This window comes from Orcinus orca, chromosome 7, assembly GCF_937001465.1.
Source record: "Orcinus orca chromosome 7, mOrcOrc1.1, whole genome shotgun sequence".
Classification (NCBI taxonomy): Eukaryota; Metazoa; Chordata; class Mammalia; order Artiodactyla; family Delphinidae; genus Orcinus; species Orcinus orca.
The window spans coordinates 40,421,724-40,710,081 of record NC_064565.1 but is presented as its reverse complement, the minus strand read 5'-3'; the positions used below and the strand labels follow the sequence as shown (position 1 = coordinate 40,710,081).

Here is a 288,358-nt window from a genome sequence, read left to right as displayed (position 1 = left end):
TTTTTTTTTAAACCATATCTTACTGGTTATTCATTAGAAGATGAAGAGCTTAAATAGAACCCAGGAATGGCTTAGAATCATAAGAATACATATAATTTAGGATTTATTTAAGTCCAAGCCATAATGTTGAGCTCGTACATCTCCTTTAGGTAGAAAACTCTATTTGACAAAGGCTCAGTTAAATTGTGGATGTGAAATACATACAACACAAGGAAAATGGTGCGATTGAATATTATGGCCCAGCTGGGAGGAAAGAGGATATCTTAAATTCAGGCTTCTCCCAAACATTGTAGAAGTTGTTCTTTAAAAAAGTTTAATTCTTAATTAAATTTTGAGGCATTTTCACTGAATGTAACTTACATAGTGGATCTTAAAATGTTTATTTTTTTTAATAAGACATGGCCATCTTTTTCTGTCAAAATTCAAATCTGCTGCACAGAGAGTTTAGAAAAATCTCAAGATATTCCTTAAGCATTACCTTTAAGTCTTTTATCAAGCATTTATTCATAAAAACACATTTTATATTATTTTGTGCTTTTTATATTAAAACATTTCTATCTATTAGGTTTTATTAAGTTCAGTACAGAGTCAAGCATTGAGAAAGAAAGAAATAAAAGAAGCAACATCTTTTCCTGTCAGTATTTATGTATGGGGAAATAAAACACACCTCTTCCTGGATAATTCTAGACCATATATAATCCAGGTAGACGGTGTGCAATAATCCTGTTTGCTCTGTAGAAATTGAAAGCATCCTTCTTTATTTACCAGAAGTACATGAGGTCCCACATTCAGCACTGCCCTAGCACAATACTGAGCACACTATAGTCCTCACATGCCAAAGAGTGGCTACTCCTTGCAGGCTGATCAGTTGACAGAAGGATTAAATATCATATTGCACATGGCCGGCCTACGGTAAGTTGTTAAATGTTTGTGTTCACGTATTCATTTCACAAATCTTAATGGCCCAGCAAGGTTTTCCTGAGAAAGTGGAATTTGAGGAGAGATTTGAAGGGTGAGTAGGACTCTCAAGCACGGGCGTTTATGAAGCAGCTTTTCCCACACAGGGAGGGTAAGTGTGGAGGTCCCACAGTGGGAGAGAGCATGGGTCCGGCAGACCCTGAAGGAAGGTCAGTGGGGCCAGAGGCAGGCTGTTCCGGGTAGAGGGTCCCAGGTGAGGCTCTGTGAGGAAGGCAGTCACATGGGCCCTTAGTGTCATCAAGGAACACAGTCTTTATGCAGTGAGAAAACAGAACGTCCAGAAGGGTGTTAGGCTAGGGAAAGGCATTTCAAAAAGCTCTTTGCTTTGAGCCATGGCCTCTCCTAGATCACCAAGAGAAAAGCTCAAATTCATAAAGAAAAACGAGGAGCGCTCCTATTTGTTGTGGATTTTCCCTTTTTTATTTTTAAATTTGTTAACTGAAATAACATGAATATAGTCCCCAGAACAGAACCTGGCCCACAGCAGGTACCTTTTCTCTGACAACTCATATTCATCTGGGTGCCTTAGAATTACCTCCTTAAGTGGTTCAACTGCCAACTCAAATTATTTTGGAAAACGTAACAACTGTTGAGTGACAAGGATCGGCAAACTTTCTGCTTAAGTTAAACAAACGTCTATTATAAAAATTGGGCAGTGAAGAGATGGTATAAATTGCTTTATTCGATGTCAAAAAATAGTGCTGTATTCAGCCTGTGGAGAGTTGATACATTATGATCTTTTTATTCCCCAAGCAATTTACCTTCCCAGTATGTTCAGTAACACAGTTCCTCTTGTCAGTGTACAGAGTCCAATTTACACAATAATAGATACTTTCAGAATTGCAGAAATATGAATTGTAACTTTCTTAAAGCTTGGCTGTAAAACAAGTTTACATTTTACATGTGCACTAATGGCTTTAAAAATAATTCTGGAGACTAGTTTTATTAGAGTAACGGCAGCAATGGCTTTCAAAAGATATTTGAGGCTCTTTATGTAATAGACAAGGCCATGGCCAATGGAGGGAAGGACGTCTTCAAAGCTAACCAGGTGTTTGAACAACAGTAAATCAAAAACTGTCTGCCCCATGGAGAGAAAGTGTTTTCAAAATGTGAAGTCCAGCTCTCACGGTAATCTTAGCACATCAAAGGCTGCCAAGTTGCTAATAGAAGCCTCATCTTGACAAAGTTGTCAGCAGTATCAGCCTCCCAGTGCAACTTGATAGAAATGCAAATACTCAGACCACACCTCTGAGTAATTCTGGGCTGGGGCCCAGCAAATTGTGTGTCAATAAGCCCTCCAGGTTCTCAAGTTTGAGAACAACTGATCTAGCAGAAACTGTCCTTCAGAAATCATATCATCTGCCAGTCGAGTCCCACGTTACTGAAATAGCTCTTCGTGTTACAAAAGATAACGGCGAAAACGATATAATCCAGAATGCTTCTGTTCCTGTTGCCTAACAGAAACCCTTTCCCAAGCAGCCAATATGTCTCAAGGAAATCTGATGGGTCCCTGCGGCAGAGGTGGACACTAATTAGGCTAAGCCAGTTATGGCAATCCCAACCTGCTTACCGGGGCTATCGTTTAGGGATATTGCAGATCTGAATCTATTTGTGCCAGTGAAATATAAAAAAGATTGGGCTTTGGGGCAAGGAATTTTATTATTCTTAAGAGCCAAAGGAGACTATTTCTCTCTTCCACTGCATGTAAACATCATGCTGCCAGCAGGCACTCATGAGCATTAGGGCAAGAAGATGAAGTGGACTTTCCATGGGTTGTACAGAATGGAAAGTCAGAAAGGTTCTGAGCTCTTGAAGACACAGAATCAGCCCACCATGAAGCCCACCCTATATCTGGCTTTTCTATTATATATCCCAACGCCCTTTAAGTAAGTTAAAAATGTTACCTGTAACCAAAAGCATCCTAACTTACATAGGATGCCCAGTAACCCATGAGCCACCCTGAAGCAGGGGTCATGGCCTTAATCAGCTTAATATCCTGAGGGCCCAGCTTGATGCCTGGTAGATAGTCATGGCTTAATAGATTTTTGTTGAATGAATGAAAAACTGAATGCATTTACATTTTGTAAGTATATTCCACTAACCAGAGCATCCAAAGAGATAGAACTGCAATGCAAGTACCTTAAAAATTGTTTCCTTCAGAATGATGTCATCCTGTGCTATTTTTCAAACTGACTGACATAGCGAGAAAGCCTTTTATCAGGGATACAAAGAAAGTATCTCTACTTATGCTTTTAAAAATTTTTTATTTTAATATTTTAAAACTGCACTTGAACATAAAATATAACTGCTGCTTTTAATGATCAAGCGTGTGTTCCTAAATCTATAGATTAAAAACATGAACAAGTCCCTGCTCTATCATCAGTTTCATTACTCACTTTTATTTTGTCTTTCTTTTGTTGGCAGATACTCTTAATCGCTCACAAGCATGAGTGGGAAGTGATTATAAACTTCAGATTTAATAAGAACATCAGAAAAGGGAGAAATATTGATCAAACCACTCTATCACTTACAGGAGTTTTCTGGTTTCAATTTTTATTTCCTTTTCCCACATAATATTTCCAAACAAAAGTGATCTCTGCCTTTGTGCCCTTGTGTGATACAGGCTTCTCTCAAGACAGATGGAAAAGAAAAGACTTGAGCTCTCCCTAGTGAGACCTCTATGAGGTCACACAGGGGTAGGACTAAGACTGAGACCCTCCTCCCTCCCCGTCTCCTGAGAGCCATCCCCAGACCCTTTGCACACTGAGGTGGTACTGATTATTCCTGCAAGTATATATGGAGCACCTGAAATATCCCAGCCATGATTTTCAGGCACTTTTGTCCACCTGTCAAATGTGCCCAAGATGGTAAGTTTTCCCCATTTGATCAGATATACCTCTGATTCTTCCTAAGTTTAAATTTCAACTCTATTTCCAGCTACAAATGGCAAATGTTTTCATCCTAGTACTTTCACTCCTCCTGAATCACATGCAATTTTAACACCTCTAAGCAGTAAAATTATTTGTCATGTGCATTTGGCAGAGTAAGCCATTGTTTTTGTTTGTTTTTAATTAGACTAATCAGTTAATAAAGCAAACCATGGTACTTGAGAACAATGGAGCAGGACGGTTTGGGGTGAGGGTGATACCTGCATCTTGATCCCTTTTCCCTATTTAGACCTGCCAGTTGTCCCCTTCTGTTGGGAGCATCCTAAGAGCATTTTCTTCATGTTCCTTCCTAGCATTTTACTTTTTTTTTTAAATTCCTTTTAAAAAATTAACTAATTCATTCATTTATTTTTGGCTGCATTTGGTCTTCGTTGCTGCACACGGGCTTTCTCTAGTTGCGGAGAGTGTAGGCTACACTTCATTGTGGTGCACGGGCTTCTCATTGCAGTGGTTTCTCTTGTAGCGGAGCTTGGGCTCTAGGCGTGCGGGCTTCAGTAGTTATGGCACGTGGGCTCAGTAGTTGTGGCTCGCCAGCTCTAGAGCGCAGGCTCGGTATTTGCAGCGCACAGGCTTAGTTGTTCCGTGGCATGTGGGATCTTCCCAGACCAGGGATCGAACTGTGTCCCCTGCATTGGCAGACAGATTCTTAACCACTGTGCCACCAGGCGAGTCCCCCCCTTCCTAGAATTTTAAGCCCAAGCATATTAAGATATAAATGTCTGAAAGTTCACTTGGGTTCTTCATGGTGGAGGTGGGGGAGGCTTGGGAATTTGCATTTTAAGAGGGATTGAACCCCTTTCTTGGAACTTCTAGCATCTGCAAGCAAGGAGAAGAGCTCATGAAGAAAGGTGGTGGCACCATTCTCTTTGGCTCTGTTTTCACCCAGCCACCAGGCTGTCTTTTGGGATGACACCCCTGAATAAAAGCAAAATTAAAAGATTCAATAGCAATGAAGAGAGGGTCAAGGTTCATGTGTTTGAGTCATGATAAAGTAGGATGACAGTTTTATTTTTGCAGGTGTTATTAAATTTGTTGTTAGGCATCAGAAAGCAAAACTGGGGGACTTCCCTGGTAGTCCACTGGTAAAGAATCCGCCTTCCAATGCAGGGGGCGTGGGTTCGATCTCTGGTCAGGGAACTAAGATCCCACATGCTGCGGGGCAACTAAACCCGCTCGCCACAACTATTGAGCTCGTGCGCCTCAACTAGAGAGGCCGTGTGCCTCAACGAGAGAGCCCACGTGCCGGAAACTACAGAGCCCCTGCACTTTAGACCCTGAGCACCACAACTAGAAAGAGAAAACCCACAAGCCACAACTAGAGAGAAGCCTGCGCACCGCAACCAAGAGCCCTCACGCCACAACAAAAGATCCTGCATGCCTCGATGAAGACCCCATGTACCACAACTAAGACTCGATGCAGCCAAAAAAATTAAATTAATTAATTAATTAATTAATTTTTAAAAAAAGAAAAGCAAAAGTGGGTTCTGCCCATCGCAAGTACAGCTGTAAGCAAGTGAGCAGTTTCATGCTCACAGATGGATCTGGAAGTTAATCTAGACGGGTTGATGTTCCTTCATGGGCCCTCTGAAGGGAATTATTTACCTTGGATGATTAGGTGAAGAGGTGTCACCTTGGGCTGATCAGGGTGGGCTTCTAACCCCCTCCATACCCCCCTCTTCCATAACACACAAGGGGTCACTCATGGACTCCAACTGCCTTGCTCTGTGTGTTACACCTGGACCATGGAATATGTAAGACTCCATGTTCCCCCAATAAAGTCAGTGCTCTGACAACATACCAACAGTACAGTGGGCTTGTCAGCCTTAAGCCAATTAAGGTAATTAGTGCTATTTAATATGAAATATTCTCCAATACACACACTGGCAGGAATATCGAAAAATACAAGCCTCAAGAATTCTGATTTATCTTCGCATTGCCAGAGCCAGCTGCTGAGTGCCAAGCAGCACTGCATGTGCTCCTGGCATAACTTTATTAATAATCTTGGCAAACAAAGAATCCTTCAACAAATAGCAGTAGCTTCTTGATTATATTGTGCCACAGATAATAATTGCCTCAAATTGAGTGTATTTGCTCATGCATAATGAAAAAAAAAAAGATCACATAACAGCTTGATTATGAAAACTAATGGCATGTTGGATACCTACCAAGAATTCCCCCAAATTGGACATTTTAATTGTTTTACTCCAGTTGCTGATCCAGGCCAAATTCATTGAAAATAAATTTTACATACCAAAATCTCTACAAAACAAGATTTCCAACCTACTGTCAATGATTCATTTAGAGTTAATGAATGTGAAACTGTTTTTTAAAGCTTCATAAAAATATATTATTATCAGAATAATATTGAATTCAGCAAAATTCCAGTACACGGAAAAATTTAAATTGGCTCTTCCAGGTCTGGGAAAGGAGATTTGAGATGAACTGTACGTTTGAAATCCAAATTGTGCAGGCTAGATCTTTGCATGCAGGTATTCTACAATTATTTCAATTTAAAAATGGATTGTGCTTTTTCACAGTGATGTGGAAGTGTTGCTTTGATTATTTCTGTTAACATAATGGCTACCATTTATAGAGCAATTACTATGTTTCAAACACTGGGCTGAATAGTTTACGAACATTATCCAATTTAATGTTCACAACAGCCCTATTGGGTAGATATTCTTTTCACACCTTGCACTTAGTAGGTACAGGATAAAGATTCGTTGCGTGAATAGAGAAGTTAAGTAATGGGCTCCACATTCACAGGTAGGAGACCAGGATTTAAGCTCCAGGGGTGACTTTCAGTAGCTGTTCTCACGGATCCCTTATTGATGCTTCTTTCCTGTTTTAGGAGGGATGCTTTAAAGCTCCCAAATTCTAAGGGTCCCCAGACAAGGTTACGTGTAACCACACTAGGAATTCCTCTAGGTAATATTCTTTAGGAGTCCAGGAAACGCAACACTGATAGGTAAGGACACCGGTTAATTGTCCTCAGAGCTCTGCAGAGGGAACCGCTCCAGTGATGTTTCTAACTCGCTCAGGGTGAGGCTGCCAACACCACCAAGGACTTGATGGCTGAGGAAGTCAAGTCGGCAGGACACAGTTTGCTTCAGCCAAGGACTGAACACTCTTACCCAAGATATTTTCTTATTGAACATTCCACTTAGCTGGTAATTTCGACTTTTCAATATTACTGACAGGTTGATCCACATTCTTAATCCTGATCATGGCCAGTCCTAGGCAACAATTTGAAGTGAATTAATTTTCCCCATGGCACCCTCTCTATACCCTTTCAGCACCTGTTCCCTCTCTACCTGCTCCGAGTGTCACCTCCCTCCAGTCCATTACTTTACTGGCCCACCTTTATTAAAAGTAAAATTAAGATGGTTATTTTTATTATTTTAGCCATGGGACCCTTGTCCAAATACAATCTTAGCTGGAAGCACAAAAAGGAACAAGTCTAATCTTCTCTCAAGAGTGTGGGGCTAAAGGTCTAGAATCATATTAACTCAATGACACTTACACCTGAGTGAGGAACCTTTCTAGATCTTATCCCAAGGTCCACCTCATTTCAAAGATTTCTCAGATAACTATGATAACTCAATTGATTTCCTTCCTGAATTCCTCTGTGTTAACAGCCAGTAACACTGTCTAAGCCTAAGACATCTTTGTTTTTTACATGCGGGTTAATTTCTCAGCTCAGTTAAACTGTAAATTCCATCATGGCAGGGACCTCACTTTACATGTCTTTTGTGATTTTCATTTAAGCAGAAGATCCCATCTACTGTAAATAATTTACCAGAAGTGGACCTTAGAAACAATTCTTATCAACTTAAAGCGAAACAGAAAGGGAAAAATAAGGCAGAAGGTACTCAGTTTTATGAGACCTGCTGCCTGCTTTCTTTTACATCTCCAGCTTTGGGTGATAGATCACTGGTTAGCAGTCAGAGAACTAGAGTTCAGCCAGCCTCAATTTACTGTGTGACTGTGGGCAATTTTATTTACCTCTCTGTGCTTCAATTTCCTAATCTGTTAAAGGAGATAAGGGCCTCATCAACTCTTTGTGAAGATTTAGTGATATTTTGTATAGAAAGCACATGGTAGAGCCACAGTAACCTTCAGTCTCATTCCACTTTCCTTTCCATTTTGAATCCTTTGGAACATTTGACCTTAGTTAACCATCCCACAAATTCCTTGCTACGTGATAATTAGTTTGAGAAACTTTCATGTTACCAATACCGCCTTGTAGGCTCCTCTTCTGAAATTTAATCTCCCCTATTATACTGTCCTGGATATAAACCTTATGGACTTCACTATTCTGTGCAGCTGTGAGTTGACTGTGTGCATGGGTGGTGACTGGGGTTCAAATAAGGGTAGTGGAAGAGTAGGTAAGAAACAGAGTCTTTGTTTATTTCTCTTCACCCGGCCATCCTCCCTGCTTCCCACCTCTCACTTCCTCCACAGAGATGACTGGCTTTGACCTTTCCTCCATTTGATTAGTTCTAAAAATGTAAAAAGAAGACTATTTGTCATCAGTGAAGGATTGCAACATGGTTTTGTAGACCACTGCTTCTCAAACCTTCACGTGCTTAGCAACCTCCCAGGATCTTGTTAGAGTGCAGATTCCAAATCAGTAGGAGGGGCTGGGGCCCGAGAATCTTCATTTCTCCTAAGTGCCCAGGAGATATGGGTGCTCCCAACTCACAGCCCACACTTGGAGGAGCTAACATGTAGATGATTGCATCATGGTTTCGATCTAAAACTAGAATCAGGATGAATACTAGAGCGACTCTACCATTATGACCATAGTCCTGAAATAAGATAAAAGTTAGCACAAAAGCATGTACTATGCACTGGGCACTGTTCTGAGTAAGAGCTTTACATATATTACCTCATTTAATCTTGATATCAATCCCATGAGGTAGGTGGTTAGCCCCTTTTTACCACAGGAAGGAAATGAGGCTCAGAGAAGATAAGTAACTTGCCCAAAGTTACATGGCTAGTGTGTGTTGGAGCCTGAATGTGAACTGAGGCTGTCTGGCCCCAGAGTCTGTGTTTCGTGCAACCATGCTGGCTGCAATGTACGCTAATCATTATGCAGGGAGGAGAAAAAGAAGGTAAAAATGAAAATCAATGCTGGAAAATGGATCTGCTGCTGAAGTATACCCCTTCCCATATTTTTAGTCCTTTCCCTGCCCTGTGACATTGATTCCAGGTCCCATCCATATTTTTCTACCATAGATTCTCTCCAACAGGATCTTGCTTCTCCTTATGATTAATTCTGCACCTCCCAACAATCTTCACCTCAGAGAAGCCAGACGATCTCAAATAACTGTCTTGAGGACAGAGGCAGAGACGATACATTGAGGCTTATCACAAGGAAAATACATTTTTGGAATTTCAATTCTATTTTCAGGGAAATTGGAGGCTTGTAATACTTGGAAAAAATCATCTTTTTTTTTCGTCATCTGAAAACACTGCATCTTAATGAGGCAGAGGATCACCTGAGAGAGTTCTTTAGGTGGGTGACCATGAAATTTGTTGTCCTAACTGGTACACTTTTGGGAAGTCAAAGGCTGTGCTGTTAGCAATGATGCAGGGACAGCAGGCACGAAATAGGACTGTATTGGGCAAGATGGGTTAAGCGATTACCCTACCTTTAGAGACTGAAAAGAGGCACAAAGGTGACTGAAGTAGGGAAACATATATGACGTTTTCTCTTGATGCTGGACATTTTTCAGTTTATATTACATATGCTTATATTGGCTTTAGATCTGTTCATTCCCTAGTCTCATGATCCCCAAGTGTAGTTATCATCATTGCTATCGTCATTTCATTGACTGGGAAATTACTGTCGGACTGGAATTGTGCTGAGGACTTAATTTATATTGTCTCACTTAGAGCCCACCACAATCCTATAAGGTAGGTATTATGAGTGGAATTTTCATTTTGGAAATGAAAAGAAATTAAGGTGACTTGGTCAAGGTCACACAACTTAGAAATGACAGAACCAAGTCTTGTACTTAGAAATGAGTGCAAAGCCCATGCTCTTAACTACTATAGTTTATGCCTCTCAAGTTATTTGACCTTAGAATACTTTTTTTTCTTTTTTGACCTTAGAATACTTTTTAACGTGTAATATTGATTTTCTCCACCAAGAGCTTATGAGACACAATTTGTCTTAGATTATACGAAATTTCTATCTCATAGATAAATTTATTACCAAAAGAAAAAAAATAAAAATTTGGTCAATACTATTAAAATATCAAAACGTTGAGGAGAATCACAAACACACATTCAAACAAAAGAGCAGTTTCCTTGGCATATGATTATTCAGAGATAATATACACTGGAGTAGTTGAGTGACCCCCAAAATGCTGATCTGCGTCACACACAGATCACATGACATATGCTAGCAATAGTATTGTTATTCTATAGCAATAGTATTGTTATTACTATCATTTGTATATTACTATCGTTTTCTTCGGAATCAGTTTACTGAACATTTTTTATGTTAATGGCTTTATGTTAATGTGAATTTTCATCTTTCAAGTTTTACTTTCACTCATATGGCTAACAATAGCTCAAAAAAACATACAGCCAGAAAAAGTAAAAGATGAGCCTTGGATTTGATCGTAAGAAAAATTAAAGTAGCCAGAGGTAAAATAAAGGCCCTTTAATGGGTTCTATTGTTTAAAGGCACTGGTATTTCTATCACTATCATATGCTGTCTTCAATCACTATTATAGACTGCTTTAGACTGATGTGATATGTACATATTTTGGTGGGCAGAAGAAGAAATGAGATAGACTGTTTAAAAGAAATGAGATGGTTTAGAAATAATCCCATGTCATGGATGGAATAATGTCCCTGTTTCCCAAGGAGAACATGAGGAAACTATGAGGAAATAATTGTTTCAAAATGTAAGATTCAAACAAGATGTCTGATTTAAATTGCACAAAGCATAATTAGCACCACTGACATAAATTAGAGGTAAAAGACCTACTGGGTCATGCATGTGTCCTTTTAACCAGGTACCATGGAGACAGGCACCACAGAAACGGGTAAATCTTATGTTATACTTTTTCAAGCCCTTAAACTTATGCAATTGCTTTAGCTTTGTTTGTATATATAGATCTGTAGAGAAACTATGAGATAATCATCTAGATAATTCAAAAATTTAAAGGCACACTTGTTTTTCTCTAGAGAGAATATGAGTTTTGATTCAATTTAATGGCAATTGCCTCAGTTCCTAAAGTAAGCTGTAAAAAAGATGTTGGCAGGGGCTTCCCTGGTGGCGCAGTGGTTGAGAGTCTGCCTGCTGATGCAGGGGACACGGGTTCGTGCCCCGGTCTGGGATCTCCGGAAAAAAAAAAAAAAAAATGTTGGCAGATGTTAAAATCAGGTAGTTTCTGGTGATTATTCTTTAGAGGCTGGTATGATGGAGGAGATTCAAAATAAATAAATCACAGTAGTTAATGTGCGCCATTCCCTCTTTAAAGCCTTATCTAATGTAGAAAGTGCCTCTAAAACATTCAAAAAGCCATAGTTTTCTCCTGTAGAAATATAAAATGGCAATTATTGAATACAGAAAAAATTCCAAGATAAAAAGTGACTCCTAAATAATCAAAAAGGATGAAAGAAATTTAACGTTTCCATAATGTTAAGTACTAAATTCAGTTGCTTGAAAACTGACAATCCACAGACTGTATTTGTCGAACCACCAGATAGTTTAATTAGCTAATATATCTGATTCCCGAAGTGTTTGCCACAAAGAGGAGTTGTTTATATTTCCTTAGATTTCCCATTTGGCTAGCTTTTATATCTTACTCTGGGACCACAATTGTAATATCAAAAGAGTTCTGGGGCTTCCCTGGTGGCGCAGTGGTTGAGAGTCCACCTGCCGATGCAGGGGACGCGGGTTCGTGCCCCGGTCCGGGAAGATCCCACATGCCGCAGAGCGGCTGCGCCCGTGAGCCATGGCCGCTGAGCCTGTGCGTCCGGAGCCTGTGCTCCGCAACGGGAGAGGCCACAACAGTGAGAGGCCTGCATATGGCAAAAAAAAAAAAAAAAAAAAGAGTTCTGAGATTCCTTCTGATTCTACTTTCTGATCAAATTCATCAATGGATTCATCTACACTGTAGTGATCATGTACCTGATCCTTCTGGGCCTCTCCTGACTGTGCCGTCAGGGAGTGGTCTAGTCTGAGGAGTCTAAAGGTTACCACCCAAAGAATCCCCAGAATCGTTCTTTCATGCTACAGCTGCTTCCCCATCTCAAGAATGGGTTCTTATACACAATCGGTTTAAGTTCTTCCTGGCAGAGGTCTGTTGAGAAGTAGCGGAGATCAATTTACTTTAAGGGCTATGGCCCCTGTTTTTCCAAGTTTTTTATATATATATATTACCTGACTATCCCTCAGCCTCGTAAAACTGAGAGTCCTAATGAAGTTACTAATATTAACATTAATGTCCAAATTATGATGGGTTCTCTAGCCCATTCCTGGCCCCTAATCTTCACTGCTATTGTATCTCAGGGTCCTCTCAATGCGTTTCTGTATGAGAAGATATCAGGAAATACTTTTTTTTTTTTTAATTGGGGTATAGCTGTTTTACAATGTTGTGTTAGTTTCTACTGTACAGCAAAGTGGAGTTCCCTGTGCTATACAGCAGGTTCTCATTAGTTATCTATTTTATGCCTATTAGTGTACATAACCAGTCTCCCAATTCATCCCACCACCCTCCTTTCCCCCCCTGGTGTCCATACGTTTGTTCTCTACATCTGTGTGATGGACATAGAGACTGTCATACAGAATGAAGTAAGTCAGAAAGAGAAAAACAAATATGGTATATTAACACATATATGTGGAATCTAGAAAAATGGTACAGATGAACAGGTGTGCAAGGAAATACTTCTTTATACATGGCTTTAGTCATGTAGTGATTTATCCTTATTACAGAAAAGCAGTGCACTGAGACTACAGCCATTGCTCTGAAGCGAGCTGGCCAAGGATCACTGCATACTTCCCTTTAAAATACCTGCCTTGTTTGCACTGTAGGAAAATAAATAACTCTGCTTGGAGCTCCTTTGTTCGGAAAGCCTACTTGCTTGACATATATGTTCTCTAATCTATTTAGGGGAGGGACTTGTTCTTTGTTTAAGGTCTAATGGGATTTCCCTTGGGTGAAGTTTAATGGGATTAGGCAACAGAAGGTTGTGAGAAGATTTCATCATAGTCTTTCAATCTCTGCCCCAGAAAAGGTTATAAAAAGGATAAAGATATATCCTCCTTTTGCTATAAACACTCAGTTGAGTGTCCCTACAGAAAACCAGCTATAGTACACCAAATCCATCTCTGTCAACTCCCATAATTAAACAAGCTATTCCAGATCTGAATCCCAGGACCACTTGAACCAAAATTCCTACTTTTCTGGAAAAAAACAAAAACCTGAAAGGAAGCAGTGTAGTGAATATTTAAATTTTCTGAGTGTTGCATCTGATAGGAAAAAACAGTACATGAAATCATTTGATCCACTTCTATAGTGAATGTTTGTCTCTATGAGATTTATTATTTTTTTATAAATTTACTTGTTTTTGGGCTTCCCTGGTGGCGCAGCGGTTGAGAGTCCGCCTGCCGATGCAGGGGACACGGGTTTGTGCCCCGGTCCGGGAGGATCTCACATGCCGCGGAGCGGCTGGGCCCGTGAGCCATGGCCGCTGAGCCTGTGCGTCCGGAGCCTGTGCTCCATAACGGGAGAGGCCGCAACAGTGAGAGGCCTGCATACCGCAAACAAAACAAAACAAAACAAAACAAATTTATTTATTTTTGACTGCATTGGTTTTTTGTTGCTGCGTGCGGGCTTTCTCTAGTTGCAGCAAGCAGGGGCTACTCTTCTGTTGCGGTGCGTGGGCTTCTCATTGCGGTGGCTTCTCTTTGTTGAGGAGCATGGGCTCTAGGCACGTGGGCTTCAGTAGTTGTGAAGCCTACTTCACAAGTGTGTTGTCCACTTGATAGACATTCCTTATACCCACTCCCTCTCTCTGCATGCCTCTGCCCCTGGCTTTATTCTTTGTCAACAGATCCTGGGTTTGTGTAAGTATGGGGTCATCATGAATTTCAGAGGTTAATTATGATTAGTCTTGGCCCATCATCATAATCTGTCTTTGTCAGTGGCTGATTTGAGATTGAGAAGTGACACAAGTCTAGAATATGGACATGACAGGGTTTTTCTAGAAGACTTTTGTTCACCTTAAAAAGGAACACAGGTAGGTGAATCCCTTTATTGCCTCTGAATATTATCATCTGCATGCGACTCCTGGAAATATAGCAGCTGTTTCAAGACCATGAAAGGAGCCAGCCTGAGGGGAAAGCGAGCAGGCTGAATTTGGCAGTCGAAAAAGATGCAATGGATCTGAGCCATTAGTAATGTCTCTGTCCCACTGAAAACCACCCTGCAAATGTCCACCTGCTGATTCTTCATTACATAGATAATGCATGTCCTGGTAGTTCAAGCTCTCTTATTTGCAGCTAAAGTCATCCTGACTGATATAGCATTGTCCTTAAAAAGTAGGGCATACCTCTGATGGATGCACTACTCCTTTATTATCATGACAAGGTCTAGGTGGTGAGGCCCATCTGTGGAACCATTCCTCAGCTCTGGTCCATCAGAGGGGGATATTGTGCAAAAAGCCTGAGTATAAATAATCTATTCAGACCCATCAATAACAATAAGCAAATGTAGACATGCGTTTTTTTTTTTTTTAAATTTCTGGCTGCATTGGGTCTTCGTTGCTGCATGGGCTTTCGCTAGTTGCAGAGAGCGGGGGCTACTCTTCGTTGCGGTATGCAGGCTTCTCATTGCAGTGGCTTCTCTTGTTGTGGAGCACAGGCTCTAGGTGCACGGGCTTCAGTAGTTGTGGCACGTGGGCTCAGTAGTTGTGGCTCGCGGGCTCAGTAGTCGTGGCCCGTGGGCTCTAGAGCACAGGCTCAGTAGTTGTGGTGCACGGGCTCAGTTGCTCCATGGCATGTGGGATCTTCCTGGACCAGGGCTCGAACCCGTGTCCCCTGCATTGGCAGGTGGATTCTTAATCACTGCGCGACCAGGGAAGTCTGGGATTGTGGTTTTAGATCAGAATTTAAATGTTTAAAGCTTTGAAATGTAGAAATAATAAATAATATATTAACAAACTGTTGAGGGTGGAGAATGGTGGGAAAAAATGTAATTGGACTAAGTTTTTAATCTTTCATATTGGGGAGTTGATTGATACTGCTTAGCAGACAAATCAAGAAATAGATCTTTAAATACATTATTTCAAGATATAAAGAGATCCATAAGGAAAATTTAAATTAATTACAGAACAACTAAAATCAAGAGATAGAGTGGAGGAGGAAAGGGGGAGAAAATATGAGTGTTCCAGTTTAGGGGAAAGTCAATATGCACTCTGTAAAACTGAGAGAGGGAGAGAGAGAAGCATTAAGATTATTGTTAAAATGTATAAACATCAACTCTTCAAGATCTAAAAGCAGAGTATATACCCTTCAAGCCATTGGTTGGGAAACATACCCAAAACAAAACATAGATAGATCATAGATAAAAACATAGATAATTTAGAGAGCAATAACAACAAATAGTATAAAAACTAAGAATAAATATATCTATTGTGTCAATAAATGCAAATAAGATGAACTCAACTATTAAAAGAATGATACTCTCGGGTTGGAGGGAAACCTCAAGACCTCGGGGCACTAGCGAAGTGCTGTCCAGATATAAGTGGGGAGAGTACCCTTTCTATTCCCAGTTTTAAGCTGTATTTTTTCATTTATTTTCCAAAGCTCCACTGCTTTTGCTTAGAATCTCACAAAGTCTTTCATGAAAACATTTTCTTCAGCTTAAGGTTCTAACCCTTTCTGTTGAGAATCAACACTCTGTTTCAAGCTGGTTTAGAGAGATGCCATGTCACCCTTTTCTATTGCTTTGATTTTCCTAATCTTTTTTCTGGTTCCAATACAAAAATTTCTTTCCCCTTCTTCACACCCTCAAAGAAAAATCCAGGCACACATCAAGTTGTAAGCTATCAACTGCCCATCTTATTCAAGAACATAAAGACTTTGTTTTTAAAATGGAGCAGTTGGAATACTCTGTCACACCAGTTTCATAAGAACTCGTCCAAGTTAATTTAACACCAGTGTGGTAGGCAATGAACAAGTAAGTCATGAAGATGCTGCAGGCTGCATGTTATAGGCTATGAGATTTACAGTTAGGTTAAAAAACAACAAACATATATTCCATGAGTATAGAAATGAATGTTACTGCATTCAAATGGACACATCAGCTTCAATGTTGCAACAGAACAAGTGGGTGAATTCATCAAAGTAACACACACCTCTAAAGAGCAAAGCAGTCTGAATGATTATGAGAAATATTTAAAAGCTTGGTGTGTATACTTTTTCAAATTGGAAAATCACAGATGGGCAGGTCAAACTCCATTTCCGCTTTAAAAGAGTGGTTCTCCACCTCAGTGAGGACATCTGGATGACGCAATCAGATGCTGCGTATGTTGCAATTCCTTAGCAATAACAGTTAAAGTGTGGACATTTGAGAATGATTTACTGAACAAAAACCAGGACAGGTTCAAGGCTATCTATACAACATCAGTCACCCTTGCATTCTGATATGCTTTACTGAGCTTAAATAAAAGGGATTTAGGTATAATTACTCCTTAGAGAATCCCAAATAAATCTGTGTATACCCACGGGCATGTGTATAAACCATTGGTTTAAATGCCGATGCTTGAAAAACAACCTAAAAGAATGATTTGCAAAGGCACTGACACCAAATGAGAGGGGGTATTAGAGGGATAAACTGAGACACTGCCCAGAGAATGCTTGGATTTCCCTAGAAAATCTAAAGTAAGTATGATTTTTTTTTTAAAGAAAATAAACACCCGGGAAAACTACCAAGAACAATGTGTAAATCCTCTTCCTTCATTTGTCCAAGTAACTGAGCTGGCCCACCCCAAGAGGCATAAAGTCTGTGGAATTTGCGTTCCCTAGGAGGAGGAATACAAACCCTGAGTAAGCTAGGACTGCAGTCTTTTGTAACCAACTATAATTTTATTGATTTTCATCTGTTGCTCAAGTCTTGTTAAGAGAGATGAGAGGTCGCCAAAGCAAATAGAAAGACACATAGACTGCCATCTGGGTTTTATGTTATGTAGGTTACGCCTATCGATGGAATTTGAAATTGGAGGTTGCCAGGAAGCCAGGAGGAAAGTTCAGAATGATATACACTCTCAGAGAACAAACAGTACTCCTTTTTCTAATTTCTACTTTTTTCCCCCATGGAACTTTATCCATCTTTTGGTAATAAAATACAACACATGATTCATTTATCAGTGCAAATGATTTTAGTATTGTGGGTTATAGCTAAATATGATCAGTCCTTGACACATGCTTTTTTTCCCTAGAAATTCCAGTGAAACAGTTGAGGTTTTATTATACTAAAGTTTTCTTTTTAAGACATATAGAAAACAGTCAAGACTTTTTTTAAGTTAAAATCATTTAACATTTCATTGAAGAAAATCTAAATTTCTACAGATGACAAAGCTGAATCATTTGTTTTTTCTTAGTCTTTAGAATTTCATAGAAGATTAGGGTCTGTAGTTACAGGAAGTCTCTATAAACCAATCTTAACTGGTGATCACCAGCTTCTCTCCTATTTCCCTCTACTCCTTTTATTCATGCACTTACTATGCAATATAAATAATCTTTTTATACAAAATATCTCAGATATTTTATGACATTGATTCCCTTGACCTTTTCTTCCCTCATCTAAATCTCCTGAGCACCTAAACTTTCCTCTATTTTTTACAAATCTGGACACTGTTATAGAGAGGAATAATCTGCCTCAAAGAGTATCTGCTTAAAAGGATGTATGTGAAAATGCTGTAAGAAATTCAGTCTCTATATAAGTGATATGTTTATTGAACTTCAATCACTCTCTAAATCTAATAGAACCATGCTTACCATATAGATGGGAATAGAGAAAATAAGGTTATTTTAGCAATAAAAATAGATGCTCCATAAATTTGTTGAGAAAGTATTTTGTTCCAGATGCTTGCTGGGAATGCAAAGATGAAAAGACACAGTCTCTTATCATCAAAGTGATAAATGAGAGAGGACCCCATCAACAGATAATTGCAACTGCCTAAGATCTATGTCAAGGTCTTCAGTCTTATAAGGTCACAGAGAGGCCCCTATACCAAACAGGGAGTCAGAGGTACATCTTTGAAGCCACGATGCCTTATCCTGAGCTTTGAACGCTGGTTATAAAGAGTCAGATAGAAGAGCTGGGGGTGGACAGGGTGCTCTAGGAAAAATGAGCACCCTGACAAGGCCTCGAGGCCAGAACCTTTGGGGAACCCTCAGCAGTTCTGAGTTGCTTAACAAAATCTTGGAAGGGAAGTGGGGTGGGAGATGACACTGAAAATAACGGAAGAGTCTTGTCAAAGATTTTATGCTTTATTCTGTAGAGGATAATGAGCTATGAAAATGTTTAATCCTGAAAGCGTCATTGTTGGGTTTTTATTTTCAGGTTTTATTAGGCAAGTCACTTAACTATTTGGAGCCTCAGTTTCCTTATTTGTAAAGTTTGTCAGAAGGGTGGAGTAGATAATTTCTGAGACCCTTCTGGTTCAAAGATTTGGAAAATGACTTAAAGCAAGAAAAAATTTACACTTCTATAGTTGGCCATAAAGGATAAAACCAGACAGAGCTTTATGCTATTAGGTTCTTATTGGGACCATAATTCCATGGCCCCCACGCTCCTCAGTAGGAAACCCTGTGTAAACCAATGGGGCGTCCAGGGCTCTGTGTATGTGTGTGTGTTGGCGAGGGGAAGGGGGTGCAGGGAGGAGAGCTGGAGTTTACTGTCGAGAGTGAAGCCATATGTATCAGGAATGCTAGAGGAAATTCAAGGAAAATTACTTCTAATTATAAAAGATTTGATAATCCATGAGTATTGCTATCATAGTCAGCTTAGGAAAAATGGCTAGAGATGTTCTTGAAATATGTTTTTTGTGCAATCTCTTTGCTTCCAGAGTATTTTTTCCTGTTTGAATGGCATCAGAAAATAATCGATCATCTGCCTCCCTCTGTTGAACTTATGTGCAGATGAACATTCTTGGATTGTTTCTCCTTTCTTCTGCTGCTGCTGAACAAGCTGAAGAACAGTCAGAAGTATTCATCATCAAATATACCTTCGTCCTTCAGGGCAAGTTTTCAACAAAGTCCTGAAAGTTACTAACGCTTCAACCAAGGCTCCTCTACCTCAGCAACGTATGTTCAAAAACACGAAAGAATCAATCTCTCTCTCTCTCTCTCTATCTCGCTCACACACACACCCCCACACACTTCCCCAAGCACACTGTGGACCTGCCCTCCCCACTCCTAGCATCTGACCTGTTTTAAAGTATAATGTAGTGGTTTATAATGTTGATAACAAATGCCTTGAGATATGAATTGAAGTTCTTCATAAACCAATCAAAATCATTTAAAATCAGGTGTGAATTGTCTGGCCTCAAACCTGCTCATTTTGTCCCTTTTGTATCTATTTTTGTGAGGTTTTTTTTTGGTGGGTTTACTGGAAATCAGTAGCAATTGTCTACTCTTATCCTGTGTTGACCTATGTAATGCTAGTTGAAATGACTTATGTACTTTGAAGTACTTTGTACTTTTGCTGAAATTGGCAATAAAAACACTCATTCTCTATTCTCTCCCTCTCTATTTGAACATATTCCCGTGCATAAATGTATATGATGGATTTAATAGAGACATAAGCCATATATGTGCCCATATCATTGAAACATTATGCATCTGCCTATTATCTATAGCTCATAATTTTACCTACAGAACCACATGTGAAAACCAGAGGGCCCATGATTGAAGTACCTGCTTAGATGTACTTTTGTGATGGAGGCACTGTGATGTCCAGAAATCACAACGGAAGAAAGAATACAGTGTTGTTTAATCCTTGCTCAGACTGTGTTCTCCTGTATTTTAGTTTCAGTACATACACAGCCTATCTGTTTGCATCAGAACAATGGCCGTCTGGTTATGAGCTCGGTATACAAATTATCAGCCTTCCTGGGTCTGCCTTTGATCCACAGCCTTCCACTACAGGCATTCAGCACAGTAGGTGCCAAGTAATATCAATCATTCTATTTCTGCCGTGTCCCTGGTAAGAGATGGCATTAGTTTTCCTGATTCAGAAGATAAGCCAGACATGACTGGAAAAAAAAGAAAATGTGAATGTGAAAAAACTGAGCCTTGTTGAAAATTTTTTGAACTGAAAATGTAACATGTTAAACATCTTTTAGGAAGTGGAATTACAGTACAATTGTAATTATCTGAAATAAATGGGAAGAAGCGTGACCAAAAATAATCGAGAATCAAAAAGAAATGTGAATGTTACCCTAAAGCCAAGTGTGTCATTTTGTATAAGTAGCTGAGTTAATTGCCAGATTGGTTCCTCAGGTAGACCGACTCCACTGCTCTTCCCTTTTATAAAGACTGTCTTTGTTCCAGTGGTATCAGGTCTATTCCACAGATCTCTTCAGGTTGGAAACAGGTTTCCATTAAGAAATTAAATACTGCTTTTCCCATTTTCACGCATAAACTGAAATCTGCAAATAGCTTCAGTGGCTTATTTTTTTTCTTTTCAAGAAACCAATTTTTTTTTTCCAACAGATATTGAGCCCAACAACTGCTCCCATAGCCTGTTCTAATCTGGAAATTATTCATAAGCAATCTGGGTTAAACCGAATCATTTTCCCAAACAGAAAGCTCAAACAGTATGTATGTGTATATATGTGATGAGGGCCTTTGAACTTGTGACACTAGAATTCAACCCCTGACATTCAGAAATAGTATCTGAAAACATTATTTAGAGAAAAATATCTCTAAGGTTCGCGTGGCTTTCGACTGGCCCCTGAACACAAACCATTACCACTTCCCAAGCAGAGTGCACCAGAAACAACCTACCTATAAAATATAAACTTAAAGTAGGGCCACAGGAGAGCTGTAAAATACATTTCCTCAATCCCAACAAAGCCACAAATTTCAAGGAGCTAAAATTTCCAACTGAATGAAATGTGAGTAAAAAGCTGTTTTTTCAAATTTGGACCAAAATTGGACATGAGTGGAGACAGAATTCCTGGCAAAGCTAGTCACAAAACCAGCCCAGATGCAAAGCAAGGGGAAACAGACACCATCGTTTAACGGGTGGTGTGGTGTTCTTCTCCTGGGAAAGGGACTGATGGAGGCCGTCTTTGGAGACTGTTTACCTCCAAGGGGTAAACAAAGCACAGTTTTATTCATCAACGCTTTATATTCTGATCACTCCTTATATACTGGTGGGGCCTCATTACGGTGTCTTTCATCCTTCTCTCACTTTCTCCAATGAACTGAACTATTATTAAATATTACTAAATGTCTGCTAGACACATCCACCAGGAAAAAACCATGGCATGCACTAAAATATATGCAGTCTTTTCCTCCTCCATTAATTCTTCATCTTATTTAATAGCACTGCTTTCTACCCGGCCACAAAGCCAATATCTTGAATTTATCTCTCTCTCCTTCAAATCCCATTGTAAGTCTAAGCGCTGTCAATTCTAACTTTTCATCTTCATTAAAATTGCTTTAGGATTTAGGTACCTGTATTACCTCATCTGAACTAGAGAAGAAGCTACTGATTGTCTTACAATTGTAACTGTAATTCCAGTCACATCATAGCCCTCTTTAAACATTTTCAAGCAGCTTGCCCTTGCCAAACTCTCAAAAATCCAGTGACTTTCTATGGCCAACGAGCTTGCCCATGACTTGCTGGATAAACCAGTCTTGACAAGGCTTCACAGTTTGTCTCTCCCAAAGTCATCCTTTCCTCACTCATGACCTAAGTTTCAGTCACACAAAATGACTTATTGGCTAAACCTACTGTGTGGTCCTAGTTATACCACTCCCCATCGGTGCATTTGTTCCTATTGGTTCTTGGGTTCCAGATTGCAGTTCAAATGTCACATGGGCACCTAGATTTCAATCCAAGCTTACTGCATACTAACTGAGTACTCTTGGAGGAGATACTTAACTTTTCTAATTCTTACTATCCTCACCCATAAAACAGTCATAACATAAAACCTCCTTCAGGGAATTGTTGTGAACATTAAATGAGGTGATATCCCTAAAATGGGTTTACAATGCCTGACAGATAATAAGCACTAATAAGTATAAAATAATATTGTTACAATGTTATGTACAAACATATGCAAAAGGATTTTATTCAACTGCCAACAGAAGAAAATGTTTCTGGTGAGAATCACATATACAAGGTTGAAAGCCAAGACGAATAGACGTGTGGCATTTGTTTATGTCATGGGGCAGTGAGAGGAAACAACTCATCAGTTATTCTTCTGAGCTATAGAGAAATCAGGCTGATGTCTATTGCTCTTTGGCTCTCATTCGTTATTCCCTCTAGTGAATGAAATGGAGCATGATGGTAGCTTTAGGGGCAAAAGAGCCCAGCCAAGTATTTATTTTCTACCTGGACACTGAAATCAATCAGAAAAACTGGAAGATTGACTTTAGGCATTAGAGGAATTCCAGGGTGGGGAGTAGTATCCAGTCTGCTATATAAGACAGGCCCCACTGTCAGTTGGATGACGCATTCTTCTCCAAGTTTTCTTCTCTCACTCCCAACTTGTGTCTAGCATTTCTGACTAAAATTTAACAGCTGCTCTAGTTCATACCCATTTACTTATTGCTGAAACTGATACTGGTACTTACAATGGGTGGTATGTGCTATTGAAGCCAGTTTGCTCCAGATACACTTTATTGCTGCCAATTGCTTTATGACCATTTTTAGTATTCTTTACAACAACTGTCTGTAGCTAAAACGAATCTGAAGCTTTCCATTCCAAATACACCCTTGTGACTACCAAGGAAGGAACACAGGATTTTGTTCTATGCTGACTATTCAGGCAATCATACCTAAAGTAAAACTGTAAAATATAAAGTTTACAACTTTAACATTTAAATAGAAACATCCTATTAATCTAATTTTTTTCTTATAGAAACATATGTTGGCAGTACTCAAAGCTTTCCAGAAAATGACTTCCAGTTCCTGGCTTTATCTTTACATGATATTTTTATATAGCTTAATGGATTCAAAATGTATACAAGCAATAGATAAGGTGTTTAAAAAATCGATACCTATGGTAAGTTTATAGAAACTTGGATATTGCCAAGGTAAGTGGTGTTCTAGCCAATATTTATTTTCCAAACAGAAGAGTATTAAGAAAAGAGTAAGATAAATAGTATTATGTGAATTCATGTTCAGAAAATTTGAAAGCATGAGAATTTAAGATCACGGGGCAAAGTAAAATTGGATAGTTAAAAAGTTATAAACATGCAATTACAGACCTATAAAATATTGGCATGTGAGATTGTAACTATTTCAAATTGAGGTCATGCCATCTTCTCCCCTCCTCCTTTTCTATAATAAAACAAACCTGTTTTCAAAATTATTCAAGGCATGAACTCAGAAGAAACAGAAAGTATTGTGAGATCATTCTTGACCAATAGACTCAGAGGCATTACTAAACTCATAACCAAATGCTATCTGTAGTGGCAGTTTCAAATAGTGAATCATTGTGTAGGATTTCTAATCAGCCTAGGTTTTAATCCCACCTACCAGTTATCAGGTAAGAAACATTGGACACATTATTTAACTTTTTAAGTCACAGTTTTCTCATTTCTAACATGAAGGATAATAAGTGCTTCATAGTATACTGGGATGATGTAAAATGCATAAGTATATGTAAAATGCATATGTATATGGCACAGAATAAGTGCCTATGAAGTTAATGATTTATTTTATTAATAGTTTGAGTTTTTATATTTCAATATATATTTTTCATATTTTATATGATTAAACTTTAAATATTTAGACATAAATTTATGTCTTTATATTTAAAATGATTTTTTTGTCAGCAGCACATATTGGGTCTTGTTTTTTATTCAATCTGACAATCTCTGTCTTTAAACTGCTATATTTAAACCATTCACAGTTAAAGTGACTATTAATATTGCATTAAAATCTAACCTCGGGCTTCCCTGGTGGTGCAGTGGTTGAGAGTCCACCTGCCGATGCAGGGGACGCGGGTTCATGCCCCAGTCTGGGAGGATCCTACATACCGCAGAGCAGCTGGGGTCGTGAGCCATGGCCGCTGAGCCTGCGCATCCGGAGCCTGTGCTCTGCAACAAGAGAGGCCACAACAGTGAGAGGCCCGCGTACCACATAAAAAAAAAAAACAAAAAAAACAAACTAACCTCTTTCTAGCTATTTCTCTTTGTTCCATTTGTACTGTACATCATTTTTCTTTCTTTCTGCCTTTGTTGAGCTAAGTATTTTTATGATTACATTTTATCTCTCGACTTATTAACCTTTAAAAAAATTTTTTTAGTGATTACCCTGGAATTTACAATATACATTTCAAATTAATCTGATCTACCTGCAAATAATGTTATACTACTTTACAAGTAATGTAAGGCCTTTACAACTGTGTATTCTCAATTTTTCCTACCTATCCTTTGTGCTATTATTTTCATATGCTTTACTTTTACATGTGCCATATATGTAATCAGCCAGTTATCTTTTAGCACATTTACGAATAAGAAATACATTTAATCTCATTTTCATTCATTCCAGTTCTTATTCTCTTTTGTTTTTTTTGGTGTAGATCCAAGTTTCCGACTGATCTCATATTTCTTCTGCCTTTAGTATTTCTTCTTTTCCTTTAGTATTTTCTTATAGAGTATATCTGGCAATGCTGTCAGTTTTTGTCTTAGAATGTTTTTTTCTCTTTCACTTCTTTTTTTTACTAGATGTAGAGTTCTGGGTTGACATTTTTCCTCAATACTTTAAATAGGTCACTACTTTTTTTTCCTGCTTGAATAGCTTCTGATGAGAAGTCTGTTTTAATTCTCATGCTTGTTCCTCTGTAGAGAAGATTATTTTCCCCTTCTGGCTAACTTCAAGATTTTTTTCTCTCTCATTTTCAGAAATCTGAATACCATTATGCCTAGGTGTGTGTATGTGTGTGTTTGATATTTATCCTGATTGGTGTTCTGTGAGCTTCTTGGATCTGTGATTTCATGTCTGTTACTAATTTTGTAAAATTTTCTGCCATTATTTTAAAAAAATATTTCTTCTGCTCTATTTTTGCCCTCTTCTCCATGTGTATATGTTAACACTGTTTGCAATTGTTCCACACTATTAGGTGTTCCATTCCTTTTTATTCATTCTTTGTTTTCTGTTTTTCAGTTTGGTCAATTTCCACTCACCTATCATCAAATTCACAGATTCCTTCCTTGGCTGTGCTGAGTCTACTGATGAGCCTGTTGGAGGTCTTTGTATCTGTTACTGATTCTTTTACTTCCAGTATTTTCATTTGATTTTTTCTTATAGTTTTCATCTCTCTGATGAATTACTCATCTGATATTGCATGTCATCTTCTTTGTTCTATTAGAGCAAATAACATATTCATCAAAATCACTTAAAATTCTCTGTTGATAGTTCCATTGTCTGTGTCATAGCCAGTCTGATCCCGATACTTGCTTTGACTCTTCTTTGAGTGTGTGTGTGTGTTTGCATTTTCACCTGCCTTAGAATTTTTTTTTGTTGAGAGCCAGACATCTTGTGTAGGGCTATACATCCTGGGGTAAATATTTTTTATAGCCGGAAATGAGCATCCACTTTCTTCAGCTAGACCTTAAGTATGGGGTTTGTATTAATCTGTCCAGGAATTCGGCAGAGTTTGGAGTTTGTTGTTCCTATGGTTACTCTAAGATTAAAATTCCTGTAGTGACACCTTGTGTTTACAGTGTTGGCTAGCTTGATAGAGGTTCTTCTTTCCACGTCTGTTCCCTCCTTGGGTTTTCATCTTCCCTTTGCACTGTTGCCTCACAAGGATCAGTCTCCTGCAGCTCTCCCAGCTGTATTCCACTGCTATTTTACTCTAAGCTTGCTAGCCTGGTTGGGAGATGGGAGATGGGGAGGGGAGAGCATTACCTGATGTTCTGATTAAGCCTCAGTCTCAGGCAGAGCTCTGTCCCTGGGTCTGGGAGATGGCCTTCCCAAGCACTCTGCCCATCAGCTGCAGAGCAGGACCTTGCAGGTATTTCTCTCCATAGGAGAAATAGAAATACTCATATGGTATGACTCCCAGAGGAAGGATGCTGCTTCTTTTCTGTGCTCTTCCCCAGGTGCAGGGGGTTTCCATCAGTACCCTAAGGTGACAGTTTTCATTGCTCTTTCCCCAGCAGATGAAGCCTTTCACTCCTGAAATCGAGATATAGGAGATGGGTTTGGCCAGAGTTTGGGCAGTGGCTGCTGTTCCCTTTCTCGTCAGCGCCACGAAAAAAGCTTTCTCAGGATTCTTCCAAGTCTTTCCTATGAGCACTGCCAGCAAGAATGCGCAAACACCTCTATATCTGCCACACCCAGAGGTTTTACATTCTCACACTAGCCCACACTCAGCCTCTAGCAATTTCTGGAAACATTTTAGCTGTATCTTCTTACTGTCTTATGTGGAGACTGGCAGAATCTGCCACAGGTAAGTAAATGCTCAGGTGCTATTTATCCCTAAAGGCATTGTCTCTCTCCATATTTGAGGTTATTTGTTTGCCCTGAAACCTCAGTTCTCTGATGGGTCCAGCTTTTTTCTTGTTGTAAGGGTGGGAATAAAATTCTTTACAGCTTTCTACATCTCCGAGCTGAAACCAGAAGTTTTTAATCATTAATTTAGGAACAACATAAAGGCAAATAGGTGAAAGTTTTTTCTATAAAGTAGGTATTATATCTTAATTGAAATGTAAGTCATCTGAATATATTAAAGAAGTCATTTATTATGGGAACAATGAAGGCATATCAAGACATCTGGGAATTTTTTTCAGTTGCATCATAAAACAGTAAATTTAACTTTTGAATATCTCTAAAACTATATTGGAATTTATTGCCTTTGAGAAGTTTGTATATAATTGTTAAAAATTAAGACAAAGATGAGCCTTCTATTGTAATATTCCAAGTATCAAAAAAGTACAAGGTGATTCAATGTATTCTTACTCTGATCAAGGAGTGCCTTGTTTCCGTCGCATATTGGACAGAATAATTTGGACTGCAGGTAGCAGAGAACCCCAAATTGAATGATGTAAACAGTAGAAAATGGAATATCTTGAAGTCTGGAGATGGTGACCCTAAGGTTGGTGAATTCAGAGTCTCAAACAAGACATCTCTGGCCTGAAAAATTCTGCACAAAATCATTGCCAATGACTCAGGAAAGCCAAGCAAGAACAGACAGGGAGCTCAGGCACTGAAATATGTGAATGTGTCACTCAGAAACATCAGCCCAGGAACGGCACATGTTCCCACTATAGAGAAAGAGAATGTGGTCATTTCCATTTTCAACATACATCATTTAGATTGACTGTGGCCATTTGGCAACTCCCCTTCTGCCTCAATTCTGATAATAACGCTGGCTTATTATGAGCCAGCATTATTCTAAGTACTTTATAAACAATAGCTCATGTAATTCTCACAATAATGCTATCATACAGGTACTATTATTTTTCCCATCTTACAAATGGGGAAAGTAAAGTTGAGGGATGCTGAGTTACTTGCTTAGGGTCACAAAGCCAGAAAGAGATGAATGTGGGATTTGAATATGACTCCCTAATCCATACTCTTATGTTATGTGTTGTCCTGCCTTAAACATTTTCTCTGCTTGAGATCTCTGATTTTCTCTTTGATGGATCTGTCTCTGTTTCATTCACTGGTTGTTCTTCTTCTTGCTCCAAAGATAAGAACTCTTCCCAAGATGCTGTTTTTCTCTTCCTCTGTGGATGCTTTGTGTTCCCAAGACTTACTTAAACTATCACACCACCACCATGGTGATCAGCGACGAACAGGTACGCTGTCCGATCCCTCCACAGCTATTTCATACCTTCTTCTCTATCCTCAAACCTCTAGCACACCCTCCTCTGTCTCCCATCCTGCTGTTGCTTTGCTTCTTATCCCCCAACCCTCCAAAAAGAAAAATACCACAGAGGAACTTCCACATGCTCCCACCACCAATCCACCACACTCACTTTTTTTCTATTTCACTGGTTGCTTCTCCTCAGTGTCTTTTGTCTGTTTCTCCATTCTTCTAAACATTAGCTTAGATCTCTAAACATTAGCTTCTCATGGTCAGACCTGGAAACTCTCCATCTATTCCTTGATGATTTTCACATCAATTTTCCATCTCAGACTTTCCTTCAGAACTCTTGCATATCACCTGTCTCCCTGGTGTGTATATAATAATGGGCATCTCAAACCACAAGCCCCCAAGTGAACCCTGGTTTAGCCCACCACAAAAACTGCTGTCTTTTCCAACTCTATAAAAGACAACTCTGACATTTCAATGCTCAAACCCAGAAACCATGGAGTCATCCTTGATTCTTCTAACACTCTACATTCAATCAATCAACAGATTTGTTTGCCTCTACCTTCAAAATATATCCAGCATCCAAGACACTAACACTTCTTATCTTGAAGTTTGTAATGACTTTCTGTGGCAAACAGTACAATGTGACTCTTTTGTGGCAAAGAGTATCCTTCTTTATCTTTAATAGAGCCTGTCTTTTAGCTGGCACATGGCCTGAATGAATAAAAACTATACTAGCCAGGCTGCCTTGCATCTAAGTGAAGCCATATAACTAAGTTCTGACTGATGGGATGTAAGCACAAGTGTTATTGGAGCTTTGAAGAAATGCACCTAAAGGGAGAAAGCATGGCTTGGTTCTGCTCTTTCCTCTAGCTGGGATGTCCTCAGTTCTGCCCCTGTTATGTGGAATATGGATGAAATGGCTGGAATAAAACAATCTCTAGGGCCAACCTTGGAGGATTGGAATTTTATTAAGGGAGCTTATAGGTTTCCTTACTAAAAAGTGTTATTTTTGTTTTCCATTCCATCCACTCACTAGGGAGGTGAATATTTCTTAATCTATGAAGAAGGAGGAAGGAAAAGGAGAAAGTGGCATTTATTAAATACCAGGAAATGTGCTATTTTTTTAAACACATTTTAAAAATTTTATTTATTTGGCTGTGATGGGTCTTAGTTGTGGTACATGGGATCTTTCGTTGCGGCATACGGGCTTCTCTCTAGTTGTGGTGCATGGGCTCCAGAGCGTGTGGGCTCAGTAGTTGCAGTGTGTGCGGGCTTAGTTGCCCCACGGAATGTGGGATCTTAGTTCTCCAACCAGGGATCGAACCAGCGTCCCCTGCATTGGAAGATAGATTCTTAACCACTGGACCACCAGGGAAATCCCATGCTATGGTTTTTTTTTCCCCATGTTATCAAGCTTAATCCTCCCAACAACCCTCATCGGCAGGATTATTGTCTGCCTTTTATGAAGAAATATGAAGAAATACTCAAGGCTCAGAGAGGTCCCTTCAACATGTTACTGAAATGGCAAGGCTAGGTTTGACTTCAGTGACTGAGTGTGAATTTGCTGATTTAAATAATAGATTTGTATAATGTAGAATATGTTGTATTAGTTCTAATGCCTCATGTAGTTTTGTCCAGTAAAACAAGAAGAAGCAACCTTCCCCCATCAATATGCCATGACTTTTCAGTGATGGAATCATGATATGTGGGGAGCTAGTGCAGGGCCTAGGACATAAAGGATACTCAAGAAACACTAATTCCCTGTTCCATCCCCTTTTTCCCTCTCTAAGGAAGATTCTGTAAGAGGGGCTTTGGGAATATCTGAAATAAATATTTGAACACCTGAAACATTTGAGTGTTTGAAATATTTGAAATAAATAATTGTATATAAGCCATGCCCTAGAAATAGTTCTTTCAGTACTTACTGTTTACAATTAGTGTTTGATCTAAGTGTGTTTTGGTTTACTGGTTTGCACTGCAAGCCTGAGGGACAAATTATCAAGGGCTTAGATGGCAGGGGCTCCTGTCTGGCAAGATGCTCTGAGAGGTGGAGGGACTAGGAGTGTGCCTTGAGGTTGGCTAACGTCAGCATCCCAGCTGAGGGATGAGTCCACGGCCATCAGCTCCCAGGGCCCCTAAGACTTGCGGGGGCTAACGGCAAGAAGGCCTCCGCGTCTTTTTCCATGAGAGGCCACAGGAGGAAGGGACTTTATTTAGGGACATTTTAAAGCAATCTTTCTGTGCTCCAGGCACCTCTTTCCATCAGAGCAAGGGGAGTATGTTGCAATGATTTACATTCACGTATGGCCAACATGGATGCAAAGGAGGTTTCAACCTAGGCACAAGGTTAGTTTCAAAGACTAGGTAATCAATCAATCTATTTTTCTTTATTTTTTTCACAGAAGCTGGTAAGCTAGGACCTACTTGGAACAACTTTATGTACGAATTATTTTGTACTTGGTTTAGTTGGGTTGGTATGATACCTTATATTTAAATTCCTTGAACACTGTGGATCCGCCCCATGTGTATGACTGACTGAGGCTTTGTAAATTAAGGGATGTTTGTGTGAATAAAGTTATTTGATGGGGTCAAAGGAAAAAAAAGGGTCATAGTTTCCAGATAAAGATGCTCCATATGGCTCATCTACTGGTGGAAAACCCAGAGCGGTACCATTGTACATTTCTGTGTGGAAAGCACACCTCCAAGACGGCCCAGAACTTTTGTCTGCCTTAGCCTCAAATCATTAGCAAAGAGAGTGTGGCATTGATGAGTTATCTATTTGTAGGCAGCTGCGGTGAGGCAGGAGTTATTTCCTGTCTATGGCTTTAATGTGTGCACTGCTGTATGTGGCCTTTCAAGTTCCAAGGAGTGAGTTCAACTATGTTTCACTTATAATAAAACTTGTTTTCAATTCAAATTTCATCAACCTGCCCAGAGTCATAAAGAAAAGCAACTAAACCAAATTTCTGTTTCTAGTTTCAATTATCTATGTGGAACTGTTTTTAAAGAACTCTAGGTTTTAATGATGATCAGGAAGACTCCATTTGGCAGTACTTAGAGGATACAGGGGCCATACTTGGGAAATATTCATTAACATTCAGCAAGTTAAGAATCCTTAGTGCCTAATTATCAAAGTGAGTTTAATTACCACAGACACCCATTCATTTAATTGGCTGGAAACACAGAAGAAATTAAATGATACCAATGCCAGTTTGCCCCAAAGTCTTCCTTCCTTATTTATTTACCATATTTATAAGGAAGGTGTTCATGGTGATTGCCGAAAGTTCTGTGCTAAAAACAAGCCCACAAAACCACAACAGCCACTCAACATTCTCTGTCCTAATTGGGAACCCAGTTAAAATGAAAAGGGCCTTGCAGCTTCATATATCACATAAGTTGTAAATACTCTCTTGCTGTTTGAGGACAGCAGGATAACTGGTTTCATAACCAATCACCATCAGTCTAATCGATATTTACCACAGGAGAATGTGACGGGCGGTGGAGAACAAAAGGAGAATCAATGAGCCTCTGTAGTATTACTATCATTCACTGCCTAGAAACACTGCTGCATCATTGCTCTGGTCCTTCCTCAGGCCAGGGAGTTCTCTGAGCCTCAGTTGTTGCTGACGCTGATTGTGCTGGCCAGAGATGCTGATTACTTTGGCTCTTCCCCTTGGGAGGTCAGCCAGGGGTCACAAGGAGAAGCACGTCCTGTTTACCCAGAGGGGACCTCCTGTTCTGTCCCTTGGCGTGATCACTGTCATAGTTACCTACTTGGAAAGCCCTGTGTCCCGCTGGCAAGGAGTACTCTGGTCCGTTTCATCACCTTCTCCCATTTTCAGCTCTCGGAGCATCAGTAGGACCTGCCTTTCAGCAACTCTGGTTGCTGAGTGAAGAATGGGGAGTCCACCCTCTGAAAGAGAGGAGAGGAGAGCATCTTAGAAACTGTCATAAAAATGATCTCAGGATCTGAAAAGAATCTTGACAAGGCTTGTTGACAAGGCAATGTGATGTAGCCATGCCATATAGCCACAGTGAACCCTAGGGTGGAAGCAACAGCTTCTTTCTTACTACTACCCTTTTTTCTTCCTAAATCTACGTTTTTTTCTTTTTCTTTTTTCATGTAAGTTGGTCTCCTTTTTGTATTTCTGATTTGTATTTCAGATTTTTGTATTCCATACTTGGGTAAATCTGTTACCCAATTTTATTAATGTCTATCACGGCTCCTAGTAGATGTTCAAGGAATATCAATTGGTTATGATTAACTGCCTAGAAAGTTGATGAATGAAACATGGATTTTTTTTAAACAAAGTGCTTTTCTGAGCTTTAACCAAAAGCCACAGGTTGTTGAAAAGGTATCAGCCAATTGACTCAATAGAAAATCTGAGGATGCTCTCCTTTCTGCTGTTTAATATGAGAACAGTCTCACAATTTCAATTTCCGAGACTTGACATCTACCAGAGTAATTGCCAGCATCACTGTGGACTCCTGTTCATTCTGTCTGCTAGCTGGCAATCCTTTTGATTTACACAGCACTGAAAAGTCAGCGGTGAGGCTTACATTCTTTCTATCCCACTTTCAAACTCTTGGCAGATCTTATTTTCAAAGTGGTCTGGTGGAATGAAGATAGGGCTGCTGAAACCATCTGATTTTCCAGCATGAGTCTTGTTTAAATCTTAACGACACATTAGTTAACACGCTATATGTTGCCAAAGGATGCAGCCAAGTCTTTCTCACTACTGTTCGGGAAAGTAAGATTCTTAACATCTCTAGTCACCTCTGTTTTTAAATAGTGGCCCCACTACAGTAATTTATTTTGGGTTACAGATCCCATGAGTTCACATATACATCTATCTAATTTTGATGTAAGAACAACTTGTGCTAGTGCTTTAGCAGAATTGTTTTTAAAACGAGTAAAGATTTATATAATAATTTTAGATGAAGTGTTATATAATCTAGAGCAAAATCACTTGAACAATACATAATTTTAAAAAAGAAAAGAAAAAAAAAAGGTTGATCAAGAAAGCCATGGGCAAATTAGACCCATTAAGGCTATAACTGAAAGGGTTAATTGTGTAATAGAGCCAATTTCTGTCCTAATGCAAGCCTGCTATATCCAGACATCAAATTTATTCTTACTGATCTTCATCTTCAATTTTAAAAGCAGCTCTTAAAAGGCTGCTTCACAGCCAAAAAAATAACATCTAAAAAATGTACCTTTGAACATCAGCATTGGGCCAAGTTGACTGGTGTCTCAGACTCATCACTTTACTAAGTACCATAGGCAACCATATTTTCTGGAACCCAGAGTAGCAGAGTAGGCAGGTATATTGTGAATGGAGATAAAGGTAGATGGAGAGCGAGAGCGAGAGCGAGAGCGAGAGAGCGAGAGCGCGCGCGCGCGCGCGCGCGCGCGCGCGCGCGAGAGAGAGAGAGAGAGAGAGAGAGAGAGAGAGAGAGAGAGAGAGAGACACTGAGAATGAAAGAACAAAGACCCAAATGGCTGTGTGTCTGCAGCAGGGTAGAACAGTAAGCAAATTCATTAATTACACCTTCCTACTTCAAATGAGCAGGCTACTTATTTGTTTACCTGAGTCAATATTGCCCCCAGGCTATAGACAATAGTAAACACCAACAAAGGCAACTGTGTTTGCCATGGCATGAATATATTTAAATTTCAAAGTTTATATTTATCCCACCATAGAGTAAATTTCAGGCAATATATTTATGTGAAACACCAATACATAAAGCACAGTCATGGGAATATAACTTCATAAAAGAAGTAAATACTTAAACATTTTTTTTTGTTCTTCCCACCTATCAAGTAGTTCAGTGAAATGTATGCATCTATTTCAGGTTGTCAGGGTACCTTTATATGTCATCATCAAGAAAGTATATATATATAAAGTATATATATATATATAAAGTATATATATATAAAGGAGCATAGATTTTATGTCCTATTTACAGTAGATTATCATATATGTATATATATGTAATAATAATAGTGAATATTTATTGAACATGTACTAGGTACCAGGCACTTGTAACTGGTATATTATGCATGAATAATTATGGAGTAATTGAAACACTTTTTTTGTTTTGTTCTTTGTGGCATCTCACTGTCCTTTTAAAATTTTGATGAGATTAATATTTAAATCAGCACACTTCAAGTAAAGCTGATTATCCTCTGTAATGTGAATGGGCCTCATCCTATCAGTGGAAGGCCTTAAAAAAACAAAGACTGACCTCTGAGCAAGAAGGAATTCTGCCTGCAGACTCCTCGAGCCGCAGCTCTTTCCTGGACGTCCAGCCTGCCAACCAACCCGGCAGATTTTGGACTTTCCAGGTCCCACAATTCCTTAAAATAAACATCTCGCTAGACAGCTATCTTACCTCTATCTCTATCATCTCTGTCTCCACACACAACAGAGCCCTACTGGTTCTGTTTCTCTAAATAACCCTAATCCAACCAGCCGGTTTGCTAGCCAGTTTCGGACCCTTTGAGGCCAGAGCTACGGCGAAGGGAGGGGTGAGAGATGGCTAGGAAATGTCTTCCTTGAACAGCTCTCTGTACCTGACAAATGTCGAAAAAGCTGGCATTTCTCCCTGGAACACTTTTTTGATTCTTCCCAAATCTCACTGTAGAGGCTTGGATGGACCCGCCCTCTTGCAGTAAACTTGAACCAATATATGCCTCTTTATAATAGGTGGTCACATGTGATCCTTTTCACAGCCTCTAACGCAATGACACTCCTTGTCAGCTTTAGCTGTGGGGAGCTCCAGCCCTCTCAGGCAACTGTGTCTGACAGTAGTAGTACTAGGAAACTTTCTCTCTTCTGGGTAGTCTGCCTCTGGTTAATGGAGAATGCTGCTGCATCCTTTGCCCTGACAAATAACGGCTCTGCAGCTGCCCCTAACCCAGCAGCACGGTCCTTCCTCTGCTACCCAAGCACTTAGCTGATCTCTGTCTCAACAGCCCTAGTAATGAATAGAGCAGGAGTCAGGTCTTCTCCACAATGTCCTCCAGCCCCAGACAAGGTACATCAAGATCTCAAAGTGGTCCTGTTGAAGCCCTTTCTCACTAAAAAACAGTGGATTCAAGGAAAATAAGACCACACGCCCCAACTTCCCACCCCAAAAGGAATTGTAGGGGCTCAGAACCTACAATGGCTGCCTCCAAAGAAATCCCTTCATAAATGGTTACTCTCTTTCTCCTCTCCTTCCATTTGATAGTTTCAAAGAGGCTGGGAGTTCAAGAGTTGTGTAGCCAATTCATTGCACTTCTCTTTGTAATTTCTGAATTCAGCCCCACAGTCACCTTGATCTCTACATCCATAACTCAGATGTCTCTGAATGCAGACATGAGGAGGCACATTTGAATTTATTGCTATATTCTGTTTTAAGCACTAACCCGGAATTGCCTCATTTCATTCCTGCACCAAACCCACAGGGAAGCTACCTTATTATTCCCATTTCACCTATGATGAAACTAAACCAGACATATTAAATAACTTGCCCTGGGTCACCTGGTTAGTGTCAGAGCTGAGTTGCAGACCCAGGGGATCTGATCCCGATTCAAAATCCTAACCACTGCAACATAATGCCAGTCACTGAATATTTACTTGGCACTATTCCAAAATGCAAGTCTACGTCCTGATTAGTGAGTTCTCCATTTGATTAACTTCCTTTCGGGAGAAGAAAAATGCCTCTTTCTGACTTTTGGAAATAGATCAATGCTCTATTAAGATCTGGGCACTGGGATTTATTATAAGAATATATTTAGCACCTACTAGGAATTCAGGGCTGTGATCAATTTGGAGGACAATGAAAGAAGCATAATGAGATTGTCAACCAGTAGTCTGGATTGGAGGAGGAAAACATGATTTTACCTGGATCTCATCCATTTTAATTTCTCTATTAAGTAAGCTAGTCTACGAAAGGAGGAACGAGTGAGAAGATGGCATAGGAAGTCATGTTATGCTGCATGATTCCCAAGGGATGGGGAGGCTCCTTTCCCCCAAAGACATATTCTCCACTGGCTTTTGGGTGATTAATATCCCACAGCCAGAGATAGTCTCGTTTTAAGCTATCTTGGCTTAAGACTGTGTTGTGCATTAAAATGTAATGCCTCTGGGAGAATGAACACTTTACTAGCTTTCTTTTACCCCTTTCTCTGCAAGTATCCTTTAGCTTCATTATAGAAAGCACGTGAGGAGAAGGGAAAGGAGGAAAATTCATGATAAAGTGGAGAGAAAAGAAAGTTTTCACCAAACTGCCTCAAAGGTCATATTTGCTCACTAGATAGTTTTAGGAATGTATAGATCACCTGTTTCCAGGGAGGAGTGTTTGTGGACCACTGACGGGGCCCACTGCACAGGATTCGATTCAAAGGCGTGCAGCAAGCATTGCTGCAGCTAAATAAATAATTCTCAGCCTTATTTGTGGCAGGGAGGAAAAAGTGAGATGTTACAAGTTGACTGACATTTGGGTAGATTGTTCTGGGAAAGCAGGAAGAAAGACACTACTTAATGGGGCTTTTTAAATTAATCATAGTGCCCAGGATAGTAACAAAGAAGGGATTAAAATTTCTTCCTGCAATGAAATTACAGAGATTTTCATTTTACACCTGACGCCCAAAGACAGGGCAGGTGGAAATCTGATTACTTGGTGGAGGAACCTGAGGTGGGGAGGGAGGAGTGGTGTGGAAGGAGGGGTGTTAGACATGGGAGAAATTCTTGGTTAGAAGAGAGCAGATCCCAGTGAAATGGAGCCAGGCTAGATCCTGCAAAGAGACAGAGAGAGAGAGAGGGAGGAGAAATAACGTTTGGTAAGGAATGCTGGACAGATGACTGAACAGAGATATATGCTACTCAATTTTAAATTTGCCTCCTTTGCTGAGGTGTGATTACACCCTTCTATTTCTCCCAAATCTTTTAATTTTTATAAAAAAATTTTTTTATATGATAAGCTTACTATGTACCAAGCATTGTATTATGTGCTTTATATGTATTCTTTTTTTGTCAACATCTTTATTGGAGTATAATTGCTTTACAATGGTGTGTTAGTTTCTGCTTTATAACAAAGTGAATCAGTTATACATATACATATATCCCCATATCTTTTCCCTCTTGCGTCTCCCTCCCTCCCACCCTCCCTATCCCACCCCTCTAGGTTCTCCCAAATCGTGAATGAAAGTTGTATATATTACAGTAGTGTATTAGGGATATATTAGCAAATGAAAAGGAAGAACATGTGTTCATGCATGGGGTGATGGATTTAGATAGAAGGACCGCAGCTGTGAAGGCAAGGTGGGGAGTGGGAAAAGGAGAATAGAGTTAGAAGGAAAAGTATCCTTTCCAGGAATCGTCAGGAACATAGTGGGAGGGGCTGGACATATTGCAGACACCTAAGATGGGGTCCTGGGAATTTTTCTGAGCTATCAAAGTTAAGGATAACCAGAGGCTGCAAAACGTGGAGATATTCATGTGACCTGTATGAATCATATTTTTCAAATGTATGCAAATGCAACTGCACTTAATTACATAAATACGCACACACATAAACATGTAAAACATTATAAATATATAAATATAAATACATAGGTATAACATAACATATATATATATAACACTACTGAATTCATAGGAGTTTTGATCATTACATGTTTTTCTGAATCATGGACGCTACAATCATGTAGGCAATGGCAACAATATTAATATTTAAAAGGAATACACTTGGAAAGGATGGAAGGCAAAGCCTGCAAAATCTCCTTCAAAATTTCCAATACACCTCCAAGAAGTCTATCCAGAAGAAGCAGATTTAAAATCTGTAGGAAGAAGGTATGGCTTTCGCACGAACGGGATGGCTTCTCCCACACTGACTTGCTATAACTATGTTTCTTCCCCAGCACATGCGTTTTGAGAACCACTGCATTTCACTTCCTTACCCCCACGGTGCTTCAGACCTCGACATTAAGAAGTCCGAGACAAGAAAAATGTATTAAACCACTTCTCTTGTGTTTGTTCTTCCTTTAGTTTTAATGCATGCATTTTCTTACACAACTAGGATATTTTAACTATGATTGTCATTCATTAACTTTTCTCGCCAATTACAACTATCCCCTCAAGGTCAGGGTCTCTAAGGAAGTAGCTGAGAGAACATACACAGCACACATGTGCCGAATTATTCTGCAGGCTAAGAAATTAACTAAAAATGAGTAATATGCTCTCAGTAAACCTGGCAGGGGGGGATGGTACTTTCAGCCCCAGATTGGAATCAGATTTCCTCCACTGGGGCTGCCCCGGCACTTGGCATAGCCTGTTAACAAGGCCAACTTGGTTCCTCACGGTACAGTAACAGCACGGGTGTCGGGTCAGAGCTGTGTGGTTGAGTGGGGAAGGCAGAGATGAAATCCAGCTAATGGGAGAGCCCTGGGTTTTGATTTTATCACCAAATAAGTGAGCATCGACAGCCTTAAATAAAGTCAGCACTATCGGTTCTTAATGCCCAGTTTTCACATTTACCACACTCCCCAAGCATTTGTAATAATTCCTGGACACTTGGTGGTTACATTTTGTTTCTCAAGAAGAAATTCCTTTTCCATGTGATTAAAGGAATCTGTAACAAAGCATATTATTAAGTGACCCTCGTTGTTTCTACTTTTTATTTCAAGGTGTTGATTTCTCTTTTTCTCTGGTTTTCAACCATTTTATTACTAGAGAGTAAGAGATAAGACAGGATAGACAGGAAGATAAAAAGGAATGTGGAATTTATCAGTGATTGTGTCATTTAATGCCTTTTTAAAGCATGTCAATGAATTTTAAAAGTATATTTTCCTTAGTAGAATCTGAAGCTCCTTGAGGGGAGGTTAAATGTTGTTTGTTTTGTATTCATCGATCACAGTGATGTTCCAGTAATTTTCAGTCTCGGCTGTAGACTCATTTTCCTGTACATGTACCATCAAAACACTAAGAAAAGAATGTGAATGTTACTCTGTTTACCAGAGTCATATATTTCAGGACTGCTGGAGTCTAGCTTAAGAAGACAATCATTCTCTCCATGGCCTTTCCTTAAAATCCACCAGATTCTTAAAATGAACCAATTGCCTTCTTTTCATATATTGATTATGTGATACATGTGCCATTCCAATTTAAAAGATAAGCTCTAAATGTAGGGCTTCCTAATTCTTCAAAAGGTTTATGCTAAGATTCCAACTCATTCTCTTCTTGTATTTCATTTTAGATGAAGTATGGTGACGTTGGAAAGATTATGTTACATGATGAGGGTATGTAAAATTGTACTATGGAGGTAACTCTCAGGGAGAGCTGGAGAGAGAAGGAGGTGCTCTGAAGGCTGTTTTGACCTATCCACCAGGCAGTCAGACCCATGGTAGAGTAGGGAGTGAATTATACCTAGACAGAACATCGCATGCAGCTCAACAGACAACAAGCAAACACCTTTGCCACCATGTGCTCTTTTCTATACATTGCCATCTTTGCTTTGTCTCTGTCCCACAGATTCTAACGGTCTTCACAAAGCTTTGCCATTCTACAAAACTGGTAACTCATTGGCCTGTGTCTAAGGCCATGTGCAGTGTGTAGGAGAGAAACAACTGTGAAATTTAAGAGAAATATGTCCACTGGGACCTTAGTTTGTGTTTCACTTAAGGTTCTATTTTATTTCCATTATTTTATCAAAGCATTTAAGAGATGCAAATGTTTGCCCCTCAACTCCCAAACTGAAAGTATCAGTACCAGGAATGGTTTCAGTAGACTTCCATGCTGGGTTGAGGATATCATGAAAAAGAGCTTGCTTAAGTTTGCAAAAGCTTTGAGGACAGGAATGAGGATAAAACACTGCTGTTTGTTCAGTCTTTTCATATATCCTCTGTTGAATCCACGCAAGGGCCTGGGGGATTTCTTGGCAGCAGCAGTATTGCAAATGGTCGATTTATTGGCATCAAAGACAACAATATGAAACAGTCAGGCTCTGCACACTTTCTCCAGCCTGAAGTCCAAACAGAGATCTGATTACATCTGTTTATCTGAAATGTTTCACCGAGTAATTCACTGCTTTGGGTTTGTAAAGAACCAGGGCTTGGCTGGGAGGGTGTAAGTATTTAGGGGGGAGATGGAATATCAACCACGTGGAAGGTAAACAGAGGACTTTGCTAAGAGCACAAACCACCACAAGCAATATTAATTTTGTCTTTTGATTGTGCCGTGAGTACAAGCCTTTACAAAAGACAAAAGTCTTCAGATGTACTGTGATTAGCTTAACCTTGTCTGTCTTCTGCACAGCCCCTCCAAGCCTGCTGGCTTTCAGCTGTGTCTCTACAGCCTGAGTTTCAGATGACTGCATCAAATCAGTTCAGTACCACCGAGTCTCCCACACAAGTATGTTGATGTTTGTACGTTTGAGGCAGAACTCCATTAAAAATCACTGCATTACAGTGCTATATTTAAAATAGAAAACCAACAAGGACCTACTGTATAGCACAGAGAACTCTGCTCAATACTCTGTAATAACCTAAATGGAAAAAGAATTTGAGAAAGAATAGATACAAATATACGTATAACTGAATCACTTTGCTGTACACCTGAAACTAACACAACATTGTTAATCAACTATACTCCAATATAAAATAAAATTTTTTTTTTAAAAGTCACTGCAGTAGGATGGAGAAAACCTTGTTTCCGATCCTGGCCCTGTCATTTCCTGAACTTGAGACTCTGGACAAAGTCCTTTAAGTTCTCTGCAGCTTAGCAATCTCATGAGTAAAAGAGAAGAAGTAAGAACTTTTCACAGGACTTGGGTGAGGCTCAAAGGAGACCATGTGGAAAGCCCTTGGAAGTGGCAAAGTGTGACATGTGAGCTGGCCTCCCTCTTACATACCTACCCTCATCTCCAACCAATCTCAGCCACCACTTAGCAGCCTCCAGGGAGCTTGCCTGTGGTAACGCTAAATACCACATCCCCCGTATAGCCTGACCTTGAGGCAACAATTAAGATTTGTTGAGCTTTTTCATCATATTCCTTCTTTTTCAGAATCTTAGATTTCAGTAGAAAATGCCTTGACTAAGACTTTAGCTGACAGACTGGAAATTAGAGCAGGAAAGATAATGTGAAAGAACCATATGAAAACAGACAAATATCTTCGAGGAACATTTTATGCTTTTAAAGCATCTATGGATTCTTTTCTTTTTTTATCTTTTACCCCTTTCCAAAAAAATCATTAAAAATACTTTAAATATTTTATATATAAGAGAGTATAATGAATAAAAGTATAGAAAATAAAAATATAAACATCTGTGAAACCACCACATAGCTTACTAAAAAGAAATGTCACCAATGTGTTTATAGCTCACCCCCAAGCCCCCATCCCCGGTATATTGCTTCCCCATCATAACCACTTACTTCCCCTTAGAGTTAACTTCTATCCTAAATTCGATAGTAATCACTTTCTTGCTCTGCTTTATAGTTTTATCACCCAGAGATGTATCTCCAAATAATATAATTTAGTTTTGAGGGCTATTTTCAGGATTCTCTATAGATGGAATCATACTGAGTATACATTCTTCTTGTCTTGCTTTTTTTGGTTCAACATTATGTTTGAAAAAGTCATTCGGTTTGTTGCATGTAGCTATAGTTCATGAATATTCACTGTAGAATAACATGCCATTTGTAAGTATGTAGTGCATTTCATTTGTCGTCATCCTGTTGATGGAAATTTGGATTTTTTCCAGTTTGTGGCTATTAGGAGCAATGATGTTTTCAAGAAGTTCCTGCATTTGTCTTCATGTGCAACAGTTTCTCTCCATTGCAGCAGTCATGTTCAGTCAAAGGCTGTGCACATCTTCAGCTTTGCAAGATAATACACAATTATTTTCCAAAAGAGTTGTAGCCATTGGTAATCTTACCAGCCTTTGTCTTTTCTCTACATGCTATCACTTAGACTTTTGCTTCTACCTTCAAGTGGACTTATGAAAAACTCTTGACTCTAGTTTCAGTGTCTTGTTTCTCTGACATAGCTTTGGGGCATGGTTTAAATAAACTACTGTTGGTGATCTGGGTGGGTTGACAGGATTGGCCCGTGTATTACTTTCCCGGGGCTGCCATAACAAATGACCACAGACTTGGTGGCTGAAAACACCAGGAATCTAGTCTTTCAGAGTTCTGTTGGCCAGTAGTCCAGACCAGAGCAGTGCTCCCTCTGAAGACTCTCAGGGAGAATCTTTACTTGCTTCTTCCTAGCGGCTGCTGTCTCCTAGCAATCCTTGGCCTTCCTTGGCTCGTAGCTGCATCACTCCAATCTCTGCCTCTCTCTTTGCATGGCTCTTTTTCTGTGTCTCCTCTTATAAAGATACCAATCATTCAATTTAGGGTTCACTCCAAACCCAGGATGACTTCATCTCAAGATCCTTAACTAATTACACCTGCAAGGACTCTATTTTCAAATAATCACATTCCCAGATATTGGGGGTAAGAACTTCAGCATATCTTTTGGAGAACACAACTCAAACCACTATGGCTTGCAGTGAGGGAAGGAAAGAGGAGAGGAGGGGGAAAATTATCAGTTTGTGAAACAATTACTATACATATAATTTTTGATTGCTTCAGATGTTAACATTTCCCATAGGAGAGCAATTTAAGAGCTGCCCACTCAAAATAACACACCCGTTTTGATATATATATATGCTTTGAGCCTATTAGGTTCATTTTACAGACAGGCAAGTAGTTGAAAGAACTAGGTCATGGACTTCCTTGGTAGTGTAGTGGTTAAGAATCTGCCTGCCAGTGCAGGGGACACAGGTTCAATCCCTGATCCGGGAAGATCCCACATGCCGCGGAGCAACTAAGCCGGTGCACCACAACTGCAGAGCCTGCGCTCTGGACCCCACGAGCCACAACTACTAAGTCCACACGCCACAACTACTGAGCCCACGTTCTGCAACTACTGAAGCCCGCGTGCTGTGACTACTGAAGCCCGGGCACCTAGAGCCCGTGCTCTGCAATAAGAGAAGCCACCACAATGAGAAGCCCATGCACCACAATGAAGAGTGGCCCCCATACCACAACTAGAGAAAGCCCGCATGCAGCAACGAAGACCCAATGAAGCCAAAAAAAAGAAAGAAAGAACGAAGTCAGGGTTCTGGGGAGGTCACATAGGGTATGTGCACCCCATCTGTGCACCTGAGTCCTCTACTGGATCCAGACAATAGAGGGAGAACTCAGAAACTGTCCATAAAAGAGACATTTTTCCAAGACACACTGATTCTGTGTGAGTTGGAGTCCTAGTTTTAGTGCCATAAAAAGTTTGTAAAGGTGAAAACTCATCTTGTCTACGTAAGATTTTCCTTTCATTAAAAACCTTGGTCTGCATTCTTTTACGACTCGGCAGGGCTGAGCTTAGTGTTAGAGGGAAAAGCATTTCATGGATGCAGGATCCGAGCCCAAAGCTTCCCTGACCAAATCCAGCCCTGCCCTTCCCCAGCCACAGTGCCTGCATTATACCTTCAGAGAGAGTTCTCACTGTGGGTTCCACTACTGAGTACAGGCACACCCTGTTGAAATTCAAAGGTTTCAGATGGGGGGGTGGTGGAGATGGAAGAAGCCATTAAACAATTTTCAGGCATTGCTACTTGAGACATTAGGTTAACAGACAATATCTTATAATTTACCTGGCACGGTTCTAAGGTGTTAAGCTCAGAACCCATAGCTTTACTGGGGAGCATGGTGGGGGGGAGTTAAGGAAGGCTTGGATCAGAGGCTGCAACTTGCTTAGATAACACCTTCTATCAGAGACACTAGAATCTTTGAAGATGGCAGAGTCAGAGCTGGTAAGTTGCCTGACTGTTACAATTAGGATCCAGTGTACCTTTCTCTTAGCGTCTTTCTTCCTGATATGAATCAGCTAGTTCTAAAGCTTGGCTCCCACCCTACACTCCAACTCTAGTGCATTTTCCTCTCAATTCTTGCCGATTTCTCTCCAAAACAACAGGTACGTGACCCTTAAAAGCAACAATTTTGTTGCAATATAATTTATGTACAATAAAGTGCATACATGTAATAAATACAGTAACTTGAGCTTTGATATCTGTATACACCCAAGAAACATCACTGCAATTGAGAAACAGACTATTTTTATCTCCCCTCCCTGCCAAAATATCCTCTCACCCCTTTAAAAATCCATTCTACCCCCTGCCTTTGTCACCAGTCTACTTTCTGTCATTATAAGCTGGTTTGCATTTCCTAAATTTCAAACAAATGGAAAAATAAAGAATATACTCTTATTTCTTTCAATCAATGTAATAATTTTGAGATTCCTCTATTTTGTTGCATAAATTGGTAGTTTGATCTTTTTTATTGGTGGGTAGTATTTCTTTGTATGGGCATATCCCACTTTATCTATTCAGCTGTTTAATAGATGTTTGGGGACCCCCCCCCCCTAGTATTTTTGTATCATGAAAAATGCTGCTATGAACATTTGTATTCAAGCTTTTGTGTGGCTATATTTTCTTTTATTTCTCTTGGGCAAATACCTAGAAGTAAAATGGCTGGGTTTTATAGTAGTTATATGTCTAACTTTATAGGAAGCTCCTAAACATTTTTCCAATTTGATTTTATCATTTTATATTCCCAACAAAACAGTATGAAAATTCCAGTTACTTCATATTCTCACCAATGTTTGATTTTGTTAATCCTATTAATGTCAGCTATTTCAATGGATATGTAATAGGATCTCATTATGATTTTAGTTTTTGTTTCCCTTATGACAACATGTTGAATACATTTTCATATACTTATTGGCTGTCATGTGTTCTTTTCTGACCTGTATTTTCAAATCTTTTCCTCATTTATTAAGTAGCTTTTTGTCTTACTATTGAGTTGTGATATGTCTTTATGTATTCTTAATAAAGTCCTGTGTCAGAACTACATATTAGAAATATTTTCTTCTGTTTTGTGGTTTGCCTTTCATTTTCATAGTGATGTCTTTCAAAGAGCAAATGTTTTAAATTTGATAAAATAAAATTTATGAATTTTTAAAATTTATGGTTTGTACTTTCTGCTGTGTTCTGTCTAAAAATCTTTGCCTATCCCAGGGATACAATTATTTTTATTCTTATATGTTTTTTTAGAAGTTTTATAGGTAAGTTTTTTTTGTTTTTTTTTTTTGCAGTACGCGGGCCTCTCACTGTTGTGGCCTCTCCCATTGCGGAGCACAGGCTCCGGATGCACAGGCTCAGCGGCCATGGCTCACGGGCCCAGCCACTCCGTGGCATGTGGGATCTTCCCGGACCGGGGCACGAACCCGAGTCCCCTGCATTGGCAGGCAGACTCTCAACCACTGCGCCACCAGGGAAGCCCCTATAGGTAAGTTTTAACTTTAGGTCTGTGATCTATTTTAAGTTAATTTTTTCTGTTATGATGTAAGAGATGATCTTTATTTTCATACAGATATCTGTATCCCTTTGCTACCACAATATATTATCTATAAATATTTCTATATGTAACTATGTATATCTATATTAAGCTAAGCAGGAGTTCATACTAATGTCTCTAACTCTAATCCATTTCCATATGTATTATTAGCCTAGCTATTGTCTGTTTTGGGATTTTAGCACTTGTAGTGCCTGTATGGTGGTTGTTGGCAAGTTTTAACTAGCAATTCAATCTGTGTAGTAGATATAAGGTATTCAAAACTTCTTTTTCTTTTTGTACTATTTTGGAAATTTTTGTTTTTGAAGTGATGCTACTTTTGGGGGAAAGTCTTAATCTATTTGGAGATGTACCTTAACTTTATTCTGATGCTGAATGTTCTTTAAAACAGTTATAAATATTATTACAGCTAAATATTAATATCTAATTAGGTATTCTCTAGTATAGTTCAAATTTGTTTGTATAAAATAAAGTACTTGGTGAACATAACCACCAGGTTTCTTTTATGTACTTTTGTGTACTCTTAGACATATATATACTTTATATATACTTGTATACATATATATACTTTTATTTTTTAAACTGTTTAACTAAAGACATATGAATCATCCCCAGATGTGCACTGATATAAGCAGAAAAATCACCTGAAAAAGTTGACCAGAGAATCCATTGTTATTTTACAATAGGGGTATTTATTGAGATGTGCATCAGTGGTCTCATCTTTATATACTTTCTCTGTTAAAAAATGTTTCTTTTGGGCTTCCCTGATGGTGCAGTGGTTGAGAGTCCACCTGCCGAAGCAGGGGACACGGGTTCGTGCCCCGGTCTGGGAAGATCCCACATGCCGCGGAGCAGCTGCGCCCGTGAGCCATGGCCGCTGGGCCTGCGCGTCTGGAGCCTGTGCTCCGCAACGGGAAAGGCCACAACAATGAGAGGCCCGCGTACCACCAAAAAAAAAAAAAAAAAAAAGTTTCTTTTAATTTCTCTTTAAATCTGGCAGGCCTTATTTATATAACTGATAGAGAAATTCAACTTTGATTCTCAGCTTGCAAGAAAAAGAGTGAGGAAGATATATATATTTAAATGAACTATTTAATAGCATGCTTTTTTTTTAATGCAGAGAAGTATAAAGAAGAAAATAAGAGTTGGACTACAGTATCCCTGCTCAGATAACCTTGTTGGGATTTTTATCAAATGAAACTAATAATGTATTTGGCTAGAAAATCTAAAAAGGTACAAAATGAAAAATAAAATATTTTCTCTCTGCTCCAGTCTCAATTCTCAAGCTTTCTCCAAAATGTAACTGATTTATGGTCGCTTCTATATCTTACAGTGGGGGGGTGGGGTGGGGGGGGCGCATTGTATATACTTGCATCTCTCTCTCCCCTATATATTTTTATTCTTATTTTATGGCAAAAGGGTCATACTAGATATACTATGCCACCCTTTGCTTTCTTCACTTACATTATATTACCATTTAATTTCATACAAATCTAACTCATCCTTTTTAATAATTTTACATTGTTTTATTAAGTCATCTTCCTATAATTTGCCTAATCCCCATTGATAGACTCTGATTGTATCCAGTTTTAGTTTTTTACAAACAATGCTCCAACGAACACCCATAGGTGTAAAGATAGAGTCACTCCACACACTCACACACACATTTACACATACACAAACCTATGTATATTTTTTCATGTATATCCAGGGAAATTCTTATTTATTTATTTATTGGCCATGCAGCATGGATTGAACCCGGGTCACAGCAGTGAAAGTGCCGAATCTTAACCACTAGACCACCAGGGAAACTCCCCAGAGAAATTCTTAGTAGTGATTTCTTTTATTTGGCTGTGTGTATATGCAGTAAAATCGTCAGGTTAAAAAGCATGTGTGTCCTGCAGAAATACAAAGGATCATGAGAGATTACTACAAGCAACTCTATGCCAATAAAATGGACAACCTGGAAGAAATGGACAAATTCTTAGAAATGCACAACCTGCTGAGACTGAACCAGGAAGAAACAGAAAATATGAACAGACCAATCACAAGCACTGAAATTGAAACTGTGATTAAAAATCTTCCAACAAACAAAAGCCCAGGACCAGATGGCTTCACAGGCGAATTCTATCAAATATTTAGAGAAGAGCTAACACCTATCCCTCTCAAACTCTTCCAAAATATAGCAGAGGGAGGAACACTCCCAAACTCATTCTATGAGGCCACCATCACCTTGATACCAAAACCAGGCAAGGATGTCACAAAGAAAGAAAACTACAGGCCAATATCACTGATGAACATAGATGCAAAAATCCTCAACAAAATACTAGCAAACAGAATCCAACAGCACATTAAAAGGATCATACACCATGATCAAGTGGAGTTTATTCCAGGAATGCAAGGATTCTTCAATATACGCAAATCAATCAACGTGATACACCATATTAACAAATTGAAGGAGAAAAACCATATGATCATCTCAATAGATGCAGAGAAAGCTTTAGACAAAATTCAACACCCATTTATGATAAAAACCCTGCAGAACGTAGGCATAGAGGGAACTTTCCTCAACATAATAAAGGCCATATATGACAAACCCACAGCCAACATCAATCTTAATGGTGAAAAACTGAAACCATTTCTACTAAGATCAGGAACAAAACAAGGTTGCCCACTCTCAACACTATTATTCAACATAGTTTTGGAAGTTTTAGCCACAACAATCAGAGAAGAAAAAGAAATAAAAGGAATCCATTTGGAAAAGAAGAAGTAAAGCTGTCACTGTTTGCAGATGACATGATACTATACATAGAGAATCCTAAAGATGCTACTAGAAAACTACTAGAGCTAATCAATGAATTTGGTAAAGTAGCAGGACACAAAATTAATGCACAGAAATCTCTGGCATTCCTATACACTAAGGATGAAAAATCTGAAAGTGAAATTAAGAAAACACTCTCATTTACCATTGCAACAAAAAGAATAAAATATCTAGAAATAAACCTACCTAAGGAGACAAAAGACCTGTATGCAGAACATTATAAGACACTGATGAAAGTAATTAAAGATGATAAAAAGAGATGGAGAGATATAACATGTTCTTGGATTGGAAGAATCAACATTGTGAAAATGACTCTACTACCCAAAGCAATCTACAGATTCAATGCAATCCCTATCAAACTACCAATGGCATTTTTCACGGAACTAGAACAAAAAATTTCACAATTTGTATGGAAACACAAAAGACCCTGAATAGCCAAAGCAATCTTGAGAACGAAAAATGGAGCTGGAGGAATCAGGCTCCCTGACTTCAGACTATACTACAAAGCTACAGTAATCAAGACAGTATGGTACTGGCACAAAAACAGAAATATAGATCAACGGAACAGGATAGAAAGCCCAGAGATAAACCCATGCACATATGGACACCTTATCTTTGATAAAGGAGGAAAGAATATACAATGGCGAAAAGACAGCCTCTTCAATAAGTGGTGCTGGGAAAACTGGACAGCTACATGTAAAAGAATAAAATTAGAACACTCCCTAACACCATACACAAAAATAAACTCAAAATGGATTAGAGACCTAAATATAAGACCAGGCACTATGAAACTCTTAGAGGAAAACATAGGCAGAACACACTATGACATAAATCACAGCAAGATCCTTTTTGACCCACCTCCTAGAGAAATGGAAATAAAAATAAAAATAAACAAATGGGACCTAATGAAACTTCAAAGCTTTTGCACAGCAAAGGAAACCATAAACAAGACCAAAAGACAACCCTCAGAATGGGAGAAAATATTTGCAAATGAAGCAACTGACAAAGGATTAAGTTCCAAAATTTATAAGCAGTTCATGCAGCTCAATAACAAAAAACAAACAACCCAATCCAAAAATGGGCAGGAGACCTAAATAGCCATTTCTCCAAAGAAGATATACAGATTGCCAACAAACACATGAAAGGATGCTCAACATCACTAATCATTAGAGAAATGCAAATCAAAACTACAATGAGATATCATCTCACACTGGTCAGAATGGCCATCATCAAAAAATCTAGAAACAATAAATGCTGGAGAGGGTGTGGAGAAAAGGGAACATTCCTGCACTGTTGGTAGGAATGCAAATTGATACAGCCACTATGGAGAACTGTATGGGGGTTCCTTAAAAAACTAAAAATAGGGCTTCCCTGGTGGCGCAGTGGTTGAGAGTCTGCCTGCCGATGCAGGGGACACGGGTTCGTGTCCCAGTCCGGGAAGATCCCACATGCCACGGAGCGGCTGGGCCCGTGAGCCATGGCCGCTGAGCCTGCGCGTCCGGAGCTTGTGCTCCGCAACGGGAGAAGCCACAACAGTGAGAGGCCCACGTACCGCAAAAAAGAAAAAACAAAAAAAAACTAAAAATAGAATTACCATACGACCCAGCAATCCCACTCCTGGGCATATACCCTGAGAAAACCATAATTCAAAAAGAGTCAGGTACCAAAATGTTCATTGCAGCTCTATTTACAATAGCCAGAACATGGAAGCAACCTAAGTGTCCATCAACAGATGAATGGATAAAGAAGATGTGGCACATATATACAATGGAATATTACTCAGCCATAAAAAGAAACGAAATTGAGTTATTTGTAGTGAAGTGGATAGACCTAGAGTCTGTCATACAGAGTGAAGTAAGTCAGAAAGAGAAAAACAAATACCAGATGCTAACACATATATATGGAATCTAAGAAAAAAAAAAAAGGTCATGAAGAACCTAGGGGTAAGACAGGAATAAAGACACAGACTTACTAGAGAATGGACTTGAGGATATGGGGAGGGGGAAGGGTAAGCTGTGACAAAGCGAGAGAGTGGCATGGACATATATACACTACCAAACGTAAAATAGATAGCTAGTGGGAAGCAGCCGCATAGCACAGGGAGATCAGCTCGGTGGTTTGTGACTACCTAGAGGGGTGGGAGGGAGGGAGACGCAAGAGGGAAGAGATATGGGAACATATGTATATGTATAACTGATTTACTTTGTTATAAAGCAGAAACTAACACACCATTGTAAAGCAATTATACTCCAATAAAGATGTTGAAAAAAAAAAAAGCATGTGTGTCATATGTTGGTAGATATTGGCAAATTTTCCTATAGTAAAATTATACCCAAGTATTATCTCACCAACAACTTATAGGAGCCCATATTTCCCAGATCTTTGACAGCACAAGATAACCTCAAATGTTCAATTTTTTGTTTTCCTGAGTAAACAAATCACAGTATCTCATTACTGTTTAACTTACATTTTCATTAAGGAATGAGACAAGCATCTTTTTTATGCTAACTGGCTATTTGTACTGCTTTGTGTAAATTGCCTCTTCACATCCTTTTTCTACTAGGTTATAAGTCATGTTTCTATTAGTTGATTTGAATGTTATTTATAAATAGAGAAATATAGGCTTTAATTGCTCATAGATATGGCAAATATATTTTTTTCTTGCTCTGTTGAGGTTGTTTTGCTTTTGCACAGAGGTTTTTAATTTTCCTGTTATATCTCATCTCAGAAAAAAAATTACCTATTCATATAACCTTATACCTTCCAAGGAGTATCTTCATTTACTTTCTTTAAAGTTACATCTCACTATGTAGGTAAGGATTCTGCTTCCATTCAAAGACAGCTGAGTATTCTTTTATCAGAGAAAAGAAGAGCAAGCAGCTTGTCCTTCCCAGGTGCAGACTGCTCAAGTAGAGAGCTGAGTCCAGAAGGTTTGGTTTCCTCCCGGGGGTCAGATGAAGCACTGTTTATTTCCTTACCTTCCTCTGCTTTGCAAGTAATTTGGGGTAAAAGAAGCCTGAAATAGATACTAAGAGAAAGAAAGGGTATTTTTGTTTTGTTTTCAAATTTTAAACTTATTCCATATATGACACTAAATACACTTTAAGATTCTTGATTTTAAACTCTTAGCACTTTTTATTTGGGGTACATGTGTTCAAAATACAGGTCACTCTCTTTGTAATTTTTTCCTCCACTTAAACAAGCTTTAGTTTGGGTAATTTTTATATAAATGACACTTTTACCTTTGTCATTTGAAGAGGTCTGAAGAAATTGCAGAGAGCAAGTTTGTCTTAGGAACTCTTCAGTGAAGAAATAACAGGAGTATATATCAAGATTCCCAGACTTTATTTGCTTCCTCTTAGCCATAGATGTGATGAAAGACTGCCAAAAATTTCAGAGATTTTAATAGAGTTCCAGAGCTAATGAAGTGAGATTTTTAACCGAGTGATTGCATGAAGGGAAGATCACTGTCTCTCACAAGACACCAGAGAAATCCACTGAGTCCCAAGCTGGCGTTCGAGCTAGCCAACTCCTGGCCGTGCACTTTCATTGCAGGTTTGTTGGGAAGTCCTTAGGTCCCAGGCAGAGCTTCTAGTCTTTTCCTCACAAGCTGCCTTGCTGGCCTGGGCTTCTGTATAATGAAGCACCTACAATTGTTTGGCCAGGCTCTCTCCCCAGGAGCCCAGGGAAGGGCTCTCCACAAGCGTCCTATTTAGCTAGAGGAGTCCATCTGCAGTTACAATTTTCTAGTGCTCTGCAAAATCTGCGGTTTGCCTCGGGCGAGCAGTCCATCGAATCCTCCCAGAGAGAAGTCAGGCAGCTTCGTAGCTTCATTCTTCCTCTTACAAATCCTCAGAACTCAGTGGAACAGAAATTGCGGGCAATTTTTCATATGAACCAGCTCTTCTATATAAGCTTTGGTGTGACTTGGAAATGGTGGTGATTTCTGTAGCCCTTAGTGTCTCCACCAGGGTTGACTCTGAGCATAATTTACAAGCAAAATATTCCTTTGGACTCCTTCCCATCTCCTCTTCTAACTTAGCCCCTGGGGCTTCCGGTGTCCCCAGGCTTGACTGGACTAAGTCCCCACTCAGGTGTGCTGCTTCCATGCTCAGAGTTTCCTGTGCTCCATGATTGTCTCCCTCCTTCCCATCAGAAATGATTACCAAAGTCTCCTTTTTCTTTTTAAAAAAAATTGAGTTCGTATTGATTTGATATTGAAATGTCCTCTTTCTCCCTGGCTTTGCTTCCATGAGTCGTGCTCTTTTACTTAGAGTTAGGGAAGAGTAGAGAATGTGCTTGTGACCCTGAACACATCCATAACTGGCTCCTTTTCAATGTCTGTGATGACTCAACAGAACAGGAGGGGCCAGCGTGGAGGGCGCAGTGGGATCTGCTGCGGTCACTCTGTGAAACTAGAAGAGACAGGGCCTTGGACACTGGATGGTCAGCTCCACGAGGGCGTGTTTTCCCACTTTGTTCACTGCTCTCTCCCCAGCTCCTGGAACAAGGCTTAGCACGTGCAGGTGGCTCAGCAAATACTTGCTGAATGAATGAAGGAAGGAAGGATTTGTTTTTTTCTTCTTTGCCTACCTAACAGCCAGGCCTCCCTACGTCCCAGCTTCGCTCAAGCCTGGGGCCTATATTTCCCATCCCAGAGCGTGAAGGGCTGTTGAGTAACCTGGATGTTCTGTAAGTTCTCATGGTAGTGTAGCCTAGTAGTTAATTGTGCTCACCTCATAGGTTTGTTTCAAGGATTCAGATGTTGATATGTATTAAGTGCTTAGAGCAATGCCCGGTATATAGCGTGTCCTCATTAATTGTTAACTTTTGCAATTATTATTATTAATTTAATGTTTATGTGGGTTTTTTTTTTTTATGAAGACTATCTTTTTAGAGAATTTAAGGTTCAGAGTAAAATTGAGGGAAAGATACAGAGATTTCCCATATACTTCCTGCCCTCACTCATGCACAGCCTCCTCCATATCAATATCCCCATCTGACAGGTACGTCTGTCACAACTGTTGACCCTGCACTGACACATCATAACCACCCGAAGTTGATACTTTACGTTATGGTTTACTCTTGGTGTTGTTAATTATTATTTTTAACAAGTCCATTGATAACAAAAATTCTATTCGGAATTATTGCTTGAGTATTTGTAATTCCAAAATAGGAAAAAGGTATTTTCGAACTGATTGATCTCCAAATCAAGGAAAATGAGAAATGGGTAAGTTTTAGTTGCCTATTACATCATAACACATTTTCCCCAAAATGTGATGGCTTAAAATAACAATAACCATACATTATCTCTCACAGTGTTTGTGGGTTAGGGGGTGACGTGTTGATTGATTCTGCCTCAGGGTCTCATAGAAGTTGCAGTTAGGTACTGGCTTGTGTCTAACTGGGGTTTTGGCCGGAACATCCATCCACTGTGGCCTTTCTATGCTGCCTGGGCTTCTTGATAACATGGTGGCTGAGCTCCAAGGGCAGCAGAGAGAGAGAGAGAGAGAGGGAGGGAGAAAGAGAGGCAAAATATGTGTTGCCTTTTTTGACTTAACGTCCGACGTCATGCAGCACCATTTCTACTACATTTTATCGGTCAAAGAATTTACAAAGATCCCTTCAAGTTCAAAAGGAGAAAACAAAAAGTCCACATCTTGATGGAGGTATGCTAACATTTCATCATAAGGAAAGCACGTGGAACGGGATGTAAATACATACTGATGTGACCATTTAGAGGCAATGCAATCTGCCATAAGAGATGACCCCAGCTGTAGGATGCAGGCACACAGCCATGAACACACACACCAATGGACCCACATGTCCCGCCTATGGTGGGGTTGGGTCTAACTGGGGCTCATCAGTTGATTTCAATTAGCAAAGGATTCTGGGGATCCTTCTGAAGTGTTTGCCTATGGAATGAGAACTGCTCTGTGCAACCGCTTACAAAGTATTCATTGAATTGCAGTCTGACACCCACTTGAAGGATATTTAAAGAAAAAGAAGTCTAGGAGTCAAAATTGAATGTGCAAATTGCAAATGCTTCCCTTCTAGAGTGATAAGGCTATAAATACTGTGGCTGTTTCTGTTAAACAACAAATGGAAATGCTCCCGAATCAATGAGAGGCATTAGCACCGGGGAGAAACAGCATCTTAAATCCTCACGCTAACAATTAAATCAGACACTTTTGACACTTCATCTGAGACACCCCTGGCAGTTACTTTATTCTTCATGGCATGATATGAAAACTCACAGTAGGTGACAAGCAGGTTTCGCAGGATCATCAGTTCACCTTTTGTAGCACTTTCCCCGAACATAACTCAATATTTTTTGTTCAAGCCAGTTTCATGTGTTTTGAGAAAAGGCAATTGGTGAAAATGAGTGAGTTTCCAGAAATGTATGCCACGACCTCACGAAGCCAAAGAATTGACCTGCTCAGTAACAGCTGAATATCAACACAATCAGAAAAGAAGTGATTTATCTATAAGCCCCCAAGGACATTCAGCAACAGTCCTGTGAATCATGAGAAATCTCTGTCTGGGAGAGCGTACAGCCCTAGAGATGACTGACCTCACCATATGTCTTGCTTATTCAATTAGAGGAAAAAAATATTTTTCCCTGTGATCATTGTAACTGGGCTGTTTTTATAAGATATTCAAACTGCTAAACAAATAACAAAATGGAAACAATATAACTTCAGAATTTTAATCCCATTTCTGGGACTTCCCTGGCCATCCAGTGGTTGGGATTTCGCCTTCCAATGCAGGGGGTGAGGGTTCGATCCCTGGTAGGGGAGCTAAGATCCCACATGCCTCACGTCCAAAAAACCAAAACGTAAAACAGAAGCAATATTGTAAGAAATTCAATAAAGACTTTAAAAATGGTTCACATCAAAAAAATCTAAAAAAAAAAAAATCCCATTTTTCTAAAGCATTCGAAATGTTTCAGCCTGCTGGACTAAAAGTCCTGGCTTGAGACAGAGGGTTGCTAAGTATTGCTCTGCCGTCGCTGGACAGAGGTGGGTTATTGGAGATGCTGACAGCAGGAGCAGCCACCACTCACAGCTTCCAGGAGGCACTGATGCCAGTTCCTGAGCAGAGCAGCTGACAGTGGGGGGAAGCCGGTCTGGCAGAGGCTGTGTGTGGTAGCACTAGAGTGTAGCTGTAGCATTCTGACTTACTCACGTATTAGCTGTGCAACTTGGGTGGGTTCCTAGACCCCTCCAGGCCTCAGTTGAGACATCAATAAAATGGGGGTGATAGTGCCTATCACATGTGGTGAGGACCTAGCAGTGTCAGCCCAGAGTTGGTAAGTGGTAGCACTTAGTGTTATTGGTGGCCTCTGGTTCTACCACCCCATCTGTAGTTACCTAGAGAGAGTCCAAAGACTTAGAGTGAGGGCTAGAGCCAATTACAGAAGTCCCACAAGGTAACCCTGCCAGGAATCTGAGGGTGTGGCCTGGGGAAACATAGACTGTGGTGTGAACACTGCCGGGTGTACAGATAAACTTAGTCACCAGCACACCTTCCAGGTGGCCACCCTTGTTCCTGTCTATAAAAGACTGGCACCCAGGCTTGTCTCTGGGATCTTAGGAGGACAAGAGCGGATCGTGGTCCAGGACTGCGTTCTCGACTTCCATAGGCCATCGTTCTTGCTGTTAGGGTCAAGCATGTGCTCTGTGACTTAGTGGTACGCTTAGCAGAAAGTAGGATTCACTCCTGTGGGACCCTAAGATTGGGCGAGAAGAGGGCAGGTGTAGGTGGCTTCTTAGACCATCTAGATGAGAGGAAGGGAAGGGCAAGTGCTAGATCCATAGCTGCTGTTCTCCGCACTCTCCTCTTTGCCATTTAATTGTAGCTCTGACTTGTTTGGGGAAGGGAGCAATAAGAGAAGCACACCAGGAACCCTCTAAATATCCATAGCACTAGTCTGGGAGGCAAGAGGAAAATCTCAGCCCTAAGTCTTATCTCTCAATCTTTGTTCTCTATGCAGCCATCAGAACCAAAGCTCCACATTCCCCAGTTCCAGCCCTAGAGCCAACTTTGGTGCTTGTTTAACTTCCAGGATTCCCAGTTTCCTCTTTGGTTTGGAAGCCCATAGCTTTCTAGTTTCATGATGACTCAGAAGGTTTTTTTGTTTGTTTGTTTTCAAATTATCCAGAATTTTAGTTGACTTTATCAGGAAACTTATTAAAGATAGACAAAATAGAAATCTCCTGTATTTACAGTCTATCAGGATGTGAGTATTCAGACGTCTTGAAGAATGCAGTCCTTGAGATGGAATCCAGCTATCACGGGCTCATGAAGCACCTGCTGTTTGTGCCAAGGTTGTCCCATGCCCTTTGGGTTACTGACCTCTTTGTTTGGCATTCTTCTCCAAGACTTGGAAAGAATGACACTATTTTCATACTACTTTCCTTAGACAGGGAACAGGAGATCAGCTACACATACATGATGGGAAGTGCCTGGAAAAAGACGGAGGAACAACTCTCTAATCAGATGATCTTTGAATTTCTCAAAACAGGCCATGAACTAATGCAATGGAATAGCAAAAATCAAGGTGAAACAGAGCTTGGGAAAGCTGCATCCTCTTCTTGTCCTCTTGAACAATGCTTTGTCTTTGGGCCACCCAACTTTCCCATGTGTTAAGCATTACCATCACGTGTATTTGTAAGATTGCATTGCACCACCCTTAGTTCCTTGTGCAAATGCTAATTTGACAGCTTGTAGCTAGATTTTCTAATAGAGAACTTCTGAACTGTTATTGTTTTTTCAATATCTCACCAGCCCTTAATCTAGATGGCCTCCTTTATTTCCTAGCAATTTATGGTGCTGTAACAATCTTTTGTATCAGCGAGAATTTATTGAGCATAGTGTTTAAGAACACGTATTGGGACTCAGATTTGTGTTGAAATCTGTGCTCATTTAAGAGCTGTGTGGCTTTGGGCGCAAAGCAAAACGTATTTTCTTTATGTGTTAAATGGGAATAATTACGGTGTAACGCATGAGATTTTGAAGCTGTTAAGTAAAATAATGTATATAAAATGTTTAGCTCATGACTTAATATAAAACAGGTCAATGAAGAGTGTTTCTATTAAAAATCACTTTTCTTTTTATTATATTGCTATAAAATGTTTGCCAATGCTTTTACCTTGACTATTCTTTACCAGCCTTCAGTGCAAAGGAATCTTTGTGTTTCCCATGGAATTTAGGACAGTGTTTTGGGAACTAGGTGATACCAGCTCCAGAGGGACAAATATTTCATCTATCTCATTCTCCTCTGCAACTCTGATACCACTGCAGTGTTCAAGGTAGGCACTCAATAAATATACCTGTTGAATTAATGAATAAATGAATGAATTATAGAGGGTCCAAAAATATGAATGGACATAAGAAAATAGAAAGTCAGGGATGATGGTTTTACTATGGGTGACCAAACTCCATTCCAAAAATACATTCACTTTTTTTGAGGATTTTTCACAACAATATTAATTTGGCATAAAAGTTATAACTTTTTATAATTTAAAATACCTAACATATACAATGTTAGAATAGAGAAAATATTTCCTTCAGTAATCAATATTCACTCACTTCTCATTTGAATTATTCTTTGCAATGTTCTTTGTTGAAAAAGTGTGTAGTTTTAATTTTAAGCTATAGAGTAGCAAACATCTGTAATATCCTGAAATGGACAAATGAATGTGAACAGAAATTCTTTACTATTCTAATAATATGAAATATTAGTTCCAATTGAGACAGCAAAGACATTTTACAATATGATTTCTACTTACATTTCTAAATTTTGTTTTCTGCCTTGTACAAGTGAGTTTTACAGGACTATAAATTATCATTTTCTATTATGAACTAGATTCATTATCCATATTAGCAAAAGTCTTTAATCCCAAAATCTATCTGACATTGTGCAAATGTTAAAAGCTAGTGGAGGAAACCTCATGACATGAGTTGGTTGTAGTTAGATAGGCAATTGTTCAATGGGGAACAATCTCATATAAGCAAAAATAGCCATGAAATGACATAATAGGTCACAGACTCATCTCATTTCCTCTCTATGTGGGGAACCACCAAAGGAAGTCATTAATGCAATGGAAAAATAGCATTTTTTTTTTCAATTCATGAAACCAGTAAGTAATGGGGCTTGAAAATTAGAATGAATACTGGAAAATCCTGGTTTGCTTTTCCTGTGTTCCAACTGTGAAGTGCTGGAGAATCCAAGGTACGTCCAAGAGAGCTTTCACAGTTTGTGGGGATGAGACTGGAAAGCAATCTTGTTTATTGAGCATGAACTATGTGTCAAGCAGCCTAAGTCTCACAAGGTGGCTGCACAACTTACTGTAAGAGCCTGAGGTCAGCGACCCAGTTTATTGCACTTTGTACCCCCAACACGTAGCCTGGCACATGATTTATAAAAATACTCGTAGACTAAATATTTGTGTATACCTAGTATCTTAGTTCCAAACTGAGACAGCAAAGACATGGCCACAGATTTCCCTCAAGTTCAATTCACAGAGGGAAGGAACAAGGCTGTCTCAGGTGATCCACTCACCCTTACTTCTCAGTAGAAATCAAAGTAAGTGATGACATGGACAAACTTATAAATTGCTTCTCTTGCCTTCTTGCAAAACATGAAATAAGTCCCTGGAATAATGTCCACAGAAAAACTTGCTATTGAGCTAATTGTTTTAATTGGCCCCAAATAACAATATCGATCATTTACTAAGTGCCTACTTCTTTAACAAGCATTGTTTTAAGTGCTTTATAAGATTTCACTCATTTAATCTCAAGAGAACCTTATTATTATTAGAAAGGTCCCATTATTATTATTATTTTACAGACCAGAAAACCAAGGCATAGAGAGGTGCCTGAGTTTGCCCACAGCTACACAGTTAGAAAGGGGCTGAGTCTGGAGTCAACCCTCAGGAGTCTGGTTTCTAGCTCACTGCTCAGCCCTTCCTACACCGCACTGATTTCTGTGCAGCTGCTAAACGTTAGCATGTTCTTCTGTCTCCCACCAATAAGCTGATTCTTTATCCTTTGGCTGCTTTTAGTTTCATACTCTCTCTTAGAACTCCAGTAGCTTTTATATTTAGAATATAAATGCTTATTACCTCTTTATCATCACTTTAACATTGTGATCCCTCATTCATGCTAGGCATTATCTACATTTTTTTGCCCTTGTTCTCTAAAAGAGTCTGGACTGTCTTTTTTTAAAGGGTGCACACGACACGGCTGTGCATATGAAATGGCAGCCACGTTAGCGCTATAGGTCCATATGGCACTTGTGTCTTTTCCTGTTGAATTTCTGCCCTCCATTCTTTCTGTCTTTACTGTCAGTGGCTCTTGGTTTGCGCCCCTGGGTGCTTTGCCCAGCACTGGTGCCTAGTAACTCAAACTTGCTTTTTTTTTTTTGAATTTTATTTATTTTTTATACAGCAGGTTCTTATTAATCCATTTTATACATATTAGTGTATATATGTCAATCCCAATCTCCCAGTTCATCCCACCACCACCAGACCCTGCCCCGGCACTTTCCTCCCTCCGTGTCCATACGTTTGTTCTCTACATCTGTGTTTCTATTTCTGCCCTGCAAACCGGTTCATCTATACCAGTTTTCTAGGTTCCACACATATGCGATAATATATGATATTTGTTTTTCTCTTTCTGACTTCACTATGACAGTCTCTAGATTCAACCACGTCTCTACAAATGAACAAATTTCATTCCCTTTTATGGCTGAGTAATATTCCATTGTATATATGTACCACATCTTCTTTATCCATTCATCTGTCGATGGGCATTTAGGTCGCTTCCGTGACCTGGCTATTGTAAACAGTGCTGCAATGAATATTGGGGTGCATGTGTCTTTCTGAATCATGGTTTTCTCTGGGTATATGCCCAGGAGTGGGATTTCTGGGTCGTATGGTAGTTCTATTTTTAGTTTTTTAAGGAACCTCCATACTGTTCTCCATAGTGGCTGTATCAATTTACATTCCCACCAACAGTGCAGGAGTGTTCCCTTTTCTCCACACCCTCTCCAGCATTTATTGTTTCTAGATTTTTTGATGATGGCCATTCTGACCAGTGTGAGATGATATCTCATTGTAGTTTTGATTTGCATTTCTCTAATAATTAATGATGTTGAGCATTCTTTCATGTGTTTGTTGGCAATCTGTATATCTTCTTTGGAGAAATGGTTATTTAGGTCTTCTGCCCATTTTTGGATTGGGTTGTTTGTTTTTTGTTATTGAGCTGCATGAGCTGCTTGTAAATTTTGGAGATTAATCCTTTGTCAGTTGCTTCATTTGCAAATATTTTCTCCCACTCTGAGGGTTGTCTTTTGGTCTTGTTTATGGTTTCCTTTGCTGTGCAAAAGCTTTGAAGTTTTTAGGTCCCATTTATTAATTTTTGTTTTTATTTCCATTTCTCTAGGAGGTGGGTCAAAAAGGATCTTGCTGTAATTTATGTCACAGAGTGTTCTGCCTATGTTTTCCTCTGAGAGTTTGATAGTGTCTGGCCTTATATTTAGGTCTTTAATCCATTTTGAGTTTATTTTTGTGTATGGTGTTAGGAAGTGTTCTAATTTCATTCTTTTCCATGTAGCTGTCCAGTTTTCCCAGCACCACTTATTGAAGAAGCTGTCTTTTCTCCACTGTATATTCTTGCCTCCTTATCAAAGATAAGGTGTCCATATGTGCGTGGGTTTATCTCTAGGATTTCTATCCTGTTCCATTGATCTATATTTCTGTTTTTGTGCCAGTACCATACTGTCTTGATTACTGTAGCTTTGTAGTATAGTCTGAAGTCAGGGAGCCTGATTCCTCCAGCTCCATTTTTCGTTCTCAAGATTGCTTTGGCTATTCGGGGTCTTATGTGTCTCCATACAAATTTTAAGATTTTTTGTTCTAGTTCTGTAAAAAATGCCACTGGTAATTTGATAGGGATTGCATTGAATCTGTAGATTGCTTTGGGTAGTAGAGTCATTTTCACAATATTGATTCTTCCATTCCAAGAACATGGTATATCTCTCCATCTGTGTGTGTCATCTTTGATTTCTTTCATCCGTGTCTTATAGTTTTCTGAGTACAGGTCTTTTACCTCCTTAGGTAGGTTTATTCCTAGGTATTTTATTCTTTTTGTTGCAGTGGGGAATGGGATTGTTTCCTTAATTTCTCTTTCTGACCTTTCGTTGTTAGTGTATAGGAATGCAAGTGATTTCTGTGCATTAATTTTGTATCCTGAAACTTTACCAAATTCATTAATTAGCTCTAGTAGTTTTCTGGTGGCATCTTTAGGATCCTCTATGTATAGTACCATGTCATCTGCAAACAGTGACAGTTTTACTTCTTCTTTTCCAATTTGTATTCCTTTTATTTCTTTTTCTTCTCTGATTGCTGTGGCTAGGACTTCCATAACTATGTTGAAAAATAGTGGCGAGAGTGGATATCCTTGTCTTGTTCCTGATCTTAGAGGAAATGCCTTCAGTTTTTCACCATTGAGAATGATGTTTGCTGTGGGTTTGCCGTATAGAGCCTTTATTATGTTGAGGTACGTTCCCTCTATGCCCACTTTCTGGAGAGTTTTTATCATAACTGGGTGTTGAATTTTGTCAAAAGTTTTTTCTGCATCTATTGAGATGATCGTATGGTTCTTATTCTTCAATTTGTTAATATGGTGTATCACATTGATTGATTTTCATACATTGAAGAATCCTTGCATCCCTAGGATAAATCCCACTTGATCATGGTATATGATCCTTTTAATGTGTTGTTGGATTCTGTTTGCTAGTATTTTGTTGAGGATTTTTGCATCTATATTCATCAGTGATATTGATCTGTAATTTTCTTTTTTTGTAGTATCTTTGTCTGGTTTTGGTATCAGGGTGATGTTGGCCTCGTAGAATGAGTTTGGGAGTGTTCCTTCCTCTGCAATTTTTTGGAAAAGTTTGAGAAGGATGGGTGTTAGCTCTTCTCTAAATATTTGATAGAATTTGCCTGTGAAGCCATCTGGTCCTGGGCTTTTGTTTGTTGGAAGATTTTTAATCACAGTTTCAATTTCATTGCTTGGATTGGCCTATTCATATTTTCTATTTCTTCCTGATTCAGTCTTGGAAGGTTCTACCTTTCCGAGAATTTGTCCATTTTATTGGCATAGAGTTGCTTGTAGGAGTCTCTTACGATGCTTTGTATTTCTGCGGTGTCCATTGTAACTTCTCCCTTTCCATTTCTAATTGTATTGATTTGAGTCCTCTCCCTCTTTTTCTTGATGAGTCAGGCTAATGGTTTATCAATTTTATCTTCTCAAAGAACTAGCTTTTAGTTTTACTGATCTTTGCTATTGTTTTGTTTCTATTTCATTTATTTCTGTTCTGATCTTTATGATTTCTTTCCTTCACTAACTTTGGGTTTTGTTTGTTCTTCTTTCTCTAGTTCCTTTAGGTGTAAGGTTAGATTGTTTACTTGAGATTTTTCTTGTTTCTTGAGGTAGGCTTGTATTGCTATAAACTTCCCTCTTAAAACTGCTTTTGCTGCAACCCATAGGTTTTGGATCTTCCTGTTTTCCTTGTCATTTGTCTCTAGGTATTTTTTGATTTCCTCTTTGATTTCTTCAGTGATCTCTTGGTTATTTAGTAACATATTGTTTAGTCTTCATGTGTTTGTGTTTTTTACATTTTTTTCCCCCGTAATTGATTTCTAATCTCATAGCGTTGTGGCTGGAAAAGATGCCTGATATGATCTCTGTTTTCTTAAATTTACCAAGGCTTGATTTATGACCTACGATGTGATCTGTCATGGAGAATGTTCCGTGTGCACTTGAGAAGAAAGTGTAATCTGCTGGTTTTGGATGGAATGTCCTATAAATATCAATTAAATCTATCTGGTCTATTTTGTCATTTAAAGCTTGTGTTTCCTTATTTATTTTCTGTCTGGATGATCTGTCCATTGGTGTAAGTGAGGTGTTATAGTCCCTCATTATAATTGTGTTACTGTCAATTTCCTCTTTTAGAGCTGTTAGCAGTTGCCTTATGTATTGAAGTGCTCCTATGTTGGGTGCATATATATTTATAATTGTTATAACTTCTTCTTGGATTGATGCCTTGATCATTATGTAGTGTCCTTCCTTGTCTCTTGTAACATTCTTTATTTTAAAGTCTATTTTATCTGATATGAGTATTGCTACTCCAGCTTTCTTTTGATTTCCATTTGCATGGAATATCTTTTTCCATCCCCTCACTTTCAGTCTGTATGTGTCCCTAGGTCTGAAGTGGGTCTCTTGTAGACAGCATATATATGGGTCTTGTGTTTGTATCCATTCAGCGAGCCTGTGTCTTTTGGTTGGAGCATTTAATCCATTCACGTTTAAGGTAATTATCGATATGTATGTTCCTATTACTATTTTCTTAATTGTTATGGGTTTGTTTTGTAGGTCTTTTCTTCTCTTGTGTTTCCCACTTAGAGAAGTTCCTTTAGCGTTTGTTGTAGAGCTGGTTTGGTGGTGCTGAATTCTCTTAGCTTTTCCTTGTCTGTAAAGCTTTTGATTTCCCCATCTAATTTGAATGAGATCCTTGCCAGGTAGAGTAATCTTGGCTGTAGGTTCTTCCCTTTAATCACTTGAAATATATCCTGCCACTCCCTTCTGGCTTGTAGAGTTTCTGCTGAGAAATCAGCTGTTAACATTATGGGAGTTCCCTTGTATGTTATTTGTCATTTTTCCCTTGCTGCTTTCAATAATTTTTATTTGTCTTTAATTTTTGTCAATTTGATTACTATATGTCTTGGCGTGTTTCTCCTTGGGTTTATCCTGCCTTGGATTCTCTGTGCTTCCTGGACTTGGGTGGCTATTTCCTTTCCTATGATAGGGAAATTTTCGACTCTAATCTCTTCAAATATTTTCTCAGGTCCTTTCTCCTTCTGAGACCCCTATAATGCGAATGTTGGTCCCAGAGGTCTCTTAGGCTGTCTTCATTTCTTTTCATTTTTTTTTCTTTATTCTGTACCGCGGCAGCGAATTCCACCATTCTGTCTTCCAGGTCACTTATCCGTTCTTCTGCCTCAGTTATTCTGCTATTGATTCCTTCTAGTGTAGTTTTCACTTCAGTTATTGTACTGTTCATCTATGTTTGTTTGTTCTTTAATTCTTCTAGGGTTTGTTCTTTAATGCTTCTAGGTCTTTGTTAAACATTTCTTGCATCTTCTTGATCTTTGCCTCCATTCTTTTTCCGAGGTCCTGGATCATCTTCACTATCATTATTCTGAATTCTTTTTCTGGAAGGTTGCCTATCCCCACTTCATTTAGTTGTCTTTCTGGGTTTTATCTTGTGCCTTCATTTGGTACAAAGTCCTCTGCCTTTTCATTTTGTCTTTCTGTGAATGTGGTTTTTATTCCACAGGATGCAGGATTGTAGTTCTTCTTGCTTTCCCTATCTGCCCTCTGGTGGATGAGGCTATCTAAGAGGCTTATGCAAGCTTCCTTATGGAAGGGATTGGTGGTGGGTAGAGCTGGGTGTTGCTCTGGTGGGCAGGGCTCAGTAAAACTTTAATCCACTTGTCTGCTGATGGGTGGGGCTGGGTTCCCTCCCTGTTGGTTGTTTGGCCTGAGACGACCCAGCACTGGAGACTACAGGCTCTTTGGTGGGGCTAATGGCAGACTCTGGTAGGGCTCACATCAAGTAGTACTTCCCAGAATTTCTGCTGCCAGTGTCCTTGTCCTCATGGTGAGACACAGCCATTCCCTGCCTCTGCAGGAGACCCTCCAACACTAGCTGGTAAGTCTGGTTCAGTCTCCTATGGGGTCACTGCTCCTTCCCCTGGGTCCTGATGTGCATACTACTTTGTGTGTGCCCTCCAAGAGTGAAGTCTCTGTTTCCCCCAGTCCTGTTGAAGTCCTGCAGTCATATCCCACTACCCTTCAACGTCTGATTTGCTAGTAATTCCTCCTCCCATTGCCGGACCCCCAGGTTGGGAAGCCTGATGTGAGGCTCAGAACCTTCACTCGTCGGTGGACTTCTGTGGTATAACTGCTCTCCAGCTTGTGAGTCACCCACCCATCAGTTATGGGATTTGATTTTATTGTGATTGTGCCCCTACTACCGTCTCACTGTGGCTTCTCCTTTGTCTTTGGATGTGGGGTATCTTTTTTGGTGAGTTCCAGTGTCTTCCTGTCGATGACTGTTCAGCAGTTAGTTGTGATTCCGGTGCTCTCGCAAGAGGGAGTGAGCACACGTCCTCTACTCTGCCATCTTGAACCAATCTCTCAAACTTGCTTTTGACAGATAATTTGTATAATTTATTGGAATGTAAGAGTTTCAAAATGTTTTTTTATCTCCAGTGACTTGGTGTAAACTGGATGATGATGGGCCAGAAAATGATTCTCCCAGCCCCACAGAACTCACCACATGGCTCGCACCATGATTGAGGTGAAGGCAGCTTAAATGTGTTTGACTCTCATGCAGTTTGTCATTCTGAAATAATTGTAATAACCTGCGGATTTGAAGTGTACTCTGTTCAGTGGGTGACAGATCTCTTACTAAACATATTTCTTCATGGAGCAAATTCCTAGCAGGGTTTATATTTCTTAACTACTCTTTATAGTAAACATCAGCCCATAATGGTTGCATTTGCATGTCAGTAGTAAAAGTTGTTTGTGTGTGTGTAAACACAAAAGTACATCTCTACTTTTATATCTGTTTTCCTTGTATCATCTAAAATTCACTCATCTTGAAAAGATCAGTGATGCAGAGTAATATATAATCAAAATAATAATAATTTTGTTAATTTCAGGGGTAATGCCTGGCTGATTCATTCATACGGTGATTTAAACATTTTTTATTATCTGGATAACTTCAATTGCCTACGTTACAACTCCAAGCTCAGAAGAAGGAGGTGTGAATTTAGGAGATATGGCAGATATGCTGCCAGTGATTGATAACTAGCATGTATTCAGCTAACAAAATAGACATGGTGAATTACCATTTCCTTTAGGTCTTTAAAAATGCTTACTTTGAATGTTTCTTCCTGATTATTTTTTCCCAAAATTTTGGAAAGCCTCAGTGTCATGATGTCTGGCCTGTATATTAACAATCACTTCAAAATCATATATACACAAACAGTTGCACTGTGGTTTTGTGAAAGGTTTTGAAGAATAATAAAACCTAGGCCAATCATAATTTTAAAAAATCATCCATATGTGTATTTTCTCTGCTGCCAGAATTTCAGAGATGTTACATAAAGTGAAAACCCTATAGGGCTTCTGGTTACCATCAGACCTTTGGAATTTCAATAGAAACTAGAAACGGTCTGTGTAAAAAACTTCGTAATATTTTATGAACATGTTTAACTTTCTACAATTTTTTTTCAGAAGGTGTGTTTATTATTTCCTATCTGACTTTCCTCAGAATGTAGCAGTAAAATTCTGAAAATGAGAAGAGTCCATAATTTTTAGTCCAGGTCTCCCTTTTAAGTTCTAGACGCACAAATACAGCTGCCCATGTGCTGTGTCCACATGGGCGACTCTCAGGGGTCTCAGGTCCACAACCCCCAAGGGGTCTCTTGATTCCTCCCCCAACTCCCACTGAAACCTGTCCTACTCTGGGCATCCCCAGCTGAGAAAAGGATGCTGCTATCCCCACAGCTGCCAAGCCAGAAACCTTATGTAAACATTTGTATTCAAGTATAGTCTACTGAGCATAAAGAGCATAAAATGTATGCATGTGTTTGAAGCATACAGTTCAAGAAATCTCTACTTACGAATACACTGGTGGTCATTTTCAAGATACCAGAAGGCTCCTTTGTGACCCTCTGGGAGTCATTGATTCCTTCTGCTCTATATCTAAACGCTCGTCAAGTCATGACTATTCTTCCTCCATAATTTTTCTTGACTCTTTTCCCTTTTCTCCATCTCCACTGTTCTCACCATGATCACCAATAACCTGGACGACTCCAATAACTTGTCTCCACACTTCCGCTTTTGCCAATCCCTTATCTCTACAGAGTGATCTTTAAGAAACCATAACCATGATCATTGCACTCCCCTTCTTCACGATCTTCCCTTTATATTTAGAATAAAACGGAAACTCATTACTGAGGCTTACAATGAATGCCCTTAAAAGTGGTCCCTTGTAACTCTTCCAACCTCTGCTTCACTGTAACCCAGGCGTCCTAGGTTCCCTTCCCCACCCCCAAATCTACCCCTCAACCTCCACTGTTTCTTTAAAAGCCCTTAAGGCCTTTTACACAGGCTGTTCCATTGGTATAAATGTTTTTCCTCTTCTTTCTTCCTCACTCCCACTCAATACTCACACCCACCCCTATACACTGTCTTCACATGTCTGGTTCTTTCTTTCTTTCTTTTTTTTTTTTTTTTTTTGCGGTACGCGGGCCTCTCACTGCTGTGGCCTCTCCCGTTGCGGAGCAAAGGCTCCGGACGCGCAGGCTCAGCGTCCATGGCTCACGGGCCCAGCCGCTCCGCGGCAAGTGGGATCTTCCCGGACCGGAGCACGAACCCGTGTCCCCTGCATCGGCAGGCGGACTCTCAACCACTGCGCCACCAGGGAAGCCCAGCTGGTTCTTTCTTATCCTTTTTTCTCGGATTAAATACCTCCTGGTCATAAGGTTTTTTCCTGTTCCCTATCTAAAGGGCAGCCCTCCAACTACTCTCAGAGAGCCTTTTCCTTTACAGCAGTTTGCAATTTATATATTGAAGAGTTGCTTCTAGTTATATATTGCCTAACTTCTCTGCTAACTGAGGCTCCATCAGGGAAGGACCAAGGATGCTACTTCATTCCTTCCTCCCTAACAACTAACAATGCACCTGACATGCAATAACTACTTGGTAAATAATTGTTGAATGAACGAATAAATCAATGAACGTGTACTTGTCTCTGAGAATAATGAAAAAGGGGAGAACTGAGAGGAAACAGAGGCTGGTATAGACAGCCCCTCTGAGGAGAAGTTAAACCTGAGAAAGAGGTTGTTGTTTTTTTCTCAATTGGATGCATTTCAGAAATGGATCCTAGGAGATCTCCTATCTTCCTGAGCCAAGTATCATTCTAAGGAATGTCTTCCTAGAACATCTCTGGAGAAGAATTCAGCTGGCAAAAGTCAGTTTCTCTCCTGGTTGACTCCTATGTCCTTTGACCCCTCAGCCCATCTTATTCCATAGGGTCTGGCACCAACTGGGGAAAGATTTTTGCAGACATCTCACTGGTTCATCTCTATAATTCCTATAGAATCAGTAGATGATCCAAATCCTGGAACACAGGGAAGCTCAACACAAAGGATAGGATGGGGTGGGGAGGCTTAAAAGAGAGCTGGTAGGAAATAATTTTGGAAAGAGTATGAGGTTGGATTCTTTAAGTAGTGATTTTTAATCTTATTTTCTTTTGCACTGCAATTCACATCTGATAGTGTCAAGCCTTAGTAAAATTTTGTAAATACCTAACCTGGTCCTTATTGTGCTTTGGAAAACTCAGGGAGGATATTGAGTCAATATATACTGTAGTGCCTAGCCATATAAGACAGAACGGCAGCAGCCTGCAGCAGGGTTGTAATGTGGAAAGAGGAATCCGGCAAAGATGTTCAGAGCAGCAGATCAGAGCAAAAACTGACAAATCACTACAGGACGGGATTTGTCCAACATGTCACCGTTCCTTAGGAGGTGCAGAAATGCAATGCAAAGAAAGCTGACATCCCAGGGCTGTAGAGAACAGGGCACATTCCATGTCAGTTGGTATTAAATAGCTGAGTGATCCCTGAAGCCTGGAGAATGTGGGGACATTTGGGTGTCTCTCCTTGGGTCACATGACTTAAAATTCTCTCACTCAGCTATTCCTACCTCAGAGTAGATCTCAACTCAGATAAATCCACTGCATTTTGTGCTGAAAGCTGCTTCATTAAAAGTGTGAAAAATCTGGCTGAGTTAACTGGACTAATAATTGGGAACACTTTGGACTGAAATAGCTCAATTTTCTTTCTTCAAAATGCTTTACGTGGGGCTTCCCTGGTGGCGCAGTGGTTGAGAGTCCGCCTGCCAGTGCAGGGGACACGGGTTCGTGCCCCAGTCTGGGAGGATCCCACATGCCGCGGAGCGGCTGGGCCCGTGAGCCATGGCCGCTGAGCCTGCGCGTCCGGAGCCTGTGCTCCACAACTGGAGAGGCCACAGCAGTGAGAGGCCCGCGTACCACAAAAAAAAAAAAAAAAAAAAAATTGCTTTACGTGATCCATCAACTTAGGAAATGGGAAATTTAATGGGCATGCAGGGGGATAGTGTAGAGAAAGGTCATTTTGGCCCCAGTGCTCTGTCAGAGTGTATGAGGGTGACAGGGCTGGGGCTCTCAGGATTCAGAGTTACCAAAAGAGACTGGATGTTTAGGGTCTGAAGAAGTGAAAGACAATTGGAGAAAGACAGGTGAGATACTGCCACAAAGAAATTCTGCTGACTTTGTAATTTTGCTTTTCCTATATTCAATCATCTTTAAATGAGCCAGTGATGTAATGGGACACAGTTGTTAAAATAGTCCAAATAAAGTCAGCCCCACCACATGTGAATATTTCAGAGGAGTGAGAGGTAAAGAGAAGATGTGAAATATGTGGCCGGACTCCTGGAACCACTGGTAGAGCCTGCTCTGCAGGTTTGACTTGAGTTCTGAACAATAAGGATGGGGTTGTTTCCCTGGCTTTGTTGGATAATTAGCCTAAATCATCTGTTTATTTCGTGAAATATTGTGCCTCGATCTAAGAGGAAATACTTTGTAACATTTCTTTCCAAGTAGAGATGCCTATGTGTGTCGTATTTAGTTGGAATATGAGCTTGAAAACAGGACCTACCTCTATATTCATGATTTAGAACAGTGGGCAATGTTCATCAGGGATCAGGAGCTCACCATGTGCCTGGCCCTGTGCTAAGAACTCCATTTGCATATGTTATGTCATCCTCACTACAGTCCCTTGAGGTGGGTACCACAGATGAATAAAGAGATGCTCTGAGAGGTTGGGAGCTTTCCTAACCTACCTGAGTCCTCACTACTAGTAAGGGATCAGCCAGAAGTTGAGTAGGTCTGCATGAGTCCAAAGGCCATGCACTACCCACTAGGCTTTACTACATCAGTAGTAGCAGCCATCACTGCCATTATGTACCATTGGTATATAGTAAAATGATCAAGAGGACGAGAGGGCCTTTAGTGCTAGAAATATTAATCAAGTGGATTGTCATTCATTCACAGTCACACATGGTTAATCCCAATTACAATACCTGATTATGGTGAGATGTAAAACGGTGACCTAAGCCTGAAGTCATCACTCGGGGTACTGGTCCCGGTTCCTGCTGTGAGGCCTCAGACAAGTGATTTAGGCTTCCTGGGCCCAAGTCTCCACCTCATCTGTGATACAAAGAAATTAGATGATTTTATAAACAGTAGAGCTTTTTCAGCTCTAACATTCCAGGACTCTACAAGTCTTATGAGAATACGAATCCCTCCCTTCTGTAACACATGGAATTAATTTGCAACATGTACTGTGGCAAACTCCGAGGGTGCCTGCCTGATGACGTAGATCTTGTAAATGGACCTGGGCCAAAGAAAAAGAAAAAGGTACCAGCTGGCCACTTGGCAGCAGAGAAGAACTTGCAAAAAGGTGGACAAGAAAATATTTTTTCTACCGTTGCTCTAACACATTTCCCTTTGATGTTTTTCCTCTCACAGATTATCTCAAGGTGCAAGCCTCTGGGATTTCTAGATGGAATCCACATCCTGGCTGGTCACAGTTCTCCCAGTGACCAGTCCTCTGTTAGCAAGTCCCACACCTGGGAACGTTCAGAAGTGTGAAGTGCAGTTTGTATGTGCCTGTGTTTATTTTTTATGAATATCTTTATACATTCTGAACTAGGGAGCCTGATTCTCTCATAGATAGGGTTGCCGGGTAAAATATAGAATGTCAAGTTAAATTTGAATTTCCAATAAACTAAGAATAATTTAAATGTCCCCCAAATTACATGGAACATACTTATACTAAAAGATGATTCTTTGTTTATCTGAAATTCAAATTTAACTGCGTGTCCTGTATTTTTATTTTCTAAATATGGTAACCATATTCACAGAAGAAAGGATATTTTATTTAGCTTTTTGGGTGGGATTTCGGTCCAAGGTATTACAAACTGGAACACCAACAGTTTGGACTTGTATTTATTATTTTGCCCATCTTAAGACTCTGGTGTGAAACATCTGCTATGCTATCAGTGCGTTTTCAGTGGGTGTATTTGTGTTCAAATTTCTCCAGTTATAAGTCTCTCCTTTTTAAAGGAAAAAAATACCCCCCACACAATGTGAAACTCATTCATAAAATTAAAGAGATCCTAACCATTGATATGAGAACTTCTGAAGGAGGTAGCGTATTTTGGCCCACATCTGTGACTGTGCTCTTTGAACTAATTGGGAAATATTGTATGCTGGCAGGCTTTAATGGAGAAATGTGTTTCCCCTTTAGGGTGATTTGTCTAATTGGCTGTAGAAATGCTTTTTCTCTGATTCAGAAAGCTTTTTCCCATTTGCTAATGGTACAGCCTCCCTACATTCCCCGGTCTCCTAAAGCCAAAGCTACCCTGAGCTCACTGAACTCTGTTCAGGATTCTGTGATAAAGCCAAATGAGGTCTCAGACCTGAATGCAGCTTGAAACAAGGCATTTCACCTTTCTGGGCTGCAGTGACCCAGAAAGTGGAAATGTGTTAGAAGAGAGCATCTCTGAGCTCCCACAGTCTACCATTTACTGGTCCAAAGAAGAGATGAGCCTGGGGAGCAGGAAGAGGGTAAACCAAGAAAGTAAAAATAAGGTTTCAGTTTCATTTTTTTTTTTTTTTTTTTTGCTGCGGTACGTGGGCCTGTCACTGCTGTGGCCTCTCCCGTTGCGGAGCACAGGCTCCAGACGCGCAGGCTCAGCGGCCATGGCTCACGGGCCCAGCCGCTCCGCGGCATGTGGGATCTTCCCGGACCAGGGCACGTACCCGTGTCCCCTGCATCGGCAGGCAGACTCTCAACCACTGCGCCACCAGGGAAGCCCCTACGGTTTCATTTTGAAACCCCCTTTCTCAGACTCTTTGGCTATGGTGAGACTGAGTTACCCAAAGAATTCTTCTATATGTTTTCCTCGTTCAATGATAAATATCTTCTGGATTCCAAAGAATTTAACATTTTTCAATTAAAACATAAAATTTAGCTATAACATTAGAGAGTCGAAAGAGATTTATCATCTATGTGGTCCTAAATATCTAGGGTTTGAATCCATCTTAATGTTTCGGTAAAATGTTCTGGCTGATGCTTGGCAAAGGAAAGGTGAAATCCATGAAGTCACACACATGAACAGAGAATCGAGTTCAGGTAACTCTATTAAATATGGGGAGCCAGACAATTGTTTAGGTCAGGAAGCAAATGAGTCATAGTGACTCATATTTTCACATCATTGCAAATCTGTTCTCAGGTCAGGTTCATTTCTAGTCTATGACCTTCTTTATCCTTCACACCATAGATAGGACAGTGATGTCATAACAGGATGCTGCAGAAAAACAGGTGAAAATAAACACTGATGTCCTTCATCCGCTTAACAGTCAAACCTCAAAGCAAAAAGAAGGTGTGAGTCTCGTTACTTCCTTTCAGAGGGTGAAATCAAGGTTATTTCATTGTATTTGCCATACATCTATGTTGGTGAGAAAATGGTTTTGGTTTCAAATCCAAAGGCATATGGTTAATGTCACTGCAGAATAGTTAAAAGCATATAATAATACTTCCTAGAAATAAAGATTCTATATTCTGCATCTATAGCAATGATTTGTAGCTCATGTTTCATCTAAAAAAGAGACTTCATTCATTTGTTTAAAAGTGTATTATTAGATACATCACTGTTTTGCAGAAATTCAATATTTAAAATGTGAACTGTTTTGGAAATTAATCCCTTGTCAATAGCATCGTTTACAAATATTTCCTCCCAGTCCATAGGTTGTCTTTTCATTTTGTTTATGGTTTCCTTTGCTGTGCTTTCCAAAGGCTTTTCAGTTTAATTAGGTCCCATTTGTTTATTTTTGTTTTTATTTCCATTACTCTAGGAGATGAATCCAAAAAGTATTGCTGTGATTTATGTCAAAGAGTGTTCTGCCTATGTTTTCCTCTGGGAGTTTTATAGTATCCAGTCTTACATTTAGGTCTCCAAACCTTTTTGAGTTTATTTTTATATATGGTGTTAGAGAATGTTCTAACTTCATTCTTTTACATGTAGCTGTCCAGTTTTCCCAGCACCACTTATTGAAGAGACTGTCTTTTCTCCATTGTATATTCTAGCCTCCTTAAAATACACAAATATCTCATATAGCTTATATATAAGCTATATATATATATCAAAAAAACAAACAACCCTACCAAAAAATGGGCAGAAGACCTAAATAGACATTTCTCCAAAGAAGACATACAGATGGCCAACAGGCACATGAAAAGGTGCTCAATATCACTAGTTAGAGAAATGAAAATCAAAATGAAGTATCACCTCAAACCAGTCAGAATGGCCATCTTTAAAAAGTCTACAAACATTAAATGCTGGAGAGGGTGCGGTGAAAAAGGAACCCTCCTACACTGTTGGTGGGAATGTAAGTTGGTGCAGCCACTATGGAGAACAGTATGGAGGTTCCTTAAAAAACTAAGAATAGAGTTACCATATGATCCTGCAATCCCACTCCTGGGTGTATAGCTGGAGAAAACTCTAATTCCAAAAAGTACATGCACCTCAATGTTCATAGCAGCACTATTTACAATAGCCAAGACATGGAAGAAACCTAGATGTCCATCGGCAAACGAATGGATAAAAAAGATGTAATATATATATATACACATATATATGTGTATATATATATATATTACAATATTACTCAGCCATAAAATAAAATGAAATAATGCCATTTGCAGCAACATGGATGGAACTAGAGATTGTCATATTAAGTGAAGTAAGTCATACACAGAAACACAAACATTATATGTTGTCACTTATATGTGGAATCTAAAAAAAATGATACAAAGGAACTTATTTACAAAACAGAAATTGACTCAAAGACATACAAAACAAGCTTATGGTGACCAAAGGGGATAGTGGGGGGAAGGGAGATAAATTAGGAGTTTGGGATTAACATATACACACTACTATATATAAAATAGATAATAAGGACCTACTGTATAGCACAGGGAACTATATTCAGTATCTTGCAATAATCTATAATGGAAAAGAATCTGAAAAAAGAATGTATATATAATATATATATGTATAACTGAATCACTTTGCTGTACGCCTGAAACTAACACAAAGTAAATTAACTATACTTCAATTAAAAAATGGTTAAAAAGATGACTGAACAGAGATTACCATAAAATATAATAATGAAAAAGTTTGAAATATTGTGAGAAATACCAAAATGTAACACAAAGACACAAAGTGAGTAAATGCTCTTGGAAAAATGGTGCCCATTGACTTGTTCAATGCAGGGTTACCACAAACTTTCAACTTGTACAAATCGCAGTATCTGCAAAGCACAATAAAGAGAGGCGCAATAAAATGAAAAAATAAAATAAAACGGAACCATTAGCACAATACTTCTTCCACCTGGAGAAGTCTCAAATATTCCTTTAAAAAGAAGTACATAGAGTATATTTGACTCAACCATCTCCTGAGGAAGAGGAGGAACCAGTCCACGGGAGGAGCAGTCCTTGGAGGGGGGCATGCAGCAGCAGGGTTACTGTTAGAAGTAGCTCTGAGAGGTTTTTTTTGCGGTACGCGGGCCTCTCACTGTTGTGGCCTCTCCCGTTGCGGAGCACAGGCTCTGGACACACAGGCTCAGCGGCCATGGCTCACGGGCCCAGCCGCTCCGCGGCATGTGGGATCTTCCTGGACCAGGGCACGAACCCACGTCCCCTGCATCGGCAGGCGGACTCTCAACCACTGCGCCACCAGGCAAGCCCTGAGAGGCTTTTTTAAAAAGTCATGCCTGCTGGGCCCACTGCGTCTCTGAAGTCCCTTCAGGATTGAGTTTTGCCTAATTTTTCACTTCCTCTCTTTTCCTTTCCCTTCCCTGAAAATGACAGACAAGTGATATAAAAGGGATAAAACTTGTCACATCAAGAGGGAAAAAGCCCCCCCCGGGCCATTCCAATTATCATTTATCAATCACCAGGTGAGTGATTATGGTTGAAAATGTTTTTGTTTTAGCTTTTAGTGTCCCTTGGGTTTTTTTTGTCCCTTGTTTCCTTGAGAGAGACAAGTTTTTTAAAAACAGTGGTGTTGGGAAAGATGGCTGATTTGCTCTGATATCCTGTGATAGCGTGTTCCTATGAACTTTTCTTATTTCATTAGAGTTCGAAAAGGTATCTAATGAGGTTTTCAGTTAAAAATTCAGTAAAAAATAATATTTTGGTATCTAATTTTGGATTTATGCTGAATTTTTGTCTTTCTTTTAAAGATGATCCCTCTTCTCATCTTCCACATCTTAACCTTATCAACTTAAGGAAAAACAACCCAGTAGCACTGCATTTTGCCTTCTGGATTTTTTGGGTTACCGATGACAGGATTCAGTACTTCATGAGGAACCAATGTTTCCCTACCATTGTCACCAACTAGCTTTGTTTGAGGGATGAAGTTACACTTAATATGAACAGAGTTCTAAGGAAGAGAGGGTTCATAATCCTTACAGAATCAATGACCATCTCAAAAGATTGTTATTTTAATGTTTGGCATGGTATTGAACTTCTAAAGTATAGACCTGTATATTTTTTATTAGCTATGCCAGCCATACATATATACTTGTAAATCCCAAAGACATTCAGTATGAACCTAATATAAGAAAAAAACATGGCATTCCACTTAGTCTTTATTGTGTTCCTGGGTACCAGTATTTGATGATAAAATTCTGACGTTATACCTAAAGAGAACAATATAATGTTTTCATAAATAGGAGACTATTGAAAATGAAATAAGTGGAAAGTATTTTTAAATGGTAATGCTAATATTTCCAAATTAAAGATAGCTCAAACCAGCAAGAGATTATAAGTATAGATTTATTTCTGTTTTAAGAATAAGAATAGGCTTATTCTTCTGACAGATAGGAATAATCACTAAAGAAAAGCTTCTAGAGAAATAATTATATTAGTCCTATGCCAGTAAGGTGAAGTGAAAAACTAAAATAGTTATCAATTTGAGTCAACCCACCCTATCTTCCACATCCAAAAATAAAAACAAAAGCAAAAATAAGCCCACAAACACACACAAATACCCAAATTAAGACCTCAAACATTCCAGACGACAGACAGGAAAATAAATGGCCTTTGAAATAAAATTAAATGCTTTATTTTCTGTAAAAGCATTCTTGTGAAGACCAGAAAAAAAAAGCTAGTGCCTAATTCAACAAACATTCAAATATTTTGTGTTGCTTCTAGATCATATTCATACATATTTTCATTTGCCTTCCTGCAATAAATTCAGGTGAAAAAATGTGGAGTTGGCATGAAAGCATGATGGGACACATTTTTATACATTTTTTTTCTCTTGGTAATTGTCTGAAAATTCACTTCTACAATTTATGTTGAAAACCTATTAGCATAATATGGACTGCTATTGCCCTCCTGTATTGATACATTTTCTCTTTGCTATCCAACCCTGCTTCCTGAACTCTCTCACATTCTTCTGAACAAAAAGAGGTAGGACTAAACATGAGAGGATCATTTTGTCTCTTATAACATTGACCTGAATGAATATTCTGAATAAACGATCAGTAAATTGGAAATCCAGTGGGGATGGTCGTGATTGCCACCTTAGGGACATCTTCTGAAACACTCATTACCTGCACTTTATGGACTTTATGGCCCTGTTGGTCTCTGCCCTTCATTCAGTAATTTCAGTAACTCACATAATGAAGACGCAGACCTCTCTCTTCTCAACTTGCTAATTCCCAGGCCTTAAAAGTCTGCCATACTGACATTAATAAGTCCTAGCTTTGTATGCAGTTTGATCTTGCTCTGGCTTCAAGCTGGGAGGAGCATGTTAAACAGCGTGGAGGAACCAGCTCTTGTTTCTCTGGAAGCCCAGGGCACAACACAGGGCAAGCCTCCTGGCAGGTACCCTGCTTTCTCCCTCTTCCCATCCCCCACAAAAAAATCAGAGAAATTCGAAACAAGATGATGCCCTCTATGGGAACAACATTAGCCTGTTCCTACAAATTCCCTTCTTTTCCTTTCTCCAGACATTGGCATCCTCTGTGTTTATTAGGCTCCAGTGCTAGGTCCCTCCCGATTTATTTGCAATCCATTAAGAAGGCAAACATTTGGAAGCAAATCCACTGTAAGTATCGGAGGGATTCATGGTTCTAATCAAGATATATTGCCTTAGACTTCACGAACTCAAGGCATGCCTTTTGGCATTTCTTTTTTTTTCCCCTGAGGACTCTGTCTAGACTACACACACACAGTCAAGAAAATGGGTCTGTGTTCAAGCAGGAAACATCAAAATAAAAGAAGAATGGGGTCTCTGAAGAAAGGCCATAAGAGCATCCTCTTCCCCAACTTCACTGATTTTAGAATAGCTTTAGGGCCCTGGGACTGAAAAAAAGTTTCTTTTTTCTGATGACAAAGGCAATACATGCTCATGAAGAGAATTTTGAAAGTACAGGGAGAATAATCAAGGGAAAAAAAGGGAATACAATCGCACCACTAGAGAAAACAACTCTTGAAATATGGCTATATTTCCCACATATGATATGGTGATTTTAAAAGTATAATCACTCGATAGATTCAATTTTCTGTCCAGTTTATTTTTTTTTCCTCTTAGCATTTTATAATGAGCATTACCATTGCAGACTCAGCAAGCACATGTAAGCCATGCCATAGTTGTACTAGCATTCATTTAGCCATGCCAGGAACTTTAAAACATTGGCTTTTCTCCCAGGAAAAGAATTTCTTACATATGAACAGTCCTCTAAAGGTCTTGCAGATGCATTACCCAATTTAGATCCTCAGCAGATCAGGAAAGATACCATATTGTCTTCTCCATCTCTCAGACAAGAAACTGACTCCTGGAAGATTTGTGTGACCAGCCTAAGACCAAAGGGCTCGGAACCAGTGCTCGAGAGTATCTATTCCTCCACTGCAAGTGTTGCTAAAAGCAATCAGAGGAAGCAGAGGCTAAGCACACCTAAAGGCAGAAAGTGAACCAAGGACCATCCCCAATCTCTCTCGTGCTTCCTGCTTCTGTTAATGGTGCCTCCTAGGATCCAAACTTGGGTATCATCTTTAAGGCATCCTTCTCCCTTATCCCAATATCAAATATTAAACTGCCAGGAAAAGTAGCTCTTTGTTGACCACAGAAAAATTATAAATTCCGTGGCCTGAAGCCAAGGCTGTCTGGAACCTGGACCCTGCCTCTCTCCCGCATCTGCCCCCTAAACACACAATGCAAGTTTTTCTCTAAGTAGGGACTGTGATCCCTTTGCAAAAAAACCCATTTGTAATGATGATTAAAAGACAGGTTTCTGGAGGTGGACCCTGGAATCTTCAGCTTTAAATAGTTGAGGATTCATGAGGATGAGAACCTCAGCTACACTCCAGGCAAACTGAACTGTTCTAAGTACACTGCCCACATTTCCCCGCTTCTGTGCATTTTTCAGATTGTTACTTCAATACAGAAAACTCCTCCCTTCACTTTCTATATGTTCAGAACCTGCTCGCCGGTCCGGCTGAAATGGCAGCTCTATCCATTGTACTTCCCTGGCGGCCTTTTCCATCTCTGGGCATTCACGCACTTACCCCTTATTAAAGGAATCAGCCCTGCTCGCCACGTCTTACTCTCCTACTGTACTTCAGAAACTACATTTGTCAGAGTAACTCTGTCATATATGCTTTAAATTAATTATGAAACTTAGGGCAACCCTTTTTATCTGGAGGAATTACGGAGCCTCTATTTATGCTCAAGAGTCTTAGTTTTCTCACAGTTGGTCATTGTCTTTGGCTACATAGACATTAATTTGAAGCTGCTGCCAAATTTACTAGCTACCCAAAGGTAGATTTTTCATGAGGAAGTAATGGCTTCTATACCTCTCAGGACTTCCTCATGGGTATTTTAAGAAACTAAAAGATACAGGACTACCAAGGTAATCCCAAGATTGTGCCCCTTCTGGCTGACAAACTGGGAGGTGTTGTAGTACAGTCTAGTACAGGCCTGGAGCACGTGCACCAAGACTGTACTAGAATTTCCAGGTCAGCTCTCGTGGGCAGCAGGGGAAGTGGTAAGTGATACCCAAAGGAGACAGCATGGCTTAGAGCAGGGATCACAGCCCAAATTTCTGTAGAAGCCAGGCAGATAATGCAGATGAAGGAAGATGGTTCAGGTGAAGGCGCTCCACAGCTCCAATCACTCAGCCTTAGCGTCATACTCAGACTGGGGCAGAGCAGAGACAAGACGTGGTAACCTGGAGAACGCATGCCCCGTGCAGAGACTCAAAGCTATTCCAGCCGACTGGCACCACGTGGGAAGGCAGGCCCGGTGTTGCCAAATAGTCAACATGTTCAAGAAAAACCATACATAGACTTTTATGGGACATCCTCTCACTCTTTAAAACACAGATAACTAATTCACATTTAAAATACTGGGTAAGCCTGTAGGCCAAATACATCTAGCGGTAATTATCTGCTCCTGTACAATTTTAATTGTGACATAAACCAGGACTCTACTACTCTCTCTTCCCCTGAATCCTAAATCCATGTTTGAGAGTCAGCGCGCTCTGTCTAGAAAGTATGAGTGGAAGGTAGAAATGATTTCAATAGAGTTCCCAGTCCGGTCAGAAAAGAGAAAGACAATTCTGGAAGGCCCTAGAATTGGACATTCTAGACACTCTGAATTGTACATGCTGTCAGTGGTCTCTGAGTCCTTGCGCAGAGTCCCCGAGGGGGAGAGACAGGATGTGGCAGAGGCGACGGGCTGTCTCTCAGTGGACCAGGGTGGGGACCTTGCTTTGGCAGAGCGCACCCCTCAGCAGGTGTGAGTGACTGAGGAACCACGTGCTGCCAATACCAGAAGTCCAAGCCCAGGAAACCAGTTTCACGCCAGGCCAGGGATGACCTTCTGAGGCCTCCCTGACACCTTCCAGCTTCAAGCTGCCACCTGAGGACCGTGACTGTATTTTGTAGCTTTGATGATAAAATGACAGTTAACAAATGGAGCGCTGTTAGTATTTCATTTTATAATTTGATTGACGTACTTATAAACATTGTTTATCACTGTAAGTGATGTGCATTTACTAGTATATTGGTTATAGTTGTGGGAGGAAGTGTTTTGTGGACCTCTGTAAGCCCCAGGAATCCCAATAAATGAGAGAGAAGGAATTGGCTTCAGTTTGTTTGATGTCTGCAATTAGAGGTCATTGTAGGAGTTCCCGTTCTCCTACGGTTATCACCTCCGTGCTCCTGTGGGCACATAGGTAGAGAGCTGTAATTTGCTCAAGGTCAGTCAAATCTGAGTGTGATGTATACAGTGAGTGCAGTTAAATTTGTGCGTGGTGTCCTTTCCTAAGGGCGACCCTTCGTCCATGACACTTGACTCTTCATGATGCAGTTCACTGAAGTTCAGGGGTCCCTTCAATGGCAATTTTTTTGGAAGGTTCCCAAGTATTTTAATAGCACTTTCTGTTGTTTAGACATATCGTTATTCATTAGTAACATGAATTCAAAGCACGAGTGCAGTTTCTTTTGTACTTGAGCAAATCAAGAAACCAAGACACAACTGCCATCATCAAATCTTAATCTTCAGAGAAAAACAGCTCCGTTAAGGTTGGCCTGAAGATGCTCAGATTCTACCAGTCATTGAGGCATCCCATATTTAACTAGTGTGGGCCCTGCAGTTACTTTCACTTTTTTTCTGAAGTTATTTTTTGGATCTTTCCGGTAAGGTTTTTCTTCTCCTTCTCAGTAGATGAACACACTTCCTTCCCTAAAGCAGTGGGGGCACCAGCTTTTCCCTCCGGCATTGGGTAAACCAGGCGAACGTGGTCTTGACATTGTGCTGCTCCACAGCCCGGCTTTCCTCCTGGAATCAGGACACGCTTACCTCCCGTCTTTCAGATCAGGAGTCCAGGGCAGGGCAGGGCTCTCCTGGCAGCCTGGAGGGAATTACAGGAGCCAACAAAGCCTGAGCTTCCTCATTCCTACATCACATGCTGGAGACACGGCATTTAGCTAATTGAGCTGAGTAGCCAACCAAATCTCTAATCCTTCCTAGAATGTAGAAAGAGGTCATTTCTTGCCTCACCTCATAAACTAGGAGCCAAGAAACAGGGGGAGGAGAGACAGGACAATGCCTGGTAGTTGCCGTGACCTGCCTTGCATTTTAAGCACTTGAATCATCCCCATACTGGCCCGACAATTAAGGATCTACTCTCTTCGCTGCTGTCTAGATGACTAAAGATCTTATTTTTAATAAAATAAAAATTTTAATAAAAATCTTTAATGAAATAAAATGTTTAATTTTTAATAAAATGAAACAAAGGAAAAATTTGTTTAAGAAAATTTATTTGAAATTTTATTTGTAATCACATCAGGACATTTTAAGAATAAATTTCGCATTTCTTGGTTCTGTTCTCTGCGGAGCATCCAGTGAGACAACAGCATGGACTGGCTAAGCAGAGATCACAGGACTCGGAACGTCAGTGTAGCAGAGATAACCATGGTCTGCTGGTTTTCTTTTCTTCTGTGAGTCACTTCTCTCCTTTTGACTTCAATCCCTTGCCGTGATTTGGTACTTCAACCATTTTAACCAGGATTACAACACCTCTCTCTAGATTTGTCTTCAGAGCAGGAAACTGTGGAATGGCCACAGTATCATTCAAGTTTAGGAGGCTTAGGGGCGTGTGCAACCCTCCTACAAGAGTGACATCCATCAACCCAGAGTCAAGAGGAAAGAGCCTAGGGCCCCCAGGCAGAGAGGAGGAGAGTCAAGATCCTTTATGGGACGTGTGAGGCCAGGAGACCCCACCTCGCTCCTGTTCCACGATGGTAACCCCTCCACCAGCCAAGGAGAAACTTGATGAGAATCTGGTGTTTCAGCCGTGTTCCTGGTTGGAAAGGATCCAGAGAGACAACTGTTCTGACACTTTGAGTCAAATCCTCGATGGTACCTCTCTAGTACCATGCTTCAAAGCTCTGCTCAAGAAGCTACATTTCCTCAGTGAACGCCTGTCCTCTAATGTCGCCATTTTCTGACCTTTCCCACTCCATTTCTGCTCTGCCAAATAGCCCCCGGTTCACACTGCTTCAGCTTTTCCTTTACTCAGCACTTTTATTATCAGGGTTCGATGTAGACTTTGTACGCATTGCTTCATTGTCTCTCATGGATATCAGACAATGAACAGAGGTTCTCTCTCTCTCTCTTTTTTTCCTCCTTCTATGTTGAATAAATAGTGGACATCCAAGAAGCGTGAGCTGTTAGATTCATTCATGCTCAACCCATTAATTTAGGGGGAATTGTACAGAAAGAATCTGGTCTTTGCCACGTATTAGCTCATCTCATGCGCCTATCCAAAAATACTGGAAAGTTTTTCCATAAGTGAGGATATAGTCATCAGAGACAGCATTTACTTAAAGATTCTTTGTGATTGTGCTTTGTTGATTATAGTTTGCTTAGAAATATTTACTAGTCTTCAGTGGCGTGTGTGTGATTGCTTCTTACACTACTATCAAAGAGTTTCTTATCAGTGTAAAGTCTTAGAATTGCTTACATTCTCTTTGAGGGGTAGACCGATACATACATCCTTTTTCTTTCATTTAAGTTTAAATCTTGTTTGCAGCAAAGTGAATAGAAAAATGCTGTCACTCTTGAAATAACAGAAACAGCTTTCCATGGCTTTGACTTCCTTCCACAGGATGGCTAGGACATCCCAACAGAGGAACACTGTCATGACCTTTAATGTTTCTCTTTAATAGGGTGGGAGGAATTTCAGAGAATGATATGCCAAGCAATTCCCGCTGAGAACTCTAAACTCATGAGTTTTGAGGTCTTTCAAGCTAGGTGACTATTTTGTTGAACACAAAATAATCTTATACTTATTTATAGCAAAAAAAAGTCCTTTGTAAGAAATGTGACTGGGGACTTAATCCAGAGTCTATAGCTGAGAGAAGCAAACTTTAATGTGGGTTTCGTGGTCCAACTGTCTCCCCCACTACTTTGAAACGTTTGCAGTCACATAGGGTTAAGATAATGGTCATCAGGCCATTCCATTCTTCACAGTTCTGGTCAGAGATAAATGAGAATACGCTTCCCTGCTGTGCAAACATCCTTTTTATTAATACTGGGTGAACAAGAATGTAAGCACATTTGGCTGCAGAGAAAACTAACAGAATTGGAAATGCAGAATATTGAAGCTCGGAGTCTAACATCAGGCTTTCAAAGGCCAAGTGAATAAAAAGAAAACAATTACAGAATAAGCAGCAGAGCTGAAATGAAAATGGATCAGCATAGTAAAAGTGAAGTGTGACACCAATGTGTTCCACGGGCGTGCCCAAGTGGCCAGGGCATGGTTTGCTCCCATAGGAAACAGTTACATTGTCTCCGAAGTGAGGACTGCTCTCATTGTCCCCCAGGTACAATATTTAATTTGAGCCCATGCTCTTCAGCTGAGTGCGTAACACTTATTGTTTATGCAAGCATTTGGCAATGAACCTCCACCACAGTGTCTATTGATACACATTATATTCTCACATATTGTAATTTAGCTCTTAGATTATTGTTTTATTTTATATGTACATATGGCATGTCTTCCTAGTTAGAGCCTAAATGATTTGAGGTCAAGGACTGTGCCACATTCATTTCCATAGGACCTATCCCAATTCCTTGCACGTAGTGGGCATCAGGACCACCGCATTGCAAACTCCAAGGGCATTATTCACATTATGCTGGTGACGCTTCCTGGCATTATGCAATCCAGGGGGTAGACACACAGTGGGTATTTTTGGATTTGATGCAATCCGGGGAAGTCTGGGGCAATGAAAAGAAATCCTTTTGTATTGCTTCAGTGATCTGGGGAAAAGGAAAGTCCCTGAACCTTGGTTAAACACAGTGCTGCTGCTTTGAATAAGTGCTCTTTGGATTCTAAAATATAGAGAAAAATCATACTAGTGTCTATTTCTGGGTGCAAAGTAGTTTCCACATTTGCATTCTTATACTAACTAAAGTCACGAATGAGGATCTCTACCAACCACTCAGACAAAAAAACAGAAGCCTTAAGAGGGTTGCTCAAAGTTAGGAAAGTTGTCCTTTTCATGAAGGAAAGTATATATAGCCAGCTTCTACATTCCTGGGTCAGCTTCCCTGCCCTAATGATCTGCTTGGGTCTAGTGAGAATAAGATTTAATACAGACTCAATGGAGTAAATACTGCATCTGGGCAGAGAAGAAAACACAGAGGTTTCTGAATAAGAGGATTCACACATTCTTCCATCCAGCTGTTCTCTGGGGTTTCCGAAGTTTTATTTCTTCTGTAGAAAATGAGATGCATTCCTCTAAGGTTCCAAAAAAATGTACAGCCCCTATTAAATAATACTAAGAATGTTCTCTGAACAGACAGCACATGTCAAAACTGCAAATGCCCACCTGTAACGATGGATTTCAGTGATGAAATCAATAATGGCCGATGGCTTTCTAGGAATATGTTCGAAGCCAACTTTATAATTAGGGGAATGTGCTGTAATGAAGGGTCCACATCCAGAAAGGTGAGAGAGAAAAGGGACTATTTGGTGGAGAACGATCCTGACTCTTGATTTTGCAAAGTGCTAATAATGTTGGCTCAGTTTGACTTCTCAAGGCTGGACAGAGACCAATACTTTAGTACTGCTGATTGGCTCTGAGGAGAGGTTTCTGAAAAGAAATGAATACGTAGAAGTAAATGAAAACCTCAAACAAAACTTGATATTCATAGGTCAGCTGTCTGGACTTGAAACAAAATCCTACCTGATCATTCTCTTTGTGCATTTGTCTTTGTTTCCTTTGTTCCTTTTCCCCTTTCTCTCTCATCTCTTTTTCCCCTTTATGTAATGTGCTTCTGTCAGAATAATATTTTCATCTTCAAATGCAGCATTTTCAAGAAAATGTGGAATTTTTAAAATACAATAAGCTGATATGCAATCAGTGAATGCACACCAGTGCAGGACGGCTTTGAACGGTGCTCACATTCCAGTGATGTGAATGGATACGTGCAGGAGCCCGGGTCTTTGTAGACTCTGGCAGGACAAGGATAAGTAACAAAATAAAGAAAGACTCTCCATGAACAGTGTGATCTGCAAAGATGAGACAGAGACCCTGGGATCTGAGTGACTATGAAATATCCGTAATGAACTCTCTTGCTCCGTTTCCTCTGAGCTCCCTTCCAGAGCACAGAAGACTACAAAGCAAGCCATCATGCTTGAAAGTGAGGCTACTAGGAAGAAGAAAGACAAAAGTCTGAGGCTGAAGGGAGGTTCTGAATTAGTGATAAGCTGCCGCATCCCACATGCAGCAGCTCCCTTCCATCCCAGGGAAAGCGTTTTATTAAACACACCATACTCCTTTGCAGTGTCCTTCATTAACTTTCTTTTTCCCTAATAGGGTTACTGGAAACAAGCAGCTGAGTTTTCTGTTTTCCTACATGTTATGTAAATAGCTACTACCGGCAAGTGAGACAAACAGCAGGGTCACATTTGAAGAGTCGTCTTATATTTATATTGAATCTGGCAAAAAAACCACTCACTGGCCACATTCAGAAGCTGTGGAAGCTACTTACTAAAGATGTGAGCTGGAGGGAACCTGGGGCCGGAACATATTAGGTGTGAATATGGTTTTATCTGTTTATCTTCCCATTACTCACCCTTGCACCTCTCTCTCCCTCTCTCTTCCAAATTTATTTGGTTTCCTCTCTAGAGGTTCTTCCACAAAGATACCATAATTAATTGACTGGATCAGTTCAGGATGAAAATGATTAAATCGACTATTTAGATTCATGTAACAAAAAATAAAAATAAACCACCACTGCCATCAACAGTACCACCACAGCAACAATCAAACTAGGAATTTCACTGTTTTTCCATCGTTTGGTAGTTGTGTCCCAGGTACTAGGGAAGAGGCTTTTTCAAATGTAAATTTTCAGCTTCAGGAGTGATTGATTTGGACCAGCTTTTGTGGAGCAGCACATTCATTCAGCCAGGCACTAGCACACAAAGAGCCCCCCTCTGGGCTGAGATCAGCCCCAGGACTGGGACCGGGGGTGAATTACTCACTGCAGAGAACACACAGCCGCCTGTGTTCCTGCCTTTTAGAAATCAAGTGTCTGTTAGTGGAGAACTACAAAAATCACAGGCACAATGCACTTTACTTTTACAGCACACGTGTGCACATGCACACACACACACACACACACAGTAATTTAGAAAATGAATTGTTCTTGATAACTGAATATCCTGTCTAAGGAAAAGTTTGCCAATTCTCAATGAATTAAACACTTTAGAGCCTCAATATCTAATGCTACAAAGCTACTGAAAACAGTTTTGTCTCTCTTTGGTGACTCTAAGGCCTGTGATAGCTCTGTAGCATTTACTAGCTGTGGGATCTGGGGTATCTCCTCATCTGTGAAATGGGAATAATCACAGTATTTGCCTCATCTGTACACCGTAAGCATTAAGCAGGATTACATACATAGCACAGCACCTGGCACAACACAGCAGCCAAAATATGTTAGTTGTTATTAATATACTCTTGTAATGTCTTTCATGAATAAAGAATCTGATGGTCAGGAGTAAAATAACTAACTTTTTTCTTTGCTTTCAAAACCCTTTTGATTTTGGAATAATTTAAGATTTATCAAGAATTTGCCAAGATATTACAGCATCTCCGGACATACTTTACACAGTGTCCCCCATGTTACCATCTTACGTAATTGCAGGATATTTGTCAAAACCAGGAAGTCAACACTGATACATTACTATTAACTAAACCCCAGCCTTTACAGAGATGATTCCGGTTTTACCACGAACGTCATTTTTCTCTTCCAAGATCGCACCCCGGACACCCCCTCACATTTCATTGTCATGTCTGTCTCCTCTGGTCTGGGAGTTTCTCAGTCCTTCCTTATTTTTCATGACTTTGACAGTTTGGATAATACTGGTCTTTTGAAAACCATTCATTTTGTAGAATGCTCCTTAAATTGGCTTTCTCTCGTGGTTTTTCCCATGACTAGGCCAGGGTCATGGGTTTGGGGAAGAATTCCACAGTGGAAGGGTGCCTGTAGAGAATGGACTTGAGGACACGGGGAGGGGGAAGAGTAAGCTGGGACGAAGTGAGAGCATGGCATGGACATATATACACTACCAAATGTAAAATAGGTAGCTAGTGGGAAGCAGCTGCATAGCACAGGGAGATCAGCTCGGTGCTTTGTGTCCACCTAGAGGGGTGGGATAGGGAGGGTGGGAGGGAGGCTCAAGAAGGAGGGGATATGGGGATATATGTATACATATAGCTGATTCACTTTGTTGTACAACAGAAACTAACACAGCATTGTGAAGCAATTATACTCCAATAAAGTTGTTTAAAAAAAAATTACTATTGTTCCCTTTTATTTATTTTATTGTTCCCTTTTAATTACTGTCTTCTTAGGAAGCAGGTAAGTCCACCCTAAATTTAAGGGGAGGAGAGTTAAGCTCCACTGTCCTGGAGCTTTTGTTTCATTTTGTTTTGTTGAAATAATCTTTGAGATTCTTTTCTAATGAAGATTTGTCCCTTTTTCACCATTTATGTATTTATTTATTCAATAATTTATTTATATCAGCATGGATATATATATACATTATATTTTATATGTACATTTTATACTTTGGGTTATAATCTAATACTACATTATTCTGGCACTCAAATTCCTCCAGTTTGGAAAATAGAATTAACCCATACAACAATTGCAATGAGCCCTAAGGATATCTTTTATAGCATGACTTCAATAATTGTAATTGAAGCTGAGTGGAAAGAAATTTTGAGCAAAATTCCATAAAAGAAACTGCTTGTAGGTATGCATTCAGGAGGCTGTACTAATAGGAAGAGATCGGTGGTGGAGCAGCATTTCATGGTGATGGTCAGAAACATTAACGAAGGTAATAAGAAGTATGATACTTTATGCACGGGAGAGCTGATTCTGCTTCGCTGCATCTAATCACTTTGGAAAAAGGCTTTGTGTCAACTGATAACAAGTTTGTGTTTTAGTCTATATTGCTTTGGAGATGACATCTGTCTAAGTAGATCAGAAATAATTCTGAATCACAAACAGTACATAATGTAAATTTTGATTTTACTATCATTCATTGTAATGTAGTGAGAATCAATAACATTTTATTCATTGGGACAATGGAGACACTAAATTGTAAGTTACAGTCCAACATGTGAATTATTAAGCATAGTGAGCTAATCAACTGTGGAAAACAGTCTTGTAAACAATATCAATGCCTTGTTTTTTATGAGAGAGAAAAAGGAATATAGACAGTGGTATGTTTATTGGCAGTAAAAATTACATTAAATCTTACCAGAGGGAGATAAAAGTTACTAAAATCAGCTTAATTTCCATGCAAACTATAATGTAACATTAAGTTTCATATGTACTGCGTATACAAAATTTTAGAATTAATCCATATAGAATATGTACCTCCCTTCTCCTTTATTTTGCATGTCCCTTGTTATTTTTGAAAACTTCAGTGCAGCCATGTTCTGAATACCACCAGGAAGTTTCTTAAAATGTTGATGTTCATAAAAATGACTCAATAAAAGAGGCATTTAAGAACAATGTGTGCACCAAAAAACCCCCAAAAAGCAACAACAACAAAACCAATGTGTGCACTATTTCTCTGTTATTTTAGGGCACCAAGAACGTTCTTGCCTCAGTGATGTTTACCCATGTTATGCCTTTACCAGGAAAGCTCCCCCGCCCACCCTCGATCTATCTTTCTCTCTCTCATTGCCTGGCCCCTATTCATCATTCAGGACTCATCCCTTACTTTCTCATAAAGCGTTTCCTAGGTTCACTCTTGTACAGTTCACTCCTCTTACTTTCTCTTAAAACACTCTTTTCTTGATCTTGGTGACATTTCTCACAATTTTGCAAACTTGTGTAACACTGGCCTCTCCTACTAGACCTTAATCTCTTTTGGGCAAGCATCTTGTCTAATATTCACCACTGTACACAAAATGCTGTTGGCAAAGAAAAGTATTCTCCTCTACCCTTCTAGGTTCTTCTGGATGGTCTAATAATTAAACTGACATGAGATAGATTAACAGGATGAAAAAAAATAAAACAAATTTAATTACATACATATGGGCAATCTGTATCAACATGGGAGGTTCCAAAGACAGTCAGGCAAAGTGAGGTATACATGTCATTTTGGGCTAAGGAGAAGGGGCAGTGGTCTGGGACTTCAAAGAGAAGGAAGGCAATTCACAGCAAGATGAAAAAAGAGCAAATTTTTGGTAAACAAATATTTGTTGGGCCATGTAGAAAGAATGGGACATAGAGAGGAATTTTAGCAAACAGACTTTGCTAGGTTCCTCCCTGTCTACCACCTCAAGTTCATATTATACTATAGATATTTCTGGATTAGCCCCCTATCTAAATTCTTTTAGGTAGTTAAGAGGGAGGTAAAAAGAAAAATTTCCTGAGTCTTTCGTTTCTTCCTCACATGCGAAAGGGTCACGTTTTGGTGCAGCAAATTTTGCTTCCCTACAACATCTAACATAGGGCCTGGCCTCATATATTTATTGATAAATATATGTGTAAATAAGATAGCACTAAACAAAGAATGCTTTTTTTTTTTTCTTTGCGGTACGTGGGCCTCTCACTGCTGTGGCCTCTCCCGTTGCGGAGCACAGGCTCTGGACGTGCAGGCTCAGCGGCCATGGCTTACGGGCCCAGCCGCTCCGCGGCATGTGGGATCCTCCCGGACCAGGGCATGAACCCGCATCCCCTGCATCGGCAGGCGGACTTGCAACCACTGCGCCACCAGGGAAGCCCAAAGAATGCTTTTTGATGCTTAAAATAAATAGCCTTTTCCCTGTTTGAGATTTTAGAACAGAACAGAAATACTTTGTTGGAGCAAACACTGACAAACTTTAAATTGTTTATACTCATAGAACTACTTATAATGTGTAACTTTTACAAGGTGTTTTATAGATTATAAGTCATTTTCTACAGGCAAGTCCAACATGCCCCAAGTTTCTCTAAAAAGTTTCTTCATTTCTCAAAAGAGGAAACTGAATGAGATTGCAAGAGGTTAAATGAATTAGCAGAACAGTAAAATTACTTGGGAGAGCAGTGGGGAACTGAGCACTGCCTTCTGATTTAAGTTTCAAGGGGCAGCTGGCACCTGGCTGATGTGACTCAATGACGATGAGGCATCAAAAGCTGTCACCCCATAGCACGTAGGCCTAGAGTTTACTTTTTTCTAGTCTGTGGCTTTAGTTTTATGCCTAAAGTCAGAGACACACTCTGTAAGTTCACACTGACAGTCACTTGAAGCAAAAATTTTCCTAAGTTAGATGTGATCACACCTCCTTCATTGGTCTCAGAGTATGTCATAATTGTTGCCGTTAGAAATTAGTTTACTATATCATAGCCATATGTTTGCATGTATAATGGGTTTCAAAACTTATCCGTATAAGAAATAAATAGCATTTTTTCCTTTGCTTTAAATTTACCAAAGCCCCTTCTCACCCAGCCAGTGTAAAGTTGTATCTCACTCCTCAGTGGAAAACGCTCCTTGCTCATTACTGTGTGGAGGTTCCAGCATCTGGCATCTCTCAGAAGATATCAGACAGGTTCTCTGAACACTGATTACTCTGGCCCTGCTTAAGGCCCCAGTCCAAAGAACTGCAGCAGGTAGAAGGACTCTGTTACTCTTATGCTGTGGGGAAGCTGCGAGCCTTACATGGCCGCAGCACTGAACTGTTTGCTCTGAGATTCCCCCATCTCCCTGGCGTGCTGCCAAGGAGGGGGCAAGATCAGATCGCCACTTCTCCTTGGAGCCTCCGACCCCAAGCACACACTTCCTCCCAGCTGTAGGAGACCTTCTTCTTCCTTTCTAGTGTTTTCTCAGAGGAACACCCTCTCGCAATTTTCCCCCGGGACACATACAACATCTCTTTGATGGGTTTAGGCATTTATAAAAGGCAAGAAGAAACACTGACATCTGCTTCTTCTGTGCCCTGCCCTAGAAAAATCCCCAAAGCAATGAAGTAATAAGGAATTAGTAAGCCATATGAGATAGAGGAAGAACAAAATATCAGGAGAACAAACATGCTATTTTTAACATGACATCCTACTACAGATTTCTCTTCCCCACTACAGTGTGAGCATCTTGACAGTAGTAAATGTATCTTTTGAATTTTGATATTACTATGCATAGTCTCTGATATAGTAGGTCCTTACATGTAGTGGAAGGAAAGAAAAATGGAAAGAACAGAGGAAGGGAAGAGAGGAAAGAAGGGAAAGAGAGAGGAAGGGAAGAAAGGAAAAAAGGCAGAAAAGAAAGGGAGAGGAATATAAATATTGTATCAATGCAACAAACATGCATCGGACAAAGAAAGTATTCCAAGTATGTTGCTAAATACTATTGGTCACATAGAAGTGCATCAGCAACCCAGGAGCTCAAAAATGAGAAGACAAAAAACAAACAACCCAATCCAAAAATGGGCAGAAGACCTAAATAGACATTTTTTCAGAGAAGTTATACAGATTGCCAACAAACACATGAAAGGATGCTCAACATCACTAATCATTAGAGAAATGCAAATCAGAACTACAATGAGGTATCACCTCACACCAGTCAGAATGGCCATCATCAAAAAATCTACAAACAATAAATGCTGGAGAGGGTGTGGAGAAAAGGGAACCCTCTTGCACTCTTCGTGGGAATGTAAATTGATGCAGCCACTATGGAGAACAGAATGGAGGTTCCTTAAAAAATTAAAAATAGAACTACCATACGACCCAGCAATCCCACTACTGGGCATATACCCTGAGAAAACCATAATTCAAAAAGAGTCATGTACCACAATGTTCACTGTAGCACTATTTACAATAGCCAGGACATGGAAGCAACCTAAGTGTCCATTGACAGATGAATGGATAAAGAAGATGTGGCACATGTATACAAAGGAATATTACTCAGCCATAAAAAGAAACAAAATTGAGTTATTTGTAGTGAGTTGGATGGATCCAGAGTCTGTCATACAGAGTGAAATAAGTCAGAAAGAGAAAAACAAATACCGTATGCTAACACATATATATGGAATCTAAAAAAAAAAAAAAGTGGTTATGAAGAACCTAGGGGCAGGACAGGAATAAAGACGCAGATGTAGAGAATGGATTTGAGGACACGGGGACGGGGAAGGGTAAGCTGGGATGAAGTGAGAGAGTGGCATGGACATATATACACTACCAAATGTAAAATAGATAGCTAGTGGGAAGCAGCTGCATAGCACAGGGAGATCAGCTGGATGCTTTGTGATCACTTACAGGGGTAGGATAGGGAGGGTGGGAGGGAGGGAGACGCAAGAGGGAGGAGATATGGGGATATATGTATATGTATAGCTGATTCACTTTGTTATAAAGCAGAAACTAACACACCATTGTAAAGTAATTATACTACAATAAAGATGTTAGAAAAAATGAGGAGATATATATATATATATAAATATATATAACTAACTTTAAAACAGGATGGATGTTGAGACATGCTCTAGAAGATACCAGGAATCTGCCGCATGCACAGCCTCTCTAAAAAAGACCATTCTAAGGCACAGGTACTTTGGCCAACATGACTACCAACTTCCAGTCCCAGACTGCACTGGAGGGGACACCTGACCCAAAGGCATTTAGCCAACAAACTGAGATGGTGCCTTTTGTGAAAACATGAGCTGAGCTGATGTTGTGTATTGATTGGATCTGACTTCAAATCCACTTGTTTATGACTTAAATGATGTTGTTTTAATCCACTTGTTTATGACAAAGAAAAAAGCTGTCTTTAGAAGTTGTTTTGACGTAAGAATGGAGTTGTGTACGGTTGACATCTCTCATTTGTTGTCCTTGCTAAGCACTTAGTAACTCAGCTGCTGGGGGGCCCTCCTGGGGGCTTATGGATAAGAACACGTGGAGAAGCAACTATGGCAAGGGGACATTTGGACTGTAAATACTGAGTTTGCAAGGAATATCCCAGAGTTTCAGTCAGGACAAAGCTACCCTCTGCTGATCGAGTTCTCCAAAGATCTTGAAACACTTGCTCCTGTCATGGCTAAGGTGACTCTTTGGTGGGCAGTGGTGTTAAATTATGCAGCAGTCTCAGGAAGAGAAGGGACGTCTGTTCCTTACAGGCAGTGTCACAAGCCATGCAATGGTCCCCTGGGGTGATAACCCTTGGAGCAGTCTAGCCTGCCCACAACACCAGTGCCACTATCCCCCAGCAATGTGCTCTGGCAACAAGGGACTTTTATTTTTGCCCTGCCTCTGGACGTCAGCTTTTGGTTGGCCAAGCCCTCTCGCCCGAGAAACTGAAACTCATAGAAAAGGTACATCTCAACTGGATTTGGACTTTATTTCTATCATCTCCCCTGGAACAATAGGATAATTAATCTATCATGGGTTCAGAGGATGTTATTTATTTCTTGGCTTATTAAGAGTCATTATCCTGTATGATATTAGCTTGTGAAATCATTTTAATGAACTTGTGTTAAATAAACTATTGGCAAAGGCAGTCTCGGTCTCTGAACATAATGTGCCACCCATCAAAAAAAACATCCAATCAGATTCTCTCTCAGGAGGCAAGCGGCTACATCTTTGCACATGAAGACAGCCCTGAGCATCATTAGCCTTTACAAAAGGCTCCACTTTTTGCTTTATTTTGTGTGCTTGGAAAACTTACAGTTCCTGACTCTTTACAAGATGTATCATGATGTGAATTGTTCTGGTGTTAATCATGTTATCAGGTACCTATACAGCCCAACCTATGAGCCTCCCTTATTTCTAATCATCGGCTTTATTCAGTATCCCCTTCCTTTTTCAGCTTTTATTTTTTAATGTATTGAATATCTACTATATTCCAGGAATTGAATTTGCAGCCTAGCTTAGGGGAGGATGACCCATATACGTAGGTGATTACAAGTCAAACAATGGGTGGTATATGTCAGAGGAATGATGACATAAAGTTAAGTGTACTGAAGTTGCAAGGTAATGTCTGGTGAAATAGCTGATTTTAAGATTTCTTGATTTGTTCTCGATTTTTAATCCTCTTTTTAAATCCTCTCTTCTTCCCTGAGCTGACTTCAGCACTGGTGTGGCGATAATACGGGAAGTGTTCCCCACTCTGAGATACTTTCCAAATGCTTCTGTGAACAAAATATTTACCTATAGTCACTGTAATTAAATAACAAAGGAAAAGTGCATGCATTTTCACGGGTACCCAGTCCAAAAGGGGGACATGGATAAAAATATCATATTTAGGTTATAGGATATCCCTGGAAACAAGTAACAGTCATATCGAATTGTGATTCAATTTGGTAAATATTATCTGACTACTGGGAAATCGTGAGACATATTGTAGCAACAGAGCAGCATGTCTCCTGCAATAAACTTTTTATTTATTTAATCCAGCTCATTAATAAAGATCTTCTTTTTGTTCTCCTGATGTACGAATGCTCCAAAACCACAGGCTCACATCTTGACAGCTAATTTTGCAGGATATAATTTTCCTGCTTAACCCAAGAGGAAAAAGAGATGGATGATTGAGATTAATCATTTGTAAAATTATAATTCTGTCACAGATAATAATTTGCAAGATCTTTCCCTTTCCTGAAACCCCAGAATGTACCATAAATTGTCACACTTTGTAACCGACCGTGTAACACATTCGGGGGCTCCTAATGAAGCAAGTCTGCTAGAAAAACAAACCAGTTGCCTTATAATTGGCATGTTCCCCACGTGACTATTCTCCAGTGAAGGAATGTTGTGCCGTGGGTGAAGAAGGGTTTAAAAATTATTATTAAAGACGTGGTTATCTCCATCTATTATTACCATTTGAGCTGTAATATATGGTATTTCTTTACCTCAAGTAAGCCTGTTAGAAGACTCCATTGTGTACCCAGGTGAATTGGTCCCATGTGGAAAAATTAGCAAATTCAGAAATTTTTCATTATTTTCAATTAAAAAAGACTAACAAAATGGCCATATAAAAGTACTGACTTCTTGACAATGGATATGTGAGTTCAGGGTGGACAGGGTTTACTCTTGTACTGGCAGATCTCTCTGTAAACTTTCCTTTATTTTCTAAATCCACTTGCTAGGCATTTAATACTGTTCCAACAACAAAGGCAAAGGAACTTCAAGGATTTTTTATGAGGTTGGCAGACAGTACATAGACTGTATAAGACGCTATGGAAGGGGCAGGGGGATGGGGCATGGCTCTCTGTAGTTTCATGGCCCACATTTAGCTAAATTGATTAGGGCTGAAGTTAATGAGATCAGGGTCATGGGTTCAATGTCTGGGTGGGCCAGCTAGCTTTGCTCTGTTCACATCTGCAGACTACACTCAAATCCCACCAGTCCCAGGAATACATGCTGAAAGGGTACAGGCTGAGAGGGTTTGAATGTGTCAAAACACTCCCATCCCTAATTCTTCCTAAAAAATAGCACCTAAAGGCCTGTTTTGCCAAGATTTGACCACTTCTCCCCAAGCCCACAGCCTCCATTTTGCTTGGACCCAACACTATCTTTTGCCAAGATTATTGATGTAGCTTCTAACTCCTCTCCCTGCTACACCCCCGCCTCCTTCAGATTATTCTCAACAAAGATGCAGAGCAATCCTGTTAAAATGAAAGTCATGGTACACCACTCATGCTCAAAACCCTCTGATAGCTTCCCTTCTAACTCCAAGTAAGAGCCGAAGTTCTCGCAATGCCCAATGAGACCCTAGACAATTTGTGATTCCCACCCCTCGGTCTTTCCTCAACCCGTCGGAAACCCTCTCCTCCCAACCCCTCTGCCATTTCTGGTGTATGCTCCATAAAAAGCTTAGGCTGTCACAACTTGTAGGGGGAAAACTGTTTACCAGAAGATATTGCTCTTTTAGCTAACACCTGAAAGAAAGGAGGGGCAAAGGTCTAGCTTCCTTCTTAAGAACTAGAAAAAGGAGAAAGATAGAGAAAAAAGCCACAAATTCATTCCATATGTTTTCTTTGACAACAATAAAAGCAAAACATAAATTAACATCTCAAATATCTCAGTAAATACAAATTATCCCACTACACGTAAAAGATAATCTCTTGATTGCCTCAAAGAAAGAAAATACTTTCCTAAATTTTTTGTAAGTCCCCAGTCCTAGAGAGACACTGGTGTAGAGTGTAAAACAATTTAAAGCAGGAAGTTTGCTTTGATCTTCAGAGCTCAATGTCAGTTCAGGGAAGACAGAAATATACAGGACCAGAAGGAGGATCCCTAGAATTTTTGGAAGAGAATTATACAAATCTTTCCCGAGTATGTTCTGGCAAACTTAATGAAGGAAGTCACATTATAGAATTCATCTCAGAAGTTAGCTGTCTAATAAAAAATAATGATTTACATTTACAGACTCATACAATATCTCATTTGAGTATGTGGTACACATAAGGCATTCATTCATACATTTAAGAAACATGTACTGAGCACCTATTATAATGTAGGCACCGTTCTGGGTGCTGGTGGTAGATCAGTGAACAAACTTAACAATAGCACTGTCTTCATGGGTCTTATATTCTGGTAGGAGGAAACTATAAAAAATATAATAAATACTTTATATACTATATTACAAGCTGGAAAATGCTATGGATTAAAGGAAAAATGGACTTTAACAGGGGAAATCAAGAATGCTGGGGGTAGGGATGGCATAGGGGGCAAGGTATGTAGTTGCATGTTACCTATGTTATAGGACAGCAAGAAGGACATCATTGTCTCCACTCCACACGTCTTGGAGGTAAATGACTTCCCCAGGGGTAGCTGACAACTAGCTAGCAGATATAGTTCTGAAGCCCAGCTTTAACAAAGAAATCCTTTAACTTTGTTTTTGTCTACACCTTGCTGACTCTTTAGATAATGGAATAGCATTGTTTTGATCTGAAAGTCCCTTCAGTCATACTTAATATCTTGCTTTAAAAGCATGGTTCCATCCCAAGCACCCAAGGCCAGACCTACATCCATATGTTAGGGTTTTATCTCTGTCCACCCATGATTTCTCTATATGCCTCTATCCTACCATGCCTGCAGGAGAAGCAGGTAATGGTGGAGAGGCAAGTGACCATGTTTTGTTGAGACCTGGAGATGATCAGCTCAGTCTCTGTGGCCATGTATTTTATATACGCTTTTTTTTAGACAACAAAAAGTGACAAGCAAATATGATGAACAAATATATGGCAATATTTTATTAAGATGTGGTATTTCAAAAAGGGTCTCTAGCATTTCTCACTTACATTGAATGTCTACAACATTTCTTGGTAGAAAGTGTTGTGACTGCCCTTAGAAAATGTGTATTCAAAGGTTCTTTCAATTAAAATAAGGTAGTGAAATGAAAAAAGAAAACAGGGCAGACAATGAAAAAGAAAGAGATCGGCACCTACTAGGACACCTATATGTTCACTGACTTTCTCAAAAGGAAAAAGGATAGTACAGAAACAATCCACCCAATACAAGTAAATTAAACATGATTTAGTGATGGTAATTGAGTCTGTGGCAAAAGGACAAGTACCATTTATTTTCTGTTTTGGGCTGATGTCTCAGAAAATTTTGATTTTTAGTTGGGGTTAAGTAAGGGGAAATTGAAAAAGTGCCTGGTATGTGGCTCAGTCTTGATTGTCTATGATATGCAAAAATGATTTGGCCTTACCCTTCAGATGACTATCTTCCTGTAGCCACTTGCTTTTCACTGTTGTTTTGTTGTGGCTCCTCTGTCATAAGGATACGAAATACCCCAGTATCTTTACTATCAGTGATCGTCCTTAACATCTGGATTTCTTGGACATCTGCCTGTGACCACTCACCACCCACAAGACCACCAGGCCACCTCTACCACAAACACTCATGCAGCCCTACTCACAGTTAACTGATACACAGAGATAGAAACTCATCCTGGGCTGGAGAGTCACGAGACAAGGGAATCAGATGTTGGCTCTAATGGAAAAGTTAACAACCTCTGCTCTGGTTGTCTATATCTTCTTTGTTTGGACTTTCTGGAAGTCTGTGCTTCTAAACTAACAAATGAAGCTATGATCACATAATCCAAACAACTGGTGGAAAACTGGAAAATTCAATCAGCCAGGTGTTTTGCCTACACAATCTCATGGCCAGTTTGACTAGCTGTTTTCATTATGTTGATTATTTTCTTTTTGAATAATTGTTTTTTCCTATTATGTAAGGTAATGTATATTCATTGTGGGAAATATACACACTATATTAAAGCACAGCTGTGAACATTTTTTTAAATCCAGAATTTCTATACTTTTAATATTTTTGTATATCTCTTACAAGTCTTTAAAAAATTTTCTTATCTGTGTGTGTGTGTGTGTGTGTGTAGTTTTTTAGATATATGCTCTACCTAGAATTTGGAATCTGTTTCTCTTACCTAAAAATAAATCATGATTATTTTCCTAGATTATGAAATATTATCTTCTAGCATGATTTAATTATTGAATAGCACCATAATTTTCTTTAACCAGTCCCCTGTTGTTAGGCAACTAAATTGCTTCTAGTTTTCTAAGTTATAAATACATAAAATACTGATGAATAATTCAGGACATTTTGTACAGATATTAGATTATTAGTAATGATTATAATCTGAATGAATTTTTGCTGAATAATATTGATGAACTGACAACTAATTGCATGAGAGAGTCCAAGTAAATCTGCTAAATGACTACTTATATTTTTTTAGTTCAGTGGGACAAAAAACCAGCAGAATAACATTATCTTAAAATTTTATACTGACATATTCAATGGCATGCGTTTATATACTTAACTCATTTTGATAACAATACTCACATCAGCTCTCTGAGTTTACTAGAAGCAAAGTAAGAGGACCAACACTTATTGGTTCTGTGCTAGTCTTTGCATACGTTATCATGGTGTGCTGGTGTCTTACACTTGATTAACATATTACTAACTTAGGCTATTGAATGTATACTGATTAGAGGCACTTCAGAGACAGGAGTGTTTGAAGCTCTGTCTTCTATTGAATGTAAGTCTGAAAGGAGATGTGTCACTAATTCAGGAAATCTCCCTGAGAGTTCTTGTTTCGGAAATTACCTCTAAAGAAGCATAGATATTTATTGGTTGGGTGGACCTTTCTTCAGATTTCTACAAGGAAATCAGAATTTGTGTTGGCCCAATCAACTAAATACCTTTGGATTCTATATGAGTCACTGTGTACAGCCTTACAGCCATATTACCCAAACCAAGAGCAACTTCTCCAGGTCACTGTGCTGAACAAGATGTGGTGGCATGGGGCTTTTGAAATGTTTCTAGGGGTCCAGCTGAGCTGGGTTTCTAGAATAGCATAGCTACTAGATGTCTGAGTCTCAGTACAAATACAACTCAGAGGGACACCAAGTCATAAGGCCTTCAGTATATCTTTTTTAAATTCAGTTCCCATAATCCCATTACTTCTGATAAAAGCTATTACTTCCCAAGGCTTAAGTTACAACATTACTTCCCTAGAATCACCCTGGCCTACTGCTGTTCTGCACTGTTTAGAACCTGGAATGCAAGAAATTTCTCTTTGGTGGGAAATAAGTCAATTTGTAGCATATCTCAACCTCTTCTGCAGAAGTCTGGAGGAGACTGAGTCTGTTTTGCAGTCCTTCGTGAAGAGGGCTGCACGTGGAGACCAACCATGGACTTCTGATATCTGTTTCTATACAAGAAATCCTATGCTTGATCATTATCTGTTAGTAGAGACTTGATTGTACAGGAATACAATTCATCTTGGAAAAGACTGAGTGTTTTATTGATTGTGGAAGGTAATCACTGGATTGGAACAAATGCTAGTTATAATATGTCCATATACATCCTAAACCAGTACCAGAAAAATAGTATAAAAACAGGGTAAAAGAATATGTTCAGGGCTTCCCTGGTAGCGCAGTGGTTGAGTCCGCCTGCCAATGCAGGGGACACGGGTTCGTGCCCCGGTCCAGGAAGATTCCACATGCCGTGGAGCGGCTGCGCCCGTGAGCCATGGCCGCTGAGCCTGCACGTCCGGAGCCTGTGCTCTGCAACGGGAGAGGCCACAACAGTGAGAGGCCCGCGTACCACAAAAAAAAAAAAAAAAAAGTATGTTCAGTAGTACCTAATTTTACACCAAGTATTTCTATTAACATGGCAGGATATTCAGTAGAATTCACTGGTATTTTGAGGGGTGAAGACTTCAGAGTAACTGCTTTTTTTATACTTCTGATCTGGGTTATTTAGACTATTACCAGAGAAAGAAATGCTCAGAAGAACGAGGGGAAGATGGCGGAAGAGTAAGACGTGGAGGTCACCTTCCTCCCCACAGATACACCAGAAATACAACTACATGCGGAACAACTCCTACAAAACACCTACTGAACGCTGGCAGAAGACCTCAGACCTCCCAAAAGGCAAGAAACTCCCCACGTACCTGGGTAGGGCAAAAGAATAAACAGAGACAAAAGAATAGGGACGGGACCTGCACCAGTGGGAGGGAGCTGTGAAGGAGGAAAGATTTCCACACACTAGGAAGCCCCTTTGCGGGCGGAGACTGCGGGTGGCGGAGGGGGGAAGCTTCGGAGCTGCGGAGGAGAGCACAGCAACATGGGTGTGGAGGGCAAAGCGGAAAGATTCCAGCACAGAGGACCAGGGCCGACCGACACTCACCTGCCCGAGAGGCTTGTCTGCTCACCCGCCGGGGCGGGCGGGGCTGGGAGCTGAGGCTCGGGCTTCGGTCGGAGCGCAGGGAGAGGACTGCGGTTGGTGGCGTGAACACAGCCTACAGGGGGTTAGTCACCACGGCTAGCCAGGAGGTGGTCCGGGAAAGTCTGGACCTGCTGAAGAGGCAAGAAACTTTTTCTTCCCTCTTTGTTTCCTGGTGCGCGAGGAGAGCGGATTAAGAGCGCTGCTTAAAGGAGGTCCAGAGACGCGTGCGAGCCGCGGCTAAAAGCGCGGACCCCAGAGACAGGCATGAGACGCTAAGGCTGCTGCTGCCGCCACCGAGAAGCCTGTGTGTGAACACAGGTCACTCTCCACACCCCACTTCCGGGGAGCCTGTGCAGCCCGCCACTGCCAGGGTCCCGGGATCCAGGGACAACTCCCCCGGAAGAACGCACGGCGCGCCTCAGGCGGGTGCAACGTCACGCTGGCCTCTGCCGCCGCAGGCCCGCCCCGCACTCCGTGCCCCTCCCTCCCCCCCCCCCCACCCACCCCCGGCCTGAGTGAGCCAGAGCCCTCCAATCAGCAGCTCCTTTAACCCGATCCTGTCTGAGCGAAGAACAAACGCCCTCCAGCAACCTACGCGCACAGGCGGGGCCAAATCCAAAGCTGAGCCCCCGGGAGCTGTGCGAACAAAGAAGAGAAAGGGAAATCTCTCCCAGCAGCCTCAGAAGCAGCAGATTAAAGCTCCACAATCAACTTGATGTACCCTACATCTGTGGAATATACGAATAGACAACGAATCATCCCAAATTGAGGAGGTGGACTTTGAGACCAAGATTTATGATTTTTTTCCCCTTTTCCTCTTTTTGAGAGTGTGTATGTGTATGCTTCTGTGTGAGATTTTTGTCTATATAGCTTTGCTTCCACCATTTGTCCTAGGGTTCTATCTGTCTGGTTTTTTAAAAAAATTTTTTTCTTAATAATTATTTTTTATTTTAATAACTTTATTATATTTTATATTACTTTATTTTATTTTACTTTATCTTCTTTCTTTTTTCCTTCCTTCCCTCCTTCCTTCCTTCCTCCCTCCCTCCCTTCTTTCTTTCTTTCTTTCTACTTCTACTAATTCTTTCTTTCTACTTTTTCTCCCTTTTATTAAAAGCCATGTGGATGAAAGGCTCTTGGTGCTACAGCCAGGAGTCAGTGCTGTGCCTCTGAGGTGGGAGAGCCAACTTCAGGACACTGGTCCACAAGAGACCTCCCAGATCCACATAATATCAAACAGTGAAAATCTCCCAGAGATCTCCATCTCAACACCAGCACCCAGCTTCACTCAACGACCAGCAAGCTACAGTGCTGGACACCCTATGCCAAACAACTAGCAAGACAGGAACACAACCCCACCCATTAGCAGAGAGGCTGCCTAAAATCATAATAAGTCCACAGACACCCCAAAACACACCACTAGATGTGGACCTGCCCACCAGAAAGACAAGATCAAGCCTGATCCACCAGAACACAGGCACTAGTCCCCTCCACCAGGAAGCCTACACAACCCACTGAACCAACTTTAGGCACTGGGGACAGACACCAAAAACAAAAGGAACTACGAACCTGCAGCCTGCAAAAAGGACACCCCAAACACAGTAAGATAAGCAAAATGAGAAGACAGAAAAACACAAAGCAGATGAAGGAGCAAGATAAAAACCCACCAGACCTAACAAATGAAGAGGAAATAGGCAGTCTACCTGAACAAGAATTCAGAATAATGATAGTAAAGATGATCCAAAATCTTGGAAATAGAATAGACAAAATGCAAGAAACATTTAACAAGACCTAGAAGAACTAAAGATGAAACAAATAATGATGAACAACACAATAAATGAAATTAAAAATACACTAGGTGGGATCAATAGCAGAATAACTGAGGCAGAAGAACGGATAAGCGACCTGGAAGATAAAAGAGTGGAAATAACTACTGCAGAGCAGAATAAAGAAAAAAGAACGAAAAGAACTGAGGACAGTCTCAGAGACCTCTGGGACAACATTAAACATACCAACATTCGAATTATAGGGGTTCCAGAAGAAGAAGAGAAAAAGAAAAGGACTGAGAAAATATTTGAAGAGATTATAGTTGAAAACTTCCCTAATATGGGAAAGGAAATAGTTAATCAAGTCCAGGAAGCACAGAGAGTCCCATACAGGATAAATCCAAGGTGAAATACGCAAAGACACATATTAATCAAACTGTCAAAAATTAAATACAAAGAAAACATATTAAAAGCAGCAAGGGAAAAACAACAAATAACACACAAGGGAATCCCCATAAGGTTAACAGCTGATCTTTCAGCAGAAACTCTGCATGCCAGAAGGGAGTGGCAGGACATATTGAAAGTGTTGAAGGAGAAAAACCTGCAACCAAGATTACTCTACCCAGCAAGGATCTCATTCAGATTTGATGGAGAAATTAAAACCTTTACAGACAAGCAAAAGCTGAGAGAGTTCAGCACCACCAAACCAGCTTTACAACAAATGCTAAAGGTACTTCTCTAGGCAAGAAACACAAGAGAAGCAAAAGACCTACAATAACGAACCCAAAACAATTGAGAAAATGGGAATAGGAACATACATATCGATAATTACCTTAAATGTAAATGGACTAAATGCTCCCACCAAAAGACACAGATTGGCTGAATGGATACAAAAACAAGACCCATATATGTGCTGTCTACAAGAGACCCACTTCAGACCTAGAGACACATACAGACTGAAAGTAAGGGGAGGGAAAAAGATATTCCATGCAAACGGAAACCAAAAGAGAGCTGGAGTAGCAATTCTCATATCAGACAAAACAGACTTTAAAATAAAGACTATTACAAGAGACAAAGAAGGACACAACATAATGATCAAGGGATCGATCCAAGAAGAAAATAAAACAATTGTGAATATTTACGCACCCAACATAGGAGCACTTCAATACATAAGGCAAATACTAACAGCCATAAAAGGGGAAATCGACAGTAACACATTCATAGCAGGGGACTTTAACACCGCACTTTCACCAATCAACAGATCATCCAAAATGAAAATAAATAAGGAAACACAAGCTTTAAATGATACATTAAACAAGATGGACTTAATTGATATTTATAGGACATTCCATCCAAAAACAACAGAATACACATTCTTCTCAAGTGCTCATGGAACATTCTCCAGGATAGATCATATCTTGGGTCACAAATCAAGCCTTGGTAAATTTAAGAAAATTGCAATCGTATCATGTATCTTTTCCGACCACAATGCTATGAGACTAGATATCAGTTACAGGAAAAGATCTGTAAAAAATACAAACACATGGAGGCTAAACAATACACTACTTAATAACGAAGTGATCACTGAAGAAATCAAAGAGGATATCAAAAAATACCTAGAAACAAATGACAATGGAGACACAACGACCCAAAACCTATGGGATGAAGCAAAAGCAGTTCTAAGAGGGAAGTTTATAGCAATACAATCCTACCTTAAGAAACAGGAAACATCTCGAATAAACAACCTACTCTTGCACCTAAAGCAATTAGAGAAAGAAGAACAAAAAACCCCCAAAGTTAGCAGAAGGAAAGAAATCATAAAGATCAGATCAGAAATACATGAAAAAGAAATGAAGGAAACAATAGCAAAGATCAATAAAACTAAAAGCTGGTTCTTTGAGAAGATAAACAAAATTGATAAACCATTATTAGCCAGACTCATCAAGAAAAAAAGGGAGAAGACTCAAATCAATAGAATTAGAAATGAAAAAGGAGAAGTAACAACTGACACTGCAGAAATACAAAGGATCATGAGAGATTACTACAAGAAACTCTATGCCAATAAAACGGACAACCTGGAAGAAATGGACAAATTCTTAGAAATGCACAACCTGCCAAGACTGAATCAGGAAGGAAGAGAAAATATGAACAGACCAATCACAAGCACTGAAATTGAAACTGTGATTAAAAATCTTCCAACAAACAAAAGCCCAGGACCAGATGGCTTCACAGGCGAATTCTATCAAACATTTAGAGAAGAGCTAACACCTATCCTTCTCAAACTCTTCCAAAATATAGCAGAGGGAGGAACACTCCCAAACTCATTCTACGAGGCCACCATCACCTTGATACCCAAACCAGACAATGATGTCACAAAGAAAGAAAACTACAGTCCAATATCACTGATGAACATAGATGCAAAAATCCTCAACAAAACACTAGCAAACAGAATCCAACAGCACATTAAAAGGATCATACACCATGATCAAGTGGGGTTTATTCCGGGAAAGCAAGGATTCTTCAATATACGCAAATCAATCAACGTGATACACCATATTAACAAATTGAAGGAGAAAAACCATATGATCATCTCAATAGATGCAGAGAAAGCTTTTGACAAAATTCAACACCCATTTATGATAACTCTGCAGAAAGTAAGCATAGAGGGATCTTTCTTCAACATAATAAGGGCCATATATGACAAACCCACAGCCAACATCATCCTCAATGGTGAAAAATTGAAACCATTTCCACTAAGATCAGGAACAAGACAAGGTTGCCCACTCTCACCACCGTTATTCAACATAGTTATGGAAGTCCTAGCCACAGCAATCAGAGAAGAAAAAGAAATAAAAGGAATACAAATTGGAAAAGAAGAAGTAAAGCTGTCACTGTTTGCAGATGACATGATACTATACATAGAGAATCCTAAAGATGCTACCAGAAAACTACTAGAGCTAATCAATGAATTTGGTAAAGTAGCAGAATACAAAATTAATGCATAGAAATCTCTGGCATTCCTATATACTAATGATGAAAAATCTGAAAGTGAAATCAAGAAAACACTCCCATTTACCATTGCAAGAAGAAGAATAAAATATCTAGGAATAAACCTACCTAAGGAGACAAAAGACCTGTATGCAGAAAATTATAAGACACTGATGAAAGAAATTAAGGATGATACAAAGAGATGGAGAGATATACCATGTTCTTGATTTGGAAGAATCAACATTGTGAAAATGACTCTACTACCCAAAGCCATCAACAGAGTCAATGCAATCCCTATCAAACTACCACTGGCATTTTTCACAGAAGTAGAACAAAAAATTTCACAATTTGTATAGAAACACAAAAGACCCCGAATAGCCAAAGCAATGTTGAGAATGAAAAATGGAGCTGGAGGAGTCAGGCTCCCTGACTTCAGACTATATTACAAAGCTACAGTAATCAAGACAGTATGGTACTGGCACAAAAACAGAAAGATAGATCAATGGAACAGGATAGAAAGCCCAGAGATAAACCCACACACATATGGTCACCTTATCTTTGATAAAGGAGGCAGGAACGTACAGTGGAGAAAGGACAGCCTCTTCAATAAGTGGTGCTGGGAAAACTGGACAGCTACATAGAAAAGTATGAGATTAGATCACTCCCTAACACCATACACAAAAATAAGCTCAAAATGGATTAAAGACCTAAATGTAAGGCCAGAAACTATCAAACTCTTAGAGGAAAACATAGGCAGAACACTCTATGACATAAATCACAGCAAGATCCTTTTTGACCCACCTCCTAGAGAAATGGAAATAAAAACAAAAATAAACAAATGGGCCCTAATGAAACTTCAAAGCTTTTGCACAGCAAAGGAAACCATAAACAAGATCAAAAGACAAGCCACAGAATGGGAGAAAATTTTGCAAATGAAGCAACTGACAAAGGATTAATGTCCAAAATTTACAAGCACTCATGCAGCTCAAAACCAAAAAGCAAACAACCCAATCCAAAAATGGGCAGAAGACCTAAATAGACATTTCTCCAAAGAAGATATACAGACTGCCAACAAACACATGAAAGAATGCTCAACATCATTAATCATTAGAGAAATGCAAATCAAAACTACAATGAGATATCATCTCACACTGGTCAGAATGGCCATCATCAAAAAATCTGGAAACAATAAATGCTGGAGAGGGTGTGGAGAAAAGGGAACCCTCTTGCACTGCTGGTGGGAATGTGAATTGGTACAGCCACTATGGAGAACAATATGGAGGTTCCTTAAAAAACTACAAATAGAGCTACCATATGACCCAGCAATCCCACTACTGGGCATATACCCTGAGAAAACCATAATTCAAAAAGAGTCATGTACCACAATGTTCATTGCAGCTCTATTTACAATAGCCCGGAGATGGAAACAACCTAAGTGCCCATCATCGGATGAATGGATAAAGAAGATGTGGCACATATATACAGTGGAATATTACTCAGCCATAAAAAGAAACGAAATTGAGCTATTTGTAATGAGATGGATAGACCTAGAGTCTGTCATACAGTAGAGTGAAGTAAGTCAGAAAGAGAAAGACAAATACCGTATGCTAACACATACGTATGGAATTTAAGAAAAAAAAATGTCATGAAGAACCTGTGGTAAGACAGGAATAAAGACACACACCTACTAGAGAATGGACTTGAGGATATGGGGAGGGGAAAGAGCAAGCTGTGACAAAGCGAGAGAGAGGCATGGACATATATACACTACCAAATGTAAGGTAGATAGCTAGTGGGAAGCAGCCGCATAGCACAGGGAGATCAGCTCGGTGCTTTGTGACCGCCTGGAGGGGTGGGATAGGGAGGGTGGGAGGGAGGGAGACGCAAGAGGGAAGAGATATGGGAACATATGTATATGTATAACTGATTCACTTTGTTATAAAGCAGAAACTAACACACCATTGTAAAGCAATTATACTCCAATAAAGATGTAAAAATAAATAAAATAAAATAAAATTATAAAAAGAAATGCTCAATATTTTGAGCCCATTAGGGGCCTAGAAATGTGAAGCATGTAAAGTAGATAGTTTAAGTTTCTTTTCAAGTTTCTGTATAAATCTACATGGCTCTTTAGTAATTAAAGCATATCCTAATTGCTTGAGGCCATCCAACTGGAATAAACATTGGGAATCTTGACCACTTCCTGTGGAAAGAATCAGCTCCAGCCCATTGTGAGAGAATTGAGGGAACCCACGAGGAGGCGCTCACTCTTTGACATCCACTGATGTAGGCAATTGGGCCATCCCACAAGCCCCCCTTGCTCAGGGAAATGAAGATAAGAACTAGGTATGGTAACCATAGCCATGAAGAATCTTACAATAAACAAGCAGAAATGTTCTTCAACTTGAGTCATGGCTTTCAATGTGCAGGTTCATTCAGGAAGAAACATAGTAATGGTTACAGAATGAATATGTGCGACCAAAAATGTACTTTCAGATTTTAGGGTATTCTTATATATGACATCCCATCTCCAAGAAGGAGTGAGTTCTGCTAGAAAAATCACATTGCCCAGTCGCTACCTTTAGAAGTTACCAGTTCACTTACTTCATTTTTACCAATTATGCTACGTTTGTACCCCTTGGCTTGTCAGCAGGTCTCTGTGTGTACACCCATGACTCCAGTTGGCTTGTTTTACTGGTTTAACCTGGGAGTCCTAGAATTCTATTGACTGCATTTCTTGTTAAAACAAAAACCAAAACCAAACCCAAAATCAAACAAACAAAAAGCTGGCATCACTTTAAGGGACACTTGCTGTCCTATCAGACCACTGATTTGAACGTAATACAAGACTGTATAGTTTTAGCATTAGGTTTAGTAATTACATGTGTGCATTTTAATTAAACCAACTGATGTTCTCTCAGGGCCTACTAGAGCCTATAAAGCTAGGAAGCCCAAATTTATTGCACTCTCATGGGAAGGAAAATAGCATACCTCGTAAGGGTATATTGTATTTTGGTTTGATGTTTATACGGCTAGGATTGTCACCCTTGGTTCTGAAACCTGAGGTGAATTGGGACATATTTCAGTTCATGGATAGTTTTAACTTGTAAAATGAAACAATCTGATCTGACTCTATTTAAGAAACTAATGCAAGAAGGAGAGATCATAGATTGGGAAATTAAGTAAATTCAACAACAAAGAAAATATCTGTTAGTGATTGGAATAATCCTCCTAAATGGCGGTCTGAGTTGATGACCTAAATGAATTTATGCCTAGGAAGTTAAAGCTTTGCTCTGATGTAGATGAACCAGACAGCCTCAAATCAAAATGTATTAAAACTTTAAAAGCATTGCATCCATCCATTCTCCATCAATAGAAATGCTTTATATAAGTTACATAAAGGAGAGAGAATGAAAACATGAGATGTTCATCAAAATATTTATACCTTGCTCTGTCGTGAGAACTATTACATGCTGATATTTTGCCATATTTCTGTTAGAAAAGACAGGAAGTCCTCATCTCAGGGCCCCATATAAGAAATGAGATGGGACTGGATGTCGTCACTGTCAATCATTCAGGTATAAGAGAGGGAGGTGGATCATCTGCTTCCCAGTGAAGTGAGACCAGAAGGTACCTGTGTCATCTTTGTCAGCCTCTTTACTGCTTTAACTTTTCAATATAATTCAAAGAAAGAAACCTCCCGACAGAGGGATGGCTGTGAATCCAAAGTGAGAAATACGTGAATAATAGCTAATATTATCAAGAGCAGAAACTAAAAGAGCTTGTAGAAAATCCTTTTTGTTTCATCTCGGAGTTTTGAAATTTTCCCTCAATGCTTATAAAATGAGCAAATTAATTAAGGGAGGACCTAGAAAAGAGAAGGGACTCTCCCCTGATCTTTAGCCAAGAATGCTCTGTAAACACTCCCCAGTAATCTGGCAAGGTAGCATTATATCATCATTATTTCACAAACAAAGAAATTGAGACCAAGAAAGATCAGACATCTCTTTCAATATCACCCTGCAGGGAAGTAGTAAAATGGGAAACCTTATCTGCGGGCTCTGTCAAGGCTTTTTCAAATAGCAGGGTGAGAATGACAAGATAATCTTGAAAGATGTGAAAATAAAGAATGTATATTTAGATGGTTAAACAAAATCGATGATTTGAAAACCGTAGGTAAAGTGACTTATATGTCACTGCTATAAACCCCAGCCCTCCTGAAGGCAAGAGCAGGCCATCTGTCTCTTCAAAACAGAAATGAGATGTATTTAGAGAGGAAGCTCTTAGGCTTATTTCACTACCCTACAGTAAACTAAGGTGGCGACACCTCCTGAGAACAAAGGTATACAATGGTAAACTCCTGTCGGAATTGCTGAAATAAATATGAAGTTACTTCGTTTTCTGGATTTGGACTTGTTTGGGTTCTGAGAGCCAAGTTCCTTCTGACCGTGCGAACATGTGAGGCTTCAATAAGCCATGAAACTTTTAACACTGATGCTAACAAAAGTCTGCACATTTTTGGAATCATTTTTGGAGTCAACCTTAGGAATATTTCTGGAGCCAGATGACATAATTACCCTCATTTTTTAGTCAACCACACCCGATTGATTATTGAACAACAAAAATGTTATTAGTCATACTGTAAATCCTCTGTACAGCCCAAAGTGGTTCCAAATTATTTATATGTAGTAAAAACTTTGGACACTTTCAGAGGACAAATATCTGACCCCTTATGCATATTCAAAATAATATCCCAAAGTCTAGGAAGACAGTTTCTAAAAAATGAGCTCCAACAATTACAAAGCAATGTCAGTGTAGTTTGAATAGCGGCCTCCAAGGTGACTACTTAAATGACTTCACTGGATGTTTGGGTCCAGAAATGTTTATATAATTAATTCAAGAATTCTTCTCATAGGGAACTTTCTTCAAATAAGATAATGGCTTAATGTGTCATTGATTTCAATAGTAATTTCACATTTTGATTATGTATTATTCACTCCTATGATTTTTCTTTCTAATTGAGATATACCTTCCAGTAAAGGACACAGATCTCATGTGTACAGCCTGGAGAATTTTAACACATGTATATATACTTCTGGGTAATGAACACCAAGATCAAGATATAGAACATTTCAGGCACCCCACAAGGCTCCCTATATCCCCTACCAGTCTGCATCCCCACCTCAGGCTGACTACTGATCTTACCTCTAACCACAGTAGATGAGTTTAGCTTACTTTTGAATTTCATATAAATAAAATCATAGAATTGTACTGTTTTGTATCTGACTTCTTTCACTTAATATCATATTTATGAGATGCACCCATGCTCCTGTGTGTAACAGTATTTGTTTTGTTTTGTTTTTTTAATTTTTATTCATATATTTATTTTTATTTTTTGGCTGCATTGGGTCTTCGTTGCTGCGTGTGGGCTTTCTCTAGTTTCTCTAGTTGTTTTCTAGTTGCAGTGAGCAGGGGTTACTCTTTGTTGCGGCTCTAGGCATGTGGGCTTCAGTAGTTGTGGCACATGGGCTCAGTAGTTGCGGCTCGTGGGCTTTAGAGTGCAGGCTCAGTAGTTGTGGTGCACAGGCTTAGCTGCTCCGCGGCATGTGGGATCTTCCCGGACCAGGGATTGAACCCGTGTCCCCTGCATTGGAAAGTGGATTCTTAACCACCACGCCACCAGGGAAGTCCGTGTAACAGTATTTTGTTCTTTTTGTTGCTTTGAACATTCCATTCTGAGGTTACACCACAATGCATAAACCCATTCTACTGCTGGTAGATGTTTAGATTATTTACGTTTGGGGCTGTTATGGATAAAGCTAGTATGAGCACTCTTAGATGTGCTTCTGGGTCCTCATTTCTGTTTGGTATGTTGCCAGGAGAAAAACTGCTGTGTCATACCTATTTTAACTTTCATAAGCACTGCCAGAAATTTTTTTCAAAGTGTTTATACCAATTTACACTCTGGTGTTTGTTAAATGACATAAAAGGAAAGACCATTTAAGCAATTGACCTTCCTATATTCATCAGTATTTCTTTACATGAGCTGTTCTTTTTTTTAAGAGAAGCTTGGAGATATTAAAACAAAATCACTGCCATATTATTTTCCTCTTTGCCCTCCTGGACTATTTCTAATCCATTGAATTTGTAAAGTCTCCATCTTCTTTCTTGCTATTTTCGCTGGAGACATAAGGTGATTCCTTTATGGCACTTCACTGTTGATTTGTGTGTCTTGTATTTGCACTTGGGGTGAATGGCTGGCAAGAGAGTGCACCATGCTCTCCTCTCTCACCTGCTGCCTGTGTGGATAAGACTGTGATCAGCCTCAGAGGTGGAAGGCCATGACTTGCTCTGTGTGTGAGCAGACATGAGACCCAGGAGGTTTGACAAAGGCAGTGTGATATCTTCCACAGCATCTCATAAAATTCAGAGAAGTATAGTGATAAATTCAATTCCAAATCCCATGGTCGCCACTATTTGAGCCTCCACCTTGTCATCACTCAAGAGCTCATCATTAACTTGCCCAGATAATTACCCTTTGGTAAGGCCAAGGTTCTAATTCTAGTCAAGAAAACAAAATATCACTGGCAGTTCTTCCCAGCTGTATGTTTTAGTGATTCCAGATGTGCAAATCAAAGAAATGCTGGCAACAGTGTGCTGTCCAAAAAAAAATAAAAAGGAAATGAAATGTGCAGACTGTTTTCTAAACATTTCAAAGACCCTGGAAATCCAGCTGACACCAAAATCAATATTTGCATTTTAATCTTTGCTTAATTTGAACTAATAGAGTCTGTACCAAAGATAAAAGCCATTTGAAGTTCAATTTATTTCTTTTCCCCCATTATTATTTTTGTCCCTACTACTTTTTTGTAAAACATTTTGGAGGAAGCAGATATTTGATTTAAATCCTTCATTTTCAAAATAAATATCTTTCTTTGCTGGGAACACAGATCAGGAATCCTGTATTGGGAGTTCTGTTTATAATATATTATCGTATTATGCATGGCTTAACAGTTCTTTATTTTTTTTTTTTTACTGAACCTGAACTAAAGTGAATTGGTACTAATTTGTACTAATTTGGTACAAATTTCATATGTGTGTACTGGATATAACTCGAATAACAAAATAAAGCTATAATAATTAGCAAAATGCTATAATATGACATAGTTTAAAAATTTTTACCTCATTACAAAATAAAAAGAATAATAGTAATAATAAATTATACTATGTGATCATGATAACAGTCCATGTTAAATCAAAACAATAGCCCATGTTAGTTTATAATTTGGGTCTCTGACGATTTCACCCAACTAGAACATGAGAATGAGAAATTTAAGAGGAAATAAAGGGCCATTATGTAGGCTAAATAGACATATCGAAAGTCATAACATCATGTGCATCTATACATTTCTTAGATTTTTTTTTCCAGTTTTACTGGGATGTAACTGACATACCTCACTGTATAATTTAAGATGTACAGCATAATGGTCTGACTTACATATATAGTGAAATAATTACCATGGTAAGTTTAGTTTAGCATCCTCATGTGCTTTTTAAAAATTATTTCGGGGAACTTCCCTGGTGGCGCAGTAGTTAAGAATCTGCCTGCCAACGCAAGGGACATGGGATAGATCCCTGGTCCGGGAAGATCCCACATGCCGCAGAGCAACTAAACCTGTGAGCCACAACTACTGAGCCTGTGTTCTAGAGCTCGCGAGCTGCTACTACTGAACCTGCACGCCTAGAGCCCATGTTCCACAGCAAGAGAAGCCACCACAATGAGAAGTCTGTGCACCGCAACAAAGAGTAGCCCCGGCTTGCCACAACTAGAGAAAGCCTGCACGCAGCAACGAAGCCCCAACGCAGCCACAAGTAAAAATTAAAAATTAAAAAAAAAAATTATTTCAGGCTTCCACTCAGGGCCTATTTACTTTTAATTTACTCAAAATCCTAACCAACCATGAAAAGCAATTGGTTTTCAAACTCATGGTAGAAGTGAAACAGGTTAGTGAGAGTTTGAAACAGTGCCACAGAAAACCACATGAATGGCAGGAAGAAATGATAGCTAATAACAATAAAGTAATAGTTACACAAAGTACAAAAGCGATAGTAATTACTTTATAATTCTTACTGAAAAAGCATGGCTGCTGCAGCCATTTTGTTTAAAGAAAACAGCTTACCTGCCTCAGGTACATCTTTCTGCTTTTTTACTCTAGTGGGTGCAGCGCCGGCTTCAGGCGGAGGTAACCTGAAAGCCCCTTGCTTGGGTTGCATCACAAGGATCCCTCTCTGCCCTCACGCTTCTCTGGTGTTGCACATGATCACCAAAAGCAGCTCACGTGGCCATTCTTATGCAAAGCAAACCTGGATTTATCACTTCTGGAGGTCACACTTGACCCACCAGGCAAAGTCAGTGGACAAATAGCCCCCTCTGACGCTTGGGTGAACAAAACTGCAGTTCACCCTCAGAAGTTCCCAAGCCGAGATGGAGCCCAGTTGCCCACTATGTGAGCAGCATGAGAATGGCCCACAGACTGGCTTCCCCTACTTCCCAGTTCCATTCTTCCCAGACTCTGATCTCGGTTCCTTGGGATTGCTTCCCAAAGTTAGTGACTTGCATGCAAGTCCTTTGTCTTGGGCTGTGTTTTTCCAGAAAAACTTACACTGAGACAGTTGATACCTAAAAATAACCCTGAAAAGCAGACTCTTAGCATGGGATTGAAGGACTGGGGCACTTGATTTCTAGTTGCAGTACAATTGGCCCTGTCACTTGGCCTACAAGATTCAGCAGATATATTGGTTCTAGAGGTATCCATGGTGATTGGATGCCATTCCTCCATAGAAGAGTCACAGCAGAGATTAGCAGTCTAGCACAAGGCTGGGCCTCATGTGGCATAAAACTACTCCCTGTTGTCAAATCAGCTCCTAGCCTAGCAGAGTGACTGTGTAATCTGAGACTACATGATTCCATCAGATTCCCCAAGTCACAAGCTCAGACAGGTGGCCCAGTAGTTTATTGTTAGATAGAAATGGTACATGTGCTAGTTGGGCCTGAGCAGATCTGGATAGCAAAAGTTTTTCTGTATCACCTCCCTCTGTTGTATTACTGCCTCTCCCTCACCTTACACTGCTGGCCTCAGAGGTTTGCAATACCCAGCCAACAGAGGAGGAAAAACCCTTGCAACAGAAATGGGTCAGCTTTTTGTATTGGTACAAGCTAGAAATGCACCACAGTTCCACTCAAAGAAGGCCCTGGAATGATGGTGATGGTAAATCCTCTCCTTTGGTAGATCTATGGGCCAGGAAATTCAGTCTCTAAATGGGGAGTACGGATTTGGGTGGACAGCTAGCAGTCTTATCAACTCCTCCCTTACTCTCCTTACAAATGATTTGGTACTTACTATGTGGCAGGCATTATTCTATTCAACTTTTACATTCAACTCTGAAAATTAGGTATCATTCTGATATATGTTTTGTTTTTAAGTAACTAAGATAGGTTCAATTATTTGCTTAAGGACACAGCTGTTCAGTGGGTTGTTCAGTGTATGCCATGGACTACACAGTCCGTGCTCTTTCTACTATATTGTATTAACTATCAAGTATAATAGTATATATTGTAGTTCCCAAAATGATGATTCCAAGCCAAAAAAGATTAAAATTCATTTAGCACACTGTTTAAGGACACTAGGAAATGTGCCATATACTTTAGAAAGATTTTAACTCAAAAGGTCAAGAGTAAAAGCTTGGCGTTCAGAAGTGTGAGTCTCCCAATCTCAAAAATAAACCCAACTGTTATGACTGTAGTACAACTTGTGAATTCAAGAAGATATGGATCTAGCAGGAGAACTTAAGAAAATAGGGAAACTGGGAACACCAAATTAAAACTGGTTTTCATCTGGACCGTTTGCAAGTTATATTCCAGGGAGCCCCCGGATGATATAATTGTCCTTCAGAGTATATCATGGGGTTAGAGGCACTTACTACAGCTAGGTAGCAGTTTGGGCCCACTTATCTCCTTAATAGCATGCTTACTTTCTATTCTAAATGTTGAGGTTCTATCTAAAATTACATTTGAAAAAGGAATTTACTACTATAAAAATAAACTTTGTGAACCACAACTGGAAAGCTTCACATATACCATAGGGATATATCAAAATACTGGGCTTCCCCATGCTTTGGAGGTAATGCACAGATTAGTTCTTCGAAGTATCAACAATTTCTAGTCCAAAAATAAGCTATTATCCTGTACCTGGCTAACAGGATCTCTGCCATTACATGATAACATCAGAGTCAGCTGGGCTACAATATTATAATAATGTTCTTATCTAGTAATATAAATGTACACTTCTTTGGAGTAACTCTATATCCAAATCCAGGCTTGGGCCTGTTTTTTTGTGGTTGTGGGAATAAAAAGGTTCAGATAAGTAATATTTAAAATTAGCATAACATTCCCACCTGCCCTTCCCCGCCTGCAGTAAGAAGTGCCTTGCAGAGTTATGTCTGTGTCCCTGAACTATGCTAGGCAGATGGGGTTTGATTGGCCTCTAGGCCTAAAGTGCTCAGAAAACACTTCAACAAGTGGAGACAGGAAGGTCTTTGACACTGAGGGTGGTTATTTGAAGGTGATGCACTGCAGAATGTGTCTGAGAATCGAAGTTAGAGCTTAGTAACAGGGAAGGCCGTCTGCAAAATGGAAACTCATTTCTCTAAGCCATAGGGCAGCCTAACGAATCCATTTGGGGGCCGAGTTCTTCAAATGGCCTTAGAGTTGTTCGAAGACAGACTCTAAGGTCATATTGAGTGTATCAGGCTTCAGGCTCATTCATTCTTTGGAAACATTATAAGAGCCATAGCTTAACAATAAGAACAAGCAAAGTTTTCAGGTTTTATTCCTGCTGGATTTTTTTCCCAAGGTCATCTTTTTTATATTTCTTTCCTCTCTTCCTGTTTAAGTTATAGCTTTTCTCTAAATCAGGTGAGCCCCTACTGGATAATCTGCCCTCTAATAAAATCAATTCATCTTTCACTGACCTCTGCATTCAATTACACCACTTTTAAAAGCTCTCCAAGTTAAAATTTTTTCAAGATCTGTTGATAAATCATGTTATTAAATGAAACCTTCAGATATTTAAAAAATTTCTTCTGCTTAAAACACAATATGAGCATAAACAACAGTAACAAAAATTCCATCCCCCCTCTTTGATAGCCCAGCATCCTCCCCACAGTTTTTGAGGAAAATGCAGCACAGCCGAAAACACAGTGTCTGTTCTCCACATCCCATCCCTGCCCCCAAGCTCCAGGGTTTCATGTAGATTGGAGTCATCAAGCACCGGGGGTAGGAAATCCCAAGAAGTTAGGAGAAATTAATTTGTACTAAAATTTACTCCCAAAAAGGAAAAAAAAAATAGCTGAAAGAGAAAAGGCCATCAATAGGAGGCATGTCAGAAGTAGTCTGAGTAAGGAGAGAGGCAGGGAGTTGTTGTCACCTTGCGTGGGAGAGTTGGAGAGGCAGAGGATGGAGGACGAGTGGGAACAGAGGAAAGTTCAACCAGTGCACAGGAATCCAGGCTGAAGAAGTGGCCACCCTTCATCTGAAGCTATGGCCCCCAGCCCCTAATCCCCTTGCCAGTGCCTCTCAAATTCCGCATTTTGTTAAAATGCAGATCTGATTCCATGGACCTGAAGTGGGGCCTCAGATTCTGCATTTCTAACTCTCTCCCAACTTGATACTGCAGGGCTAGGAACCAAACGTTGAGTTACAAGTTTAACCAACCACTGTTCCTCAGAATAGAGAGCCCAGAAATAAACACACACACCTACGGTCAATTAATCTTCAATAAAGGAGGCAATAATACACAATGGGAAAAAGATAGTCTCTTCAGCAAGTGGTATTGGGAAAGTTGGACAGCCACATGTAAATCAATGAAGTTAGAATACACCCTCACACCATACACAAAAATAAACTCAAAATGGCTTTAAGACTTAAATATAAGACAGGACACCATAAAACTCCTAGAAGAGAACATAGGCAAAACATTCTCTGACATAAATTGTACCAGTGTTTTCTTAGGTCAGTCTCCTAAAGCAATAGAAATAAGAGCAAAAATAAACAAACGGGACCTAATCAAACTTACAAGCTTTTGTATAGCAAAGGAGACCACACGCAAAGTGAAAAGACAGCTGATGGACTGGCAGAAAATATTTGCAAATGATGCAACCGACAAGGGCATAATTTCCAAAATATACAAACAGCTCATACAACTCAACAACAAAAAAACAAACAACCCAATCAAAAAATGGGCAGAAGACCTAAACAGACATTTCTCCAAAGAAGACATACAAATGGCCAAAAGGCACATGAAAAGATGCTCAACATCACTAATTATTAGAGAAATGCAAATCAAAACTACAATGAGGTACCACCTCACACCGGTCAGAATGGCCATCATTTTAAAATCTACAAATAACATACGTTGGAGAGGGTGTGGAGAAAAGGGAACCCTCCTACATTGTTGGTGGGAATGTAAACTGGTGCAGCCACAATGGAAAACAGTATAGAGGTTCCTCAAAAAACTAAAAATAGAGTTGCCATATGATCCAGCAATCCCACTCCTAGATATATATCTGGACAAAACTATAATTCAAAAAGATACCTGCACCTGTATGTTCATTGCAGTACTATTCACAATAGCCAAGACATGGAAACAACTTAAATGTCTATCGATATGAATGGATAAAGAAGATGTGGTACATATATACAATGGAATACTACTCTGCCATAAAAAGGAATGAAACAATGCTATCTGCAGCAACATGGATGGACCTAGAGATTATCATACTAAATGAAGTAAGTCAGAAAGAGAAAGACAAACACCATATGATATCATTTATATGTGGAATCTAAAATATAACACAAATCAACTTATCTATGAAGCAGAAACAGACCCACAGACATAGAGAACAGACTTGTGGTTGCCAATGGGATGGGGAGTGGGGAAGGGATGGATTGAGAATTTGGAATTAGTAGATGCAAACTATTATATATAGAATGGATAAATAATAAGGTCCTACTGTATAGCACAGAGAACTATATTCAATATCCTGTGATAAGCCATAATGGAAAAGAATTATGAGAAAGAATGTATATATATGTATGTGTATATATATATATATATATATATGTATGTATAACTGAATCACTTTGCTATACAGCAGAAAATTAACACAACATTGTAAATCAACTATACTTCAATAAAATAAATTAAACCCCCCACCTCCCCTAAAAAACAACCACTGGGCTTAATCTCTTAAATGTCCCTCCAGAGGCAATTGCTGAATATACAATCATAACATGTACAAGTTTTTTAAAAGATATAATAACTTACTGTATCAGCCAGCATTCTCCAGAGAAACAGAACCAATCTCTTTATATACAGGGGTGTAGGGGAGGGAAAGATTTTTAAGAAATTGGCTCACCCAATTGTGGGGATTCGTAAAACTGAAATTTATAGGGCAGGCTGGAAATTAAGGTGAGAGTACATGTAACTGTCATAAGGCAGAACTTCTTTTCCAGAAACCTCAGTTTTACTCTTAAGGCTTTCAACTGATTGGATGAGGCCCACCCATGTTATCAAGGGTGATGTGTTTTATTTAAAGTTAACTAATTATAAATATTAATCACATCTACAAATACCTTCAGAGTAACAACTAGATTAGTGTTTGAACAAACAACTGCAGGCCATGGTCTGGACAACCTGACATATAACATTAACTATCACAAATATCAATACTGTATAATTTTCAGTAAATTTGCTTTTTTCCCCCACAAAATGCCTTGGAAATCATTCTTCATTAATAGCTACATTGTATTCTATTACATGAATGTATCAAAATCGTATAAGAAGTCTTTTATCGTTGGATATTTTACTCTTCACTATTACAAAAATGCTGTTGTGAACATTTTAGAAAAAATGTCTTTAACTACAAGGATGAATACATCTGTAGCGTAAATATTTAGATCTGAAAATATTAGTCAAGGGGTGTGTAAAGTTCTACTTTTCATAGCAATTAACCAACTGATTTTGCAAAAGAGACTTTGCTGATTTATACCCTTACTAAAAATGGGTAAGAATTTGTTTTTACATATTCTCAATGACACGTTATATTACAAAATATTTTCAACTTTGCCATTCTGATACATGAAAAATGTTCATTCAAGTTTTATTCTGTGGATGATCACTTTTTTTTTTACATTTTGAAGTTATTTGCATTTCCATTTCTTCTGTTGCCCACTTTTCTGGAGTCATTAGTATTTTTATTATTGATTTATTAGAGTTCAATATATCTTATGAATATTAGCCATTTTGTATATATACACACAATGCAAATATATTTTATTCTGGTGTGTTGTTTGCCTTTTAACTTCATTTCTGGTATTTTTCACCATGCAAATATTAATTTTTTCATTTTAATGCACAGTTTTTTGTCATTAATTTTATGGCTTCTGGATTTTGTGTCCAGACTTTCCCTCCAAGAAAGTATGAATTTTTTTTCTATATTTTCTTCTATACTTGTGTGGTATCTCATTTTGTGTTAAAATCTTTGACCATCTTTATTTTGGTGTAAAGAGTGTAATAGAGATAAACTCCCCATTCTCATTCTTTGGACTAGTCAGTTGTTCAAAATCCATTTGTTTGATAATCCACTTTTTATCACATATTAAATTCCACCATGTACTGGCTCTACTTATAAAATATATATCCTGGAAAATCTATCACATAATATCAATATTTATGACTTTTTCTACAATATGTCTAATACTCCTAATAGAAGAGCTAGTCCCCCTCAGAATTCTTGTACTTTGAAACTTTTCAAGCCAGTCTTGTAAGTTTGAATCAGTGTATCCAGCATCAAAAATTATTGTTGGTATTTTGATTGGTATTGAATTAAAGTTAGGAATAAATTAAGGGAGAAGGTCTATTTCATGCATTCTCAGCAAGGATATATTACACCTAAAGGGACAAAGACTGGTTCTTGGAGGTCAAAAAATTTACTTTTTTAAAAACTTACTCTTTTTCTGTGTAAAGCACAGGTATATGTATAGTATATAAACAGATATTTAGTGTATCTGTGGTATTAAAATTTAACAGGAGAGAGAGATTAAGAAAAAATATGTCTAAAAAGGGTCCTGTGGAGGCTATAATATACAGTTGAGAAACGCTGTTCTAGTTATACAAAGTTGACTGTTCTTAGCTAATAACATGTCAGTTCTTGATATGTATTTAAGCCTTTTGGTTTCAACAGTAGACTTTAAAACTTTTCTTCAAACAGATCTGGGCATTTATTTCTAGGTAGTTTATCTTTTCTTAAAATTTACTTTGAGGACAATTAATCTTGTACAGTCAACCTAACTGAATTTCTAATTGCAATGGTGTTATGGTTGTTTTTACTCATTCTCTAGCATTAATATAATCATCAAATAATGAAAATTTAGCACCACCCTTTCTAATCTTTATGCTTCTTATTATTCTATTTACGTTACTTTAATATGTTCAATCTGTAAATGCTTCATTGATGCAGAAAACCAGCTCAGGAATAAAAAATGTATAAAATACTTCAAAAAATAATATGTGGTATATTATAATATATGCATTATATATTTAGTGAACATATATATAAATATTCACTAAATATATGCCACAGGTGCCCTGAGGTGTTTGTGCTTTATTTTATTTGAAGCACTGAACTGAGTTCAGAGGCCATTCTCCTTTTCAGAGAGAAAGATAAAGAAAAGCTCCCAGCATTCACAAGGGTTATATCCCAAGATAGCTGGAAAAGTCCCAAATTTGCAAACACTTCTATTGAAGTTAATATTCTCTAAGAAAAGCACATGATCAAAACTGTGGCACCAAGGTGGGGATAGATGGGATTCAACTACATATCTCAATAAAAATGACAAGTGATTGCGTGCCTTGACCAAGTGGTCATTAGCAAATAGTAGAAACTGTGGTTGTTAAATCCAAGGAAGACAAGGATCTCCTGCATATTAGAATCTCACTGTCATGTGACAAAACAAGGCATGGGATTATTTCTAAAGTGAGCCAATTGGTTTAGGTTCAAGAGGGAATTTATTCTTGTGAATGAGCATCAGAAGGTAACTTACGACATCCACATTCCCTTGTAACATAGTTCCCAGCAAGCAGCCAAGGGGTGGCATTTGAGTGAGACTCTAGTGTTTTATTATAAAGTGGAGAGGAAGTAACACACTAAATAGACTCACTTTCTTAAACCTCTCAGAGTAAAGCTTTTGACACAATGCCAAACATCCAGCTGAAAACTGAAGAAAACCAAATACAACTCTCCAGATGTCTTCCCGCAGTAAATGTATTGGGATCACTGTTCTTATTCTTTTTTGGGAATGACTCCAGCAGCATAAGAGAACAAGGGCCAGATGACATATTAGGGTCAACAGAGGTCATATTAACCTCTTAACAGGAAAATAGCACATGTGGCATTGGATGACCAGGACAGCATAAGGTGATCACCAAAACCTCACCTTGGTGGATCTAGTAGGTTAACATTTTAGCCCAGATTTCCCACTCTTCTCTGCATCTGTGCTTTCAGCCATTTAACTCTTAAAACCTGTATTTCCTCCTACTGTGAACAGAGTGCACTTCCCAGCCTCTTGACTTTGGGCCAGAGGGACATGAGCAGACATGATTCATGCAGAGGCTCGAAATGCCTTGTGCAGTTAGGCTTGCCCATTGCAGTCATGCCTGGCCATGAGAGAAGCTACCCCAGGTAGCCCACTGGTTCAGGGAAGATGAGAGGCTTGTGGAGTAAATCTGGCCCCAACCTGCAGCTTAGAGCCAATCCCAGCCTAGATCAGCCGATTCCCAGCCAGCTCGCAGATGTGAGAGAGAATAAATAATTGTGTTTTAAGCCACTAAGTATTGGGCTGGTTCGTTACACAGAATTATTGTGGAAATAGTTAATCCTTAGCCAAAACAGATTGAGGATGGGTGGATGTCTCTAACGCAGTGTTTCACGTAGTGATGTCAATAGTGATGCTATTGGCTAGGACTACCTGAGGCACGTAGCTAGGCCTGTACTACTTGTGTTGGGGTCCCCACAGATCTTTCCCCAACCAGAGCCAGTGCTGGGGCTGGACGGGTTCCTGTAGTTTTTATTACAGTTGCAACATGCACCTCTGCAACAAAGGAACTTTGAAGAAACAAGGTTTATAAACCATTGAGGGTTTAGAGCATGCCTGAGGGCCATACAGCAAGGTCACGGATAGAGACAGAGTGGGGATCTTGGGCTCTGCCTTTATTGGGGCTGATGGCAGCATGCCTAGGGCTTTGTGGGTTCACTCTTTATTGGAGAATTTAAAACAGAAGAGCAGAAATTAAGGTGCAGGAAGGGAAAATGCGGTCACTCAAGCATTCAGTTATCTAGGATACCCAGGGCTTTTAAAAGTGAAACTTCCTGGGTAGATCAGCCTGGGTCCTTATCTAGCTGCTTAGGTAGGAGCTGTGTCATACAGGTGGCAATACGTTTATTTGAGGTGGATGTCTTTGAAATGGATGTCTTGGTAATCAAAGGCTCAATGTCAGGCACTTGCATTATAATCAAAAAAGCTCCTTGTCAGGTACTTACACTGCTCAGACTCAACATAAGGAATCAAGTCTTAACAAAAATGCAGACCTGAGCCTCGTATCTCTCCAGTCTCCCTGCGAATATGCTCCATTTCACTTTTTGAGTCTGTCAGAACACTCTTCCTCCACTTTCTCAGATATGCCAAGTATGTCATACCTCAAGGTCTTGTACATGCTGCTTTCTCTCCCTGTACAGCTTATCCTGTCCACCCTCCTGCCCACCTCCTGAATATCTCAACATAGCCATGACCTTTTCGGGTAATGGGACACCTTTGTTCTCAAAGTGTGCTGCCCATGTCCTTGAAGAGGAAATTTAAAATATATTGACCTGCAAATCAATCAAGATGACTCCATTGATCAAAACATAATTTGTACAATTTCTCTTAAGTTTGAACATGATTTAAATGAACACATACGCAACAGCATAGTCTCATGGTGAAAATACTCAGAACTACAATAAAGCATTACTTTAATCTAACTGGCCAGGACTTTGACCAAATTTATTTTGGCTTTCTACTGTGAGAGATATATTGCTAAAAAATAAATTAATAACTAGGATTTAATAAAACACTCACCTTTGAATAAGGCCTGAATTTTCATATTTGAACCTCCTAGTACTATGGACATGTGGAAGACAGAAACTATGACTCACTGACAGTCCTAAAACAACACTTAAACATCCAAGGAAGAAACTGTCAGTTAAACTTTACATCCTTAAGCAGAGAAGTGGGCAAGTGTAGTTTAGAATAATTTAATACAGTTTTTTTAAAGTAAATTTGAGATTGATCCTCAGTTAACTAGAAAATTCCTGTAACTTTACTAACTTATGGTTTGATTGTAGGGTTGTAATACAGGGTGTGTGTGCGTGTGTGTGTGTGTGTGCGTGTGTGTGTGTGTGTGTGCGCGCACGCACATACACACAGTTGGGGCAAATAAGAATTAGTATTTATTGAGAGCTTATTCTTGCCAAGAACTGTGCTGAGCAATTTACAGACATTATCTCCTTTGATCCTTATAACCTTGGAACATATATAAAATCTGCTCATCAATGGGTATAGTAAAAATGCTAACTTGGGCCTGAGCAGTTTTTAAATGATATTCTAGGGCAGTGGGTCTCCACCATGACTGCACAATAGAATCATCTGGGTGCTTTTAAAAATCCTCATACCCAGGCCCCATCCCAGGAATGTGTGAAGGGGGGATGCAGACATAAGTATTTTTAAACTCCCCAGGTGATTGCAATAGGCAGCTAAGTAAATTTGTCAATCACTGGCTTTACAAGCCCAATGATGAGTTGATTTTATTTTTTTATTCTCTTATTTGTTTGGCATGGCATGCAGGATCTTAGTTCCCCGACCAGGGATTGAACCCTCAGCCCCTGTAGTGGAAGCACGGAGTCTTAGCCACTGGACAGTCTTAACCACTGGACTGCCAGGAAGTCCCCCACTGATGAGTTGAGAGCCTGGACGCTCAGTAATATATGTTTGGTCTTAAACACGACTGCATTCCTGCTGCTGTGAAAGAGATGTTAGCAACACAGCAGTCCTTGGCACCCGTGTCATAGTGGCAGGAGCACCAGCTGTGCCTGCTTCAAGTAATTCAGACTCAAATTCAGACCGTTTCCCTCAGGTGATCACTAGGCTAAAGATGCTTGAACACATGTTTCCATTAACTCCTAAGAGCAGGACTAATCCTGTACCACTTTAAATCCTTTTCCTGGTTGGTTAGCATTTGTCCTAGCCAAGCAGAGGTGGTGGTCTGCGTTTCATATTAGCTATGTCAGACAAGGACACAATGTCAAGGCCAGATTAAAGATGAGGTGCAGTTTCAGAGTCAGAGCACATGCATTTAAACATGCGGCCACTCCTGCTAGGGTGCTTCCATCTGCTGAGTCATCTGTAGCCACCCCTTCTTTGACCATTCTGGGTATCTAATCTTTCTGTGAACAACTCCGGCTTCTGTGCTGCTGCGCCCAGAAGCTTGGCATCACAGGCATGAGTGAAGTCTGCAGGGTCCCTGACCTTCCTTCAATCTGCGCCAGTCACCAGCGGAGGAAAGAAGGGAAACCAAGGAACCCGGTTCTTTAGCATTCTCAGTACCATCACCAATCAAACATATATTTGTGAACAACTACAGAGACAAGAGGACCTGAAAGCTGGATTGGGAGAGACTACTTTCTAAATCCTCTTGATTTTATGGCAATAGGAATTTGTTACCCGGCAAAGGGCTTGCTGCCCAATGCACACAGAAGCCAATACTGTGGCATTGGCTTCTGAGGAAAATAAAAGCTTTATTGCGAGGTCAGCCGGCAAGGAGACAGGAAGCAGAGCTCAGATCTGTCTCCCAGATTGAGGGTTCAGTCAAACTTTTCTGAGTTGGGGGAAGAAGGCTGGTATGTGGAAGCACTGGCGAGCGGGTTTCCATTGGAGGGCTTTGGAACTTGGCCCTTTAGGGTAAAGTATGGTGAAGGGGCTTCAGCACTGGATCTAGAAAACAGCTCAGTACCTTAGAAACAGGATAGGGCCGATTTGGGGCTGGTTCTGCAGTTACATAAATAGGCTTTTGATTCATTTTGTGGGAGAGGCTGTTTAGTGCAATGTATAAAAGCACTGACCATAGATCCAGGCCTTTGTATCCATTTCCTCATCTGTCCAATGAAGGTACTTAATTACACTTATTTTTTGATGTATGATTTATATGAGTAAATAGATGAGAAGTATTTAGAACAGTATCTGCACATAGTAAGAATTAGTAACTATTAGCTCTTATTATTTATGTATTCTTTTATTCATGCAATCAGTTATTAATTTTTTTGGGTAGAGTGTGTGACACAAGCACTAATATATGTCAGACACTATGTTGGGCTCTGGTATTGCAATGGGAACAAGATAATATGGTCCCTATATTCTCAGGGAAAGAGATAAAGACAGACATGTAAAGATTATCTAGTATCATGTCAGGAGTTTAGTAGTCACTCTGATTATATCCCTTGGGGGCCAGAACAGGAGCACCTGGGAACTGTTAAACCTCTTTGCTGTGTGTACCAATGACACACAATGAATGCCTTAGCATTCACTTACATATCTGATAATGGACAATAGTTTATCCTCCAAAATGACTGTCCTCCTAAAACTTGGTCTAGAACAATGAAATAGAACAGATTTGTCCTCTTTAAATGGTAGATGGTTCCAGCCATACCCTTTATCTGTTTGACCTTGGGCAAATCGCTAGCCTCTTTGTCAATATTTTCCACTGTAAGATGGAAATAATGCCACCTGCTTTGCAAAGTTGTTGTAGGCTGATAGATATATGTAAAGCACCTAGAGCTCCTTTTATATTTGTAGCTTCCATGGGTTCAAAGTAACCAGCCTGAATCATTCAAGCTAAAGTCCTAAGGAGTGTCCCTCCTCAGGCAGTTGCAGAGCAAATGTTCTCTCCTGAAAAGTTCTCAGATCCAGTCCTGTATTGTAGAAGGGCCTCCCTCCCTCCTCTTTTCTAACTTTTTTGTTGTCCCTGGTATTTTCTCACCCTATTCACACCGGGATCTCTAGGCTGAGAAAGGCACAGGTTTATCTGTGCATATCATGGGGCTTGATTCAACTCATCTCCTAGGGTTTATAGGATGACTAGAGCAATCTATTCTCCCTTCATTTGTACCAGTTCATTGTCATGGACTAATAAAAAGTAAATTTCTTAAAGATGGTCTGAAATTCTTTCTTAAAGTGGGCTAATGCATATACAGATCATCATGACTGTTGGGATCTTTTAGCCATACTGAAATACAAACATTTCTATCCTTCCTTGTGTTTCTAAAGCTTGTTTTCCTTTGCCAGGCTGTTATCTATAAAATCCAAGGAAAAGGAAAGCCTGACAGTGGCCTAGCTCAGCATCTATCATGGTGTTTTAAAAGATATTCCCATTGGTGTGAAATTGTATTGGAAAATTTGGGATTAAATACAAATGAATAGTTTTTAAAAATCACTGTAGGACCACATTATCAAGAAACTGAAAGGACAACCCACAGAAAGAGAAAAAGTCTTATATCTGATAAAGGCCCAGTATCTATAAAATATAAAAAACTCTTACAACTCAAAAATAAAAAGACAAATAACCCAATTTAAAAATGAGGAAATAATTTGAATAAGCATTTATCAGAAGAAGATATATAATTAGCCAATAAGCACATGGAAAAATGCTCAATATCATTAGCCTTCAGGGAAATGCAAATCAAAGCCACAGTGAGATTCAACTTTACATCAAGTAGGATGACTTGACAATAACAAGTGCTGGTGAGAATGTAGAGAAATTGGAACCCTCATACACTGCTGACAGGAATGTAAAATGGTACAGCTGCTACAGAAAACTGGCAGTTCTTCAAAAAGATAAACATAGTTACTATATCACCCCAAAATTTCATTCTTACACATATACCCAAGAGAATTAGAACGTATATACACACATAAAAAATGTACACACAAATGTAAATATCAACATTATTCATAATAGACAAAAAATGGAAGCAACTCAAATTATGAATGGGTAAATAAAATGTGATATATCCATAAGTGAAATACTATTCACCCATTAAGAAGGAATGAAGTACTGATATATGTCACAACATAGATGCATTTTGAAAACATAATGCTAAGTGAAAGAAGTCACACACACAAAAAATCATATATGATTATTTAACATGAAATTTCCAGAATAGACAAATCTGTAGAGATGGAAAGCAGCTTTGTGATTGCCAGAGGCTAGGAGGAAAGGGTGAAGGGACTGATAAAGCATACAGTTTCTTTCTGGGATGATGAAAATATTCTGGAATTAGATAGTGGTGATGATTATAAAACCTTGTTATATTCTAAAAACCACTGAATTGTACACTTTAAAATGGTCATTTTATGGTATGTGAATTATATCTCAAATTTTAAAAAACTATAGGATGTTTCTAAGGGTTTCATTGGCTAATTTTAATTCTAAAATTTGTGTAGAACTGCAAAAGACCCCAAATAGCTAAAGTAATCTTAAAAAGAAGCTGGAGGCATCACATTCCTTGATTGAAAACTATATTGCAAAACTAAAGTAATCAAAACAGTATGATATTGGCAGTAAAAACAGATGTACAACCCTATGCCAACCAACTAGCAAGACAGGGACACAATCCCACCCATTAGGAGAGAGGCTGCATAAAATCATAATAAGGTGGCAGACACCCCAAAACACACCTCCAGATGCGGTCGTGCCCATCAGAAAGACGAGATCCAGCCTCATCCACCAGAAAAAAGGCACCGGTCCCCTCCACTAGGAAGCCTACACAACCCATTGAACCAACTTTAGGCACTGGGGGCAGACACCAAAAACAACAGTAACTACGAACCTGCAGCCTGCAAAAAGGAGAACTCAAACACAGGAAGTTAAGCAAAATGAAAAGCAGAGAAACACAAAGCAGATGAAGGAGCAAGGTAAAAACCCACAAGACCAAATGAAGAGGAAATAGGCAGTCTACCTGAAAAGAATTCAGAGTAATGATAGTAAAGATGATCCAAAATCGTGGAAATAGAATGGAGAAAATACAAGAAACGTTTAAAAAGGACCTAGACGAACTAAAGAGCAAACAAACAATGATGAACACCACAATAAATGAAATTTAAAATTATCTAGAAGGAATCAAGCAGAATAACTGAGGCAGAAGAATGGATCAGTGACCTGGAAGATAAAAGAGTGGAAATAACTACTGCAGAGCAGAATAAAGAAAAAAGAATGAAAAGAACTGAGGACAGTCTCAGAAACCTTTGGGACAACATTAAATTGCACAAACATTAGAATTATACGGGTCCCAGAAGAAAAAGACAAAAAGAAAGGGATTGAGAAAATATTTGAAGAGATTATAGTTGAAAACTTACCTAATATTGGAAAGGAAATAGTCAATCAAGTCCAGGAAGTGCAGAGAGTCCTATACAGGATAAATCCAAGAAGAAACACGCCAAGACACATAGTAATCAAACTATCAAAAATTAAATACAAAGAAAAAGTACTGAAAGCAGAAAGAGAAAAGCAACAAATAACATACAAGGGAATCCCCATAAAGGTAACAGCTGATCTCTCAGCAGAAACTCTGCAAGCCAGAAGGGAGTGTCAGGACATATTTAAAGTGATGAAAGGGAAAAACCTACAACCAATATTACTCTACCCAGCAAGGATCTCATTCAGATTCGATGGAGAAATTTACAGAGAAGCAAAAGCAAAGACGATTCAGCACCAGCAAACCAGCTTTACAACAAACGCTAAAGGAACTTCTCTAGGCAGGAAACACAGAGAAGGAAAAGATCTACAACAACAAACCCAAAACCATTAAGAAAATGGGAATAAGAACATACATATACATAACTACCTTAAATGTAAATGGATGAAATGCTCCAACCAAAAGACATAGACTGGCTGAATGGATACAAAAACAAGACCCATATATATGCTGTCTACAAGAGACCTACTTCAGACCTAGGGACACATATAGACTGAAAGTGAGGGGATGGAAAAAGATATTCCAGGCCAATGGAAATCAAAAGAAAGCTGGTGTAGCAATACTCATATCAGACAAAATAGACTTTAAAATAAAGACTATTACAAGAGACAAAGAAGGACACTACATAATGATAATGGGATCAATCCAAGAAGAACATATAACAATTGTAAATATTTATGCACCCAACATAGGAGCACCTCAATACATAAGGCAAATGCTAACGGCCATAAAAGCGGGAATCGACAGCAATACAATCATCGTAGGGGACTTTAACATCCCACTTTCACCAATGGACAGATCATCCAAATGAAAATAAAAAAGGAAACACAAGCTTTAAATGACACATTAAACAAGATGGACTTAGTTGATATTTATAGGACATTCCATCCAAAAACAACAGAATACACATTCTTCTCAAGTGATCATGGAACATTCTCCAGGATAGATCATATCTTGGGTCACAAATCAAGCCTTGGTAAATTTAAGAAAATTGCAATCGTATCAAGTATCTTTTCCGACCACAATGCTATGAGACTAGATATCAGTTACAGGAAAAGATCTGTAAAAAATACAAACACATGGAGGCTAAACAATACACTACTTAATAACGAAGTGATCACTGAAGAAATCAAAGAGGATATCAAAAAATACCTAGAAACAAATCACAATGAAAACACAACAACCCAAAACCTATGGGATGAAGCAAAAGCAGTTCTAAGAGGGAAGTTTATAGCAATACAATCCTACCTTAAGAAACAGGAAACATCTCGAATAAACAACCTAACCTTGCACCTAAAGCAATTAGAGAAAGAAGAACAAAAAAACCCCAAAGTTAGCAGAAGGAAAGAAATCATAAAGATCAGATCAGAAATACATGAAAAAGAAATGAAGGAAACAATAGCAAAGATCAATAAAACTAAAAGCTGGTTCTTTGAGAAGATAAACAAAATTGATAAACCATTATTAGCCAGACTCATCAAGAAAAAAAGGGAGAAGACTCAAATCAATAGAATTAGAAATGAAAAAGGAGAAGTAACAACTGACACTGCAGAAATATAAAAGATCATGAGAGATTACTACAAGCAACTCTGTGCCAATAAAATGGACAACCTGGAAGAAATGGACAAATTCTTAGAAATGCACAACCTGCCAAGACTGAATCAGGAAGAAAGAGAAAATATGAACAGACCAATCACAAGCACTGAAATTGAGACTGTGATTAAAAATCTTCCAACAAAAACAAAAGCCCAAGACCAGATGGTTTCACAGGAAAATTCTATCAAACATTTAGAGAAGAGCTAACACCTATCCTTCTCAAACTTGTCCAAAATATAGCAGAGGGAGGAACACTCCCAGCTCATTCTACAAGGCCACCATCACCCTGATACCAGGAAAACTAAAAAAAATAAAACTACAGACCAATATCACTGATGAACATAGAAGCAAAAATCCTCAACAAAATACTAGCAAACAGAATCCAACTGCACACTAAAAGAATCATACACCATGATCAAGTGGGGTTTATCCCAGGAATGCAAGGACTCTTCAATATATGCAAATCAATCAATGTGATACACCATATTAACAAACTGAAGGAGAAAAACCATGTGATCATCTCAGTAGATGCAGAAAAATCTTTCGACAAAACTCAACACCTATTTATGATAAAAACCCTCCAGAAAGTAGACATAGAGGGTACTGACCTCAACATAATAAAGGCCATATATGACAAACCCACAGCCAACATCGTTCTCAATGGTGAAAAACTGAAACCATTTCCTCTAAGATCAGGAACAAGACAAGGTTGCCCACTCTCAACACTATTATTCAACATAGTTTTAGAAGTTTTAGCCACAGCAATCAGAGAAGAAAAAAAAATAAAAAGAATCCAAATCGGAAAAGAAGAAGTAAAGCTGTCACTGTTTGCAGATGACATGATACTATACATAGGAAATCCTAAACATGCTACCAGAAAACTACTAGAGCTAATCAATGAATTTGGTAAAGTAGCAGGATACAAAATTAATGCACAGAAATCTCTGGCATTCCTATAAACTAATGATGAAAAATCTGAAAGAGAAATTAAGGAAACATTCCCATTTACCATTGCAACAAAAAGAGTAAATTACCTAGGAATAAACCTACCTAAGGAGACAAAAGACCTGTATGCAGAAAACTATAAGACACTGATGAAAGAAATTAAAGATGATACAAACAGATGGAGAGATGTCCCATGTTCTTGGATTGGAAGAATCAGCATTGTGATAATGACTATACTACCCAAAGCAATCTACAGATTCAATGCAATCCCTATCAAACTATTAATGGCACTTTTCACAGAACTAGAACAAAAAGTTTCACAATTTGTATGGAAACACAAAAGATCCCGAATAGGCAAAGCAATCTTGAGAAAGAGAAACGGAGCCGGAGGAATCAGGTTCTTGGACTTCAGACTATACTACAAAGCTACAGGAATCAAGACAGTATGGTACTGGCACAAAAACAGAAAGATAGATCAATGGAACAGGATAGAAAGCCCAGAGATAAACACACGCACATATGGTCAACTTATTTTTGATAAAGGAGGCAAAAATATACAATGGAGAAAGGACAGCCTCTTCAATAAGTGGTGCTGGGAAAACTGGACAGCTACATGTAAAAGAATGAAATTAGAACCCTCCCTAACACCATACACAAAAATAAACTCAAAATGACCCAAATATAAGGCCAGACACTATCTAACTCTTAGAGGAAAACATAGGCAGAACACTCTATGACATAAATCAGAGCAAGATCCTTTTTGACCCATCTCCTAGAGAAATGGAAATAAAAACAAAAATAAACAAATCGGACCTAATGAAACTTAAAAGCTTTTGCACAGCAAAGGAAACCATAAAAAGGATGAAAAGACAACCCTCAGAATGGGAGAAAATATTTGCAAATGAAGCAACTGACAAAGGATTAATCACCAAAATTTACAAGCAGCTCATGCAGCTCAATATCAAAAAAACAAACAACCCAATCCAAAAATGGGCAGAAGACCTAAATAGACATTTCTCCAAAGAAGATATACAGAGTGGCAACAAACACATGAAAGAATGCTCAACATCAGTAATCGTTAGAGAAATGCAAATCAAAACTACAATGAGGTATCACCTCACACTGGTCAGAATGGCCATCATCAAAATATCTACAAACAACAAATGCTGGAGAGGGTGTGGAGAAAAGGGAACCCTCTTGCACGGTTGGTGGGAATGTAAATTGATACAGCCACTATGGAGAACAATATGGATGTCCCTTAAAAAACTCAAAATAGAACTACCATATGACCCAGCAATCCCACTACTGGCCATATACCCTGAGAAAGCCATAATTTAAAAGGAATCATGTACCACAATGTTCATTTCAGCTCTATTTACAGTAGCCAGGACATGGAAGCAACCTAAGTGTCCATCGACAGATGAATGCATAAAGAAGATGTGGCACATATATACAATGAAATATTACTCAGCCATAAAAAGAAAAGAAATTGAGTTATTTGTAGTGAGGTGGATGAACCTACAGTCTGTCATACTGAGTGAAGTAAGTCAGAAAGAGAAAAGGAAATACTGTATGCTAACACCTATATATGGAATCTAAAAATTTAAAAAGTGGTTATGAAGAACCTAGTGGCAGGACAGGAATAAATATGCAGACGTAGAGAATGGACTTGAGGACACGGGGACAGGGAAGGGTAAGCTGGGACGATTTGAGAGAGTGGCATGGACTTATTTATACTACCAAATGTGAAATAGATAGCTAGTGGGAAGAAGCTGCACAGCACAGGGAATCAGCTCAATGCTTTGTGACCACCTAGAGGGGTGGGATAGGGAGTGTGGGAGGGAGATGCAAGAGGGAGGAGATATAGGGATATATGTATATGTATAGCTGATTCACTTTGTTATAAAGCAGAAACTAACACACCACTGGAAGGCAATTATACTCCAATAAAGATATTAAAAAAAAAAAAACAAAAACAGATGTACAGACTAATGGAACAGAATAGAGAGCCCAGAAAGAAACCCATGCACATATGGTCAATTAATTTTTGACAAAGGAGTCAAGAATATACAACATGGAAAGGATAGTCTCTTCAGTAAATGGTGTTGGAAAATTGAACAACCACAAACAAAAGAATAAACCTGGACATCATACACAAAAATTAACTCAAAATGATTAAAGACTTAAATGTAAGACCTGAAACCACAAAACTCCTAGAAGAAAACTTCCAGAGTAAAATCCTTGATGTTGGTCTTGGCTATGATATTTTGGATTTGATACGAAAAGCAAAGGCATCAAAAGCAAAAGTCTACAAGTGGAACTACAACAAATTGAAAAGCTTTTGCACGGCAAAAGGAAACCATCAACAAAATGAAAAGGTAACCTATGGAATGGGAGAAAGTATTTGTAAATCACATATCTGATAAGGGGTTAATATCCAAAATATACAAGGAACTCATACAACTCAATAGCTAAAGAAAGTACAAAAATCAAAACAAAACAGAAATCCAATTTTAAAATGGGCAAATGACCTAAATAGATATGTATCCAAAGAAGATAAGAAAATACTAACAGGTACATGAAAAGGTGCTCGACATCACTTATCATAAGAAAAATGCAAATTAAAACCACAGTGAGATATTATCTCACACCTGTTAGAATGGTATCATCAAAAAGATGAGATAAGTGTTGGCAAGGATGTGGAGAAAAAAGAATGCCTTTGCACTGTTGGTGGGAAAGCATATTGGTGAAACAACATGGAAAACATTATGGAGCTTCCTTAAAAAAATTTAAAAATAGAACTACCATATGATCTAACAAGCCCCACTTCTGGATATATATTCAAAGAAAATGAAAAGAGGATATCAAAGAGATATCTGCACCTCTGTGTTTACTGCAGCATTATTCACAATAGCCAAGACATGGAAACAACTTGTGTCCATCAACAGAAGAATGGATAAAGAAGATAATGGCATATCTATACAGTGGAATATTATTCAGCCATGAGAAAGGACATCCTGCCATTTGCGAGAACATGGATGGACCTTGGGGACAATATGCTGACTGAAATAAGTCAGACACAGAAAGACAAGTGTGAATGATCTCACTTATGTGTGGAATCTAAAAAAGCCAAACATAGACACAGTGACCCGAATGGTGTAACCAGGTGCTGGGGATGGGAGAAAAGGGGAAATGTTGGTCAAAGAGTACAAACTTCCAGCAATAAGATGAATAATTTCTGGGGTTCTAATGTACAGCATAGTGATTATAGTTAATAATACTGTATTGTATACTTGAAAGTTGTAAGAGAGTAGATCTTAAATGTTCTCAGCACAAAAAAGAGATGGTAATTATGTGATGTGATATGCAAGTGTTAGCTAATGGTATGGTGGTAATTATTTTGCAATACATAAGTGCATCAAATCAACGCATTTTACACCTTAAACTTATACAATGTTATATGTCAATTATATCTCAATAGAGCTGTAGGGAGAAAAGGAAAATAACAAGTGTTGGTGAGAACATAGAGAAATTGAAACCCTCATACACTGCTAATGGGAATGCAAAATGGTTCCGCTGATGTGGAAAAGTTTGGCAGTTCCTCAGAAGGTTAAACATAGAACTACCACGTGACCCAGCAATTCCACTCCTAGGTATATTCCTGAGAGAAGTGAAAACATGTTCATACAAAAACTTCTGCACAAATGTTCACAGCAGCATGATTCATAATAGCCCCAAAGTAGATACAACCCAATGTCTGTGAAGTGATACTAGATAAACGAAATGTGGTATATCCATACAATGGAATATTATTCGGCCATTAAGAGGAATGCAGTACTGTAAGATGCTACAACATGGGTTAACCTGGAAAACATGCTAAGTGAAGGATTGTGATTCCATTCACATAAAATGACCCAAACAGGCAAATCCATGGAGACACAAAGTAGGTTAGCAGTTGCCAGGGGATAGAGGGAAGGAGGGAATCTGGACTAACTGTTAATAGCTATGGGACTTCTTTTCAGGGGATGAATGAAATGTTCTGAAATTAGATAGTGGTGATGTTTACACAACATAGTGAATATATGGAAAACCACTGGAGTATGCATTTTTAAATGGTAAAATTTATGTTATATGAATTATACCTCAATAAAATATTAAAACAAAACAAAAAATAAATAAATTACAAACTTTAAGAAAAATTATTTAGCATTGAGGTAACATTTATATGTAGTCTTCTTAAACTCACTGTTTATTTTTTCTCTCTAAAATAGCTGAATGCACTTATCTCTATATTTTAAACTTGAATTTTTTATGTGTGTATGAGGGTTTGAGAATATGTCTCCTGGGAGATAAGAAAAAGTTCAAATGAAAGAAAAGAAACAGTATATTGTTATGACTATTTGCTCCAACTTTTGGTTGGTAAGATTATTTGTTCCTTTGGGCCCTAGAATATGTTTATAAAAATAAAATTAAACAATAAAATAAACAATAAAACAATATAGTATGTGAATTATATCTCAATTTTTTTAAAACTGCAAGAGCTATCCCAGCAGTTTTTTGGCTAATATGTACTATAAGTTTCTAAGACAGAGATACAGAATTTCATGTTTTCCATCTTATTTAACAGTGGAAATCTTTTTTCATGGAATTGCTCTATGGGAAAAATTGCTCTAATGAATTCACTTAAAGTAAATATGAAGGTAAGAGCATCCAGTACTTGGAGTAGATGGTTTGTCTTAAATGTTTAATCACTGCTGATTCTAGTCTTTGCATTTTTCCTTTGTTTTTTGGCTCTGTTGACAGTATCCCGTCTCATTATGTACATTAAGCTTGTTGCCCTGCATTTAATTGCTCCTGGTATGAGAAATGGGACTTCAAAAGACTCTTTTAAAAAGTAAGGTAATATCCTGGAAATTGAGCACAAGGTAACTAAGATGACTGTAATTTAATAAGACATGTGAAGCTTAAAATATGCACAGGGTTTTTAATCCAGCTAAGGCTATAATGCACAAAGCATGAAATTTTAAGTCTATTAAGTCATTCCAACAAGATTAGTCTTCAGGTTAGGTATATTACTCTGGAGACTATTGTCACAATGTCATGGGGACACTCATGCCAATATATTTTATTGGTAATGATACACACGGGTGCCTAAGCCACACTAGCCAGAACGGCCTTAAGAAAAACTTCATGTGTTTTAAATAATACATATAAAAAAGTAAGGGAGGGAGGGAGGGGAGGGAGGGGAGGGAGGGGAGGGAGGGAGGGGAGGGAGGGGAGGGAGAGGAGGGAGGGAGGGAGGAAGGGGAGGGAGGGGAGGGAGGGAGGGAGGGAGGGGAGGGAGGGGAGGGAGGGAGGGAGGGAAAGGGGAAGCAGCAGCCACAGCAGAAACAACAAAGTATTTTCTTCAGTGACTCTATCAGGAGCAATAGTGTGACTTAATTAGTCAGAAGAACTACGAAGAGCTCAGATATTTGTCGATAAATGCCATTTCTAATTGTGCATGACTATTTTGTTTTCTACTTGTGAATCACTGTAACTGATTTTGTTTGTTGCATGTTTAGATTCTAAATGTATTTTATACCAGAAAAAAAGATTTTTTTTTTTTTTTGATGGTGTAGAAAGCAAAGCCTGATATCATGTGAACCAGATGTACTATTTTGGATGGAGTACAAGAAAACCTGTGAAGATTAACAGTAAATCTTTTTCTGTGCTCATAAACTGCTGAAAAAATTGGCATAAAATGTGCTACGACTAAATAAGTTATGATGTATATCTTACTGGCTACAAATGAGTGAATGATCAAGGTAGTGTATGCTCTTTAGAAGGCAAAGCTTAAGCAGAGCCAAGGGTACATTTCACATCCCAAAGCATGCCTTCCATTTCCCTTATTATGTAAATTATTCTCTGATAGAAACCTAGCTGTTTCAGGTGGAACTTTCACCTTTACGGGACATTCTCTAGCCAAGCCTTACATGACCTCTGTCACAATTACTCTCTAACTGCACATTCATAAAATAATCTTATATAGTACATGTTTAAATATTTTGAACTATGTTATCTTTGTTATTAATGTTCAACCTTTTATATCTCTATTTCCTGCTTCTACAACTAGTTTCCTTGAGATGAGCGTTCGTATTTTATATGCCTGTCTACATGTCCACAGAATCAAAGAATAATATAAGTGTTCACTAATCTACAAAATGTCCTTCAATTTAGAAGAGACATTTTCTGCCAGAGAATGTATAGTAAATTATTGTGAAGTGTTGGATGACTTCATTATTTATTTATCAGGTATTCATATAATGCCTACCAGGTGCCAGCCACCAGTATGTTAATGTATTTGAAAAATATATTAACTCACAGAATCTTTGTAGCAACCTAATTTCAGTAAGTCCTCTTACTATCTTTCCCATTTTACAGATGAGGAAACCGAGGCACACAGCAGCATTACTGCTAACAGATAATAAATTGCAGATGCAGAAATCAGACCCAGGCAGTCTCGCTCTAGAATCTGTGCTTGTTTCAGCCACTATGCTCTACTGCCTTGGATGGCCATGCTGTGTTGACTCTACTTTCTCTTCACCTCATAGTAGTTTGGTTACTATCAATTACATATCATACATACTCTTACCTCAGTAATGATCGTGAGGTGTCTTGGACTAGGTTGTTTCTTTCACATTCAATATAGAACACATTTGCAAAAGCATTCCAAATACTCCCTTGCCACCTCTCTTACCAACTTCCTTTTTTTTAAGATTTAAGCTTTTCAAGTTGAAGTATAGTTGATGTACATTATTATAAGTTACAGGTGGACAATACAGTGCTTCACAATTTTTAAAGGTTATACCCCATTTAGTTATTATAGAATTTTGGCTATATTTCCTGTGTTGTATAATTTATAGTTTATTTTATACATAATAGTTTGTACCTCTTAGTCTCCTACCCCTTCCCTCTCCCCACTGGTGACCCCTAGTTTAATCTCTGTATCTGTGAGTCTGCTTCTTTTTTGTTGTATTCACTAGTTTCTTGTATTTTTTAGATTCTGCATATAAGTGAGATCATACAGTATTTGTCCTCCTCTGTCTGACTTATTTCACTTAGCATAATGCCCTCCAAATTCATCCACGTTGTTGCAAACGGCTAATAATTGCCATTGTGGCTTTGATGTGCTCCACTATAACTTACAACAATGCTACCCTGTTCTTTTTAAATTATTGTTTAGCCATTGAGAATAAACATTCCTATTTTGGTTTCTTTTCCTCTAATCTATTCTGGCTACGTGTACAGTGTTGGTGCCTTTTGATGGAAAATAGAACACCAAGAACTTCTATCTTGGCATCAGTTTCAGGTCCCATAAAAACAAATCTGCATTAGACTCTTCTAGTGCTTCCTTATAGCTGAGACGGGAAATCATCATCATATCCTCAATCTGCTCCCAGAAGCTACTCAGCAGATCCAGCCAAGCTGTCCTGAAACAGGAGTTCACCCTGAGAACCTGCATGTATTAAAAGCAGTCTTTTAAAGTTTCCTTTATGCTAATAAAGAAAGGTCCATTGTAAAGATGTCTGCACTTGAAGTAAAGGGTCGGTATTCTATGTGAATGTTGCCATCACATTCTCATCGGCCCATCCACCAGCTACAGGATGCCTTTCTCTGCCTCTAAGTGCCAGAGCATCTGTATAATGCGAGTAGATTTGATGGGAGCTGGGGAAGAAAGGGGCCAGGGGATGAGAGAGCTTTTGTGGAGGAAACCTTTTAGCGTGTGCCCCCTGTGGAGGGGGGAAGAGAGAAATGATCAAAGGGCTCACAAGAAGCGAAGTTTCCTCTAAGAGGACAGATAAAGGACAAAGGTTGTTATATTAAAATATCTAAGGAACTCTCAATGCAGCGTGGAGAAACAGAACACTAGCACAATGCTCTTCGTATATGCCGCCAGCCTACTTTGTTCAGCAGTGTGACATATGCATTTAGGGCCAGCCAGTCATTCAGGCCATCATCCCCAAAGTCTATGTAGAAGAATCTCGAAATGCACGGGACCCTCGTGCCCATGCAAGGGGCAAAAAAGCCCTGTTTTGGGTAGCCTTTTAACCAGACTTACCTTAAATAAAGGCTGGCGTGAAAACTTTTCAGAAAGCTCACGTTGCTTAAAATTGCTAATGGCAACTTACCTCCTTAACTTCAAACCTCTGTCCTCTATGTTATGTGCTCATGGCATAAAGTTGAGAAGAGACATGGCAATACATACAATTCACTCTACAAAAACTGAGCAAATACTATGGCTGGTAAAGGGATACATCATAGACTGTGCTCTCAAGAAACTTCTTTCACCATCTAGTAAAGATAAGAAGCATAAGCAGGTAATCCTAATACAATGTCAAAGACATTGTGTGTTATAGAAGGATCTGTTCCCAGGGTGTTATGGACAAATCGAGAAGGATCGTGCAGCTCCATCAGGGTGGGCTTCATGGAGGAGTCAAAGTCTATGAATTTATGGTTAGTGGGTACATCCTTGTCATAGATTCCCTGCCTGGTGAAATTATGTTATGAATAAATTTGACATATTTAACATCTAGCCCTTAATATCTCACCTGCTTTTCTGATCCTGCCATTAGCAAGCATATCTTCCCTTTTCCCAAACCTGGTTGAAACTATTACTATCAAAACCTCAGTTACAGAGTGGATATATGTGTATGTATGACTGATTCACTTTGCGGTACAGCAGAGACTAACACAACATTGTAAAGCAACTCTACTCCAATACAAATTAATTAATCAAAAAAACCCTTCAGTTACAAAAGAGCTAAACATGGGACAGCCCCACTGGAGACCAATTATCCTACTTGGAATACCCAGGCCAGCTCTAGCTATGTTCCCCCTGTAGTCAGTATTTTCTCTGTCTGATTATCCTGCCATACTTTTGTCTTTATGTTTATTTCTCTTTATAACAACTTCTCTTCCTCCTACCTCACCTTCTCCTCCATCCCACCCAACTCTGCCACAAACACAGACACACCACACACCCACATCACACCTGAGCGATTATACCTAGAACAAGTTCTACTCATCTCTTAAATGGTTTTTAAACACAAAAGGGTAACCTAGTAAAAGGGGAGAATCGATAGTGTTATTTTAATTTCTGGGAAAAATAGTTCTGGAGACAAAATGATAGTTGCATTTAATTCCAATTCCCAAATATATTTGGCTGTTGTACTTCTAAAAGCTCCAAATTATGGTTTCCATTGTTGTCCCTGGTGAAATGAAGAGTCCAGGTCAAGACAGAAACCAGGGAAAATTGGGTCTGTACAGGAAGTACATGACAGGTGTAGTTCATGATCCAAAAAGCCAATGTCCAGGCACTGTGCTAAAGTCCCTTATGTATATTAAGATATTTAATCCTCACAATTGCCTGATGAGATAAATACTATAATTATCGCCCTCACTTTACAGATGATAAAATGGAAGCATGGAAGGATAAGAAAACATGCTCGAGGTCAGAGAGGTAGGAACTGGCAGAGCAAGACAGTTTGGCTCTGGAGTCTGAGCACAGGAGTGCCCACCACACACTCAGCACAGCAAGTTGGGCAGGGTCATTAATAGGGCTTCACACGCAGCTTATCTTAATGGGACTGGAGCCCTGGTTCAGTAAGGGAGTCTGGATCAAAAGGCAGGGCTAGGCCTTGTGTTCCATTATAAGGCATCTCCGAGACTCCTACCAAAGGCTTTCTCCTTGCCTGGGGCTGTCTTGTACTTTACTTTACTTTATTTTGCTTATACCATTTAAAAGGCTACTGCTAGGCTTCGACACACATGACACTGTAAAATCAACTGCATAGTCAGGAAAAAAAGAAAGGACACACACCAAGAAATACTTAAGCTCTAAGGGGGAAGGGATTTGCTGTAATTGAGGACTTAACACTAGGAACCTTTAGTTACTTACATTTTACTTAAACAACCTGACCTGCTTTCTTAAAAATCTGCTTTGAAACTCAGCAGGCCAAAGTAAAACTTCTGTATACCACCCTACCTTATAGTTTTCATAACATTTAAAGAGATTTTAAAAAAATTTTTATTTCTGGGAAATTTTAATTTTAAATTAAAAATGATGTGGGTGTGTGGTGTGTCTGTGTTTGTGGCAGAGTTGGGTGGGATGGAGGAGAAGGTGAGGTAGGAGGAAGAGAAATTGTTACAAAGAGAAATAAACATAAAGACAAAAGTATGGCAGGATAATCAGACAGTTAGATGGACTTATTTCTCAAGAGAATTTATTCTACTTTTAGACATATCAAATAATTTAAAAGTTTGTCTCAATATTGAAGAAACCTTAATATAGCATGTAGAACAGCAACTGGTTCATCATAAAAGCTCAACGAATATTAGTTTTATTATTATTTTTTACGGGCAGTTTTGATTCAATGCATCATATAGGCATACCTATACATGTATTTAGAAAAGTTTTTTAAAATAGTGTGATTCTTAATCTCTTGATTGTTGACACACCCTTATACTAGGCAGCTTTTCTACCATAAGGAAAATGATCTGAACAACACATAGAAGAAATTGATTGCTGCTGGGTGGCAGATGCTGCAATAAAGCACTTTCTAATTAATTTGATATTAATTAAATTAATATCAAAATCCAGTAATTCATAAACTGTTGCTATCAGCAGCGGGACAAATACGTTTCTTGAGTATAATGTTGACGATATGCCAGTTAGTAATGTTCACATAACATGGCCTTAGTTAGACCAAAGCAACCCCTCCTCAATCCAGAGCTGACGGAGTAGAAATCACACCCATTGAGGCCACTGGGAAGCTGAACCAGGAACCAGAGCTGCACAGAGCATAAGATCTCCCAGGTTTGCTGAGAAGTAAAGAGAAGACATTTTGCAAAGGAATTTGGCATCCTTCACAAAGAGAAGCTACATGGAGACAGAGAAGGACGATTGTCGACTGAAATACAAATGCACTATTATTGTTTGATGATCCAATGGAAATAACCCAGGAGTCTGAATTATTTATCATCAGCCCCTTTCTGTCCCTATATGCAGTGATAATTATTATTAAGTTGTTTGCTAGAGAATCAGGCAAACAAGCAGCTATTCTCAAAACTAGTCTGGAAAATATTAATTTTGGTTTGGGGAAAGACTTTTTAAATGGCTGTCAGGAATGTATTTGAAGTGGAATGAAAGGATCAATTGAATAGAGCTTCAATTTTCACAGTTTCCTATCAGGATAAGGAAAACAAAAGAAAACACTGTTTTCTAGAAAGCGTTATTTCATTGTGATTATAATGAGTGATTCTGGCCATTTATTTTTTCCTGCCTGGGGCCACCTTTTGCTACAGTATATTTTGCATATTAAGCAGGAAAAAAGCTAATCTTAAATTAATAACTGCACAAAAGCATACATTTTTGATAGGAAAAGGGCATTCATGTTTAGAGTTTATCAGGTGTTAAAAACAGATATTTAACCTCTACATCTAGCCCTTTTATTTCTCATGAAAAGTTTTCAAGTGCCTTACAAAGCTATCTGCAAAATTATCTATGTCATATAGACACGAAGAAGCATAGATCCATTAAAACTAGTGGCCTTTGGGAAGGCTTACACCTCTATAATAAAACTGAAATGTTGCTGTACCAGAAATGCCACAATTCAGTTTTCACCACTTGGAGTCTCTCATGATTTGTTTTAGCACTTGATGTTACTGATGATAATAATAAATGCCATTTATTGGGCACTTACTCTGGGTCAGACACCAAGCTAGGCTCTTGTCATTCCTTTAATATTTATGATAGTCTGCCAAGTCTGCAAGACCATTATTCACCCCCACTTAACGGATGAGGAAAATAAAGCTCAGAGAGGTTAAGGAACCAGCATAAAGCGTACAGCAAATGAACTCTGGGGCTGGGATTCCCATGTTCATCATGGTGTCTCCACATCCTGCACCCACTGTGCTTCATCCCACCCCCTCTTCTGTCCTCTACCAGCCTGTCCCGTGATGTTCCATCTGTGATGAAGGAAATGTTCTAAACCTGCACCTTCCAATGGTACTCAGTTGACTGTGGCTATTGGGCACTTGAAATGCAGATATTGTGTGACTGAGGAAATAAAGTTTGAGTTTTATTTAATTTAAATACCCACATATGACTAGTCGCTACAGTATAAGACAGTGTAACAAACAAGGCAGAACTGTAACGCAGAAGACACCTACCCTAGTATACTTAGTAAGGATGATAGTTGGACTGAGCAATTTTTGATGGGCATCCTCCTACTTTCATTCTTTTCCAGTGAAATTCATTCATCACTGGCTGTGGGCATCATGAGGAGTACCATTATGCCTTGAGCGAGTGATATTGCATGAGGCTGCCCCCCGCTCCCCACTTCCCCCAGGTCTGCGAGGAGATCTGGTCCCCCTCCATTAATATTCATGCCCACTGTCTACATCTGCTTCTCCTTCTTTTCTCCTGTCCACTAATGTACCATACACACATAAAATTAAATATCCTGCTTACCCACACCATTAGTCTTCGGAATGGTAAGGGAAAGACACTTTAGAACTTCCTCTCTAAAAAAATTGCACTTTCTTCTTTGAAGTATTATTAAATTTTATCTGCTATAACCAGCTTAACATCCTTAGAACTTCATAATGAGAGTGACAACTATTTCTCAATGCTGACTCTGAGTCAAGCAACCATCTCATTTAATCATTACCACAGCCCCATGAGGTGATGCTAACATATCCCCCATTTTACAAATGAGGAGCTCGTCTGGTTCACCTCAAAGTCCTCAACTCTTTCCACTGCTCTATCCTGTCATTAGCTTTCAAATTTGTCATCGTCTCCTACCTCTGCTACATATTAATCTTGGTTATGGGACAAATACATCTCACATAAAGAGAAGCATTTAAACAAATGTTGGTACAAGAGAGTCTTGGAAAAGTCCCTTGTAGAATCCTAATCTTCTCAAGATCAATGTTGGCAGAACAAGAAAATGTGTAGAAGTTAAAGCCCAACTGAACTTATTTGGTTTAAAAATGAAATCTAATTACTGCTATAGATAAACTGCTGAGACCACATCTATGACAATAAAATTAGATTAATGGAGAGATGAGATTTGATTAACTACTTAGGATCATTCATCAAGATTTCAGTGTGTTAAATTCGATTCTATTAGGTGAGGGAAAAAAATACCTACCCGTGTAAAGTTATGCTCTTAATATGCATCCTTGTAGTACGACATTTGATGAGCACCCTGGGCTGAACCTGAAGGTCAAAAAAATGCCTTCTCAAAAGACCTGAAATAGCAATAAAAAAAACAAAAACAGCATTTCACCAACCCACAGCATAGTTCTTAAATTTACCTATCTGAAGCTGCTAAAGGAAGAGCAAACCTGCATTTGCATATGAATCGGCTTCTAGGATTTCCAAGCTCTTTTACAGAGAAAGATGTTATCAAGAAAAAGTATCTCAATCTTCAGTACTTCTATTTCTTCATGAAAAGCAAAGGATGGAAGCAATTAGTCTCTGGATTTTGTTAAGTGCTTGTAGATCTAAGGATGCTTTTCTCCATCTAATGGTTTATCTACAGAATATTATTTAATGTGAAGTGTGTGTGTGTGTGTGTGTGAATATAAACTTTTTATTCTGACTTAGTTTAACTCTAATTCTCACCATCAAGCCCCCTAAAAATGGATATATTTTCAATCATAGACAGGATCTACATTTTAAAAAATTAAAAACAGATAATAGATATTCTACTTTGATTATACTCGCTCCATTTTTCCAAACAACATTCTTAGCATGGGTATGAAATTATATTAACTGTTTCTAAATCTATTATATTAAAATTCCAAAGTATAATTCTACTTCCTTGATCCTGATTTCCTGAACAGGGCTAGAAAGGCGTTTCTAAGCATCACTGCCATATTTTTTTCTTGGCGCCTGTGACTTTGATTTCCCTATGTACCAACTAATCTTATTTTCCCCACAAATCTCTATTAAACTACATAGCTGCAGCTAGTCATTGCTCTGTACCCTTCTTCAAATGTAAAATCTCCGTCTCTGGGAGCACTCAGAGTCTGTCCAGGGACCCATTGCAAATGAAGATAAAATGACACTGTGCCTGGGGAGCTCTGGTCAGAAATGCAATTTTCAAGAAGATGGTGACTAGCCTCCAAAAGTATTCATGTCAATGAAACATGACCGGTGTCACCAGGAACAGAGATCCCAGGCAAAGGGAAATTAGAGCCTCTCATGTCCCTACTCATCTGTGGTTTCCTAATTGCAGTTGTTGGCATTAATTGATGCTGGTGCCATTTTTGATCATGTGGGGCTGTCTTGAGTACCTTGCATTTCCAAAGGGCTTGACATCCTGAGAGCCACAGCATGTTTGGATCAAATTTGCTTTCAACATGCCATGTTCAAGAATCTTCTTCCCGAAGGCCATTAGTGAAAATGACCTGGCAAATTCTTCGCCCCCTGAAACTGCACTTGCTGCTGAGGAAGCAATTCATGGCTTATCTTTCCTACAGCTGTAAGAGTTGCAGGGAGTGTAATAATTCATCAGTGTGGCTGTGGAGTTGTATAATCAGACATGTATTTCAGATAACTGTCTTCTCTCCCAGATGGTGCCGTATGTTCTCCTTAGGTGTGCTCCAGAGGGCAATTGCATTTAATAAATGTTTTTATTGGTTTGAATGAGACAAAAGTAATTCTGAGTTGCAAACAAGATTTCTTCTTTAAGGGCAGAGTAACTTCTTGATTTTAGATACAGCATAAAAGTTTGTCATAAAGAAAAGAAAGGAAGCCCATATAGCTTTTCTTACTGATCTTAGATGGACTAGAGCAAGGGAATTTAATCCTCAAGTGCCATCTTGTTTTTCAGGAAACATGTAAACGCAGATCTGATGAAATATACTGCTCCATTAGCCATGGGTGACCTCCTGTTGGGTCTATTGAAGACTTACACAATTCACAGGACTAGGGGCAGTGAATTGCTTCCTTTGTTCCAAGAGCTTGAGGATTAACATTGTTTCAGCATTGAAAGCTTCATGACCTAAATGAAAAGCTGAGTCCAGGTTTATAATGATATGCTTATTGGCTCTGCATTTCCAACCTGTTATGTTTTCCATTTAAGATAATAAAGAATAATAGATACATCCATCAGCAGCAATGAAATCAATTATCAATGTCTTTTCTTACCATCATCATCATTATTATATTATTACCAGCATCATTGTATAAAATATTACATATCCATTGTACATTTCATTTAGTTTAATAAGAAGTACCTATTTGCTTTTGTCATACATTTAATACAAATGCAACATATCTCTGGCACTTTGATTCAAACTTTTTTGTGATTTAGTTGTGTAAACAGCCATGTTAAGACAACTTTTTAAAATACTTCATGTCAGAATGACTAGGCATCTTAAGAAATCCGCTCTTTTAGGACAAAGGTTATTTCATGAATCCCTTTTATAAATAATGTCTATAAATGTCTTTTGAATGTCTATGAAATGATTTAAGGAAAACTGTCCCATCTTCAGCCACCCAGATGCATTTGTGTCTAGGGCCAGTGATTGTTTCTGCGAGATTGCAGCTTTTTTTTTCTGACCTCTCCTTCTCCCCACAGGTGGTTATCTTTGGGGCTTGACTCTACCTTCCCTTCCTCAGGAAACTGAGCTGGAACTCACAAACTCCCTCCATGAAGAGGTTTCCAGAAGACAAGGGAAGAGCTGGATGGCACATGTAAAACAAATAGTTACAAAGTATTTTATAGTTACTCCTTTTGAAAAAAATTTTTATTGGAGTATAGTTGATTTACAATGCTGTGTTAGTTCTGCTATACACTACTATATACAAAATAATTAATAAGGACCTACTGTAGAGCACAGGGAACTCTACTCAATATTCTGTAACAACCTATATGGGAAAAGCATCTAAAAAAGAGTGGGTATATGTAGATGTATAGTTACTCTTGGTTGTGGAAAATAAGGCCTCAAAAGCCTTCTTAAAGTTTAAAATAGAGGTAATGAAAAATCTTAGGATTTTATGTCTCTACAAATTGTTTCCATTGTCCCCTCTGCCTTCAGCTAAGTGTTATTGCTACCAGGTAAAAATAGAGAATAACAAAATATTGAAGGAATATATTTGCTTCAAAATTGAACAGGAAGAGAAAAATCCTTTAGGGAGCAAATGGCATCCAAGGAACAAGCTCATTACTCAACCCTGTGGAGACAGATGAGCTTTCTGATAAGGCAGCAAATGCACATCTGGGTCCACCAGCTGTATACTCCAAACCCTTTCTGAATATAGGGCGCCCACACTCCCCCAATATTCTTATTTATTGCTTATCCTCATTTATATAACATGTACCTTTGTAACATTTGACTTTTTAAAACACACACATACAAAAATGAATTATAAAAAAGTGAGGTAAAATATAAGTATACATAGAAACCCTAATATTTTACTCTACAACGAAATCCATCACCTTGTGTATACTTTGGGCTACCTGTACCCATATTTTGGAACATTGCTTCCTAAATCTTTTCATGCATGGAGCCAAGTTTAACCTTGAATATTTCATCTTGCACTTTTACTTTTTTAGTCTGCAGGCAATGCTTGATGTACAATGATTGCTGGCAATGGATATAATGATTTTTTATTTCTTCCAGTGGTTTGGTTACACAAACCTAGCCACAAATCTTTCATTTTCTCTTTGTGATATTAAGATTGCATAGTGGGACTTCCCTGGTGGCGCAGTGGTTAGAAATCTGCCTGCCAATGCAGGGGACACGGGTTTGTGCCCCGATCCGGGAGGATCCCACATGCCGCGGAGCGGCTGGGCCCGTGAGCCATGGCCGCGGAGCCTGAGCGTCCGGAGCCTGTGCTCTGCAACGGGAGAGGCCACAACAGTGAAAGGCCCGTGTACAGAAAAAAAAAAAAAAAAAAAAAAAAATGCATAAAGAAAATTGGCTTTCCTCCTGTCAACCTTACCTATAGCTCCAATCCTATGTTTCACAGAAAGCTTTCTCAGAAGTTCTATGAACGGATTCAATCGCTCACTCTCTACTGCTCTCATTTCTGCCTCCCCCATAATCGTAATCTGCAGTATCCTCTCTTGTGCAATACAAACATGTGCCAGAGAACCCTGACCTCATTTTCCCCAAAACACTTTTAATTTTATTTATTTCTAATTAAAAAAATTTTTTTTTGGCCGCGCTGCGCGGCACGCGGGATTCTAGTTCCCCGACCAGAGATCAAACCCGCGCCCCTGCATTGGAACCAGAGTCTTAACCGCTGGATGGCCAGGGAAGTCCCCCCAAAATACTTTTGAAAACCTGTTGTTTATAATAAACACTCAACTCCTGGTCTTGCAGGCATGCCTAAGTCAGAGTATTTCTCCCTGGCAGGTTTTTCTCCTAAGTCTTTGATTCTCCAGCGTGAGATTCCTCCTCCATCTCCCCAAACTGACCTCAGACTGTTGACCCCAAATTAAACAGTTCAGAAGTGTTCATCTCCCTTATAGAAAAGTGCCACTTTCTCTTTCTTCACCTCTTTTCCCCAACTCATCCCAGCTCTCCCCAGAGAGCCTTCTTTAAGTAAATGAATTCACCTTTTAATGTGTCCTTAAGCTGATCATTTATTTACTGGAGGGAAATTCTGTGGACAGCTCTAAATGTTACACTTTTGATCAAATGAAAAATATAAGAGCACCATTACTTCTGTCATTGTTCGACAGGCCTGCTTTAGTTCGGGTACTCATGGTGCATCCACGCCAGCTCCCAGCTGTTCTCAGGACTCCTTTCTTCCCTCTGGCTCTTCCAGCAAGGTCTGCTCTCTCGGCTAACCCCTCCTCCCCCCTCCTCCTCCTTCCCTTTCCCACTCTCCACCCTCTCCCTGTCAAGGGAGGGCCTGACATTTTGTTCATTAGCCTAGCTGTTTCATCGCTGGGTAAGGAACTGGCCCTGAAAATAGGATTTGCATATCTCCCAGACAAAGGTTAAAAGTGCTCTCCTACCTGGAGGTCTCTGTCTGTCTCCAGGCTTTACCATGACTGCTAGTGTCTGCATGGGGAAAGCGGGAGAGAGAAACGTACCCCTTTCAAATTCCAAACGCTGATAGAATGGGTACTGCTGTTTGATGGTAGAGATGCATCAAAATAATGGATAATCTAAATTCTAGAAACCTAGATATGAAAATGGACTTTGCCGAATAGTAAAGTATATTTAATTCAGGCATTCAGATCCAGATTATTCGAAAGAGCATTTCAGTTAATAACAGTCTTGAGCATCACCAGTGCATCTGGAGACAGCGTGGTTTGGGGAAAGCACGTTAATGGAATGGCTATGGAAATCCTGTAGGGCCAGCTGGTCCCAGGAGACTTCCAAGCCTTTCAATTATTTCCTCTGGAGTTAAGGCTATATCACCACCATGAATTTGCCTTTGAGCAGTGAGTCTTTGCATCACACTGGTAACTCATTGCCTTTTTGGTCCTTACTGGGGATTCAGAAGCTGTCTTCCATCAGCCTTGTCATCAGTCTCAGTTACAGTTTTGCTGTTTCGTAATTATATGCTATTATCTGTACATCATCTCATCCCATCTTCTGAACTGACTTCCAAGGCCATACTGAAAGGCACGTGCTATTTTCTGTGCTACTGTGCTATTTTCTGGTTTACACCCTCCTAGGTCCTTTAAAATCAAGGTCTAAAGCAGGGAGGGATGGCGTCCTCCGTTGCTCAGAAAACTACCAACTACGTCATTGATAACCAATTACAGCGTTAAAAGCTAAATCTTGTAAGCTTCCTCTCCTGCCCCACAGGGATACAGAAAAAGAGTCTGGTGTGTGGAAACAAAGCAATCACTTAAAATGTAACAAGGCACATTTCTCAAACTAAAACCATGACTCACCCTACACATGCAATATTGATATTTCAGATTATATTTAATTGAACTGAGGTTGCAGTTTATTTTCCAAATACAAACATGTGTTTAATTAGAGCAAAATGTGCATCTCTATAACACTGAATTTTAAGTACCAGGTTCTAAAGTTTATTGATTGATGATTATTGTGGGGAAACATGAGCTCTTATGCATAAATCTTTTGACAGGAGCTGTCTGTCAAAAATAATGATCCTTTTAAAACTCATGAATAAATAATGATGCAGGTCCACTTTACATAAAAATACATACTCATTTACACTCTGTCCACTGAAATGAAATATGGTTATTTAAAATAATGACTCTGTGATGGGTGAGTAATGAAACATTATTAATTTAATACACATGGTATTTTATACTCACTCTCAAATTACATGCATCTATTTTCAATATTAACACATTAGGCTATTTTTTTTAAAGACCTCTAACAAAACGTCTGGTACTGAAAATCCTTTCACGGATGAGATTGTGAATTTTAATTCTGCCACGCTGGGGTCTCATTTTGGTCACAAGACGGAAAGTAATAACTGGGCTGTCACTGTGGTGATGTTTTATTGTCTGCCCTGACTTGGAACATCCAGAAGGAGCCACCTCCTCTTCCTCCCATAGGAAAAAGCGTGATGAGTTGAGAAGGAAAGCCAGAATGCCATTTGCCTTTCTTCATCCTTTCCCATCTGGAATTCGATTCTGTGAATATGTTTTTTCTCTGGCCTTTTATTCCTTTATCCCACCCTGATTTTCTATGTCTTTGCTGAGTAAAAGTTGGAGGATGATCCTAAAATTGGGCACTTCTCTGAGGATTTTCATTTGGAATTCAGGGACAGAGGCAGGAAATTAGAGAAAATTATGTTCACTTTTCCTTTTAGATGATATAGAGTCACTCTTCTGTATCACCCTTGGATTTTTCAGTTACTTATTCCTGCCACTTTCTTTCTTCTCCAGTCATGACCCAACATCAGAAATGGTGATATTGGGAAAGGGGGTCTGGTCAGGTTTGGGAATGGGTGTGATGTGGAAAGATGGGAAAAAAGGAACCGTTGCTCAGTTTCCTTTTCCTACATTTTTTTTCAAGCCATGCTGTCTGCCTTGGAATTCCCAGCTGGTTTTCAAAAGCTTAGGTTTTTAAATATGAGAAATGCCAATGACAGTTTTTGTCACCATTTTATAGATGGGGAAAATGAATCACAACAAAATGACGTGTGTTGTGCACAAATACACAGAGGCATTCCTACTCCCAAGCTAACTCTTTGGTAGGAAACAAGTGTACAATGTACTGCAAATAGTATCATCTTCAGGACTGATACTGATACTAAGCATTGTTTCTTGGTATTGGTACCATTGTCCTGTTTTGCCAACACACGTTCTGCTCTCTTGACCACATGCCATTTTCCGAACAGGAAAATGTCTATGAGTCAAGAAGAAAAAAACTCTGTTCCATGTTTTAAATCTGCTATTTAAGTCACTCAGCCAGTGCTGTTCAGCATATAAAATGTTCCCACACTTGAAAGATAATGTTTTGACATTTTTTTCAAATTAAAATCAATCTGGATTTAAGAATTTTGTGAAACCCTAGAGATAATTCTAGAATCCCCTGTCATGTTGCGGTAGAAAGTTTGTGAGGCCTGAGGTTAGAATGGGATCTTGAAAGACAAATAGCCAAGTGAAATTAATTTTAAATCTTTGGCTTAAGTTTAACTGTTTCTTAAAATAGATTTGAAAAGTGTCACCTTAATTGCTTTTCAAATGAGTGTTTCATACAAAAGAGTGATTCAAACTGATTCATAAAAGTATACACCTACAAGGGCTTCCCTGGTGGCGCAGTGGTTGAGAATCTGCCTGCCAATGCAGGGAACACGGGTTCGAGCCCTGGTCTGGGAAGATCCCATATGCCGTGGAGCAACTAGGCCCGTGAGCCACAAAGACTGAGCCTGCACGTCTGGAGCTTGTGCTCCGCAACAAGAGAGGCCACGACAGTGAGAGGCCCGCGCACCGTGATGAAGAGTGGCCCCCGCTCGCCGCAACTAGAGAAAGCCCACACACAGAAACGAAGACCCAACACAGCCAAAAATAAATAAATAAATAAATAAAATTAAAAAAAAAAAAAAAAAAGGAAAGCAAGGATGTTTTAAAAATATATATATATATATACACCTACAAGTTTCATGTTTAGACATGCCTCTTATATAAAGTATAAATTTAGATACAGTATCAGGAAAGCATTAACTCCAACTAGCAAATACATATTTTTTAATTGTCCTCATATGAGACCTCTGAGTTAAAAATTGAGATGGTATGGTTTCACTGTGTGTACTTTTCACTCGCTTGTTTATACAACTAGATTGGCTCTTTCCTTGATATTATCCAACTGCCAATTGTGTACTAGTTACTCTTTTCTACACTATAGATTTCTTACAGGCCTTACCCAAAGGTATTATTCTAAACTTGTGTTATTAGATTTAAAGAGAACACACTTTTTAATTGCATTTTATTTTGCAGTATAATGCTTGTCAAATTAACAGGTCAACATGTAACAAGTGTTATAGTTTGTGCTAAGTGCAACACTGAATTGGGCCAGAAAAAAAGAAATAGCATTAAAAAGATAATCACAAACCTAAAAAAGATCATTGCAGGATATCACGTCCACCAATACTCCCCAAACAGGTCCTAAAAACACCAGGCAAAATAGAACATTATTAATCCAGACATTTATCTTTAAGAATTTCTAAATAAGCATGCCATTTAGGGGTCTTTTCTTTCTGTAAATAAATCTGTTCTAATTTATACCTTAGAGTGATAAATTCTGACCCTGATTTTAGTTTGTCTCCAAAATAATGCATTATTAATATCTGGATTTTTGAAGCAATGGGAGCTTTAAAGTAAAACTGAAAACTTTCAGGCCAAGACCAAGAGGGGCCATTCAACTGGCAAGTAATGACAAGGGTGTGGCTGACATCACTCTTGCTTTCAGAGAAGGCATATTTAATCTTTGAGGCAAAGACTGTGGCCTTAGCCTTTTGGAGTCAATTTACTAATTTTTTGTTTGTTTTCTTGGCCATTTGTGCCGCTAATACTAGTCCATGCAAAGATGAGAATTAATTACTAAGCCATACGTTCATAAAGGTAATTTAGCCTTCTGAAAATAGACAAATTAGGAAAAATTAATTCTGTAGAGGCATAGGAGAAAACAAAATAAAATTATCATTTTCCAAAACAGTAATTTATATCTGGACTGCACATGAGAGTAAACAGACAAAATTTGACATTCAGGCCACTTGTTTCATATGTTGTAATACATTATTTATTTAGGTGTTTAATTTTGTTGTTTTTGTATCTTTGTGTCTTTGGTTATTCATATATACATGAATACATGTTTTAAAGACTTCCTAATGGAGGAGAAGCTTTCTAAAAGAGAAACCTTTGAAAATAGCTTTGGTCCAGAAATCAAGAGCTGTGGCTTTTTATATTCCTTGTTTTGTCATTATTTGTGTGACAAGTCACTGTCACATCCTGGGAGTCATTTAAAAAACAAAGTTTAATGAAAGAATTCAGACACAAAATATAAGAGCACACAGTGTATGAGTTTATACATATGAGATACAAAGACAATGCCGTTAGAAGGATAGTAGCTATCTTTGGGAGAGTATAGTGATGGGAAGGGAATAGATGGGGCAAGTTTGGTTGCTAGAAATGATCTTTTATTTTGTTTGGGGTTTTCTTTGTTTGTTTGTTTAATCTGGATACTGGTTATGTGGTGTGTTTAGTTTTCTTTAAATGTAGTGAGCTATATACTCTTTTTAAAAATTTTTCTTGTTTTATTGAAGTATAGTTGATTTTCAATGTTGTATTAGTTTCAGGTGTACAGAAAAGTGATTCAGTTATACATACATATATATCTTCTTTTTTCAGATTCTTTTCCCTTATTAGGTTATTATAAAATATTGAGTATAGTTCCCTGTGCTATACAGTAGGTCCTTGTTGGTTATCTATTTTATATATAGTAGTGTGCATATGTTAATCCCAAACTACTAAATGCATTATTTTGGTTGCACCAGGTCTTAGTTGCGGCATGCAGGCTCCTTAGTTGTGGCTTGTGGGCTCCTTAGTTGCAGCACATGGGCTCCTTAGTTGTGCCATGCGAACTCTTAGTTGCAGCATGCGGGATCTAGTTCCCTGACCAGGGATCGAACCCAGACCCCTTGCATTGAGAGCACAAGCCTTATCCACTGCACCACCAGGGAAGTCCCTTTCCCTATATACTTTCGATATGACACTTTTCTGTATGAATATCATATTTCATTAAAAAGGAAAAATATAAAGGAGGTTGAAATAAATTTTTCTAATTTTTTTTCTAAAATTCTACTATTCTGTGAAAACTGCCTTCTTATAATAGGATACCCACCATAAGTCAGGCACTTTTAGGTGACTCGGAGACATCATTCTGAACACTGAGAAATGTGCAGTAACAGATTGCTATTGCTTTTTACATTTTTCTGCTTCCTCCCTCTGTGCTCACTCTCGTGACTGTCACTATGCGTGACTTCTAGTAGCCTTCTCATCCTGACTTCTTACTTACTCCTAATCTCGTACAGGCTGGAAAAGAAACAGATAATCACACTGCCAAATTTTTTTTTTTTTTTTTTGAGGTACGCGGGCCTCTCACTGTCGCGGCTTCTCCCGTTGCGGAGCACAGGCTCCGGACACGCAGGCTCAGCGGCCATGGCTCACGGGCCCAGCCGCTCCGCGGCATGTGGGATCCTCCCGGACCGGGGCACGAACCCGTGTCCCCTGCATTGGCATGAGGACTCCCAACCACTGCGCCACCAGGGAAGCCCCACACTGCCAAATTTTGCAGTAAAGATCTGAATGCCTGCATTCTGAAAGCTTAGGGTTGCTGGGAATCTGACCTTTAGATAAGTGTGGCAGTTCTCTACTCTGTCTCAAAAAACCTTAACCTCAGAAAGGACCTCAGATTTTTACAGTGGCCTTACACATAAGCAGGGATTATTTTAGCTGGATCCTCAGAAGATTTGTTTTTGTTTTTTAATCTCTATACTTCCAAGAGTTTTCAAAAACAACTTTGTTGCCAACCCAGATATTCTCTTGCAGAACATTTGTTAACAAGACTATTTATTCTTTCCTTTTTTTTTAAAGCTCATATGTATCTCCCTACAATTTCTGTGCAAATGAAACTCCTGAGACTTTCAATTGGACAAGCAAAATAGGTCTACACTGGTGGTTCTTAACTTCAGCTTTGTGGTGAACACCAGAGTGACCTAAGGAGCTTTGTGCAAAACAGATGTCCACGCAGCATCATGGGAGGTTCTGATTCAGTCAGTCTGAACAGGCTGAGGGTTAGGTATTTTTGTACTCTAACAGGTGATGTGGACGCACAGTTAGGTTTGAGAAATATGCCTACATCTTCTATATGATAGCCCTTCCCTTCTAATACTGGGACATGGTCATCTGTGTCCTGTTCTTTCTAAGTCACATAGCTCTGGTTTCTTCAACTGTTCTTGGGCCTTGGTTTGCACGTCTTATCACTTAGATCACTACCCCTGAACTTAACTTTCATAATGTGCTTTTTAAATATGGCAACCGAGTGTTGAACTCCAAGCTCAGATGTGGTCTCACTAGAGTGGAATTGAACTGGTCCCTCCCTTTGTTTAGATTCTGGGCTTCTCTTGTTGCAGTCTAACAATATGTTTGCTTGAGTCAAGTAGTATTGTCTGACACTGACAGTATAGCCAGTCATAAAACCCAGGACTTTTTACCTGACTTTCCTTTCCTTCCTTGTCTGCCTGCCAGCATTTCTTCTCTCCTTCACCAGTAATATTTGAGTATTACTTGGGGTTTGGCCCTGGGCATTAAGAAGGGATCAAGACAGACACAGTCCCTGCCTTGCCAGAGTCAGGATTCAGACAAACAAAGCAGCAATTATGTCTTAGGCTAGTTCTCAGCTATGCTGTGCTGGTGTTAACTGATTTATGAGCACCTCGAACTTGAGCCAGAAAGGATTGAGGGCTATTGACAGAGCTCTTGAGGGAGTCTGTCATCTTGCTCACGTGGAGGGCCAGAATCTCTCCTGAGTGAGTCAGGTAGGTTCTGGTATCTGTGTTTAACAACACCTAGAAGGGCTCTTTAAGTCAAAACTTTATGGGACTAGCCAGAGCATTTGACAAGAATGATGGGACTGTGATTGTGTGGTAAGAACTATAAACATTTTATTACATAGTCTTATATTCTCTCATCAAGGTTGCCAGGCTGGTAGAGGTAACCATCTCTGTTCTGGTTCCTCTGAATCCCCTTTTCTTTGTCCCCTGATGACTATAATGAGGGGTCTGGACCATGATTGATTCAGGATACTGTTCTCAGGGAGCCGTTATTTTGCTTAAAGAACCCTTTTGCTGTACCCAGACTTGTACTCCTCCCAGACGCTGGTAGCCTGTTTTGCCAGGTGATAGGAGGAGCTATGGGCTGCCCCTGCTGCTGCTGCTCTTTGGTTTTCAGTCCTGAAGGCTCTGTGTGCGTGCTTTGTGTGTTTTTGCTGACCCTCTCTGAGGGTTAACTGTTCTATGTGTTCCTGCGATTGAGGGAGCGTTTTAAATTCCCTCTGAATGCAAGAGCCGCTCGTTCATCAGAGTCCCAAAGCCAGATCAACCCATGGAGCCGTGTCTGACATTTTCTTGGGCACCTCCTGAAACACCTCTTGGCAGCAGGAGCCCTGAAGCCTTCTCTGCCTAACCCTGGCAGCCAATGTTTGGTGTGCTACGCCTCCATTATCCCTGAAACATTTCCTCTTGTTGGTTTAGGGCTAGAATTACAAGTCTGTCAAGACTATTTTGAATCTTGATTCTGTCATCCATCTCCGTTTTATGTTTCTGAAAATGTCATAATCATGGCTCCTTCAATGTTAGATAAATTTTGAACCAAAACACTGGCAGTTTCGGATAAAGAACTGAGAACAGAGTGAGACACCTCTAAGTGGATATCGATCCACTAACACGTTCTATTTTGTTATGGCCGTTCAGCCAGTCCCCAGGTTTTTGTTGTTGCTTTATATTGTGAACATTTTATATTGTGAAATATAAAATACACACTGAAAATTACCCCAAACAAAACATACTTAATAAGTTATCACAAAGTAAACTGTATAATCTCTTCCCACATTAAGAATAGAAACTTTTTCCAAGACACTACCCAATTCTTATCCTCTCCTCCCTACCCCAGAGTAGTTACAATTGTCCTGATTTTTCTGGCGGGCTACCACTCCTAGGGCACTGTGCAGACAGAACACTGAAACACACCCCCAGCCTTTCTGTAAAACATGCCTACTTCTTATCCTGGAGCTTCAGCCTGAGGGGCAGGCTTCAGGCTTACCATGTATCTAGTGGCTACAGAAATGCTCTCAGGGAATGTAGGCTGGGGATCACCATCTTTGTGTTCTCCTTCAGCCTCACTACTAATGGCCAAAAGAAGAGCTCTTTGGTACCTCCCAGAAAGGAGCTTATACATTCATTTGGAGCCCTGATTTTTACAACAGTTGCCCAGAGGATACTTTGAGATCCTCTCGTCTGGAGGCCAGCAGGGATTATGATCATGGTCTGATAAGACTGTATATATTTGCATACATTAAAAGCTGCTGCCTGAGGCCTGATTTTCAATCTGTTTGAAACTCGGTGCAGACTGAGATCCCTCCCTTTGGAACATTGATAGGGCTTGGCACACCCTCAACAAGTGAGACCTATCAAGAAAAATATCAGCTTTTCAAACTACTCTAAAAAGTTACAGTAATCAAAACAGTATGGTGCTGGTACAAAAACAGACACAAAAATCAACAGAACAGAATAGAGAGTCAAGAAATACACCCACACTTAATAGTCAATTAATCTACTACAAAGGAGGGAAGTAATTACAATGAAGAAAAGACAGTCTCTTTGATAAATGGTGCTAGAAAAATTGGACAGCTCCATGCAAAAGAATCAAACTGGACTACTTTCTTATGTCATATACAAAAATAAACTCAAAGTAGATTAAAGATTTAAATGTAAAACCTGAAACCATAAAACTCCTAAGAGAAAACACAGGCAGTATGCTCTTTGACATAAATCATAGTGGATCAGTCTACTATGGCAAAGGAAACAAAAGCAAAAATAAACAAACAGGACCTAATTAAACATAAAAGTTTTTGCAGAACAAAGGAAACCATCAACAAAAGGAAAAGACAACCTACTGAATAGGAGAAAATACTTGCAAGTGATATGTCTGAAAAGGGGTTAATATTCAAAATTTATAAATAGTTCACACAACTCAATATTAAAAAAAAAACAAACCTGATTAAAAAATGGGAAGATTACCTGAATAGACATTTTTCCAAAGAAGACATACAGATGGACAACATGCATATGAAAAGATGCTCAACATCACTAATCATCAGAGAAATGTAAATCAAAATGATCATGAGATATCATCTCACACCTGTCAGAACTGCTATCATCAAGAAGTCTACAAATAACAAATGCTGGAGAGGGTTTGGAGAAAAGGTAACCCTTGTGCACTGTTGGAGGGAATGTAAATTGGTACAGCCACTATGGAAAACAGTATGGAGGTTCTTAAAAAAAACTAACAATAGAACTACCATATGATCCAGCAATTCCATTTCTGGGTATTTAACCAGAGAAAATGAAAACACTAATTTGAAAAGATAGGTGCACATAGTTCATTGCAGCATTATTTACAATGGCCAGTATATGGAAACAACATAAGTATCCACTGATGGATAAATGGATAAAGAAGGGGCAGTAAATGTACAGTCAAATACTACTCAGCCATAAAAATGAATGAAACCTTGCCATTTAAGACAATATGAATGGACCTTGGGGGTATTATGCTAAGTGAAATAAGTCAGACAGAGAAAGACAAATATTGTACAATTTCACTTATATGTGGAATCTAAAAAACAAAACAAATGAGCAGATGAAACAATCAAACAAGACAAAACTTATAGAGAACAGAATGGTGGTTGCTGGAGGGGAGGGGAGTTGAAGGTTGATCAAAATGGGTGAAGGGGGTTATGTGGTGCAAACTTCCAATTATAAAATGAACTTTTATAATTTTACAGTCTCTGTAAAAGTTCATTCATGTAGCTTGTAAGACACACATACATTTTCTGTATGGCAGACAAGTTTTATCCCATAGTAGAATGGCAGCCTCTCCTACTCATGTGTAGAACACAGAGCTTCACGCAGCTTCGGGGGTGTAATGTACAATGTGGTGACTATATTTAATAATATTGTAGTGTATATTTGAAAGTAGCCAAGAGAGTATATCTTAAAAATTCTTATTGAAAGAAAAAAAAATTGTAACTTTCTATGGTGACGGATGGTAACTAGACTTACTGTGGTGATCATTTCCCGGTGTACACAAATATCAAATCATTATGTTGGACACCTGAGATTTATATAATGCTATATGCTAATTATACCTCAATCAAAAACAAATAAATAAGTAAATAAATAAATAAGTTCTTAAATGGTTAAAAAAATAGATTTTATTCCATGTTCTTCATGTTTATAGAATTTCTATTAAGTGATCAGCTGTCAATGGGATTTTCCCTCTTTAAAAGTTTTTGTTTGGTTTTGCTACTTTTAAGGCTTTATCACTGCTTTTGGTTTTTGGCAGCTTTGTTTTGATCTGTTGATGTAGATTTCTTAAAAGTTTATCTTGCTTTGAAGTTTAACAGATTTCTTAATGTATCCCATCAATTTTGGGAAGTTAATATTCATTATTTCTTGAATTGTTGCTTCTATCCTATTTTCTCTCTTCTCTCTTGTGGGACTTTAATACACATACATTACATCCTCTCACTATATCTCTATGTCTCATATTCACTACAGGTATTACTGCTTTTCAAAAGTTTGCTATTCACCACTTTGCTTTTGGGAAAGTTCACATTAGTACCTGTTTTCATTAACCAAAAGGAATCTGAAGAGGATTTTCGATTTTACAAAAAAAGTTAATTGCTTCTTCACTTTACACCATTTTTGGCACATGAAAGTTTTAGTAGGAATGTTCTACTTTCAGATACCAGGGGGATCTTGTATTCTGTTTTCCATCCTTTTACCACCATATGCTTCATTCTAGATTTTTTTCTCTTTAATTTCCAGTTCACTAAATCTACAGCTGAGTGTAATCTATTATTAACCCCGTTTATTTAGACCTTTTTCGTTATTATATTTTTCAGTGTTACAATTATAATCAGGTTTTCTTTTATAGTTTCCTATCTCTTCTGCTTCTGTTTATTGTTTCTATTGGTGTCTACTCATGTTGACTTGTCTCCTTTTATACCTGGTTACTTTGATTTGTTGCTATTCATTTTACTAGTAAAAATTGTTTGTAGAAATAATTTGAGGCCTGAATGATATATTACATCTTGCTAGGTCTCTCTGATTCCATCAATCAAATTTCAGGCTTTGAGGTGATTCAGAACTGTACTGTGGTCCTCAGTGCAATCTGTCTACTTGCAGTTTATCATTATTCCTAGAGTCTCACTATTCATGGTTCCATCTATATGCAAAAGGCTTTCATCAAGGCTCCCACATGTGAGAATTCTAATTCCTATCTCACTAGCTTAGTGAGACATTCAAAAGCACCATTAAGTCTTTTTTTCCCCAGCTTTGACAGATAGTTGACATACTGTGTATGTTTAAGACATACAATGATTACCAACATAGCATTAGCTACCACCTCCATCCAGTCACATAGTCACCATTTCTTTTTTGTTGTGAGAACATTCAAGATCTACTTTCTTAGCAATTTTCAAGTATGTAACACAGTATTTATTAATTATAATCACCATCCTGTACACTAGATCCTTAGAACTTATTCATCTTATAACTGGAAGTTTATACCCCTGGTGAACATCTCCTCTATTCCCCCATTTCCCAGTCCCTGGTAACCACCACTCTAGTCTCTGTTTCTACTGAGTTTGGGTTTTTTAGATTCAAATGTAAGTGATATCATACGGTATTTGTCATTCTCTGTCTGACTTATTTCATTTAGCTTAACATCCTCAAGGTCCATCCACGTTGTCACAAATGGACCAGTAAGTCTTTTAGGTTCTCAGCTACTCCCACTAAATCAGCAAGTGTGCTTAGGAGAAAAACAACCCCCAAATTCTGGTTTCACTTCCATGGGCATCAGTTTTCTGCCAGATCTTATCCCAGTAATTCTCTTCTATTTTGTTAATGCCTAGTGTTATTAAAGAGATTTTAAAAATATTTTGTTCAGCTTTGCAAGTAGTCTTTAGCAGGAGTGCTGGTTGAATTACCTACTCTATCATTACCAGAAATAGAAGTCTTCCAATTTACATGGCTTCCCTTATCCATCATTATAGTCATCCACAGGTATCCTTGGAGACTGGTTCCAGGACCCCTTATAGATACCAAAATCTGAATATACTCAAGTTCCTTATATATACTGAGTACTGCACAAGAAGCTTATGAAAATAAAAGAGATGCAGCAACTGAAGGCACTTTGAAGATTGTAAACCTGTGTACAACATAAGCCAATATTTTATAAGAGTGAACAAAGATATAATAGAACTCTTTTAATAGGACATTTTCACTCATATTTAAATGTTATCAGCAGCTTCTGTGGAATGGTTTAGTATTATTTCTTCGATTCTCAGAGCATATATGTTTCTAAGGCTACTCCATTCTTATTCTAAAACAAAGGAAAACAAAGAGAAATTCTTGTTGTCCACATTCATCTCTTTAGGAAATACATCAATAGATACATATCACCTTCAGTTTAGTATCCTATTTTATACCAAACCAAGAAAACAATACAAAGCAAACAAGCACACTCTCAGCTCCTCTCCATTTCCAGCTTTGTCTAATACACTTCAAGTTAAACAATACAGATTCAATCATGATTAGCCATCCAAAATGAGTCTTACATCTTTGGCATTTTTATGTGACTGAATTATAAACTTTTGTCATTTTAATTTAATATTTTGATTAGAAAATTACTTCATCTTCCCTACAGTATTTTAATGTTATATTTGTGAGTTTATTCATATGAATATCATTTTTTCTGTTAGTCTGTTCACACAAATATTATTTTTCTCTGTATACTTTTTGTTGATGAGAAAATAATATTTAATAGAAAGATTTGATAAGAAAATAGTTATATGCAGTTGAAATTATATAACCAAAGTAAAAATGGAGAGAAATCAAGTAAAACACATCAAAGTTTATATTGCTTTTATCAGCAATAGAAAGGCATTGCTGATTTTATAGAAAGTATCACTTGTGGGGTCAATCAAAGGTGTGTGGGAAATTTGAAACCAGTTCTTTTGAAGGAGACATACAGAAAACAGTCTTTTGTTTTTTGAGTTTTTTTAAAGGGGATCCTCATAGTAGTTTCAGAATATCACTGTTTATTGCAAATAAAAGTTCTATGTGTGTGTATTTATATTTATATTCATATATTTCCCCCAAATCTCCTCATTGCAACAGCCAAGGCTGTCATTTTGGTTCAAGTATTTTTTTTCAACTATTTCTTTGCCAGTTTTCCTCCTGAAAAATTTATTTGGGAAAAAAAAAACCCACAATAACAGATGGATTTTGAGTAATCAAATTTCCTACTTAATGTCTATAGTGGCTTCTTATCATGGAATAGAATTATTCCAACATCTACAGTATTTGGCAAAGCTTTTGTCCAACATGTTTAGGGAAACTTGCCCAAGACTTGCAATCATAGTACTATTTTAGCTCTCTATTGAAATTCTTGGTTAACTTATCAAAAAGAAGTGTGAACATGGCTTTGGTTTAGTAGAAAAACAAACTCTTGTCAAGATTAATTCTAAAGAGCACTCCTGCTGAAGTAGTTTGTACTTGATCCCATATAGAGGTCCTTAACGTGAGCAGTCGTTACAGAAGAGTCTGGCATTTCATGTAAAATTCAAGTGATCATTAATAATTATTGATATCAGAAAGGAGAGGGAATCTATCTTACTTTTTAAAACTTATCTTTCTGATTAGAAAGGGACTCCATCAACATTAAGAGGTGCGTATTTACTGGGAAAAGATGAAATATGCAGCCAAATCTTTGAGATCCAGATTCTGGTTTCCATTCTGTCATGTTCATATTCCATAGTTTGGGACATACAATAAGTCTTTAAGCATTTATTTCCTTATCAGTAAACCAAGAAGGTTAAATTAGTTAGACTTTAAGGTAGCTGAATTACTTCTCAGTAGAAAAAGAGACAAGATATTAGGAAAGGTACAAAGGCATATCAAAGCCTTTCCTCTCATTAGTGTTGAATAGTTGAAGTACCCTCTCTTTGTTGGCTGTGTAAACCAGCAATCTAAAAGGCTTTTGATGAGAAAAATGGCTGAAAGCCACAAGTTTGTGGAGCCAAATATGCCCTTAGAAGAAACATATGACTTTTTCAGTTAAGAGAAATGGATTAAGTTGAAAAGGAATATACTACACAAGAATTTTAAATATTAAGCATTGGCACAAGTTCAAAATCTTTAAGAATTAGAGAGAAAGGTATTTCCTTTGAAATTTTCCCTACAGCCATTTGTGTTTCAAATATAATACTGTGCAATACTGAATAATATTTAACTGATATTATAAGAAATTTTATTTTTGTAAGGATCTTGTTTGACTTCTCGCCTTCCTTTTACCAACCAAATTTCTTGAAAGTGCTGCCTATACCTATCGTTGCTGTTTCCTCATGTCCTACACCTTGTCCCCTGTCACTGAGCTTTTACTACCACTACTTCAACTGAGCCTGCAGTCATAGTGTGATTTGACTTCTCTGCATCACTGAACGCTCTCTCCTTGAAATGCTCCCATCTCTTAGCTTCCATGGTCCCACCCTCTTCACCTCCTCAGATTTTTCTTCCACTTTTCTGATCTGTCCTTTTCAGCCTCTTTTTTTTTAAAAAAAAAAAAAAGAAAAGGAAAACAGTTTATTAATGTGTGCAGTGCACATCACACTGGGGAAAACTAAACCAGAAATAACTCAGAATGGCACTCAGAATTCCAGCTTTTATAGCATCTTCAACAAAGGACTATAAAGTTGTAGAGAAATGACAGGACAAAGGAGATCAGTTCTAGGCTTCCAAAGTAGGTAAATGATGGGACAGTAAATATATAGGAAGAATCTAATGGAATAAGGTTTGTTTGCAGATTCCTCTGGTGCTACTTCTGGGTTGATAAGAATGTCTTCTTTCCTCCTGTCCAGGGAAGGTACCTTTTCACATGGGAGTTTATCTTCATTTGGGGACAACCGTTTGCTGCAGACATACGGTTTGGCTTTCCAAAGTCTCTTCAGAAAGTCTTCCCTCTTTATCACACAGTATCGGGATAACTCCATTTACTTCCAAGGGTATGTGCTGATGATTCCCAATTCTACAACTTTTCACAGATCCACCTCCTGAATTTGAGATCCTTCTATCCAACAGTCCTCTGGATATTTCCACTTGGATTTCCAACAGTACTTGAACTGCAACATTCCCACAACAGAATTCATCAACTTTCTCCCCTATCTGGGTCATCTTCCCGTGGGCCAGCCAGGAACTCGGGTTGGATACTTAGGTTTCAAACCCACCACAGTTATTCTTCACCAAAGGAATAGACAATTCTACATATTTGATATATACTTCTAAAAATCATTTACTCCTTTCTGTTATCATTGCCATCATTGCCTCCATCATCTCTCACTTCAACTGCTGTAACTGTTTCCTGACTAACTGACCTACCACTGTTCTGTTCTCTTTATTCCAGTCATTGTGAAATGCTTAAAATACAAAAAAAAAAAAAAAGTTATTTTCTTTCCTGAAACTCTTCAGTGCCTTGCCATTGCTCTTAGAATAATGTCCGAATTCACTAAAAAGTTGAATAAGTTCCTGAATGATCCACTTTGGATCCTCCTTTCTAGCCTCATCACTCACCACTTTCCCCTCCCCTGTGCTTAAGCTCACCACCCTGAATGTCTCTCACTTCCTGGATACTCCTACTCCCCTTAGGCTCAGCACATTTAACAGAATGGTTTCTCTTCCTAGAACTGCCATTTCATCCCCCAGCCTCTCCTGTTTGGCAGTTACAGAGTCTTCATGTCTCAAATCGGCAGCTCTTCCTTGGGGAAGCCTTCCTGGATGCCCCACCTGCTACACCTGGGTAAAGTGTTCTGGTATGTATCTGCACAGATGCTTATACTTTCCTTGTCTACCAATGGTGCATACTCTCCACAGGAACAGGGACATTAATCTCATTTAGCCTCGCTTTTCACACCCAGCAGGATGCCTGACACATAGTAGGTACTCAACAACTATACATGTTTTGCTTTTATCTCATTTTGTTTCATTTTAAATAAACCATGCTTTTGCATAAAAACCTGATGGAAGCTACACTGCTCACCAGGGGTCACTGACCCTAAATTGTAAGACCTGGTTTGTTGGAGACATGGAAACAATCCTTTGAAGGTTGGAACATACAAATACAGACATAACTGTTAACAGACAAGGGCCATTCAGCCTGGGCAAGGCCTAAATTGGGGTCACATAGAACACGGCAAACTGTGATTTTATGTAATGATGTCGATGATGATGATAATGGTGGCCATAGTAAAATAAATGTCATCATAGCACCAAACCCCAGACACAAGCTATTATTTCAAACCTGGCAATCAGCAACAATCAGAATCCACGATTTTCAGAATGTAATACTCATACCATGAGACTCATTACCCTAATCAAATCACAAATATTCAGAACATTTAAAAAATCAAGTTTGTGCATTCCTTTAAGCACATTCAACTGCTGATTCCCCTCTGTGCTGCTTGTTCTGGTGGCCAGCAGCTAAGAGCAGAAATTAAAGGAAATGAAATTCATAACTTCTAACCTTGCTTAAGTTTGCTGTAAAATCTTTTACTATTTTTAAAACGATTAGGTTGGGGGTGGGCAAGGATAACATAATCGATACATGAGTTTGGGTGACATTCTGTGGAATTCAATTATTCTCTTCTTGTCCCCCATAAGGATGACTAATCATAATTAAGTTATAAGTTAAATTTGCCTTTGTGTACAGGCAGCCCTGACTCACAAAACCAAATATAAATACACCATATAAGGGTTTTTCCTATGAAATCCAGCATCTTCTCTGAAAAATAAAACATACATTTTTGCTATCTGTCACATTCATTTTTACAATGGAGATTTGTAAACATCTTACAGCATGCTTACATGAGGATTTTGCCATTATGAATACCAGATGGAACACTGTCTTGCTATGTGAAAGAAAATATATAGGCAAGTCCTCTGTATTTGAAAACAAGGCAAGTCCATCCCAGAAAAGCATAAGCCGGTTCCTTAAGGATGCCTGCACAGGGAGTAGTCCAAATATTATATAATATTAGCAGATTAGCTCATTACAAATGAAACTCTTTTGATTCAACGTGTGCATCAAAATCTTGATGCGATTGATCTGAGCTGCATCAGCTTGAAATCAGGATCAAGTCCTTACTTTACATTTTTTGCCTAAATTCTAGTACACAGATGCTTCAACAAAACTCATGGAATAGGTAAACCATTGCAATATGAGCTGAAGTGCCTCCAGGTATGTTTTTTTTCCTGGGAAATTAGTGTTAAAATATTCACACACAACTTCTTAGAGAAGCCACTTGGTGTGTATGTCTCCCCTCCTCCACAGCATCCTTAACCTGACTCCGTAACAAGATGAGTCAAAAATTAAAAATAAATGCAGCCCTAAAAATGCCTTAGAGCTTGGCTCCCAATTTTTCATTTCTGCAACTTAGACTTGAATATGGATGAGGCTTTGGGTTTTGAACTTCCAAGAGAGAATTAGCTAACTACCTGTTATTTTAAAGCATCAATAAAAAGTATATATAAGAATGTATATCCTTATTAAAAAACAACTTTCAATCTTGATTCTCTTTGGGGCATGTCTAAGGTCCTTTCCATCCCTGCTCACATGCTGAGCACCGTAAGCCACAGAGGTTACAGGGGTTGTGGGCTTTTGTTTTTTATGTGATCGTTTCTAAGTACAATAGATGACCGGTCAATGCATTGTACATCTCCGGGTGTTATGGCTAGGGAAAGGGAGGTCCTACCTATGGCTGTAGTCTTTCCTGCTCCATCTTGAAACAACTTTTGTCTCTTTCTTATCCTAAAGCAACTCCATGCAGAGTTCTAAGGATCTTTGTCACCTTTCAAAAGATCCCTGATTACATTCATTATTGAGTTAACATATAAGATGGAAAATTGATTTCTTAGAGATAGCATTAAATAAGATTTCCTAGAGATTGTAGTTTAATTATCTCCCCCTGTAACACTACTATCATCTAACTTCATTACAATAACCAAAAAAAGTGCATCATACGTGTCCCAGGTAGAAAAGTCACCTCTTGTAGTCCAAATGCTGGACCATGCCTTTATATTTTTATGTTAGAATTCTTGTTCTGTCAGCTACTCTCAGAATTAATGGGATGCTAAGAAGATTCCAGGAAATCTGATATTTTGAAGCAAGGTTTTAGTTAAAATGTGGCATTAAATATTCATTTTCTTAGCAATTTGTAACCATTTATCTTACTGATTAAGACATTTCAGATCATCTGAATATTTATTTTTATAATGTTCCTCGTAACAGGGAATGGTGTGTGCTTTTCAGAGATGGGGTAGGTACCTTGGGACAGAGTTAGGAGGAAGACCTTTCTTTTTTCTTCTTAAGAATAGCCACGTTAATTGACACAGTGTAGAACTTCCAGGGAGATACAATGGATTTTATAGTAGTTGAAGAGCTCAATTACTCATTCAGCTCAATACTTTCCCTTTACACAGATAAAATGCACTTATTAGCACATTACAGATAACTCAATTGAGACCCAGTTTAGTGACTTCCCCCAGGTCATGCAGCTAATTGTGAGAGGAAAGGAATTACAACTCATGCCACCTGCCTGCATTCCCATGAAAGAGCTTCTCCTGCCATAACACACTGCCTCGTTGCGTAATGGGGAAAGACACATGCCAGTGTCATGAATTTGGAGATGCTCTTCTTGTTGACTCGTCTCAGAGAGTATTAACAACACGATCCATGCATAGTTCATCCCTCACCTGGATTTCCAACACAGTTTCTCTCTGAGACTCCAGAGTCCCCAGTTCTAGTTGCAGCCTCTCCAGATGTTTTGTCCCCAAAGCAGAATTCACACTCGGGGTCACTCCTCCTTTCTGTTCAAGATCAGTGGCAGTTGTCAAGAGGAAGACTTTCTACAGAACTTTTGTACATCTGATATTTCAACAATGTGCATATTACCGACTTAGAAATTTTAATAGTTTTTAAAAATGCAACACAGTTTCTTTGATACAAGTTACAAATGTGTTCTGATGGCTCAGTCACTTTCTGAGGGGAGGCGGTCATTGCCAGTCAAAAGTTGCTAGGGGACTTCCCTGGTGGCGCAGTGGTTGAGGGTCTGCCTGCCGATGCAGGGCACACGGGTTCATGCCCCGGTCCGGGAAGATCCCACGTGCCGCGGAGTGGCTGGACCCGTGAGCCATGGCCGCTGGGCCTGCGCGTCCGGAGCCTGTGCTCCGCAACGGGAGAGGCCACAACAGTGAGAGGCCCGCGTACCGCAAAAAAAAAAAAAAAAAAAAAAGTTGCTAGGAATTCAGATTCATTTCCCCTCTCTTATAGGCCTATAAATAAAGACCATAAAAGTGGTTCATGTGGCATCACAATTAAAGATGTTTGCTTCAGATTAAAATTTGTAATTTGATTGGGAGATGAAAATTACTCTAGGACCTTGAATTTAGAATCCCAGGAAGTTGTGGGGATTACTGTGCATAATCCATGAGAGAGAGAGAAAAGGATTGTGGTCCTTCTCCAGGACACAATCCTGTGTGCTTCCCCAGCTGCTGGCCTCTCACACGTGGTCTGCATTATCACTCCAGGGGCTGGAAGCCATAAAGAATAGTAACATATACAGGAAATGGTTGTAAAGAGATAAGAAAAAGTGGCTTAACAAAAGAAAATTGAAGACACCTGTTCATCATTATCATTTAGAGAAGGAAAGAGGAAAGAAACATGGAACATGGATTCTACAAGAGAGGCTTACCAAATGCTGACTGAAAATCCCTTTGTGTCTTTAGTGAACACTACTAAAGAAGATGTTTGTGAACTCCTGGACCCCTCATAAGGTAATTATCATATGCAAGTTTGGATGGGTAATATACATGACCTTTCCGTGTGGATTGTAGGCTTTTGGAGAGGAAGTACAATGACTTTTGTCTGACAGGTGTGGTTTAAGGGGTTAAGAGCATGTACTTGGATCAAATCCTGGCTCCATCGCTTACTAGGTGTATGACCTTGGACAAGGTAGGTAACCTCTTGGAGCATCAGCATCTTCCTCTGTAAAGTGGCATGATAATAGTATGTACCCAGAGAGTAGTTTTGAGCATTAAATAAGATAATATATGTAGAGTACTAGGAACAGTGACTGGCACATAGTAAGTGTTATGTCAGTGTTTGTTAAAGAAAAATACATGTGAGTAAAAGAGTAGTACTGCGCTTAAGTAAACTCTACTCAATTAATTAATGTCCACTTGCTTCTGAAAGCATTAGTTGAAGCCTTAGGGCTCAGAATGTTCATTATTATCATCTACTCTCTTGTCCAACTCTGCTCCTACCAGACCAATTCTTTGCTTATCAAGATTTGGTTGTGCTTATTCCCAGATCGATTTATGACAGTAATTTTTGCATTTTTAATTAAACAATTGAATTTATGAATAAACATCAAAAATGCATTTAAAAGAGAGAGTTTTTGTGTGAGAATTAGGTTGAAGGCTTTGGAGAAACTTGATAAAGAGAGGTTGTTGTAAAAAAAATGCTCTTGGATTTGGTGTTTATGAAGCAACTGAACAGATTGAGAAAAAAATCAAAGAAATCTGGAATGAGTTTATGCTGAAAATTGTTTTTCAAATGTCCTTAAGTTCTGGCTCCACTTAATAGAAACTGAAAGTGGAAACTGTAGACAATGTACTGTGGGTGTGGTTTGTGCAAGAAAGACAACATAGGATTCCCAAGAAAAGAACCCAGACTCCATAGCAAAGCTTGATTCCAGCAAAAAAAAAAATGTGTTGAATTCATGTGAGTTTATATATTTTAAGCTAAGAGAAAACATATTTAGTTATTATGGATCACTGTTTGACAATTCTCTGAATAAATAACATTTTCAATGCCAGGTGAGGATTTCTACCACAATTAAGACTATTGGGTTTTAGAATACTTGGCCTGGATTTGAATCCAGTTTCTGCCACTTACTAGTTATGGGAACTTGGGAAAATAATTTGCTTAACCTCTTTCGGAGTCAGTTTCCCCACCTCCAACATTGAAGGATCAACAGTGCCTGTGAGGTTTGGAGGAGGACTCAGTGTAATACTACATGGAAAGGAAGTCCTCAGCGTAGTGCACAGCACATGGTAAACAATGACCACTACTATTATGCTTTCCTGCACTCCATTCATCACCTAATTTAGTGCCTTACACACAGTTTTTACAGAAGAAATGTTTATTATTTTTTTTAAGTAAGGATGATGATTAAATCATTCAACAAATAATTATTGAGCATACTATTTGTGAGATACTAAGATATGATGCTGAGAACACAGGCCTGAATTAAGATTTAGTTCTCTGCCTCCTTTGAGAAGCTGTTTCATTATCCAGAAGTTGCCTTAGAAATTGCAATGAACCTAACCATTATTGATTTTGTCTTGTAGCTAAACACTAAAAAGAAAAAGAAAATTTTGATATTGATGATGATGGGTCAGGATCTAACTATTAGTGTTTTGGGAAATATTCATTCATCCTTTTATTCAATAAACATTCATTTATCAGGGAATATCCTGGAGGAGGCAAACAAGTCATTCTGGGTGATAAAAACATACAAAATAATATAAAAATGAAATACATTTTAGGAGAGCACAGAGGAGAGAAATGACAGCAAATCCCTGTAACGATGCATCATGTTTCTAAATGCTTCTACCTACTTTACCCATACATAAATCTAGAGAACCTGCCCATAAAATCAGACATGTCAAGTAGGATAAGCTCCTAAAATTGATGAAAATATGTGTTGTAGGTATGAGCATGGATTTCGAGTAAGACCAAGATTGGAATCCTAACTTTGCCACTTATTACCTGTTTGACACTGGGAACATAACTAAACCTATTTAAGTGTTAATTTTCTCACCTGTATGATAGGGTGAAGACTAACTACCCCCTAAGGGTGAATGAGAGGATTCCAGGAGAAAATATACTTAAGCTGTCTGGAGCAGTGCCTGGCACAGTATCACTTCAGAAGGCGGCTGTGATTATGACATGTAGGAATCAACACCATCCTCAGGTGCAGGGCAGAGTGCCCAAAAGTGTCTCCCATACCACAGACAGCACACATGCTTCTTGAAACCCTTGACATAGACTTCCATGGTATTTGTGGCTTGGCTCGGTGTACGCTCCTGTGTTGACCCACTGAGCCAGCCTCCTAAAGGGCATCTGTTCTACGTTTTAGTTAAGAGCATGTCTGTACAGCGCTCAAGAGCTGAACTCACTCAAAGACATCCACCCTAAAGAAAGTCTCTTGATGTTTTTATTTGTTTATTTGTTCATTGGATTTGTTCTATTTGAGGGATGCAATGGGACTCCTGATGCTTCACTGCAATTTTCTTTAGACTTTGTGTCTATTGCTCTCCAAAACATGCCCAATTTTACACAGACCTTTCCATAATATAGTCAGCTCCACTGGCTACCTCCTAAATAATTAACCACAATATTTGATAATCTTAAAAGTGTTTGGCAGTAAGATAAGCAAAATGAAAAGACAGAAAAACACACAGCAGATGAAGGAGCAAGGTAAAAACCCAGCAGACCTAACAAATGAAGAGGAAATAGGCAGTCTACCTGAAAAAGAATCAGAATAATGATAGTAAAGATGATCCAAAATCTTGGAAATAGAATAGACAAAATGCAAGAAACATTTAACAAGGACCTAGAAGAACTAAAGAGGAAAAAAGCAATGATGACCAACACAATAAATGAAATTAAAAATACTTTAGAAGGGATCAATAGCAGAATAACTGAGCCAGAAGAACGGATAAGTGACCTGGAAGATAAAATAGTGGAAATAACTACTGCAGAGCAGAATAAAGAAAAAAGAATGAAAAGAACTGAGGACAGTCTCAGAGACCTCTGGGACAACAATAAATGCACCAACATTCAAATTATAGGGGTCCCAGAAGAAGAAGAGAAAAAGAAATGGACTGAGAAAATATTTGAAGAGATTATAGTTGAAAACTTCCCTAATATGGGAAAGGAAATAGTTAATCAAGTCCAGGAAGCACAGAGAGTCCCATACAGGATAAATCCAAGGAGAAACACGCCAAGACACATATTAATCAAACTATGAAAAATTAAATACAAAGAAAACATATTAAAAGCAGCAAGGGAAAAACAACAAATAACACACAAGGGAATCCCCATAAGGTTAACAGCTGATCTTTCAGCAGAAACTCTGCAAGCCAGAAGGGACTGGCAGGACATATTTAAAGTGATGAAGGAGAAAAACCTACAACCAAGATTACTCTACCCAGCAAGGATCTCATTCAGATTTGATGGAGAAATTAAAACCTTTACAGACAAGCAAAAGCTGAGAGAGTTCAGCACCACCAAACCAGCTTTATAAAAATGCTAAAGGAACTTCTCTAGGCAAGAAACATAAGAGAAGGAAAAGACCTACAATAACAAACCCAAAACAATTAAGAAAATGGGAATAGGAACATACATATCGATAATTACCTTAAATGTAAATGGATTAAATGCTCCCGCCAAAAGACACAGACTGGCTGAATGGATACAAAAACAAGACCTGTATATATGCTGTCTACAAGAGACCCACTTCAGACCTAGGGACACATACAGACTGAAAGTGAGGGGATGGAAAAAGATATTCCATGCAAATGGAAATCAGAAGAAAGCTGGAGTAGCAATTCTCATATCAGATAAAATAGACTTTAAAATAAAGACTATTACAAGAGACAAAGAAGGATACTACATAATGATCAAGGGATTGATCCAAGAAGAAGATATAACAATTGTAAATATTTATGCACCCAACATAGGAGCACTTCAATACATAAGGCAAATTCTAACAGCCATAAAAGGGGAAATTGACAGCAACACAATCATAGTAGGGGACTTTAACACCCCACTTTCACCGATGGACAGATCATCCAAAATGAAAATAAATAAGGAAACACAAGCTTTAAATGATACATTAAACAAGATGGACTTAATTGATATTTATAGGACATTCCATCCAAAAACAACAGAATACACATTTTTCTCAAGTGCTCATGGAACATTCTCCAGGATAGATCATATATTGGGTCACAAATCTAGCCTTGGTAAATTTAACAAAATTGCAATCGTATCAGGTATCTTTTCCGACCACAACGCTATGAGACTAGATATCAATTACAGGAAAAGATCTGTAAAAAATACAAACACATGGAGGCTAAACAATATGCTACTAAATAATCAAGAGATCACTGAAGAAATCAAAGAGGAAATCAAAAAATACCTAGAAACAAATAACAATGGAGACATGATGACCCAAAACCTATGGGATGCAGCAAAAGCAGTTCTAAGAGGGAAGTTTATAGCAATACAATCCTACCTTAAGAAACAGGAAACATCTCGAATAAACAACCTAACCTTGCACCTAAAGCAATTAGAGAAAGAAGAACAAAAAACCCCCAAAGTTAGCAGAAGGAAAGAAATCATAACGATCAGATCAGAAATAAATGAAAAAGAAATGAAGGAAACGATTGCAAAGATCAATAAAACCAAAAGCTGGTTCTTTGAGAAGATAAACAAAATTGATAAACCATTAGCCAGACTCATCAAGAAAAAAAGGGAGAAGACTCAAATCAATAAAATTAGAAATGAAAAAGGAGAAGTAACAACTGACACTGCAGAAATACAAAGGATCATGAGAGATTACTACCAGCAACTCTACGCCAATAAAATGGACAACCTGGAAGAAATGGACAAATTCTTAGAAATGCACAACCTGCTGAGACTGAACCAGGAAGAAATAGAAAATATGAACAGACCAATCACAAGCACTGAAATTGAAACTGTGATTAAAAATCTTCCAACAAACAAAAGCCCAGGACCAAATGGCTTCACAGGCGAATTCTATCAAACATTTAGAGAAGAGCTAACACCTATGCTTCTGAGACTTTTCCAAAATATAGCAGAGGGAGGAACACTCCCAAACTCATTCTACGAGGCCACCATCACCCTGATACTAAAACCAGACACTGATGTCACAAAGAAAGAAAACTACAGGCCAATATCACTGATGAACATAGATGCAAAAATCCTCAACAAAATACTAGCAGACAGAATCCAATAGCACATTAAAAGGATCATACACCATGATCAAGTGGGGTTTATTCCAGGAATGCAAGGATTCTTCAATATACGCAAATCAATCAACGTGTACACCATATTAACAAATTGAAGGAGAAAAACCATATGATCATCTCAATAGATGCAGAGAAAGCTTTCAACAAAATTCAACACCCATTTATGATAAAAACCCTGCAGAAAGTAGGCATAGAGGGAACTTTCCTCAACATAATAAAGGCCATATATGACAAACCCACAGCCAACATTGTCCTCAATGGTGAAAAACTGAACTCATTTCTACTAAGATCAGGAACAAGACAAGGTTGCCCACTCTCACCACTGTTATTCAACATAGTTTTGGAAGTTTTAGCCACAGCAATCAGAGAAGAAAAAGAAATAAAAGGAATCCAAATTGGAAAAGAAGAAGTAAAGCTGTCACTGTTTGCAGATGACATGATACTATACATAGAGAATCCTAAAGATGCTACCAGAAAACTACTAGAGCTAATCAATGAATTTGGTAAAGTAGCAGGATACAAAATTAATGCACAGAAATCTCTGGCATTCTTATACACTAGTGATTAAAAATCTGAAAGTGAAATTATGAAAACACTCCCATTTACCAATGCAACAAAAAGAATAAAATATCTAGGAGTAAAGCTACCTAAGGAGACAAAAGTGTTTGGGGTTAAATTCTTTCTCTGTGGATTAGTAATATATTTCAGCCTCAACTCTAGATACCTTGCTCTACCAACAGAGTTGATGTCCAGTAAGTATTGATTGATTGACTGATTTTGCTGAGTGATTGAACTCCAAGGCCTCATACAGTGTCCTTATGCACAGCTGTGTAAACTCTGTTGAATGAAACAGAAGTTTGTCACATCCCCAGAGTAATAAGGAATGAGTTAGTCAAGTACCTCTTCTCTGACATGTCATCCATCAAACAGCCTTAATATCTTAATATCTGGCATAAAAGCAGCTTCAGGAGAATAAGAATATTATGGCAAAAAACAAAATCACTTACTCAAAGGGTTAAACAAACAATAGTATAAGTATCAAAATGTATGTGTCTATTGATAAGCGGAAAAGAGAGAGAGAGGAGGTCACTTTCAAATTGCAAGTGAAAATTAAACACAATTTCATGAAGTTCCCATTGTTTAGGTTTCATCAGTGTAAAATTCCAAATCAACATGCTAGGAGGTTGATGGACCTAAATTAGATCCCTAGATATGCTCCTGAGTTTAACAAGTGACCTTATACTGTTAGACAGATGTGCTGGGAGAAGGAGGAATTGCTCCACAGCAGCTAGTGTGGGGCAACTTTAACCACCTTTGCTCCAATCCATCACCACAGATTCATAAAGGGAGAAAAACTGAAAATTGCATCTCATCATATTAATCTCTGTTTGGCATGGTCCAAAAATAATTTTGAAGAAATGAGTTCCCATTTTAGGGTTCTCAGAAAATCCATTGGTTTTCATTTCTGATTTGGAGATGATTACATAGATAAATTAATCGATTGAGTTTCCCCACCCTTCTCCATCCTAAGCACTTTCCAATTTAGGTCTAAACTCATTCCTGTACCTACCTCTGACAGAAAGAAACAGAAATGGCATTATATGTACACTCTCTTGCCTATATCCAAATGAGATGAAGTGACAGAAGAAGGTACACACCTAAACTCATTGTGGGGCTTGCTGAAGTGCTATTTCCTGTAGGGATATTTGCAGGGGGCGGGGGGTGGGTCCCAAAAGGCTCTTATCGTCTCTGTCCAATTTTCTAACTTTCCCACTGCTTCCTTCAATTAGTGCCCAGCCAACTCCTTCAATCTGCTTTGTCCCTTATCTAGAGGAAGAAAGTAATTTGTAAAGAAAAGGAAAGGGGATAGAGACAGAAAAGAGAGAAGCTATGTCCTACAGCTTCCAAATGCCACATTTTCACAGAAGTTGTCCAGGACCATGAAAAGGTCCTACTGACATCAATGAAGAGAGGAACCCCCTTCTTTGTGGTTGCTAAGGACCTTTGGTCTTGCTTTACAGAAATCACACCCTGGTTAATTTTGTGTGGCTTGGAATGTGACGTAGAGGAGGAACACACATTTGAGTTTAGAAAGAACTCCTCCTTCTACCCCCTTAAGCTCAACTCAGCACAAAGGAAGAAGGTGACATTCTGGACTTCAGTTCGACTCTGGAGCCTGTGTTCCCCCTCATCTTACAAGCAATTAATTCACAGTGAACTCGATCCCCATGACCTTCAGGGAAGCACAGAGTTATTTCCCGGTTCATCCATTTCTATCTCCTTGTCCTGCAGTCAGTGGGGGAGCAGATCTGAGAATGAGTAATCCAAAGACTTCAGTGGGAAAATATTTCAGCTCTAAAACAAAGGTTTGAAGATTTGTAGTACTTGTCTTCAGTGGATGGTGACTGAAGTAAGTACGTACACAACAGAAGTGAAGGAGATTCTTCCTTGAAACACACACACACACACACACACACACACACACACACACACACACACACACACCCCAGTGAAGTGGAGCATCTAGCCCTTGTCCTTATTCCCCTCTGAGTTTCTCACATGCTTTCCTTCCTAACCATGTGTTACTTTCACAGACTCTTATTTGAGTTTTCTTGATGAACTAGACATTCTAAAAACATCTAGCTGACAGCTTCTGCATGCTGTAGCTAAAGAAACTATTGTCATGAGAATAAAATAAAAATATGCTAAGCCATCACTGTTTTGTATGGAAATTGCCATACATGTCTTTAATATTTTGAGGATAACTAATTAATTATTACAGGATAATTTAAGCAACAGAAAAATGAAAGTTCTGATTTCAGATGTACGATCTTATTATACCCTTAAATATTCTCCCATACTTTACAACATGTGTCTTGGTTTTGGGTTAGGAAATTGTTTGCCATGCTCAGATCTTCTATTTCTTATACAGGGGACATTAAGACATACTGTTTACAAACTTAAATCCTCATAAATTAAACGTGTGTTTTTATGGGCAACCTGAAGCAGTAAGGAATACGAAAGATGCTGATTAGTATCTGGGACTCTGCATTTGACATTGCTCCACCCAGAGTCCCCATGCCTCTCCATCTCAAGTTTCAAAGACTCTTCCTCCAGCCAATTCAAGAACTACCTAAACTAACAATAAATAAGGCACTAATTATGAAATATGCCTTTAAGGTGCAGCTCTGCTACCACAAGTTGGGTGATACTGAATCGCCACTTAACCCTGCTGGTCCTCAGTTATTGCATCTGCAAAGTGAAAGTGTTGCAATGTGTGATTTTTCAGGAACTGTACAAGCTCTACCATTCTGCTTGTCATAGGGGTGTTTCTGCTACTTATGGTTGTCTGTTCCCATTACCTTTTTGTAAGAATTTTATACTTAAGAATAAATTTTACATAGGCCTGACTAATCATAACTGGAAAAGAGTTCTGTAAAACATGGGTATAGGCTAAGCACATTATTCAAATAAGAGTTTTGCCAAGAAAATTAAGGCTTCCATTACAAGAACTTTTACACTGATCTTAGAGAAAAGTCAGTGAGGGCCAGATACCCTCATTGTATTGATCCAGACCAAATTTCAGTGTCTCTACTTCTTTTTAAAAAGATGCAGAAACACTTTACATAGCCCTTACATTGGCAAATGCATCATTACTTTACATAGCCCTGATATTGGATCCTTTTTTCTAATTGTTTTTGCTAATACTACCAAAGTAACAAAGTTTACTTTTAGAATTCCTCCCTTTTCTAACACCAGTAATCCTGTGGATCTGCAAAGGGTCACTGAAACTTCAAAACTACAGACACACTGAGACTTAATCTCTTGCTAAATTATTTTGTCAAAATGAAAACCATCATTTGGTTCTTGTGACTATTTGAATGCATGCTCTTGGCAATAGGGAACAACTCTTCTTCAGTGGTGAGTGGCTATTGCTTGCATACATATAATGCAAATACATCATCAGCACTTTATTACTGGTCTCAGAAGAAAGACTTTTCCATTTTTTCTAAGTCAAACAGTAAGAAATATGCGCCATATTAAAATTTAAATAGAGTGGTAGCTGGTGGAATATTATCCTAGGAGTATGTATTTGGAAGTGAAAGATCTTGACGCATCAAGGTCAGCCCCAAGAGTAGTGACTCCAGGGCTTAGCGTTCTTTTCAGAGTACAGCAGTAGATGTTCACTCTACATTTCTAATTACTTAAGTCAGGCTCTCCCAGTCCTATGAGGGGAAGATTGTCAAGGAGCAGAGAAACAGCAAAGACAACCAGGCATGCATTAGAAAATCATCACATCCTTGAGCTGAGCTCAATTCCTCTTAGGTCTGGGTTATGTGGCTCTGTGCAGAGGGAAACAAATGCGGGTATACGTATACAAATGTCTCAAATGTGTTATTCTTTTACACATTTGTAAGAGCTCTTTACTTAAGAACAACTTTGCTGGCACATTACAATCCAAAGGGAATGTGGCTATCTATAAAATCTGTTGCATTAAATCCTGGGAACTAGAAGATATGTTTGGTAATTTCCTGGAATGACTTTTCCAAAAAACCTTCCCAAGGAATTAAGCTTCCCAAAGGTGATCCTATTCCTCCCATGTCGGTGAGAGGATATTCGATTAGGAAATGTCATCCTAACGCAACATGAGCAAGGTCTCAGGCCGTCTTTATTATCTAAAATCTACGAGCAGGTGAATCCTTGTTTGCTAATTTCATTGGGTGCTATCGTGTGATGGATGCAAGAGGTTCCCCCTTCCCCTTTCCCTTAATATTTCTGTAATGAAAAGAGCAAAATCCTCTCAGAAGAGGTTTTCTGTTTTTCAATCCAGTATTCTGACCATAAAAATATAAACCATGCTGTTAAAAGATGTTAACAACTAAAAACTTAGATGTAATAGTTTGTGGAAAAGAATAAAAAAAGAATGTATATAACTGAGTCACTTTGTTATACAGCAGAGATTGGTACAACATTGTAAATCAACTATACTTCAATAAAAAAAATTCTACTTAAATACCTGCCCCCCCACCACCAAAAAAACCTATTAGAATAACCAGCATATCTACTACCTGAATTGTCTGCAATGGAGAGGTCTGCTGAATTCTGGACTATTTTAATCAAAGCCCAACCATCTTTTCAAAGTCCATGAATATAAAGTGATTAGACCTGCTTCTCATTTGATTAAGGACATTTAAGTATGAAGCGGACTGCCAGCTATTCATGTGCCAAGTCACCTCGCTAGGATTTGTGTCAGGTATCAACATGAGTTTCTCAGATGAAAAGAGTAGAATCTGCTTTGGACGTCAGTTTGTACTGTGCAATCTGGGTCAAATAAACATACCTTACCCTGCATTATCATCTATAAGATAAGGATAATAATATTTACTTTAGAGTTATTGTGAGTAGAAAATAGTAAGCGTTAAAGAAAAGTTAGTGACCATCCCTTACCTTTAATTTCTCCTTTGAGCTGATGCTGTTGTTTAAAGATACATCACATTGTCTCAAAGAAAGACAAGAAATATAATGTTAGTGAGTGTATCAGTCATGGTCCAGTCAGGAAAATATTAATGCTCTGAAAATTTCAAATAGAGGTGAATTTAATACCAAACAATTGGTTACAAAACTTTTGGCTAGGTGGCAGAGTCAAGGCAAGAATGGCGGCACTTTACAGAGTCCAGAAATAATGCATTTACTGCTGTGGTTGCCACCAATGCTGCTGGAGACCGTGATCGTCTGTCATCCCCACTACTGCCGCCTGCTAGTCCCAGATCCACTGACGCTGCCAGAGGTCATAGTCACACACAGTCACCTCTATTTTTTGGCCATGGCTCCTGCTGGAACCAGAAGCAGAAAGACTACCCCCTTGGTTGTCCTTGGAATCCAACTGAAATGCTTCCTACTGGGAAAACTTAATAGAAACCTGTCAGAAAGAGAGTTTGGGGAATGCATTTTCTAGGCATCCAGACCCCTCAGTACAGGGGAGAGCCCAAAAGAGAAGGGGAACGGGCTGAGCATGAGCAGACATTATCCAGAAGAATAAATATTCATGTCAGTTACCACTCTAGCACCAGGAAGCAAGCAATAATTCTGGTTCAAAAAGATGCACTGTGTTGATCTCTTCCCCAAAATCCCATGGAAATGCCATAAAAGATATAAAGGAACTGAAAATGAGAAAAGCACCTGTGATGTTTATGTGTCAACTTGACTGAGCCAAAAGGTGCCCAGGTATTTAGTTAAACATTATTCTGGGTGTGTCTGTGAGTGTGTTTTGAGGGGAGATTAACATGTGAATTGGTAGACCAAGTAAAGAAGATGGCCTTCCCTGATGTGGGTGGCCCTCATCCAATCCACTGAAGGCCTCAATAGAACAAAAGACTGAGTGAGAGAGAATTCGCTCTCTTTGCCTGTCTCCAAGCTGGGACATTCGTCTTCTCTTGCCATTGGACTTGCACTGAAACTTACACTATTGGTTCTCCTGGTTTCTAGGCCTTTGGACCCAAGCTGCAACATATATCATTGCTTCTTCTGGGTCTCCAGATTGCTGACTACAGATCTTGGGACTTCTCAGCCTCCAAAATCCTGTGAGCCAATTCCTCATAATAAATAAGTAAATAAGTAGACAAGTATGGATATAGATACAGATATAGATGTAGATATCATATTGGTTCTGTTTCTCTGGAGAACCTAGACTAATATAAGATTCATCAGTAAATAAGAAATGTTGGTAAGTTTCTAGAAGAAAGAAAGTAGACAGAATCATGTTGATGAATAAACCCCAACAGAGAATACTGTATTCTGAAGATACACAGGAGTCAGTGATGCTGGGAGGGGCAGCTACCTTCCCTGGGAGGAGCCCAGCAGATCCGGATGATGCTGAAGCCAGAAAGGAGGAAGGGTTGTAATCAGGGCAGCTGCTACTGAGAGTCTGTGGAAATAGCTTGGGCAAACTGTTCTTCCCCATCTCTTGTATGGAAAAACCAAATCTTGTGCAAGAAAAGTATGGCCCAAATATGAAGTTAAATAAAATTTGACCTGACTTTTATGCCAATTATGGAGTACAGAGAAGGAAACTCCATTTGACTTTGAAACATCGAACATTGTCATTCAAGTGAAAAGCTTAATAACATAGGATTATATTTCTTTTTCTGAGCATAACCACACTACTTGGTTCTGGCAGTGCAAACGTATTATTGTAAATACTGCTTACTGGTTTTTAATCAATTTAAAGTAGAAAACATTATTACAGTTATAGAGAAGAATACATGAAATAAATTTTGGCAATGGAAAAGCAAAGGTACAAGCTACAAAGGTTGGGAGGGAGAAATGTAGGCAGAGAAATAGGAGAAGACACTCATGCATTTATTCCTCATCTACGACAGTGTAAAGTCAATGGATTCTGTCTAAGGTGATGGGTCAAGAAACATTTATGTATATTGCTTAATAGTTGTAAAGTTAATCCCTAGAAGAAAGGGAAAAAAATTAGTAACAGATCGAGAATGAAAGAGATAGGACTAAATTCTTCATTTTTCATATTCAGGAGTATGTAGACAAGGTCTAAAACTGACGAACTAACAAATCAAGTTTCAAACATGTAATTTAGTGTTGTGACTATAACCACAGAAAACAAGATCAGAAAGAGTAAAAATTTGTTGCCTCTTGTGAGTAAGGCTATGGTTAGTGGAAGAAGGAGATGTTTTTCACTTTTTCATTTTAATATTTTTGGGCTATTTAATTTTTATTCTACACACATATTATGATTTTATAATAAATATAAGGGAAATGTTCCTGTCGGTGGAGTGGGTACAGTGAGAGGCAGGCATGCAAGCCTTAGCTCCAGGCTTAGTTATGATGATTTTATGAATGTAAAGTAGCTACAAATGTAAATTGAAGAGAGAGATAAATGCCACTGTCTGATAAAATAGAATCAACAGTATATATGTTACCAGGGCCACCATACCTAAGCAATCATGTGAGCAAAAAACCTTTCTTAGAGTCAGCTGTCAAAGCAGCAAAGGGTTTTCAGGCTGGTTTAACCTTTTTTCCTTTTCTGCCCAACTTTTAATTATAACATAATTCATAATAATTAACTCATAATAATAAAACAATAATTCATAAAGAATTATTGGCAAGACAAACATGAAACTTTCTCAACAGGAAGTACTCCTCAGTTCCTTGTTGAAAAAATTATCATAAGAAAACAGTAAGTAAATAAAACATATGATGCCTGACAAGGTTATATGGTTAAGAAGTCACTTTGGTTTTACACTGGCAGCACTTTTCTCACTTCTGGTTGAGTGTACACAATTTGCGGGAGCTCCCTTATATTTTATATGAGTCTCCATAAAAAAAGGTCTTTGGGGCTTCCCTGGTGGCGCAGTGGTTGAGAGTCCGCCTGCCAATGCAGAGGATACGGGTTTGTGCCCCGGTCCGGGAGGATCCCACATGCCGCGGAGCGACTGGGCCCGTGAGCCATGGCCGCTGAGCCTGCGCGTCCGGAGCCTGTACTCCGCAACAGGAGAGGCCACAACAGTGTGAGGCCTGCGTACCACAAAAAAAAAAAAAAAAAAAAAAAAGGTCTTTGAAATGAAGTTCCAACTTCCCCTGCATTATGAGAAGTCAAGTCTCAGTGCACACTGAATATTCTGGCATTTGGACCATGCCTCTGTCGCTCCCTAGAAACTTATACTAGTAGCTCACGTTCCTAAAGCAAAATAGCGACAGTTGGCATCCACTTCTTAAATAATCCATAGAAAAGTGTGAGCAATTTCCTTTGGTCCAGAATTACCATGAGGCCCAAAGGTCAGGGTCAGAATATTTGGGCTAAACTAACAAGTTAATATATCTTTTTGGACCATCTTCCTATTCCTATTGCCTTCACTACCTTTAGTTAAATCTTAGCGAGTTTTTGACAATTTAGTTTGTCTAGATTGCTCACAATCCTCATTTGCAAAATTATTCCCAGTTTTTTCTTTAAAATAAATGCCCATGATCTCCAAACAGTCTCATCAAGTTACATCTTACTGGATGCATAAGGACCTTAGTGTGTAGCTTTCCAGATAAGACTCAGAGCCCAGAGCTCCTATTTCGAGTGGGTCCTACTTGTCTCAAGTACTCACACAAGTTTCCAACCGCATCAAGAAAACTAACATGGTCAGAAAATCCTTGGAAATTCATATATCTTTTTGAAAAATAAAGTCTCTCTGTTTAAAAATGAAACAAGCCAAAACAGCCTATGCTAACCCATAAGCAAAATAATTTCAGTGGCTGTGCGTAGAGAATTTCCAACTTCTGAACTACTTGCTGTTCCCACATGGTCAAGATTAATGTCATTCCATTCTGACTGGCTCTTCCTGTCCCCATGGGTGGAAGTAGGTTTGGAAACATGTTGGATGGAGAAATTTCCCAGTGTATCACAGTTACCAAACCAGCTGTGCAAGGTCATTTTTACACAGATACAGCTGAAATCTTACAGATTTCTGACAGGCTTAATTATTGGACCTATCTTGTGAGCTCTGGGAGCTGGGCCAGACTATGGAAAATATGGGAAGTTTTCTGGACAGTGGATAAGGATGCTCTTGTATATCATAAAGAACTCTGGTCTGGGACTTAACAGTTCCAACTCCACATCAGTACAAATACAGACCCCAGGCCTTTGTTGTTTATCAGAACATACACAGCAATAATAATTAACCACAATGTTTAGAGAATTCGGGGTTTGGGTTTCCATTTAATTTAACTTTCTGGTTGACTTGGGATTAAACAAATAATTTTTCTACTCAAGCCTTTGGAAAGGGGAAAGAAGGAAATAACCTTTATTGACTACTGTGGCAAATATAATGCTAACTCTTAAAAAGTCTGTTATTTGTCTTCACTATACATGAAGTATGTTTTGTTTTGTTTTTTTTGCGGTACGCGGGCCTCTCACTGTTGTGGCCTCTCCCGTTGCAGAGCACAGGCTCCGGATGCGCAGGCTCAGCGGCCATGGCTCACGGGCCCAGCCGCTCCGCGGCATGTGGGATCTTCCTGGACCGGGGCACGAACCCGTGTCCCCTGCATCGGCAGGCGGACTCTCAACCACTGTGCCACCAGGGAAGCCCGAAGTATGTATGATTTAAAAAAAAAAACTCATTTGAGGAAAAAGTCTTAGAAAGGTTAAGTAAGTTGCTCAAATCACAAAGCTAGTATTCAGAAATATAAAGTTAAAACCTATGTTGGTCTGCTTCCAAAAGACCGTATCTGCCTAGTATTTTAACAAGTTGAAATTCGAATTCTTTGTATGTGTAGATTTAAAATAATTAGCATATTTTGATATTTCTTAAATCAATATTTTTTGCCATCTATTAAATGGTATTCTCTCAGCTTACTATTAAAGATAGAAAGGTGAATTCTAGGTAGTAATGCCTTCAAGAAACTTCCAGCAGAATAGGCATTACTTAGTAATAAATATTTAGAATACAGAGTGTTTATTTCTGTGAAATAGTCGTTTTCACAGTATTATGGGGACAAGATAGCAGGAGCTACCACTAATAGCTAGGGGTGGGAGAATGGCATCAAAAAACTTCAGAGGGAAGGCGATTTGAGTTTATTGGTAAGAAAGGTATGCCAGGTGGGAAACAGCACATGAAATGGTAAAGAGCCATAAAAGGGCATACTTGAGGCTCTGCAAGTGGCTTAGCACACTTAGAAGAACGGGGACACACGGGACACTGATGAAAAGTGAGCCTGAAAAGCTAAGTGTGGAGTCACAGTACACATGCAATAGTATGTGGTCTGAGTTGTACTCTGTGGGTGAAATTTTAAAGCATATAAAAGTGGAAAGACATCACATTTCCATTTTAAATGATGTCTTCAAAACGGAGGGAGAGCATTTAAAATTATTTAGGAGACTCCAAAAACTTGGTGAAGGATTACCAATTGAAGAGAGGGGGAGGGTTCCAGTTTAAAAGAGGACTCTGCACAGCTCCACAGTCATCTGCAGGAGCCCAGGTGCCTCTGGGAAGTGCTACAGGTACAGAAGACAGATGATACGGGATGGTATTTCACTGCCTCTCAGGCATAGTCGAAAAGTTAAATTTTAAAAATCTGTTATTGAATTAGGGACTTGATATTTGCTCTTCTAATAAATGTTTTATTGCACATTTCAAAAGACCATCTGCTGTTATTTCTCTTGATGCTGTCATCCAAATCCCCCACAAGAGTGGATCCTACTCTTTATCTGCGAAGTGACCCTACCAGGAGGAGGGTGGCCATACCAGGGGGTCTGGGGAGAAGTCTAAAAAAGCTTGCCCCAGTTTTATATTTCTTTGAAGTCATTTTCATTTAAGTCATGTGCACCATATATTCTTCTCTATAATATATTCATTTCGAAAAATTTAAAATACTATTGTAAATTTTGTCACTTTTCTCCAAAATTCTTGAATAAATTCGAAATGCCAGGAAAACATACTATATTTACGAGGTAAATTCCCGTTTGTTGTCTGGTATAACCCCACTGTACTTGGAGACTCTGGTACTATCTTATTTTGTTAGCCAAAGGCAGGCAGCCCATTAATTTAGGGTTTTCATTTCTTATGTCGATAGGAAGTAAGTACTGTTTCCCAAACTTTATTCACAAGAATCATACTAGTTGTTAAAAAGAAAGTCAGATTCCCAGGATTTATCCATGGAGAATATTTTAATTTAATGTGTCCATGCAACTAAGATTAAAAAACAATGAACATAAGTGATTCTGTTGGTGTTCTGCAGTCCCCACACTGAGATACTCAGTTTCAGTGAAACTCTAAACTATGGACAACACCACGTGGGCCACTGTCCCTATTATCTTCCACTGCGTGGTCTAGCACACTAAGCCTGCAGCTGCCTAGGCCCCATACCCCTGCAACATGAGGTACAACACAAATGGACCCCCAGGTAAAGGAGCCAGAATTTTCACATCCTCTGGGCTGCAGGTATTAAGGCACTCAGACTTAGAGCTACTCGACAGTGGAACTGTAGTATATTATGAAAGCAAATTGTGTTGTATGAAAGAATATTTTAAAGTATATAAAAGTATATTATAAGTATATAATAAAATAGTGCTGAACCTATGGTTGACTAATCTATGATAAAGGAGGCAAGGATATACAATGGAGAAAAGACAGTCTCTTCAATAAGTGGTGCTGGGAAAACTGGACAGATACATGGAAAAGAATGAAATTAGATCACTCCCTAACACCATACACATAAATAAACTCAAAATGCATTAGAGACCTAAATGTAAGACCGGACACTATAAAACTCTTAAAGGAAAACATAGGCAGAACACTCTTTGACATAAATCACAGCAAGATCTTTTTTGATCCACCTCCTAGAATAATGGAAATAAAAACAAAAATAAACAAATGGGACCTAATGAAACTTAAAAGCTTTTGCACAGCAAAGGAAACCATAAACAAGACGAAAAGACAACGCTCAGAATAGGAGAAAATATTTGCAAATGAATCAACGGATAAAGGATTAATCTCCAAAATATATAAACAGCTCATGCAGCTCAATATTAAAGAAACAAACAACCCATTCCAAAAATGGGCAGAAGACCTAAATAGACATTTCTCCAAAGAAGACATACAGATGGCCAAGAAGCACATGAAAAGCTGCTCAACATCACTAATTATTAGAGAAACGCAAATCAAAACTATAATGAGGTATCAACTCACACCAGTTAGAATGGGCATCATCAGAAAATCTACAAACAACAAATGCTGGAGAGGGTGTGGAGAAAAGGGAACCCTCTTGCACTGTTGGTGGGAACGTAAATTGATATAGCCACTATGGAGAACAGTATGGAGGTTCCTTAAAAACTAAAAATAGAATTACCATATGACCCAGCAATCCCACTACTGGGCATATACCCAGAGAAAACCATAATTCAAAAAGACACATGCACCCCAATGTTCATTGCAGCACTATTTACAATAGCCAGGTCATGGAAGCAACCTAAATGCCCATCGACAAATGGATAAAGAAGATGTGGTACATATATACAATGGAATATTACTCAGCCATAAAAAGGAACAAAATTGAGTAATTTGTTGAGACATGGATGGATCCATAGACTGTCATACAGAGTGAAGTAAGTCAGAAAGAGAAAAACAAATATCGTATATTAACGCATATACGTGGAACCTAGAAAAATGGTACAGATGAACCGGTTTGCAGGGCAGAAGTTGAGACGCAGATGTAGAGGACAAACGTATGGACACCAAGGGAGGAAAGCGGCGGGGGGGTGGGGATGGTGGTGTGCTGAATTGGGTGATTGGGATTGACATGTATACACTGATGTGTATAAAGTTCATGACTAGTAAGAACCTGCTGTATAAAAAGATAAATAAAATAAAATACAAAATTTCAAAAAAAACCCCCAAAACTAAAAAAAAATAAAAATAAAAAATAAAATAAAATAGTGCTGAAGTAAAAAAAAAGGCAAAGACAAAAAAAAAGAAAGCCAATCTAAAACAAATGGTTATAGGGAGCCTTCCAAAATCTGTTAAGCTGAGCCTTCCATGATCATTTCAATGACGTCAGGAGTGCAGAGGGAAATAACAGGGAAATAACACTCTCTATCAGTTAGAGCTAGTAATGAGGTATGAATACTTTCCCATTTTTTCCAAAGAGAAGACAAAGGCTTATTGAGGTAAGTTAAATAGTAAAGTTAAACGAAAGCGTACTGGAACCCGTCCAAACTTATTCTTAGGCTCTCTCTGGAAGCACTGATACCCGTTTGTAACGCGGAACTTGGCAACATTTATTTGCTTTGGGGCTGTCCATTCACATCCCTTTGCCACAGCATGGAACTCTAAAGAAAGTCGCCTCACCAACAGAGGACAAAGGTGAGATGACAGATAACCTGAGGGAAGTTGTTTGTCACTGGAGATGCCAGCAAGGCCTCAGAAAAGAGGAACATTGAAGCCACTCTCCCGGCTGGCTCACGTGGCCTGAACTAGCACGGGCACCGCCCTGCACCACCTAACCCCCACGCCCAGTGTCATCACTTTGCTCTAAGAGCCAGAGGTGCAAACACATCACTTCAGCCCACGTGTGCCAGGGAAGTGTCTCCGGTTCTAGGGGAAGATCACTGGCTGATGGGTTATCAGGACCCCAGACAGCTTTCAAAATGGAACAAAAGAATCAAGGAAGCATGTATTTCCATTCCAGATTCTTAATCCCATTACAATGAGCTGAAATGAAACTGGAAGAAAAGACCTAAATATCTCCTTGTCTACAGCAACAAACAAACTTGGACATGGAAGGTCTTCAAGAGAGCATTTAGCCCAGTGCCTTCCTGGCATTCTGGGCATTGTGCTAAGTCCCACGGAGAGAAAAATCCCAAGACCTAGCAGGCAGAGAGTGCATCTTCTAAAGAATTTGCAATTTCACTTGTTTTATTCTGAGCAAACTTCTCAGCCCCAAAGGGCTTTAGTAAAATGACAAATGGGGACCTGCCAAGGTAATGCCTAATTGGTCACACCCAAATGCCTTCGCTTCCTACCTTGGAAGTAAAATCTTGCTGTTGCATGACTGAGAAGCCTTGCAGCTCAGGGACACACCTGGGATCCAAGTCATGCAAGCCATGTGCTCTTCTAATAAAACTGACACACAGAGCTGCAGTGCTCACAGGTTTCTTTCTCAGGCCCTCTTGCTGCTGGCAGGGCAATCTTTGATGTTAAAGTCACATCCGTTTCTTTCACCCCAGAGAAGAGATGTGGTGGCTATCCTTTAAGTGGCTGGTCTCAGTCCCCTCATTTTATAGAGCCAACTGTCTGTCATTTGGGCAGTAAAAGTCTTCAGGGAAACGGGGGATTGGCTCTTTCACACTAGCATTTTATGGTACTTCAAAATCAATTACAGATTGAACCCCAAAGTACAGTTTTCTCTGTTTCTGATATGCTTTGCTGGATTCTGCTGAGCTAATTGGAAACATTTCAGTCCTGGAATGTCAGAGGAATGAAGAAAAATGAAGACTACCTGTCGTTCACTCCAACATAAGGAGGACCTTTCAGTAACTGCAATGAGGTTTCATGCACGTCTAATCCCAGGGATCTTTAGAGACTCCGCAGCAGTTTGATACATATGGAGAACAGGAGCTCCAGGTTCTAGTTCTAGCAACATGACCGTGGACAAGCCAGGGTCCACCCTTATGAAATAAAGATGAGGAATTAGCTACCTCAAATGTATTTTTTGATAAAGTTTCCAAGATTCTAGTGAAGCATTGTGTGTTGGAAAAAAAAAAAAGTGGATCAAGAACAGGGAGCAAGGGCTTCCCTGGTGGCGCAGTGGTTGAGAGTCCGCCTGCCGATGCAGGGGACGTGGGTTCGTGCCCTGGTCCGGGAAGATCCCACACACCGCGGAGCGGCTGGGCCCGTGAGCCATGGCCGCTGAGTCTGCGCGTCCGGAGCCTGTGCTCCGCAACGGGAGAGACCACAACAGTGAGAGGCCCGCATACCGCAAAAAAATAAAAATGAAGAACAGGGAGCAAATCATAATATCTTTTATGCAAGCACAATGCTACACTGAAGCCTCTCAACAGCTGTATGAAGCAGGTTTGAGTGTCCCCTTTTTATAGATGAAAAAACAGAGACTTGGAAAGATTGAGGAGGTGGCCCATGGTCACATTAAATCAGTAGCAGAGCAAAGATTCAAACCCACGTCTGTCTCCTTCCTAAGTCCACTACACTCCATGGCCTCCCACGGGGCTCACAAAAAGGTGGTGAGGCTGTGTGTGCATTACTTTCCTTCTTTGGACCTTAAACCTCTTTTACACTCTACCCTGAAGGGACCTAATAGGGTGTTCCTCAAGCATATCAAAGAGCTTGAGCACTCAAAGTGGCAAATCTAGAAGAGATTTCACATTTGAAAACTGTTTTATAAACTGCTTCATGAGCCAGGTTGCACTCTGAAACTTTTATGCTATGGTAACAAAAATTCCCAAATCTCCAAGCTTACTGCACCTAATGTTTACTCCTCACTCATATTACTAGTCATACACAGATTGACAATGGTTATGCTCCATGATGCCTTTCAGGACCCAAAAAGGAAGGAGAAGCTCCTATCCAGGACATACAGTTTGGTGCCAGAGAAAAAGGACCAATGGTAGACCCACGAGAGAACACTTCAAGCTTCTGCACAGCAGTGAATTATGTTGATCATAAATAACGATTCATTTCATTGACTTAAATCACATAGACAAGCCTGACAGCCAGACATGGAGAGAAATTACCTTCTTATGTGGAGTGGCAGCCAATAATGAGGAACAATATAATTTTTCTTACAGGACTTACGTAACATGACTTACTCTACGCTTTAGTCACAAATTTTTGTTTCTGTCCCTTCCTTGAATAAAATATATTCTCCCTCACTCCAAGAAAGAGACTATAATGTCCACTCCAATCCAATCATAGCAACAGGCTCATTGTCTGAAATTTTATGATATTATCTATATCAGGGCAAGGTGGGGATCCTTTTGATCCAGAGACTATGCAGTTAAAACAAGTACCCTGCATCCCCTGTGACACATACGCGACAGTTGAATAAGGGATGAGATAACCACAAAAAATAGCCCCATTAAGAAAGGGGAAGATGAGAGACACACAGCAGTCACTGGACTATAGCAATTCTGAAATATTGCTGGTCAGACTTTGCAAGTGTCATCTTCCTGGGCATGGGGAATGTTCCTTGATTAAGCCTTGGGTCTGCTCCCTGGGAGGAGCTGCCTAGACCATTTGCTCCATGGGGTCTTGGCTCCACTCCCTGAAAGGGTCATCCTTTCTCAGATGATTCTGGTCCACATATGAAGACAGTGTTGGAAATGTGCCTTTTGTGGGGCTGCGTAACTTTCTCAACCGGCTTCCTTCTGTAGACGGTTGGGACAGCAAATCTGGTTTTAACCTCACAGTCTATTATAATCAAGGTTGGTGGCTCTTTCCATAGTACAATTCCCCCTAAAACTTAATCGGCTGTTTATCTGCTTGCTTTCAGACAGTACCATGTACAAACAGCCACACCTATAACTCTTTTGGAGTCATACCTTTCTCATAAGACTTAAATAGAGCAAATGACTGGGGACAATGATGCAATGTTCCATAGGCAGAATAAAAAAGAAAGGTCCAGGGCTTCCCTGGTGGCGCAGTGATTGAGAGTCCGCCTGCCGATGCAGGGACACAGGTTCGTGCCCTGGTCCAGGAAGATCCCACATGCTTGCGTACCGCAAAAAAAAAAAAAAAAAAAGAAAGGTCCAGGCAGTCACATGGGAGATAAAGGCTCTGCAGTCTTTTTGCAGGTCCACAGGAAATTTAGAATAATTATGAAAGCCTGTATATATACAGAGTCAAATTTAGATTCCTCAACACTAGACTGCTTCTTCTTAGGGTGTGTGCCAGCCTGTGGCCCTTTCTCTGATACCTGACGTTGCTCCACTGTCCTGTCTTTGCCCCCTTTGCAGAGTTTACTTCAAGTGCCCTTAATGAGAGGGTGGCTGGCTAAGACTATCTCCCCTACTCAAAGTTTAGTGGGTAAGGGTTATACACCTGAATGGAGGAACTAATCAAATTTCTTTCTGAGAATTTGGTTGGGGACTCAGAGACTCTAGCTAATCTCTGCTGGAGGTTTGAGCAAGGAGGCCATCACTCGGGCTCTGTTATCCTGGGCACAGAGAAGCTGGTAGTCTGGAAAGAGACAGAGATAGAGAGACAGAGAGAGAAAAAAAAGAGGCAGTAATGAAACATACACACTATTGCAATCAGAGAAATCTGTCTGCCCTTGGGAACTATGACACATTCCTTTTCAGAAAGTTCTTCTTTGCCTGAGATATTTGAAGTGAGTTTCTATAGTTTGCAACCAAATAATCATTCAGACCACCCATTAAACTTAACTTCAATTTCCTTCAACAAATCCATCCTGAATTTCTATGAACACGTTACTAAGAAAGAATTTCCAAAGAATAGCAAGATGAATACAACATAATTACAAGACTTAGGGTGTTTAAAAGTTTTTAAGAGAGATAAGTACATCAATACCCACAATGAGGATAATAATAGGATAAAATATCGTGGCAATTTAATAGAAATCATGGTCACATTTGATTAGAAGAATCAAAATTTTTCACAGAAAAGGTGTCAATTGAGATACAGTTATAGGATAGACAAGATTTGAGAGGCAGAGATGACAGCTTCAGTTGGCGTAAACGGCATAAGTAAAGGCCTGGACTTAGTAAATTTGGTGAGGTATTATTTGCCTGGAGCATAGGAAACATATTGGGAAGAGGAGGCAAATACCTGGAAAGGTAGTTTGGGATGTTGTTACAAAGTATATACAAATATTTATCAACTTAATTAGGTAGATAATAGAATCCCACAGAAGGAAATGATGCAATCATTTGGAGATGTGGTCCAGCAGCAATGTGTATGGTAGCTTTGCATGGGAAAGAAACTGTAAAGAGAAAAATTAATAATCTATTAAAAGAAGTGCTAATGTCTTGAATCAGACAGTCTCAGTGTTAGCAGAAAGGAAGTATATATAACTGGAAAGAGTGCAGTTAGAAGCTGGAGGGCCACACATCTGATTGGATATGAACACAGAGAGAAGAGGGATTTGAAGAGGGAAAAGCTTTCAATTCCATCAAAGGAAATAAGGACAAGAATGAGATGTTGAAGGGAAAAGGCATTTGGACTTGATAAATTAAATATGCCAGGACATCCGGGTTGAGATAGATACCTGGTAGGCCATTGAATATCATGAAATCCTAGAATTTTCACCTGAGAGAATGCTGAAAAATCATTCTGTAAAATCCATTTTCTAGGCAAGAAGACTGAGGTCTAGAGTAATTCTTAACGCCTTGCCCCAAAGGACAAAGCGTATAATCTAGGAAATCTGTTGATAGAGATGTAAGGAGTGAAAATTCAAGGTTGATAGGTCAAACAAATGTCCAGACTCAGCAAGAAGAGCAAAATGACGCTATGTGACAACTCTCCATTTGCCAGTCAGTGTGGGAAGTGTGTAAATGCTGGTCATTGGCAACATGGCGCGCCTGCTGTGTGCTAAGTACCCCCCTAAAATTCTGTGCAACGCTTCAAAAGACATGAACAATACAGACACCATGTGCCTGGGGAAGCGTGGGGCTCTAATTGGGAGGGCAGGCCAACTCTGAGAGAGCAGCCCTCGCTGAGGGGTTCCAACGCAGTGTGCAAACAGAGAGACCTGAAGCTCTTGGGATTAGTCAAGGAAGAATCACAAGTGTTTCTAATCCAAAACACAGACAAAAGGAGAGAATTTATTATGTCTTAATAACAAAACCAAGATTTATAATCTTGTAAATTCTACCAAGGATCTTATTGTCAGAAGTTGGAACTGACTTGCTTTCTTCATTCAGGATGGTTAGATTCTGTTTACTGAATCTACATTCAGGAAAGTTGGTGGTATTAAATATGCTCTGGGAATACCTACAAATTTTCAAATTAAAAAGCAGGAATCAGTACAATAAATACCATACGTTATCTGGGATCTTTAGGTTTTAGGGGCTGCTAAATTATTTTAATAAGGAATTGTATTTTCAAGGCAGAAATAGAAAAAGGAGCATTAATTATAATTAAATTTTATTCATATCTATGCATATGTTATTTTAAAATAAATTTAAAATTTATTCCTTTGGGAGATTTGGGTCTGACATATGATTGGTTGAAATATATATTTATTTTTGAAGTCTTAAATTACAAATGAAAACTATTTTGAGTAATGCAGTAGTAGCAGCATCCTTGGAAGATTCGGGACAATTCCTAGAATAACATTCAACGTTTCCCTCTAGTCTCCTCTGACCCTCATCATATTCTAAAGGACTAAAGAAGATGAGAGATAGATTAAAAAAAAAAAATTCTCAGCAGTGGCCATGTAGGCAGTCTTCCTGCCTGTTGGTGATTATTTGGACCTATTTATACGCAAACGAAGAAGGGCCCTCTGTCCACTTTAATTTGGAAATCTTGCTTTGACAGCTGGGATTTCGCCTTCTTTATCAGGCAGTAAGTTCTTATTCCCAAGATTTCAGCTACGAGAAGGAACTTGTCTTCTCCCTCAAAGGTTCACATCGGAAGGCACGAGGGAAAACATCTCATACAGCATCACCGCTGTTAGGTAGCGTATGGGAAGCCAAGTTTTGTCTCAGGGACAAAGCTTTTCAAGGCGCCCACCTTTTTAAGAGACACACAGATGGTGCTACTTAAGACCTGAATAGGGCATTCTTTGCATTCCACAATGCATTTCTTTCAGAAGCAGCGTTTCCAATCCTGCAGGTTATCAGAATGTCAAAAATGTTTAGGCCAGAAACACCTACATAAACTCTTACACAAAAAGAAAAACACACACAGCACAGTTTATCGATCAAATACATTTTAAGGCAATTTCCTTTTTTTCTGATACTAATGACATTTTCTGAATGGTGAAAAAAAGCCATCTGATAAAGGTTAGTGTCAAAATGTCAAGGTAGGCCTGCCCAACAGAGGATCTCCACCGTGAAACATCGTTATTGTCTTGCAGAAAGATTTGTGGCTGCTAGAGAATAACATGCAACATCTCCAAGGTCATCTGGGGGAAAAGCTAAGAGAATGATTTTTTTTCTACCGGCAGAAAAGAAATCACATTGACATATGCCCAAAAAGCAGTCAATTCAGTTTACGGAGAGGTAACAAAGAATGTGGTGGTTGGATTTCGGCTGTAGAACACAGATGCTGTTCTCCTTCCACTTAGCATATTAATGAGTGGCTCACAAATTTGACAACATTAATAAAATAAAAACATGTTTTTAAAATACGTTGTATTATAAGTTTAAAAAAAATGGTTTTGAAGCCAGTAAACTGGAATTTAAATTCTAGCTTAGACATATACCTGATAATAGGATGTTGAGGAATTTACATCTGTGAACATCAGATCCTTTATTGAAGTATCAATATCTACAGGGCCTGTCAAATACACACCAAATTCAGGAACTGGGCCAGAAATTGATTTAATGGAAAGAAGGTAGCTCACAGAATCAGCTGAGGGTCTGGAGTCCCATGTTTGGGAACCAAAAGAAAGCAAGGGAGACTGGGTGTGTGAGTCCAAGCCAGTGGGGATTGCCTGGTTAGAGCCCTGTCCGGGCTAGACCCCTGAGCACCGGTCGCTAGATGCTGCCACTACAGTAACTGTCCACCTGTCCCTGCTTCTTTGGTGTAGAAGCTAAATTCCTGCCAGAGGCCTCTGATTGGTCACACTTTAGATCACACGCCTCAGGCCAGCTTCTGGAGTTCTGGGAGAAGAAACATCTGATCTTCCCGGCTACCTCTGGAAGAGGCCTAGCCTAGCCTTCCAACAAGAATCATACAAAGAGAATTTCTGAAACACGAACACAAAACATCCTTTTTGTAGAACTGTTTAAACAAAATAATAAGATTCATCTAAATTTCATATTATATTGCTCAGCCCAATCTGTTTTAATAGGAAGGGAAGAAAAAAGTATTGATAGAGTTCTGGCTGTGTTGTCAAGAACGATTATACTTAGAAGCCCAGTTGAAGGGAATGATATCTACATACACCGTTATACATAATTTACGTATACACATACACACAAACACAAATTGAAAGAGAGATGCTGAGGTTTAACAAAGTTAAGCAACTGCCCCATGATTAAAAGAAGTGAAAACTGGGGAATTCCCTGGTGGTCCAGTGGTTAGGACTCTGCGCTTCCACTGCAGGGGGCATGGGTTTGATCCCTGGTTGGGGAACTAAGATCCCACATGCTGTGCAGCATAGCCAAAAAAAAAAAAAAAAAAAAGTGAAAACTGAGAAGTCAAATCTATTAGGACCCTTCACCGACACTCTGCAGGTCAGTAACAACACAGTACTTGGCACACTGTTTGCTAGAAGAATTCATTATTGGATTATGATCAGATGACTTTGTTCATTTGTATCACTTTATATTTAAGTAGCAGTTAATTCTAAGAAATCAGGAAAATTGTACAAATGAAACATCTGGAGTTCTTCTCTTCCAGCTGAGTGGTGTGAACCACGGTGGCTGCCAGCAACTTATATTCACTGACCACCTACTCTGACCACCTATGATTTGACCACCTACCCAAATCATAACTGAATGCTCTGAGCAACAGAATGAGATCTTAAGGCACTTTCCAAACCCAAAACGGTAAAACACAAACCCAACTCTTTTACAACTTAGCTGTGAAAATAAACCATAACCACCAGAAAAGCCAAATGAAAGTGCAAGAGTGGAGAATAAATTATCAAATAAAATGAGAATGTAGAGAATTCCACATGAGACAGACAGCAAGTTCCACGAGGTTCCAGGAAGGTGAGACCTCTGTGGGTGGCATGCATGGGAAAGGACTTACAAAGGAAGTAAAACTGGAACTGGGGTTTGAAGGAAGGATGGAATGTGGGTGAGTCTGTAGAAGACTGGGAGAACATTTCAGCTGGAGTGACACTGTGACCGAAAGCGGGGAGCCAGAGATCCATGCAGCTGTTCAAAGGACCTTAAGTAGCACTGGGTTGGCTTGAGTGAAGGGCTGAGGACAGTCTTGAGCAGCAACTGCATAATCCAAAGCCAGGGAAAGATGACAGGCCTTGGAATGTGTGGCATTTTCATGATCGTCAGGGTTGATGGCCCAGGCAAGCCCAGGTTTCTGTGAGCATGAGAACTGAGGCAGCATGGCAGGCACACCCAGGCCTTCCACCTGAAAAACTGATCTTCAAACGTGAAAGTGCAGCCCAGCTGCTGGAAGGCTGCCATCAAGGCTGGATCACCCAGACCTGTGACAGACACACAGTCAGCCTCCTGTCACACGCAGCTCCAGGAGCCTGGCATGTCACTGAGGGCAGGATGTGCACTTGTCACAAGCATGAGTAGTAGAGGTAAAAATGGAAAGAGAGTTACGTGGAAAGATACTCCATCTGGGAGGGCAGGCCAAGGATGGTACAATAACCTGTAAGTGGATCAAGGGGTGTCACGAAGATTTGGAGGAAGAACCATATTCCAAGTAGGTGGGGGGCGGCTGAGCTGGAGGGGAAAAGCAGGGATGCACAAAACACCTCGTGGGACCAGAGGCCCACCTGGGCGAAGCCTGATTATTCACTTTAGAAAGAAATTCTCCTGAGCATTTAACAGAAGGTCCATTTCAAAGTTTAACCTTACAAAAAGACTCTGCCGTTTGCAAGTTTTTTCATTTTTAATTATTCTTTAATTTATACCAACAACATATTTGATTAAATTTTCCCATTAACATTAAACTAATATATTGTTACACACATAGCTTCTACATGTGTATACAATTATAAAAATCTCTTTAGTGGTAACATTTTTGCTTGAAATTTTGAATATGCATCTATTGCATGTGTGAACAAATAGCATTTACATACATGCAACTGTAAAAATCTAATGAATTAAGAACAATGTAATGTCATTTGCAATTAGAAGGAAAAAACACAATACCCTTTATTTGCATAAACTAGTTAAGAGTGAATGTTATTCTGAACTGCTGAAGTTGGGGAACTTTCCATTCTTGCATTGGTTGAACAAGACAATATTTCTCCATATTTTAATAGATTTCTCACATACAGACAGTGTTGCTTTTAAAACAAAGACTTTTGGGGGAGAAAAAAGGACTTAGAATGTAAATAAGGAGAGGAACATTAACCACAGGACATTTGCTATACTTAAACACACAAGAACAGACAAAACATACCTCCCTGAGACTGATCACATGAAGATATTTAAGTTTTAGTTCTGTGGGTTTTTTGGTGGTTGCTTAACAACAGTATATGAATCATGACTTGCAGAAAGCTGAAGTTTCTCTTTTATTTGGGAAAAGTGCTTTAAAATTCCTATGGGGAATTTAAATCTTCATATTGCCAAGTATAACCCAAACTTTCCCAGACTTCTACAGCCTATGGCTACAAATGGGGACCCACTGATATGAATGTTCAGTGTTGCTGGCTCATCACCCCATGTGTATAACTGGGGCTGGCCTTAGAGCCCTCCCCCTCCCAATCTCCTCATGCTCTGTCCCCAGGTTATCTCCCACAAGGTCACAGGGACAAATCCACACACCGTAGATGCTTGCTGCCTCAAGCTTACTTGAGTGGCCATTTCAAACGTGCCAACAACTCCATGAAAAACAGTTTTCCTGCCTGCATGCCATCTCCTTGGGCCACTGAGGCCTATAAAACCATCAGGATGCCAAATTGCACTGGCTTCCCTTGAACTTTCATAGTGCTGAAAGTGAAATGAAAGAAAGCCATTCTCCCCAGTTCTGGACCCCCAGTTAGGACTGTTTGAAGGTCCAAGCTTCATAAAGTCTTTGGTGAAAAGGTTCCTCTTGGCCTCTGCCTGTGGAAAGCTCAAACATTAGTCTCTGTGATCCAAATAGGAGACAAATACAAACCTCTCCATCTCGTGTTTCTACCCCAGGGACCTGCACTCAAAACTTACTCCCGAGGGCACCATTCCCCGCTGTGTACATCAGTTCATGCTGGAGGTTTACAGATCATCAGTTTTGCAGGCATAGCCAGACTTTCTTTCCCAGTTTAGGTGTAGCCAAAATGCCCTTGCTACTTGAGAATGCATGTATCTTAGTAACTAAGCCTTAACTATTTTCAAAGTATGCACACAATTTACAACAGAGTAGAAACAAATGTGCTTGCAGCCTATGATATTCCCCACCCTGGGATATGTGCATGTCATCTATGCTGAGAACAGCAGCCCATCCAGGGACCCAATGACAGAAACTTCACAAGGTCTAGGACAGCAGTTTGAGAGCTCTGTCCTCTGAACAGCCTTGAGAATGACTCGGGAAACCCAGTCCTCACACCTGGTCACTGCTTGTTTGGAATCCTGGGCAATAGGCCTGAAGAGTGGATCTTTTTAATGTTAGTAGATTAGGTATTTTTAGGTTGCTCCCAGTACTAAAATTTGATCATTTTGTTAGTCTAGAGGCTTTTCATAAAGCTCTACCCACCTTTCAACCCTTTTCTGCAGAGGATCAAAATGCTTTCACCAGAAAGGGTTAAAAACAGAGTCGCACAAAGGTAAAGCATTAATAAACAGAAACCTTGCCAAGCATAAAGCTAGTAAAGTAGCTGGTATCTAAGGGACAATCACTTCTTTAAACATGAACAACAAGGTCCTGCCAGAAATTCAGCATCCGCATTTTTGTGGTCTCCTTGCTCATAGATTATTATCTTTGGATGCTCTTTGGGTGGGTGGTCCCTTGTGCATAATGGACACTGTTGATTCTGCAGTAGGGCTTGACTTAAAATAACCACAGGTTTGGTATTTTCTAGTACTTACTGCAGATTTCCTTTCCTAAACACCTCCCTGTTTTACTTAAGCTCCAAAAGGAAGCTTAGAGTCCTACTGGTAAATCTCCTCCCTTTTTACCAGGAAATTGCTGGTTAGCCATTTGAAGAGAATTAAAGCAAAATATCAAATGGTTTTAAAGGCAGCAGGGTACTTATACCTCATTCTCTCAGTTGCAAAGAGCAGAAAAATTCTGGACTTTTTCTGGACCACGAGAAGGATTTTAGATACTGATCTGAGTAAACTAAGATCACTTTCCAGTCTCCTGAATGTTAAAGTGGACCAAGCTTGGCTGTAGAACAAAATCACCATAAACTTTTCTATCTTACATGTACTGTCAAGGTATCAGATAACTGAATTGTGAATGAGAGGTGGTTGCCACACTCTAAAACAGGGGTTTGCAAACTGCAGCCCAAACTGGCCCAGATTGAGGCTGCCACCTGCTTTCATAAATAAAGTTTTATTGGAATACAGCTATGCCCATTTGTTTAGAAATTGTCTGCAGCTAACTTCACACTCAACCAGAGTTGAACAGTTTTGACAGAGGCTATAAGTCACACAAAGTCTAAAATATTTCCTGAATGTCCCTTTACAGAAAAGGTTTGCAGATCCCTGTTTAAAACAATTCCATTTGGGGGGTTACCAAAACCTCAAAGGCTGCAGTTTTGAGAACTCTAACCTCAGAATAACATTTAGTTGTATTTACTGCATTTAGGACGGTGTCACCCAAGCTGAGTTTCCTGAAATACTTGCTAGTAGAATGTTACTAGATTTAACAAAAGAAAAAGAGAATTGTGGTCAAAAAAATTTGGCAAATGCTAGAATAAGCCAAGTGAAACAGATTTCTTTTTAGTAGCCTTTTCAGGTCATTTAATGTGCTGATATATATGGCAAGTCTACAAAAAAGGGTTAGATGATACAGAATTTCTAAAGTCACTTGGTCTTAGAAAACCTTCCTTTCCATGGGGCATCTCATAGAGTTAATGTTCAAGAACATACTGTGGGAAAAATGACTTGTTCAGAGCTGCCGAGTCGGATAATAGTGTATCAGATCACACCACTTGTGTGTCTTCAAGAATGCTTAACTTTAAGAAGAATAAGTTGGCTGACAGGAGAAAAGTAAGTACCACAGGTTACACAAATTACTCTGGATTCACATATAATTTAACTCTTTTAGTAGCAGCGCCTCTCTCAGAATGCATTAGAGACAATATTATTGATGATATCGCTATGACGACAGAGCAGAAAAGAACTCCCTGCACAAAACTTTCACTCAATGCAGCAAAATTCTCAGGTCCTTTCTTCACCTCTAAAATATTAAAAACGCAAAAAAGTCTATGGAACAAGTGTTCAAATCTTAGTCCCCAGTGAATTCTGACCAGCTTACTTCTGACCAGCCAGCAGTTAGTATGGGAAGGTTCTGTTGGCGTCAAGAGGTGGAGGAAAGCCTTATGTGTCCTTTGGGGGATGTTGCCAGAAACAATGGAAAAGTTCCTGAATATCGGGAAATGTTTTCTCAAGATCAAGAGATGTACTGGTATGTGGGAGAGATTCCAAAGCACCTCTATTGCCCGAAACATTTCAAATTTGACTGCTGGCCGCCAGTGCCGATTTTGCAGAAGGGCAATTTCAGTACAGCGGCACACAGGGTCCTAGGCTGCATAAGTAACACAGGACCAGTGAAACTGTCATTTTGTTTCCAAAGGCAGGATTTTCTTTTCCTTTTTTTTTTACGCCAGCAAACATATTTTTAAAAATTTCTACTGACATTGTCAACTATTTGCCTAACTAAGGATGTTCTTGATAATAAGCCAGGTATTTGTTCACAGTAGTCAAGCAGGACTTGAAAACCAAAACAGGGACTCTGCAGTCCAAGGATTTGGCAGCTGTGAGTGACCTCCATTTCGGAGAGCACGAGAAAGCTGTCTGCTAGCTTGCAGGAAGACAGCTTTCATCTGGTGGATAGATCTGCAGTCCTCTAGGTTAGAGAGGATAAGCCACCCTTACTCAGTGCAGGGTAAGGAGTAGAGTGGTTACATGGCAAGGCAGATCAAAACTGATCTGAAATTGTAAGCTTTCCCAGCACCACACCTTGTGAACATTCAAAAACATGCACAGGAGACAGGCCCGGCTCAGGGATCCTTGTCTAAAGACTTTATCATGGCGCTTATTATATAATAGTCTCCAGCTGGCTGCTAGAAGGAACCTTCCCAATGATTGGCACCATGAGCCTTTCCAGAATCAACAAACTCTATAACTCAACACTTCAAAAACCAACAAAAGGGATTGTTTGGGAAGAACCAAAATAATGACATCAACAAATGATTCTTAGCCAGATTCATTATTAATATTAATTGTACTAATGACCTCTAATTTTTTAATTTGAAACAGACCACTATTGATACTGCATTTGTTACCTCATCAATCCTAATAGTAACTTATAAAGTGAGGGTGATTAAACATTTCACACAAGAGGAAACAGAAGCTCAGAGACTGGTTGTTTTGCCTTAGGCCATGTATGCTTCAAATCCAAGTTTGTCTGCTCCAAGACCTAAAATCTGTTGCATGCATTTTATGTACTGAATCTTATTTAGGTCCAAGTTCCTCCCCACTAAGAACACCCTACTGCTCAGAAGCTCACAATCAAATACTTGCTGATGAGAACATTCATTTAGCAAATATTTACCAAGGGCCTGTTCTATGTCAGGCAATGTGCTCGGTGTTGGGGATACAGCATTGAACACAGGGCCAAACATCCCTGGAGCCTTCAATCATGGGGAGGGACAGATGCTTAAAAATAAGTTATTATTATATTATATTATATTATATTATATTATATTATATTATATTATATTATATATTAGAAGGTACAAAGTGCTGTGGAGGAAATAAGGCAGGGATGAGGGACAGGGGATGCCAGAAGGATACAGTGTCAAATAAGGCAGTCAAGGAAGGCCCTCAGAGAAGCTACCATTTGAGCAAAGATCTGCAGGAGGTGAGGAAACCAGCACGGGGGATATCTAGGGGAAGAGAGATCCAGGCAGTGGGAACAGCAAGGGCAAAGGCCCTGAGATAGAAGGTGGTTAACATATTTGCTCCAGAACAAGGAAGGCCAAGTGGCTGGAGATGAGAAAGAGCTGCAGGCAAAGTGATGAGCAAGGCAATCAGTTTCCTTTTCAGCTGCCCTGCACCTGTGCTCAACTCCGTTCTCTTTCGCCACCTCTCTCTTCAGTTAAGGTAAATAAACTTCCACTCTTCTAAGGTACCCTGTCTATCTGCTGGCAATACAGTTAATATTTTACTTTTTCTCATGTACCTTTTATTTTTATTTTTTCTGCCCTGGTTCCACTAGCCAGTGGACATCTTGACCAGTGTGCCTGGTGTTCTGACAGCCCACATACAAAAAATTCCAAGAATTTTATCATTGATTTTCCTCTCTCTCTTCTCTCTTTCTCTTTCTGGTAACTCTTAAGACTCAATCATCTGACTTTTTGTATTTGTGTAGGGATTCAGTATTTAAATTTTGTAGCAAGTCCTTGGCTTTGTCAAAAAGAGATTAATTTTCCCTGGTTTTCCTTGGCTAACAGCCCTCTTCCTCCTTACATATCAGTGCTTTCTTTCTTTTTTCTTTCTTTTCTTCTTCCAGAAAGCAGTGAGATGTAGGGAGAGGGGCTCTACCAAACAAGAAAACTAGTCTCTTCTTGACAAAGCCATGGGACTTCTCCAGAATTCAAGTACCCAATCCTTCTGTCTAACTTCGCCCACCTCAGAAATGCAAAGTTTCTTTTTTATTTAACCTTCTAAATTTCAGCTGATTACTATTTTCACAGTTATGATCTGACCGTCAAACATAAGCTTCTGAAATTAGCACATGAAAAAGAATAATAATCTCCTTTGGCAGCAGCAGTTTTCCTTGCCCTGCCCATATCCTCCAGAACATCCAGCTAACTTCCAACTGCCCATATCTGCATCTCTGTGCCTGAGGGCACCCTCTCCAGGAAATGCAGGAGGCACTCACTCACAGGCAGACACAGGGCAGGCAGGAGTTTTCAGGGAATTCATTCCCCCAGAAGAAGCCCCCCACCCATGACTCTCAGGAGTTGGTGTATAAATACTTCAGCTCCATTGCCCCTCAGTGGAGATTAATTGAGGTGTGGGTTTTACAGCATTTCCCTGTAGGATTAAACTCCATTCACTCACCAAGGTAGATGGGTTGGTTAATACCTTACCCGTAACTGGCCTCTTCCTTTCCAGGTATCAATTCCTCACTCCCTTATGGTATTTCCCATAACTTCCAAATTACTTGCCCTTGAAAAATTACTTGAATTTTTCTTTTTTTATTTTGCTGGTAAGTGAACATTAAAAAAGTTTTTTATTTTATATTGGAGTATAGTTGATTAACAATGTTGTGTTAGTTTCAGGTGTACAGCAAAGTGATTCAGATATACCTATACGTGTATGTATTCTTTTTCAAAATTTTTTCCCATTTAGGTTATTACAGAGTATTGAGCAGAGTTCCCTGTGCTATGCAGTAGTTCCTTGTTGGTTATCTATTTTAAATATAGCAGTGTGTATATGTCAACCCCAAATTCCCAATCTACACCCCCCCCACCCCTCCCCCCTGGAAACCATAAGTTCGTTCTCTAAATCTGAGTTGCGCTTGAATCCTCATCTCAGGTCTTACTCCGGATGAATCCAGACTAAGCCATTTTCCCATTAATATTTAGATTATACAAAGTCATATATTACTTGAATGAAGACACTTTTCATTGTTGGGGGAGGTATCTACTCCTTTTCATTATCTAAGCTATTTGTCCCCCAAATAAGTAACTGAAACCTGACCATAAAAATGAGTGAATCAGAATAAACAAATGTGCTTGAATCTAGGTATGCCACATCTACTTAGGAGATGGTCAGAATGTATGTATGTATGTAATTCAGAATGTAGTGTATGTACATTATGTATGTAATGTATGTAATGTATGTAATTCAGAATGTGTGCTCTTAAAAATGCTGGAAAGTAGAGCATTTTTTAAAAAGTTGAATGATCACAGTAGAAAGACAAAGCTATATAGAGCAAAATACTGAAGACAGAACGATTTGGAACAGATGGACCTGGGTGCCTTGCCTGGGTCCACTCCTTTCCAGATGGGTCACTCTGGGCAAATTATCTAATTTTCTGAGCAACTTGGGAAAACTACATTTTCTTATCCAATGAATAAGTCAGAAAATGTAAGTAAAGTGCCTGATACAGGCCTTAGTGTAGTAAGTGCTCAGTAAATTTAGATTTCCTGAAAAGTCAGGCAGGTATCACCCAGGCAGGCAAAGATTCCTAAGTCATTTCCCCATTCACGCCACAACCACAACCACAACTTTCCCGACGTCACACAAGTAGCTAATGATGCTTACTGGTTCTAATCTGTGGTTACTCTGGCACTGGATATGCCAGAAGTAATTCACATTCCTTATGGTAGTACAGAAGTGCCTTAGCTAAGGTAAAACATTTTATTATTCCAAAAGTAATTTACAGCTATGTGTCTCTGGTTCTGTCACTTATTCCCTACTTTGAACTCATTCAAGATCTTTGAAACTGGCCAACATTTGTAGGCATTTTGTGTTGCAGCTGGAGGACATGGCCTCCATTGGAAATGAACTGAGATAAATTGGCAAGTAGTCTTTAATGCCTACATTCTCTGGCAGTTGACTGGATCCTGCTATGTACTCCTCCATCATGGGTTAACCCGTGTATGGCTTCTACTTTACCTTTTCTACCTATAGTGTCATTTCTAAGTAATTTGTTCCCCTCTCAGTTTAATTTGATAGACAATTCTAGTATTTGGAAGAAAAAAAAATTCAAAGGGGATTGATATACTTAAAATCAACCAGGATTATGTGATGACTGAGGTCATTTTGTACAATGAAAATTTTGATCTGGTTTTAGCTTTGAGCTTGAAAATGTCAGATACCAAAACTATAAGCTGCTTAGGAAAAGGCTGGTTGAGAAATCATGCTACTTATTTCTCAGATACTTTCTGTGAGTTTCAAACCTTAGAAATTGAAATTATGTGGAGCTTTCATGTTGGAAATTAGAAAGTATCATGGTAAGGGGCCTTGGCCGAGTGATTTATACATTTGTGTTTTTTGGAACTAACCATTATTGGCTCTGGCATTCTTTGTCGACGGGGACTGGGTTTAGCCTTCTTTTTGTATGGCTATCATTAGCATGAGGGTGCATGCCCAGCACACAAGGGTCTGCACGCTGAGGTGCCTCTGCCCTCAAGCCCCATCCCACACAATGAGTTGCTTCCTTTATCCTTCAAGAGGGTCCAGGGTAACAAGTCAGGCTTGCTTTCTTATCACTTGTACTGTCTTGAAAATCCTCTTCTAAAATACATTTTATTCTTAGGCATTTACAAGTAAATACATTCTGCCCTCTGACCCTCAGCTAGAATTCTTCCTAAGGACCCTGAACATTGTGTGAATGTATTAGTTTGCCACGGTTGACATAACAAAATATCACAGACTGGGGGACTTAAACAATAGGAATTTATTTTCTCACAGTTCTGGAGGCTGGAAGTCTAAATCAAGGTGCCAAAGGGCTGGTTTCATTCTGAGCCCTGTTATATATGTAAGTGTATTTATTTATTCATTATTTTTTTAAAATTTAACATTGCTTTCACTTAGAAAGTCCCGCTTTTTATGAGCACTGCAGCATATACAGAGCAGGCTGTGTTGGAATCAGAGTGCGGGTTCTACCTGGAGTCATTTGGATTCCCCTACCTGTCTCAACTACTTCCAGAACTCAGTAAGGGCTGCTGGTTGCAACTGGCAGGACTTTGAGATGCTTATTCTATTTTAGTGTTTACTTCTGAAATGCTGAGGTTTTTAAAAAGAAACTCATTAACTCCCTCTGAGACCTAGCCTCTCATCTCTGGCTGGTTTCTCTTATAGTTGGCCTCAGTAGAAGAGTCAGCTCAGGAAACAGAGATGAAATGTGTTGAGCTCCTCTGAAAACAGATATCAGTGAATCCTTGTACATTTAAGCTTCGTTAAAAATACATGAACAAATCAATTTGCCAAATAGATGACTGATTGACATGGTCTAAAGTTTGCTTAATGGGTTACATTCTGTTGTGTGTCTGTAAAGAGATTTCCCAAATCTAGTTGCCTATAAAGTACTTTTTACTGAATTCTTTGTACAGATATTAGGTCAGGTTTATCTAAGCTCATCTGTCGATTAAGCCATTCATCCAACAATCTTAGAATGCTTTCCAAACTCTAAAAATTATGGGTCTAATCTGGGGATTGCTACACATATTGGAAGGAGGTTCTGGAAAAAGGTAGGAGAGTCTCAGATGCTAGAAAGATGTTATAAGTTTTAAGGATATTGTCCATATATTATTTTAACATGAATTTTATTAAAATCATAATTTGAATTCTGAGCACAACTGAACTTAATTTGTAAATGTAAAAGTGAATTATTTTGTCTGAAGTAATCTCGATTCATATTTTTCAGATCATAGTAAGAACTTTCTATTTTTAGAAGCTAAGCCAATATAAATTTAAGCCAATGTACATTTAAGCCAATGTAAAGCATTTAAATCTTTTTATAAAAAAGATAATATATTATTGTTGAATGGCAACACTGTAGAAAGGTATAAAATAATAAATAACTAGTCTCTATTTCTTGTTGCCTTCCTCACCACAATTCCAACTTAAATCATCTCAATTTCCTGCTCCAGAGGAAATCACTGGTAATGATTTCTATTATGCCACATCAGATATGTCCTATGCATATATATTTGTTTTACAGCTGGAATCCTACTCAGTATAGAGTGCTATGACTTGCTTTATAAGCACACTTATAAATGTATTTATATATGCTTGCAACCTTATTTATTGGCTAAATCCCTAGATGTGTCAAATGAGATTCACATTTAAAATTTTGGGAACCAGTACCAAATTGTCCTCTATACAGCACTACACACCTATTAGAAAGGCTAAAATCCAAAAAAACACTTGGCTGGTTAGGATGTAGAGCCACAGAAATTCTAAGTCATTTCTGGAGGGAATGCAAAATGGTACAGCCATTTTGGAAGACAATTTGGTAGTTTCTTACAAAACTAAACATAGTCTTACCATGTGATACAATTGTGTTCCTAGGCATTTACCAAAGTAATTTGAAAACTTACAAATGTATGTCCGGACAAAAACCCCCATGTGACTGTTTATAGCATCTTTGATTTTTAATTGGCCACAACCAGAAGCAACCAAGACATCTCTTAATAGGTAAATGGATAAAATGTGGTGCAAAAGATAAAAATAAATGAGTTAACAAGCCACAAAAAGACATGGATAACTCTTAAATGCATATTTCTAAGTGAAAGGGGCCAATCTGAAATCATACATATTGTATGATTCCAAGTACATGACATTCTGGAAAAGGCAAAACTTCTAAAGAATATAAAAATACAAAGAATACAAAAGAATTACAAATAATTTATGTAGACTTTCTATCAAGGAGGTGGGACTCCCAACATTGTGTGGGCTGCCCACAGTGACTTCTTTCCAAAGAGGACAGTATGGGGCTTCCCTGGTGGTGCAGTGGTTGAGAGTCCGCCTGCCGATGCAGGGGACACGGGTTCGTGCCCCAGTCCGGGAAGATACCACATGCCGCGGAGCGGCTGGGCCCGTGAGCCATGGCCGCTGAGCCTGCGCGTCCGGAGCCTGTTCTCCACAACGGGAGAGGCCACAACAGTGAGAGGCCCGCGTACCGCAAAAAAAAAAAAAAAAAAAAAAAAAAGAGGACAGTATGGAAATGGAATGAAAAAGAGTGATTTTACAGTGGAGTAATGTTGACAGGTCAACACTGATAGTGACAAGCTATGTTCCTAGTATACACCTTGATATGATGTGTTGAAAATGCACTTTATCTCTGTGGTCTTCCTCCCAATACCAGTCTGATCATAAGAGAAACATCAGACAAATTCCCTTTGAGGGACATTCTACAAAATACCTGACTGGTACTCTTCAAAATTCTTAAAGCCACCAAGAGCAAGGAAAGCCTGAGAAACTGTCACATCCAAGAGAAGCCTAAAGAGACATGATGACTAAATGTAATGTGGTCTCCTGGATGGGATGCTGGAACAGAAAAATGACATGAGGTAAAAACTAAGGAAATCTGAACGAAGTTTGGACCTTAAGTACTAATATTAGTTCATTAATTGTAACAAATATACCATAATATCATAAGTTGGGGAAACTAGGTGTGCGGGTATATAAGAACTCTGCACTATCATCACAACTTTACTGTAAATCTAAAACTGTTCTAAAATAAAAAGTTTATTTTAAAATGTACAGAAATTTATAATGCTGCCAACATTTAGGAAAGTTTCTATTTCCCCAGGTCTTCTGCAACATTGACTGTCATTATTTTTTGTCTTTCCCAACTTGATAGGTTAAAAAATGTTATTTCATTGACTTACTTTTTAAGCCTTTAAGTATGAATAAAATTGAGCATCATGTATTTTTCGGTCATTTTTAGTTATTTATTTTTAATTTTTTTTGATAAACTGCCTATTCATTTTCTTAGCCTATTTCACTATCTAGTTGGTATTTTCTTCTTCTTGGTTTGTGGATACACCTTGTATATCAAGGAGATTATTCTATTTGTTACATATAAAAAAACAACTATTTTCCTTAGTGTAACATTTGTCTTCTGACATACTGTTACAACTTATGAGGACTTGACTGACCGACACCACCTTTCCTTCTCTCTCCTACCCCACCAACCCTCCCACCTGACTTTTATCACTACTTTTAGTTCAAAATTGGTTAACCTTATAACTTAAAATAGTATACTAGTTCCTTTATTCTTTGTCCTATCAATATGGAGAGTAGCTTTTGACTTTATAAGATAAAAATTTTATTATCCACACTCTTCCTTTCAGTTCACCTACTGTTTCAATTCCAAAAATATATGTATTTACACACATTCTATAATCATGGCTAAATTTTAAATTTATAAATCTGTTTACATTTTTATGACTACATAAATACTGTTCTCTGAAGATCTGTGAATCACTATGATTTCATTACCTTTCTTATACCTTTCTTGAGTTTCTAATTGCCTTGACTATCCATTTTGTTTTTCCTTTTTTGTGTTCTGCTTTTTCTTTTGCATAATTTGCAATAAGTGTGTCTTTAAATTCAACCAAATTTCTGAGAGGAAGGAGTTGAGCAGCTAGCCTAAAACATTTCCTCCCTTTCCAGTGGGATGTGCCTACTTGAAGGAAAGAAAGCCAATGATATGGCCTGAGGCCTGTCCACTGGACCTATATGTAAGTAGAATAATGAGATTTCCTAAGAGGAAAATACCTAATCTATAGAATGCCCTTTGTAAGATATCTCTGGCCAAAGTATTACCTGTAGCAAATACATAGAGAATCTAAAGATTTTGAAACATGCCACATAAATGAATCAACTCTCTGGAGAATAGGATGAAAATGTTTCATAACTTAAACATTCTCTGCTATGTGAATAAGCCCACAGACCTCACTTAGAGACTCCATTTATTATTCTGGGCCAGATGTGTGTGCCCGATGTCAAAAGGAAGGACCCTGGGAACCATGATTACCCATATCCTTAAAATTGTTAGTAAAGCTTGATACTAACTGAAATCTCTGATTTGTGGGAGTTTGATTGAAAATCCAATCCTGTGTGTTAGCTCAATATACATCCACTTAAATCTTCCAAATATTCTTTGACTATAACTCCCCTCTCCCATATACTCATTTCCTTTCCAGGTGTTTCTGTCCTACTAAAAAACATAATAAATTTGCTCCTGTCCTGCCATAAAGAAGGCTATTTCACCAAAAGATGAATCTCCATAATATTGATTTAGTAAGTAACCAATTTGTCAAATTTACCAAATTTATCTAATTCACCTTATTTTCAAAAACATTTTAAAATATTATTTTTATTTACTGTATTGAATATTATGTTCACCTCTCGAATAGTCAAGAATAGTCTATATAATTTAAAATATATTTATTATGAAAAAGAATATGCCAGAATTCAAGGGAATTAAAGCACTTAATTTTCAGTAAGTTGAGCATTACTTAAAATAATGCTATAATATTCACGTATATAATCATATAGGGAAAATATTAATATTTATCAAAACAAGTCATTAACAAATTGGAATATTTGGTTAATTCAGTGAATTTTGAACACTGATCCCTTGGTGAAGTAGTTTACAAGAAATTGATACTTAGCAAAACAGTCATTAAGTATATTGATTAGCTACAATTCTGGATATTTGCTTTGCCCTTAGTTGTTTTTTTAGTTTAGTTTAGTTTAGTTTTGTATTGTTTTGTGGTACGCGGGCCTCTCACCGCTGTGGCCTCTCCCGTTGTGGAGCACAGGCTCCGGACGCGCAGGCCCAGCAGCCATGACCCATGGGCCCAGCTGCTCCACGGCACGTGGGATCCTCCTGGACCGGGGCACAAACCCGCGTCCCCCGCATCGGCAGGCAGACTCTCAACCACTGCGCTGCCAGGGAAGCCCTTGCCCTTAGTTTTATAATTAATATTGTGGAAGTCTCATGGTGAAATGCCATTTCTTATTAATGAACTTGCATTTGGCACTTGGGAATTTTAGAAATAAATGCAACTGCTAAAAGTTCATAGCATATTGCAAATAGTTATTGTTTCCAATATTATAGAAGTTAACTGTATTAATTCATAACTACAACTTAAACTTTATATATTTAAATTTTTTTTTTAATTCTAAATTTGAACTATACATGGGTCCATTACCCATTCAACAACTCATTTGAGCCTACAACTCTACCACAAAGCAATAGCTATGAATTATTCTTAGGTTAAAAATGAGAAAATTGATATTAGTAAGTTTGAACGATTTGCCCAAAGCTCTTATAGTTAGTGGCAGAAGTGGAATTTCAACCTGCATCCTCTGCATCTATGTCTAGCTCTCTGGAGAATTTCTCATGATTCATGTGCCTTTACATTATTTATTCTAAGTAACAATATTACACTAAAACATTTGCTATAATTTATTTTAATCAAGAATTTTAAATTTTACTTATTGTGGAAGCATTATGCTTATACAAATTCTATAAAACTTATGCATATAAATAATAATAAACTCATATGTCCTCATAACAGAATAAAATTATATATACTCTTCTATTGCATTCCTTTAACGTCCCCTAACCAATATCCTGACTTTGAGTTAATAATTCTTATTTTTAAATTATATTTTACCATTTGTTTAGTGTTACTATTTTCCAAGTTTATATGAATATATTCATACTGTATTCTTCTATAAGGCTTTTTATGTAAGTGTAAGCTTTTGAGATTTACCCATGTTAATAACTGTGGCTTATTCCTTTTCACTGCTATATAGTTTTCTTTGAAATACCATATTTTGTGTTTATATTTTTTTACTGTAAATATATACTCAGTTGTTTCTGGTTTGGGATTTAAAAATAATTATCTGTTTGCTTGCTTGTTTTTCTACTATGAACTGTGAAGATTCTTATCCATGTGGTGGGGTATACACGTATAAGAGTTTCTCTAAAATTTCTAGAGTGACATTTGGAGAATATGCTCAGAGTTCTTATAAAGATCATAGAAAATAACACCAGCATTTATGAATGTGACTAAATGAATCCTTATATTAGGTATATATGAACAGGAACTAGATGAGAAGAAGAAGCATTACTGTTTGAACAAATATTTCATTTGAGTTTTCTGCACTCATCAGTGATAACTGACAATAACAACTAAGAATGAATGTGACAGTAATATAGAGATAGTGTGTATACATTAATGCATGTGTGCAAGTCTTTTTTTACTAGTATTTATGCTTCTTCATCTTTTCTTCATGAAGAAGGCCCTTCTGTGATTTCTTGTAATTTTTCCAGCATCCTGAAATCACTGAAAATAAAACCTACATTCCAAATTTTACTTTTAATAACAAAAATGTGAGCAAACTTCTTTCCCACTAACAAATGTATATTTTTAGTTAATTTTTTAAAAATGGAATGAATAGGGAACTATTCTGCCAAGGCCATTAAAAATTGAAGCTTGTGGCTATTTCTGTCATGGAAGAGTAATGACCAGTATAAACGCATCCCACTTGAGAAATGAATAATTTTCAAATTTCATTTTATTTCCAATGGAATCTCTGGTCCATCAATACATACTTACATGTTTCTTGGTTCACATAATTTCTATAATTGAAAGAAAGAGATCCAAATATATATTCTGTTTGCAGAATTATCTTCTACCATGGTGGGTTTTTGTACTGTAATGTTCTAGTACCAAGAGCACTTTTCAACAGATTGGTCTGTGAAATAAATCATAAACACACATACAATGGTCCCAAACAAAATAATGCAGCAAACTCATGACAGCTGGCCGTCTGGATGCTATCAAAATCCCAAATGTATGCTATGAGATGTCCAAAGGCAGTGAAAATCCCATGAAGTAGAAAAATTATGAATTACTACAAATATATGCTATCTAGGGGCTTCCCTGATGGTCCAGTGGTTAAGAATCCACCTTCCAATGCAGGGGACGTGGGTTCAATCCCTGGTCGGGGAACTAAGATCCTACATGCCGTGGGACAACTAAGCCTGCACGCCACAACTACTGAGCCTGCATGCTCTAGAGCCCGTGTGCTACAACTTGAGAGCTCGCGTGCCACAACGAAAGATCCTGTGTGCCATAACTAAGACCCAATGCAGCCAAATAAATAAATATTAAAATATATATATGTTATCTGTAATACTTCTTTACAAAAAGATATTTCAATATTTATGCATACTGATTATTTTAGGAGTACAAACATGACAAGAATAATTGTCTTTGCTATCTTAACAGTCTATTGAAGACTCTAGTGGAACAATACTTTATCTGCCTTTCTGGCCAGAGAAAGGTAATTTATAACATAAATAATTCATGCCATCTTATGGGCATATTTTAGTAATTATTATATATAGGGAATTGTGTATGAGATCTAATTCTTAATTTCAAGGAACTTAAAACGAGGTGTGAAAATGATTCATGTACACATAAAACACATTAAAATATAACAAATAATGAACCTAATAGATCAAATATATCCCTCTGAAGTGATTTCTTTAAAAACCTGAAATACAGAAAACAAACTCGGACTTGAATTGAAATATTGAAAATTCTCATCATTGTAGATTTCACACCCTTATAATAGGTTTATGTTTCAAAAACCCCAGGTGGAAAGATAGATTTTCCAGAGTAAGCTCCCCAAACAGTATACAGATTACTTATTGCCAGAGATAATTATAATTCTTCCTTTCCTCTATCAGGACTATTCCTGGTCAGAGGGTAAGATTTGGAAAACTTAGAGAAGAATACCTTTAGGGAGGTAAAAGACCTCAGGTTTTGCACATAGAAGTAGGAAGGCCATTAAAATCTGCTGGGAGTCAATATTTGTCTTATAGTTAAACTATGCTACTGACTTTTTGGAGTAGGTAAATAATCAGCTCACTCTTCCCTGAACATCTCCAATCTAAAGGAATGGGGTAGTTTGGTGGAATAAGAATTGGATTAGGAGGCAAAAGACAATCATTTTGTTCATTTAATTAGTACTCATGACTGGCTCTTTGACGTGTATCTTAGTTGCTTTGTCAGTTAAATTGGAATTAAAATATCTATCCACGATGGTAGCTATGAATATTAAGGAAAGTTCTGTGAATACAAATGCCTTATATAATGCCTAAAACAAAATGTGTACCCAGTAACTATTAAAAAATATATACTGATCATGTATGAAGACTCTTTAATAAACAGGTATTCCTTTTGACCTAGAAAGTCTGCTTCTAGGGATATTTTCTAAGAACATAATCCTAAAAGAAGAAAAAAGTTTACTTGAAAATATGTTTATTGAAGACATACTTCTGTTAACAAAAATACTGGAAACAACCACAAGACCCCAAAAGAGAGAAATTATAAACTTCAGTTGATATATTATATAATCTTTTTTTTTTTTTTTTTTTTTTTGTGGGCCTCTCACTGTTGTGGCCTCTCCCGTTGCGGAGCACAGGCTCCGGACGCGCAGGCTCAGCGGCCACGGCTCATGGGCCCAGCTGCTCCACGGCATGTGGTATCTTCCCGGACTGGGGCACGAACCCGTGTCCCCTGCATCGGCAGGCGGACTCTCAACCACTGCGCCACCAGGGAAGCCCGATATATTATATAATCTTTAAAAATGATCTTTACCAAAAAAAAACTTTACAAAGTACTTATTCTACTATAATATTATATTATTATGCTATGACATATTAAGAAATACCAGAATCAAAAGCTGGATATATAATATGACCATAAATACATGAACCAAATAGAGAGTATGCATTGAAAACAACAACAACAACACTGGGGATTGGGGATTGGGGATGAATACCTCAAATTGTAGTAGGAATTGGTTTTGTGTGAGAAGGTTATGGATAATTTTAATTTTTCTTATACTTGGCTGTACTTTCCACATGCCCTATTCCAATTATTAATTACTTCCGTAATGAAATAAGAAGTGTTGGTATGTGTTTTATCTTCCCAACAAACTAAGTTTCTTGAGGGCAAGAATTGTGTGATTTACCCTTTGAATCATAAAGTACCATCAGGCCTAAATTAAGTGCTTACTAAAAATTTTCCAAGTGGCCAGTGACTGACAGCTTTTTCCCTCTTAATTTCAGTTCCTTCTAGGACATCAAAAGGGAAAAAAATGTGACTCAATCTGTTTTGTTTCTAAATCACATCCAAAAGATTCCATACACATACCAAATTATGAGGCTAAAAACTAGGCTGTTATAAACTGTTTTGAAAGGGAAATATTATAAAAGAGTCAGTTTGCTAAAGTTGTGTGAGTAATGCAGCATGTGCAAGATTTGGCATCAACTCATACTCTGATAGAACCAGACTCCCAAAAGCAAACCACTTCTTGTCTTTTCCTCTCTTAAGGGAAGAAATATTATCTGCTTTTACTGAGGAACTAAAAGATGAGGTGAAAAAGAGTTGGTGGAGTATTTCTACTGAAAACCCTGTCCAACACTATGGGTGATAGTAATAAATGGTCTCAGAGCCTCCTATACTGTGTCCCATCTGTTAAAATGGCACCATGCCTAACTGCCAGATGGTGTACTGGCTTCACAGGGATGGAGGCGCCAAAAAGATGGCTTTAGAAGACATTGTTAATGCCACCCCCCTAAGTCCCCTGCCTCAGTTACAACTCACCTGTGTTGGTGCTCCTGTCACACCTCACACTGCTTTCATAGTTTCTAGAAATAAGTGGTTCCAAACACTTACTATGTCACTTCCTTGAGCTGCCTACTGGTTCCTGATCTTACAAAAGTTGAAAAAGAATACTAAAGTAGGGGTAAAAAAGGCTGAGAGTATCCAAACACTTGAAGTTGCCAACATCCACAGCAAGTGCCCGAGGGCCATTATAATCATATGATGTGTCAAACTCCATTATGTAAGGGTGGAATGTGTAGGCACCGCTTATTAAATTTAACCAGTCTCAATGAGAAGAGAGCAGCTCTGCTGCACGGGAGGACCAGTTTATAAAGTACAGTCACCCGAAAGAAAAAAAGTAGTTCTAGTGACTCAAAAAACAAAACAAAAACACAATTTTTCTCAATGGAAGTCAATGGAAGAAAAGATTATTTCAAAATGTATTTATTAATGGCTTAAATATTCCTCAAAACTGTTGTGTTAAGTACACAAGAAGAACCATAGATTCTGTCAGCAGGTAATTTTCAAAAAAAATTAAAGGTAAGTCTTTTACATTACAGATGTATCACTGAGTGTTAATTCATTAATTATGTGACCAGTAGGATGACAAAGTTAGTTCAGAGAGCACTTGAGAAACTAGTTATATAGGCATTTAAAAACATGAGCATTAATTGTCTAGGTAAGACACAAAGTTTGTTCAGGTCCAACAGGGATAAGAAGACAACTTTCAGGGTGATCTTTTATATAGGAAAAAAATCTCCAAGCAACATGTAGCTTCAGAGCTATATTCTCCAGGAAAAGCAAATAATCCAAGGGTGGACTGTTGACAAAATGTCCCAGTATGTCACTGAAAAAAATATGCTGTTCTCTTTTTTGTCTTATTTCTAAGATTAGGATAATTTTTCTTAATTCCAATGGATACATCAGAATAGAATCTTTTTGGGAGGGAAGCAGTTCTGGAAAATCATGAGAATTTTATTCAGCTACAGTAGAGATGGGGTGGGTTACCATTAACCTGGGTTGCAATCAGTTTCCTTATAGGCAGTTAATCTCTCTCTCATTTTTTTTTTTTTCTGGTGGTATTCTGTCCCATGACATCCACAATCACCAAGGAGATCATGTGTATTTCATTCTGAATCCGTTTACCCCAGGATCTTTAATGACTTATTCTTATTGCAAATGTTTAGCTAGCCTCATCATACATAGTATACCAAGCTAGTATAAGCATTTTCTTATGTAAAGAAACAAAATATTTCCACATAAAATAAAATAGGTATTTGCTGATTGCATCCAGAGCATACATTCCTCTTTTTCTGTCATCTGCTCCACTAACTACTCCCCTCTAAGATCAAATGGGTTTGGAAGGGATCTTAAGTACTACATGGGATTCAGGTCTATATAAATCTGCCCTCCACATCTTGAACATGTGTGTGTGTGTTCCTGTGTGTTTGTACATATATGTGTTCACACATATATGAATGTATACATATGTACACACATATATACAAAAATACATATATACATACATAATTGTATATGTGTATATATGTAGTCATGTACTTATTTAGATAGCAATTCTAAGATTCTGGCTTTTCACGTTTATATGAGTTAAATCATTCATTCATTCCATAATTCCATCAGGTGCTATTTTCTCAGTTAAGTGATATTCTTTCCATACAGACATTGGGCTTGATGCTGGGCATATAACTTTGAAAATAAATGAAGACAGTAAGCCTCTTTCTTGGAGCTTAAAGTCTTGAAAAACTTAAATTGAAAGCCAAATTTATCATCTATCATCTGTCTATCTACCTATCAATCTATTATCTATCTATGAATAATGTGAAAATGAAATACAGGGTGCTATGAGAATGCAAATCAGGGAAAATAAACTACTCAAAACCAAAATAGTAATTTTCCCTGAAGCAATCACAAGAAAGCTAAGAAATGACAAATAAATAAAGTTTATCCAGGATCTCATGGGCCATGTTTGAAATAACATTGGAAATAATTAGATATAGTTTTTATATCAGAAAGCCAAAGGCTCTGTCTTCCATTGCGTTCAAGAGGACAGTGATCCCTGTGTATCTTGGCTTTCTGCAGTGAATGATGGAAAACCCAACTCAAAATTGTTTAAGAAAAAGAGGAATTTATTGCCTCATATAATGGAACAGTGGTTTCAGATATTGCTTATTCTAGGGTTCAAATAATTTTTCTCTCTCTCAATTTTTAGGTATTGCCTGTTTGGTATTGGCTCCATTATCTAAGCCCACATGATTACAAGATAGTAGCTTATAGCCCCTGAGGTAGTATTCTTCCAGGTTTGAATCCAGCAAAAATGACCATTCCCCATCATAAGATCTGAGATTCAAATTAGACCAGCTCAGGTCACTTCCAATCCCTGAAATAGTATCACAAAACACTAGAAAATAAAAAACAATATTTATGCCCAACCACAAATCTATAATATTAATTATTAATATGATTACTTTTTATGGGTGCATACTCTTTGATTGCTTCTCCAATATGACAATTCTGTAATATTTTCTACAGAGAATATAGAAAGCTAATTCAATGGTTTCTCTAGCACAGTTGATAACATTTTTATTATTGATAGATTAAAAATGTATCTTGGTTATATGATTTATTAGTAATATTATGTTATTTTTTACAGTTGTTGTCAAATATGTGAAAAACTCTTGAGGCTGTGCCTACCTTACTCACAACGAGCAATTAGTCCTTATTACTAGTTCCAAAATCCCATCCTGATAGCTTTCTGGGGCTACTTTTGGTACCTCTGTTTTAACCTGTGTTTCTCTAAATACAGAGGCTGAGCCAAAGTCTTGTATGTAGGTTCTTAAGGTAGGAAATGATCTTAGAGGGCAAGAGTATGAGAAAAGAATAGTGAAAGGAAAGGACAGTAAGCCAATTGTATTGGACAGCACTGCAAGGGGCCAATCACACCCTTGGGAAGCATAATTAGATAAATCTCTGAATTATCTTTTGAGAGAAGAAAGGGGAACATATTTACACTGTGGATTCCATCTTCAACTAGTCAAGGGTGACATTTGGGCATTAACATCTCATTGCACATGCTTGAGTGCCAGGTGAATCCCCAAAGGTATCCCACACATCACTATGTTAGAGAAGCTCTGGGGTGGAAAGTGATAGGTAAGTACACTGTGTAGGTCCAAGAGAGGTTTTGTCAGGTTATGCCTGTGCAAAACTGGTCAAAACAAATGCAGAACAGGTTGGAGCAACAATGGCTGAAGTCAAAGTAAGGCTGAGAGGATTTGAAGAGAAACACACACACCCTATTTTCCTTTGTGGGAAAAATACTTAGCCTAGAGTTCATAAAATCACTAATTTTGGAATATTAAAAGGCAGGCAATGTGCATAGGTATTTATATTTAAATATATATCATATTTCAAGAATATTTTTCATCTGTGAAAAGTAATCATAATGAAATAAAATGTTTTTTTTCCCATCTCTCTTGGACACATTTTCTGTATTATTGCTCCTTGTCACGTATGAGGAAAGTAAGGTCCTATCTTACCCCACATAATACCATCTTAAATAAATAAAATAATAAAAACACAAATAAAGCTTTTCAAGGAAAAAAATTTAATTCTGAATAGAATCTAGCCAACTATTTCCATGCCTATATTTTTATGGGTCTTCTTACAGCAGTATTCCATTGAAAATTCCAGTTCTCTAAACTGTAAATTTTCATATAATACTCGAAATACTTCTCTTTTGTGCATGCTTCTAAGTCTTCTAAATTTAAAATAAAGAAAATGCAATCATCCCCACTGGGTTAAAGATTTTTCTTAGATCTAAATGGACAATAAATTCCTAGTTGGAGAAGGTGACTTCCTGTCCTTGACTTATTTCTCAGCTGTTATAATCATTTGTAAAACAGATTAAGAAACACCTTTGACATTCTCCTGGGGTTTTGAAATTGCTATGTAGCTATTCATCCTCCACACAGAAATCAAATGAATGAATTACTAGCATTTAACAAAAAATGAAATCTTCATGTGAAAAAAGCTGGGAAATAGTTGGAGAGAGCAGCAGACTGTAATCTAGTTAGTAAATAATAATGCAAACCACACTGCAATGGAAGTGAGAAGGAGAACAAATAGGTTGGCCTGATGAGATTTCACAAAACTTTTGGCACTGAACAACTGGGAAAATTTCCTTGCCTATTCATATCATTCATATCAGCTAAAACATTTGCTATTAAGAAAAGCATGGATAAAATGGAAACTTTCTGTAGAGAGTTCAAATAGGTTTATTTGTTATGCAATTTTTTGCTTCACCTGGCATAAAAGCATTAATTATTTCAGGACACCAGGGAACCAGGTAAATTTACCAAATTTACCTTTGTAAGTTTTTATGTACAAAATAAGTAGGAAACTTAGCACTTCTTAAAAGCCACAGATATTTTTCTCAATCTATCCAGGAATATAAATTAATACATTTGTTCTTTCAAAACTATTTTAATTGCACAATTAATTTATGATAATTTGGAAAATTGGGAAAAAGATATGAGAAAAAAAATACTATTTGCCTATAACCTTAACACTCAGGGAGAATCACTCAACATTTGATAGTCTTCCAAACAGCCTTAATGCCTATACATGAGCGCACACACACACACACACACATACACAACACACACACACACATATACATGAAAATAGATCACATTACAGCTGCTGTTCTATACTTTGCCTATATGCTCCAAAAATCCTTTTATATCAGTAAACAACAGCCTTCTGTATCAGTACACATTTACTATGTGTATATACTATGTATACAACATATACACATATACACACAAACATACACCTACATATGTGTGTATACTATTTTCAAATTTATAAGTTAAAAACTAGAAATCTACACTAACATTTCGGAATAAAAAACAGTGATCTTGTTTTTGAAATAAAAATGATTCATTCTCATTAAAAAAATTCTTTCTAAGCAAAATTGAAAAGGACCAAAGAAAAAAAAGATTAATCCCATGACCTGAAAATAACCATTATTAACTTTGGAAAATCAAACCAAATATTTTTTAGGAATATATTCAAATAGAAGAATAGTTGAATAAATGTATATACAGAAGCAACTTTACAAAATGAGGTAATAAAATAAATATTATTTTAAATAAATGTATTTTCCTTAATTTTCCTAGAATTTAAAAGCAAAAAAAAGAGCAGGTAACACTGAAGGAAATGTTGACACTTTTGAAAAATACTTTTCCACTGCAGTAGGTACTAGTTCCTAAAATATCTCTAAAATTTATAACAGCAGACTAGGTGATACAGAATGCATAAGTGATCTGGAAGATAGAATAATGGAAATCACCCAATCAGAAGAGCAAAAAGAAAAACAAATTTTAAAATAGGAGAACATCTTAAGGGATCTCTGGGACAACATCAAGCATACCAACATTCGCATTACAGAAGTCCCAGAAGAAGAGACAGAGAAGAGGGTCAAAGATGTATTTGATAACATTTTGGCTGAAAACTTCCCAAACCTGAAGAAGGAAACAGATATCCAGGTTCAGGAAGAACAGAAGGTCCCAAACAAGAAACCAAACAGACCCACACTAAGACATATTAAAATTAAAATGGCAAAAGTTAAAGATATGGAGAGAATTCTAAAGGCAGCAAGAGAAAAACAAAGAGTTACATACAAGGGAACCCCCATAAGGCTATCAGCTAATTTCTCTGCAGAAACTTTGCAGGCCAGAAGGGAGTGTCACGATACATTCAAATTGCTGAAAGGGGTAAATGTGCAACCTAGGATACTCTACTCAGCAAGATTGTCATTTAGAATAGAAAGAGAGATAAAAGAACTTCACAAACAAGCAAAGCTAAAAGAGTTCAGCAATACTAAACCTACCCTAAAAGGAATGTTAAAGCGTCTTGTCTAAGTGGAAAAGAAAAGGCTGTAACAAGAAGAATCTATAGGAAAGAAAAAATCCAGCAGTAAAGGCAAATATTTAGTAAAGGCTGAGGATCAACCACTTAAATAAGCCAGTATGAAGATTAAAGGACAAAAAAAATTATAAAATCAGCTATAACTACAATAATCAGTAAAGGCATAAACATGAAGATGTAAAATATGACATCAAAACACAAAAAGTGGGGAAGAGGAGTAAAAAATGTAGATTCTTTTACAATGTGTTTGCACTCAAATGACTACTGTTTAAAACAAGTAAATATAGTTATAGGTCAACATATATAAATCCCATGGTAACCACAAATCAAAAACCTATATTAAATGCACAAAAACTGGAAGGAATGGGACACAAGCATACCACTAAAGAAGATCATCAAACCACAAGGGAAGAAACTGAAAGAAGAAAATAACAAAGAACTATGAAAACAATTGGAAAACAAGTAACAAAATGACAATATGTAAATACCTATCGATAATCACTTTAAATGTCAATGGACCAAAAACTCCAATCAAAGGACATACGGTGCCTGATGGGATAAAAACACAAGACCCATCTATTAGCTGCTTACAAGAGACTCACTTCAGAGCTAAAGACACACACAGACTGAAAGTGAGGGGATGAAAAAAGATATTTCATGCAAATGGAAATGACAAAAAAGTGGGGGTAGTAACACTCATATCAGACAAAATAAACTTTAAAACAAAGTCTATAACAAAAGAAAAGAAAAGAAGATGTATTACAGAATGATAAAGGGATCAATACAAGACGAGGATATTATACTCGTTAACAAATATGCACCCAATACAGGAACACCTAATATATAAAGCAAATATTAACAGACAATAATACTATAATAATAGGGGATTTTAACACCCATTACATCAAAGAACAGTTCATCCAGAGAGAAAATAAATAAGGGAACAGTGGTCTTAAATGACACAATAGACCAGTTGGACTTGATAGATATCTACAGTACATTCCATCCAAAAACAGCAAAACACACATTCTTTTCAAGTGCACATGGAACTTTCTCCAGGAGAGATCACATGCTAGGCCACAAAACAAGTCTCAGCAAATTTAAGAAGACAGAAATTATATCAAGCACTTTCTCTGACCACAACGGTATGAATCTAGAAATCAATTACAAGAAGTAAAATGGAAAAGCACAAACATATGGAGACTAAAAAAACAATGGGTCATTGAAGAAATAAAAGAGGAAATCAGAAAATACCTCAAGACAAATATGAAAATGTAAACACAACTTTCCCAAATCTATGGGATGTAGCAAAAGCATCTCTAAGAAGGAAGTTTATAGCAATACAGGCCTACTTCAAGAAACAAGAAAAATCTCAAATAAACCTAACCAGGCTTCCCTGGTGGTGCAGTGGATAAGAATCTGCCTGCCAAAGCAGGGGACACAGGTTTGATCCCTGGTCCAGGAAGATCCCACATGCCGCAGAGCAAGTAAGCCCATGTGCCACAACTACTGAGCCTGCACTCTAGAGCCCGTGAGCCACAGCTACTGAAGCCCACGTGCCTAGAGCCCATGCTCCGCAATAAGAGAAGCCACCGCAATGAGAAGCCCACACACCATAACGAAGAGTAGCCCCTGCTTGCCACAACTAGAGAAAGCCCACACGCAGCAAGGAAGACCCAATGCAGCCAAAATAAAAAAATAAATAAATAAATAATTTTTTTTTATAGAAACCCTAACTTACTATCTAAAGGAATTAGAAAAAGAACAAAGCCCAAAGTCAGCAGTAGGAAGGACATAATAAAGATCAGAGAGAGAATAAATAAAATAGAGACCCCAAAATCAATAGAAAAGATCAATAAAACCAAGAGATGGCTTTTTGACAAGATAAACAAAATTGATAAACGTTTAGCCAGGCTCATCAAGAAAAAAATGAAAGGACCCAAATAAACAAAATAAGAGATGATAGAGGAGAAATAACAACAGATATCACAGAGATACAAAATATCTTAAGAGAAGACTACAAACAGTTATATGTTGACAAATTAGACAACCTAGAAGAAATGGATAAATTTCTAGACACATACAACCTCCAAAGACAAAAATCAGGAAAAAATAGACAATCTGATCAGACTGATCACAAGTAGTGAGGTTGAATTTGTAATACAAAAACTCCCAGTAAACAAAAGACCAGAACCAGATGACTTCTCAAAGGAATTCTACCAAACATATAATGAAGAGCTAATACCTGTCCTTCTCAAACTATTCCAAAAAAATAAAGAGATGGAACACTCTGAAATTCATTCTGAGGCCACTATTACCCTGATACCAAAATCAGTAACAGGCCATTATCTCTGATGAATACACATGCAAAAATTCTTAACAAAGTAACAGCAAACCAAATTCATCAATATGTAAAAAGGATCATACAGCATGATCAAGTGGGATTTATTCCAGGGATGCAAGGATGGTTCAATATTTGCAAATCAATCAATGTGATATACTACATTAACAAAAGGAAGGCTAAAAATCATATGATAATCTCAACAGATGCCAAAAAAGTATTTGACAAGATTCAACATTCATTTGTAATAAAAATTCTCATCAAAGTTGGTACAGAGGGAACATATCACAACATAATAAAGGCCATTTATGACAAACCAACAGTTAACATCATACTCAACAGTGAAAAGCTGAAAATCTTTCCTCTAAAATAAGGAATAAGACAAAATGCCCATTCTCACCACTTCTATTTAACATAGTATTGGTAAGTCCTAGCCATCACAATCAGACAAGATAAAGAAAGAAGGGACATCCAAATTTGCAGGTGAGAAATAAAACTATCACTATTTGTAGATGATATGCTTCTACGTATAAAAAACCCTAAAATCATCACCAAAAACCCAGTACAACTAATAAATGAATAGAGTAAAGTTGCAGGATACAAGATTAATACACAGAAATCGGTTGCTTTTCTATACACTAAAAATGACCTAACAGAAAGAGAAAGCAAAAAAAAAAAAAACAAAAAAAAAAATTCCGTTTAAAATTGCATCAAAAACAATAAAATACCTAGGAATTAAACTTAACTAAGGAGGTGAAAGACCTATACTCTGAAAACTATAAAAAAATTGATGAAGAAATTTGAAAATGATACAAAAAAATGGAAAGATACACATGTTCTTGGATTGGAAGAATTAATATTGTTAAGATGTCCATACAACTCAAAGCAATCTACAGGGTTAATGCAATTTCTATCAAAATGCCCATGACATTTTTCACAGAACTGGAACAAATAATTCTAAAATTTATATGGGCCCATAAAAGACCCTGAATTGCCAAACCAATCTTGAGAAAAAGAGAACAAAGCTGGAAGTATCATGGTCCCTGACTTCAGACTATACTACAAAGCTACAGTAATCAAAACAGCATGGTGCTGGCACAAAAACAGACACATTGATCAATGGAACAGAATAGAGAGCCCAGAAATAAACCACAAACTTAAGGTAAATTAATCTATGACAAAGTAGGCAGAATATACAACAGAGAAAAGACAGATTTTTCAATAAGTGGTGTTGTGAAAACTGGACAGCCACGTGGAAAAGAATGAAATCAGAACTTTTTCTCACATCATATACAAAAATTAATTCAAAATGGATTGAAGACCAATAAACCATAAAACCCTTAGAAGAGAATATAGGCAGAACACTCTTTAAAATAAATTGTAGCAATATTTTTTTGGATCTATCTCCTAAGGCAAAAGAAATACAACAAAAGATGAACAACTGAGACCTAATTAAACTTAAAAGCTTTTGCATAGCAAAGAAGACCATCAACAAAATGAAAAGACAACCTACTAAATGGAAGAAAATATTTGCAAATGATATGTCCTATAAGGGGTTAATATTCAAAATTTATAAACAGCTCATACAACTCAATATATATAAAAAAAGAACAACCCAATTTTAAAAATTGGCAGAAGACCTGAATAGACATTTTTCCAAAGAAGATATACAGATGACCAACAAACACATAAAAAAATTCTCAACATCGGTAATCATCAGAGAAATGCAAATTAAAACCACAATGAGGTATCATCTCACACCTATCAGAATGGCCATCATCAATAAGTCTACAAACAGCAAATGTTGGCAAGGTTGTGGAGAAAAGGCAACCCTAGTATGCTGTTGGTGGGAATGTCAACTGGTACAGCCACTATGGAATACAGTATGAAGGTTCCTCAAAAAACTAAAAACTACCAATGATCCAGGAATTCCACTTCTGGATATATATCTGAAGAAAACAAAAACTCTAATTCAAAAAGATACACACACCTCAATGTTCATAGCAGCATAATTTATAATAGCCAATATATGGAAGCAAACTAAGTGTCCATCACAAATGAATGAATATATATTCTTTATGACATTCTGTGTTGCTTGTGTAAGCACCTGGCATTCAGAGTTTTTTATTACAGCATAACCCAGCTTATCTTGATTAATATAACACTAACCTTTAATCCACATCTTCTCCTATTCTTAATTTTAATGTATCACTTGATAGGCTGGAGTTTATCATCTTTTTTTTTCAAGAAATCTTGACAGTTATCTTATTGCAACATCAGCCATGCTTGAGAACATCAGCCAACAACAGCCATGCTTCTGTTGCCTTTATAAACTTGGTTGAGTATGTAGTTACTGGGTCAAGCTTTCTCCCATCATTTTTAGAGATTGATACCTGTCTTCTGGTTGAGTGTGAGAACATGTAAGAAGTCTGAAGACAACCTTCATTTCTTCCTCGTGCATTATTTTCTTTTTCTGCTTGGATTCCTATACAACACTTTTTTAACCATTTTGTTCAGTAATTTACAATGTTTTGAATTGTTTTTGGATGGCAGACTTGGCTTTTAAGATGTGAAAATTCCTCTCAATCTTTATTTCATGAAAGTTTTCTTATACTATAACTTGGACTATTTTTTTCTTTCCCACTAGTTTTGTTTTCATCTTCAGGATCCCATTATAATATTCCTTTTGTCCTTATTACATCTCTATCATGTTAGTAATAATCACTTTTATTTTATTCTCTTTTATTTATTTGTTACCTGTTACCAGGCCCACAGTGTCTTCAGTCGTTATTCTATTTTTGTTATTTTAAGTGTGACTTTCATATCTGGACTATTTTTATCTTACATGTTTCCACTGAATTTTTATTTTCTTCTGGGTTCTACCAGTTCATTTTACGTATTTTCTATTGTCGTATAATCTCCTCCCAGAACCTTTTCACCTGGTCTTTAAGCTCTTTTTTAAAAAGCAATCTCACACACACACACACACACACACACACACACACACACACACACACTAGAATACTATTAAGCAGTAAAAAAGAAGGAAATCCTGCCATTCGCAACAATATAGACAGACCATGAGGGCATTATGGTAAGTGAAATAAGTCAGACAGAGAAAGACATATCCTGTATGATCTCATTTACAGGTGGAATCTAAAAACAGAAACAACAAAACAATCTCGTAAAAAGAGAGATCAGATTTATGGTTACCAGATGTGGGGGTGGGGCAATTGAGTTAAAGTGGTGAAAAGATACCAACTTCCAGTTATAAGATAAATAAGTGCTGGGGATGTCACGTACAACACAATAACATTAACATGATAGCTAACACTGCTGTATGGTGTATATGAAAATTGCTAAGAGAGTAAATCCTAAGACTTCTCTTTACAAGGGAAAAAACATTTTTTAATCTATATGAGATGATGGATGTTAACTAAACTTGTGTGGTAATCATTTCACAATATACAGAAGTCAAGTCATTACGCTGTATACCTTAAACTTATACAGTCAATCATATCTCAATAAAACTGAATGAAAGAAAGGAACTAGTTCGGATAAAGTCATGAATTGAGAATATTAACAAAAGCATCAACTTTACTCACGTTTTAAATGTGAAGACTTATATGGAAATGGATAATCCTGTTCGGGTTGGTGTTTAATAAACACATATTTTAAGGCAAATGTTCCACAGAGATTGTTACTTTGTTCTCCAAAATATAATCTTTAATTCCTAAAAACAAACCAAAAAAGCAATCACATTGTCTATAATTTGTTTGAGAATATTGAGAACTATTTCTTTGAACCCTTCTTTTTCTTTGGGAAACTCCTCTATTGTTTTTGTAATGTGTATTTGCATTACCTTTCATTTATGTTTTTCCTTTTTTTAAAAAAATATTTGCTTCATTTCCTGTGGTTTCTTTAAGCTAGGAAGAATTCGCAAAAAAAAAAAAAAAGACTTATGAAGAAAGTTTCTCCTGCAGCTACCCCTCCCTTTCTCTCATGCAGCATGAACTAGGTTTCTCTGAGATGTCTCTTTGTTCTTCAACGCTTATTCTTGACTGAAAATTTTCTCATTCTATGCTATCCTCTTGGTTATTATGACTCTTTCTTTCAGGAAAACATGTAGTCCAACCCAAGACCTTAAAAGTATGTATCAGTTCTTAGCATCCTTATTAGTTTTGGTTTCTGTAGTGTCACTGACCACACAGGGTAAAAAAAATTATGATTTGGAGTTTGGCCATTTTCTTGTTTCTGTGAAGACTGAATTATGGTTTTTATTTTTTTGTTCCTTTTCTAGTTGTTCTTACGTGAGGGAGAGGACTGTGGAGGGACTGCTGGTTATTCACCCATCAATTTCTTCTTCTTCCTGGGAGGAGAGCTAGATGACATTTCTCACATTCCCTTGCATTTAAGTGTGGTCATGTAACTGAGTTCTAGACAGTAAGATGTAAGAGAAAGTGGGGTCACCACTTCCAGGACTGGACTAGGAAACCTCCCACACATAATTCTCCATCCTCTTTGCTATTATGCAGCAATGTGGAAGCTGCATTTTGAAGACAGGGGAGCTGAAAGATGGAAGGAAACTGAGTCCCTGCATTAATCCTTGTAGGGAAGCTTCCCCATGGATCAGGACTATTGCCTAGCCACTATGTGACTCTGAAGTACATTTCATTTTGTTAAACCACTGAGGCATGAGGATTTATGGAGCAGCTAGAATTACCTTAACAACACAGGACTAGAGTGAAAGTGAGGAAGAAAAAACCCTCCACGTTATTCTTAAGAACAGAAGAGGTAGTTTTAAATAATCTGTTTCATCTGTGAGAAACAAGAAGACGCAAGCCAAGTATTGCAAACTCAAAAGCACACAGAGCCTTGGTAGATAACATAACAGAGTAAAAAAAGGCAAAAGATGTGAAAATATCAATTACTACACACTAATAAAGAGTTGTATATTTTAATTAAACTATCCTATATAACAATGCAAGACAATTCAACCATGGACTTTATTAGATTATATTTCAAATTAATTTTTTAAAAATAGAAATTGAAAATGATTTCTATTTATTAAATGTTTCTTTCTTCATTGTCATTACATTGATTTTTTTTTTATTATTATTACATTGATTTTTAACTGGAAACCTTACTCATTTTCTTCTGCACCAAGATCATTTAGATCTAATATTCGAGTTATGATAGGCAGTAAATAATTCATTCTTGAAAATGTTAATTGAGAATGATATTTATTTTTATTCTGCTTCATAATGTAAAGCAGCTGTACACAAAGATACATACTTTGAACATGGAAAGAATCCATGAATGGTCCTTTATACTTTTTGGATAATTACTCCCGAGATATTTCAGAAACTTGGTATTCCAACAGTTTCAGATTTACTTTTTAGTACCGTTTTGCCTTTCAGTGCAGCAATTTCCAGTTGTTTTCTTCATTCATACTATCAGTGTTGATTAAGAAAGGAAATTAATCGATTTTACTTCATTTTCATGAGTTCTGCAACTATATAGCCTTTTTTTATATTCAATTTTCATCTTCACAATGTCAGAATTGTAATTCAGCAAATTCTTTTCATTTCCTGAAACTGATTTCAGCATAGGAAAATGGGCAAGATTTTTTCTTGCCAAATGAATTTCCCAAAGACAAGTGTACTGGGCTAAATGATGGCTCCAAAGATACTGTGTCCTAATCCCTGGAAACTGTAAATATTACCCTTTTTGGAAAAAGTGTTAAGGATCTTGAAATGGGAAGATTATTTTGAAATAACTGGGTAGACCCTAAACGCCATTACAAGTGTCCTTATAAGAGAAAGACAGAGGGAGATTAAACATACAGAAGTAGAGGGGGTAATGTGACCATGGAAGCAGAGACTAGAGTGATGCAGCCACAAACTGAAGACTGCGGGGAGACACAGAAGCTAGAAGAGGTATCTTCCCTAGAGCCTCCTGAGGGAACACGGCCCTCCTAACAGCAGCAAAACTGATTTAAGCCAGCAAAACTGATTTTGGAATTCTGATCTCCAGAACTATGACAGAATAAATCTCTTTAAGAATCCAAGTTTGTGGTAATTTGTTACAGCAGCCACGGGAAACTCATACAACATGCTTTCACTAGAAATGAATAAGAAAATCAAGTCATAAACATTCATAATTAATAGGAATTCCCTTGTATAGAAATATTCAAATACATTTTGTTGGGTTATTATTTAAACCTAAAAATAAAATTTTGTTTTATTCTTCTGTTGAGAAGAAATGGCAAAAATTTTCTTTGGAAGACACGAACAAATTAATTTTTTTCAGTGGCTTAAAAAATGCCTTCACCACCTCATTGACCTAGCTTTGATGTAGTATAGCAATATACCTTATTGTGAATCCACTTCAAGGATGGATCAAGACATGGAATGAATTCAGTTTATGTTAACAACTATGTCCATTATGTATCCTATTTTCAACTTTTTAGCACAAACCTATGCCAATAAATAATGCAATTTTGAAATTGAAGTTTCTTGTTTCTACCAAGTGTGCAACTTTGAACATAAGTTTTCTAAGAAGCCTGAGGTCAACTTCAGCCATCTCACAAATATTCTTTGCAGATAAGCTTACTGATTTTGCTAAGACAACATTAAACTTTTTCAAAGTACGAAAAAGTTGTACTTTGTGAAATTCTACTTATCATAGCCTGATGAAATTGTGAAGTTCTACTTATCATAGCCTAACGTCCAAATTTCTTGGTCCTATCAAAATTTTCATCAAAACTGTTGATGTAGTTAACTCAGTGATATTTTTTTTTTAAAGAAGATGTTGAGGGTAGGAGTTTATTAATTAATTTATTTATTTTTGCTGTGTTGCGTCTTCCTTTCTGTACGAGGGCTTTCTCTAGTTGTAGCAAGTGGGAGCCACTCTTCATCACGGTGCGTGGGCCTCTCACTATGGCGGCCTCTCTTGTTGCGGAGCACAGGCTCCAGACATGCAGGCTCAGTAGTTGTGGCTCACGGGCCTAGTTGCTCTGCGCCATGTCGGATCCTCCCAGACCAGGGCTCGAACCCATGTCTCCTGCATTAGCAGGCTGATTCTCAACCACTGCGCCACCAGGGAAGCCCTCAGTGGTATTTTTTAATCTCTGTTTTCATCAGCTACAGTAGACAAAGCCCAAAATAATTATTTTCTTTGTTAATTTCTCCTATAATTTCTAAACCATAGCTTAAACATTCTAAGCAATAATGTTTGAGTTATAATTACAAATGTGAATGCTTATTCCTGTTGGAAAACATAATTCTTACTGTATCCAATAGACTTAAAAAAAAAAACCATGCCATTGTGGAAAGCTTTTAATTTGGGGGCAATTTTATGATCCAAAATATTTCAGAAATAAACCTCTGACATTTTGACATGTTAATACCGTTTTTAAGTTAAAATATTTCTTTACTTTTTAAAGTTTTAATTTGCCTTGTTCTTGGTTTTCTACCTAGTTCTCTTTATGGTTTGTTTTATAAAGATGATTTAAATTATACTCTTTCAGCACAGATAGGTTTTGTTTGCATATGATGCATGAAGGAACATTCTTCACATCCACAGAAAAAAATATACCCTATAATATTTTTCTTAAATGAGCCGTTCTCTCACTCTTTCATCCCCCTCACTTTTTGATGGAAATATGTACCTAGAATAGGCATCAAGAATATTTTATTTCCTATTTAACACTAGATTAAGAAAAAAAACATGAGTATAATGATAAAATACAACTGAAACTTAGTGTCAGTGAGGGGTGGAGTTTGTAGCAAACTAGACTAATATGTTCCATCTAAAGGGGGTAGTCACAGCCTATTGTTGCAGCAGGATCTGAGATGTATTGTTGCCAGATCTCTCACTTTAAAAGAAGCTGGAATTCAGGGTTTCTAATAAACCTCCAAATTTTTACATGTTGGCAACTGAATTAAAACTTAAGACCTATGACTTAAGGGGAGAAAAAAGAAAACTGATGAGAAAAGTGGGATGAAATATATAAAATATGATGAGGTAAAAATAAATTAGTCAAGAAAGAATTGCAAAGACATAAAAAATGCAATTCAAAAATTTGAATAACTATTTGCATGCAGTAAAGAACAGTAATGTCATCCAGAAAACCTAAGCAGTGACCAAAATGATTTTGAAAATTTCTCCTGGCATGCAGAATAAAAAGAAAAGTGAAGAACATGACTAGTAAAAGAGATGATCGATATGCAGAATAAAGATTAAAGATTTAAACTAACAGTTATGATCTCTGAATTTGGAACAACAACAAAAAAGATAACTGAAAAGAAATTATAATCAAAGACAAAACTGAAGACAATTTCCAATTTGACAAATCACTTAGGTATCATGTTAGATTATTTTCTAAAAATGTCACCAAATATCCATCCACCTCAAATCTACACACGTTACCACTCCTCTCATCAATAGGTGGATTCCATTTCTCCATCCCTAAATCTGAGATGTCCCTGTAACTTACTTTGACCAACAGAACGTGGTATAACTGACAATATGCCAGGCATCAGGAGGCCTTGTGTGCTTCTATTCTATTTCCTGATACACAATCATCACCATGTGAAAAAGCTCAAGCTAGCCTACTGAAGAATGTATATCAGAGGAAAATCATCCTACCTCAGGCCAACTCTCAGTGAACCTGCTAGGTGATCTCCATCACTTGAGTAATTCTAAAGAAGAACAGCCAAGCCTAACTCTTATCATCAGAACTACCGAGCTGACCCATAGATGTCCAAGGAATAATTAAATGCTTATTGTTTTAAGTCTCTAAACAACAGAGTGGTTTGTTAATGCAGCAATAGCCCACTGATACAGGTTGTACCACATAGACCAAGCGCAATGAATAGAAATATATTTACACCTAGATGAAAGCATAAACTACGTAAAGAAAAATATTCTATAAGCAACCAGATGGTAGAAGAGGATGAGCATGAAGAAAGAAGAGGAGAAGGAATGAGAAGAGTGGAGAGGAGAAAATATGCTATAACAGTCATAAAATTAGATGGCCTTCTATTTCTCTTCTGAAAAACTAAATGTAGAAACAAATTCAAGATAAAATGTGCAAAGTTAGAAGAAAACATATGTTACAAAACTATTATACCCAACCAAGTCTGCATATTCAGATGACAGAAAAATAGTTTACATATGCAAGGATATAGGAATTATACTTTCCATCTGAGAGTGGGGAAATTTACTGAAGATGTACTTTAGAGGTGATAAATTACAAATAATGCCATTAATAGTTTTAAAATGCTACTATGTCTTAAAGACTATAGTTTTACCAATTTAAAATGCCCCTTCATGTTCCCTCAAAATAAGTAAATAAATAACATTATTTTTATTAAACAATTACTTCTGTGCCAAGTACTATGCTTGTACTTTACATACAGAATCTAAGGCTTAAAACATTCCTGAAAATTAAAATTAAATCCTAATTTAATAAGAACATTAATAATGGAAAAGTCATGGCATAAAATAATTGTTAATCAGCATTGACAATGACTTAAAAGTGACTTATCAAATAATAATTGTAATTTTGGGGCCCAAATGTAACATCAATGCTAAAAACCGCTACTCAAGGAGAAGATGTCATAATGTTCTGAATCCAAAAGTCTATAGTGTATATTAAAAATACCGGGAAAATAAAGTGTAGAAGAAATAATGATATGCTAGTTTCCTCACCTTGTGGATTTCTCCTTAATTTGATAGAGAAATATTTATTTTAAAATTCATGATCAATTAAAAACATTATATTTTCTAAAGTTACTGGATAACTAGCAAAGAAAAAAGCCCATATAGCAAAAATCAGAAAACAAAATGACAATCAAATATAAACAAAACACAAGAAAACAGATGGCAGAAGTAAAACTAAGCATATCACATGTTAGTAAACATGGATGGTTACACTCCTCCATAAAAATGAAAGATTTTCTAATTGCTTTAAAAATATTTAATCCATAGCTGGGATATATCTGAAAAATTAGAGAGAAATTTTGAACATAAAAGCAAATGAGAGAAGATTTATTAGACAAATATTACTATAAATACAGTCACAATGTTAAGTTCAAGATGAATACTTGTTTTTTTTCTTTTTGAGGTGAATACCTTTATATGTATAATATAAAAAGATAACATAAAAAATAACCCATAAAGTCATAAACATTTACACAAAACATGTCAAAAGATCTAAATATACGAAGGAAAAACTAGAACTATAAGAAAAATTGACAGCAGCATAAGTTTATAAGAAATAATGCCTCTTATGCCTGGGAAAACTATCACGGGGATTTACATTCTGTTAAAAGTAAAGCAGTTTTGGAGAAGGTAGGTATTTCAAAAACAATCCAGAGAAAAAACAAGAGTTGTTTTCTGAGGCTTGAAAACTAATTATTGGAGGAGTTTATGGGCAAAGTACTCTTATATGTTTATAGAAGACCTTGTTAAAAGACAAGGATAGATTCTAAATTACTAGAAGTGGTTTAATAAAGAAGGAAATATAAACTGGGATGGCTGTTGTTTCAACTCATCTAACTAGGAGATTCTAGAGCGGAAAGAGGAAGAAGGCTGGTAGGTCTCAAAACCCTACTCAGCAAATAACCAACTCCCAGATTATTATCCATCTATTTGATTCTGGATAGGAAAGCAACAGCAGCAGCCAAGAGTGATAAGTAACATAGGGAAAGTGGCATAACTGAGCCTAAGTGGGGAGCCATAAGTAAGGAATCCTGATTGCCTGGCTGGCCTCTGGACAACCCCACCCCTTGGCTATTAGAAGCAGCTGCCCTAGTAAGAGTAGGACTGAAGTATAAAAGACTTCTGGTGACAAGCTTGGGTGTTGGGAGAGACCTGGAGAGTGGAGGTGGATGGAGGAGCAAGGAATGATCTTTTTTTTTTTTTTTTTAATTGGAGTATAATTGCTTTACAATGGTGTGTTAGTTTCTGCTTTATAACAAAGTGAATCAGTTATACATATGTTCCCATATTTCTTCCCTCTTGCGTCTCCCTCCCTCCCACCCTCCCTAACCAACCCCTCCAGGCAGTCACAAAGCACCGAGCTGCTGTGACAAAGCGAGAGAGAGGCATGGACATATATACACTACCAAACGTAAGGTAGATAGCTAGTGGGAAGCAGCCGCATAGCAAGGAATGATCTTGAGGTGCTCACCCCCATACACAACCAGAATGTTTTTTAAGAACACAAAAATAAATAAATAAAATAAAATTATTTAAAAAAATAAAAAAACAGCTTTATAAAAAGAACACAAAGCAAAGCTTGGACTTTTGCTGTTTTTTCCCTCCTTCCCCAAAGCAATATTACCACCCAACATACTAGTGAAGCCAGAGAATAAGGCAGGGGGGCGGGAAGCCACATTATAAATGGAATGACTTACACAGGGAAATTAACTAATGGAATGAACAGAACAGATATTCAAAATGGGATATTGGAAACACGGCATAAGAACAAGCAGTTCTGGACAGGATCTTACTGGAGATATTAGGATGAAATAAATGTATCATTACTGAAATAGAGACCTCAATGAATGGGTTGAATAAAAGAATATAAAACACTGGAAAATCAGTTATAAGCTGGGCAGATAAGTTGAAGACCTCTCCCAGAATGTATCAACAAGGAATAAAATAATGATATATATGTATATATAAATTATGAATTCAAAAACTTGAAAAAATAATGAGCCAGAATTTCCCAGAATTAAAGCAAGATATATCAGACCTCTGGCTGAATAAATGCGAAAAAGTGTGCCAAAAGGGTAAATAAGAAAAACATAATTTAAAGTAAAAAAATTTAAAACAACTAAGTATATTATAGAGAGATTTGAAACATAAAACTAAGAGAACATGCTGTAAGTTTCTGGAGAGAAAAAGAGAATCACCTAAAAATGAACACGAATCTGACTAATGTTAGACTTTTTAACAGCAATGCTGGACACATGAAGACTATGGAGTAATCTTTCTAATTATGGAGTAATCTATGGACTTATCTTTCTGATAAGCCCAAATGAAATTATTTAAATTACTTTTTCATTTTATTTTATTTTTTCAGTACTCCAGCCATCTCCACCACTCCTTCCACTTGGGAACTATTGCAATAGCCTACCTACTGCATGTATTATGTCACAACCCATTAATGTATGCCTTACATGGCAGTTTAAATGGTATTCTCAATCCTTAATTAGAGCTTGTTACCTTCTAATTAAAATGCAACACCTTGGGGAAAACATCTAAAATCCCAACATGGCTTAAGGCACTCTCTGGTCTAGTCAAGCACCTCTGAATGCTGCCTGATATGAGAATCCCCAGGGAGGTTTGTACCACTGCATGGGACTTGCTTATGTAGTTCTCCTTGAAGGGCCTGGGGCTGCCCCCAGCTCCCCAAGTGACTCTGAAGGCAGACAGTTCAGAAACCCAGATCTTGCCCTTGTGGCCTCTCCAGCCCCACCCCTTCCTTGTGTCCCTTCAGTGCTCCTGCTGCACAGCTCTCCTTCTGTGCCTTGAACATGTCATGCTCCTCCTTGCTCCAGGCTTTGCACAGGCTGTGCCTTCATCCTGGGACACTCTCATACCCTTTCACCAGGGTCACTCCTGCTCTGCCTTCAGATCTAGCTCACGCCTCACTTGCTCAGGGTACCCCTTTTCCATCTTCCTAAGTCTCTCTCATATGTCTTAGAGACTTAGAGCAAGTGATATATCTCCTTAACAGCACTTAAGACATTGGTTACAGCTTAATTATTTGTAGGAGTCTTTCATAAAACTCTCTTCTTGTCATTGTGAGCTCTGTGGGATTAAGGAATATGTCACTTTTCTTATTTAGTATTGCATAGTTTTCAACAAATGCAGTGCTGCCTAACAGTTGTTGAATGAACGAGTGAATTAATCAATGACAACTATAAACCTAAAAACAGTAAACATCTTAAATTCCCATAGGCCTTGGTTGCAAGTCATATACAAATTTATTATATTTTGTGCATATATATGATTGTAAAGGTGTGGTAAATCTAATGGGTAGATGAGCTAATGAATGATATGAGGCTATATTTTGAGTAGCACAAATATCATTTTGATGTTACTGAAAAATTATACAATTATTTTTCCCATGTTTGTTAAAAAAAACATATATACTTTTTCCTTTTCCAGAGAAAAATCATGATTGCAAACCTAATGATCTGTGAACTCAAAGCTAGAAACATATCTATAACAGAAAATATTTCCATGTTTTTGGGACCCTTTCTTAATTTTTTTCTACCATGATTTTTCTAAAACCACTTTGATACAAAATGTCATTTCAAGATCATTTAAAAAAGAAGAGTAGAGAATGTTAATTCATTTGTAAAATAAGAATTAAGTGAACAATCTATTCATGAAGTGTCTTCAAGGGTGATAAGTAAGAAACAAAGAATACAGGTTGTCAAAATGAATCATTAACTTCTCCAAATCCGGGGAATTCAAGTTTAACAAAAAATCCACAATTTCCACCATCGCACTTTGAAAAATAAAGGCAACACACAGCCTATTTGAATGGCATCTGTCTTAGATTGCAAACATCATCAGGAAAATCATGAGGGTAATCAGTAAGGGACCGACTTGAGCAACGAAGAGAAGTATAATATTTAATGGATCACAATTTATCAAAGAAAATTGAGAATAGTTGATCCACAATACGTGACACTCAAACCCTGAAATACCACTGACTCTTCCAGGTATGAAGAAAGTACTTCTCAGAAAATCCTCATCATACATGGGACTAACATTTTTCTTGTAAAAGCAGAAAACCTGTGCTGTAAAGAGCTAAACATCATGGAGGCAAAGGGCTCACAGTAATCTATATGTGTATTTACCCATATATAAAATTGTGCTATGCTTGTTTTTTTATTTGATTTTTAATGAAAATGAATAATTTTATATATTCATTACTATGCAGTTTCTTTTCACTTAACTTTTTTCTAATTATTAATGCATATTCATCTAATTTTAACACAAATAGGACAGTATAAAGTATTTTATTTTTTGGTCTAGGCAGTCTTCTTTTTTTTACCCATGTCCCTTTTTCTCTCCTCCTCTTCTTCTCCACCCTGGGCTGCCATACACGGTGGTACAAATTGCTAACTGCAAACAACAGATCACACTGAGATCTATACATTAGTTACCTATTGCTACATAACAATATTACCACAAACTTGGCAACTTAGAACAACCCAAGTTTATTATCTCACAGTTCCTGTGGGTCAGGAGTCATGGTGTGACTTAGTTGGACCCTCTGCTTAGGGTCTCACAAGCCTGCAATCTAGGTGTCATCCAGGGCTGCAGCATCATCTGGAGGCTCGACTGGGGAATTATCTGCTTCCCTGATTGCATAGGTGTTGGCAGCATTCAATTCCTTAGGGCTGTAGGTCTGAGAGCTTCAGTTTTTTTTGTGGCTGTTGGCCAGAGACCATCTTCAGCAACTCACCTGTGGTATTTGTCATGTGGGGTTCTGCAACACGGCTACTTGCTTCCTCACAGTCAATGAGGGTAAAAGAGATTCCAGAAAGATGGGAACTACAACCTTAAGTAACATAATCACATACATTTAATCACCTTTGCTGTATTACATTATATTGTAGAAGCAAATCACAGATTCCTCCTACACATAAGAAGAGGAAATTGAAGGACATGAACACTAGAAAGCAAGAAACACGGAGGGCACTTAAAACTCTGTCCACCACAGTTTATATAAATGATACCCCTCGAATTACACAGTGCATAATCTGTGTGGCCATATGTAGCTGTCCTTTTCATCAGTATCAGTATCCCTTCACTGCCACCAAGGAACTCGTGGTAAGAACCTGATGTGTATCTTTCCCTACTTTTCCCTTGCTTACATAATAAAGTGTACATATGTAAGAGAAATTTTTGTTAAGGCTTGTTTTATGAATAGAGGTTATATTATGCAGTCTCTTCTCTATTGCTTTTTTCACTTAGTAATATTTCATAGGAAACATTCCAAGTCAACTGATACAGCTCTACTATATTTTTCTAATGGCTATACAATATTCCAAAATGTGGATACATAATAATTCATCTAATCTTTCCATTGTTGAAAAATTACCTCAGTTGTTTTATTTTTTCCTCCTCTCAAGTGAACATACAAATATATTTATTGCATGTACATATATATAACATATATTCATATATATCTACCTATAAGAATATTTGTTCTTATAGATGGTTTCTCTCTTCCTGGGAGATGCAGTATCAGAACTGGGTTGCTAAATTAAAGGGTATGTGTATTATATTTTAATAGATGGGGCCAGATTCCTTCCAAATTGGCTTTAACAATCCACACTGTCATAAGCAAGGCATGAAAATACCTTCTCTTAACATTCTCCATAACAATAGGCATCTTAACTCTTTTAAAAATTATTACCTGTCTAATAGATGCAAAGCATAGTTCATGTTACTTTGATTTGCATTGTCCAGGATACTCTGAGTTGGAAAATCTTGTAAATGTTCTTTCATTTATTGAAGACATATGTACTGAATGCCTACTATATTCCTACACACTGCTCTACAACAGGGAATACAGCACATCATATACATGAGATATATATATATCTATATATATATAAAATCAGCATGAAATTTTGCTCAAATGAGGGTAACATATATTCATAATTATAATAAGTTGTTAATGGAGGTTATAGTACTATAGAAAACATTCAGCAACTTTTAGAAGTTCATATAGGGAAGATAATCATTATTCATATTTTGTGATGAAAACAAACTTTCTTACCTCCAACATTTTAAAAAGTTTTAGGTGGAGTTAGAGGTTGTCAGCCTATTTGAACCTAGTAATGTTTAAAAGTCTAGGAGACATAAATTACATTTCAGTGGTGGGAATGGGGATGGGGCAATATTCCTTTATGTAGAGAGTTCATATTCCAAGTCATGGAATTAAGTTAGTGGGAATAGGTGCCAGAATTGTAAACAAACAAACAGAAAAGGTATGAAGGAATGTGTGTGTGATGGGAGTTGGGGGGAACACAGGAGTACCTCTTAAGGATCTTGAATACAAACTTTGTGGAATGTTTAAAACAATGGGTGTAAGAAGAAGAGCATGCAGAATAAGCTGAATGACAGAGACAAAGGGACTTGGGCAACCAACTCAAGATCAGAAGTGAATGAGGTGGATTTGGGCTAAGATGGTGAAGAGCTCCTACTCCAAATACAGGAGAACAGGAAGCAGGGCCTCACCAGACCCTGAATCTGCCAGCACCTTGATCTTGGACTTCCAGCTTCCAGAACTGTGAGAAATAAATATTTTTCCTTAAAGCCACCGAGTCTATGATAATTTGTTATAGCAGCCCGAACAGACTATGACACTAGGTTAGCCAATATATAAGAATAACGATAATCACTTCTCCAGCATCTTCTATGGGCAGCGGTGTAGGACCCTCTCACTGAGAGAGGGGTCCTAGAGGAAAGTGCCCTTGAGCCTTGACACTTCTTAAATCCTGCCTTTTGCAACATCACTATGCTTTTTCTTTGTCAAAAGTGTATTCAAATTAGGTTAATTAGTTAATATTACAACTAGTTAATTAATTCACTTTCTTAGAAACAAAAGTAACTTTTCAAAAAAAGTCTGGATAACTTCCTGCTTTGTCTCATAGAAGAGAGTAATGTAAACAAGCCATTTTAGAGATGGCTATGAAAAGTTGGAGATGCCATGACTGCCTTTGCACATTATAGTGAAACTTAAAGCACTTTCCTTTCTATGCTCACATATGGAATTGTCAAGTTAAATACTATATGCTGATAAAATATTCCAAGCAATTAAAAACAAGTAAGACGGGTGTCTCACATGAAACTTGGAAAGTGAATACTATGTTCTTGGAAGAAACATCCAAACTACACTGAGGACATAAAGATCGAAAGTACATTTAGAAAGAAAGTAAACATTCATGAATAAAAACTAATTAATCATTTCTTGTCCTCAAAAAGGTCAAAGATCTACATTAAACGAGAGGGTATAAAACAAGCATGTGCTATGTATTGGACTTCATTCCTCCTAGCAAAGACTGGTGCAGTCTCAAACTTGATTTAAAATTAAGGAGTTGGGAATTCCCTGGTGCTCCAATGGTTAGGACTCAGCACTTTCACTGCCAGGACCCAGGTTCAATCCCTGGTTGAGGAACTAAGCTCCCACAAGCTGCACAGTGCAGCCAGAAAATAAATTAAAATAAAATTTAGGGGCTTTGTTTTCAATCCTCAAAAGGTACTGGATGGAGGAAATAGAGGCAATAAAATTTCTGTACCATGGCATTTTCCTTTCTGAGTGCAATAAGTAGAAATCACTTTGTTTCTAAATGAGTAAAGAGAAAAAAATTTACAAAACAATAATGTAAACATATTTATAGTGCTTTCTATCCTTTGTGAATTTGACAGACGTGACTAACCTGCTTTCGTAAGGCAGGAAACCCCACATTTTTCTGAATTCTTAAACATCTGTGAAAACATCTTTTACACCTATTCACCTATGACATTTAAAAAAGGTATCACGGTGTTCTGATAGAGCCTGAAAAAAAATGAACTTTTATAGAACCTATCTTAATTCATGAGTTAATTTGATTCTGGGGACCAGCCATGTATTAATTCATTGAACACGTATCAGGTGCCTACTTTGTGCCACATATGTTCAAGGCATTCAGGGCTATAATGAGGTAAACGCATTCACCAAATGGTAAAAATGGAAGTCCGAAAACACCATGTGCTGTGAGAATGTGGAATAAAGGAATTTACATACACTGCTAGAAGAGATGTACACTGGCAAAAAGTGTAGAGCAGTCCATCCTCCTTATTCACAGACTCTGTGAATTTGCCTATTCACTAAAATTTATTTGTAGCCCCCAAGTCAATACTCATGGTGCTTTTGCAGTCATGTGTGGGCATGCACAGAACAGTGAAAACTGTGAGTTGTCCAGTGCACACGTTCCCACCTGACGTCAAACAAGATAACACTCTGTCTTCTTGTTTCAGCTCCACTCACTGTAAACAAGTGTCCTTTTGCAGTCTATTTAATGTCATGTTTTTCACATTTTTGTGCCTCTTTTTGGTGATTTTGTTGTTTAACATGGCCCTTAAAGATAATGCTGAGGTGCTGTCTACTGTTCCTAAGTATTAACAGGCTGTGATAGGTCTTATGGGGAAAATGTGTGTGTTAGACAAGCTTGCTGTTGGCCATGAGTTAACTATTAATGAACCAACATTATATATTAAATAAGGTGTCTTTAAATAGAAACACATAAATTAGGGTTATGTATTGATTGGCTGATGAAAATGTGACCAGAGGCTCACAGGAACCTAACCCTGTATTTCCCCTAGGAGCAATGGCTCAGTATTCGCTGATTCAGTGTTTGCAGTGACTTTACAGAACATAACCAACACAAATAAGAATCTGCTGTATTGCCTTATTGCTATGTACATTATCACTTCATTGGCAATGTCTTTTTCTACAAGAGAAGCAAAGCTGATCATTTCCCTTAATTATAACAAAATATCACTCTCCAAAGAGACTGTGTGCTTCTTGCCATTACTTTCCTCAAAACCAGTCCCTCAGAGTCTGAACATTCACAGACATTATGACACTTGTCCTTCATTCTTGAAGAAGAGGGAAGCACCTTTAACTTGAGATTAGACAAGAAAGAAGAATGAAAGGAACAGAGGGCTTCACAGACTAACAGGACTAACAGGTCCTGTGGCCTACTTCTGACCAGTGGAGAGATGCTCCTATTTCTATTCCTTGGCTTCCTTTTCTTCTGCACCTTATTGGAGCTCAAACTCCAGGTCCCCATAGCACTATTCTCTGTGATACCATTCCATGACTCTGACTTTCCACGTTCAAAATTAAGGAGAGTGACTTGGAGGGAGAGGAGGTGAGATATTTTAATCACCAGATGGAACCTGAGCATAAAACAAAACACCCATTGCCAAGTTGAAAATAATAACAGCAGCTAATACATATTGATTTTTCCTACATGCCCAGTACTATGTTAAACATCTTATATGGACTACTTTATTTAATCCTCATACTAACTCCAAGAGGCAGACGCTAACAGTATCCATATTTTAGAGGTGAGGAAAATGAGGTTAAGTGAATGTTCAAGGTCACATAACTAGGAAGTGGTAGGACTTGGATTTGAATCTGATCAGTCTAGTTTCAGAGCGTTCTCTTACACCACTCCCGTTTGCTTCCTCTCACAGGATTATAAATTTCCTAGTCAAACCTAAGACTTGAAACTCCCTTAACAGAAATACTCATCTGAGGCCTAGTGCAGCAGAGCTGAGCAAAGTAAAAAAGAACAGAACTTAGCTACTTGACTGCTTCTCCTCATCACATGGGTGTGGACTGTTTTTTCTTTTGTGGGGGGTTTCCAAGTTAATTTTTAAATTATATAAAGAGACTGGAATTATTTTTCTCATTTTCAGAAACCCATCAATTGAGTGACATTGAACTACGTGTCTCCCACGGGGGAGAGTAACTTAGAGACAATTTGACACACAGGCGATGCGAGCTAGAGGTGGGGAAAGCTAGTGTCTTTCTAAAACTGCATTTGTTAATCATAAGCATGAGACCAGGGAAAGAAGTAAGCCTCCCACTGATCACTTGTGGAGAAGGGGGCTCGCACTTCTATTTTCCTCGGCCTTGACTCCTTGCAGCAGCTCAGTGTTCACACCGGTCACATTTCAGTGTGAACACCGGATTTACCCTTCCTCTTCTCTGGGAGCTTTCGGGACAGTCTCATACATATGCCTAGCAGGAACCTCTACTGATCTGAACAGCTTGATCATACAGGTGGCCACATACTGGTCGTCTTGGATGCCTGGCTCCGAGAGAGCAGGAACCCTGTCAAGGTGGGGTGCTAAGCATACCTGAGAGTAAGTGGGTGCATTGTTGGTCTTATACAAAAGGATGGCCTAGGAAGATTTAAGTAATTTGAAATACACTATCAAGTTACATGTAATAAAATTACTGTGTTTTTCATTGTTCAGGACATTGTTCTATAACATATAATTCTGTATACAAGCTCATGTTCTCTGATAATGTGCAGTGCTACACATATGCACACATACGCATACCTTTTAGGTCCATAGAAATACATTTACTAAAACCTCTGTGTTTGTAGGAACAAATAATTTATTACTGACTTCCTTTTTCAACTAGATGTTGTAAACAGATGGGATTCATTGGCCACCAGATATTTGCCTCTTCTAGGTGAGATATTATCGAGATATTTATAAACCACTTTTTTAAAGGGACTCTGGTAGATAAGACCAGTTGTAGCATGTTTGATGTTTTGAGAGTAAGATAAGCAGAAAAGAGTTAATGAAACACAAATGGAAACTGTAGTTTATCCAGATGGAAATAGGCTGTAAAACTGTTTTTCATCTGAGTTGGGTTTTTGGTGGTGCTAGAATCTTGTCTCCACTGATCAGGGAGATTGCACACTGGCCAAACTGGAAGGGCTCTACAACAGCACCTCTAGGGAATCCTTAATATCGGGATCTTCAGGAAAATGGTCACGTGTTTGCTGACTGTGACTCCTGCCAAGCTTTGAACTAAGAGCTGTTTGCATTTTAATTGGCTAGACAGGAACACATGGGCACCTCAGACAGACTAACACTTTGCTTCAACTTCAAGCAGATATTTTTAAAGTGTTCGTTCAATATTTTATTCAGAGTCAAAGCATGAGGGAAGAGCAAAGAAGGAAAACCACTGGTGGCCACTTCTCTGTTATCCCGGCAATTGATCTTTGGCTCTAAATTTACATATCTCATTCCTCAAAACTAGCAAAGAACATTTTTAGAGTATTTATTATTACTGGGGTATGTTCACTGGGGTGTCTCACCTACACACAAAAGCTCCAAGGGGCTTATTCAAAAATTCCTGTTACTAATTACAGAAGTTTCTCTAGCGTTGAGTGACATTTCTAGAAATCTTGCTCACATACAAGTACCTGATCTCCTTTCCTTGTGAGATCTCTGACCAGCATTCCATCTTATCATGCAATAACTTAATCACAATCACTATGACTGAAAATACCATTCAATGCATTGGTGCTGAACTCCAGTCACTCTTCGGTGGGTGAGGGGACTAGACTGTGTGACAATATTCACACCCCATGTTACCTTGTTTCCTTTGTTGCTGATTCTCTTCTGTGAGACCTATAGGTCTGCAGTTTTTCATTTTGTGATGGGTTGTTGTTTTCACATTTCAGGTCCCTGTAGATGATATTTACATAATCCTCAATCTCTGCATCTGCAAGTGCTCAAAACTCACTGTAAGTACTGTCTTTTGGAAGGCTTCATTTCTTTCCATCGTGCTTTTACAAAACATGGACTTCCTGGATTTTTTGGTTGATCTTTGGGAAAGTTTTGGTCATTTTACTTGGTCCAGCAGACATTTATCTTCCTTAAATTTTCCTTCTCTCTACCAGCTGCATTCTCTATCCTCTGTGCAGCTGATGAAAGAGGTATTTGGAAACCCTTTCTTTTCTTTCTTGAGGTCAAGCTTGTTCTGTGCCACTATGTATCATTAAGAAGCATCATTATACCCTACTAGCTAATTAATAGCACACTCATGCTACTATGTAATTATATCCAATATTGTTTTGCTACACATAACCACATACCTATAAAAGGTTTTCCCTTAGCCAACTTTCTGTGAACACAATGACAAAAAAACTTCAGCTGAAAAGAAGGTCATGACTTTTTTTTTTTTTTTTCCAGATTTTGAGTCTGTAATTTTAACAGATATTCCTGAAACAGAGAAATCATGGATTTGGAAAATTCTTCATATTAAGTATTCTTTTCTATGTTCCAAACTTTCATAAATTCCATTGGCTATTAGAGAACTACACTGGAATCTATTATTTATGAAAAGCACATAAAGGCAGCTGACCGATTCCCTAAGCAGTAAAAGTATAACTCTGAATCTGAGGTCTCGGCAGACTATCCTTCACAAAGTTAGAGAAACTGGAATTGACCACGCTTTAGTTCACAGCCCCCACTCTGGGGAGTTCTGTTGGGTTGCAGATCCCAGATGATTCCTGGGAAGGGGCTTTTGGTCACTTCAGCTCATTCCTGAGACTTTTTTTTTTTTTACAGAAAAGCTCAGCAAACAGTAGGTCATGTAAACCAAATGTGTTCTGTAGACTTCACCGCCATTAGGCTGGGAGCTACGATGGGACAAGAAACAAAAAAGGGAAGCACAGGGACTCACATTTACTGAGTTCCTACTCTCTGTGTTAGACTTGAAGTCTTTAATAATTATAGAAAACTTCTCAATTAGTTTGAATTTCATTAAGAGGAACTAGTTTAAGCCAAACGGATTCATGTACTTTAACCAATGAAGAAACTTTCCCCAACAAAACTATTACCCCAAACTTTGTGAACAACCATGGGTTTGCTCTACCAAATTAATAGTTTTCTATGTAATTTATGTGCTAATTTCAATTTCAATTTCACTGTCAATCCCATCTGTTATTGCTTCAATCCTGAATTAATGAGGCAAGTTAGAGCTGGAAAATGTCACATCATCTGAGGGCATTGTTCTTTTCTAAGGTCGTATAAAATGAAAGAGTACTTTTGTCATAATTCAACAATCCATCCCATTTTATAGAGTCATAACATGTTAGAGCTGGAAGGTTTACAATATATCATCAAATCCAGATTTACAGGTAAGGAAACTGAGGTCCAAGGAGGTAAAGTGATTCATTCAAGTTTTTGTAGCCATTGTTCCTTATCCATTGCTTTTAGTTTTACAAGGCCTAGATGTAACCTTTAATTCATCTGAAGCCTACATTCTGCTACTCTTCATAGGTAGATTTAGGGCGCCTCACCTTCCCAATGTTCCTGCTGAAGTAAAGAAGGACTTGAGTTGCTTCACTCCTCTTCTTAACACTTAACGGATTCTATTTAGTCAGGGCTTGCTATGTGCCAGTCATTGTGTTAATACTTTTATATGCATTACCACACTTATCTCCATACAGATAGGAAAACTGAGGCATTGAGGGTTGGTTACCTGCCCAAAGTAGCACAGCTATTAAGGTGGAAGAGCAGAGTTCAGAGACTTGGAGATTATGCTCTTAGCTACTGTGCTATGCTGCCTCCTTCTGCTATGCTGACCTGGACTAGAAGCTTCAGCACTCACCTCTGAGTTCACAGCTCCACCCTCCTCCAGTATCCTTGTTTTATTAAAGAGATTCCTGCCAACAAGCTTCTGAGCTAGAATCTCCTCTAGAGGTTCAAGAAGTAGGATTCATTATCTCTTTTTTGAAGCCCCCATTGCCTCTTTTGATTGCCCTTCTGAATTCTTTCCTAGCAAGTCTGTCTCACTTCCCAGCAAGAAGTCTGACTTGGCTTTTTTTTTTTGTTTCTTTTTCCGTCTGTCTGCCTTCCCAAAATCCTCAGCCTGAAGGCTGGCACACTGCTGCTCTGACCAGGGCCCAGGAAGAGCTGCTGGCTGGGAACATTCACTTACTGATAATTCAGAAAGCAAAGGAAGCACTGAAGGAAATGGGAATCAAGATGGACAGGAGCCAGGTCATCAGCATTGTGCATGTCATGCTGAGGAGCCTGGATCAGATCTTCCGGGTGATAGGAAACAGCTGAAGATCTGTCAGCAGGAAAGTGATAGGTCTGACTCTCAGAGGGAGAAAGAGTTCTCTAGAAATGTGGAGAACATTTGGAGAGAGATGGGGCAGATTGAACTTCTCTCTCCTGCTTTGCCTCTCTGTCCAATTGATGGACATCTGGGTTCTTCCCTGCCTCGAAAATTTGCATACAATCTTTGTGTGTGGAAATATGTTTTCATTTCTTTTGGATAAATACCTAGGATTGGGATTCCTGGACTGTATGGTAAGCATATATTTAACTTTATTAGAAATTGCCCAACTGTTTTCCAAGTGGTTATACCATTTTATAATCTCACCAGCAATGTATGAAAGTTCCAGTTATTCTACATCCCGTCAGCACTTGGCAATGTCAATCTGCTAAATTTAGCCAATCTAGTGAATTAATGTGAAGTAGTAACTCAATTTAGTTTTAACTTGTATATCCTTAATGGTTAATAACATTAAGAAATTTTCATGTGGCAATTGATATTCTTCTGTGAAGCTAAATCTTTTCCACATTTTTAATTGCATCAGCTTCTTATTATTGAGTTCTGAATTTAAAAAATTTTCCCTGTACAACATGCACATATTATTGAGTATGTATCTGCAAATATTTTATGTCAGTCTGGTGACTTGCATTCTCAGCTTCCCCTACAATGACTTTCAAAGAGCAGAATTTTAATTTTGACAAAGTCCAACTTATCTTTTATCTTTGCAGTTCATACTTTTGATCCTAAGAAACGTTTGCCTAACCCGAGGTCACAATGATTTTCTCCTGTGTTTTCTTCAGAAAGCTTTATAATTTTAGTTCTTATATTGAGGTCAATGATACCTTTTGAGTTTATTTTCATGTATGGTACTAGATAAGAGGGATTTATTATTTTGCATATGAATGTGCTACTATTCCAGTACCATTTATTAGAAAGACTATTCTTTTCCCAGCTGAATTACCCTGGAACCTCTGTCCCCAATCAGTTGACCACAGATGTCTTCTGTATTAATTATTCTGTTACATTGATCTATATTTTTATCCTTATGCTACTATTTCCTCTCATGTTTACCTTTTATTTAATACTTGAACTATTTTCTGTTTTTTGCTTTTTACTACATTTCTGTGCAGAAGAGGTAATATAGAAGGCCTGACACTGCCCTCCTTAGAAAAACCTGCTTGCAAGCTTGGCTCTTGGGTGGCATCTGGGAGCTTGGATTTCAGGAGTGTTCCCACCATTCCTAACTCATAAGAGTGATTCACTACACCTAAAATGTACAAACAGTACAGTTATGCTGAACACCCGATTTCCTTTTGGAAGTCTGGAATTCTGGTATGTGCTAGGTAGTCAGTGCCTACCTGACCAATCCCCAGTGAAAATCTTGGCACTCTCTAATGAGTTTCCCTGGTAGACACTGCACACATGTTGCCACAATTCATTACTGGAGGAATTAAGCATGTCCTGGGTGACATCTCAGGAAAGGACTCTTGGAGGCTTATGCCTGGTTTCCTCTTCATTTTGCCCCATGTGCCTTTTCCCTTTGCTAATTTTACCATCTCTCTTTGCTGTAATAATAATCCATTCCTGTATATATATATATATACACACACTGGTCCTGTGAGTCCTCTAGCAAATCACCGAACCTGGGAGAGATTTAGGAAACCCTGAGACAGTGTCTGTCTTATCTCCCTGTCTAGATTATGAATTCTTTCTAGGACAGAGATCATAGCTTAACTGTCATAGCTTAAATCGGCCCATGGTGTCTTATACATGGCAGATATCTAATAGATGTTTATTGTTTTAGATAAAGGACCTAGAGAGATACACACTAGAGAATTTTATCAGGCCCTTAGTTAGAAAGAAAACTGCAATCTAGAGAAGCTGCGAACCATAGAGGAAACTATTAAATCATCACTGCCTTGTAATTATTCAAAAAAAGAACAACAACAAACTTTACCTTGGCTGTGTATGCAGAGTACATTTTCCCAGGAGTAGAAGAGAAAAAGCAGCAGTAAACTAAGCTTCTGCCTCACCCCATGATGGCCCCACAAAAGAAGTTACCAGTCAGGGGGACACCAACCCATAAAAATCCCTGTCCAATAATTTCTGCCTGGTGCTTTGGAAGTGCACCCATCTTCCAGGGAGCTAATACATTTTGAAAATAAATGGCCCTGCTCTCCCTCTGGGCTCACTCCAAGTTTTTCCCACTTTGTCCAACCAATTGGATTCACTCAGAGTAATCTCACTTTAAGAGATGAGGTTTCTAAAAGTTAGTGCAAAGAACAGGATAGACATTTGCCTAGTTTGCAAAACCATAACCCTGATGTATACAATTTTAAAATGCAGGTGTCCTGTTGAGACAAGCCAGTTCACTCAGAGAAGACACTCCACTGTTAACCTCATCTTAAAGCTATTTTAACAAAAATTCTGACAGTAATGCACAAACGAGGAAAAGTCAAAAGAAAAACATCCTGTTGGTTGCATAGCTAATGGAAACATGTACAATCAAGGAATAAACAAGTCGCTCTATGTTTGGAACTTATCAGACACTATTAATCATTTGTTAAGAATCATATGTGTCAGGAAAATTCAAAATATTCTCTCTTGGCTATTCTTTCCTTCCTTTTTCTCTTTCTATTGGTCTTTACGAAAAATTCTGTTTATCTATATCCATTAAGATAGCCCCATGACATGATCTAGAAACCTAAATGTGTTTCTCGTAAATCATTATGAACTTTTGTCTTCCAAACAAGGAAGCTGCATTTGCAACAAATAAACAAACAAATCCCAGAAGATTAGAGGTCAGTGCAGAATTCAGAAAAGTTACACAAGGTTACTGTTCACTTTAAGCACAGGAGGAAATTTCCTTTAAACTTCTACATTTCGCAGAACTAGTAAAATTTTTAAATTTTTCTTTTAAATTAAAGCTTTGTAACCACAGTTAATCCATGATGTAGAACAAAAGGTGAAGTTTAAAAAAACTTACAGAATTAAGAAATTTTCTTCCAATGACATTTCAATTCAAGAAATATGCGGAAAAAAAACCCTTAAGAGTAAATATTGATTTTAAGATGGGACTAATATATATTGGCTCAAACACATTTTTAAGTTAAATGCAAAAATACTTTGCATTCCAAATCTGCTGCACCAACTGGCATAGAGTTTACTTAAAAAATAGTTTTGTGTCTGAGTAGCAGTTCTACTCTGGGTTTTCCTGGAAGCACTGTTCAGCATCTCCCTTACGTTCCAAATAACTACAGATGTTGTTATTCACATTTAAACTGGCAAATGTTTTCTATCCTAGAGGATTTCATGAAAAGCCTTTGATTTTTTTTACAGAAATTTGTGGATTAGGAAAGCCTGGCTAGATTAAGAATAATTGGAATAAAGCTAAGTCTTTAACTACTTGTACTTAAAAATTAATGCAAATTCTCATAGATATAAAGAATTGACCCTAAGCTACAGAACGTTGTTACATAAATGCTGGCAAAGATGAGTTGCATACAAAATTCATTTTTTTCATGAAGCAGGAGGAAAATCCTTTTTGTACATAGCTAATAATCAATATCCTAGAAACATGAATAAAACTGAAACTACATATTTTAAAGCCATGTTATTTTAAGGCCTCTCTTTATTAAATTCTTTCATGGCACAGTTAAGGCATCACCTTGAAAAATTAAATCATCAATAATACTGTCTGCACTAAATAAGTTACCTGAAAACTACTGAATTTATTCCTTCAGTGTCAGCTTTTCCTTCTCCACAAACTATTCAGCTATAAATCTAGTGTACTGAGGACTTCTGGGTTGTAAAATGCTGAGTCTTTCTTACTTTTCCAAATAAATAAAATGATAATCACCTTGCCTAAGCATTTAAAACTTTTCATTACACAGTTTCTGAATCTATGTATAGAGCATTCTGCTTGCCCATTTGTAGATTCTATAAATAAGACACATAGACCTGTGCAGGATAATTGAGGGTCCCTGAGCTCAGGACTCTCGCCCAATTAGGTCAAATGCCACTAGACTCTAGCAAGTCTGTACTAATGGGTCTTCAGAGAGCATTGAAATTCCACAGGAAGAAGGTTGTATTCATTTTAGTTTTAAAGTTTTAAAGATCTTTTAAAGATCTTCCCTCCCCTACCCTGTTTTATTGGAATGAACTGAGTTACCCAGGAGCCCGTCACAGACATGAAATTATATTTTGGTGGATTGTTCGCAACATTAGGAAGAGCAGAGTAAAAAATACAACTGAAGAGAAGGATGATAATGCTGTTAATGAGCTCAATTGTGCCTCACTGAGTAGCAGTTTCTTCAAGGGGATGTGCAGAGTTGACCTCAAAGGAAAGGTGGTGCTTCCTTCTAGACTGGAGCGTCCTGACCAAGGTGAGATATACAAAAGAGAGACTTAACTGCTGGCTATTGTGGATGGTGCTGTGGATTTTAAGCAAGGTAGTAATGTGAAGCTATATCAACTAGTGTTGGGTTGTTAGTTCCCTTTTTTGGCTTTATTTATCAAAATAAAAATAGTTTCATTTTTCTGATTATTAAAGTAATCCGTGCTTCCTGAAAAAATTACATAAAAAATTACCTATAATCTCAATACCAAAAAATAGACATTAATAACAGAAGTACTATTTCTTTTTTGTGTGTGTGCATGGGCACACATATTTAGAAAAAAAAATAGGACAGGACTGTGCATGCGGCTTTGTAATCCAATAATTTTTCATTAACCTAGTAACACAGTATGGCCTTTCTATAATATGTATAGCATATATTATAGATAATTATTAATATATCAACATAATCATTTACATATTAATAACTTAATGTTATTAATTAAGATTACACATTACTAATATTAATACGTTGAATTATATGTAATATATAATAAATATATATAATGGTTTCAAAATTTGTATGAACATACCATAATTTATTCAATCTCCCAGTGATATGTATTTATTATTTCTAATTTTTAATTAAACAATGCTGCAATGAACATTCTGGCGTGATTTGCTTTGCATATTAGTCCTGTTATTTTTCTAAAAGAAATTCCTAGGAGTGGAATTCTTGTGTCAAATGGTATGCACACTTTCAAGACTTTTGATAAATGTTGCCAAATTGTCTTTCAGGAAAGTTGCAATCATTTTTATTCCCACCAGCAGTTTAGAAGAGTGCTTATTTTCTGTTTCCTCTTGTTAGCCAGGAATGTAGTTAGTTTTCCTCATTTTTAAAAATCAGTACCAATTTAATAAAGAAAATTCAAAGTTCATTTTTTCCTTAACTTGTATTTCTTTGGTTATTATTGAGATTGGATATCATTTCTATCTATTTCTTCTTTTACTGATTATTCATGTCCTGTGCCTATTCCCTTTGGGTAGTTCATTCTCTCATTACTTTGTCAGAGTGTTAATTGTCAATGATATGAGCTTTTTGTGTGTCATGTAGGTCACAAATGTTTTTTCCCCTGCTTGTCCTTTGTCTTTGACCTTGACTTCTCTTAAATACTATTTTGTAACCTGCTTCTAAATCATTTCTGAATCAGGTGATAGATAGATGAGTGGAAATACACAAGGATTCAGAATTAGTAAACAGCAGAACAGGTCTATCTTGAATCCAGGTCTATCTTTTTGCAATGTCTATACCTTTAGGCTCTATATTCCTCAAGTTCTGATTGTCTTGAATTTGGCCTATTAGTACATATTACCTACAAATACAGAAAACAGTATTTGAAAATGGGCTGTCTTACTATCTAAGGACAGTGTATTATTCTCTTCCATACTTCTCTGGAGTTCTGGATCGTGATAAATAATGTAATTTCACTGTACACTCCACAAGATCAAAACCACACTGGCTGAAGCTAGCTACTTTCATCACCATGCAGAAGCAGGCACTGTCCTTTCTGTGCACAGCAGTGCTGAGTCCTATAATAACATCCGTGGGAAGAAACGGTTCCCAACTTCAGGGATCTCTCAATCAAATTAACACATTTGTGGATCTACCTATATGCATGGCCTTAGATTTCAGAGACAGAAAACAACTCTTGGAATTCAGCAACTGCTCCTGTTCTTATCCACTCAAAAAATATTTCCATAAAACTTTTATTTTGTGATGATAGTAAGTTAATATTTACTGGATGTCAGACAATCTTCTGAGCTTTATGTTTGTTACTCATTGAATCCTCACAACGACTCTATGCTGTAGGTGCTATTATGATCTTCTTTTGAATGGGGACATTTGGAAAGGTTAAGTAACTTGCCCAAAACTGTACAGTTTATTTGTTGTTGTTTTGTTTGTTTTTATTGTTCTATTTTTTTTAACATCTTTATTAGAGTATAATTACTTTCCAATGGTGTGTTAGCTTCTGTTTTATAATAAAGTGAATCAGCTATACATATGCATATATCCCCATATCTCCTCCCTCTTGCATCTCCCTCCCTCCTTCCCTCCCTATCCCACCCCTCTAGGTGGTCACAAAGCACCGAGCTGATCTCCCTGTGCTATGAGGCTGCTTCCCACTAGCTATCGGTTTTACATTTGGTAGTGTATATATGTCCATGCCACTCTCTCACTTCGTCCCAGCTTATCCTTCACCCTCCATGTGTCCTCAAGTCCATTCTCTACATCTGCATCTTTATTCCTGTCCTGCCCCTAGGTTCTTCAGAACCTTTTTTTTTTTTTTAGATTCCATATATATGTGTTAGCATACGGTATTTGTTTTTCTCTTTCTGACTTACTTCACTCTGTATGACAGACTCTAGGTCCATCCACCTCACTACAAATAACTCAATTTCGTTTCTTTTTATGGCTGAGTAATATTCCATTGTATACAAGTGCCACATCTTCTTTATCCATTCATCTGTCGATGGACACTTAGGTTGGCTCCATGTCCTGGCTATTGTAAATAGTGCTGTAGTGAACATTGTGGTACATGACTCTTTTTGAATTATGGTTTTCTCAGGGTATATGTCCAGGAGGGGGATTGATGGGTCGTATGGTAGTTCTATTTTTAGTTTTTAAAGGAACGTCCATACTGTTCTTCATAGTAGCTGTATCAATTTACATTCCCACCAACCGTGCAAGAGGGTTCCCTTTTCTCCACACCCTCTCCAGCGTTTATTGTTTGTAGACTTTTTGATGATGGCCATTCTGACCGGTGTGAGGTGATACCTCATTGTAGTTTTGATTTGCATTTCCCTAATGATTAGTGATGTTGAGCATCCTTTCATGTATTTGTTGGCAATCTCTATATCTTCTTTGGAGAAATGTCTATTTAGGTCTTCCGCCCATTTTTGGATTGGGTTTTTTGTTTTTTTTGATATTGAGCTGCATGAGCTGCTTGTAAATTTTGGAGATTAATCATCAGTTTATAAGTGGAGAGATGAAAGGGACTCAGGTTGTCTGGTTCCAGAGACTGTGCTGTTTGCCACTAGCCTGGGTTGGCTCTCAGCACACTGTACCTGCACAGAATAAAGTACTGGATATAGAATTCAGTACACAGACATACAGGGCTTCACCGTATTGGGGTGGAGGGGGCAGAGCACAAATGGCAAGCAGGCCTCCATGCTGACTGCAGGGAAATAATCCATTCAGCCTGGATTTTGGAAGCCAGAGAGTACATGTCTTCTAGAGAAGAGGTGCTGAAATAAGTGAATGGAGAAATGTAGGGTTGATAATCAAAATGTAACATTTTAATGCTGAAAACTCAGTATATGAAAATAAAATGTATAAGTGTAACTTGTTTTTCTAAGACTTCCAGCCTCCTGGGGTTAAATTTCCTTTAATGCCCCCAAAGAAAATGATTCAAGCCCTTACCCCACATGCTGTGGGAAGACCAGGCCCTCTACGTTGTTTAAGGATTTCTGAGGAACTTGTGTTCTGATTACCGCTTGTTCCAAATTTCCCCTCCTGACTCATCTCCCCCAACTGCTGTCCTTGCTTCACTCTGTTTCCCCTGTCCTTCTGCTGACCTTTCCTAAAGAACCTCTACACAAGCCTACTGTACATAGTCACCTTTTACCAAGGGAGGAGTAGTAGGGAGGGGAAAGGTAGGAAACTTTAAATTTTCGACATCATGGTCCCAATATTCCACAGCCACCACAATCTGAAGTTTCTCATAAGCCGTTTGTCTCCCTGAGTTCTAACTTCTTCCAAAGTGCAAGGCCTCTATTCTCTACAGAGACCCTTCTCCTGTCTCTTATCACTTTCCTGGGACCCCACATCCAAGTGGCCTGCATTCAATACCCAAGTTCTTGTTACCTCATACTAAGAAGAAAGCTGGCTCTCTCTTTGTTCCCTGTTCCACATGATGTGCAAATCTCACTAGGCATGGTGGTGGAGGAGAGTGCTTATCTCAAAACCACTGGAAATTTTTTCCATCAGAAGAATTTATTCCCCTCCTAAGAATTCCATCTTTTGGAAGTAACTGCCTTAAAATACAGCCATCTCTAAAAATAATCAGTTTTGTCTCTCACACAGCTACTTTGAGGAGGTAGTATTCAAATTATAGGAATAATGTTTTTCATCACAGGGCTTATTTAATAAGTAATATTTCTACTGTCTTTAGCTGCTTATAGACCATCTGAGGCTTGAAGAAAAGAGATACCCTGCACTGGGATGTCAATCTGGGAGGAGGATAGAAGCTTCCTACTTGTAATTCAATGCAAAGAACAAGATTCAGCACGTCATTCCTCTGTTGATGCCCCTGACAAAAGTCTGTAAATTGGTGGTTTGGAGCTCAGGCTACATTTTTATCAAATAAATAGTAGTTAGAGCTCAGATTATCCCACAAAGGCCTATTTAACCCCCACTGCGGCTGAAAAATGGTAGCAGTTACACTGGTCTGAATTTGGGGTGCTGGGAGTAGGAGACTCCGTGGTATAGGAAAGAGAGGAAAGAGAAAAATTAGTTCACTTACACTCACGACCCTAGACAGTTACAGTCGTCGCTAGTTGCTAATATTTTATCTGTACTCTTCTTCCACCCCTTCCAGCTCTCTCCTTATAGGCAGCTCCCACCCATGTCCTTCTCCACGGCACCCACCCAGCCTTTGCCTCACCAGAACTGTGCTCATGAGTGATTCCTTTCTTCACTCAAAACCCCATTCTCTCAGTGCAGACAGCCTCAGCTCAGTGGCAAGAACAACTATCTGAATCAGTTAGTTGGCAGTAAGGAACAACTTCTAATATTGTCATCTTTTCAATGAGTATTTTCCTTTTAAAAACAACATTTAAATGCTTTTGAACAGGTTTTGATGTGGTGGAATTCCAAGTTAGTGCACAAATGTAAAAAATTTCAAGAGTGTAGAAGGAAATATTTTCCAGAAACGGGAGGAAGAGGAGAGTAGAATAGAGAAAATGAATGAGTCATGAATGCCTGGCATTTTGTCCCTGGGGCGAAGTTGATATGCATTAAAAGCATCCAGTGTTCTGCTTGTTTGTTTTATTTTGGTCCCTGAAGGGGAGGCAGCAACCCTTTGGACAATAGAGCCCGTTGTTTCAGAGTATGATTCTTGTTTAGATATTTTAGAAACATGTCCATTGCCTAAGTTAAAGTATATCTTTTGCCTAGCGATGGCAAACGCTAAAATATTTTTACAAAATTATTTCAATGTAACACTGAATAATGATTGTTATTTCCCACCTACGTCCCTGTATTTATGGTATACAACATAGCCTGCATATAATGTAAGCATAATGAAGTAAAAGTAGCAGAGTCCTGGACTGTAAATCAAGAACCCTACCTTTGCCCTAGATGTGCCCATGGTTAAGGAGCTACAAAGAAAAGAAGATAACATTAGATGTTTCTAAGGTTTCTTTGGGCCCAGAAGTCCCTTACTACTTGATCAGTCTATTAACAGCCCAAACCATGGTCAAGGAGCACTGGATCTCCCCCCTTTAAACTGACTTACTCATTCCCCCAGCTGCAGGGAATGTTGCCAACTAAACCCCACACAAGAATGGTCCTCTGCCGAAGAAAAGTGCCTCTCCCTGGGGCATCCTAATTCTAATGACTGGCCCATGCTGAGGTATAAAGTCTGAGCTCACATCAATTAAGGACAACCCTAAAGGGCTGCCCAGCTCCAAAGCTTGTAGTGGGATGAGCTGAGGCCTTCCTTGCAATTATACTTCTGCCAAATCCTGCTGTCTTCACTTCCTCATAGGTGTTGCTGCTACACTACAAGGAACCTCACGAGTGCACGTCTCCCTCACAGAGTCTGTTTCCCCGGGAACCCAACCTAAGAAGGTTGGTGCCAGGAGTGGTTCAAGGAAGCAAAACCTAAAATTGGATTCTGGAGGCAGACCCCATCACTCTACACACGGAGTATTAAAGTTATTCCACGGCATGCTATAGCAGTACAATTGTTACAGCTCTCCCTGGTGGCCAGCTGGGAGGCGGCAGCACCTTTGGAAGGGGAGTGCTACCTGGGTGCAATACAGCAGATGTTAAAAAGTTTAAGGAAAGTAGTCATTATAAGGACATGAAATATTTAACACCCTGCTGAATGCCACCTATGCACTGGAAAGAGACAAAGAAAGTCTGAGCATGATTAATCACCAATTTAAGGCCAAGTGTGAAAATCAAAGAGCCTGCTGGCAACATATAAAGATTCTGATCTCTAGGAGGGCAGAATAAGCTGTCTTTTGTCCAGGACTTAATTATAAGGGGAGTGGAGCACTAGGGAAAGTTGAATTCTCATTCCTAGTCAGTGCTAAACCAAGGTCAGGGCAATGGTTAGGGAAGGATGGGGCTCTGAGACCACAGTAGGAATATCTGAATCCACGCCCTTAAGAAACTTGAAACCCTAAAGTCTCCTGAACCCTCCAGACCTACAGAAGGAGCTTGTGTCTCCCTTTACAAGGCTAGTCTTCCCCTTTGACTGAAGACAATACAAAGGCCTCTGCCTAGCAAGACAACACATGATGCCCCTCCCCCAAATTAGGATTTACCCTCCCTCCTCTCCCTGTCACCAGACCAATAACTTGGGTCATGTCACTATATTAACAAACCTGGAGACATGTTGGGCCTGCAAAGGGAGAAAGGGGATGATAGGTGGAAGGAGCCACAGGACCTAGTTAATACGTGCTAGTAGGAGCTGGGAGAGTCTGTATGGGACTGGATCTTGAAGGTGTTAGGTCAGCGTGGGGGAGGGTTGTGGAACATAAAGTTGGACAAAGGAGGGTTTATTGTTAAGGGAACGCTCTCCTGTACTATGGGTTTTAACATCCTAGCAAGAACCCCAGAAAATCAGAATAGCATGCTGCTACAGTAGCTCTTAGAAACCTGGAGAAAGTGATGGCTCACAGGAAGTAAAGGAGGAATTTTCAGAACTACTGCTGTGGGTGGTAGAACAAATGGAGCAAACGGGCTCAGAGAAATGGGCATAGCGAGTGTAAGGCCTGAATACCAATCAGCTGCTTATATTCCATCAGTAGTTCTGGAAGACACATCATTTACCGAAGGGATAAGAAATGTGCTTGTAAGAACAGTGCTAGCATACAGATTATGAAGCCTCTTCCCTATCATCACATTTTTCTATAAGGCTTTTTTGTGTCCTCAGCCTAAAGTTACCCCAGGAGTTAACCTTAGACTCAGGCTTCTCTACAGGTGTGAGTGTGCTTCCTTCCTTCCTTCTTTTAAGAAACAGCCATGAAGACTTTTTATTAAAATCACACCTAGGACAATAAGCCCACCAGTTGTGCTTGGTAACAAATCACCACTTGGTTTACTGGAGTTGGAAGTTAGCTGGACTCAGTACATAAGGGATTGTTATATGGAAAGATTCAAAGACAGAGTTAAACCATATAGGCTAAAATACCTCCAGTGTGTATTTCAGTGGATTTCTCTACCGAATCTCATTAAACCTTTATCACTAATATCCCATTATAGGCGTTCCTATAGAGTCTAAACTTGTAGTATTTGCCCAAGAGTAATTCTGAAAGGCTGAGTGTGGAGTAAATATTTCCTTTTGAGGTAGTGAGAGGCACGGTTCAAAGGGGAAGGAGACTGAAAGGAGGATTACTAGAGTTTGAGGATAGTAAGGTGAGGGGATAAAAGGGAATGGCTTAAAAGACTCTCCCAGTGAGCATGGTTTCATGCAACCAAGAGAAAAAGGAGGTTAAATGGGTTAAGGTGGAGTTCGCAGGTTTGATCGTACCCCACTCTGAAGCCAGGTATTTCTCACACATAATTACTCTTGAGTTCTCTTCTCAAGAGCCACTGCTTGAGAAGGCATGCAAGTGGAAAAGCCATCGATGGGCGGCAACCAGATCACCAGGAACTTAAGTAACTACTGACTTTTTAAAGTAACTGCTACTTCAGCCCTGTGAATCCAACTGTTTCCAGGAGACAGCGGTGCTCTCTGGCCCTAGAAAATGCCCTCTTCTCCCCCAGGCTGAAGTGCAAAGGTCAACCAGCACTCTGAATGTCACCATCCACTCCACTATTTCACCTCTCTTTCTCCTCTGTCCTCACTCTAAGTACATGAGAAGGAAGCCTCCTGGATCCCTACCACCTTGGAAACCTCCATGCTACTCCTTGGTGATGAATGGGAAATGGGGCAACATTTGGCTGGTGATGGTAAGCCATTTGCCAAGCCTTGGCCAGAGGGAGATTTCAGAAACCAAGTGTTTCTTAGATTAGGGCAGCCTCAGCAAACACAGAATATGACTGATAAACTGTAACAGTTTCTCATGGAGAGCTCACAGCTCTCTGTAGGATTCATTGCATTAATTCCTTGCTGAACAGCCACTGAGACAGATGCAAGGTATATAAAGAACAAGGAAGCACAGAACCTGTATTTTCAGTCTGGAAAAGAACTGGAGAGACAGCAGTATGTGAGGTTTAGGGATTGGGGCTCTGGATTAGGTTGACCTGGGTTCAATTTGCTGCTTCACCATGTATGTGCTTTAGATCCTTTGTCAAGTTCCTTAACTGTTTGGATCCTAATCTGTTAAATGGGGATAATGTTCCCAAATTTTTTAAAAGAACTAAACAGGACAAAATAAAGAGCTAGCACTGTCTTTGGTATATCAAAAACACCCAACAAATGCCAGCTGCTATTATAATAATAATTCGGGATGAGGGTAGAAGACAAAGTATTGACTGAGACAATGGCAAAGACATTGTGCTAATCAAATGTGCTAAAATAACCCAACAACAAAGTCATCTGGGTTAAAGTCACAGGATGTTGTCATTATTCAGACTCAAGTTCCCATATTCTGATGTTCCCTATTTATATATTTTCACTTCTGTCACTGGTCAAGATTCTAACAAGTGCAAAGAAGCAGAGAATAAATAAAGTATCCACAAATCCTGCACCCACCCTGGATAACCGCATCTCCTGTGTGACAGCAGGTGGGAGGTATGAGTTTAGGAAATCATGGTGGAGTGACTGACAAGAAGGACATCCAACTCAAGAGCAGAACACAAGTCCTCACCTTGGACTAATTTCAGTCTTATTCTAATCTGTAAACTAGATTTATATTAAAAGGAAAACAAATAAATATGTTACCCCCTAAGAGATAAAAATATTTTTCTTTTAATGGTTACCTTCTTTGTGTACCCTTTGTTTTAACTTAAAGTAAAAACAACTTGTCAACATTTGGGTTTATAGTGGTAAAGAACCTCTTCCAACACTGAAATCACACTACATTTTAAGTAGGCCATTGCTTCTTTTACCTACACGCTACCCATGTTTACAAGCCCAAAAATTCCGAATTATCATATATGAAAAAATTGTTAAGTATATTTATTTCTTGAAAAATTTGAAGACTACCAGAGATAATGAAATAATGCAGGAAAAACAGTTCTAATATGTCAGCTGTTAATCAGTCCATGAATATTTCATTAGTTGTTCACAGGGTACATGATACTTATATTAGATATAATTTGACAAAGATGTATTATAACAGAAAAAACTTAATTCAATCCAGATAACATACTCCACTAGGAACAAATTACTATAAAGGATAATTTAACCCTGGAAAATTCAGATGTGTAGAAGTGTTTTTGTTTTAATTCAGGTCTAGATTTATAATTAAAATTTTAACTGTCTTAACAGTGATAGGAATGCTTTTTTTTAAGGCTTCAAAGCATTTGCTGGAAAATGATTATTTGATTCAGCAATTGCTTCAGACAGTCAACTAAGATGTATGCCTTGAAAAGGAGCCCCATGTCCAGACCACAACCTTTAAGAGATGAGAGGAATAATCTGAACCTGTAACAGCACTGACTGCTGTGCTCAAAAGTATAAATATTCCTGTCTTTGACTAGCATTTAGCATTATAAAAGATGAATGATGTCCTCTATTACAGCAAGGTAAGAATCATCAATTCAGTTTACACGAAGATTTTCTAGGTCCTTGCGTCAATCATTTCATAAAATTATTGATTAAAAGAAATAGAAAAGGAGTGAAATGGCATAAATAATAGAAACACTGAAAACTTGCACACACTCTGTTTTGAGCTTATGATGCAGATCTCAACTCAAATTTAACCTTCAAACACAAATGTCAGGGAATGTGCCATCACTTTACTGAATATCCAAGGTCAATCAATTACTTCTGTCTACTTAGTACACAATTAGGCATGCATTATAGAAAACACGAAAACCTAGGATTCAGGTACTGGTTTCCCTTTTAATTTGAACATTAAATTAATCTGAATTTTAAAAAGAGGACATATTATTAGTGAGCAGATGGAAGAATTCTCAGAGCGAAAATACAAAATGGATACATGAGAAATAGAATATTATTGCCCCTCCCCAGAAGCCTCCTATAAGCCCCTTTTAGTCAGTAATTCCTCCTCCTTCTTCAAAGGTGATAGTGGCTTGTTTCTAACACCACAGATTAATTTTGCCACTCTGTAAACTTTACGTAAACTGAATTATACTATACGTGTGATTGTGAGCCTGGCTGCTATGGTTCAACAGTACAGAGTATGAAAAGCATCCATTTTATTTATGTTGGTCGTTTGTTTTCATTGCTGAAAAGTAATCAACTTTATAAATGTACAAGGATATTAATCACTCTACTATTAAAGCGTATTTGGATTGCTTGGGGATGTTACACAAATAATTTTGCAATGGATATTCTTACACATGTTTTTGATGCACATGTGCAAGCATTTCTGTAGAAGACATTCCAAAGGAAAAGTGCTGGATCATGGGGTATGAGCATATTTAACATTTAGTAAGTGATGACAAATAGTCTTCTCAAGTAGGTGTAACAAATTACATTCCCATCAGCAATAAATGAGAGTTCCCATTGCTCCACCTCTTCACCAACACCTGGTAAGGTCAGTCTGTTTAACTTTTAGACATTCTGATGGCTATGCAGTTATAAAGCCATGGAGGTTTAAATATGTGTGTCCCCAATGACTAATGAAGTTGGGGGATTTTATATATACTTATTGACCATGCTGTATGTTACTTCCCCAGAACTTATTTTATAACCGTAAATTTGTACCCTTTGACCAACCTATGTCCCCATTTCCCCAACTCCCCCAGTCCCTGGCAACCATCATTCTACTCTCAGTTCTATGAGTTCAGCTTTTTTAAGATTTCACACATAAGTGAGAGCATACAGTATTTGTCTTTCTCTGAATTATTTGTCTGAATTATTTCACTTAGCATAATGCTCTCCATGTTGTGACAACAAGGTCCATCCATGTTGTCACAAATGGCAGAATTACCTCCTTTCTATGTCTGAATAATATTCATTCCCACCAACAGAGTAAAAGGATTCCAATTTCTCCACATCTTACCAACACTTGTTATTTCTTGTCTTTTTGATAATAGCCATCCCAACAGTGTGAGGTGGTGATATCTTGTTGTGGTTTTGATTGCATTTGCCTGATGATTAGTGACATTGAGCATCTTTTCATGTACCTGTTGGCCATTTGTGTCTTCCTTTGGAGAAATGTCTATTCAAGTCTTCAGCCCATTTTTAAATTGGGTTGTAGGTTTTGTTTTGGTTTTTTGTTTGGGGGGGTGCTATTGAGTTGTATGAGCACCTTACATATTTTGGACACTAACCCCTTATCTGATATATGGCTTCCAAATATTTTCTCCCATTCTGTAGGTTGCCTCTTCATTTTGTTGATTATTTCCTTTGCTGTGCAGAAGCTTTTTAGTTTGATGCAGTCTTTTTTATTTTGCTTTTGTTGTTTGTACTTTTGGTGTCAAATCCAAAAAATCATTGCCAAGACCAAATCATTGCCATTTCCCTGTTTTCTTCTAGGAGTTTTATGGCATCAGGTCTTACATTTAAACCTTTAATTCTTTTTGTGTTAATTTTTGTGAGTGGTGTAAGACAGGGGTTCAATTTCATTCTTTTGAATGTGAATAGCCAATTTTCCCAACACCATTTATTGAAAAGAATATCCTTTCCCCATATGAGTATTCTTGAGTCCCTTGTCTAACATTAATTGAGCATATATGCATGGGTTTATTTCTGGGCTTTTGATCCCATTCCATTGGTCTATGTGTCTGCTTTTATGTAAGTACTATATTGTTTTGATTAGTACAGCTTTGTAGTATAGCCTGAAATCAGAACATGTGATGCCTCCCTCTTTGTTCTTTTTGAAGATTGTGTTCACTTCTGGGAGTCTTTTGTAGTTATATGTAAATTTCAGGATTGATCTTTCTATTTCTGTAAAAATTGCTATTAAAAGTTTGATAGAGATTGCACTGAATCTATAGATGGCTTTGGGTGGTATGGACATTTTAACAATATTGATTGTTCTGATCTATGAACACAGGATATTTTTCCATTTATTTGTATCTTCATTTTTTTTATCAATGTCTTATGGTTTTCAGTGTACAGATCTTTCATTTCCTTGTTAAATTATTCCTAAGTATTTTATTGTTTTTGATGTTATCATGAATAGGAATGTTTTATTTCTCTTTCATATACTTTATTGTTAGTGTGTAGAAATGCAACTGAGTTTTGTATGTTGATTTTGTATCCTGCAACTTTACTGAATTTGCTGATTAGTTCTAAAAGTTTTTTGGTGGAGTCTTTAGGGTTTTCTATATATAAGATAATATCATCTGCAAACAGAGACAGTTTTATTTCCTTTCCTATTTGGATGCCTTTAAATTTTTTTTTTTTTTTTTTTTTTTTGCCTAATATTTCTGGCTAGGACTTCCAGAACTATGTTAAATACGGGTGGTGAGAGTGAGCACCCTTGTCATGTTCTTGAATTCAGAAGAAAAGCTTTTCAGTTTCTCACCACTGAGTAGGTTAGTTGTGGGCTTGTCCTATATGACTTTATTAAGTTGAGGTACATTCCCTCTATAACCCAATTAGTTGAGAGCTTTTATCATGAGAGGATTTTGAATTCTGTCAAATGCTTTTTCTGAATCTGTTGAAAGGATCATATGGTTTTTATGCTTCATTCTTTTAATGTGGTATATCATGTTTGTTGATTTGCATACGTTGAACCATCTTTGCATCCTAGGGATAAATCCCGTTTGATCATGGTGTATGATTCTTTTAATATGCTGTTGAATTCAATTTGCTAGTATTTTGTTGAGAATTTTTACATCTATATTCACTAGGAATATTGGTCTGTAGTTTTCTCTTCTTGTAGTGTCTTTATCTGGTTTTGGTATCTGAGTAATTCTGGCCTCATAAAATGACTTTGGGAGTATTCGTCTCTGTTCAATTTTTGGGAAGAGTTTGAGAAGGATTAGCATTAATTCTTCTTTAAATATCTGGTATACTCCACCAGTGAAACCATTTGGTCCTGGGCATTTCTTTGTTGGGAGATTTTTGATTACTGCTTCAATCTCCTTAATTGTTATTGGTCTGTCCAGATTTTCTATTTCTTTATGATTTAGTCTTGGTAAGTGGTATGTTTCTAGTAATGTATTCCTTTCTTCTAGGTTATCCAATTTGTTGGACTTTGAATATATCATCCCATTCCCTCCTGGTCTGCAAGATTTCTGCAGAGAAATCCACTGATAGCCTTACAGTCTTCCCTTATTTGTGATGAGGGAATTCTTCTGCAGCTTTCAATATTCTTTGTTTTTGACTTTTAACATTTTGATTATATTGTGTCTTGGAGTAATGTTCTTTGAGTTGATATTGCTTTGGGTCCTCTGAACTTCCTGTGCATGGATGTCTGTATCTCTCCCACGATTTGGGAAAGTTTAAGTTATTATTTCTTTAAATAAGCTTTCATTGACTTGATGGCATCCCAAAGTTCATATAGGCTTTTGGCTTTCTTCACTCTTTTTCATTCTCTTTTCTTTTTGTTCCTCTAACTGGCTAATTTTAAATGATCCTTGAGTTTGATGATTCTTTCTACTGCATGATGAAGTCTGTTGTTAAAGCTCTCTATTGACTTTTTCAGTTTTTTCATTGTATTCTTCAGCTCCAGGATTTCTGTTTGGTTCTTTTTTTATGGTTTCTATTTCTTCATTAAACTTCTCATTTTGTTCATGTGTGTTTTCCTGACTTCATTCTGTTGTCTATCCACGTTCTCTTGCATTTCATTTAATTTCTTTAGAATAATTATTTTGAAATCTTTGCCTTGCAAATCATAGATCTCCATTTCTTTGGGGTCAGTTACTGGAATTTTATTAGTTTCCTTTGGTGGTGTCATAGTCTTATATTTGCCTGATTCTTTGTGATCCATGTAGCCTTGCATTGGTGTCTGTGCATTTGAAGGAGCAAACACATCTTTCCATCTTTGTAGACTGCTTTCATCACGTGAAGACCTTCTTCTGTCAGTTCTCTAGGCTGATGGGATTATCTCTGGAATTGCAGTCATATTGGGTTGGAGCCGGTTGTGAGGCTGTCTCTGGGTCTGCAGTGAGGTCTGCTGTTGGTGGGCTTGTTACCAGGAATTCAGCCGGGCATGGATTCTGTCTCATCCCTGGGCAGATGAAGCTGCCTCCAGTACTTTGTTTGGTAGGGTGATGCTGGAAGAAGGGTCTGCTTCAGTGTCCAAATTTGGGTCCTCAGACAGTGGGCCTATTACCAGGTACATAGATGGGTCCCAGGGAAGGTTCCTGGCTGATCACTGGATGGGGTGGGCAGGACTGGCCCTGGTCTATGGCTGAGAGGGGCTGGAACTAAGCCTCAGGACTGTTTCAGGTTCCACAGCCAAAACTGAGGTCTGTAAACTTGGCTCTGGAGGCACAGATAGGTATGTCTCCCTGCAGGTCCCTGGGCTGGCTATACTGCTCCTTGATTGCAACTCAAGAGGTTGAAGCTGAGTGTAGGATACTTTAAGGATCTCCTGGGTCTTAGTTGGGAGTGTCTCCTGGAGCTCTCTGCCAGCAAGATTGATGGCTGACTGTAACTAGCATGGACTGGAGCCAAGTTAAGGGCCCTTTCGTAATCTACAGTCTGACCAGGTCTGGTGGGCTTACTTCCAGGGACACCTGTACTGCAACTGAAAGGGGCTGGAGCAGGTTCACAGACCACTTTAGGGTCCACAACTAGGACTTAGGTCTGTATGCCTGTTACATGATACATTGGTGGTCTTGACTCTTCCCAGGTCCCCAGGCATATAGTGGTGGTGACAGGAACAAGGCCAAATGGAGCTGTAGGCGAATCCTCGGGGTACAGAGCTGTCTCCAGGTCTGTAGTGGGACCACTGTTGGTGAGTCAGTCACCTGGGTGTGAGACTGCCTTCTTGAAATGGCTCCCCTTCTTGAAATTTAGTCCCCTTGGACTAAATCTGGGTTTAATAATCTCCTACCTGGATCCCATAGCTCTCACAAAGGCACTTCTGTTTATGGATGGAAATCCTGGAAACTATGTTGGCTGAAATCTCTGCACTTTCATAAAAGCCTATGGAGAACTTAAAGAGCTACTAAAAGGCAACATGAACCCCATATTTAAGGATTGGGGGAGCTTAAGTCACATTATTTGTTTCTTGGATAAGGGAATTAAGCCATGCACAAGACAGATTATAACCAACATAAACCTATATTTGACTCAAATTTCTATACATTTTACATGGTAGTTAACTTTTTTTCAACTCAATTTATCAGGGAAATTTCCAGATTTGCCAAATTTTGAAATTCATTGCCTTTGGCAACACTGCTTCAAGGACTCTTTAACTGGTATTTCATAAGATGAGGTACATGTATCTTGTTGATTAAAATCACTGAATTTCTTCTTTACATTTCTAGACCACTGCCAAAAACAACAATTACTAAATAATAATTAATTTAATTAGCAACATATCAGACTTGCAGTAATTGGTAGAACAAGTTGAGACCCTATACAATGTGAGTTGGAGAGAACAGATTATAGTGGATTGTACTCTCTTCTCTATTTAAGAAATCAAAATTATAAACAGAAGATCAATAGGACAATAGCATGTGTAAAGGAGTAAAGGCTCCTAGGTGGGAGCCAGTATGGAAAGTTAGTTCAAGGAACTGAACAGTGCAAGAGCAACTGAAACACAGTAGCATGGGAGGGAGTGGAGTTGGATGAGGTGCAGAGGTGAGCTGGGGTCAGAGCATGAATAGTCTTGAGAGAAAGTCATGATAATTGTGGCTTCCTCCTAATGGCAGTGTGACACCAAAAAAGAAATTTAAGTCGAGGAATGGCATGATGAGAACTGCATTTTTAAAAGGTCACTCTGGCTGCTGTGTAGAGAATGGATTAGAGTGAAGTGAGAAGACTCAGAGAAAGGATTCTAGAGGTCTAAGAGAAAGATGGTAACTCTCACTAGAGGAGTGGTATGAAAATGGAGAGAAGACAATGGGCTCCTGAGAAATAAAAAGGGACATTACCCTTCTTCCAGACCACATCCCAGACACACACACACCATGGTCCATCTAAATACAGCCACTGGCTGGTGTGTGATACCCATGAAAGTCTGGGATCATTGCTAATGATTATTAGCTCTAAGCAGGATTTGCCGGTGCAGGTTCACACCCTGTGTTTCATGCAGTACTCAGCTGATTTTGAAAGAGGCAGAACAGCTTGTGATAAGCCACAATGTGTGCACTTTGCCTCCTAAAGCTGGCATGTGGTAGGCAGTGGGAGGAATGTTGACTGCCAGCAGGACACAGCTGCAAGGGGAAAGGCTCACCCACTCCCTGTGGGCCATTGGTTTAAAAGCTTAAACACCTGCCAAATCTGTGGAATTAACCAGCCTAGCTGAGCAGCCCTTTCTCCCACCTCATGGAAGGACTGTTACAATCAATAAATAAACAGATTCAATCAATCAAAACTTGCTTATAAACAATCCCATGAAATGCATTAATGCCCTTAGAAGGAATGCATTAACATTTTTTTAAAATATCTTTATTGGAGTATAATTGCTTTACAATGGTGTGTCAGTTTCTGCTTTATAACGAAGTGAATCAGCTATACATACACATATAACCCCATATCCCCTCCCTCTTGTGTCTCCCTCCCACCCTCCCTATCCCACCCCTCTAGGTGGTCACAAAGCACCGAGCTGATCTCCCTGTGCTATTCGGCTGCTTCCCACTAGCTCTCTATTTTACATTTGGTAGTGTATATATGTCCATGCCACTCTCTCACTTCTTCTCAGCTTATGCTTCCCACGCCCTGTGTCCTCAAGTCCATTCTCTACATCTGCGTCTTTGTTCATGTCCTGCCCCTAGGTTCTTCAGAACCTGTTTTTTTGTTTTATTTTTTAGATTCCATATATATGTGTTAGCATACGGCATTTGTTTTACTCCTTCTGACTTACTTCACTCTGTATGACAGACTCTAGGTCCATCCACCTCACTACAAATAACTCAATTTCGTTTCTCTTTAATGGCTAATATTCCATTGTATATATGTGCCATTCATCTGTTGGTGGACACTTAGGTTGTTTCCATGTCCTGGCTATTGTAAATAGTACTGCAATGAACATTGTGGTACATGATTCTTTTTGAATTATGGTTTTCTCAGGGTATTTGCCCAGGAGTGGGATTGCTGGGTCATATGATAGTTCTATTTTTAGTTTTTTAAAGAACTTCCATACTGTTCTGCATAGTGGCTGTATCAATTTACATACCCACCAACAGTGCAAGAGGGTTCCCTTTTCTCCACACCCTCTCCAGCATTTATTGATTGTAGATATTTTGATGATGGCCATTCTGACTGGTGTGAGGTGATACCTCATGTAGTTTTGATTTGCATTTCTCTAACGATAGTGATGTTGATCATCCTTTCATGTGTTTGTTGGCAATCTGTATATCTTCTTTGAAGAAATGTCTATTTAGGTCTTCTATCCATTTTTGGATTGGGTTGTTTGTCTTTTTGATATTGAGCTGCATGAGCTGCTTGTAAATTTTGGAGATTAATCCTTTGTCAGTTGCTTCATTTGCAAATATTTTCTCCCATTCTGAGGGTTGTCTTTTCATCTTGTTTATGTTTTCCTTTCCTCTAAGACCAGGAACAAGACAAGGTTGTCCACTCTCACCACTATTATTCAACATAGTTTTGGAAGTTTTAGACACAGCAATCAGAGAAGAAAAAGAAATAAAAGGAATACAAATTGGAAAAGTAGAAGTAAAGCTTTCACTGTTTGCAGATGACATGATACTATACATAGAGAATCCTAAAGATGCTACCAGAAAACTACTAGAGCTAATCAATGAATCTGGTAAAGTTGCAGGATACAAAATTAATGCACAGAAATCTCTTGCATTCCTATACACTAATGATGAAAAATCTGAAAGAGAAATTAAGGAAACACTTCCATTTACCATTGCAACAAAAAGAATAAAATACCTAGTAATAAACCTATCTAAGGAGACAAAAGACCTGTATGCAGAAAACTATAAGACACTGATGAAAGAAATTAAAAATGATACAAAGAGATGGAGAGATATACCATGTCCTTGGATTTCATTAACCTTTTTAAATGCAGTACCAATAGCTCAACATAAAGCCCAGTGCAATTATCCTCTGAAAAAATGATAATAAGGAGGAATGGCAAGGATTATCTCACATTAGAGGGACATCAGAGTCTTTATTGTAGCAAATGTTCTGTGCATTATGCTTAATATTTAATATCATTTACTTAATGGCCGAAATTGGGTTGGGAAGCTACAACCTGCAAGCTAAGTCCAGTCCATCACCTGTTTTTTGAGTAAAGTTTGATTGGAATACAGCCACAACCATTTATTTATGTGTTTTTTTTTCTGGCTGTTTTCAAGCTACAACATCAGAGATAAGCAGATGCAACAGACTGTATGGCCAACAAAGCCTAAAAACAGTTACTATCTGGCCCTTTAGAGAGAAGTATGCTGACCCTGGTCTATCTCTAAACAGGACTTGTTTAAGAGAGCAGTAGCCTTCTTTTAGTCAACTTTTATACCAAGTTCTTGATGTTCACACATATGGTTACCACTCATATGGAAAACTTTTCATCCAAATTCCATTTGGCACTAGTAAGAGAAGGAAATGGAATCGCTGATTCTTCTTGAAGTCCAAAAATGTTGTTCTTACAGTAAGTATTTTTGTGTGTTTGAATAGCACAGGCTTTCATTTTAAAAGATAGCTTATGAAATTAAGCCCGTTTTGAAATAGTAAGTTGAGGAGAAAATTGCTTTTTAAAAGCTCAAAAAAGGCTTCTTTAAACCAACACTTGATAAAACAAAGCTCTCAAATTTTCAGGCTTCATTCAACTGTCCCTGGTTCCCCTAAATTCACAGCCCTCTAATAGAAAATATGTTAAATAGTAAGAAACCCATAGTGAACTGCGCTGTTTTAAATGACTTTGTAACATCTGTTTAACATGAAAAATTCAGTTGCAACTATTCTATTTATTGCCGTAGGCAAACTGTAATTCCATTCCTACTCAACTGTCCTGTGTAAAAACAACCATATAGATTCCTTACTCAGAAACTGACACCCAACGGCTTGATTTATATTCTAGGTCATTAACCCAGTGAACATCCTGAGCCAAGTTAAATTAAATGTCTTCAGTTCTGGTGCACAGTAAGTTGGTGTGATGTTGATTTGTTTTCTGACATTATCTACCTTAGTAGTTTGAGGTGAGACTTTGGAACCAGTAGAATTGAAGGCTGGAAGGACCCTTTGTGACAATAGCCACACAGCTGGTATTTAGCAGTCTTCATGAGAGAATCCAGGAGTCCTATTTTTGATTAAAACACTGGCAAACATCTAAAAGCTTGACAAGACCAAGATGGGGCACAACAGGCACAACTCTCATTGATGGTGGGAGTGTGAACTGGCACATCACTTTGAACAACAATTTGGCATTATTGTGAACTAAATATGTGCATATCCTAACATCCAGCAAGCTTACCTCTGGGTATATTATCTAAAGAAACTCTTGTACTTGAACACTGAGTCATAATCCAAAATGTTCAATGCAATATTATTTGTAACCAAAAAAAAAAACAAAACAGGAACTATCTCAGATGTTCATCAATAGGAACAAATGGATAAACAAATTGTGATACATTCATGCAATGGCATACTATGTAGCAGAAGAACTGAATGAATTAAAACTGCAGTCTGGAAGAATCTCAAAATCAAAATGTTGAATGAAAAAAGCAAATCTCAGAGGAATATACATAGTGTGAGGGTTAATTTAACTTAGCTAGGTCACAGTACCCAGTGTTTGGTCAAACACCAGTCTAGACATTGGCATGAATTAATGCTTAGATGGGATTAATATTTAAGTTGGTAGACTTTGAGTAAAGCCCATAATGTGGGTGGGCCTCATTCAGTCAGTTGGAGGCCTTATAAGAAAAGCCTGAGGTTCCCCAGTGAAGAAGGAATTCTGCCTCCAAACTGACTTTGGACTTGAGCTGCAACACCAACTCTTCCCTGGGTGTCCAGCCTGACACCCTGTCCTGCAGATTTCAGACTTGGCAGGTTCAACAATCACAGGAGCCAATTCCTTAAAATAACTTGAATGTATATTAGTAGTAGAACGTAGTAGTAGTTGATGGTGCATATACATATTATGTAATATTCTGAAGGTATTTAAGAATGAGTAAAATTATACTATATCTACTTGTTGGACTAGATGGCCATGATATATTTTTAGTGATAAGATCAAATTTCAGAGTAATCTGTTGAGGTAGATCCCATGTTTGTTTTTAAGCACACACACACACACACACACAGAAAATACACCTCTTTGCATATGACTGAATAAACACAGAAATATCTAGAAATAAAGATGCAAGCAGTTAACATTAGTTAGCCCAATGTGGAACAAGCAGAGTTGAGAATATTAACTTTTCATTTATATATTTTTATTGTTTAACCTTAAAAATAATCAAGTATTATTTTCATAAAATAAAACAAATTCAGTTAACAAAATGAACTCAAAGACCCCATTGGGCATCTAAGATCCTTTAACTGCATAGTCGATCACTAATTATATACACAATCTTTGATTATAATCTTTCTTTTTAATAATTAATCCTAAATCTAAAGATCTACTTTCAAGTGGGTCTACCAATCTTTGCTTCCCATCTGAGCCTGAAGGTAAATCTTTTGCTTGAAATTTCTCCAAAGCCTCTTTTTCTCCTATATCTCTATTTCTCAACTTGCACAAGAAAGAGCCAACAGGAAAAAGAAAAATGTGTTTATATTTTTGCCTGTCATTCTCTGACTACCTATTTTTATCTTTGTTTCTCTTGATAGTCCCCCAGGAAAATGTGTAGATGATTTTTAAAAATAAAACAAAATATAATAAGGTTTCAATGCCAGAATGTTATTTAAAATGTTTTGTTTGCTTTTATATTTTTTTAATGGCATATAATAAACTTTCATCTCTTTTACTGATGCCTAATAGTTTGAGCTGGGTGTCACTTTACTTTGATAAAGTAACTATAATTGCCCTCAAAGGCATTATATCCCTTCCAATATACAAGATTAGTATAAATCTTATTAAAAACAAGATTACATGATTACACACACAAGAATAATACTGCTGGCTAATCCTCTCTATGACAACTGCTTTGAATTACTTTCAAAGAGTAGACATAAATAGTAAACCCATTCTTGTTGATTCATTAACACTTTCTCGCTAATTTTCCCTCTGAATTTGAAATTAGCATTAGGCAAAATAAGATCCACATCTAGCCATTTCTGATAAGCACATACTTTGATGTTTCTTTGGTTTTGAATTCTATGACTTAGACAAATAACTCAGGTATGAGGATGTTCCCTCTAATTTTATACACAGGTTGTATTCGAAGAATACCCCATTGTCAAGATATCTGTGACTGTTGACAAATGTTCCTCTTTTTTAGTCACCTTGCCTACACCAGATGCAGATCTCATTCGTGACTCCATCTCTGTGTGCTACTCCCAGAACTAGTTGTGGGTACTTACTTAGAGCTACAGCGATTTCATGTATAATCCATGTGCCCCCTTGAGATCTGGAAATTAGCCGCAGTAAACATGTTAAAGAGGCCAAACTACACATTGCTATAGTCTAAGTCCAGAACAGAGGCTCTTCTTATAGGACTCCCACAGTATATTCAACTCACCAAGCCATTTTGGGCCCATAACACTAACAAGTGAATTCAAGGTCAATCTCACATTCTCCTTTGCAATTACTTTTTCAAACTTCGTTACACTTCTCAAACTGCAAATCTGCTCATCTTTCTACTTCCTCCCCCAAAGTCACATCATTTCCAATTTACTGAGAAGAGAAGCCACGAGACCGGAACTCCCTGTGCTCTCCATCCACAAACCTACATGTGCACATTTCTCCTTCTCCCTCTGATTAATAAAAGGCCAATTTTCTTTTAGCTAAGCTCTAAATCCTCTCTCCTCAGAAATTTTGCACTATTAATTGTCCCTTCAAAACACTTTCCTTCCATTTTTCTCTATGAATCAGTCTCACGAAAAAGTAATATTTCTCAAGTATCTCCCATCTCAAAAAAAACAAAAAACAAAACCACACATTTAATCATGTCCCCATTTCCCACCTTTCCAACAGCAAGACATTTGTCATAATCAACATAAAAGTACTGAAAACATAAATACATAATTCAGGAACTCATCACAAAATGAACACCCATGAACTCACTACCCGGCTGAAGAACTGAACACTGCCAGCTCCCACGAGACCCTCTCCCAATTCATGCCCTTTCCCAACCATTACTCCCTTCCCTCTGCCCAAAGGTGACTACTATCATGGCTTAGAATACTGTAGTTTAGAGTTTTTATAAGGTGATCATATGAATACCCTTATTATTATTATTTCTCAACACTGTATTTTAAAAATGCATCCATATTGGAACAGTGATTCATTAATTTTTATTGCTTATAATTTTTCGTGGTATGAATAAGTTCAGTGATTTTTAACAAAATAAATAGTCATGTATCCACCACCACCCACAAGATATAGAACATTTCCAACACCCCAAAAAGCTTTCTCCTGTCCCTTTACAGCCAATTCCCTTCCCCACCCACAGACCTGGGCAACCATTAATCTGTTGTCATTATAATTTTGCCTTTTCTAGAATTTTACATAAATAAAATCATAGAGTATGTAGTCTTTTGTGTCTGTCTTATTTCACCTAGCATAATGCTCTTGAAATTCATCCATGCTGTAATGTGTGTTGGTGGTTTGCTCCTTTTTATCGCCAACTTGCATTTCATTGTAGGAATATATTTGTAATCTGTTTATCCACTGAGCAGTTCTTGGACATTATTCGCTGTAATTTTAATTTGCATTTTCCTTATTACTGACAGGGTTGTTTCCTAGCCATTTATCTATTTTCTAAGTGCTTGTCCAACAATCCTGCCCATTATTCTATAGGTAGACTTTCTTATTCATTTGAAGGGATATAAGATCTTTGTTATTATTTTGATTGCCTTGCTTTTTCATTTCTTAATGTTATCTTTTGAAGAATGGAAATGATCATTTTTATTGTAGTCAAAAATATTAATTATTTCCCTTTTGGTTGATATATTTTGTATCCTGTTTAAAAAAATCTTTCCGTATCCCAAGAACATTAAAATGTGTTCATTTACTATCCTATACAAGCTGCATTCATTTGTGTTTCATATTTAGATCTACAGTGAACCTGAAATTAATTTTTGTGTACAGTGTGAGATAGGGGTTAACTTTCTTTTTCCTTTCTATTTGTGTATTTGTTTGTAAAAAATATGTAGTTAAACTAATACCACTTTTTGAAAAGTCTATCCTTTTCCATCAACCTATGTGTCCTTGGTATGGTAAGGATTATTAATTTTTAATCATAAATAGATGCTAAATTTTATCAAATGCTATTTTTGGGTATCTATTGAAATGAATATATTATTTTTCTCCTCTATTGTGTTAATTTGCTGGATAACACTGATTGACTCTTGAATATTAAATCACCCTTGCATTACTGGAATAAATCTAAATTGGTTGTGATATATTATGCGTTTTGTATGTTGCAGGATTTGGTTCATGAGTCTGACTGCCTTATTATTGTTCTTTTCTTTAACGTCCTTGTTAGGTTTTGGAATCAGGGTTATGTTACTTCACAGTGTAAGTTGGGAAGTCATTCCTTATCTATGGAAAATTTTGTGTAAGATTGATGTTATTTGTTTCTTAAATATTTGGTAGAACTCACGAGTGACACCATCTAAGCCTAGAATTTCCTTTGGGGGAATAATTTTAATTATAAAATCAATAGATTTAATGGTTAACAACACAATTCAACTGGTTGTTTCTTCCCGATTGAATTTTGGTTAAGTTTTTCTTTCCTAGAAATTTCTACATTTTATCTGATGTTTGCTCATAATATTCTCTCATGGTGGCTTTAATGTTTGTAGGATTTGTAGTGATGTCCCCCCTTTTTTACATCTGCTATTGTTCATTTTTGCCTTCTCTCAATTTGTCTTCATCAATCTCATGAGGGATTTACAATTTTATAACCTTTTAAAAGAATAAATTTGTCAGTTCTCTCAACTGTAGGCTTGTTTTCTATTTTGTTCATTTCTTCTTTTATCTATTTTCCTCTTCATTTTGCTTTCTTTGGATTAAATTTGCTGTTCTATTTCTATAGTCTTGTTCCAAACATTTGAGAGTGCTACATATTTAAAACTTGCAAGTCACAAATAGATGTTGATTGAAATATACTACCTAGAAAAAGTACATTTTTAAAATAATAATATTTTAGAATATTTGTAAATCCATGGTTTTTATATGACTGAAATTTAGTAAAATTTTAAAAATGCCTAAATTTAATTATCATTGCACATGTCTGGGCATTCTGTTTTGGAATGAGAGTGTTTGAATAGATAAAAAATAAAATCACGCCTAAATCATAATTATATTTTCCAGGACAATTATTTTTTACTTCTTTTCAGCACAATCATTAATTATATTGATATAATTAAGAATTTTATGTAATTTTCTAATAACAAATTTAACCTTTTTATTGAAATATTATAGTTCTTAGATGGTTTTAAATTAATTTCAATTTGGAGGAATTTTACTCTACTGAGTCTAAGGCAACTGGATTGTCAATTGTCAAATTTAACCAAGAATTTTATATATATAAAATACACACACATATATATATAATCTTCAAGTACTGCAATGGAGTTAGATTTGATAGATTATTATTACTGCAAAAAATATTACAAAATATTGAATGTCCTAATGTAAATTATTATCACACAATTTACAGAGAGCAAATTCAAGCTTCCTCAGTTTTTTGTCCTATCCAGGCCTTCACCAGATTGGATGATGCTCACCCACATTGGGGAAGGCCACCTGTTTTACTCAATCCACCAATTCGAACGCTAATCTCTTTCAGAAACACCCCCATAGACACACCCAGAAATAATGTTTAACTAGATATCTGGGCATCCCACAGCCCAGTCAAGTTGACACACAAAATTAACTATCATACCCTTATTGCACACATTCTTGTGGAACTGTCGCTCAAACACCCTGCCTTCACCATTCAAGAAATGGAAGCATTCTCTAAGCCAATTAGGCTTCCTACTTCGAATCTTTCAATCTTGGTCAGTAGGATGCAAATTGTATACAGGCAGCAGTGGAGAGTGGGGCTGATTCACCCAAGTAACGATATTTGGAAAGGACTTTACAGTGATCAGTTCATCTTATTTACATGAATATTTACAGTGATTTACTCCATGTTTTCCTAATAATGGTTTGTGTTGCTTGAAATAAAAAACAAACCACCAAATAGTAACAACAGTATTTAGTTACAAATTAAGGATACTATTCAATTTATAATTTTCCTTTAAACTGTCAGACTACATCAAAGAAGAAGAATCAGTTTAATGATGATGTAAGTTTAAAACTCCTCTACCACATCTTAATCTCCTTTTCTAGCAAGAATGAAAAGGCGAGGCCTCAAGCTTAGGATTTAGGGCAAACAATAATATATGCTGCTAGAATTTAACGAAATTGTTATTATATTTTCTTCTATACTTCTGTCTATATTAGGTGTTAATGGTTTTCCATTTATGATATGTCACATAAAATTGCTTTAAAGAAACATAATTCAAATAAAAATATCAAATAAAAGATTGAGCAGTTTGAAAGGTGATATGGAAACAATCAAGAACATGTTTTGAGAATGACTGAAGTTTGGGAAACAGCCCAGTTGAAGGAATCTGGGCAGTGGCCAGTTCAGTGGTCAGTCTAACCCACTCTTGATCATACTCCCATGACCAACTCTCCCTTCTTCCCAAATTTCCCTTCAAAAAAATCTCAACTTCTTTTATTAATGCTTGTTGCCTTACTTTCGTAAGTTTCTTTCCTGATTATCTTCTTTGGAGTTCTCAGATTGACTTTGTCTAAGTTCTACATACATCAAAGGCTGACTCTGTACACAATAGAGCAGATTCTGCTATGGAATGGTTAAAACAGCAGGCCCTCCAAAAGTCATCCAAAAAAGCAAACGCTTCTAAGGCAGTTTATTTTTAATGTATAAATTAGTCAGAGAAAAAACGATTTTAAGTGTCTTTTGTGTGCACAAGGCCACCCTGCCATGCCAGATGAATCCCATCATCCAGAAATAGCTTAGTTGCATCCCAGTCACTGTGAAACCCTCAAGCTCACTTTAAGACAGGCACTAGGCTTTGAATGCATAGAAACTTTTGAAATGCAAGTGACTGCAAGATCTATCTTTCCTAGTTAGAAAAAGCTCTTCTGAAAATGGCTGTTCTTTATACCCCCTGCATACAATTTCTCCACATTCCTTCCACTCCCTCCCCACTATTTTGCTATGTTTTTGTTGGATCTTAACCTCCTTATAGTTCTTCTGTTTTTCATTTGTGGTAATGAAATCAATAATTAGACTAGGATGCGAATCCAACTAAAGTTGTCTTCTTTTTAAACTTGAGAATAAAACCAACACTTTGTTTTCATTTCTATTCTTCAGCAGTCTTTAATTGCATTTCTCAGGGAAATTTTATCAGAGTGTTCAATACTGATAATGTTGCCAATCTTATTCTCAAAGTTGGGGTTTTTCATATGGTCTGTGCTTGGCACTGCACTCTGCCTGATTTGGATTTTATTTGATCACTTTGGCTTCAACTGACATTGGGAGGCAAAGAAAACCAGCAATCAGCCTGCCATGAATTTGCCATGGGACCACATACTGCTGCAGAAACAAACATATAAATGTGCTGAGGAAACACAAATTCACAGCAGGCAGATTACAGCATGGTCCCCATGCACTATAGGCTTCAGGAAAAGTGAAGTCTGAAGCACGAGCATAGAATGAGGAAGGTGTCAGAGAGGCCTATGTACATTCTTCCTGAGATAATCCTTTTAAAAGAGAAGAAGCCACTGCACTTCTGTCACTAAAGGAAGGAAGGCAGTGTGACAAGGTAAACACAGTACTGGGCTAGAAGTTATGAAGACTAGGTGTGAGACCAAGCCCTGCCATTGAATACTTTTGTGGTTTGGAATAAGGCAGGCAACATCCCTGAGCTTTAGTTTCCTTTTCTGCAAATGGGAATAAGAACGATGGCCATAAATAACCCTTAGCATATTGTGAAGACCAAATATAAAAATGCTTATGAAAACTGCCTTATGAAATATAAAACTTTACAAGACTATATAAAATGGTCTAATTAATCATTATCTTAAAGTTATTAATAATAATAATAAAAAGTAAACACCTCGCTCCTGAGTTGGGCAAGCAGCAATTAGTATTCAAGCAGTATACGTATAAAGATAAATTTAAATGGCATCTAAATCTCACAGGAAATTTTTATGCTTTCATTTTCAAATAGGGTCTCTTCATGATGGATCATTCATTATTAGAGAGTTTCTCAGTGGAAAGAAAAAGATTATCCGTGGGAGAGATTGCAATGGAATAAGCTGATTTTAACATGCAAAATGGCTGTGTTTATGTATGTTTATAAAAATTCTTTAGTTCCTTCTCTAGATGTTCACTGAATATTCCTCTTCCCAGAAATCCATTTACTTTCTGCATTTTAATAATGCTGCTGTTTTCTGAACAGTTGTATAATACTGAGAGTATTAAGTACAAAATCAATAGAAGTATTTATGAAATCCAGACATGGCTACTAATAAAATGGGAGAATAAACAAGCAAGCTTAAAACAATAGGCTATATACTATTTGCCAAAGGGTCCTTGAACATTTAGTTCGTAGAGCAGGTAGAAACAGAACCAGACAATAAAAGAAAAACAAAACAAAACAAAATCATGTGTATAGAATAAACTTGGTTAGAGTGTTAGGAAACAGTCATGAGATAAACTACAACAACACACTACCAATTTTTTAAGTTACTTAAAAATTAAGTTAATGTTTAACTACTACAACATGGTGTGTGTGTGTGAAATGGTTCTATTCCATCATTAGTGAGGCATGAATTTTTGTTTTGTTTTTTATGTCAGTCGTATTAATATTATGGTCTGGCTAATTATAAAACACTAGGCAAATAAAAGAACAGATCTCCAAAACCACATGATTGTTCACAAGCAGTATTTGCTTCAACTGACTTTGTTTGATAATTTATACCACGTTTCTTTAGTTACCAATTCCATCTTGTTACAATCAAACCTTCTGTATCTCAGTGTTTTTAAAATACCCCTTGTAAATAGAATTTGGCTTAAAAAAACAAAAATCTAGTCAGGTAATTTTTGTCTTATAATTGGAGCATTTAATCCATTTACATTTAATATAGTTACTGATGAATTTGTGCAGTTGTTTTTTTAAGTTTACACTTTGAAATAATTATAGATTCACAGGAAGTTGCAAAGATAGTACAGAAAGGATTCTTGTACACTTCATTCACTTTACATCTTATATGATTATAGTATAATATCCAAACCAGGAATTTGACATTGGTACAATGTGTGTACATAGAATGCAGTTTTATCACCTGTGTAAGTTTGTGTAACCACAGTCACAAACAAAACAGAACTATTCCATCACCACAAAGGTTTCCCTTTTGCTACTCCTTTATAGTCACAGCCACCCCCTAAGCTCACCAGCCCTAAACCATGTTAAACACTAATCTACTTTCCATCTTTACAAATTTTTCATTTTGAGAATGTTATATAAGTGGAATCATACAGTGTGTAACACTTCTGAGATCTTTTTCAACAAGCATAATGCCCTTGATTCATGCGAATTACTACATGTATCAAATAGTTTCTTCTTTTTTAAAATTAATTTATTAAAAAAAATTTTTTTTTAATTTTTGGCTGCATTGAGTCTTCGTTGTTGTGTGCAGGCTTTCTCTAGTTGCAGCGAGCAGGGGCTACACTTCATTGCGGTGCTCAGGCTTCTCATTGTGGTGGCTTCTCTTGTTGCGGAGCACAGGCTCTAGGCATGTGGGCTTCAGTAATTCTGGCACGTGGGCTCAGTAGTTGTGGCTCGCAGGCTCTAGAGCGCAGGCTCAATAGTTGTGGTCCACGGGCTTAGATGCTCCGCGGCATGTGGGATCTTCCCAGACCAGGGATCAAACCGGTGTCCCCTACATTGGCAGGCAGATTCTTAACCACTGTGCTACCAGGGAAGTCCCTCTTCTTTTTTATTGCTTAGTAGGACTCCATGGTATGGATGTACCAAGTCTGTTTAACCATTCACCTATTGAGGGATATTTTGGTTTTATCCAGTTTTTGACTATTACAAACGAAACTGCTATGAACAATCATGTGTAGATTTTTGTGTGAAAATACATTTTCATGTCTCTGGGAGAAATGCCCAGCAATGCAATTGACAACATGTATGGTAAATGTGTTTAATTGTTTAAAAAACTGCCAAACAGATTTTCAAAGTGGCTGTACCATATTACTTTCCAATGTATGAGATCCATTTCTCTACATACTTGCCAGCATTTGATACTGTCACTATTTTTTTTATTTTTGCAATTCTAATACGTATGTAGTGATGTCTCATCTTGGTCTTTATTTTCATTTCCCTAATGTCCGGTCATGTTGAACATCTTTTCATGTGCTTATTTCCCATTCATGTATCCTCTTTGGTGAAAGGCCTCTTCATATCTTTTGCCCATTTTCTAATTGGATTGTTTTACTGTTGAGTTTTGAGAGTTCTTCTATATTCTAGATATGAGTTCTTTGTAAGACATATGGTTTGCAAATATTTCGTCCCAGTCAGTAGCTTGTCTTTTCATCCTCTTCATATGATATTTTGTACAGCAAAAGTTTTTAATTGTGATGCAGCTTATCAGTATTTTTTTTTATGGGTCTTGCTTTTGGTGTCATGTCTAAGAACTCTTTCCCCAAACTTTGGGTTCTGAATATTATATCCTATGATTTCTTCTATCAGCTTTATGATTTTATGTTTACATTTAAATCTGTAATCCATTTTTAGTTAATTTTTGCATGAGGTTTAGGTTCCTTTTTATTGGGGAGGCAGTGGATGTATATCCAATTGATTTAGCACCATTTGTTAAAAAAATTAGCCTTTGCCTATTGAATTGCTTTTGTACCTTTGTTGAACATCAATTGGCTATGTTTGTGTGGGTTCTGGGTTCTCTATTCTGTTTCATTGATCTAAATGTCTACCCTCTGCCAATACCACACAGTCTTGATTATTCTAGCTATATAGTAAAAGTCTTGAAATCAGGTAGACTGATTTCTCTCACTTTATTCTTTTTCAAAATCGTTTTAGCTATTCAGCTTTACCTTTCCATGTAAAGTTTAAATCTACTGTATTACTTGCTTCTTTCTATTTATCCCACCTGTTCTGTGTCTTTGTTTTGTTTTATGAAGTTATTTATTTGCTTCTTTCTTTTCTTCTTATTGGATTATTTTCTATTACTTTACCACCTCTCTCCATTAGCTTGGAATTTATATGCATTTTTATTATTTTTTCAGCGCTTACCCTAGAGACATAAAATAAATTAATTGGTACTTTACTCTCTTCCTAGACAATGGAAGAATCTTAAAACACTTTATTTCATTCTTCCAATTTAGATGACATTGTTATAATTTATTTTAATCCTCTCTCTATATATTAAATGACATAAAATTTTATTATTATTTTAAACAGATAACACTAATTTATTGAATGATATACTTACCATTTTTGTTTCTCTTGGGAGCATCTCTGAGCTTCCACATGGAGTCATTTTTCTTCCACCTAAAGAAGAATATTCACTTTTATTGCTTTCATTGTGGGTCTGATGGTGAAAAAGTATCTTACTTTTGTTTAACTGAAAATGTTTCTACTTCACTTTCATTTTCTAAGCATATTTTCCACAAGGGATTGATTTATTGGTTGATAGTTATTTTTTTCAATCAGGTACCAAGATTTTGATGATTCTGTTGTCAGCTCTCAGCATTATTGTTGATCCTTTACATTTACCTTGCCTTCTCGCTACTGACAACAAGAATCCTGCCTTCACTTGATTTCAATTTTGTTTGCCTTTTTTATTCAACAGTTTTACTACCATGTATCTAGATATTCCTTCTTTTTATTTATGCTGCCCAGGATTTTCAGGGCTTTGTGATGTGTCTTTCATCAGTTTTCAAAAGTTCTCAGCTATTCTCTTTTAAAATACTGCTCTTGCCCTGTTTTCTCTCTCCTCTTCTTTTGAGATTTCAATTACATATTTTTCACTTTCTTATTGTGTCTTCTCTTATGCTCTTTTCTGCATATTCCATTCCTTTAGTCACTCCATGACTCATTCTGTATAATTTATTCTGACCTATATTCCATCTCACCAATTCTTCCTTTAGTTGCATCTAATCTGCAACTAAACCCAACCATTGAGCTCTTATTTTGGGTTACTGTACTTTGAAACTTAGAACTTCAATATGATTACTTTTTAAAGTTTCTATTTTTTCCTGTCAGAATTCTCAGTCTTGTCTCTTTTTTCCTTGAACAATAAAATGTTAGTTATTTTAATGGTCTATGATAACACCAATATCTGGAACACTGAAGATCTATTTCTATTGTCTTGTATTTCCATTCATTCCTATTCATGTTTGTTATCTTGTCTCTGCATGTGCATGGATATTTTTTAACTATGTGCCAGATAGTTTATTTGTAATATTGTTTGTATAAGTAAATTAAGGACTAGGATGGTGTTATCTTCTATCAGAAAATATTTGTATTCATTTCTGTCAGTTGCCTGTTTGCACCATAATTCTGGTATCACCTCAGTTCAATTATAGGGGTTAAAAGGGATCCTAAAATGAGCTGCAGTTCCTTTGAGAACCTGTTCACTTTTGTTTGTTTACTTTTAATTTACCCTTTCTCCTAGGGTGCAACCCTTTGGGGCTCCAAACACAAGTAGAGTAAGATCCATCAGGCTTTGCCCCTCGACAGAACTTGGATTCTTTGTACTTTTAGCCCTTTAAACCTGTCACATGTGCTGTTCAGCCTCTTACCTGTCCATCTGAACCATCAAAAGTGGCCATAAACACTGGTCTCTATTCTCCATACATTCCTGTTCTCACCTATTTTTAACCACTTTACCCAGTAGGCTCATTGTCTACCTCACTTCTAGAACTTCTAAGGTGCTGACCCCTCCCTCTGCACCAATTATCATTCACACTGTCCTCTCTATGCTGCTGATGGATGCTAAGGGGCGGGGGGTGTCTCGACTTCTCTTGCCTCATATTTCTATGAGGAACTTCCTACTCCTTTTCCCTTGGCCTCTCTCTCCTCATTCCTTTCCCACACTTCCCTCTGGGAGGATGAGTGAGTCAGTGTGATGTGAGTTTGGGAGAAGCCTCTTGTGGGCTGTGCTCCCTTACCAAGCTGGTTGCCTGTACAGAGAGGGCATTGTATTTTGCTCTCAACCATGTGGGCTGTTCCCATCCCTGCAAAAGGAATTCCAGCAGATTTGAGTGCTAGATTAAATCCATTACGGAGAATAAAGAAAATATTAAATGTCCATTTGGCCACATAGTAAATTGTATTCTCTGATGCAACTTTTATACATAAAAAACCACTATTCTGGTCTTTTTTTTTTGGCTTCTGTCTTCTTTTTCAATAAGTTCCAAGCTCAGGAGGAAAAAAAAAGGAGTGTTATTGATTGATTCCCTTAAAAGCCTCCAAATGGCTATTCACCAAAAATCTCTCTTATAACTCATTGTACGGTGGAAGATCTTCATCCTAATTTTCATCAGTGTGTGTCATCACCCCAGGGTCATGCCTGCAGTTTGAAGCAATAGTACTGATACATCCAGCCATATGCTTTTTTTCCCCCATTGCCATATTCTGTTCACAGTATGAGATTAATGACATGTTTAGAGTCACAGCAAACTGAAAATAACAAATGTGAAGGTATTTCCCCAAAGACATGAGACATAGCATCATAAAATGGAACAAAAGCAACTGGCAACCCGTGTGTTCTACCCACAGCTATAATATCAAAGTTTACCTTCTCTGAACAAAGTAACCAAATTATTAACTACAGTTTACTTTTTTACAGTATGTGGGTTTTTTAAAATAAAATATTACATAGCCACCAATGAGACCTGATGTCATCTAAGCCAAGGGAACTGTTTCCCCAACCCAGCTAGAACAAAAGAGCCTGAACAATATGAACAGTAGTGCAGACTTGGTCCTTAAACCCACAAACTGTGTTTATATAGACAAAACCATAGATAAAACTTTTATATTAAAACTTTTCCATGAGCTTTAATTTTCCTTTTTTTTTTTTTTTCTTTTTAGAGAACTTCTGCTTATTTGCAACTATTTCTGGGCCACAGCCGTATTCCAACAGAGCGCTTTGGCAACAGCCTCTGTTGTGGTCAACAACTCCATCTGCAGCTGGGGTTTCTTAAAAGAAGTGAGTAGCATTTGCCTTATAATGCTCCAGCAACAAAACAAGGAAAACTTCCATGGGAATCAGATGGTCACGGAGCTTCCCCCATCTCTCTCCTTCCCTTACTTCATGCAATCAGGGGGGTCAAAGCCACTGGTGCACATTTCAGCAAGTATGTCACTCACAGCACAGCTAATACATAGATACAATCCTAACCACTAGGCTCTGAAACAGATCGTGGGAAACTTCATTGACTAAAGTGATTGCAGGATTAATAAACTGAGTGTTTCAAGTTGGAAGTCTTGTTACAGGTTAAGACTGTATCCCCCTGAAGTAGAGACATGACTCAGGATGGGCATCTACTTGTATGTGTATTTGGTGGGGAGTGGTTCAGCTACAGAATTTGCCCAAAGACCACAAAGCCATGGAATAAATAAACAAATATCTATCTTTGCCTTAACTATAGCCACCAAAACAAAGCAAAACCAAACAACAACCAAAAAAGAAAACATAGTTTTTTGGCAAAGCAGTAATTTCTGAATTAGGAGTCAGAAGTAAGTAAGAAGACAGAAGTCATGAGACTTACAAGGTAAAAGTCACAACTAGCATCTTAAAATGTGGGAGTCTTGTCTGGCTAATCCAAGTTGAACAAAGTCACAATAAGAAATCAACCTAAATATCAAAAAAAAAAATGCTGAGTTACAAAAAACAAGATTGTGAAAATGTAGATGACAGACTAAAATTTAACCTAATATCTCAAGATTTTGCCATCTTCTAATAAACTTCAAACACCAAAACAACCAAGGAAACTTCATTGAGTCACGATAAGTTTAAATAATTA

The 288,358-nt window shown here is 38.3% G+C and overlaps 1 long non-coding RNA gene and 1 pseudogene across 2 annotated transcripts; both read right to left on the bottom strand.

Annotated features, from left to right (window-relative positions):
• Positions 1-81,049: 81,049 nt before the first annotated feature.
• Positions 81,050-82,186, bottom strand: LOC117195429 (thioredoxin domain-containing protein 17-like; annotated as a pseudogene).
• A 76,658-nt stretch (positions 82,187-158,844) lies between these two features.
• Positions 158,845-285,109, bottom strand: LOC125965040 (uncharacterized). 2 transcript variants are annotated; one of them, XR_007478504.1, is made up of 3 exons: positions 284,821-285,109; positions 229,240-229,367; positions 158,845-158,909 (listed from the first exon to the last, which is right to left on the bottom strand). It is a non-coding gene; the product is annotated as an uncharacterized LOC125965040 (long non-coding RNA). The 2 variants fall into 2 exon arrangements; XR_007478505.1 differs by lacking the exon at positions 284,821-285,109 and adding an exon at positions 240,135-240,207.
• Positions 285,110-288,358: the final 3,249 nt, after the last annotated feature.